The sequence below is a fragment of the Callithrix jacchus genome, chromosome 12 (genome assembly GCF_049354715.1).
Source record: "Callithrix jacchus isolate 240 chromosome 12, calJac240_pri, whole genome shotgun sequence".
NCBI lineage: Eukaryota > Metazoa > Chordata > Mammalia > Primates > Cebidae > Callithrix > Callithrix jacchus.
In genome coordinates this window covers 101,879,088-102,167,445 of record NC_133513.1, presented here as the reverse complement: position 1 = coordinate 102,167,445, position 288,358 = coordinate 101,879,088, and the positions used below count along the sequence as shown (strand labels likewise).

Here is a 288,358-nt window from a genome sequence, read left to right as displayed (position 1 = left end):
GTTTAGTAATTTATAAAGAACAGAGGTTTATTTGGCTCACAATTCTGAAGGTACAGGAAGCATGTCACCAGTATCTGCTTCTCGTTAGGACCTCAGGAAGCTTTTACTCATGGAGAAAAGGCAAAGGAGGACAGCCATTTAACATGGGGAGAGAGGGAGTAAGAGAGAGAGGAGGGAGGTCCTAGACCCTTTAACAACCAGATCTCACATGAACTTATTACCATGATGAGGATGTCAAGACATTCATGAGGTACCCACCCCCATCACCCCCATAAGTTCCCACCTCTAACATGGGGGATCACATTTCAACAGGAGATTTGGAGGGACATCCAAGCAGTATCAACCTCCCTTCAACTAAGACATTTCCTGACAACTTCAGTATGCCCAGTGATCTTTTACTCTATTTTGAATCATTTTTTATTTATTTTGCATACATACAGTCTTGCCTTCTCTACTGGACTATGCTATCTGCATGTATTAAATAAACAGATACATTTTTCCATCAATGCTGAACAAAGTGTAGGAGGCATAATAGCTGTAAAAAATTAGGATATTGGGCTGGGTGCGGTGGCTCAGGCCTGTAATCCCAGCACTTTGGGAGGCCAAGGTGGGTGGATCACGAGGTCAAGAGATCGAGACCATCCTGGTCAACATGGTGACACCCCATCTCTACTAAAAATACAAAAAATTAGCTGGGCATGGTGGCGTGTTTCTGTAATCCCAGCTACTCGGGAGGCTGAGGTAGGAGAATTGCCTGAACCCAGGAGGCGGAGGTTGCAGTGAGCTGAGATTGTGCCGTTGCACTCCAGCCTGGGTAACAAGAGCAAAACTCCATCTTGAAAAAAAAAAAAAAATTAGGACATTATGGCTCCTTGCTTCATTGGGTCTTGAAAATGCCTACCATTGTATATTTCTTTATTTACTTAAATGTTTTTTTCTTTCCAGACTTTTACATAAGACCAACAAAAAACAAGAATGATGAATTTAAATTATCATATTATTTTCATTTTTGCTGCTAGTCATTGAGGGAGCAAGCGGCCAGATTGCAGGGCTCAGCATCACAAAGTTACACAGTTTCCTGAAACCCATCGTATGAGCCTAGGAATGAAGCTGAAGTTAAAGATGCTTTTCACTCTGCCTTTTTCATACAGCCACCAGTATTCCACAATGTATTTAATATTTTGTGCTCTAATACATTATTTATTTAATACCTTGCAACAGTTATAGGTTGGGGCCATGTGACCCTCAGTGTGTATTGAGAATTGGCTTCAAGTTCTGGTACTATTTCTCTTTCAAGACCAAAAATAATTTTGTGGAAGTGTGATCATTTCCTGGGATCTTCTTTGCCAAGTTTGAATCTTAAATAAGCAAAAAAAAAAAAAAAGCAATGAAATGTCATGTAAAATCCAATACATGTTTAATTGGTATGCCTCCAGGAAGCATCCCTCAATAAAGAATTTTCAATCTATGTTAAATTTGCATCTTAAATGATGATTTCTGTTAAATCAACTGAGAGAAAAATAGGCTAAACTAATTTTTACTTTCAAATATAAAATATGATCTAAGGATGTGAATCATTTGGTTGTCATTTCCTTATCTTCAAATTATTGTATCCTTAGGCAGCTTGAAAACGGTAATAACACATAACCACAGGGCAATACTTTCCCCACTGGGTCATCAGAGTGTCTCACTGGAGTCTTTTGTCTTGAGTGCTGGGGCCAGATTCTGAGAATCTATTGTATCTGTCAGAGAGTTCCATAATTAAGAGCATCGTATTTATAATTAAAGATTAGACTCTTCTCTAATTGGAAGCAAGACAAAAAACCCAAAGAGAGATGATCTTAAGCTGGTAAAAGGGGACATTCTTGACAACAGAAAGATGACCACAGCAGCATGTAAGACTAATGACAAGCCTGACGACAAGTTTTTTGGGAGCCCTAAAAGTTTAAGCTCTTTCTGTTTCCCATTTGCTCAGTATTTGAAGTTCTCAGGTCAGGGTTCCCATTGCTCTTCTCATCCTTCTTGCATGAATCAGAGATTAATCTATCACCTAAGGCAAATGAAATCATACTCAAAGTTTCTGTGACTACCCAAGGTTTTCAGCAGTTCTGAGCCCCAGGAGTTGCATTTTACACTATCTCCATCTTTGGCTTTTCATAAAGCCTGATCATCCCGGGATTGTTGCTTCCAGAAGTCTGTCATGTTTGCTTTCTGGCAGACCTTCCAAGGAGCTGGCAATGATCTTAATTTCAGTTTGCAGATAACCGACAATATCTATTAGCGTTGGATCCATGCTCCTCTCTGAATCTGCCTGGTACTAGCTGAATAATGAATTGGCTGTCTCTAAATGTAAGGTCAGGGAAAATACAGACATGAGAATCAGACAGAGGTGGAAAGAGAAGGATGAAGTGGAGGAGGAGAGCAAGCATATTTCTTGAAGCCTAAATGCTGAGCTAGACAGTTGAATATTTTGGGCTAGAAAACACAGGAAAGCTTGGAATTTAGGCATTAAAAAACTGTCAAAATACTGAGTTTTACCAAAATGTTTTCTCATTTCAGCAATGTTGAGGATGACGAGGACGATGAAGAGAAGGAAGAGGATGGTGATGATAATGCACATTTACTGAGCAGTTATTATATAGAAGGTACTCATTTACATTGCTTTCTACATGTTTTCTACTTTGGTCTTTGCATACATATGGGGGCAGTTACTGTCACATTCCTTCTGCATACCGGGGAACCGAAGATCAAGAAGCTGCAGTAATTTGCCTAACGTGGCACAGGTGTAACTGCTCAGGTGCACCTTAAATTCGGCTCTGTTGGATGATATAGTAAGTGTGTTCGGGTTTCCCCAGTTGTTTTAAATATTGTAGCAAATGCTGTTGGCATCCCACAGACCTCTGTTACCAGTTCCATGAGTAAAGCCTGCTTGTCTGTCAGTGCCTCCTAAGGGCTCACACCTGCAAACCTGTGTAGAGGACCACCCTTGGGCCTCTGGAACCCTTTGATTAGACACACCAGGAGCCAGAAATGCCTTGGAGTTTAATTTCAGTTGGAGAGTTGCCAGGCGCTTGCAAGGGAATATGAAAGCCCAGCTAGCTCCCGTGCCTGACAGGCCCTGTAATGTTTGAGTGCGTTCCACAGCCCCCTTGCAGCCTCAGGCTGAAGTCTAGTATGATGCCTAAAACTGCACCCTGCTTGGCTTCTTCCTCTTATCTTTGCTGCTGCTTTTGCTCTTTCCTGGTTTCTTTTGGAAGCACTCCCTTGATAAATTCCACAGAAATACTGTCTTTGTGCTGTTTCCTGCGGAATCTGAGCTAAAACAAATATGCTTTGCTCTAATTCTAAACTTGACCATAAATGAGCCAATTTTAATGAAAGTCATTATGAAATAATAATTGAGCACAGCTGATAAAGAAACATTAGTGATTGCTTCTGCACATTGATTTGGCCTCCCAGTTACTCTCATTCTATTCGTTCAATCATTCACTCGGAAAGAAATGTATTTTTGTGCTAAGTACCTAAGATCAATAATGTGTATACACCCCTTCATGTAGATGGGGGGAAGAAACCTTTTAGCACAGACTCTCAGGGTACCCAGAAGAGATAGAGGAAGAAATCTCAGTAAAATTCAATCTTTTAGGATTATGTGCATCATTTCTATTTACATAATATATGTTTTTCTAGATCTAAATTTATGTTTGGGAGTATTTTTATAGCTGAGGGGCATAAGGGGCAGAGAATCCTGAGGAGGGATGGGCTTCCGACTAGAAACCTTCACTCACAGTAGGTTGACTAAATCTTCCCGGCACTAAGGATAAAACTATCCAATGGCTCTTGAAATTTTGGGAGAATGATCTTGGACAAATTGAGGAGAGTCATAGGATCAAAAGGATTCATCAGTTAAAGTGTAGTCATTCATATGATTAGTTATTAAATGAAAATATTTCCCAAGCTGAAAATTACTCCCCTGCTCCAAATTTATTGTGTGAGAGATGGAAGTTGGGATAAAAACCTGGTTGGGGGTTGATAAACTCAGAACTTTGAACCTACATTCCTCTATATTAAAAGTTCTTCAAATCTTGTGGGCAATAGGAATGGCTCTCAGGTTGCTCTGCCTCTCATTTACTCTCTGCTTCCTACTTCGTCATTTTATCCATGTCTGAGAACTCATTAGGTTTAGAGGAAGTCTCATCTGTCTCTCTCTCTCATCTACTTTCTAAACTCAAGACTATACCTGCCACTGTTTAGGCTGCTTTCTCTTTATTTAATTTAATGCTATTTTTTCTTCATGATATACTACTTTTTGCTCATTTTTTGAAATTAATATTGGTACATCAGGCTGTGTTACCCTTGGTCAAAGGCTACTACAAAATACATAAGGTAGTCTGGGTGCAGTGGCTCACACCTGTAATCCCAGCACTTTGGGAGGCTCAGGTAGGAGGATAGCTTGAGCCCATGAGTTCAAGATACCATTCTTGGTCTTTCTTTCCAGTGAAAATTTTTATTAACTGTAAGAGTGGTGAAATACTCCTTGAAAGGTTTAAACATTAAAAAAATTGTATTATTTTTATTAGAATGTATAGTCTATCACCTATTAATAGTACATTCTTATTTTCTAATGCAATAGGAACACATCTGTTTTTAATACTGTACAGATTCATTAGCGTACCAGTCTTTTTGATCTGTTTCTGCAGCAGCAGAATAAATATCATAATTAATATTTTTATGCCTATATATGCCCCTTTTTTATAAGGTGAGAGATGTTATTGGGTCTGCTAATGTGACCTTGTTTTCAATTCAGGTGATTAGCCTAGGGAATTAAATGTGTATACTTATTATCCATTGGAGACTGCAAGATACAGCAGACAATCAAAATTATAATTCCAAATGAAAAAAAAAGCATAATTCTTTAAAAAGTATTTAGAAGGGTGCATAGCAGAGCATATTTTCTTTCTTATTGGCAAGTGTTTGTAACTGGATATATTAATGTTATTGAGGACAGTATTGATTCAAGAACTGACTGAAGAACCCAAGTGCACACTGGCTGGTTTTACTTTATTCTTTTAAAATATGAATTCTGTTATATTATGTCATTTGTTCATTGTGGGCATGTATAACTTGGCTGGTCCTTCTCTTCATGCATTTTTCAATATACATGAAAGGAAGTGTTATTTGTATTGTTAAATTTATATTATCTCTTCTTTAATTGTATCAGCTGCTAACTAGATCTAGAAATGATGACATTTATAGGGAAAGTGGCCACCATTTCCAGAATACTGCAGTATAATGGAATAACCTAATTAATTTAACCTCACAGTCCTCCTTAGTGGCTAGGATTCATTATTCCCACAGATAGAGCTTAGAGGAATTAACAGCACTGCACATCCCCACAGACTCTACGGATTGGCAGGCCCAGGTGATATTTTTCTTTATATTTCTTCAATGCACATATTGGCAATGTCTTCTTGAAGTATACTAAGAATATAGAGTTTGTGGCATTAAAAGGTGAAAATGAAAAATTTGTTATTCTAAAAAAATACTTTGATATGGAAAGATAAAAATCTCTTTGTTGATAAATGTGAGACCGATAATTTAATTTAACCATAAGTATTTTTTGGATTTTAAATTGCAACAGAAAAAAAACCAGCAAGGCTTAACCTCAGGAAAATAGGAGATTTGCAGGTGACTACAGCTAGTCTTAGAAAATGCCATTCTTCATTTCTTCTTTCTTCCCTGAATGATTTGTAATAGTTTCTAGAAACTTTCTGCTAATATGAGAAAATGGAGGCTGAGCATGGTGGCTCATACCTGTAATTCCAGCAATTTGGGAGTCTGAGGAGGGAGGATCACTTGAGGTCAGGATTTTAAGCCAAGCCTGAGCAACATAACAGGACCTCTGTCTCTCAGAAAACTTAAAAAAAAAAAAAAAGCTGGCAAGTTGTCTATAGTTCACGCTATTAGAGAGTCTGAGGCAAGAGGATAACTTGAGCCCAGGAGGTTGAAGCTGCAGTGAGCCTTGAGCACACCCTCACACTGCAGCCTGGGTAACAGAGTGAGACCCTGTCTCACAAGAAAAAAAAAAAAAACATAAAAAAGAAAATGGAAATAGGTGAGGTTCCTGTAACTCATGAACAGAATAGGGGCTGTTTGAAAAAGATAGTTACATCACCAGATAAATTTTGCTGCTCTGCTATTTCTGCTACAGTGACTACTTCCCTAGCTGTTATTTGCTGCCCAAATTCATTATCAATGAAGAGTTCTAGGAGTATCTCCTCCAGTCATTTTTCTTCCAAAGAAATTTATTTACATTGTTAAAAATTTGTATATTTGTTACTCTACATTCCCTAGTTGTAAGTATAAATGTGGGTGTGTGTTTCTCTGATCACCATAAGCAGATAATCCCAGAAAATACAGTGTCTGAAGAAACCCCAATTCTAAGCAGTTACTTAGCTGCATTGGATAAGAAAAAAATGCTTCTTCAACAGCTCTCCAAGCTGACAGTCATGAAACTAAAATTATTTACTTGGGTCCCATAAAAATAATAGAAAACAGGGAAAATGATACCTGTATAGGGATCACCAGAGAAAGAACATTGCCGGTATTATTGCTAAAGTTCACACGTTCATTCAATAATGGACTTCTGTGTGCAAACCCTATGTTCGGAGTGAGAATCAGCCTCTCCTGTGGGTAAACAACTAACAACTAACTAACTAACTAACTAACTAACTAAATAAATAAATAAATAGAACACAGCATTTTTAAAAAGTGACCATTGAAGAATTAGAGGTTCAAATTCTCTATTAACCTACACAGACATGCATACATGTCTGTGTAGAGACATGTATGCATGTCTGTGTAGGTTAATGTAAGTTGCTGTGGGAGCACTTCCAGCTTAAAAGGCCACACACCCAGATTCACTGAACTAGGAGAACTAGATGGGGTTGTTTGGCCTTACTTGGCAAAAGAGCCAGATTAGAAGAAAATCTGAGTCCAGAGCGAAGTCAGAGAGACAAATCATGATGTTTCAAAGTGTACTTTGTATAACGACTTTATAGTGAGTATCTGAGTGCTTTTTAAAATTTAAGTAACAAGACTTCTCCCCAGACCTACTGAATTACATTCTTTTGCCAGCAGGCTCAAGAATAGCTGGTTACGATGGCTTAAAAAATGCCTTCTTTTCCATCCTGTTGCTCAGTGTTAATAATATTAACATCATCTCTTAATTACCTTCATTATCAGTCAGGCTTTGCCTCTTGGCCAGTTGGCTGCCAGTCCTTCCTGGGCGGGCTACATTTTCCCCAGTTTATCTCCAGCCTGAAATGTGTACCTACTCAATGTGCATGTGTGTGGTGTGGCGGGGAAGGGCAGTTATTAAATAATTGGCTAATGGAATGGTGAAGGGAGGCCTAGCAAGTACAAAATCTCATGGAGTAAGCTCACAGGCTAGCCTCAGGAAAGAGGTACAGTTCAAGTTCAAAGACAGATTGCTGGTGGTGGTGTTGCTGATAAAGTCTGAGGTGATCTGATGGATAAATTCCCTCTTTCTAGAGCAAGGTCAGCCTTTTGTTCTCTTCATGCTTTCAATGGATTGGATGAGGCCCATATACATTATGGAGGGCAGTCTGCTTTACTCAAAACCCATGGATTTAAGTGTAAATCTTTCAAAAGCACCCTCAAAGACATATCCAGAATAATGTTTGTCCAAACATTTGGGTTCTGTGGCCCAGCCAACTCCATACATAAATCTAATCATCACAGGGTTCTAATCCAATTGAACTGGTGTCCTTATAGGAAGAAATTTGGACACAGACATGAGGGACATGAGCACACAGAGGAAAACCATGTGATGATACAGTGAGAAAATGACCATCTGCAAGTTAAGGAAAATATATGTAGTGCCTGTAGTGTGTGTGTGCCTTATAGTATGTGCTATAGTATTTATATACAAATATAACACACTACAGGACAGCAAAATGTGTCATTTCTTCAAGAGCATTGGCTATCAGCACCAAAACTGAAATTTCTAGGTTCTCAAGTAGAACCACAAAAATTGCATAGGTTTGTTTTGTTTATACTTAAGTTTAGTGACTGCTATGGTTTGAATGTTTTATTGCTTCTAAAACTTAGGTTGAAACTTAATCCCCAATGCAACAGTGTTGGAAGATGAAGCTTAATGATGTGTTTAGCTCATGAGGGCACTTCCATGATGAATGAATCAATGCTACTATAAAAAGGGCTTGTGGGAGTGGGTTTGCTCTCTTCCATTCTTCTGCCACGCGAGGAACAGTTCTTCCCCACCCAAATATGTTGCGTTCAAGGCACTGTTTAATATTTTGAAAGCTCTTACCAGACACCTAAACCTGCTGGTGCCTTGATCTTGGACTTCCCAGCATCCAGAACTTTGAGAAATACATTTCTGCTTTTTATAAACTACCCAGTTTCAATTATAGCAGCAGAAAATGGACTAAAACAGTGATCGTTGTGCTCATGGCCCATTTCTCCATGCTTATATTCTAAAAAGAGATATTTCAATTGGGGTTCCTGTGTCCATCTGATTTGCATTATTCTTATTGCAAAGAATTTTAGATATGCTACCTCAGAGATGGTTTGCCATCTTCATCCTTGAACAATGTATAATTGCTTTCAGCTCACAACCAGTCCTTTGTCCAACCATATGTTACCAAAGTAGTGGAGATAGTTTTGTTTACTGAGAACATTTAGCATACACTGTTAAAGCATACATCATGAAATATTTGTGAGACAGAGTTGATGCTACTTTATTGAAGTATCAAGGGTTTCTTTACCATAAGGTCAACCCCAAGTAGCTCAGAACCCATAGTTGTTGATAAGTGATGGTAATGATGATGCTAATGTGACAGCTATCACTAAAAACTCTCTTTTAGACTGGCTCTGCTTTAAGGATTTAATTTATTTATTTGTTTAATCTTCAAAACCACTCTACCAAAAAGTAGTAGTGTTAACCAATTTCATAGACATGGAAAATAAACAAAGAGATTAAATAGGTTGCCCAAGTCCTGAAATTCTTAGTAAATTTTGAGGAAGGGAAAATAGTACTACAGTCAGAAGCCTAGTTCTAAAAGTGCTGCAGCTGTGTAAATAGAATCAATGGTAATTTCATTGGTACTTTCCCCTAAAGTACTGTAGGACTCCCCCAGGGATCCTTTTTAGGAGGTACACCATTCTAAATTCAAGAAGGGATTAGATCCTGCAGACAGAGAGACTTGTCATGAATCTTATTGCTGAAGGCTGTAATTCTAAAACTCTTCTACTTCTGAGATTTTGCTGAGTGACTCACTATTTTCTCCAAATACAATGTTTCAAACAGAAACTATAGTATGAGTTTTCATTTATAGTATAAGTTTGGGATTTCTTTGCTTCATGATAGTGCTATCAATTTCTCACTTTTGCTGGAAAAGTATGTAAGAACTTGTTTCTACACTCCTTGCTCATTTGATACATTTAATAAAACTTATGTATCTCCGATTTTTTTTTTTTTTTTGAGATGATGTCTCACTCTGTCACCCAGGCTGGATAGAGTAAAGTGGCATGATCTTGGCTCACTGCAAATTCCACCTCCTGTTCAAGTGACTCTCCTGCCTCATCCTCCTGAGTAGCTGGAACTATAGGCATGTGCTACCATGTCTAGCTGATTTTTTGTATTTTTAGTAGAAACAGGTTTCACCATGTTAGCCAGGATAGTCTCGATCTCCTGACCTCGTGATCTGCCTGTGTTGGTCTCCCAAAGTGCTGAGATTACAGGTAATTGTTTTTGTTTAATTAAAAAAATTTTTATTTTTAAAAATAACGTCTTCATCTTTATTCTTCTGAAAACACATAAGAGACACATGAGAAGGAGTTCCTCTCAGATAATAGCTTCCTCCAACATTCATTTCTAAAATTATTGATGTCACTATCTTTATCATTTCTTGTTTCATAGCTACAGTTAATCACCCAACTATACATTTAGTGCCTTCACATTATTATAGATTGCATTTCATTGTGAGACCTGGCAATGATGGTGTCATCCAATAAATCTGACGAAAATGATTGGGTTTCTCTCACCATGTCAGCAATAAAAAATTTTGGTTGATGGATAAATAGCTTGTTCTCACAGTTGTCAGAAGAGAGGTTCAAGTTATAATACATTAATTAATAACTAATAACAGAGATTATGTATCATTAAGTAATCATAAATATTTTTACACAACACAGCTAGGGTGCCTTGTGTGCTATAGTTGAATAAATCAATAAACTTGACCATGTCATTAAATAGTCATAGAGTAAGAAAGAAAGAAGCATTTCACAGAGGTCAGTGAGGCTTTCAGAGATCAGTGTTCTTGGTCTCTGGGCTTCATCTTTGCAGATTATCTTTTTTTTTTTTGATTAAGATTCTGAGTAGCAGCTCCACCTCTCCCAGTTACATTGACACTGCTTGCTGTTTTAAACCAGGGTCTTCTCTTTCCTGAACCTCTCATGAAACTCTAGAAGTTATCACAGATTCCTTCTCTACCTGTTCTTGATATAAGCATAATAACCATGAAGGTTTTCTAAGATTTTTGCTCTGTCAGTTACCACCTACTCACTGAGCACACCAAAACATATTGTAGCCTCAGCAGTGGAAAGAGACACACTTGAAGAACTAAAGGCAACTGAGCTGTGGGACTGAAGGTAAAAAATCTGTTCTCTTCATATTAAGTTTTAAGCACAAGAAGCTCTTAAAAGAACGTTCTCTTGCATATGTGCCTCTAACTGGGAAGGATGGTTTAGAATGTTGGTATAGAGTCAATTTTTGATATTAAAGTAGAAGCTATAAAAGTATCAAATGCAAGAATCATCTGAGTGAACATCATACTTTTACCAAGTATCAGGTCTGAATTCCACTTTAGCTCTATTGACTCTATTCCTAGACCAGTGCCAAAGAAAAGTTTAGTAAAAAAGCAAAGAACCACACGCTAGGACTATGTAAGACATGGAGTGTCTTTCTGTGGGCTCAGAAAGGAGTGGTTCGTGGGAGATGAGAGAAGTAGTGCTTGGAGGTCTGCTGGTCGCTTTCCAGGGAGCATTTCTTAGACCCTTACCATGTAGAAAAATACCAACTTCACTAGCCTATTATTGTTCTCTCTCAAACCTGTCATAAGGTCATCTGGTCAAATCATAAGTACTACAAAGGACAGATGTTGAACTTTTATTTTTATTTTAAAAATAAAAGGCTATAATTGCTGAAGGCTATAATTCTAAAATTCTTCTACTACTGAGATTTTGCTGAGTGATTCAGATCATAAGTACTACAAAGGACATGATGTTGAACTTTTCTTTTTATTTTAAGAATTAGGAAGGGCATTGAAACAGTTCAAGGAGAGATATGATAAAGTCTGATTTTGCTGAATGAACTCACACTGATTGTGTAGGGTGGGTTAAAGAGGACCAAGAGGGAAGAAAGCAGGGAGATGAGTTGGAAACCATAGCAGCAGTCTTGGTGAGAGGGCCCAGCCAGCACCTTGGCAGGTGAATTAGAACTTAGGCATTCATGTGATTCTGCCTGCCCCAGTCCCCAAGCCAGGCTCTATCTGGTTTAAGAACGCTCCCTCGGTGGAAATAGCATAACACTCCCTCTTCTGATGAGATTTTTGGCAATCATTTGCTTTTGAAAAGACTTTTTTGAGAAATTTCTATTTCCATCTTTTAAACAGAGAAGAGAGAATAGAAAACAAATTAACTTGATATGCTTATGGGCAAAAGTAATAGAAAGACAGTAAAAATCTTTCAGCTTAAAAATAATTACACCAAAATCAAAGGCATGAAAGTGCTGGCTGGCTCTCTGTGTTTTGTGTGATGTAAATCATGTTAAAGGTAGAAATCTGAAAAACTGCATTTCACAGGGAAGGCTACATGTCATTTTTGGCCAATAAATTGATTTTCTCTCAACCTCTAGGCAAGTGTCATCTCAACCTTTGGTCTAATTGCAGAAGCATTAGACAGGTCAGCATATCCATGAAATGCATTGTGTGAGAAGCTGGCTCTTGTGCCTGGGATGTGTCTTCTTAGTAATATCAGGCTGACATTTTTAAATAGCAGATATTATGGAGCTAATTCTGCATCTCTTTTATGATTGCTAGAAAATTGGTGGCTGTCATCCAGGGAAATGGATTTCTGCCTTTTTTTATTGCTTCAAACCTGGAGAGCTTTAATGACTATTGTAGAAAGCATCTTTGTTGCTACACTCATTATGGGATATAAAAAGACTAAGTTTTAGATTTACATTATTTTCCTGGGATTGTTCATCATTCCTTATCATTAAGTCTTTGGCTTTTTTTTTAAATGTGTATAATAAACTCTGAATTAACTTGAGTGACTTATAAGAGTCTATATAGTGTTTTGGTGAAGAAAGGCCTGCACATTTCCCTTTTAGATGTTTCTTCTATGTCTGCATTCAGAGTCAATCCAGCTCATTGTGTATACTCATTTATTCAACAACCATTGAACCACTATTATGTGCAGGCTCTGTGATAGGTATTGGGCATCTATTAGTGACAGGACCAATCCAATTTTTGCACATCTGGACCTTTCACTTTAGGGTACACAAAGGGTCATATGGTTGATATTCTCTATTGTGCTCAGCTTAAGATAGATGTGGAGCTGAGTCCAGCCCTGAGGTTGTGTATGAAAACACAAAGGCACACATTGCCATGTCTCATTGGATTTCTGCTTCAGGACGGAGCCATTCATTCCCCGATTCTGCAAGAAATGTTAACTGCTAAGACTCATATCTGTGTCTGTCTCTAGCATCACTCTCCACTGAAGGGAGCCCAGGGTTATGATTCTTCCCAAGGACTGTGTTCATCCAAAAATGGTTGGGTATCAAGGAACAAATTGAGTTCCCTTGCCTCAATTTAAGCAATTCTGATAGATTATCAAGACTTCAGAGCTTCCCACAGCTGAGCCTTACATTGACTGTTCATCACAGTTCCACTTCTAGCTCTTCCAATCCCACTTCCTTCATTGCCTTGCATATGATTATTCTGAGTGTACTCACCAAAAATCTCCTTTAGAAAAAGCTCTATTCCAAAGTGTGTTTCCGGAGAATCTTAACTAAGAAGATTTAATGCTTTTTCCAAATTTAGTTTATAATGTTGGGTGCTTATGGTCTATGATATGGTTTGGCTCTGTGTTCCTACCCAAATCTCACCTTGAATTATAATAATACCCATGTGTCATGGGAGGGACCCAATGAGAGGTAATTGAATCATGGAGGTGGGTTTTTCCCATCTTGTTCTTGTGAGAGTGAATAAGTCTCATGAAATCTGATGGTTTTGTGAAGGGGAGTTCTCCTGCACATGCTCTCTTGCCTGCCACCACATAAGACATGACTATGTCCCTCCTTTCCTTTCTGCCATGATTGTGAGGCCTCCCTGGCCATGTGGAACTGAGTCAATTAAACTTCTTTCCTTTAAAAATTACCTAGTCTTGGGTATATCTTTATTAGTGGCATGAGAACAGACTAATACAATCTATATACATTTTCTTCCCTTTTTCCTTACTCTTTGCAAAATCAAGCTAGGTTATTGTATGTCTGACTGACAAATGAGAAAATGAGATGCAAAGACTGACTTTGTCTCAGGCTACACAGCCAGCAAATGGTGAAGTCAAGATTCACTGCTGGATCTGGTGGGAGAGCTGCCCTACCTCTACTGCTGCGCCGCCCCTTTCTTTTGTCTCTGTCGGCCCCTTCTGATTTTCTTTGTGGAGTATGGTGGCTCTCACGTACATGCACGAAGAGGCATGTGGGTGGAATTAAGTGTCACCATGTGGCTGAAGTGGCTGAAGATGATACACAGGAGAGTTTTGTTTTTCCATTGACAAAACAAGAGGGAATAATCGTGTGACTATAATCATGCATTTTCCCATATTATTGAGAAAATCAGTACATTTCTCTGTCAAAGGGTTAGCACAGCTGTGTGTGGGGTCCTCCACTGTTTTCTGTCACACCTGAAACAGAATTCAGGACTGAAGCTTTCTAATGCTTCATCAGATAACCCAAGTCAGAATGTAAATTTTCTCTCCTCTCAACTTCAGAATACTCACATTTATTAAATGTAAATCTTTTGCTCACAGTTTCCTAATATAATACATTTTTGTAGCATCTGAAAACAGCTAACAGACTTTCTTATACTTAATAACCACATTAAGCTATCACCTATGTACCAGATACTGTGCAATTTTCACATTACAAATTCTCTTCAATTCTCACAATTAGGAGCTATGCAGCATTATCACAAATCTCATTTTACAGAACAGAAATTTATCTCTGAGAGGCTATGCTCAGAGAAGGACTTACCCTAAACCGTTCAACCAGAGAGTAGCAGAGCTAGCATGAAAACTCTGTGAATGCAGTGCATTTTCATCTTCCTTTTGTAAGAAGGTTGCATTGATAGACTGTTGTTGATTCAAGCTTGCTGCCAATTCTCTGAATATCACCCACTGAGAGGTTGGGTTTTATGTTTCCTTTCCTTAAATCTAGCTGGATTCTGTGAGTGCTTTGCCTGGTAGAATACAGCGAAATTAACACCATGTCATTTTCTGGGCCCAAGTCCTAAGAAACTAAAACTTCCTCTTGTCTCTTAAAACATTCTATCTTGGAGCCCTGAGCCACCATGGCAAGAAGCTTAATGCCTTCCTGGAGAGAGACTACCTGCAGAGATTCTGAAATTACAGGGAGAAGGAGAGTTTCCATCTGAGCCCACCTTCCAAAGAGTCGAGGCACCGCAGGCATCTGAGTGACACAATGTGGATCCTCTAGACTAGCCCAACAGCTTTACTAAATACCACTGAATGAGGTTAGTCAATGCTGTGTAGAGCGGAAGCACCCTCTAGCTGAACGCTTCCCAAATTCATGAGATCTTATTCAATGGTTGTGGCCTTAAGCCATTGAGTTTGAAGATGGTTTCTTATGCAGCAGCTGATAACTGATGACCTATCTTATCTGAAAACTTTGCTTAGGAAATTGTAGATACTTTCTTCCTACCGATTTATGGCCCTTTTAAAAAAATGAGACATTAAGGAAGAATGAAAAAAAAGTAGTTTCTGACATTTAGTGTCTTATTTTTTAGGCCTGTCGTTTGTATGTGTTGGTGGTAGTAGCAGTGGTGGGCATAGCGTAGTATATAAAACTTTCTTGGGGTATGAACAAATGGCACTAATCAAAACACCCCAGGTAAATGTCACAGGTTTCTGCCCTTTACCCTGGAGATACATCATTAATATTAGGTTACAGTTTTAGACGTAGAAAGGGTTTTAAAATAATTTAGACTAACCATTTATTTCACAAATAAAGAACTGAAGCCATGGAAGTGTTGTCACTGGTGTAAGCATGGCGCTGGGAACAGAACACAAAGGCGAATGAATTATAATGCTGTATAAGTGTATGTAAGTCAATTACCATAAATTGATATTGCCATAGTTATTTATTAATACTGCAGAGTGTAGGAATAAATTGTGATTCTCCATAAAAATGTAATCAACTATTGGTGTTTTTAGGTTTGGGCTGCACATTAAAATCACCTGTGGTTATTTAAATAAAATTGACTGTCTAGGATCCAGACCTGTAAATTGATTTAATAATCAGTTTGTGAGTGGCCTAAGAAATTAGCATTTTTTTGGTAACTAATAGTGAATTAATTACTAGTAACTAGTAATTTGGGGGTTATATTTAATAAGTTTATGTAATATTAATGGTGTTTTTACTTTCTCCAGTGACCATGAACAATTTGTATATCTGATTTGAACAGTTTGTGTATCTTCATTTTGCTAATTTTTTGCCTATTTCTTGAACTATGCATTCTTTTTTTTTTGAGACCAAGTCTGACTCTGTAGCCCCAGTTGGAGTGCAGTGGCATGATCTTGGCTTACTGCAACCTTTGCCAGACTGGGCAACAGAGCAAGACTCTGTCTCAAGAAAAAACAACAACAACAAAACCAGAACCCAGGGGCAAAGACAGGTTCTGACTTGATATAGTGGAAAATTTCAATTTTGTCACAGTAGGAGCCAATGGGTTGGTTTTTACTCAAGTGGCCCAGAAAGTAGAATGGACTAAAATATAGCCCAGTGGCTAAGTGGGTAGGCTCTAGGGTCAGGCTGTACAAACTGGAAACTTGGCTCTGTGATCTTCTGTCTGTGTGACCTTGAACATATGTCCTAAGTTTCCTCTGGTCCTGTTGTTTTCATGTTAAAATAGCATTAATATCAGTGCTCACTGCTTAGCATTGCTGAGAGGATTGAATCACAGAATATACTTCTTAATATTCAATGAACTCTCAGTAATGGGGAGCTGTGTGGGGATACCTTAGTTGATATGATTCTACCACCTCAACAACATTCAGTTAAAATAAAAATCTGGGGCTTTCTACCTTCAGGCTATTTCTTATCTAAACATCTTGGTCAGTTCTAACCAGGTTTTGGAGTTCATCAGCAGTCTTGGCCCTCCAAATCATGAGATAACCTGCCTGCCATAGATATGTCACTAATTATGCCTATTTTGCAGTGTGGACTCCTGAATACTTTCTCGGCACAACTTTCGCAAACCCTGCTTGCCTCTACATTGATTCAGTCTTTGCTTCTTGAGTTATACCTGGAGTTTCTTTGGCCTCTACCTGGTTTCCAATTGAGAGTAAAGTGATTCCCTAGATCCCCGCCTTGCTGCATTGCCCTTGCCATCATCCTCTCCTTTGGACGTGAATCCTCTCCCTTTACTAGCAGCCATAGGCTGGCATATCGATGCAATAGGCTAATTACCCAGAGCCATAGCACTTCGACCCACCCAAGTTAGAGCACTTTAATGCCACTTCTGAATGAAATGTTCAGCTCACAGAATATGTCTGAAACTCTTCTTAGATTATCAGACCTTTGTATACTGCTGTGGAATGCCAGTGACCCACAGGGGTTAGCCCTTCAGCTTGGTCAGTTTCTTTAGCTCAGTTAAAACTTCCTTCTTGTTACTTTGGACCAGCGTGGTTTATATTTCACTATGAACTGCAATCAAGGCCAAATATGGCAGCTGAGCTAGTAAAGGATGTTGAATTGTCTTCTATCTATCAAAAGATTTTTGGGTGATGACAGAGTGAATAGGTTGGCATTCTTAATCCCAGGCTTGGGAGGTCAAAAATTATTCTGATCATCTGCTTTTTTCCCTCCCTTTGTTATATATATATATATGATTTTAATTGCATTTTAGGTTTGGGGGTACATGTGAAGAACATGCAAGATTGTTGCATAGGTACACACATGGCAGTGTGATTTGCTGCCTTCCTCCCCATAACCTATATCTGGCATTTCTCCCCATGTTCCCTCTCCCCAACTCCCCACCCCCTGCTGTCCCTCCCCTATTAGCGTTATCTCAGCAATGAGGGACTGAACGAACATCAAGTTTGATTCTATTGTTTTCTAAAATTTCCAGAATTGCAACAAAAATGTCTTAAATAGGTTTCCATGTTTACTTTATCTCATTTTCCTATCAGATACAAATGAGCTGTATAACATTTGATGACAAGCTAATCATCAAAGCAAGCTCAGATGCGTTATAACACATTGAGAAGGCTACAATGTGTGAGTGATCTATATAGTGAAAATTACAAAATGTTGATGGAAGAAATCAAAGGAGACCTAAACAAATAAAGACCAAGACTGTGTTCATAGATTGGAACACGCAACATAGTCATGGTGTAATTCTTCCAAGATTAATGTCTGGGTTTAATGTAATGCCTATCAAATTTTCAGCAAGGTTTTGCAAACATAGATACACAATGTCTTGAATGAATACCCAGGGATTTAAGGTGAGTGTGAAAAAAAGTCAGTTTCAAAAGATTACCTACTATATAGTTTCATTTATATGACATTTTTGAAATCACACAATTTTTAGAACTGGAGAACAGTTTATTATTGATCGCCAGTGGTTAAGGATAGGGTCCCCATCCACCATGGGAATGGAAAGTGTTGATGTGATTCTAAAAGGGCTTTGCCAAGGATCCTTTCGGTGAGGTAACTATTTAATATCTCGACTTAGTGGTCCATACACAAACCTATGCATTTGACAAGATTGTATAAAACTGGACATACACATAGGTCCAAGTTAAACTTTGGCAAATATGAATAAGAAAGGTGGATTGTATCAAGGTCAATATCCTGGCTGTGATATCATACCATGGATTTGCAAAATGTTACAACTGGGGAAAACTGGGTGTATCAGTTTCCTAGAACTGTGATAAAAAGTACCACCAACTGCGTGGCTTAAAACAACTCTCAGGTACCTTTTTCACAATTCTGGAAGTTAGAAATATCAAATTCAGTGTTAGGAGGTCCACGTTCTCTCCAGGGATTCCCTTTTTTTTTGAGATGAAGTCTTGTTCTGTCACCTAGGCTGGAGTATAGTGGCACCACCTGGGTTCACTGCAACCTCCACCTCCCACCTTCAAGCAATTCTCCTGCCCCAGCCTCCTGAGTAGCTGGGATTACAGGCACCCATCACCATGCCCAGCTAATTTTTGTATTTTTTGTAGGGACAAGGTTTCACCATCTTGGCCAGGTTGGTCTTGAACTCCTGACCTCGTGATCCACCCTCCTTGGCCTCCCAAAGTGCTGGGATTACAGGCGTGAGCCACCATGCCTGGCCTCTCTCCAAGGATTCTAAAGGAGGAAACCTCCTTGTCTCTTCCTGCTTCTGAGAGCTGCAGTCATTTTTTGGTTTGTGACAGCATAACTCCAATTTCTGCCTCCATCGTCAGGTGGCTGTCTTCCCTTTGTGTATCTCTATCTCTGTGTCTCTTCTCTTCTTTTAGGGGCACCAGTCTTGTTAGATTAGGGCCCACCCTAATGATCTTAGATTGATTAAATCTGCAAAGACCGTTGTTTCCACATAGGGTACTATTCACAGGTGCTGATAGTTAGGACTTCAGCATAATCTGTTGGTGGGAGGGATACAACCCAACGGTAACATGGGTAAAGAGCATGTGGGCTCTCTCTGTATAATTTCTCACAAGCTGCATATGAATCTACCATTATCTCAGTAAAAAATTCAATTTAAAATAAAAAGCAAGAAGGTCACAGCAAGGGCAACCAAAGTAGTTGGTATGTAACATATGTAACTTTAAGAAATAAGTTTTATAATCTGTGATGTGTATAGTATGTTGCAAAGTAGGTTTATTTATTTATTTATTTATTTTGAGACAGAATTTCGCTCTTGTTACCCAGACTGGAGTGCAATGGCACGATCTCGGTTCACCGCCACCTCTGCCTCCTCGGTTCAGGCAATTCTCCTGCCTCAGCCTCCTGAGTAGCTGGGATTAAAGGCATGCGCCACCATGCCCAGCTAATTTTTTTTTGTATTTTTAGTAGAGACGGGGTTTCCCCATGTTGACCAGGATGGTCTCGATCTCTTGACCTCGTGATCCACCCTCCTCGGCCTCCCAAAATGCTGGGATTACAGGCTTGAGCCACCGCGCCAGGCTGCAGAGTAGGTTTAGCTGGGTGTATGGGGCCAGGACTCAGAGCAAATTATAACAACCCGGTCCAGTCAATTACACTGTGGCACCCAGAAAAAAATCATCGCTATGACCCTTGCCCCACCTCCCTAGGACTGATACGCCCTATATTGCTGATTCAGAGGCATAGTGGATACATTGATACTTTTTGTGTATGGCTAAAGAAAGCACAAAGTCTGACGTTCTTCAGATTTGCTTGGGTTTACCCCATGTTTTTAGTAGAGTTAGTTTGAAGACAGCACAAGATGCTGTCATAGATGAAATTAATGCATATTCATAGGACAGTTGAAATGATTCAATAAATCTACGTAAAGCCCAAAGTACAGAGCCAGACACCTATTGTTGAGTAAATGTAAGCAAGTATTATGTTGTCTATGTGTAATTCATTAGCTGATTTGAATATCAAATGATTACTCTCATCTCTCCAAAATGCCTGAGGTCTTTTGGGGTGAAAATGCAATTAAACCAGATATATCTCCAAGGTGATGAATCTGGGATAATGTAGAGAGAAAATCTCCAGGCTCTTCTGGCTTCAAATTCAGGCACAATTAAGTAAGTGATCATTTGAATTTGTACATGTAATCACCCAAGAGTTAATATGATCTGGTACAAACCCATTGCAACTTCTAGGGCTTCATAACTAAATCAATCCTCCCTGCTACATAGAAATTGAAGAGCTTGTAAACATCTCCGTTTTGGAGTCAGGCAGGAGACCATCTTTCAGCTGCTTAATAAGAGTTCAGATTGGTGTCAACAAACTGACTCAAATAAGACCAGAGTTTGATTTGTATTTTTTAAAACCTCAATACGTTTACTTTCACCTTTCTGCTGTTTAATGCCTCTATTTTTGTTCACTCCTTATCCACAAAGATAAAGCACTTATTTAGATTTTTTTAAAAAATTGTCTCTTTTCAAATGAAAACCGTTTATGAAAGCACATTGATAGGAATGTACCTAAACAAGGATATACCTCCTAATTAGCTCTTTTTAGTTGCTCACATTGCTGTAATTAAAGCTCATTGAGGCCAATTCAAATGAAGAACTGTCTTCTTTATTTTTTAAAGTATCATTTCACATGATTTTGAAACTGACATTATCCTCATTATCCCTTCTAGAAATGAGCCTTCATGATTAAAGCAGAGAAAGTGAGATGAGCTCAGTGGTTGATAAAAGGTTTATTATCATTTTCCTTCCTTTTGTTTTTGACCTTTATACTTATTATTTGACCTCTGTTTTGCACCAAAACTCTCGTAATATGCATGTGTTCACAACAGACTGAAACCACTGAAACCAATTTGCAAAAATTTTAAGTGAGAAAATGATGACAGTGAAAAAGATTTGACCTAATCAAATCCATTTTGCTTCCAACCTCCAAACCGTCCTTGTTTATTCCTGGGCATAGGCCAAACTAACCATGGGAGGAGCTTAGTGTGTAGGTTAACTTTGAAACTAAGATGACAACAGCCTTTTCCCAAAACCACATCCTTCCTGCCTGGGGACCAGATGGCCTTTGTAGGACTAATGTATTAGCCACAAGGTTAGAAATTGTGGATCAGATATCATTCAGCTAGAGGCCACAGGATTCTAAACCTCCCAGGTTCCCCCAAGGGATAACGTCACTATTGTAAAACCCAAAATTAGTGCTTGAGATATTTTTAAAACTTTGCACTTGCTGGATCAGCCAGCGCCACCCAGATAATAAACTGGCTTATTTGGTCTTGTGGCCTTCACCTAGGAACCAGCTCGGAGCAAGAAGGCAGCTTCAACATCCTATGATTTCATCTCCAACCTCACCAGAGTGCTTTCCACTCCTTGGCCCCTTGCCCACTAAATTAGCCTCAACAAATCCCAGTCCCCTAATTTTTGGGAGACTGATAATGAGCAACAATAAAACTGTGGTCTCCTGTTCAGTTGACCCTCCAAGAATTAAACTCTTTCTCTATTACAAGTCCTGTCTTGATAAATCAGCTCTATCTGGGCAGCAGGCAAAACTAACCTGTTGGGCGGTTACAGGACTCCTTGAGAGGAGCAGGGTCAAGGCTGCTTTGGGACTGATGGAAGCTTCCCTGAAAGAAGGCAAAATTTGAGCAGCCATTTCACCAAGTTCGCAGCCAGCCAGAGACAAGAAGCTTGCTCCTCAACTTATCCGTTCCTAGAGCTCTATAATTTCCAATCCCACAATCCACTCTTCTGCTTATTCATGATACAAAAGAGACAAATGAATCAATCACCTGATTATTCAGTTAAATCCTGGCCATCTCTGACTGTGGCTGAGACATAGGATCTGAGGAACCCAGAACAGCTGTCATGGGGACTAAGCTCTGTTTTTTTTTTTTTTGTTTTTTAATCTTGCCCAAATTCTATCTAAGGAGTCTGGGAGTCATGCGCTACAAACCATAAACTATCATTGGAGGGTTTTATTTAACCCTATATATTGTGACTTACTTTCCAATCTGACTCTGGTATAACATTACGAGACAAGGAACAAAATCAAAATACTTTGCCCCTGTTAAGTGCGTTCTGAATGAAGGTACTACTAAACAGGCTTTGTGTAAGCAACAAGGATGTTGTTTATTTACTCAGGTGTGAGCAGGCTAAGTCCACAAACAGAGTCAACAGAGGTGGTGGGATAGGAGCTGGTTTTAGAGGTTGAGGGTAGGCAATGGAAAGTTACAGTCCAGGGTGGATTTTCCAAGCAGTGCAGGGGGTGGGGGTGTTACAGGGCTCTGTGTTACAAGGTTGGCTTATCAGTTGAGGCAAAACAATGGTAGAAAGTCACAAAGTTGGTTAATTAGGCACTGCAGGAGCTAGCTATTCTTCTTCTTTTGTGTTTTTTCTGTTACCTTAAACTTTCTGGCTCCAGGAGGCCATCTGGAGGTGTACATGTGGGTCACAGGAGTCACCATGGCTTGACTATGGTGTAGTCTATGATGCAGTCAGTTTAAAGGACTTTGCAGCCCCAAGACATGTTTCTCTGCCTTATCTTGAAGTGGCCCTGCAAAGTGGTCCTTAGTGGGGGAAAATACCCACCTGTAAAGATTATCTATTAACACAGCTAGATCTTTTTCTTCTAGGCCCTCCCAATCCTAAAGAGCTTAACTAAAAGTCTAGCACCCTTTAAAGATCTGAAAAGGAAATATTTGTCATGTATTGTCTCTAAGGGCAGCCAATATAAGACTTCAAAAGAACCTTGGTCTCCACAATCTTTTATCTTAACCTGAACATTTCCTTTTCATGGATCACAGGGGTTTAGACAAACTCAACCGTCAACCAGAAAATGTTTTAATTTATCTACACCCTGGAAACCTTCACTTTGAATGGTCCTGACTTTCCGAACTAAACCAGTGTATTTCTTAAGTGCATATGATGTCTCATGACTCCCTAAAATATATAAAACCAAGCTGTACCCCAACCCCCTTGAGAATATGTTCTCTGGACCTCCCAAGGGCTGTGTCATGGGCCATGGTCACTCATACTTGGCTCAGCATAAATCTCTTCAAATATTTTCAGAGTTTGACTTGTTTCATTGACAGTCAGATAGGATGATGCTCCCGGCATGATGCTTTCTGCTGATTCTTCTGATGGAAGGTGGCTGAAGAAGAACTTTTGATAGCTTCAAAAATTTAGTGAGATTAATCCCCGCAATGAACATTCCCAGAAATGGACTCTTAGTGTTCCCTTACAGATTCTCCCCAGCACACTCTTTTCTTGCATTTTGAAGTGTTGCACTCCAGGCATCCTTGGGGTCCTGCTGAGGAAAAAGCCTTGTTCTAAAAGGGGATCCAAAGAATGAGAAGTTTATGTAAAATATTATTTAATTAATGATAATTACAATTTTTCAATACATAATATACTTTCATGGTCAAGATTCAATTGACAGCAAATAATGTAAAATAAAAATTCTCTGATATGGTTTGGATTTGTGTCCCCATCAAAATCTCATGTTGATTTGTAATCCCCAGTGTTGGAGGATTTCCCCTTTGCTGTTCTTGCAATATTGAGTGAGTTCTCATGAAATCTGGCTGTTAAGAAGTATATAGCCCCTTCCCCCACTCTCTCTTCCTCCTGCTCCAGCCATGTAGGACGTGCCTGCTTCTCCTTCTCCTTCTGCCATGATTGTAAGTTTCCTGAGGTTGCCTCAGCAATGCTTCCTGTACAGCTTGTGGAACCTTAAGCCAATTAAACCTCTTTACTTTATGGAATACCCAGACTTGTAGTTTTTTATAGCAACGTGAGAACACACTAAGACACTCTCTTTTCCGTTCCTGTGCTCCAGCAATTCAGCTTTCCTCTCCATAAGTAACTATTATTATTGATTTCTTATGCAGCCTTTCAGATATATTTTATGTATGTGTGGCAGGCCGGGTCTTACTAACACAGGCCTCCATTACAACTGTCCCAGCACTGACTGATTAGGTTAAACATTAAAAGCTGATTGAGTCAGTGCCCTTATACAAAGGCTGGAATATAACAAAGAGCCCCCCACCCCCACCCCAAGAGTTTTGCCTCGGCTTTTCCTGAGCCTTGAAGCATGGCAAGATAATGAAGGAATCCTTAACAGGACCCTTTTAGGATTAAACAAGTTTTACTAGGGGTCTGAAGAAACTTCCCAGGCCTCCACAAACCAGTTTATTGAGATCTAAAGGAACTCCCCAAACCTTTGTGATTTAGCAGGAGACAAGATGAGGGTAATCACCCCAGCACCTAGACCCATTTAGATTAAGTAAACTTACTGAGGCTCCAGAAGAGGTCTTCAGGACTCAAACCTTAGTTATAGATTAAAGTAAGTTACTCACTTATGTCTTTAGGTGAATGCACACTTACATGTTGACTTATAGCTTAGAAGCTATATAAGCTCTGGAAAACTTTGTAATTTTGAGCTGGGCTGGGGATAATTTCCAGGCCTTTTCCCTGTAACCGGTTACAAAAATAAAAACTCTATTCCTCACCAGTTCATCTGCATCTTGTTATTGGGCCACGAGAAATAGCAGCCTGACCCTCAGTTTGGTCCAGAAACATATATACCTAGGAGTCTGTGTATCTTCTTTTTACTTCTTTCATAAAACACATAACTGATTCTTATCAAGATTTTTGTTCTTTGTTTTCCTTCTCTTTTAAAAAACAGTGGTGTAGTTTTGTGTCTTAGAAACAGATACCCCAAAGTATTGCTTTTTGACATGCTGAACTGAAGAAACCTCAAGGTCCCGAGACCTTCCTCCTTACCCCCACTGTCTCTCCAAAGAAAAAGATTAAGTTGTTCCTTGAAGTTCCTTTTTCTGCCCAAAGTCCAGACCCACCAAAAAGAACAATTGTTCCCCTGCTTCCTATTGTCTCATTATCTGCTACAGAAAATAAGACCAAGAATGTAACCACATTTGAACAAAACTTTTTACAAAGTAACAGCTGCCTCTAAGACTCATTCAAATTCCAGAGAGAACAATTTGCCAGTTAATCTCTGTTCTCCATCAATTCATTCTCTCTAGTAATTATATATTGCCCCTCAACATAATTTCCTTTTTCCCCACAACATAGCCTGTTTTACTGGGATCCAACCCCCTATTCTTTTTGTAACCTTAAAATGATGTGTTAGCTTTAGTACCTCATTGAGGGGTTGGATCTTCATTTTGAAGGCTTCTGTGTCTATATGTTAAACAAAGATGTATGATTTTTCTCCTGTTAATCAGTCTGCCTCATGTCAGTGATTTTTCAGCAGACTTCCAGGGATCCAAGGACCTTGGCCCTACAATAGCGTCCCATGATAAAGATGCACTGTAATTTATTTACCCCAGCTTCTTCCGTGGACATTTGCATTGTTTCTAACGTTTAACAGGTAGTAGTATAATTGTAAGCTAAACATTTGAAAATGAGTTGCTAGATCAAAGGCTGTGTGGATTTGCCATTTTGACAGATATTGCCAAATTGTTCAGACTAAAAATTGTGCTAATTTGTATTTCTTCCATCAACATATAATAATGTTTCCGTAGGCACTTGACAGCATGTACGTATGTGACCATAATTTATCTTTGCCAGTAAAGTATATGAAAAACATATTTCATTATAGTTTTATAATTTGCATGTGCAATGGATTGCAAACACTTTTTCCTATTTTTAAATTGGACATGTCAATTGAAAAGTGGGAGGTTCATAAATTTGGCAAGAATAGCTTTCTTTTTCATAAAGGGTTGCAGCGTGCAGAGTGGCCATTCTGACAGGCTGGGAAGCATAGTCTCTAGCCAGGAGCCAGAAACCAGAAATGCACACTCAAGGGAAATAAAAAGGGAACAGGTATTTATGCTGAGTGGGGTGGCTGAATACACATATTTAGTAAGCTGTAGGATAATTCATGAATATTTATGAGAGGTGAAACCCAATTATGGTCAACTGAACTTTATGCCTTTCCATGGGATCCATGTTGAGAAAACAATGCTGTTAGTGCGATACGAGGGTAGAATTTTCAGCCCTTTGGAATCAGAGGAAAATATGATGCTGGCATCTGCTCATGTTCTGTGGAGGCCTCGGGAAAGTTTCACTCATGGCAGAAGGTTAAAAGGGAGCTGACAGTTCACATGGACAGGAGCAGGAAGAAGAGAGAGATGGGGGAGATACTACACAGTTTTAAACAACCAGGTCTTATGAGAACTCACTATACAGTACCAACAGGGGATGCTGCTGACCCATTCATGAAAACTCCACACCCAGGATTTGGTTGATTCCCACCAGGTCCCACCTCCAGCACTGGGGGTTACATTTCAACCTAAAATTTGAGTGGGGACAAAAATCCAAACAATATCATTGTCCTGTGAACCTGCTCTGGGACATTGATGGGAAGAGATGTTACCACATTTTCAGTAGAGACAAAAAGTGTATGCTGAATTATCTGGACCCTTGCTTAGGTTTTCTCTTCCTGAAACCTCTTCAATGACATATAACTAATGCACCATATAAAAATATGAAATTAACAAATTAAATAATAAATTATTGTGGTAAGAAGTTATGAATGACTGGCCAAACCATATTCTAATCAGCTTTTGAAACTGGCATAGTTTACTAATAGACAAGATACTGAAGCACTGGGTTTGTACCTTTCCCATATCCTGTCTAGTAACTACTACCTTCCTCTCTTCATCCTGTAAGTTGTAATTTATAAATGTGTCTCTTTACCCATGAAGCCGGGGGAAGCAATTAATCACGACTGTCTTTGGCTGTTCTAATCTTCAAAGGTCAGAGTTGATGTTTTAATACAGCACCTGGGCACGCCAGTCATTTCTTGCTTTATTATTTCATTGGAATAGCATTCCTGCAAGAATAGGGCAGGTGTTAGTGAAGCCTGTTAAGTAACAGATGATATTGTTACTTCCTGTAGAATAGTGTTGCCACAGGGCTACCACTTCTATCCAGCTGGTAAGAAAGAGAGAAGCATCTGTACAGACAAAATGGGCACCCTTCTTGATAAGGAAAACTGATGAAGGGAACACTTAATTTAAAATAGATCTGGCTTTAAATCATTCATTAGAATTCAGAATTTCAAATAGGATTTCTAGAAACTTTTAGTTATATTGCAATTATAGGACTCTCCTGTGGGAAGGATTAAAAAATGACAAATGACTTCAGGTAGAGAGAAGGGTTTGTATGGAGTAAAAGGTGTCAGCACTAGAGATGCCAGATACATCTTTATGAAAGAGAAATTGACTTTATCTATGCAATGGTTACTTTCATAAAAGCAGAAAGAGGATGATTTAGGTCAGAATCAAGTCACAGAAGCATAGAAACTGGTAATTGCTAAACTTGTTGAAGCAGATGATTGAAGTCCAGTGTTAGTATAGCCTTTCAAATGTTCTGATAATTCTTTCTACCATGTTGTGATATGTTCAAAAGGGAGGATAATAGTGGAATAACTTTGGGGTCATCATTTGCAGAAGTAAAAGGTAGAATTAATCAGCCTCTCATGTTTTTTTCTGATGACTTTGAGATTAAATTATTATGTACTGTATTTATTAAATTTTATACATACTCGACATTGTGAAGAACAAATGTAACCCACCCCAAAGAAAATCAGAGGTTTTCTTCAGAAACAATGGATTCTAAATTAGAGTGGAGTTCTACATTAGAGTTGGGGAGATGTATTTCTATGGAAACAATAAACAATCTGATTGCAATAATTTTCTAATTTTTAACCATTTTTTATTTCTCCATTGCAAAATTAAACTGTTTGCATGTTTATGTTAACATTATGTGTTTTGGCCCATTTTGCTTGTGACAAGGACTTGTTTTTTTTCCTCTGGCACACCTCTGATGCAACTATTATTTTACTAAAAAGGATCTAGTTCTGCTTTATCAACTCTTTTCTCTCTGGACCATGTGAGTCAGTTCTCCATTTTGATTCTAAAAGTGAGGATATGCGTCTCTAATCTCAGGTGGAAAATAGAGTAATACTTATGATGCAGTCGCTCCCAAGTTTCATTTTTCAGTCCAGTATTTATAGTTTTGATGAGATAAATATTTTTAAATCTATGTCATCTGGGATTTAGGGGGATGTAGAACATTGATGGATAGAGACTATTTGATTGAACCACAGACAGGTTGGAAAGGAGACAGAATAAGATTGTCAAGTTAACAGGAAAGAAGGAAGGTTGGTTGGAAAGCAATGCAGCTGTTGGCTAGAGGTGTGAGAAGAGATTCCAGGAATACAGGAAAGCTACTTATGCGTGAGACCGATTAGAGAGAAGAACCCAGATAGCAGATTATATTATATATTAAAGGATTTCCCCTATCTTTCATTTGGATCACTTTTAGAACCAAAACTATACCCTTTGCTTTCACAGGTAATATGGGGAGAGCAAGAACACAAATATTCATGCTGAATTTTATAAGAACGTGCCATATACCAATCTTGTTCTTACATGCTCTGCAGGCTTTTGTGACATTTGTATTAGATCTGTTTTATACAGCACCTCAAGGTATATCTCAAAGATGCTTCACCACAGCTCTATGAAGTTAGTACTACTGACACTCCATTTTAGAGATGAGGACATTGAGGCTTCAATAATTCAACTAACTTGAACCAAAGTTCAAAATTGCAAATGGTGGTGATGGGGTTTGGATCTAGATCTACAAAAACAGAAAACTTAATTATTGTTCTGAATAGCTAGGACAATAGTATGAAGTAAATTTCTTCAACAATAGGAATAAAATAAGTATTATGCACATTTTAAAAAGATTTTTTAAAGTGTGATAAGCATTTAAGTGTTTCATTTTGTGCAATTAATAATCTGTGTCTTCTGCCTGTCAGCAGGTGCCCATATACTTAACCAAGCATTATTGAAATAAGCTTTAAAATTTAGGAATGAGTGTTGTCAAGCAATTAGATGAGAGCCTGTGATAAAAATTAGCAGTTTTTATGCAGAAATGAAAAGATTTAAAAAGAAAACTCTATTATAAAACCATCAACTTCTTACATAAGGTAAAAACCCTACAGTATGGTGAAAAATACTTAACAAATGAGTGTAAATCATCACCTTGATCTTTGCTCCTGTTGTGTTTATGCCTGAGGCCTTTTTACTTGATCATGGTTTTATTAATGGACTTGAACCAATGTTCAAGCTTGTGAAAGTGGTAGTACCTGTGGTATAAAATATATTGTCTGAAGAAGGACTTTCCCCACATATCCAAGTGTAATAAATCATGGAAGTCAATTTAGCATGGGTGGGATATGTGGTTGAGGGCTGTGAAAGTTTTCAAAATTACTCCATAGCCAATTACTCCATAGTGGAAAAAGAATTCATAAGATAGAATAGCCTTTCTCCAATGTGCATTTGGTTAAATTATTATATTTGAAATTCTATTCTCAAAGCTTTAGACTTTAGGCAGTTTCTGTCATTCACATCATATGTTATAGGGCATAAAAGATCAGGAAATGATTTATCTTATTAACTATGTATAATAATTAGATTTTGAACTTCTACAAGGGGAGATACTAGGGCACCAGAGTGGGGTCCCTTATTAGAGATAGTAAGAAGGAAGAGATATAGAGAAATCTGATTTATTTTTTCACCTATAGAGCTGACACACAGAGAGCAAATGTTCCATAACATGTCAATGAATAAGAGGATGAACAGGAAGTGAAAAGTTGGGAAGCATGCAATGCCCCGAAACAGAGCTCACCTTTATGATCTATTGCTCCAGAGCAATTATTTTTTTACAAGAAAAAATTAATATATAAAATGGCTATATTTTAAGAAGTATACATTCTTCTACTGTTATAACCAAGCAAACAAGAAGGAAAGCAGCACTCTCTGAGTTCCAAATTAACAATCCTTTATTTGCTGGTGACCGAGAGACAGCTAATGCTCAAAATTCTCTTGGCTCCGAGGAAGGGGCTTGATTTCCCTTTATACCTTGATTTAGGTAGAGGAGGGGGAGCCTAGCTGAAGTGAAATTTTACAGAAGCAGAACAAGCAAGTAAGTAGGAGGAGGCTGGTAACCAGGAGGCAGGAGGTTCCCATAGTTGCTGGTTACTAAGAGTATTTCCATACAATCATTAAAGGGGGTAGCTGGGGGGACTTTCCATACAATCAATCACCAAGAGGGGTATTCACAATAGCCGGTGTGCTTGCCAAGCAGGATGTAGTTATAACGGTTACAGGTACTGAGCACAGTGTTGACCCAAACCTCAACAGTTCAAGGCTCTGAGTACAGCATGACTCAGTAATGCACCTGTGGGGGTTGTGGCAGGGAGGGAGAAGCTAAGCTGGAGCTTACAGCTAAGATGGAGTCAGTTAGGCTAGCACAAGTTAGCCTACTGTATATTAAACCTACATAATTTGTATCCGGATGGGATTTGGAGGATTACCCATTTCTGACTCTGTATTTTGCAGATGAAAAAATACAGAGGCTCAAAGAAGTTGAGATATAGGGCCATCCCTAAGATAATAGAAGAGCTGAAATTAGACTATAGATTTTCTTATATTGCCTTCAGTACACAGATTTTTTTCCCCCAATAATTTGAGCCCATGGATAAAAAGTAATAGAATATTAAAAAAAAAAAAAGGAATTTACTTCCAATTATTTTTCTTCCATCTTCATTGATGATGGAAAAAGAAATTCACTGAATGGGAGAAAATATTTGCAAATCATGTACTTTATAAAGGACTTATATCTAGAATAAATAACATTTATCACTCAATAATAAAAAGATATATAAAATTTTGTAAGTTAAAAATGGACATTAGATTTGAAAATATATACTTCCATAAAAGATATAAAAAGGACCACAAAGCACATGAGAACATGCTCAACATTATTAGTTATTAGGAAAATACAAATAAAAGCCACAGTGATATATCACTTCACACCTACAATGATGGCTAAAATTTTAAAAAGGCAGATAACAAGTTTTGGCAAAGACGTAGAGATATTGGAACCCTCTCATACATTGCTGGTAGAATTGTGTAGCAACTTTGGAAATAATTTGTCATTTCCTTAAAATGTCAAATGGAATCTTTGTTATATGACCCTGAAACTCTATCCTTTGATATTGTTCAAGAGGAATGAAAACGTATGTCCATACAAAAAATTACAAATATTCATAGATGTGTTATTCATAACAACCTCCAAAATGGAAATAACCCACATATCCATGAACTGATGAGTGGATGGATAAATGAAATGTGGTATATCACTACAATGGGATTTTGTCTGTCCATGACAAGGAATGAATTACTGATACATGTTACAACATGAATGACTCTTGAAAACATGCTATGTGAAAGAATACAGACATAAAAGGGAACTTAATGTATGATTCTGTGCGAAATTAATGAAGATTATACAAATGAGAACAAGCAAAGTCTATTTATTCAGAGATTGTTGTAGCAAGGAAAGCAGCCACCATTACTTGCATTTATCAGAGGCTCTAAGGCAGAAGAGTGGCAAGCTTTATAATGGAAAAAAGAGAACGCAGGTATGTACTGATTGGTGAATGTTGACATAGGAAACTGAAGGTAGGCTAACTATAAGCAGAGTCCTAAGTAATTGATTAGAGTGTATGTTTGGCATTCTCGAATTGGTCTTGGAAACAGCAGCAAGAACCAGGAAAGCCTGTCAGTTACTAATCAAGTTCTAGCAACTGTAGGCCTATTGTTAAGGGTTTATTGTCTGATTTTCTAGACTGATTACTGAAGGTAATAGGTTGGCATCCTGGGCCAGTTGCTGCAGGCTGCAGGCCAGGGTTCTATTTTTTGATATATAGACTATCTATTGTTCTTCTGTGTCTTCAGTCTCTAAATTCATCATAAGAAATATCCAGAGTAGGCAAAATCTTAAAGGCAGGAAGTGGATTAGGAGTTGAGTTCTGGAGGGGTGGGGTGAGGACTGATTGTTAATTTAATGGATACACGGTTTCTTTTCAGATTGAAGAAAATATTCTAAGATTAGATTATGGTGATACTTGAACAACTTTGCAAATTTAGTAAACAAAATTGAATTATTTTTTTCAAAAAATTGGGGGTCTGTTGGGGGGAAATAGGGGAGGGACAGCAGGGGGTGGGGAGTTGGGGAGAGATAGCATGGGGAGAAATGCCAGATATAGGTGAATGGGAGGAAGGCAGCAAATCACACTGCTATGTGTGTACCTATGCAACAATCTTGCATGTTCTTCACATGTACCCCAAAACCTAAAATGCAATTAAAAAAAAAAATACCAGAATCTCTAGGCACAGCTAAGGCAGTGTTAAAAGGGAAGTTCATAGAACTAAACACCCACATGAAAAAGAAAGATCTCAAATTACCAACCTAACATCACACCTAGAAAAAAATATTGAATTTTATACTTTATATAGGTGAACTTTATGTTATGTAAATTATATATCAGTAAAGGTTGTAAAATAACTTACTATTTTATTGATTGATACAATGTTTTGAATATATTTGCCCAAATGGGCATTCATAATTAAAATTAATTTTACTTTTTCTTATTGTATTAATTTGACTGTTAGAAATTCTAGCCCGGTGTGATGGCTTACGCCTATAATCTCAGCACTTTGGGAAGCCAAGGTGGGTGGATCACCTGAGGTCGGGAGTTTGAGAAATTCTAAACTTCCTCATGTGTCTAACATTTAATTTTTGTTTTACATCTGTGGTCTAATTGGAAGACAACATTGAAAAAGTGATTACACATGTAAAGAATGCTCGGTGGCTCAAGCCTGTAATCCTAGCACTTTGGGAGGCCGAGGCGGGTGGATCACGCGGTCAAGAGATCAAGACCATCCTGGTCAACAAGGTGAAACCCCGTCTCTACTAAAAATACAAAAATTAGCTGGGCATGGTCGCGCGTGCCTGTAATCCCAGCTACTCAGGAGGCTGAGGCAGGAGAATTGCCTGAACCCAGGAGGCAGAGGTTGTGGTGAGCCGAGATCCCGCCATTGCACTCCAGCCTGGGTAACAAGAACAAAACTCGGTCTCAAAAGAAAAAAAAAAAAAAAAAAAAGAATGCTATGAAAGTAGAAGTTTAGTAGAATCATCGGTGTTACTATTTTGCCTTTTGTGAACACAGATGAGCAAAGTGAAATTCTTAAGAATTTGTTAGAAGATACAGGAGCAAGAACGCTTTTTACTCTTTGTTTAGAACTCTTCTCTTCCATCTCACAACTACCTCCATGGCGTGCAAAGAACTACAGGTTTCTATGAGATGTTAACAGCTTCAGAGGTTCGTGACCACATTGAGAATACGATAAAAGTTTTTGATATTTTTCCCAAGGAAAAAACACTTATTAACTAAAATGAAATCTGTTGTTTTTGTCTGTGTAAAATTCATCCACATTTCTGGTAACGCTAAGTAAACTTTTTGTTGGGGAAACATCCTTCTCCCATTCACAGTCCTTGTGATTTGGAAGGGCAGGTGAGGGATACCCACCTGTTCTAGTTTCAGTGATTGTTTTAGGAATGAAGGCTTTACTTCAATTAGCCAAATTTGGAGATTTTAGGAAGAAAGAACCCCTCTTTTGCTGAACTCAAAGCACAGAGTCTAAGATTTTAGGGTCTATCACATGGAGACATCCTGCCTGCGACATGGAGAATAATAAACCCTTAAATGTCACTTCAGCCTCTGAACCCAATCCTGTCAGAAACAAATTTATCAGTTACAGAAGTCAATCCATAAATAAAATGTTTTTGATTAAGCTGATCCTAGATGGGTTTTGTAACATTTGCAACAGAAAAACAACAAACAAATAAGAAAAACCTTTGCTGTTTTCCAACCTAAACACAGGGTTTTGTTTTGTTTTGTTTTTGAGATGGAGTTTCGCTCTTGTTACCCAGGCTGGAGTGCAATGGCCCGATCTCGGCTCACTGCAGCCTCCGCCTCCTGGGTTCAGGCAATTCTCCTGCCTCAGCCTCCCGAGTAGCTGGGATTACAGGCACACCACCATGCCCAGCTAATTTTTTGCATTTTTAGTAGAGACGGGGTTTCACCAGGTTGACCAGGATGGTCTCGATCTCTTGACCTCGTGATCCGCCCGCCTCGGCCTCCCAAAGTGCTGGGATTATTTGGCACAGCCACAGATTTGATCTTAAGTAACCCTAGGATATACCATCGCTAAGCTGAGAGAGTTGCTTTCTGGAATTCGAACAGTGCATAATTATTGTGCTTAGACTACATATCTTCTTTGTGAATCCTCCTACCTTCTTGTTTTGGTAGGGTGGGATTTATACATCACAGGTCTGTACAGTCTCTTTTTCCTGACAGGTGAGATGATCACCAATCAAATCCAACCATTAGAGAGTTATATTTAATTTAGACTTTACCCAAATCACCCAGGTATTTACAATGTGATGGTCCTTGGACCACATAGAAATATATAGGTTGATTTTCCCCAGTGCCCCCCCACTCCTTCCCCCGACCACCCTGCCTGTGCCCCAGTCCCAGCATAAACTCAGAGTCATTGTTAGAATTTAGTTTGTATATCAAATAAAATTATAGTTGCAATGAAGTATCTTCTGAATTTGATTTGCATACAGTCCTCTGTGAATACTATTGGGGAATTTTGAGGAATATTTGGGTTCATGGCTAAGTATGTCACCTGAGTTTGGAAACTGTGAAAATATGTGTGGATTTCTTCTCTCTTCATGAGTGTGGGAAAAGATGTTTCATGGCATAAGTGCTCACCTACAAAGTGGACTCAGGGGCATCTGTCTGCTCTGGGGAACAGAAGGCATCTGATGGATGGGAGGAGAGCAACTGTAAATTCAAAGACCATTTGCACACAACATTCACTACTAGTGGGTTTGCACAGGACAATGCTTTACTTACTTTCTGGAAGCAAGTATATAAAACAGTATGGGTTCAGAGATGCCTGATCACTTTTGAAAAGTGTTATGTTAGGAGAGAAACATTCAGGATTTCACAGAACAGTCGCTGGAATTAAACACTGAAGGAAGCTGCCTGCTCCAGCTGCTAGTATAAGGAATAGAAAGCCACAGCTATAATCTTGTGGGAGCAGCTGCTGAGCATTATCACAGCACCATCCGTACTAATTAGGTACTATCCATCTGCAAGGGTTTCACTAGCTCCCAGAGGGTGGTCAAAGAAGGTAAGGCACAGCTCCCGCTCTAGGCAATCTTGCAATGTGGAAAAAGACTAAGCAATTGTAAGTGCTTCACCTATGCTGTGGGGATGGCAATAACTATCTCACATGGATTCCAGTGGAAATTATATACTGAATTTTTTTATAATGTGAAAATTTTAATTCTGGACCATCGTAAAAATCTCTAAGTAGGTAGTTGATGATGATGGCTCTTATCTCCTCATGGTAAATCAGGAGATATAGAATAATCTTTTTGCTTTTGATAGGTCAAGAATTGGACAGCTATGATCAGGATGTTTTGTTTGATTGCAATAGAGGGAGTTAGGGAAACCACCATGAGTTCATTGGGAGTGTCTTTATTTTTTGCATTATCCCAGCTGGAACCTTGGAGTCATGGCTTCTTCAACCATTTACAGAAATTGTCTTAATTCAAGCATGGGCATCTGTGTGTATGTTTAACTTCATCCAAGATATTATAACAGCTTACTTGGCAAGTTTTCAAAACGTGTCTGGGAAACAAATATGTGACTCATGTGATTTATTTTCCTAGGTGACAGGCATTTATTGAGCCCTCAATCTATGCCAGGCACTGCATTAAGAATATTTCATCTCATGTAGTGTTTACATAAACTATGCAACCTGGGTACTAAAATTATCCCTATTTTATAGATAAGATGAGTGAGGCTAACTTTCTCAGTAACACAGCTGACTGTTATTAGAATTGGGATTTAGTCCCAGCTGTTCTTATTCCAGAGGTCACATTTTTAGCTATTACAGTTTTGAGATAGCCTGATGGATGGTCTGAGGTTTTCAGAGCATTAGAATTATTGATTCTAGTCCACATGCTCCGTCTTACTTCTTGGAATACTTTTGGTTCTGTAGATACGAAGTAACAGAAATGCTTTTCCCAGGCAAGATTCTATGGCACACTGACAAGCTGTGACTCCCATGTCTTAAAATACACAGAATAGCCATCCTCCCCTGCCACAGCCCTTGTTACTCACCCATAATAATGTGCTGGGTTAAGCCCAAGTGACATTAAATATTTCATTGTTGATCTTCTCCATCAGAAGCATTTAGTTGACTCTCTACCTCCAGAATCCTGAAGAGCACCTAGATGGGAATCAGCTGGGGAATGCAATAATTAGTAAAAATGTAGATATAGGGCCTGATGCGATGGCTAACACCTGTAATCCCAGCACTTTGGGAGGCCAAGGCAGGTGCATCACCTGAGGTCACAAGTTCAAGACCAGCCTGGCCAACATGGTGAAACCTTGTCTCCACTAAAAATACAAAAATTAGCCAGGTATGGTGGCAGTCACTTGTAATCCCAGCTACTCAGGAGGCTGAGGCAGGAGAATCACTTGAACCCAGAAGCAGAGGTTGCAGTGAGCGGAGATTGTGCCCTTGCACTCCAGCGTGGGTGACAAGAGAGAGAATTCACCTCAAAAAAAAAAAAAAAAAGTAGATCTATAGATTGTACTCCGAGAAATTCTGAATCAGTTAGCCTTGTTCATAGCACAGCTGTCTGCTTCTGCTAGAAAGTGCCCCCAGGTTTTCCGACTTATATTTCTGTATCACACTGAGGAATACTAGGGTATATATACATCAGTTTGCCAGAAAATGTGGTCTTTGTCCTTAGAGTTGTATTAAAAAATATAGACAGAATGTTAATATGAGCAAATCTAAATGATCAAATTTAATATAATTTTATATATACATTTAAATATATTGGTATTCTGATAGTGGACACAATATCATTTAATATATATTATTAAATATAAATATCATATGATTAATGATATCATCATTAAATAATCATTTAATATAACTAAATATATTCGTATTCTTTTTTAGTTACAAACATCTGACTTCCCTTCTGTGACCATTTAATTTTTTTCAAAGTATTTTCATGTCTGAATTTTATATAAAATTCAAGAGATCCAAATGAGGAAAACAGGTGTCATCCCCATTTTACAGCCAAGGAGACTGAAGCTAAACAAACTTAGATGACCCTTTTAAGGTTTTTTATTTGAGATGGAGTTTCACTCTTGTTGTCCAAGCTGGATTGTAGTGACATGATCTCGGTTCAGTGCAACCTCTTCCTCTCAGGTTCAAGCGATTCTCCTGCCTCAGCCTCCCAAGCAGCTGGGATTGCAAGCATGCACCACCATGCACAGCTAATTTTGTATTTTTAGTAGAGACAGAGTTTCTCCATATTGGTCACGCTGGTATTGAACTCTCAACCTCAGGTGATCCGCCCACCTTGGCCTCCCAAAGTGCTGGGATTACAGTCACAAGCCACTGTACCCTCTGTAAGTTTCTAAGTTAAGTCTCAGTTTGTAACAACAGATATTGGGTCTGTTTATGTGACAGGGCACTGCTTTAAATTGCAATCAGAATGGTCTCTAGTATATAAAGACCACTGCAGGGTCAGGCATTAGCTCCCAGGCTAGAGGACAACCAAAATGTCCTGGTTAAAGGAGGGTGTCATCTGCAAGCACCTTGTATATCAGGCTCACTCTGAGAAGGATATCCTTTTACAAGTAACATATCCTCCTTCAGTTGTTCCCAGCTATGCCTTTGGTATTCATGCTTAAGTCCAAGCAAGAAAGTAAGAAAGATAACATGAAAATAACTCCAAAATCCTCTAGTCCAAACCACTCACTTATTCACAAAGACCAAGAGGGGATGAATGATTCATCCATAGTGGCTACAAGTTAGTGACACAGCCTGTGCCAGGATATCTGCTGAGGCTCTGTGATAAGGCGGAATGAACTGGAGGCAAGCAGACTAGGCTTTGAAATTTTTATCTGCCCCTCATTGACTTTGTGGCTTTGGATAAATCACTTAACATTTCTGAGCCTTGGGCTCTTGATTTGTGATAGGAGGAAAATCACCAAGCTCCTTGTACCAGTTTATATTAATCTACCTATAGCATTTCACAGCATCTGGCATCTGACTCAGGGTAGGTCCTTGGTGAATAATGGTTTTCTTCTGATCCAGTCTTCCTTTATTTCAAAGTTTACTTCTCAGGTCTAGTCTAACACCAAATAACCACTACAATATATATTGACTCTTAGATGCTGTCACCTTGGTAAGGCAGTATCCTACTCCTACATATTCATGAATGCAATTCAGCCTCCAGGGCTGCAGCCTTTGACTCTGCAAATTTAGATCTGGGTATTAACAAAAATTTCTGCAAGTGTCTCTATTTTATCATAGCTAGAAGCAGGACTGTAAATAGGCAGTGAGCATGTAGAGGAAACTTTCTTCCTCCTAATTTTGGGGAGAAATAGAAGTGGGACTGCCCATACAATAAACAGAGTCACAGCACCCCTGGATTGTAAATGCTTTTTGTAAATGGGGTTGAGACTGTCACCATTTTATTCACTGCTATTTCTGCAGCAGATAGCACAATAGCTGACACATAGTGATCCACAGTTACTGCGACAATACATAGTTAATGCGTATTAATGAAGGGAATCCCTGACTTTAGCTCTTAATGTTTCCCAGGTTTTGTTGTTGCACGTTTATTTCATTTTGATTATTCTCTCTAGCTATGCTTCAACCTCCTAAAAGATGGGTTGTGGTAAAATTGTGGTAAAAGTAGCTTCACTTTCTAAAGTATCTATTTTTATAACAGGGCCTGTGGGGCACATATCACAAACACAATCCTCTCACATTTTTTATGAAGTGGATTATTATTCCCATTTGACAGATGAAGGAACAGAAGTTAAGTAACTGACCCGTGATCATACATTCTGTTCATAATAGAGCCAATGGTTGAATTCAAATCTTGTTTCTTTGCCACCATGTTTCTGCTCTGTCTCATAAAGTGTTTTGCAGAGTCTGCATTTGCTGGTGTTAAATATAAACCCTGATTAGCAGAGCCAAGTAAGGTACAAATATGACATGAAGAGTGGGCTTTCTCTGCCTGCTTCTATTCTGGGCTGCCATCATGCTATTCTAGGGCTGCCGTGGCCTTGGGTCTCATTACCATATGCTATTTTGGCCTGTCTATCCCAGAAAGTGCTTTCCTGCAGTTTCCCTGACAAACTCTCTTCCTGAAAATTGGTTTGGTTTTGTTAGTTGTCACTTATAAATGTTCATGATGACCTAGAATCCATATTATAATCATTTTAGAGAATGCATCGTTTAGTTCTCACACTCATCTGTGAGATGAGTGTTATTATTCTCCCCATTTTAAGGATGTGGAAATTGAGACTCAGGAAGTTTAAGAAACTGAGTTAGGGTCATAGACATATAACTCATCTCACTGTAACTTTCTGCTTGTTCTTTGCTCCTGGGTCAAGTTTCTAAATGCAGAATGGCTGCAAGAGCTACTGATGTAACCATACCTTAGAGTTATAGTTTTTGAAGATTTTAAATAATCTCTCCCATCTGATCTTCAAACAATCCCTAAGTGAAGGCAGAGCAACCTGGATTTAAAAAATCATAAGTAACAGAGAGTAGCAAGTCTGGATGAACGGCCTTGTTCTCCTGCCTTCATCAATCACTTCTCTTATACCATCAACCTTCCGAATATTATTTCTCCATGTAATCAGGGGCCTTTCCCCAAACCAGTGTCTGAGGTAAAAATTACTGATCCCATACTTGGACCACAGGGACGTGTTTGTCAGAAGGAGTATCTTTTGTGTTCCTTCAGCCTCATCACCACATTGACTGTCCTATTTCACTTGAAGGCTAGCCTTCTCTTTAACCAAAGTTAAATTGACATTGAACTTAGGTTATGTCTAAAGAGGATTGGGGTGTGTAATCTTGTAGAGACAGAAGAGTTTGGAAGTAGAAACTCAACCTCTGACTGGATGGAGTAGTTCATGCCTATAATCTCAGCACTCTGGGGGGCTGAGACGGGAGGATCACTTGAGCCCTGGAGTTTGAAACCAGCCTGGACAACATAGTGAGATCTCATCTCTTAAAAAAAGGAAGGAAGGAACAAAGAAAAGAAAAGGAAAGCAAGCAAGCTCAACTCCCTTGTTATGAAGAAGGATTTATTTGCAGTTCAACAGTTCTTTTTAAATTTTCATTTATTTTGTCATACTAAAGTGAATTTTTAAATTCTTTTAAAAATATACATATTACAATTTCATTGACTTAGGTTTAGTATAACTATCTTTCTATTTATATATTTATTCTTAATAAGTAAAAAGACAGCAGAAATTGTGTTCAGCAAATGGTAGTGCTGTTTTTTCCCCTCCTTGGGAGGTGAACTTTACAGTGATTTCTTTTAACTGATTTTTGTGTGTGTGTGTGCTTTTGCATTGTTTATTTGTTAAAAGTTTTAAAAAATATTTTATTTTCAGAAATCATTACTAAAGAAAAAAGAATTAAACTAGTGTATTAGTTTCTTGTAGCTGCAGAAGTTTGGTGACTTAAAACAATTAAAATTATTATTATTATTATTAGAGACTGTCACCAGGCACCAGGCTGGAGTGCAGTGGCAAGATCGCAATTAAAATTATTTTTTAAAGTTCTGGAGGTCAGAATTGTCAAGTCAGTTTCACCGGACCCAAATCAGCAGGGTTGTACCCCCTCTGGAGAATCTGTTCTTTGCCTCCGTCTGCACTGATGGCTGCCAGAACTCCTTAGTGTGTGACTACTTAACTCCAACATTCACGGCCAGTGTCTTCAAATTATCTCTACTCCATCTGCACACTGTCTTCTGTGTATGCAGTCAAGTTTTCCTTGTATAAGGATACATGTTATTGAATTTAGGACCCACCTAAAAATCCAGAATAATCCATCCATCTCAAAATCCTTAATTTAATCATTTCTGCAAAATCATCTTTGTCATGTAAGGTAATATTTACAGGTTCCAAGGATTAGGACCTGATATTTTTGGGGGCCATGATTTAGCCTAGGACAAATAGTTTCAAAGGGAGAATAACAAATAAGAATTCCATACTTGCTTTTTAAATGAATTTCTGCAGCATAAAACCCTAATTTCATACTGTGCATCCACTGAATTCATCTATATTTAGACAAACTGCCTCCAGATAGCCCTAGTTTGCATCCATTGCTTATGGAATTAATATACTTTGTGTACTCTTAACCATGCCTAGGTTTCTGCGATAAAGTATACGGTCACTCTCCATATGCTGCAGCTTATATCCACAAAGCCAAGTGTATTAGTGCATTCTCATGCTGCTAATAAAGATATACCCAAGACTGGGCAATATATAAACAAAAAGAGGTTTAATGAACTCACAGTTCCACATGGTTGGCGAGGCCTCGTCATCATGGCAGAAGGCAAAGGAGGAACAAAGTCCTATCTTACATGGCAGCAGGCAAGAGAGCATGTGCAGGGGAACTACTCTTTATAAAACCATCAGATTTCCTGAGACTTCTTCACTGTCACAAGAATAGCATGGGAAAAAACCCGCCCGCATGATTTAGTTACTTCCCACCAGGTCTTTCCCATGATACATGGGGATTACAGGAAAAACAATTCAAGATGAAATTTGGGTGGGGACACAGCCAAACCATATCACCAGGGTGTTTCAGTTTTATGGGAATAATGATCTTAGAGCCAGAGAATCTCACTGGGGAGACAATGTGTGGCCATCACCACATTCCTCTCTAGACTGGATGCAAAATGGGGAGAAAAGCTGCCTTGAGTGGCAGATGCCAATTGACAATGAGAAGGGATCTCAGCAGACCAGGGCTGGAACCCAAGTGACTCCCCTAATGGGTATGAGGATGTGTGTGGGCAGAGTGGCAGATAACAGACATTAAAGCTGTCATAGGCTCTTTTGCTTTAACCTGGCTTTGTAATGGTGTCTGCAATTGCAGAGCAAGAACAAGGCCATTCATCTGCTGGTGCTCTTAGCTGGGACACATGAGCATAAGAAAACTCAGCATCTTCTTCCTTCCCCACAAACAGCATTAGTAAGTATGCTCAATGCTTAGAAGGCCTCTGGGCCCATGCTCCTAGAGGGCTGCTGCTTCTTCCATGTTCATATCCTTTTGATCATGAATTATTCAGGGAAACTTGGAGAACAAGAGCAGACTGCAGTGGAAATGTGCTGGGAAACACGTCACCAGTCTGTCCTATTGCAGATAATTTGTGTAAAGAGTTGACTTCAGAGTTTCATTTATCTCTCCTTCCCTTCCTTTCCCTTGCTGTCCCCTTTCCTCCTCTCTCCTCCTCTCCCCTCCCCTTCCCTCTCCTCCCTTCCCCTTTTATTTTTCTTCACTCCCTCCCCTTCCCTCCCTCCCTCCCTCCCTCCCTCCTTCTCTCTAAATGGTCTTCTTCATAAGCCTAACAATAAGTACTTCTATTATATTCTCTTTGTAGATAAGAGATCCCAGGCTCAAAGATGTTAAATAATGTACCCAAAATTTACTCAGGTACAGGCTAAGCTGGAATTTAGCCTGCTCTGTGTGATTCTGGAGTCCATGCTGTGAACCATTCTACTCTACCCCTTATCTCCCAAAGAGTGTATCAATTTTAAGATGGACAACCTTACAGAGTTTGGAGTTGTGGGGGTCACTAGATACCCTTCCTCTCTGTCCTCTTTCTTTGACATACAGAACAAAACTTAGTTTAATTGAACAGATTGAAATATGAATGCTTTAGCAGAGACTGAGTTGGACCAGAGTTATTTCCTAGTGCTGGCAATGTGTGGGTGGTCTAACTGGAAAGCTCTGATAAGTGTCTCTAGGGTAGATTCTTCTGGATTCAAGGACAAGGCTAGGAGTTGGGGACAGTTCATTTAGCAAAGCAACATTATAATTGCTAGATTATAAAATGTTTCTTTGCCTTTAATTCTGATGTATTTCCTCTGATCCCTAATTCGGACCTAGGATTTACCCGCTAACCATGTAAGTGAGATTAATAACTTAATAATGGCAGAGAATATGAAGTACTTAAGGAATAGCCTTGTCCTGATGAAACATTATTATTGGTAGGAAATGGTGGAGTAGTTAGTATTTATATAGTGTTCTATTTGGAGTGCACATTTGATTACTGATTCTTATACATACATTATAATCCCAGTAGTTGTATTTTTTGCTCTTTTATTTGCTGTGTTTATATTTTCAGCATTTAAATATTTTCAATATTCAGCAAAATTAATGTTCATGAAAACCTGTGGCTGTGTGATTTGGTGATTCATTTATTCATAAGAGTTTTGCCTTCTTTGCTGAGGCTCTGATACCCAAGCCTCCTCCATTAAAAGCCTGAGTGAGCTGCTTGCAATCGTCAACCCTAGAATTGAAGCAGGAGAGTTCTCTTATCCCCCTCACAGGACATGTGACAGGGGTGTGGCTCACTCCTGTTACCCCTGCTACTCAAAATTCTATGGGGAGTATGCAAATGGGCAGGCGCAGAGATCAGGGAAGTGCTTTTGGGCTCCAGTCCCATGGCAGCATCTAGGGGTAGGTATCTATGACCACCAAAGCCCAAGCGGGCGTGTGTTACAGTGTGCTCTTTCTGTCTAAGATGGCTTGTGTTAATCAGCTCAGTAGACCCTTTGCTTTATTTCAAGGGCAGGGACTAGTGTGACAGCCTGAGTTTTTGCCCAGCATACCAGAAAATTGGATCACATATGGGCTGGAGGGACAAATGGAAGGTTTTATTGAATGGTGGAGGTGGCTCTCAGTGAGATGGTTGGGGAACTGGAAGAGGGGTATGGAGTGGGAAGGTGATCTTCCCCTTAATTGGGATGCCCAGAAGCTGGACTCTTCTCTGACCACCCCTGGCTGAATTTCCCTTGGCATCCAGATGTCCTTCCTTTCCTCTTGTTCTCTGCCATGTCATTCCACCATCACTGGTCTGCCAATACCTGCTGGTGTCTGGTCCTCTGCTCCTCTCAATGTTTAGCTACTTGTGTGTGTGCCCACTAAGGTCTCGGTTTTTGTATGGGCACAGGATAGAGGAGGTGGCAGGCCAGAGTGGTCTTGAAAAAATGCAACATTTGGGTGCAAAAACAGGAATGCCAGCTGGGTGCAGTGGCTCATGCCTGTAATCCCAGCATTTTTGGAGGCCAAGACGGGTGGATCATGAGGTCAAGAGATCGAGACCATCCTGGTCAACATGGTGAAACCCCATCTCTACTAAAAACACACACAAAAAGTTAGCTGGGCATGGTGGCATGTGCCTGTAATCCCAGCTACTCAGGAGGCTGAGGCAGGAGAATTGCCTGAACCCAGGAGGTGGAGGTTGTGGTGAGCCGAGATTGCACCATTGCACTCCAGCCTGGAACAAGAGCGAAACTCCGTCTCAAAAACAAAACAAAACAAAACAAAACAAAACAAAAAAACAGGAATGCCTATTCTCACTTAGGTGTATGAGCACAGGCCTGATGGTAGAGCCCTTGCCTGGGACCCTGCTCTTCTCTATCCAACACTTCCTTGCCCTCCCCCGCAATATCAGCATCAACTGCTTTTAGTTAGTGGAGAATCTAATGATGCCTTGGTATTGTTTGGTTTATTGAGAAGCCCCTCTACTTGAAGACTTCTCCATTAGAGAAATTCTCCTTTTCTGACTGCAAATTTGATTTTGATGCCATGACTTTTCAGAGTCTTTAAATAGGCTGATTTTCTTTTTTCTTTCTGTGAGACAGCAGAGCTCTCTTACCAATTTCTGAATGTAGACTTACCTGGAAATTACCAAATTAAGGGTGCCTGGGTATGGCTGTTTAAGGGAGTCCAATTGAATAATAAGAGAGATAATTGATTAGGGAGTATTCTATGAAGCCATAGATACAACTTGGTGAGGATCCTGGGAAATGATGAAGAAGCAGTTAGGATGACTCTTAGAAGCAATGAAGCAGCTATGACCCACTTAGTGAAGTTGAAATGCTAGAGTTGCCATGGCAGACAGTGGAGGAAGGGACCGAAGGGCTCAGGGAAATGGACCTGTAGGACTCCTGCACTATGTAAGGCCAGAGTAACTAACAGATGGTCGTACTTCACAGGATACACTGATTACCAAAGCCATTAGGATTAAGGGGGGCACCCATACTGCAACTAGCCCACTTGTCCCATAGAACTTATATTTACAATTTTAAAAAATAAATATAGAAATTGACTTTCCCTTGTTTTAAAATTTGAAACTTGCATTTGTCTTATCTGAGTTCCTTCCTCAGGAAATTCACCCTCAGGCAAGGAACTGAAACTAACTAGACCACTGCATCCAGATAATGAGATACCAGACTCTTCATTCATCATGATGGCTTCCTTACTCCTCCCTAATTCCTGATTTCCCACCTTCTCTGCTGCCTAAACACCCCAATTTCGCTCCAGTCTGGGAGATAAATTTGAGACTGATCTCCCATCTCCTTGAATGCAACACTCGAATAGAGTCTTCTTCCCTGGAAATACTCATTGTCTCACTGATTGGCTTTCTGTGCAGCAAGCATCAGGACCTAGAGGGAATCCCTGGCATTTTGGTAACAGTATCACTAACAATGGTCAGGGCTAGCTCTGCTCTGGAATCTATGATTGGTAGTAGGAGAGAACAAGATTCACTGAGAGCAATATGATCAGAGAACGCTAAAGTTATAACAGTGTCCAGTTGGCAGCACGAAATCGCTAGTAGAATGGATGTCAAGATTTGAAGGAAAAGCTGTTACAGAAAAGTACCAGGAGGCCAGGTATGGTAGTTCACATCTGTAATTTCAGCACTTTAGGGGGCTGAAGTGGAAGGATCACTGGAGGCCAACAGTTTGAGATAAACCTGGTGGATATAGTGTGACTCCATCTCTATTAAAAAAAAAAATAGCCAGGCATGGTGGTTCATGCTCAGCTACTCAGGAGGTGAAGGCAAAAGGATCACTTGAGCCAAGGAGTTTAAGGTTTCAGAGAACAATGATTGTCACTGCATTCCAGCCTGGGTGACAGAGAGAGACCCTATTTCAAAAAAAAAAAAAAAAAAAAATGAAGGAAAAGCTTCCAGGAGACTAACATGCAACAGAAAGAAAAGGGTAAATCTAAAAGGGTAGGCATAGTTGGGAGCTTACAAAGAGGCACTTACCTCTAGGAGTAGAAAGAAGGGCACAGAAAGTTCAAGACCCGATACTGCATCAAAGTGCCTAAGCTCTAAAGATTAAAAGCCCAGCCAAAGAAGGTCTACCTTGCTAAAGCCTACTGGGAAGACAACAGGAGATCCTTTCAAGGGAGGTTTCGTTGCCCCAGCAGCCATCAAACAGCTTTCAACTCTTTCACTTCAGGGATTGCTTCATACAGAGACCTACATTCCCTAAGGGCATGCATGGCCTTCCTGGGGTGGCCCATATTCAGTGACCTATTGAAGCAGTGCTATAAAAGCTGGGCCCTTTTGGCCCAATGTGGGACAACTCAGACAAGCCATATGTGCTCTCGCACTTCCAATGAAGTTGGCCAAGACCTTGTACAGTCTTGTCTAGCCTCACAGTTAGACTTCTGCCTCTGACCAATTCTGCTCCCTGCAACTCTCTCACCCAGGCATTGGCTCTTAATAGATTTCCAGCATGTCAAACTACATCTCATTTGCTTCTGGAAAACCAGCCTCCAACAGACCCTGAGAAACTTGAGTTCCACCTATCTTTGGAAAGAGTTAAGATTGTTCCTTCCTGCATGGTAAGGAAAACCCCTTCGGTCTGAGGCATGGAGTGCCCTGTGTAAGCAAGTGAGGAAGGTCCACTTACTAAAGCTTATCCTATGGCAGGCCTGTTGCGAGGCACAGTCCCACTTCCCCACCTAGAAGCTCTGTTCCTCTTTTTCTTGATTAGGTTCTGGTGCCTAAACTCTGCTTTCTAGAAGCAGACAGGTGAGATACCAACTGTAGAGAACTCGGTTTGCTCAAGCTTTGTCATTCTTAGATTTTGAATGATCTAATCGCACAGAGAATATGTTAGGTCAAAGAGTTCCCAAATATGATGCCTTCAGAAGGCTTCATACCCGGGAGCTGCCACATGTGGGAACAAACATATGACCTCTTTCCAGTCTTCTTTAATCAATTCTTAGTGCTCCCTTCAGACACCCACCATCCCTTTACTCTGGAGATGAGATAATCACATGATTCTAAATTCTTTCATCCTTACCTCTGATCATTGAAAAATGAAAATAAAGCACAGTCTGGCTTGGCAGTGGCCACAATACTTGGGGTTGATGTCCTAGAGGGGCAAGAATTCCAAATGCTCCCTTTGGTTTCTAATTTGGAAGATGGCAATTCTAATAGCTTTGCTTTCCTCAACCATAAAATGCCATGTGGTGAGGTGTGTATCATCTTTAGAGCTGCTACAACTCAGGGCTTCAGGCAGCTACCATTTATAGCATTGAGTCAGATTTAATAGGCCCCTATTTGACAGATTTAGAGTCTGTCAGCTCCTGGAGAAAATGTAACCAAAGGCCCTGAAGATGAAAGAATTTGCCTGTCTGCAAAGAAGAGTGAGTGAAACATTTCCACACAAAGTCTTCAGCAGGTTATAACCCATAAATCTGTCAGCAATCCTTAGCTTCCACGTGTGTGAAATCATACAAGCTTCCTTTTTCTTTTTTGCATTGATTGGAATTTTAAATAACAGTAAGTTCCCTTCATTTAGGTACTTTACAGTGGGTTCCATTTCTTTCTTTCTTTTCTTTTTCTTTTTTTTTTAATGAAAGAAAGAGAAAGGGGGAGAGAGAATAGGAGTCTTGCTCTATTGCCCAGGCTGGAATGCAATCTAAAAATAGGTATTAAAAACCTACTTATGCTTCTTCTATTGTGCTTAACAGCCGAGACAGGTAGGAATAAGGAAAGAAAATAACAAACAAACAGCCAACCAATATTTCATTTAAATCTGGGAAATGTTATGCAAATGCTGAAGAGTGATTTGCTTCCATTTATGTGGTCACTTTAAAAATAGGTGTAATGTGACACTGAAAATAAAAACCTATGTTCTGTGGACCTGGGGTGAAGAATTCTATAAATATTCACTGAGTTTACTTGTTCAAGGTCTGAGTTCAAATCATAAATGTCCCTGTTAATTTTCTATCTCGTTGATCTGTCAAATATTAACAATGTGGAGTCAAAGTCTCCTGCTATCATTGTGCAGGAGTCCAAGTCTCTTTATAAGTCACTGAAAACTTGTCTTATGTATCTGGGTGCTCCTATATTGGGTGCATATATATTTATGATCATTGACTCCTATTGTTGCATTGATCCTTTTACCATTATGTAATGTCCTTCTTTGTTTCTTTTAGTCTTTGTTACTATTAAAGTCTATTTTGTCAGAGACGAAAGTTACAACTCCTGTTTTTTTTTTTCTCTCCATTTGATTGGTGAGTCTTCCTCCAACCTTTTGTTCTGAGTCTTTGTGTGTCCTTGCTTATGAGATGGATCTGGATACAGCGTACTGATGGGTTTTGACTTTTTATTCAGTTTGCTTGTCTGTGTCTTTGGGACGTTTAATCCATTTAAATTTAGGATTAATATTGATATTTGTGAGTTTAAAATTGTCATTTAATGCTAGCTGGCTATTTTGCCCATTAGTTGATATAGATTCTTCATTATGAAGATACTCTTTACCTTTTGGTAAGTTTTTGGGATGACTGATACTGGTTGTTCCTTTCTGTGTGTAGTGCTTCTTTCAGAAGCTCTTGTAAAGCAGGCCTGGTGGTGATGAAATCTCTGAGTGCTTGCTTGTTTGTGAAAAGTTTTATTTTTCCTTCATTTTTGAAGCTTAGTTTGGCTGGATATGAGATTCTGGGTTGAAAATTCTTTTCTTTGAGGATATTGAATATTGACCCCCACTCTCTTCTAGTTTGTAGGGTTTCTGCTGAGAGATCTGCTGTAAGTCTGATAGGCTTCCCATTATGGGTAACCTGACCTTTCTCTCTAGCTGCCCTTAGAATTTTCTCCTTTATTTCAACCCTGGTGAATCTAATGATTATGTGTCTTGGGTTGCTCTACTTGAGGAATATCTTTATGGTGTTCTCTGTATTACCTGGAGTTGAGTATTGTGCTGACTTACTAGGTTAGGAAAGTTTTCCTGAATAATATCCTGAAGAATATTTTCCAGCTTGTATTCATTCTCTTCATGACATTCAGATACACCTATCAAATGTAAATTAGGTCTTTTCACATAGTCCCATATTTCTTGGAGACTTTGTTCATTCCTTTTTGCTTTTTCTTCTCTAATCTTGTTTTCTCATTTTATTTCATTAAGTTGGTCTTCAACTTCTGATATCCTTTCTTCTGCTTGATCAATTCAAGTGTTAAAACCTGTGCACTTCGTGGAGTTCTCGTATTGTATTCTTCAGTTCCATTAATTCACTTATATTCCTCTCTAGATTGTCTATTCTCATTAGAATTTCATCAAACCTTTTTTCAAGGTTCTTAGTTTCTTTACATTGGGCTAGAACATGTTCTTTTAACTCACAGAAGTTTCTTATTATCTACCTTCTGAAGCCTAATTCTGTTATTGGAATGCACTCATTCTCCATCAGGCTTTGTTCCCTTGTTGATGAGGAACTGTGATCCTCTGTAGAAGGAGAGGCATTCTGATTTTGAGTATTCTTAGCCTTTTTATGCTGGTTTCTTCCCGTCATTTTAAACTTATCCACCTGTTGTCTTTGTAATTAGTGACTTTAAAATTAGGTCTCTGAGTGGACGTCCAACTTGTTGATTCCCAGTGCCGCCAAAATCTGAGCAACCCACTGCACCGGCTGAAACAGTGGCATCAAGATTCTTGGTGCTTTTCTGCCTGGGAATCTCTGGTCTGGCTTCCCTCCTGAATTCCTTCTTCAATCAGCTGAATGGGTGACTCTGCCTTCCTGGAGCTCCAAAGGTTGACCAAAAGGGGACCCAGTCCCGTTTACTCTGCACCGAGAACTGTAGTGCCGGGGCACCACTAAAACTGCTGCGCCGGCCGCAAGAGTCGCGCTGGTGACCTGTGGGGCTCCTCTGCTGGGAATCTCCTGGTCCATGAGCAACAAAAATTTGTCTGAAAGTGTGGCATCCTCTCGTTCTCTGCACTTTCACTGGGAGCTACAATCCTGAGCTGCTAGTGATCGGCCATCTTGGATCTCTCTCGCTTCTTTTTTCTTTGTTGTCACTTTGTTGTTGCTGTTTTGAGACAGAATTTCACTCTTGTTGCCCAGGCTGGAGAGCAGTGGAGCGATCTCAGCTCACTGCAACCTCCACTTTGGGGTTCAAGTGATTCTCCTGCCTCAACCTCCTGAGGAGCTGGGATTGCAGGTGTGCACCACCATGCCCAACTAATTTTTGTGTTTTTAGTAGAGACAGGGTTTCATCACATTGGCCGGGCTGGTCTCGAACTTCTGACCTCAGTCGATCCGCCTGCCTCAGCCACCCAAAGTGAGGGTATTACAGGCATGAGCTGCCATGCCTGACCATTTATTGTCATTTTGAATTATGTACTCTGTGGTATAGATAGGTCAACTATTCATAGGTGACTAATGGAGCCATTGTAAGACAGAGATAAGTTTTATTTTCATGTCAACCTGCTCTGATCCATTGTTTAGAGTGACATATAAGCAGGCATCAAGTTAAAAATAATCCATGTTAAATAAATTCCAACCACTTTCCATCATGACCAATGAGATGGAATCATTACTATGGACAGCCCTCTGGGCTGCATTGATTTTCAACCTCTGAAACCTGATGACCCTTTACTTTGACACCAACTATGAAACTAGTTAGAAACCATCTCCAAGGGAAAATTATATAAACTACAGTTTGTTATATGGGGCTATGCTGCATTTCTGAAATAAATGAATTTAGACATAATTATCTGCAACAATTTAATGATGAACACGTAATGACTATTAAGAACTGTTGCTATGTACTGCTCTTCAGCTTCTACACCTTACTTGCCAGTTGCTCTTCTAAAAGAAAGAGTACATTTTTCTTATCCCATAAAGGCAGCATGGGCTTGTGGCAGGCCTGCTACTGTGTGTTCACATGATGAAAGTTTAATGCACTATCACATTTAATTTGTGCAGAACTCATTCAAGGTAAATATTATTACCTCCAATTTACAGATGCAGAATATGAGCCCTACAGAGGTGATAAAGCTTATCCAAGGTCAACCAGTAAATGAAAGACTTATTTCAAATCCTGGTCACTGAAATTGCAGAGTGCTGGTTTACTTTCCCTTAGCAGGGTCTGGACTGCATCAGAGAGATGCATTTATTTTTCCTTTTTCTTTCTTTTTTAGGCTTCCCACCAGCCAAACCAAAAGAGATGCATTTTATGGAGAGAAACTATGTCATCTGTTAGATTAGATACAAGGTGGCTTACCTGTAGTGTTCCCAGGTTGTTGTGGATATTTTGCTCATGGTTTTCTTGTATAATTCCAAAGCATCAGCTAGTGTGAAGTGAAACTTTAGAAAAAGAAAGCCAGCTCTTTTTTCCAAAAAAAGAGGAGAGAAGAAACCTTGCTCTTTTTGCTTTTAGAATTGGGATAGAGTTTCTATTCCACTTGGCAACTAAGGAAAGCAAGTGCAAATAAAAGGTGTGGAGAGTGAAGCCGTGGAAAAGCTCCAGAGAGGCTTTGTGAGAATCTAGGAAGAGCTGAGTGCCAAGTCTCTGCAACATCAGAACCTGAACCTCCAGAATGACAGCTCCCAGATGCCACTGTTTTCTCAGCCTCAACTCTCCTTCTAATGATCTCTCTGGGTTTCTCTGCATATTTGCTCTATTAATTTTGTCCTAATCTGAGGCCTCTGAAGCTTAATTCTTTATAACAGTACTGATATGGACTGATAATCTCTACTTTCATGAATCTCTCAAGTCTACCATTTGGAATTAAAATTTCACTCCAGGTAGAAGGAGTGAAATTTTACCACCAGGTAATTTTACTACCTTCTACCAGGTAGAAGGACTCCTGGTCTTGAGACAGAAACTGGCCAGTCCATAGATGAGCAACCCCTACTCAGGTGCTAACCCAGGTCCAGTCAGCTGTGCCTGGGTTGGGAGAGAGTGGTAACAATGTGGTAATGTGATAGATACTGCACCTTCTGCAGGATATAGTGGCTACAGACCTTGATAATAGAGGGGTCTCAGTCCCTGCACATTAGCCCTGAATTTATTCCACACCCCAGTGCCTCTTCCCCATCTGCTTCAAGCCACTTCCTCTATCTGCTCCCCTTAGTATTAGCCCCCTTGGGCGTCACTCTTCCATCTGGTGAGCCTGTTGGATTGTCAACCCAATTTCAAGTAATCCTCTTAGAGCTGACCTGGGACTCCTTGAGATGCTCTCTCCCACATACATTATTGAGCCTTCTCTAACTATACCTGTATTCATCCATTTTCACACTGTTATAAAGAACTACCTCAGACTGGGAAAATTATAAAGAAAATAGGTTTAATTAACTCAGTACTGCATGGCTGGGGAGGCCTCAGGAAACTTACAATTATGGCAGAAGGCAGAGGGGAAGCAAGGCATGTCTTACATGATGGCAGGAGAAAGAAAGTGATGGGGGAAGCCCCACATATTTAAACCATCAGATCTCATGAGAACTCATTCACTATCATGAGAAAACCATGGGAGAAATCCACCCCTGTGATCCAATCTCTTCCCACCAGATCCCTCCCCTGACCTGTGGGGATTAAAATTCCCCATGAGATTTGGGTGAGGACACATCCAAATGATATCAATAACCATTTTTTACCTTTTTTCCTATCAGGTTTTGCTTATTACTGGTACTACTGGTGCTACTATTGTTGCTGCTCATACTGATAGAGGACACTTACGAGCAATTCATAAAATGTCAGGCACTGTTCTGTTCATTTCCTGCATTATCCCATTTAATCTTCATGGAAATCTTAAGTTATTGCTAATATCACTGTCCTCATTTTATAGATAATAATATGAAGTTTTGATGAGAAATCCTGTCATATTCAAGGCAGACTGTTTCCTAGATATAACTGACTCTAGAGTTTATTATATTCCTAAGCATCATTTTACAGTTTAAGTGACTAAAGGCTGGCCTGTCATTCATTCATTTATTCATTCATTCATTTATTTAGACAGAGTTTTACTCTGTCACCAGGCTAGAGTGCAGTGGGGTGATCTCAGCTCATTGCAACTTCTGTCTTCCTGGTAGCTGGGACTATAGGTGCGTGCCACCACACCCAGCTAGTTTTTGTATTTTTATTAGAGATGAGGTTTCACCAGGTTGGCCAGGACAGTCTCAATCTCTTGACCTCATGATCTACCTGCCTTGGCCTCCCAAAGTGCTGGGATTTCAGGCATGAGCCACCATGCTCAGCTGGGACTGGCCTATTTCTATCTAAAGTTGACTGAGTGCCCTGCTTATGAGGAACCACTGTTCTGTTCCTGCGTGTTTAATATACATCAAAGCTTATCTCTTCAACCAGCCTTTGGCTGTGGGAAGGAAATGTAGAACACATTCTAGTTGGAAGCACAAATAAAGCTCACATATACTTATGGTTTGTCTGCGTCTACATGTTTTTCCAGCTTTCAGTCCCATCAAAAACTAAACTTTCACTATATTTTTTCTCCTATACAACCATAATATTAAATTTCTAAGGACAAGATTTAGCATTATTCTTCTGAGATCTATATGGCCAAAGATTCTCAATGATAGTGCATTATCATCTGCCAAATACATTTATTCTGAACTGGTAATGACAGAAACAGAAAAATTAGAATTTTATGCAGGCTGTTCTGGTAATTGATTTATTTATTGAAATTGAATAAGAAATAAAAATTTAAAATTAACCAAACCTGAATAAATCAAAAACATTTGCCCCTACAGCACAAAATAGTGAGAAAAACTAGCACTTGCTTCTGTGAAACACTTCCCTATTACCATCCGTAAAGGAAGACCCTAAAACATCTTTTCATGATTGTTAACTGGTTGACTATCAAGGAAAAATCATACCTTAATTTTACCCAATTCTGCTACTTTCCCAACAAGGTAGGCTCGAACATGCGTTGACCTCTCTGGACCATGCCTGCCAAGATCATCAACCTGGAAACACAGGAATGGCTTTGTCCATAAGCTGATGTGTCCTTAGCCTCAGCCATGGGATGTATCTGAGAAATAGATTTGAGGACCAAGAGATGCACAGATATATGTGGATTTCTCTTATGTTAAAGAACAAGGTTTGAGGAAGAACAGGAAAAGACGTCGATATAACTATCTGTGTTCACAGCTTTCTTTACCAACTTGCCTTCTGAGGTTTTTCCTCTTCATTCGAACTATTTATAGAGTTTCTACTGAAGGCACAATTAGACTGAAGGCAGGAATTGATGCTGACTCTTCTAATTACCAATCACATGATTTGGCTAATTAGTTTTTTTGGCCTCAATTTGAAAAAAGTATAATTATTTTATTTGAATAATAATACTCTTCATCCTATTTTCCCACATGGCTGTTGTGAGGAACAAATAGGATAATAAATGTTATAGACTTCTATAATCTTATAAAATCCCAGAAATTATTACCATTATAATTTTATAATTTTAATCACACTTTTGGCTACAGAATTATTTAATGCAGTAATGCTTTATTCTTTTGGTCAACCATGACAAATCTTAACGTTTTTCTGGAAGAAAATTCCCGCCCCCTATCCTCCCATGCCAAGAAAACAAAAAAAAACAAACAGGAAAGTTCTTCCATTATTATTTTGACATCTTTAAGAACATGAAATTTGGACTTTCTCACCTGCTATCCTGTTCTTCATTCTATCTCCATCTCCCCAGGCTGGACAGAATACCTGAGAATAGTCCACAGAACAGTTTTTTTTTCTCTGTAGAAAGACTCCACTTCCTACTCCTATTCCTCCATACACAAAATAATTGAATTTAGAAGTGCCTTCAATGATGACTGAAAAGAATCTCTGGGCCATGGTGAACATGTGGATAAGTTTTGAACAAGTGAAGTTTCATGTCCCAAATCAAACCAACGAATTAAGGCCCATTTTGCTTGTGCCTAACAAAGGGCTTAGATCATCAGGGTTCCCTGTCCCCCATAGATCTGAGTTGGTTGAAAGAAGTACTGATTGGAGGTAGCACGATGGGTAAGACCATAGGTTTCAGTATTAAAATCCTAGACTTTAATTCTAGTACAACCAATCGTTAGCATCATAGCTTTGGGCAAATAATTTTAACATGTGGTACGTCATTTTCCTCACCCCCCTAAAAATGGGGTTTATGATAAAATCCTCATAATAAGGCGGTTGTGAGTATTAAGTTAGACACAGTAGCTCAATGTCTGGTATAGAGTATGTCCTCAAGCTGTAGCGATTATGTCATTACTGCTATAATTAGATGTAGCGATTATGTCATTACTGCTATAATTAGATGTAGCGATTATGTCATTACTGCTATAATTAGATGTAGTGATTATGTCATTACTGCTATAGTTAGATGTAGCGATTATGTCATTACTACTATTAAGCGATTTACGAATTCATTGAATAATAGCAGTAATGACCTAATAGCTGTAACTAGTGAGGACATACTCTGCACCAGACATCGAGATACTATGTCTCATTCAATACTGACAACCACCATGTGATGAGGATTTTATCATGTTGATTCCACTCTGAATCAACATTTCAAAGGTGATCTGAAATGATGAAAATCTGTGTCTGTTCAGAACATCCAGATAGCTCCCACCTTCGAGGCAGCTTCACAAGACCTTTGCCCTGCTCTGTGTTTTCCTAGGACTCTGTATGTAAGTGGAGCCACCAATCCAGAAGGGATTTCCCCAGGGGCTTCCTGAATGTACAGGCTCTGTGGCGAGCTGTCCTCAATATGTCAGGCTGAGCCCTGGAAATTTCAATTACTTTAGACAACAGCCTGGGTCACTAAAGTCTCTCAAATTATAAAGCCCTGCTCTGCAAGGACAGCCTGGATGATCTCTGGCAAGGAGCAGAAAATTGGAAATTCTAATTTTCTCCAAGCAATAGTTTATTTATAATTGATAAGGTCCAGGACATCACCATCATCCACCACCCTAATTTAATGAAATATCTTATTAATGAAAACACTCATGCTTGAAACATTTATTGATTCTAAAGGCTATCGTTGTGGACCAGGTGTGCTCCAATTAATTACATAAGCCAGATACTGACCTTCTTGAGCACAAGCAAACCAACAAACCACACAAACAACAACTCTGTGAAAACTCGCAAGTGAACAATGTGCAGCTTTCAAAGCCTATGGAAGCTGCTTAACCCATGTCTGCCAACCCTGTGTAGATTTAATGTCTATATTTTAGCTTGGAAAAGGAGGGCTAGAGTTTAATTACCTGATGTTGGTGTTTTATTTGAAAGGGCACTTGACACCTGGGGAATAAAGATCTGATTGTTTCAATGGACACTTGGCTAAGAAAACAGGGATCAGCTTTGTATAAATGCCAGGGTCCCAAGACCTAGTCTAATAGTGCTTCTGCTGGGGTGGAGAGCTCTTGAAAAAAGGTCCTAGGCAGAGTTTGACGGCTGTTTCTCACAACTGCAGTTTGAGGGACTACTTAAGGAAGTGTTCTTCAGTGCATTTGAGAAGTTATTAAGTACTTGCTTCAGTGAAGATGATCTTTAGGCATTCCTTGGACCAATGAATAAAAAACACTTCTTTCAAAAATATATATCTACTTGAGAAAATAAAAATAAAGCAGAGTAACAATTTGGTACATAATTACACAGGACTAGGAATCATGAGGAATTATGAAACCTGACATAGTTAACTTGATTACCTTGTTAGGACATCACAAGAGAACCTTAGAAACTGGCAGCATAAAGAAATAGGTAGCATGTTGCTCCTCAAAGAGTGGCTAGAGTCAAATGGCAGGAAACTCACTTGGGGTAGGGTGGCGAGTGGAGAGGGGAGATGAGGGATGGGATAGGACCAGGGGCTACTTGTTAAAAGAAAAATGCTGGGTCTGCTTGTATTTTTCTTTCAGGAGGTAACTACCTGCAGGGAGATGATATTTTCTGCTCTTATTTCAAGGGTGGCCCTTTCCTCTAGGTTATGCTGCAGTATGGCCTGTCCTGTCCCAGTGCCTCTAAGTGTATTTGTAAGTCTTTCTCATTCTAGGATTTATTTGGCAGACCTGCTTGTTTTGTTTTGTTTAGATGTATTTGTTTTGATGTATTTGTTTCTATACTGTGTCCCCTAGTTTTGACTTTATTAGAATAAAGGTTATATTTTGAAGTCTATTGGCCTTACTCTTTAGTTTAGAACCCAAGATAGAGCAGAGAACTGTTATGTATTGGGTCTCCTAAGAACCTCATCCATTTACCTGGTTCTTTTCATAGTTTAGCCTGCATCCCGTTCACTCATTTGTACCCAGAAATGCACTGACACTTGCATACTTTCTTTGATCCATTCACACTAGTGCATTCGCTCTGCTTGGAGACTCAACTATTTCATTTGATAACGATATTCTTCTAGACACTGTCTACTGTGAGTGTTAAATGATCTTCTCTTGCAATTTTTTTCCCTCTAACAACTGTACTTATACACCCTTCTTTTCTCCTCAGTATAGGGTTTATTAATATTTGTTTATTATATTTCTTTTTAGCAGAAGTATTTGTTTGTTCATCAGTCACAATAGGTTTTCTTTTTCCATTGAATGGTACTGTGAAATGATGTCCCTTAATTTACATCCCAAGAGACACTCATGAGAACTTCCTGGCAGGGGGAGTCTCTTCCTATAAGGACCAGGGAAAAGAAAGGCCACTTCCTTGACCTTCCCTATTATTTGCCAACCAATCAGGTGCTCCTGCCATTCACCTTCCAGGAGCTGTTTTTATTATTTATTTATTTATTTTTTAATTTTTATTTATTTATTTATTTATTTTTTGAGATGGAGTTTCGCTCTCGTTACCCAGGCTGGAGTGCAATGGCGTGATCTCGGCTCACCGCAACCTCCGCCTCCTGGGTTCAGGCAATTCTCCCTCCTCAGCCTCCTGAGTAGCTGGGATTATAGGCACGCGCCACCATGCCCAGCTAATTTTTTGTATTTTGAGTAGAGACGGGGTTTCACCATGTTGACCAGGATGGTCTTGATCTCTTGACCTTGTGATCCACCCGCCTCGGCCTCCCAAAGTGCTGGGATTACAGGCGTGAGCCACCTTGAAAGCTAATGTCTTCTACCTTAATATGTAATTTGTATGTTTTTTTTTTTTTTTATCTCTTGCTCAGTTGAAGCTCCTTACACAGGGAGAGCTGAGCTTGCAGCTTTTGTGGCATTTTTAACCAGAGCCACATCTACCGGGTAGCATGAAATAAAATCGTTGAAAGGTAAATTTGGACAGCTTAAAAGTTTCCTTCTTTGAAACAATTGGAAACATCTTTGAGGGGAGAATTCTGCATCAAAATTGCCAGTGTATGCAACCTAAGAGGGATTACCCATTTTGTAACAATCTATTTTTGTTCATGCAAGTTCATCCAAAAAAACATTCATGCAAAAATTTGGGGTATTCATTCATAACTACTGTAGCTGAGAAAAATACTTTTACTTGGTATCAGATCAGGCAAGAACCAGGCAGGAAGCTACTCATATCTTATTAAAGTGAGGCAACGTATTGCAATTAGTGCTGAAATTATCTATAAACTGTTATTATACATATATTTATATTTTATAGTACATTTTATTCCAGCCTGTTGCTATATATTTTGTGCCTCACTATATTGTAAAGTACAAGGTTATCTGCAATTTCACTTACCATCTTTTTTTTTTTTTGAGACAGAGTTTCACTCTTGTTACCCAGGCTGGAGTGCAATGGCGTGATCTTGGCTCACCACAACCTCCGCCTCCTGGGTTCAGGCAATTCTCCTGCCTCAGCCTCCTGAGTAGCTGGGATTACAGGCATGTGCCACAATGCCCAGCTAATTTTTTTTTGTACTTTTAGTAGGGACGGGGTTTCACTATGTTGACCAGGATGGTCTCAATCTCTTGACCTCGTGATCCACCCGCCTTGGCCTCCCAAAGTGCTGGGATTACAGGCGTGAGCCACTGCGCATTGCATAGCATCTTGTTCTTCTCTGTTTGATATGGAATTGTTAAGCTTTCTTTGGTTACTGGTCTATTACTAGTTAATTTCTCTGAACCTCAACAGGCTCTGATTACAACTAGTGAAGCAGGTGTGATCTGTGCTATAAGCAACTGGTTTTCCTTAAACATCTGGAGTTGCTCCAGCATGAGTGCAGGCCTGTTTAGCTGTGTCTCCTTCTTCATGTTTGCCCCTGGTTGTTAGACTTCCCAGAAGTGAAATACATGTTTACAAGTTATGGGCCATTAGAGTTCTTGGCACCCGTACAGAGAGCACTTGGAATGTGACAAAATGAAATGTGGTAAATTCTGTCAGCAAAATGCTACTTCTAATTTTGAAGCCAGTATATCACTAAGCTTTGGGAGGTCTGCTTCAGTGAGCTGAGTCTGGTTAGTATGTGTAACAAGTCTAGACTTGTGGAGGGGCAGTCTCCATGTTGTTAGCATCTCCCACATAAACCTGTTTGATTAACACAGTACACATGCAAACTTTGTCAAGGGTAGCCATCACCGGGTATGCTTGGGCTCAGCTCTGTGGCTGGATCAACACAAATCTGCTTGCACTTACTGGCAGAGTGACGTAATATTCACGTGACTAGCGGGGAAGTGTTTATTGAGTTCCAGCTATCAGTGTCCCAGAAACTGCTGAGCTAGGGATTTTTTATTAGATAACTCAATTCACCAATTCTGAAAAGCTAGTATTATTAAAAAGGTCATTATGTACCCCAAAAAACTGAGCCTCAGAGAAAGTTACTTATCTAAAATTACACAGTTACCAGGCAGCTGAGCTAAGTCTCAAACCCAGTTCTGGAGTCGAAAGCTCTCTGACATGTAGCACTCTCTGATTTTCCTTTTGGCGGCATTATATAAAATTTTCCATGAACAAACTCCATGGAAGAGTTGTTCTCAGGATGAATTCTATGTTTTCCTTTCCTCTGTCTAGTCCTGCATTCACCACTTTACTAAGGCCTTTCAGTCAGAAGTCAAGCAGGAGGAAAGGGAGGCAGTTCAAAGCAGTCACACTGACAGTCCAGCTCTTGGTCAATCCTGGGCAATTAATTCTTCTGAATAACAAAGTTTTTCAGTATCCCTATAATTATTCCCTTCATGTGAAATCAATAGCTTTTTTTGATTTTTGAATAAATTTTACTTCCTATCTTTTTGGGTGGAATCATTTAAAATATGCATTAAAAAGGTCTGCCTTCACTACAAAAGTGTAATCTCATAATGGCTGTGATTTTGATGGTAATATTAATTATTAAAGCATAAATATATGCTTCCCCCTTCATCTACAGCAATGCAAATGACATACTAACATGCTTAATAACCGTTGACTTAATGAATATCTATTATGGTAATTATTTATCATACTGAAACTTAATATAGTATGCCTTTAAGAGTAAACGTATAAAGAAAGCTATTTGTTCCTTATTCTGAAGCTCTGTGTCCTCAGCTTTGTTGTGTCTTTTTAAAAAAATATTTTTCAGTCTCCTTTACAGTCAGCTGTTACTACTGTATCATTATTTATTAGTGTTGAACATGTGTCTACCAGTAGGAGGTATCTGCTGCTTCCAATAGGAAATAGTGAATTAGGCAACCAGCTGTCCTACTCTATTCAAATTGTGTGAAGGTTTGAAGCCTTTCCTAGAAGTCAGCAAATACATTTACGTGAGAGTTCATGGCATTCTCCACAAGGAAAGGAGCTTTGAGTGCTCGAGGATACCATTTTTAGCTAATTATTTTGGTCTAGATCTGTTCTGGAAAGCTGACACATGAGTGGACTGAGAAGGCACTGTTGGTACACTGACTGCATGCCCTAGGCTAATAGATGCAGGTAAGCATGATTCCTGGGTGTGTCTGTGAGGGTGTTTTTGGAAGAGATCAGCATTTGAATTAGTGCATTGAGTAAAACAGATGGCCCTCTTCATTGTGGGTGGGCATCATCCAATCTGTTGAGGAATGAGATAGAACTACAAGGTAGAGGAAGGGAGAACTCACTAAATGCAGTGAATGAAGTGTAGACATTCAGGTTCTTTTGTCCTTGGACAAAGATACTTTTGGTTCTCAGGCTTTCAGACTCAGACCAGGACAGGACTTAGAGCATCACCATTTTCCTGTACCCAATTCTAAGGCCTTCAGACTCAGACTAAATTACGCCAGTGGCTTTTTTCATTCTCCAGCTTGCAGATGGCAGCTTGTGAGACTTCTCAGCCTTCATAATGTGTGAGCCAATTCCTACAATACATTTCCTTTTATATAGGTTTATATGTTCTATTGATTTTTTTTTTTTTTTTTTAGAGAACCCTAACTAAAACACTGCCTGTCTCTGTCCAAGTCTTTCTCTAACCACCAGGGCCCACTCTGCCTGTGGACTGGACAGAATAGATGTTTCAAAGAATTACCTCTCTTAAGGAAGGGAGAGCTCTTATGCAATGACTGATGAGACTGGCACATAAGTACTCCAGTTCCTTCCCCACCCTTGAATGGGATAACTCTGAGTTATATATTCCTTAAGGAGTCCTGGACTTTCCTGGTGTGATTATACTCCAGTCATCCTAATGCTAACTTGCTTGACAACTCACTTCTCTTGGTTTCTATTTTTCACTGCCTGTCTCTTCCATTTCTCTCTGCGTGTTTCCTGAGATTACCTCCCCCCAGCACCCAAAATATACCACCCTCACTTGGATCTTTACCTCAAGGTCTACTGTCTACTTTCTGGAGGAATTCAGGCTAAGACACAATTACAAGTAAGTAAAATGTCACAGTACTTATTACAAAGCAAATTATGCAATTTAAAGAGGTAGAAGGCTAGTGGTTAAATGGCAACAACTTGAATTTCTTCAGTTTTCATTATCCAGGCTGCATCTACTTTACTGAGGATTGAACAAGATGTACATTTTCCCAGTAGCTATGGATTCTTGCTATGGTGTGGTTTCAGAGTTGATGCATGTGCTTTATGTAATCTAGGGAAATGGCACTGCGTCTGCATCCCAGGTGCAGGAATCTGAGCAGTTGTTTGGACTTCAGCATCAGGTTAACACCTCAGAGGTCAGGAATGAGTTTGTTGGCACTTGCAGCCTTTAGAAATAAATGTGACATTGCCTGAATAAATCACTGGTTAGCTCTTGTCAGTCATACAGGAGAGTTTTCACTTCTTTCTTCCCTCAAGCTGATCAGGGTCAGTAGTTTAAAGAGATAGCACTGCCAAATAAAACATAAAATTAAATTAAAGTTACTGAAGAAAGAAAATACTTTACGTTTTTTTTTTTTTTTGAGAAGGAGTTTCACTCTGTCACCAGGCGCCAGGCTGGAGGGAGTACAGTGGTGTGATCTCGGCTCACTGCGAACTCCGCCTCCTGGGTTCAAGTAATTCTCCTGCCTCAGCCTCCTGAGTAGCTGGGACTACAGGCGCGCACCACCATGCCCAGCTAATTTTTGTATTTTAGTAGAGATGGGGTTTCACCATGTTGGTCAGGATGGTCTCGATCTCTTGATCTTGTGATCTGCCGCCTCAGTCTCCTAAAGTGCTGGGATTACAGGTGTGAGCCACTGCGCCCAGCCAAGAAAATACTTTAAAAATAACCTTTTATTCTCCACACACTTATTTTTTTCAAAGCCCCACCTTCAAACGTAGGAGTAGAGAAATTTGCTTAGAATTCTCCCTCTGTGAAAGGAGATTACGAAGCCATCTGTGAGCTTCATTGTGGAAAAGATAGCCTTCAACAAATAGGGCTGAGGAAACTGGATATATATGTGCAAAACGATGAAGCTGGACCTGTTCTTCATACCATACATAAAACTTAACCTAAAATAAGTAAGATTATTAAATGTAATAGCTAAAACTATAAATTTCTAAAAAGAAAACCTAGGAGTAAATCTTTAAAACCTTGGACAAGGCAATAGTTTCTTAGATATGAAACAAAAGCAGAAGTGACAAAATAAAACATAATTTGTACTTTATCAAAATTAAAAACTTTTCAATATAAAAGGAAATCAGCAAAAATATAAAAACACAAACCACAGAATGGGTGAAAACATTTACAAATGATATATCAGAGTATGGACTTATATTCAGAATATATAAAGAACTCAGAATTCAATAAGAAGAAGATATATAACTCAATTAAAAATGGACAAAGGGTATAGCTAAACATTTCTCCATAAAAGATATACCAATCATATTATAAAAATATCAACATGAGTAGCCATCTGGGAAGTACAATTAGCTGACACGTTATTTTTATTAGCATAAAAATCATCACAAAGACAAATATTAACAAGTGTTGGGGAAGGTGTGGAGATATTAAAACCCTCATACGTTATTGGCAAGGGTAAAAAATGATGCAGCCAGTTTGACAAACAGTTTCGTATTTCTTCAAAATCTTAAACACAGAGTTACCATGTGACCCAGCAAATCAACTATCTATATACCAATAAGAAATAAAAACTTATTTCCACACAGAACCTTGGATGTGAATTTTCATAGCAATGTCATTCATAATAGTCAAAAGGTAGAAAGAGCCCAAATGTCTACCAACTATTGAATTGAAATAATGTGGTTTACCCATTTGGTAGTTATTATTTGGCAATTAAAAAAATAAAGAAGTACTGTAACAATATGGATAAACTTTGAAATGATATGTTAGGTGGAAAAAGCTAGAAAAACCACATGTTGTATGATTTAATTTATATGAAATGGCCAAAACAGTAATTTGTAAGACAGATTCATAGTGGCCTAAATCTTAGGAAGGAGGGATATGGAAAGCAATTGACAAGTAACTACTAATAGGAGTTATTTGGGATAGGCGAGAAACATTTTTAATATAGGTTGTGATGATGACTACAGAATTATGAGCATATTAAAATTTATTGAATGTGTTACTTTAAGTGAGTGAATTGTATGGTATGTGAATTATAGCTCATTAATGCTGTTAAAATGTTCATCGCATGTTTAAATGCAAATATTGACAGTGTATTCTGTTGTTTATAACTTTTGTATAAATGAAATGTATGTCAGCAGTAGCATACAATGTTGGAGTGAAAAAGTAAAAGTATGATATTATAAGTTTCTAAACTAGGTATGAGTATACACAATTTTAGCACTATTGTCGTTTTAGGATGGGTGGTTCTATTTTGCTTTTATGGGCTGTGCTGTGCGTTGTTTAGCAGTATGTTGACTTCTACACTCTGTACAGCTGATGCCATCGGCACCATCCCGACCCCCACTGCCTCTGTTTGTGCCAATAAAAAATGTCTATAGACACTGTCAATTGCCCCTTGGTGGGCAAAAATTATCCCCAGTTAAGAAAATCTGCTATATTTGAAGTGGTACAATATTATTTGAGTATGCTGTATTTGTTTCCTATTTCTACTATAATAAATTACTGACAGCTAGATGATTTAGGACAATACAATTTTATTATTTTAGAATCGTGGAGCCCCAAAATGCTCTTACTAGGCTAAAGTCAAGGCGTTAGCACCACTGTGTTCCTCCTGGAGTCTTTAGGGAACAATCCATTTCCTTGCCCCTTTCAGCTAAGAGTCTTTTCTTTGTTGTGGCTCCTTCCTCTATTTTAAGCTCAGCAGTGTAATATCTTCAGCTCTCTCTCTCTTTCTCTCTCTCTCTCGTGCTTGCCCCCACTTTGTCATCGCATCTCCTTGCCTCTCTCTTAAAAGTCCCCTTGTGACTACTTTGGGCTCATCTGAATAATCCAGGACCATCTCCAAATCTCACTTTTTAAACATAGTCACATCTCCAAAGTCCCTTTTACTATTTAAGGTAACATGCTTATAAATGCTAAGGATTAGGACATGAGCATCTTTGTGGGGCACTATTCAGTGTATCGTGTTTTACTTTGATAAGTTAAAGACATAGAATGTCACTCCTAAAACAAGCATTAGAACAATGAGTTATTTAACATTGTCCCACAGATTCCTGAGACTCTCTTTTGCTTTTTCTCTGTTCTTTAGGTTAAATAGTCTCTCTGCTTTATCTTCAAGTTTATGGGTTATTTTTTTTTTCTAGCCCAGTCCTGTCATTGGGATGTGGATGCTCTAGTGAGTTGTTCATTTGTTGTATTTTTTAAACTCTAGAATTTCCAAAAAAAATTTTTTTTAAAAACCTTTATTTCTATGATAGTCTGTCTTGGATGTCATTATCTTAATACTTTTCTTTAATTCTCTATGTATTTTTTGGCCTATTTATAGTAGCTGCTTTGAAGTCCTTATCCACTAATTCCAACATCTGAGCCATCTCAAAAGCAATTTCTATACCTTTTCTGAGTTATGCTCTCATGTTTCTTTGCATGTATTATAATTTTTTGCTGAAAACTAGACATTTTTAGGTAATATAGCAGCTCTGGATTCTGATTTCTAATGGGATTCTTGTTCATGATTTTCTTTCTTTCTTTAGTTATTTTCCTGGACTAACTCTGTGATGTGTGTTTCCTCTATAATGTGCAATCTCTAATTTTACTTCTCAGTTTTTTGTTATTATTTTTTATTTATGTAAAAATATATTTTAAAAATTATTTTCTTGATTGACAGGTAAAATTATATGTATTTGTTATATACAACCTAATGCTTTGAGATATATATACACTGTGGAAGAGTGAAATCTAGTTAAGTAACAAATACATTATTAACTAGGAGATATCATGTCAGTCCTGTTAGAATGACAATTATTAACAGGACAAGATAACAAGGGTTGGAAAAGATGTGGAGAAAAGTGAAGCCTTATGCACTGTTGGTGGTAATGTCAATTAGTACAGCCATTGTGGAAAACAGTATGGAAGTGATTGTTTTATTTTGTTTTATTTTGAGACAGGTTCTTGCCCTGCTGTGTCTCCCTGGCTGGAGTGTAAATGGCATGATCATAGCTCACTCAGCCTCTGAACTCCTGGGATCAAGCAATCCTCCTGCCCTCCTGAGTAGCTAGGACTATCAGTAGCTGGGACCATACTTGACTATTTTTTCCTTTTCTTTCTTTCTTTTTCTTAGAGACAGTATCTTGCTTTTTTACCCAGGCTGGCCTCAAACCTCTGGCCTCAAGCAATCCTCCTGTCTTGGCCTTCCAAAATACTGGGAATATGGGTGTGAGCCACTGTACCTGGCCTGGAAGTTTTCCCAAGTATTAAAAATAGAATTATTGTATGATCCAGCAATTCCACTACTGCGTATATGTCCAAAGGAAATAAAATCAATGTGTTAGAGATATCTGAACTCCCTTGCTGATATGGTCTGGCTCTGTGTCCCCACCCAAATCTCCTCTTGAACTGCAATCCTCACATGTTGAGACAGGAAAGTAATTGGATTATGGGGGTGGGTATCCCCATGCTGTTCTCATGATAACGAGTTTTCATGATAATGAGTTCTCAAGAGAGATCTGATGGTTTCATAAGTGGAAGTTTTTCCTGTGCCCTTACTTCTCTTACCTGCTGCCTTGTAAAGAAGTGCCTGTTTTCCCTTCCACCATTATTGTAAGTTTCATGAGGCCTCCCCAGCCAGGTGGAACTGCAAGTCAATTAAACCTCTTTATTCTATAAATCACCCAGTCTTGGGTATTTCTTTATAGCAGTGTGAAAATGAACTAATATGGAGAACGATCCAAAATGGCTTATTGCTAACATCTCGGGATTGCAGCTCCCAGTGAAAGTGCAGAGAAATAGAGGATGCCACACTTTCAGACAAATTTTTGTCATTCACAGACACGATTCCCAGTGGAGGACTCCCACAGGTCGCCAGTGCAACTCCTGTGGCTGGCGCAGTGGTTTTGCCAGCACCTTGGCATGACAGCTCGTAGTGCAGAGTAAACGGGACTGGTTCCCCTTCTGACCGAGGTTTGGAGCTCCGGGAAGGCAGAGTCGCCTATTACAGACTCAAGAAGGAAGCCAGACTGGAGATTCCCAGTCAGAGAAGCACCATCAGTCTTAACGCTGCTGTTTTGGCCGGTGCAGTGGGTTGCTCAGATTTAGGCCCTGGGAATTAACAACTTGGACGTCCACTCAGAGACCTAATTTGAAAGTTGGTAATTACAAAGACAACAGGTGGATAAATTTACAATGATGGGAAGAAACCAGCGTAAAAAGGCTGAGAATACTCAAAATCAGAATGCCTCTCCCTCTAAAGAGGATCACAGTTCCTTATCAACAAGGGAACAAGGCTTGATGGAGAATGAGTGCATTCCATTAACAGAATCAGGCTTCAGAAGGTGGATAATAAACTTCTGTGCATTCAAAGAACATGTTGTAGCCCAATGTAAAGAAACTAAGAACTTTGAAAAAAGGTTTGATGAAATCCTAATAAGAATAGACAATTTAGAGAGGAATATAAGTGAATTAAAGGAACTGAAGAATACAATATGGGAATTCCAAGAAGTATGCACAGGTTTAAACACTCAAATTGATCAAGCAGAAGAAAGGATATCAGAGGTTGAAGAACAACTTAATGAAATAAAATGAGAAGACAAGATTAGAGAAAAAAGGATAAAAAGGAATGAGCAAAGTCTCCAAGAAATATGGGACTATGTGAAAAGACCTAATTTATGTCTGATAGGTGTACCTGAATGCGATGAAGAGAATGAATCCAAGCTGGAAAATATTCTTCAGGATATTATTCAGGAAAACTTTCCCAACCTAGCAAAGCAGGACAATATTCAACCCCAGGTAATACAGAGAACACCACAAAGATATTCCTCAAGAAGAGCAACCCCAAGGCACATAATCGTTAGATTCACCAGGGTTGAAACAAAGGAGAAAATAGTAAGGGCAGCCAGAGAGAAAGGTCAGGTTACCCACGAAGGGAAGCCTATCAGACTTACAGCAGATCTCTCAGCAGAAACCCTACAAGCCAGAAGAGAGTGGGGGCCAATATTCACCATCCTTAAAGAACAGAACTTTCAGCCCAGAATTTCATATCCAGCCAAACTAAGCTTTGCAAATGAAGGAAAAATAAAATCTTTTATGAACAAGCAAGTACTCAGAGATTTTATTACCACCAGGCCTGCTTTACAAGAGCTTCTGCAAGAAGCATTACACATAGAAAGAAACAACCAGTATTAGCCTTTCTAAAAATATACCAAAAAGTAAAGAGCATCAACATAAAGAAGAATTTACATCAACGAATGGATAAAACAGCCAGTCAACATCAAATGGCAGTAATCCTAAATTTAAATCAACTAAATCCCCCAATCAAAAGATACAGCCAAAACCCAATGGTATGCTACATCCAGACCCATTTTACATGCAAGGATACACAAAGACTGAAAACAAAGGGATGGAGAAAGATTTACCAACCAAATGGAGAGCAAAAATAAATAAATAAATAAAAAGCAGGAGTTGCAATTCTCACATCTGATAAAATAGATTTTAAAGCAACAAAGATATAGTGGTAAAAGGATCAATGCAACAAGAAGAGCTAACAATCCTAACCCAAATACATAAGACCTATAAAGAGACTTAGACTCAACGAGACAGAAAATTAATAACGATATTCAGGACTCAAACTCAGATCTGGAACAAGTAAACTTAATAAATATTTATAGAGCTCTCCACTTTAAATATACAAAATATACATTCTTGTCAATACCACATCACACCTACTCATAGGTTTAAATGAAATATTGATCGGCCATTATTAATACCCACTTTTTAGAATAAAGCAACATTTCCGTTCTCTCTCTCTCCCTCTTTTTCTTCTTCTTTCTTCCTCTCCTTCACTCCTTTTTTTTTTTTTGTCCTTCTCAAAAAAAAAAAAAAGCAAATGAACGAATACACTTCCTGTTATTTTTCAAAATTTTCCTTAGGTTTCCTTAGATTAATATTGCCCAGGGATGACTACAATTGCCTAGTAGCCAGCCAATGATTACTCAGACATTGTTTGTGCTTAAAACCCCCGAGCTCATGTCCTCTGTAGGGACATGGATGAATCTGGAGAACATTAAAAAAAACAAAAAAAAAAAAACACAAAAAACCCTGAGCTATTAAGGCTTCTACCTTTTTCAGTTTGATCCATGTGTGGTTTGATGAATGTTTTCAAATTTGGGGAAATTAACAACTCTTCCTTACATTTACCTAAGTATGCTTTTTGGTCTCTGGAACTTTTGTATGGTCTTATTGGAAACTTCATTCTCACTTACAAAATATTTATTCCAGGGGAATGAGTGGACTACTTATTTATCTTTAGCACAATTCAAATAAGGTTTGGTTCTCAAATTTTTTCATAAATACTTTTTTGAGTATATATCAAATGTATAAAGTATGATTTGCTTATACTATAATTGAAAATAATTTCAGAAGAAACATGTATAATTCCAGTTGTATTTTATAATTCATATCTTATTATTTATACTTTCCAAGGCAAATCATGTTTTTTACCCTATGTGATCCATGATATTATAATAATTATTTTCTCTTTAAAGATGAGAGAGATTGTGACTCATGAAGCAGCAGGAATGAAATTAGAACTTAGGTCTGTTGATATTCCAGCCAAATATTCTGTCTATTTTACTATATTCTCTCTCCCATCATAATGCTAATTTTTAGAACGTGGTAATAATATTGGTAATGATAATAAGGAGATGTCTTTCTACTTTCTACTACGTTGTGCCTTACATGTTTATGATTCTTACAGAAAAAGCTCTTAATTTATTACTAAACATATATGAGGTTCATAAATATCTTTCACTACTAGGATTTCATAACTACAAATAGTGTTACAAGAATGAGTATTCAACCATAACATTTCTAATTGGCTACAAACATAATCCAATATCCTAATCTCACCATGTTGTCAGAGGAGTTAATTGGACTCCCATAGCCACCAGCAAAATATATTGGTTTATGCAAAGGGTGAATCTAATTTCCTTCATAAACCTTAATTCCTGTACAAGAGTGGCACAGACAGAGGGGCAAGGAGGGAAAATGCTCAGTGTAACTTCAAAAGATCTTTTTGGTTCCAATTTCCTGCTCTTGATAGATAAACAGAAAATAAAATATCATTAATTTATTTTAACATATATTATTCTCATCAAGTTAGAACAGACAACAAATAAAGAAATGATAAATTTTATACTGCAGTCCCAGCCAGTCAGAATAAGGGGAGATAGAGTCTTTGATCGTTAATTGCTAGCATTTTGTATTCCAAGTCCCTAAGAACTTTAAGAATTAGCAGAGAGTTTTTTCTTTTTAATCTGTCTGTCTATGTATGTATGTATGTATGTATGTATGTATGTATGTACGTATGTATGTATCTATCTTTTAAAATGACCTTATTTATTCAGACTTCATTGACTTAGGCTTCATACATTTTTGTCAATACTTAATTATTGAAAGGAACTTGATTTTATTGATTTCTAGCCCCACTCCCTACATACTCTTGTCCTTAGGTAGTCACCAAATACCTTTAACCTTTTACCATTTGGTTCGTTAAAGAATGTAGTTTGACTTACCTCATAAAGGCATGTAATGACTAAATGAGAATGTCACCTTAAACTTTACTGTATATATTCAATAAGACATGATAATGGTCCACAAAAAATAATGGGTATAGTCCTCTAAAAGGGGAAGTTTGACTTGTTTTAAAGAACGAGCTACTTTTAGTCATGCAGAGATCAGTTTACATACTAACAACATACTTCAATGCCAAATCTTCACTATTCATTTGCTAAGGAATGGTTGTTTTGTAGAGCATTAATCTGATTGAAGTTATTTTACCTTTTAAAAATATTAGTCATAATTCTGGGTTTTTTACACTTTCAAGTTGGTTGTTACTTTAGTGAAAATTAGTGAGCTTGTATGCTAGTAGTTGTCAATGCCTGACTTGACAAGCCTCAGCATTAAAAGTCTGTGTTGAAAACAAACTTCATTTTGTTTTCTGGAAAATATGGACTATTTCTTTGAACTTTCTGTTTTGAGATGAGCCCTACATAGATAACAGAAGAAATGGAGTATAGGTCTTCTTACTCCATGCTCATAATTAGTACGATGCTTTCGGGTGGACAAAATGCTGTCTTGTGTATGACAAACATTGAATTTGATTACTTAGCTTGAGATGATCCCTAAGGGCATTATTCAGAGACTTCAGCTCTTTTATATCTTGGCAGAGTCCAGTACTGTGGAACTCAACTATTCTGCTTGCTGTGGGGCTAGTGTGGTTCATATAAGCAATACTAAACATCTTCTTCCTAAAATATGTTCCCAAATACGGGAATGCCCAGAATTTTGCAAAGTTCATGACACAAACTTTTGAAGACATGAGAAGGATATTCGTTTATTAACTATGCCAATAGATAATTCTCACAAGACTTTTAGGGAGCTTATAATACATAATAGATTAGCTATATATCAAAAAAGTAATGGACAATAAATGCATTCCATCATCAAAGAATGCAGTGTGCAAATCATTCTTATGGTTTCTTCAGGAAGAGATTGACAGCTCTGTATATGGTACTCGGTGAAAGCTTCTGGGAACAGGAGAGAAATCCATCGAGTATCACACTGTGAGGGGAATTGAAATAGAATAAAATGCAAGAGAAAGGCTATTCAAATTGGAGCTGAGAATGAGACTGTAGGATCAGTTATTTTTTCTTCTTCTGGTTTTATATGAAGGTACACTTTTATTTGATGCAAGGCCTTCCTTCATACATGTGGTTATAGTGATTATTTAATCATCTTGCCTGACTTTTAGTACCTGATTTTATGGCAAAAGCAATGAAATATTTTCTAAAATGATACCCTCCAATGCCACCTGGTTTATAAAGGTAAAATTTCTAAGCAGATAGCTTTATATATAACCCTGCCTCTTAGTAAATTTCCTTTTTTTAAGGATGGGGTGGTTGACACAAGTTGTGTGAATGAATCTCTTCTCTATGCTTTAGGGACTGAGAAACATGAAGAATGTTAGGCCAGTCTCCAGGTAACTAAGCAATGCTATGAACACATTGATATTACAGTGATAATACTCAGGAGGTTGTCTTGGTTTTGGCCATGTAGAAAATGCTGGCTGATCGCTAGAGAGAAGGTGGCTGAGGATACAGAGTGAAGACAAGAGGGGCAGATTAGAAGAGATGGTTTCATTGTAACCTGAGGACCATCACAAACTACTTTCCCAAATTTGTGACATATCCCAAAGATCTTTTAGTGGAATCATTGTTGAAAACTTATAATCTGAAATTTTGGGATGGCTATAGTCAATGGTGGTAGTTTAGAATACATCCTTTCAAAATTTCCTCTTCAAACTATACGGAGTATGAAGGGGAAATTCACCAAATCCCTGAGCCAGGGCCCTATGCCCTCTCACCCTGCTGCCACCACAGGTAAGATTCTGCAGAATGCAAAGGCAGTCCTGGGCAAGCTCGAGGGAAGAAAGGAATGAGCTAGCAAAGAGGCTGGACAGTGAGTGGGAGCAGCCACCAGGAGAAATTTTATCCTCCTTAACTATGAACATACCAAAAAGAGTATCACGGCAAATGAGGCACTACTACACAGAAAGGATTTAAGTGCTTTTTTGATTTAGAATAAACATCAAATAAAGGGCATAGGGTGCTATATTTAAACAGATAGACTCCATATAAAGAGCCAAGTGAGATTTTTAAGAGACCCACTCTACATAAAGAAGTATATCTGATTTAAAAGGATAGGCACGGCTGGGCGCGGTGGCTCAAGCCTGTAACCCCAGCACTTTGGGAGGCTGAGGCGGGTGGATCACAAGGTCAAGAGATTGAGACCATCCTGGTCAATATGGTGAAACACCGTCTCTACTAAAAATACAAAAAATTAGCTGGGCATGGTGGTGTGTGCCTGTAATCCCAGCTACTCAGGAGGCTGAGGCAGGAGAATTGCCTGAACCCAGGAGGCGGAGGTTGTGGTGAGCCGAGATTGAGCCATTGCACTCCAGCCTGGGTAACAAGAGCGAAACTCCATCTCTTAAAAAAAGGATAGGCACAATTTAAGAGGCAGTCTTGTAAACCTATGGCTTCTGAAGGAGAAAAATAAGCCAAAAAAAAAAAAAAAAAAAAAAGCAAATTTGGCAACTGGGTGGTAAAGGGCACAGCACAAAAAAAGAATAAAAATAGAATCTTTAGGAGAGAAGAGAACCATAAAATCGAAAAACTCATAACTAACTCAGCTTTCCATTACCTAAACAAACAAACATTTGCTAGACTGAAAGAAAAGCAAATCATTAAACTTGCAAACTTGCAGAAAACTTGATTATTCTGAAATGAATCAAAGGAAACTAAGTAGCGTAGAGAACTTTTGCAGAAAATCTGGAAACACAATTTTATACAAATCAACTAAATAAAATTCTTCTAACCCCAGGGCAACCATTATGAAAGTGACTAAAACATATAGTAAATGTAATAGTAACTAAAATGTTAGACAGAAAATACCTACTGAACACAAAAGAAGGCAGCAAGAGCTGGAAAACACACACACAAAGCACAACCAGCCAAGAATTATATGGCATAAAGGAAACAAATAGCAGATGTCAAATACAAATTCTTCATTTAATGCAAACAGACTAAATACTCATAAAGACAGAGTGAAAGATTGAAAAAAAATATGATCCAACTAAACTGGGATAGAAGTCACCCATTTTAGATTTGAAGACACAAGTAGATTAAAATTAAATGGATGTTTTTTTCCAGTTCTGTGAAGAAGGTCATCATTCTCAGCAAACTGACACAAGAACAGAAAATGAAATACCGCATGTTCTCACTCCTAGGTGGGTGATGAACAATGAGAACACATGGACACAGGGAGGGGAGCACTATACACTGGGGTCTATTGGGGAGAATGGGGGGGGACAGCGTGGGGGGGGGAGCTGGGGAGGGATAGCATGGGGAGAAATGCCAGATGTGGGTGAAGGGGAGGAAGGCAGCAAATCACACTGCCACGTGTGTACCTATGCAACTATCTTGCATGTTCTGCATATGTACCCCAAAACCTACAATGCAATTAAAAAAATTAAATGGATGAAAAAACTTATGCCATGCAAAAATTTTTGAAAAGATACGGAGTAGCTGTACTAATAGAAGACAAAATTGGTTTTAAGAAAAATGTTGTTATTAGTGTTACAAAGGTGACAAAATAAAATTTTACAATGATATATGAATTCCTTCAGGAAAATGTAACAATCACAAATAAATATATACCTAGCACCTAGGTACTAGAGTACACGAAGGTAAAAACTGACAGAATTTAAAGAAGAAATCAATTATATAGCAATAATAGTTGGAGACTTCAGCTTCAATATACAATTTCTTTTTTATTAATGAGGATAAATTTATTGAAGGTAAAATTAATCATTGTAAAGTGCAAATCTATGGATTATTTAATGCATTCAAAATGTTGTGCGACCACCTCTATTAAATTTCAAAATATTTTTATCATCATAAAGGGAAACCCAGTACTCATTAAGCAGTTATCTTTATTCCCCCATCTTTTCAGCCCACGGCAACCACACTCTGCTCTCTATTAATATGGGTTTCATTATTCTGAATATTTCATATGAATGTAAACATAGATTATTTGATGCTCGTTCCTGGCTTCTCTCACATAGCATAATGAATTTGAGGATGCAGTAGCACGTATCAGTGTTTTATTTTTTGTGGGTGAATAATATCCAGTTGAATGTATACACCATGTCTTTATCACTTTATGTTTGCCGATGAATTCTTAGATATGGCATCAAAATTATAAGCAACAGAAGAAAAAATAAATTGAAGTTCATAAAAATTTAAAACTTTTGTGCATCAAAAGGCATCATCAAAAAATGAATAGACAATTTACAATATGGGAAAAATTATATACAAATCATTTATCTATTAAGGGTCTATTATCCAGAATATATAAAGAACTATTACAACTCAACTGAACAACAAAAAAACCAAACAATCCGATTTTAAAAAAGAAAAGACCTTAAATTGACGTTTCCTCAAAGAATATTGACAAATGTTAAGCACATGAAAAGATCCTCAAAGTCAGCAGTCATTAGAGGATGCAAATTTAAAAACACAGTAAAATATTATTTCCCATTCATTGATATAGCTGTCATGTTTTAAAAATGGAAAATAAAAAATATTGGCAAGGATGAGGAAACAAAAGCATGTAAGGAAACTTACAGACAACTAACCCCTGAAAATAACCCTCAAACACACAAAATCCAAACCATTTTTTCATCTCCCCTCTTACCTCCCCCAAAACAATACAGCTTCATGTTTTCTTTTGTTTTAAAGTTTTGCCTGGCACCTCTCCATCTGGGAAGCCTAGGACATAACTGCTGGTGGGTGGTGACAAGTACACATTGGGCAGTGCCTGGTTTTGACCAGAGGGAGGAAGAAGGACCAGTTCCTGACACATCCTCAGTCCACAGACACCCACCAGCCAGACTTTCCTTTGGCCCCCTCTAGAGGGTAGTGGGGCAAGAACAGATGGTCCCAATGGTTGGGCAACCGGCACTTCCGGCCTTCCCACTTAGACTATCTCTTACACTGTTTTCTAATTGAAGGAGTAGTCTCACTTTGGGCCAGAAACCTCTATTACACGAGGGATGGACACTATGCATTTAGACTGTGGATACTTTGTTAGGGCATTGGAACTATAAAGACAGCAGCCCATCTTCTTCCTTGACTACTCCTGAAGATAATTCTCCCTCTAACTGACTGAAACTCTGGTTCCAGCTCTGCTCACAGGCAATTCCTGGCTTTTTTATAAGCTAATAAGGCTGTGCTAAGGACCAGTTGCTGCCTCAACGGGAAGCTAGCCTTCCCTCCGGAGGGGAGAACATAGTGGTGGAACATGGCTTGCTTGGCTTGGCCTTTCATTCCCACAGGGAACCAAAGGTGGAGTGAGCCTGTGAAACCTGACTTGCTACCTTGGCCACCATGAGCTGCCCTCATTGTAAAACCATGCCAACTACTCAAAAACTTATCTGCTGGTCAGGAGTGGGGAGGCCATCTGACTGGCTGAGAGCTAAGACACCATACAATGAAAGGGATCAGGAAGCCTGAGAGAGGAGCCAGGATGAACACAGAGCTGCTGTGGCAGCTGCCCACTTAGCCTCTTCCACCTCAAGAATCCCAAGCAAATCTCCAGGCTTCAGTGACAGAAAAGAAACTGCCTTCATTATAGGCCCTGTCTCTGGAAAACAAGGGGTGAAGGATAGCCTAGGCTTATGAGTAACCAGTCTGTCATCAGTCTTTGAAAAGCAAAGCTTTTCTTTTTTCAACTTTACTCTGAATGCTCTGCTTATAAGAACTGATTTCACACAGGAAATGTACCAGGTATAGTTACTGAGCTGGGGCCATCAATGGAAATGGAGCACCACAGACCCTTAAGAGTTCAATCCTTGTGGGAGTGGAAGGATCTGTCTGCTCTCTGACCATACTAGGCAGAAGCCTCAGAGTTCTGGAGACAGACTCTCTCCTGATCTTGAACTCAACCCATTTTAGAATAGTTACGAAAAAAAAAAAAAAAAAGAAAAAAAACTTAGGAATATACTTAACCAAGGAGGTAAAAGACCTTTATAAGGAAAAATGTGAAACACTGCTAAAAGAAATCATAGATGACACAAACAAATGGAAACACATCCCATGCTCATGGATGGGTAGGTTCAATATTATGAAAATGACCATACTGCCAAAAGCAGTCTACAAATTCAGTGCAATTTCTATCAAAATACCATCATCATTCTTCACAGAACTAGAAAAAATAATTCTAAATTTATATGGAACCCAAAAAGCCCACATAGCCAAAACAAAACTAAGCAAAAAAGAACAAATCTGGAGGCATTACATTACCTGACTTCAAACTATACTATAAGGCCATAGTTATCAAAACAGCATGGCACAGGTTTAAAAACAGGCATATAGACCAATGGAACAGAATAGAGAATCCAGAAACAAAGCCAAATACTTACAGTCAACTAATCTTCAACAAAACAAACAAAAACATAAAGTGAGAAAAGGACACCCTATTCAAGAAATGGTGCTGAGATAATCAGCAAGCCACACACATAGAAGAATGAAGCTGGATCCTCATCTCTCACCTTATACAAAAAATCAACTCAAAATGGATCAAAGACTTAAATCTAAGTCCTGAAATCATAAAAATTCTAGAAGATAACATTGGAAAAACGCTTCTAAACATTGGCTTAGGTAAAGACTTCTTCAGAATCTAATGTAAATCTCTGTAGATAACATACAGCAGAATCATGTTTTGTTTGTTTTTTCAAATTCTTTAGGCAATCCCTATCTTTGATTTGAAAGTTTGATGCATTTACATTTGAAATAATTACTGATAAGGAAGAATGATTTTGGTATTTCTTTCCCATATGTCATATACCTTTTTTGTTCTTCATTTCCTCGATTATTGCCTTATTTTGTATTAATTTTTATTTTGTACTTTTTTCATTTCCTTTTAATTTCCCTTTGTGAAGGCTTCTAGTTATTTTTTTAGTGGTTACCATGTGAATTACAATTTAACATATAAAATTCATAACAATCTAGTTGAATTTATGCCAACTTAGCTTCAATAGCCCAGAAAACTTTGTTCCTATATATCGTTTCCCCTCTTACATTGTTATTCTCACAAATTATACATTTATAAATTTCCATTAATCATATTTATAATTCTTTTGTGTTTTTGTCTTTTAAGTCATGCAGGAAATAAGAGGAGTTACCAATAAAATTACAATAATAGTGGCTTTTATGTTAATCTACTTAGTTACCTTTACTTAGATTCTTCATCTATATGTGCCTTTGAGTTACTTTTAGTGTCCTTTATTTTATCCTGAGAGACTAACTTTAGCATGTCTTATAGGGTAAATTTGATAGTATCAAGTCTCTCGGCTTCTCTCTATCTGGTAATGTCTTCATTTCTTTTTTATTACTGAAGAACAGTTTTGATAGATATATATTTCTTGGTTGATATGTGTTGTTTTTTAAATTTTCTTTCATCACTCTTTTTGGCCTCCATGGTTTTCTGAGAATAAATTTTCTATTACTTTCATTGACAACTCCCTGTGCTTGATGAGTCTCTACTTTCAATATTCTTTTTACCTTTCAGTATGTTGACTGTAATGTGTTTGGATACATACCTCTTTGTGTTTATCCTTTTTGGTGTTTATTCATCATGAATGTAGAGATTTAAATCTCATCAAATTTAACAAGTTTTAGGTCACCTTTCTTTAAATATTATTTCTGCCTCTGTCTCTGTCTTAGAATTTTCATTACATATTTGTCGCTACACTTGATGTTCTCTTGCAGGTCTCTTACACTGTATTAATTTTTCTTCATTTTTCTTCTTTGCTCAAAGAAAACTCTGAGGAAAGCTTTCTAGCTTCAAATAAGCTATTTTGAAATATACAGATTCTTTCTTCTACTTGCTCAAATCAGCTATGAAAATCCTCTAGTGAGTTTATCATAGCAATTATTGTATTTTAAACTCCAGAATTTTTGTTTGATTCCTTTTTTATAGTTTTAATCTCTATTGATACTCTCTATTTATTCATAGATTATTCTCTTGGCTTCCTTTTACTTCTTGTTCATGGTCTCCTCGGCAATTTGAGAAAGCCTGTGCTTCCTCATGGACAATTTCCATTAATTTATTCTGTGAATGAATTCTATTTTCTTGTTTCTTTTTATGGTTTATATTTTGTTCAAAACTGAATATTTTGAATATTATAACATAGTGACTCTGGATATCAGATTCTGTTCTTTTCCTTCATCTGGGTTTATTTTTGTTGTTTGCTGCAGGCTGTAGCTGCTTGTTCAGTGACTTTTCTAAAGCAGTTTTGTAAAGTCTATATTTCTCTTAGTGGTAATCTCTGAAATCTGTTCTTTAAGCTTTTGTTCAGTTGGTTTGTTAACGGAGATTTCCTTGAATGTCAGGAGTACCCCAGCCCCATTCTCCACCAAAAAAAGTGTTAATAATAATAAATACAAAGGAAGAAGGAAAGAAAGAAGAAAATAAAAGAAGCAAGAAAACCACCTCTCTCAGTCTTTAAAGCTTGGCTCTGCTCTGGGGTATCCTTTCGATATCTAGACTGTTTACAACTTTGCCTTTCTTTTTACCTTCTGCTTTCATTGTGACTAGAGATTAGCCAGAGATGAAAGTTTAGAACCTTATCAGGTCTTAAGCATGTGGCCTGTCAAGAACATGTGTGTGATTTTCTAAATTTCAACAATATATACATTTTTCCATTTTTATTTGGCACATACTAATTGTTTATATTTATGGTGTACAATGTGATGTTTCAATACATGTACATATTGTATAATGAGCAAATTAGGAGATTTAGCATATCTATCATTTCAAACATTACTTCTTTATGGTGAGAACATTCCAAATCCTCTTGTTAGAAATATACAACACAATAGTGTTAACCAAAGTCATCCTACTGTGCAAAAGTGTGGTATATTTTTGCCACATTTTGGAATAAAATATTATTCAGCCATTAAAAAAATCCTCTCATTAGCTGCACAAAGTAGATAGACCTGGAGGATAATGCGTTAAGTGAAATAAGCCCCTGGAGGATAATACGTTAAGTGAAATAAGCCAGGCACAGATACTTTTGAACACCCTAATTTCCAAAAGAAACTCTCTCTGGTTCATCCTGGGCTTAGGCACCCCGTTGTTTACATCTATTGTAAACCTTTGCTCCTAGTGACTGTATGTATACATTTGCCTTACAAAAGTTTTTTAAAAAAGCCTGCAGCTTTTCCATTCAGAGTGAGTTCTAAGCTAGGTTAAACAAAGTAAAGTCCTTCAGATAATCATCAGACAGGTTAGGATAAACAGACACAATTATATGAGAATAATTTCTGCTCTGCTTCTTCCAGAATTAGGTTCAGGGTCCCATACCGAGCGTGTGGATTGCTGTCTTTAAGAATATGCCAATCCTGAGAAGGAGCGAGGCCAGCACAAATAAAAATGCTACAAAATTTTCTACCATCTTTGAGTTGGATTTAACTTGATTTAGCATTTACTTGGTTGCTATAAACCTTTGGCTATTTTTCAGTGCTTTAAAAACTGTATTTTGACTTCTTTTGCTGGAAAGCTGTGGAAGGATGAGATCTTCAGATACTTTCTTCGATATGTTTCCTGGTATCTTCACTAGACAATATTTAATAAAAATGGGGCTAATAGGAAGAAGATCAACAAGGAAAAATAAGACATGAACAGCATCATAAACCAAATAGACTTAGGAAAAATTGGTGGAGTACTCTACCACCAACAGTAGAACAGACATCCTTCCCAAATACACAAGAGACATTAGAGAGGACCATATGTTAGGACATAAAATGACCTTCAATAAATTTGAAATGATTAAAATCATACAAAATATATTTTCTAACAGCAATAGAATTCAACTAAAAAGAATAATAGAAATTTTTTCAATAATAGAAATAAGAAATAACAAAGTCACAAATATGTACACATTAAACAAGATAGTAATAAATAATGAATTGAATTAAAAAATTCTCTAATTAAAAAAATTAGAGAAATAGAAAACAGTTTGAGATAAAAGACAATGAAAACAAACAAAAAACAAAATTGTATGGAAGATAATTAAATTAGTGTTTAAAGGAAACTTAATAGCTGTGAATGTCTTTAGTTGAAAAAAAAAGAAATTACCAAAATCAAAAGCCTAATCTTCTGCCTGTAAACCAGAATAATAAGAATAAAATAAACCCCAAAGAAGTAGAAAGAATAAAATAATATTGATTATAGCATATATTTAATAAAATACAAAATAGCTAATCAGTAAAGTCACTTCAACCAAATTTGGTTGTATGAAATGATCAAAACCATTGACAAACCTTTAGTTGAAATGAATATAAGAAAAAAAAAAGAGAAAACTCAAAATTACTAAAGTCAGGAATGGTATGTGAATACACAAAAAAACACAACAGATTAATATTGTTTATGAATATAGACACAAATATCCTCAACAGTTCTGAGAAACCAAATCCAGCACATTAAAACAAAAAGACTTACAACATGAAGTGAGGTTTATTTCAGAAATGCAAGATTTTTCTTTAGCATCCAAAAATCAGTCAAAGTGATACACCATACTAATAGGGGGAAAAAATCCCATAAGATCATCTGAATAGATGCAAGAAATTAATTTGACAAAAACACAACACTATTTTACAAAAAAATTAAAACACTAAGTAAACTATAAATAGAAGTGATATTTCTCAACCAGATATAGGACATCTATATAAACAAACAGGTAACATAATATGTAACAGTGAATGACTAAGTGTTCTCTTCCTAAGATCAATACAAGAAAAGAGAAAAACATCCACTACATCTATTCGACATTGTACTGGGGGAGTTTTCTTGTGCATTTACAGAAGAAAAAGAAATAAAAGACATCCCCTTTATGAAGGAGATAAAAAGTGTTCTCTATTTATAAACCACATGATCTTGTGTATAGAATAATTCTAAGGTTTGCTGTATACACACAATTAGAAGTAGCAAACGAGTTCATTAAGGTTGCAAGATTGATTTCCAAAAATCAGTTCTATTACCATACATTGTCAATGGGCAATCTGAAAGTGAAATTAAAAAAACAATTCTGATTACAGTAATATCAAACTTATTTCTTAGTAATAAGGTTAAGACAATAAGTATATAAGGTGTACATTAAAACTTTCAAAATAGTGTTGAAAGAAATTACAGATGATTCAAGTAGATGGAAGACGATTTTAGTTTCATTGAATGGAAAACTGATACTATGGAAATACTTCCTCAATTGATCTAACACATAGACAGATTTAACACACTGTCTATCAAAATCTCAGATTCCTTTTTGTGAGAACTTGATGAGCTGATCCCAAAAGTCATATGAAAATTCAAGAGTCCTAGAAAAACCAAAACAATCTTTAAACAGAACAAAAAAGTTGAAGGACTCATACTTCCTAACTTCAAACTTATCACCCATCTATGGTAATAAAGACAGCGTGCTGCCAATAGAAGGTAGACATGTAAATTAATGGAACAGATTTAAAAGTCCAGAAATAAATTTTTGGGTGTATCTGTTTCTGCATCCAGAAATAGATGGTTGCAGTGGCTCATGCCTGTAGTCCCACCAGTTTTGGAGGGTGAGGCAAGAAGATCACTGGCGTTCAGGACTTTGAAGCCAGCCTGGCAACATAGCGAGACCGCATCTCTACTAAAAATTTTAAAAAGTAACTGGGTATGATGTCGTGTGCTATCTCCAGTTAATACCCCAGAGGCTGATGTGAGAGGATCGCTGGAGCCAGAAGATCAAGGCTGCAGTGAGTTGTGATTGTGCTACAGCACACAAGCCTGGGAAGCAGAGCAATACTCTGTCTCAAGAAGAAGAAAAAAAAAAAGTAGAAATAAATCCCTGTATATCTGATCAGCTGATATTTGACCTGTGTACCAAGACAATTAAATAGGGAAATAATGGTTTTTTTTTCAATAGATTATGCAGAAACAACATGCTATTCACAAGCTAATGAGTGCATTCATATCCTACCTCAAACCATATATAAAATTTATCTAAAAATAGATCAAATATGTAAATGTAAGTGTAAAAGCTATATAACACTTAGAAGACAGCATAGGAATAAATCTTTTATACTTTGGGTTATATAATGTTTTCTAAGATAAGACAAAAAGTAGGTCCATTGGGCTTCATCAAAATTAACCACTTGTGTACTCAATGAATACCATCAAGAAAGTGAAAAGGTAACGTACAAAATGGGAGAAAATACTTACAAATCATGCATTCGTGTTAAGGTACTTATATCCAGAAACTATATGTAACTTTCACTACTCGGTTATAAAAAGACAAATAACTCAATTTTAAATGAGCAAAGGATTTGAATAGACATTTTTCCAAAGAGGATATAAAAATCTTCACACTATTTAAATTGCACTAGAAATTGTTTTTAATTAATCCTATGATTATTTTATGAAGTCATATTTTTTATTAAATTAAAACATTAATTTAAAAATGTAAATATGAAAAAAATACAACACAGTTTTGACCCTATTTTGCAAATATTTGTATGTGTTTGTTTCCTATTTTATTAGGTGCTAGTATAAAAAAACATGAAGCTAGGCCAGATATCATTCAATTTCTTAAGCACGGTACTGTTATCTGATAAATCGAGTATAGAGCACACATTGCAGTGTTGGAAGGTTTTGTGAATGGCTATCGGAAACCATTCCGAATTGATGAATTAGCTAGATCTTATTTGGCTGCCCTGAAAACAGTGCTGCTATGGCTATCTCTGCTCTGTAATTTACCTGTCAGCTAGGGTACTGTTTGCACCACTATGTCTCCAGAGGATGTGGGCTAGGCTCATGCGTTATGGACTGTACAGCCATGTGAAAGGAAGAGATAGGAACATAAAGGCACACTGAAAAAGCTCTGGTGTATAACTGAAGTTTATATTTATCTACTCTAATAGCCTGGTTTGATAATGTCCCCTGTGTGCCACATGAAGATTATTTTTAAAAAGAGCTATAGCAAACATTCATCTCCTTTGTCCTTTGTACTGTTATATTACTCACATTTCATTTTATGTGGGGTCTCAGAGGATGGAGGCATTATTTGAAGTCATAAATGACTAATTTTATGCAGAGGCTATCATCATCTGCAATCCACAGAAATATTCCAAATAAATGCAGTAGGTATTCCATGGTTTACTTCTAATGACCTTCCAAAGTATTTAACTAATGTTATAATTAACTGGTGACAGATCCAATTATTTTCTAGTAGAAAAATAAGTCACTATATGTCATTATCAGTAGTCTGATTAATTATCCATAGCAATGGCAGAAGTAAGCTCCTTAATTAAAAATCAAAATTGCAGGACCGTACCAAAGAAGGACTTCTCCAAGCCTATGTGATACGTTAATACTTTTTGACAGTTCATGACATCATCATCATAATCATCTCCATTATCACCATAATCGTCATAGAAAAAAAATGAGGGCTTCCAAATGCATTAAAGCACCTCCTTTACATGAATTTTTCCATTTAATTTACACCAAAATCCTACAAAGTAAGAGGCATTCCTAATATTCCCATTGTACAGATGAGACTTAAAGAGGTTAATTCACTTGCTCAAGATTTCTCATCTAGCAAACTGCAGAGTCCTCCTGTTTGTCTTTATGGAGTGAACGTCTGATGTCCTAACAATTTTGCACTTCTCCTCTCCTCTAGAAACATCTTTAATGCAAAGGTACCAGTACCTGGCACAGTCATAAATAAATATCTTATTCTGTCTTTCAGAGATAGTAGCACAACCCAAAATCGAACTAACCAATCAACAGACAGAGAGATTTTCTCGATCAAGAGTAACAAATCAATGTCAAAGTTAGAAGAGAAAGCCAGGGTGGGTACTGATAGCCAATATGTCTGCCATCATCAGAACTTATTGCTACTTTCAACAACTACTTGTTTTTATTGGTTTATGTTCAGCAACAGTGTTTTACTATAGGAAACTTCAAAATATTTATTTTATACCTATTCTGGGTGCTTTTTATAGACTTTTCTCACAGCAGTCCTGAAAGGTAGGTATATTGTCATGATTTTAGAGGGTATATAACTTACAACATTTTCAAGATCACCCTTAGGATTCCCACCACATTTTCAGAATCTAAAGACCATGTACTTACCTTCTAAACAATATGGCCTTTCTGATACACTGACTGTTGTTCATTAAAACTTTGATATGAAGACTAAGAACCAGAGACAAGGTGGAACTGAGAAGGAAAGTTGGAAAAAATATCTGGAAGAAAATTTGGGTTAAGTGTGAGAGTGGAATGGAGATTGAGGGAGGGTGTTATAAGGCCATGTTTCCCTGTTTGTTTTCTTTTTCCTTGGAGACAGTCTCACTCTGTCACCCAGGCTGAAGTGCAGTGGTATGATCTTGGCTCACTGCAATGTCTGCCACTTGGGTTCAAACAATTCTCCTGCCTCTCAGCCTCCTTAGTACCTGGGGCTACAGGCACATGCCACCATGCCTGAGTGATTTTTTGTATTTTTAGTAGAGACAGGGTTTCACCACGTTGGCCAGCCTGGTTTCGAACTCCTGATCTCAGGTGATCTGCTTGCCTTGGCCTCCCAAAGTGGTGGGATTACAGGTGTGAGCCACCATGCCTGGCCCTTGTTTGTTTCTAATGATGAATCCAAGCATGATTCCAGAGAAGGAAAGTAACAACAAAATGCCAGGTGCTTGTGTAAGACTCTCCTCTATCTGTTCTTGCTCTCACCATTCAGTGGCTTAAGTTATAATTTATATTAATTGGAGTTAGTGTTACTCAGCAGAGCTGACTTCTTGAGCTGAGGATTGTATTGAATAACTATAAATAGAAATGATATTTAAAATAAGTATGTGAATAAAAAAGTAAAAAAAATAAAGGTGATTGTTTCTGGGTGCTGAATTTGGAGAACGATGTTGGTGCAAGACACAGTAAATAATCTGCATTCTTAATAAATAAATAGGTACAATACCTTGCTTTTTCCTATAATATTCAGTACTCACTTGATATCCTATTATGAAATTTGTAAAAATAATAAAAAAAGGAGTCTCACAAGCAGCAAAACATCAAAAGGAAAATAAAAGGTATCTGTTCCTGCCTTTCAAAGACCAAGCCTGGAGAGTGACTTCCAGATGGTGAATTGTGACCTATCATGAGTGGAGCCCCAAGTGCTGGCCACACTGAGATTCACCATCAGGGAAGGTTTAGTTTTCAGCATGAAGTAGATATTCAATACATGACTGCTGAACGGATCCTAACAAAATGTAACCACCAGGCTAGCTCCCTTAGCCACCAAACATCTTTTAGGTCCCACTTACCCCATTTGAGTAAAATGAGGTCCTCTCAGGCAGAAATTGTTTTGTATTAGAGACTAAAACTTTAGTTAAGGAGGGAAATATGCTATAAATAACAAGTCCATGACAAATTGAGATGATATTATGGAGTCATTTGTATCCTGCTTATTTGTCGATTTCTATCATGTAAGCATGGGGTGGAAGCATTTGTCCTATAGAATTTAGAGCCAGTTTCTCAGAGTCCCATCTATTCCAGAGAATAAAGCAGGGATTGTATTTTCAAACGTAGCTACTGATATAAAAATACCAAATTAAAGTGGTTTAACTGAGCTTTGTCTTTTTTATTAAAAAAAATATATTTTTTTTTCTTTTTAAGACAAAGTAAAATACAGGGAAAAAAAAAAAGCAAAACCCAAACCAAACAAAAGCAAACCAACAAACAAAAAAACAGGGTCATTCAGATTATCACTTTGGGACTAAATGAAATATAAGTCATCATGAAATTGTAGAATCTTTATTCAGGGAAGTGGAAAGCAGGTGCAGTGTTAGTAAGAAATGGGTAACTTTTTGGTGACATTTGTATGGTGAGAGCGGCACTCCCTGTGGATAGATCATCTGCATATTATCGTGACTCATAACATGAAACTGCCGCAATACAGGGGCACTCATTTTTTCAAAAAATTCTTTGATTCAGAGTGTGATATTGCCATTTAGTTAACACGCTCCAAAAATATTGTTGAGAAACCAGACAGGGAAATAAATGAAGTGTAAATTCTGGAAACAGAGACGAATTTTGTGGGGAAAGAACCCTGAACACCCTTGACTAGGAACTGCAGAGTACAGCATCTTCACCCTCACTGTCACAATGGATTCTTGGAGACTCACATTTTGATTATGTGCATGAGGGTTTCTACTTTTTATTTCTTGAAATAATGCGAGTCGGGCATGGTGGCTCATGCCTGTAGGCTGAAGCAGGTGGATCCCTTGAGGTAAGGAGTTCCAGACCACCTGGGCAACATGGTGAGGCCCTGTCCCTAAAGAAAATAGAAAAATTATCCAGGGGTGGTGGTGCCCACCTACAACCCAGACACTCAGGAGGCTGAGGTAGGAGGATAGCTTGAGCCAGTGAGGGAGGTGGAAGCTGTTGTGAGCTGAGATTGGGCCATTACACATCAGCTTGTGCCTGGGCAACAGAGCAAGATCCTCTCTTAAAAAAAAAAAAAAAGAAAGAAAAGAAAGAAATTAGAGAAAAGTAAAAGAAATAATGAGGAGGAGGAAGTTGTGGAGGCTGCAATTTTAGTGAAAGATCTTTACTCCGGGAACTTTATGCTGATTTCCCAAGTAAACCTCTGAAACAGCCACCATGATAAACTTTCTACAAATGCTGGGGGAGGGGTTCATGTAAATTAAGTAATGGATGCACAGCTAATACTTGGCAGAGCAGGAATGCAAACACATTTCTCTCCTTTACTAGAGATTTTACATCCTTTATTGCACAAAGCTGGAAACAGAAGGGGAAACGTGGACATCCGTATTTGCATATGTATATGTTTATGTCTAGTCCCTCATGTCTAATGCCTCATATTGTTTCTATATTTATCTTTATCACCATATCCCAATTTGAAAATCTGTCCCCTCCCCTCCCCTCCCCTCCCTTTCTGCTTGGAGTTTATTTTCCACTTGTGTCAGGTGCACAGTTCCAGGTGTCAGGAAACCTCCTAGGTGCTGAAGCTGGGTCAGACCGGGCCGTGGAGGGCCCTCACTCTTCTTTGGTGTCTGCTATGTGGATGTGGAGGTCTGCTTGCTGCAGCCACCTAGTCTACGGGGTGGGGAGGTGCAGGGTGGGGCGGGGGCAGGAGGGGCTCTGGTGGCCCAGCGTGTCCGCAAACCTGGGGCTGGTGGTCACCCCTCAGGTCAGGACGGGGGTCCAGTGCTGGCAGTGCCAGACTGACCACCGGGCTGCTTCCTTGGGGCGGGTGGAGCCAGGCCACAGGTGGTCATGTTGCTGGAGGCCCGGGGTGGGGCGGGGGGGGGGTGTTCCACGTGCTCCGCGGACTCCTGTACCGTGGCCATGAACTGGAGGGTGGACCTCCCGAAAAAGAAGCTGGCCCTGCAGTGACCCTGGTCAGCCTTGGGAATACCCGGGGGGTGGGGAATGGCTTCCGAGGGGCACTCGGTACTGCTGCAGGAGCTGTTGCTGGAAGTGGAACCCAGGCGGTGCTGGTAGTAGTGGTGGGTAGCCACGAGCGAGCGGCTGGAGGGGATGGCTGCCATCCTCTGCCTCGCGGGCTGGTGGGACCTGGGCGGCGACCCCTCTAGGCCTCTGCATGTGATCACAGGTGGTGGGGATGGGGCCGCTTGGCCACGGAGCCCACTTGCGGAGGAGAACGCTGGAGCCTGCTCCACCACCGAGATACGCACGTGTGGAGTCCACTTACTTACTTTTCTACCAATGCAAAGATTGGCAAAGATTGTCTTAGAGCGATGAAGAGATGACTACAATGAACATTGTCTTTAAAAAACACAACTCTTCTTGGGGAAGCACTTTTAAAATGTTTTCTAAAAAAATTAAAAAAAGATGCACATTATTTTATACTGTCTGTCAGTATAGAAGCCTGAATATGAATGGCACCCAAGGGCATCCGAGGGGAGCACATGGCTTCTGGAAAAGAGTGTGAATTTTGCTGTCTGGAAGCACAGAGGAGTTGCCTTTCACTCTGGCATTACGATTTTTTTTTTTGAGAGGGAGTTTCGCTCTTGTTACCCAGGCTGGAGTGCAATGGCACGATCTCGGCTCACCTCAAACTCCACCTCCTGGTTTCAGGCAATTCTCCTGCCTCAGCCTCCCGAGTAGCTGGGATTACAGGCACGCACCACCATGCCCAGCTAATTTTTTAAATATTTTTAGTAGAGACGGGGTTTCACCATGTTGACCAGGATGGTCTCGATCTCTTGACCTCGTGATACTCTGGCATTACATTTTAAAGGTGGCACGTGAGGCAAGGTTATGTCACTTCTGAAAATCCCTTGAGAAGGGGACGTGCCATCTCTCAGTGAGTCTAAGTGAAATTCTTCTCTGGGGGTGGGCGCAATGGATCTTCTGTGACTGAGCATCTGATGAAGTAGTTGGTGCATCTACAGGACCACGCTGTGTGAAAAGGTCTTGTGCTTTACATTTTGAAAAGACCCCAAGCCACTCATAAGATCCCACCATGAGAAGTTCTGAGAACTGAGACTGAGGAAGCAAAGGCAGAGTCAGGTTCCCTGTGCCCTGTTCTTTCAGGGAGCACACTCATTGCACAGAATGGAAGGAGGCAGTGCTTCTCACTGATTGGCTAGTTAGAGCGTTCTCTGTCCCTGCCCCCTTTCTCTCTCCCTCTTTGCTTCTCTCTTTCTCTCTCTCTCCCTTCTCTACTTCTCTCTCTCTCTCTCTCTCCCCCACTTCGCTTCGCTCTCTTTCTCTCTCTCTCTCTCACACACACACACATACATTTCTCCCTTTTTTAAGTAGATGCAACTGGAAATTCCGGTAAGATACAAAGCAACTACTGTATGCAAAATGGTGAAGAGCCTCCCTGCCTGCATTTGAATTCAGGCTCCAGGACTTTGGCACACAATCTAAGCTTCAAAAACCTTAATTTCCTCATCTGTAAAATGGGGATAATAACAGTAATGATATCATTGAGTTGTTGAGATAACAGATGTGAAGGGCTTAGCACAGTGCCTACCTCTCCTTAATTTTTCAATAGCAGCTCATTGCCAGTGTTGTCTTGCTGTACTCAACCATTGGTGAATACTCGGATAATCACAGAGGCCACCTCTCCAGGAGTCACTTCCTCTCTGACTTGTCCTTGGAACCACATGATCCAGTGATTTCCCATCTGCCAAGGCCCAGAATTTAGTAGATTACATGAAGAATAATTTTCTTTCATTATGTTTGAGCCTTGCGGCTCCTGCAACATTTCACTGATGTCTACTTGGCTGTTTAAGTTTTTGGTAAATATTTTGTAGTCTGTGCTGTATTTTATATTTTAGGTGCCCCTTTCTCCACTGATCTGGCCAGATGAGGTAAAAATGAAGCAACACCTTGGAAAAAAGGTAGCTAGGATGATTTTCACTTTTCCTGTTGATACTCTCTCTCTTTTTTTTTTTTTTTTTTTTTTGAGATGGAGTCTTACTCTGTCACCAGGTGGTTGGGGTGCAGTGGTGCAATCTTGGCTCACTGCAACCTCCGCCTGGGTTCAAGTGATTCTTCCGCCTCAGCCTCCCGAGTAACTTGGACCACAGGCGTGTGCCACCACGCCCGGCTAATTTTTTTGTATTTTTAGTATAGACGGGGTTTCACCATGGCCAGGATGGTCTCAATCTCTTGACCTTGTGATCTGCCCGCCTTGGCCTCCCAAAGTGCTGGGATTACAATCGTGAGCCACCACGCCCGGCCTCTCTCTCCTTTTATATATCTTCTTTGATGCAGATACATCTGGTATTTCTTCCTCTAGTCTGTGGCCTTTTTCAGCTAGGCAGAGTGGGTCTTACAATGGAGAGGAGACCTAAGAAAACTTTGCTGAGTGGCAGCAGAATTTGGGATATCACATTTACACGAAATAAATAAAATGATATGGATGAATACTGAACTGTTGTTACATTTAAAATAAGGTATTATAAGATAGATATCTAAAAAATAAGTGTGCCAAAAATATGAGTAGTGAAACGAACCTTAGGTATAACAGAAAATCAGAGGAGAAAACATATCATTGGCTAGGAAGCCTAGGTATCTATCAGGGAATAGTGCTATGCATCTTAGTGTATTGAGCAAAAGTAAAAATGCTGAAAAATTCATGGGGGGAAATAAAAGCAAATCTACAACACAGAGCTCTAGTTTGATGTATACTAGGCTGACAGGGTGAAAAGAGAAGAAAAGCATAGAACCAAGGGAAAATCTTCCTGCTCAGTTACTTTTCTTTTCTCTCTAATGGTGCTTATGTAATTTTTGGTTATGCAATGGGAATATCAGAAATATGAAACATACATTTCCCAGAAGGAAATCTCTTATAGATCTCTCTAGAATATGTGCCTGGCTGAAACATTTAGATATGATTTGCAAAGCGATGGGGGTCCTGTTGGTGGCAGACTGATGGAAGATGGTACAGAGTGGCCTCCAGGCTGATAGCTGATATTAACCCACAGCACAGCCTCACTGCCTGATGGTTCTTTGTGCTTGCCTGTAAGTCAGAATCCAATTAGTCTGAAATATGTTTATGTAGAATTGTCGCAATGATAATGAAAGAAGGTAGAAAACTTTACTCTCAGAAGTTATGCAGATACTGTCATTGTAGAGGGGATCCTGGGGAAGAAAACTGTAAATGGTGTAGGGATTGAGCATCTTTGCTTAGCAAGATTTCAGTGACCCTCTGAACCTCTGAACTTTGCCTACTGCTCTGATTAAACTGAAGATATTTACTTATCTTTAGACACACACGCACAGGCTCATCTACAACACACACACAAGTGGGGGGAGAGAGAAAAAAGAGTGCACTGAGGTGACGAAGTCTAGACAGAAGAAATGAATGCATCCAGAATAAATCAGCCAGCCAACAGTTATTCTTGGATGTTTTGCTTCTGAAGATATATGAAGAAAGGCAGTAAATTGTTTAGTTATGTAAGTTGCCTGGAATGCCAGAATGTTTCCTGAACACTGAACAAAGTTATAGAAAAGATGAAAGCTCTTCTATACACAATGTATTCTGTTTTACATTCTAGGACTAGAAAATCTTATCCACTCACAAAATACTGTGACTAGATGACAGATGACTCTGTTCATTATGAAGCTAGAACTCACAAAATATCATTGATAAATATGTGGCTAAGATTTATATGCAGGGAAAACCATCAGTAGTTTTATGATTTAAGAGGATGAGGAACATTCTGAAAATTAATGAATTGGAAATCTGTTTAGATTCTGTTCTGAAAAAAAATTTACTTTTAACAAAATGTTCGGGGTTAAATGTAGCACTATAACATAGGAATTCCTGATGAGAAATGGAACAAAATATGTGAAATAAAAACAGAAGCCTCGAAATACAAACACATTTTAATTTACTAATAGACACTAATGGCTTTGAATAAGGCTGGTAATGCTACTGATAATAAATGATTGACTTCAACCAATAGAAGTGTGACTAATGCATTTGGTAATTTTTCTCCTTTGCTCTAGACATTAAGTAATTATTGGATACTGGCTGTGACACACACATTTTATGCATTTGTCACTGCCCTCTGTTGTTTGAGGATAATGTTATTGATAATGTAAGCATATACATGTACAATTGTAGCTATAAAGTCTACGAGGTCTTCAACTTCTCCTTACATGTTATTATTGAGTGACTGACTGCATTTGCAACCAACTTTGACACTTGGATTTCTAGTGGGCCCAATTCAACTATCCTACATCTTTTAAATTACACTATTCTTCAGCTATGCCTTGAAATTGGCATATAGGTATCAGAATACATTTGAGCTGTTCTTTATTTCTTATCTTCTGCCCACACCAAGCATTGCATCCATATAAAATGAGTATTGCAGTTATAGCACGTGACCTACTGTATATTATGTAATTCACTAGTTGTCCTCTTTACACTGACTGTAAGGAAACAAAAACAAACTCGAAGTTCATTTCTTACAAATACCACTTCAGGACAAAACTTTCTGGAATAAGGTAGGGTATTAACTTACCAATTCATTAAGGTTTATTGTGCCGTGAGCTATGTCTTTGTGTCCTTCATATTTTGTAGTTCTTGCTAAGCTCTTGAATAATATTGCTTCTCATATCCCAATCAACCAATGAGGCAAATGTGGGTGAATGCAGATGCTTGACTTGTCTATTTTGGAAATGCACTTTAAGGTTGCAGTTTCTTCACGGTCCATTTTGGCGATTGCATTGCAACCTAGGTGCTATTTCACTCTGCTAGACTCTGGGAAAATTGCAAGATGATTGATGGCTCTTATTTATAGTTGAGAGTCCGGTGATCTATTTCCCATTTTCTCTTTGCCATTTCAAATAATGGCTACTCTCTGCCATCATTTTCCTTGACCATATGAACCATTGGTTTCCTATGAGAACAAATTTGCTTTCCTGAAAAAACTCTGTGTTCCGGCATTCTGTGTGGATTTGCTCTCAGCAAGTCAACTAGGTAAAGATTTATGGCAAAAGGGAGTCCTCAACAGTGCCATGTGCTAAAGTAGCTGAATTTCATTATTGAGCTACAATGTTGGCCATAAAGGTACATCAGACTTGGAAGCACATCCCATGCCTGACGGTCACATCCATAGTTGGTAGTGGTTGTGGCTGCCAAAGAGAGACTTTGAGCAACAGGACCCCTCATTCTGGAGGCAGCCAAAGGCTTACTGTTAGGCCTGTCAGTGGAAGATGATCTATGGTAGAACCAGGATGATGGCTATGGTCTGAATGTTTGTGTCCCTGTGAAATTAATACATTGAAATCCTGATCTCCAAGATGATGATATGACAGGGCCTTTGGGAACCCATTAGGTTGTGAGGGCAGAGCTCTCGTGAGTGTTCTTATAAAAGGGGCTGGAAGGAAGAGTGTTTTCCCTTCTTAAGGACGGCCGGAAGGTATGTTCTACAAACCAGAAAACAGGCCCTCGCCAGGCGCAGACTCCATCAGTGCTTCTTTCTTGGACTTTCCAGCCTCCAGAACTGCAATGAATAAAGTTATATATAATTTTTTTTTTTTTTGGGACGGAGTTTCGCTCTTGTTACCCAGGCTGGAGTGCAATGGCGCGATCTCGGCTCACCGCAACCTCCGTCTCCTGGGTTCAGGCAATTCTCCTGCCTCAGCCTCCGGAGTAGCTGGGGTTACAGGCACGCGCCACCATGCCGAGCTAATTTTTTGTATTTTTAGTAGAGACGGGGTTTCACCATGTTGACCAGGATGGTCTCGATCTGTTGACCTCGTGATCCACCCGCCTTGGCCTCCCAAAGTGCTGGGATTACAGGCTTGAGCCACCGCGCCTGGCCTAAAGTTATATTTTTTATAAGCTAAGCAGTCTAAGATATTTTGTTATAGCCAACCGGATTAAGACAATTATCAAACAAGGACTTGAGGGCTATGAAAAATGTCACCTTGAACTCATTCTGTTTACTGGAAAATCCGAAATCCTGTGGTACAGACCATAGAGGTTTTGATCAGAGCCAATCAAATGCATACACTGCTGCAGGAGAATGAGACTATGTCCAAGACTAGCTTTTATTTTCTTTTTTTTTTTTTTTTTTTTTTTTAATTGAAATTTACCAAAGGGCTGGTTGGAATAGCCTCCCTGATAAGGAAAAATTCATGGAAAATTAAGTGTCTTCATATGTTGGTAATTTCTCCTTTTCTCTTCTATCACTGTTTTTTATTCATTTACAAATTTGCTTTTCTAGGATCCACCTTCTTCTCACTTAAAATCCATCTCTCTCTTTCTTTCTCATTCCCTCTTTGAATTGTATGAATTCAAATATGTTGCTTCTAGTGGTAATAAAATCTCTGAGTACTTGCTTGTTCATAAAATATTTTATTTTTCCTTCAGTTGTGAAGCTTAGTTTGACTGGATATGAAATTCTGGGCTGAAAGTTCTGTTCTTTGAGGATGTTGAATATTGGCCCCCACTCTCTTCTGGCTTGTAGGGTTTCTGCTGAGAGATCTGCTGTAAGTCTGAGAGGCTTCCCTTTGTAATTAACCTGACCTTTCTCTCTGGCTGCCCTTAGTAATTTCTCCTTTGTTTCAACCCTGGTGAATCTAACGATTATGTGCTTTGGGGTTGCTCTTCTTGAGGAATATCTTTGTGGTATTCTCTGTATTACCTGGGGTTGAATATTGTCCTGCTTTGCTAGTTTAGGAAAATTTTCCCGAATAATATCCTGAAGAATATTTTCCAGCTTGGATTCATTCTCTCCGTTGCATTCAGGTACACCTATCAAACGTAAATTTGGTCTTTTCACATAGTTCCACATTTCAAGTACTCAGAGATTTTATTACCACCAGGCCTGCTTTACAAGAGATTCTGAAAGAAGCATTACACATAGAAATAAACAACCAGTATTAGCCTTTCTAAAAATATACCAAAAAGTAAAGAGCATCAACATAAAGAAGAATTTACATCAACAAATGGATAAAACAGCCAGTTAACATCAAATGGCAGTAATCCTAAATTTAAATCAACTAAATCCCCCAATCAAAAGATACAGCCAAAACCCAACAGCATGTTACATCCAGACCCATTTCACTTGCAAGGATACACAAAGACTCAAAGGGATGGAGAAAGATTTACCAACCAAATGGAGAGCAAAAATAAATGAATAAATAAAAAGTAGGAGTTGCAGTTCTCGTATCTGATAAAATAGATCTTAAAGCAACAAAGATATAGTGGTAAAAGGATCAATGCAACAAGAAGAGCTAATGATCCTAACACCCAGATACATAAAACCTATAAAGAGACTTAGACTCAATGAGACAGAAAATTAATAAGGATATTAAGGACTTGAACTCAGATCCGGAACAAGTAAACTTAATAAATATTTATAGAACTCTCCACTTTAAATACACAAAATATACATTCTTGTCAATACCACATCACACCTACTCATAGGTTTAAATGAAACATTGATTGGCCATTATTAATACCTATTTTATTTAGAATAAAGCAACATTTCCCTTCTCTCTCCCTCTTTTTCTTCCTCTTTCTTCCTCTCCTTCACTCGTTTTTTTCTTTCCTTCTCTCAAAAAAAGAAAAAAAAAGAAATCAACTTGTAAACCTCTAGCCAGGTCGGCAATGTCTCTCTCATTGCTCGATTTCCTTCCTTCCCTTCTCTCCCTCCCTCCCTCCATCCCTCCCTCCCTCCCTTCCTCCTTTCCTCCCGTCCTGCCTTCCTCCCTTCCTCCCTTCCTAAAAAAAAAAAAATGTTGCTTCTTTGGCTTAAAAGACATTTCTAAAAGGCACCACTCTTTGGTATTTCTGATGCATATTACTGACCTGCAGCTAATTTCCCTGCAGGTTAATATCACTCAATTTTTTTCCACGTGAGCACCACTTTTCTCCCTCAGATAATAAAGGCATCTTTGGATTTAAGGCCATCCAATCCAGAAGGCCTCTATTCCCATCTTTCCTTCTTTCCCAACCTCCATTTCTAATTGGTTGCCAATGTATTTTCAATTTTTCTCCACCATCTGTTGGCTCTCTAGTTCAGGAGGGAAGTCTCCACTCTCTTTTCTCTTTGCCTGGATTATGAAAGTAGCCTCCTAGCTTGGCTCTAGGCCCCCAGGCCTTATCTTTTTTAGTTCATTCTATCTCCTATGTGATTGATTATTGCTAAATGCATGTGATTTTTTGATCATGTATCTCCTTATTTTAAACTCCTTCAGTGCCTAATTGAATCTCAGGATAAAATTTAACTTCTTATCATGCTGTACACTATTCTCCACACAATTTCACTCTTGTCTGCTTTGGGGCCTTATAGCTTACCTTTACCTACACAAATATTTTGCTTTAGCTTGTTGAGCCTCTTGAATTCTCCTTAAAGCATCTGTCTTTCACTCTGAGCCTTTGCACACACTGTTTACTTGGGATGCCTTTCTCTCACTTTATCTTGTTCCCAAATCTAGACTCAAATATTACCTTTCATAGAAAATACTTCCTTCTTTCCTTTACTCACTTGCCTCTAGATATGCTAACTGCCTTTCTAATGTGATATAACTTTTTATTTTGTATTCTACCATTTCGTGACCATATGCTCTGTTGGTCCAATACTGTGAACTCACTGAGGACAGGAATTGGGTGTTGGTTTCCAGCTCTTCTTAGGAATTAGCTCAGTGCCTGGCATTTATTTCATTTTCAATATGTTCGTTAACTGGATAAATTAAAAAATAAGTGAATTAATGATTCTGTTTTGATGAGTTTTAATAACTTTATAAAATTTCATTTTGTTTATATTGCCTATTACATTATTTTAAAAGGTAACTTTCTCCGAGAAAGTTGAGACACTTTGCTGTGGAAATGTTCAAAGTTTATGTTTTTCTTCTGGGGCACAGTAGACATGAAGACAAACAAGTGTTCTCTTAGAGACAGAAGAATAGAATGAGAGTGTTCCAACTCTAGTGTCAAGTTTTGTTTTGTGTCTGTCTTGTTTTGGGGATTTACATTATAAGTCACTGACTCATCAGCAAAAGAAAGTTTCATAATCTCACGCTAGAGAGGACGGTGGCAGAGCCACACAAATAGGAACAAAGCATCCTTTTCCACTGGAACTTTTTTTTTGGTGTCTAATCAAAGACATTTGTCAGAAGATGGGAAGACAGCACCTTGGCATAGGGCTGGCTGGCACATAGCATAGACACATACCTGCAGAGGGTTGGCTGCTCAGTTAGTAATACGCCTGTATTTTCCTAAGAGGTTTCTGTTCTACAGATCTGGGTCATCACTTATGAAAATGTTATTTACCTCTGAAAGTAAATTATTCATAAATACCTTGACAATAGCTGTGATCATTTTGAATTTTTCCAGGGCCACAGCCTCTTTAGGTTGAGGTATGAAGTAGTGCTGAGGGAAGGTAAGAAATTCAGAATAACTTTAATGTGTGTGGAGTGAGCACATGTTTGGTGCCATAGAGGAATACGCTTAGGAGAAGAAATCAAGATTACATTTTGGATGTGTTAAATTCAGTCTGTCTAAGAAATATTCAAGAGGAGACATTAATTAGATAGTTAAATATATTCATTTGTGATGAAAAGGTCTGGATGGGAATTATATAGTTATTATAGAATTAGATGAGATTACCAAGGGAGAAAGAGTACATAGAGAAAATAAGAGGATTCTAGGTTCCAGGTCAGTGAGAGGAAGAAGAGCCAGCAAGGGACACTGAGGAGTAGTAAAGTGGAAAGAAAAAGCAATTTCATTTTTGCCATGACTTTTAATGACAAAAAACCCCACAAAAACCTCAATAACTTGCACCAACCTGTAGATTAGTCTTTGTATTGATCCTGAAGACATTAAAATAGAATTCTACTGTATTAAAGATGAAAATGTTTTACCTACTTGAATATTTTATTTTAACTCACAGGAAGTTAGTTGAGAATTTGTTCCTGATGTCTAGAACTGTGAATAAAAGTTATATTGTAATCAAATATCTTTGGCCTGCCTACCCTTAACCAATCCTAACCTAAATAAATATTAGGAATCCTACAGAAACCCAGGTATTCAAAACCTAGACTTGCAAAGAGCAAATCGAATAAGTTTAGTGATTTAGTCACCAAATATCTTATTTAATTGATAAAATAGATATGTATTCTCAATAGTTATTGTCAGAGAGACATCAGGGTGTGATAAGTTTATATAAAGTACAAATGAATTTATTTTATTTTTTTAATTGCATTTTAGGTTTTGGGGTACATGTACAGAACATGCAAGATAGTTGCATAGGTACACACATGGCAGTGTGTTTTGCTGCCTTCCTCCCCTTCACCCACATTTGGCATTACTCCCAGGCTATCCCTCCCCAACTCCCCCTGCGCTGTCCCTCCTCTATTCCCCCCAGTAGACCCCAGTGTGTAGTACTCTCTTCCCTATGTCCATGTGTTCTCATTTTTCATCACTCACCTATGAGTGAAATTATTTCATTTTCTGTTCTTGTGTCAGTTTGCTGAGAATGATGTTCTCCAGATTCATCCATGTCCCTAAAAAGGACAGGAACTCATCATTTTCGATGGCTGCATAATATTCCATGGTGTATATGTGCCACATTTTCACAGTCCAGTCTATCATCGATGGGCATTTGGGTTGGTTCCAGGTATTTGCTATGGTAAACAGTGCTGCAATGAACATTCGTGTGCATGTGTCCTTATAACAGAACAATTTATAGTCCTTTGGATATACACCCAGTAATGGGATTGCTGGGTCAAATGGAATTTCTATTTCTAAGGCCTTGAGAAATTGCCACACTGTCTTCCACAATGGTTGAACTAATTTACACTCCCACCAACAGTGTAAAAGTGTTCCTATTTCTCCACATTCTCTCCAGCATCTGTTGTCTCCAGATTTTTTAATGATCGCCATTCTAACAGGCGTGAGATGGTATCTCAATATGGTTTTGATTTGCATCTCTCTAACGACCAGTGATGATGAGCTTTTCTTCATATGTTTGTTGGCCTCATGTATGTCTTCTTTTGTAAAGTGTCTGTTCATATCCTTTGCCCATTTTTGAATGGGCTTGTTTGTTTTTTTCCTGTAAATCTGTTTGAGTTCTTTGTAAATTCTGGATATCAGGCCTTTGTCAGATGGGTAAACTGCAAAAATTTTTTCCCATTCTGTTGGTTGCCAATTTACTCTAGTGACTATTTCTTTTGCTGTGCAGAAGCTGTGGAGTTTGATTAGGTCCCATTTGTCTTTTTTGGCTTTTGTTGCCAATGCTTTTGGTGTTTTGGTCATGAAGTCCTTGCCTACTGCTATGTGCTGAATGGTTTTGCCTATATTTTCTTCCAGGGTTTTTATGGTGCCGGGTCTTATGTTTAAGTCTTTAATCCATCTGGAGTTAATTTTAGTGTAAGGTGTCAGGAAGGGGTCCAGTTTCTGCTTTCTGCACATGGCTAGCCAGTTTTCCCAACACCATTTATTAACCAGAGAATCCTTCCCCATTGCTTGTTTTTGTCAGGTTTATCAAAGATTGTATGGTTGTAGATATGCTGTGTTGCCTCTGATGCCTCTGTTCTGTTCCATTGGTCTATATCTCTGTTTTGGTACCAGTACCATGCTGTTTTGATTACCGTAGCCTTGTAGAATAGTTTGAAGTCCGGTAGTGTGATGCCTCCTGCTGTGTTCTTTTTGCTTAGAATTGACTTGGCTATGCAGGCTCTCTTTTGGTTCCACATGAAGTTCAAGGTGATTTTTTTCCATTTCTGTGAAGAAAGTCAGTGGTAGCTTGATGGGGATAGCATTGATTCTGTAAATTACTTTGGGCAGTATAGCCATTTTCACGATATTGATTCTTCCTAACCATGAACTTGGAATGTTTCTCCATCTGTTTGTGTCCTCTCTTATTTCGATGAGCAGTGGTTTGTAGTTTTCCTTGAAGAGGTCTCTTACATTCTTTGTAAGTTGTATTCCTATGTATTTTATTTGTTTTGTAGCAATTGTGAATGGGAGTTTGTCCTTGATTTGGCTCTCTTTAAGTCTGTTATTGGTGTAGACGAATGCTTGTGATTTTTGCACATTGATTTTATATCCTGAGACTTTGCTGAAGTTGCTTATCAGTTTCAGGGGTTTTGGGGCTGAGGTGATGGGGTCTTCTAGGTATACTATTATGTCATTTGCAAATAGAGACAATTTGGCTTCCTCCTTTCTTATTTGTATGCCCTTTATTTCTTTTTCTTGCCTGATTGCTCTGGCTAGAACTTCCAGTACTATATTGAGTAGGAGTGGTGAAAGAGGGCATCCTTGTCTAGTGCCGGATTTCAAAGGGAATGCTTCCGGTTTTTGCCCATTCAGTATATTGGCTATTGGTTTGTTGTAAATAGCTTTTATTACTTTGAGATACATTACGTCGATACTGAGTTTATTGAGGGTTTTTAGCATAAAGGGCTGCTGAATTTTGTCAAAGGCCTTCTCTGTGTCAATTGAGATAATCATGTGGGTTTTGTTTTTGGTTCTGTTTATGGGGTGAATTACGTTTATAGACTCGCATATGTTGAACCAGCCTTGCATCCCCGGGATGAATCCTACTTGATCATGATGGATAAGTTTTTTGATGTGCTGTTGCAATTGGCTTGCCAATATTTTATTGAAGATTTTTGCATCTATGTTCATCATGGATATTGGCCTGAAGTTTTCTTTTCTTGTTGGGTCTCTGCCGGGTTTTGGTATCAGGATGATGTTGGTCTCATAAAATGATTTGGAAAGGATTCCCTCTTTTTGGATTATCTGGAATAGTTTCAGAAGGAATGGTACCAGCTCCTCTTTGTGTGTCTGGTAGAATTCAGCTGTGAACCCGTCTGGACCTGGGCTTTTTTTGAGTGGTAGGCTCTTAATTGCTGCCTCGACTTCAGACCTTGTTATTGGTCTGTTCATAGTTTTGGCTTCCTCCTGGTTTAGACTTGGGAGGACACAGATGTCTAGGAATTTATCCATTTCTTCTAGGTTTACTAGTTTATGTGCATAGAGTTGTTTGTAGTATTCTCTGATGATGGTTTGAATTTCTGTGGAATCTGTGGTGATTTCCCCTTTATTGTTTTTTATTGCGTCTATTTGGTTGTTCTCTCTTTTCTTTTTTATCAGTCTGGCTAGTGGTCTGTCTATTTTGTTGATCTTTTCAAAAAACCAGCTCTTGGATTTATTGATTTTTTGAAGTGTTTTTTTGTGTCTCTATCTCCTTCAGTTCTGCTCTGATCTTAGTTATTTCTTGTCTTCTGCTAGGTTTTGAGTTTTTTTGATCTTGCTCCTCCAGCTCTTTCAATTTTGATGATAGAGTGTCAATTTTGGATCTCTCCACTCTTCTTATATTGGCACTTATTGCTAAATATTTTCCTCTGGAGACTGCTTTAAATGTGTTCCAGAGATTCTGGTATGTTGTGTCTTGGTTCTCATTGGTTTCAAAGAACTTCTTTATTTCTGCCTTCATTTCATTGTTTATCCAGTCAACATTCAGGAGCCAGTTGTTCAGTTTCCATGAAGTGGTGCGGTTCTGAGTTAGTTTCTAAATTCTGAGTTCTACCTTGATTGCACTATGGTCTGTGAGACTGTTTGTTATGAATTCCGTTGTTTTGCATTTGCTGAGGAGTGCTTTACTTCCAATTATGTGGTCAATTTTAGAGTAGGTGTGATGTGGTGCTGAGAAGAATGTATATTCTGTGGATTTGGAGTGGAGAGTTCTGTAAATGTCTATCAGGTTTGCTTCTTCCAGGTCTGAGTTCAAGCCCTGGATATCCTTGTTAATTTTCTGTCTGGTTGATCTGTCTAATATTGACAGTGGAGTGTTAAAGTCTCCCACTATTATTGTGTGGGAGTCTAAATCTTTTTGTAAGTCATTAAGAACTTGCCTTATATATCTGTTTGCTCCTGTATTGGGTCCATATATATTTAAGATCGTTAGCTCTTCTTGTTATATCGATCCTTTTACCATTATGTAATGAGGTTCTTTGCCTCTTTTGATCTTTGTTGCTTTAAAGTCTATTTTATCAGATATGAGAATTGCAACTCCTCTTTTTTTTTGCTCTCCATTTGCTTGGTAAATCTTCCTTCATCCCTTTATTTTGAGACTTTATGTATCCTTGCATGTGAGATGGGTTTCCTGGATACAGCACACCGATGGGTTTTTGTTTTTTATCCAATTTGCCAGTCTTTGTCTTTTGATCGGTGCATTTAGCCCATTTACATTTAGGGTTAATGTTGTTATGTGTGAATTTGATACTGCCATTTTGATGCTAGCTGGCTGTTTTGCCCATTAGTTGATGCAGATTCTTCATTTGGTTGATGCTCTTTAGTATTCGGTATGTTTTTGGAATGGCTGGTACTGGTTGTTCCTTTCTATGTGTAGTGCCTCTTTTAGGAGCTCTTGTAGAGCAGGCCTGGTGGTGACAAACTCTCTGAGTACTTGCTTGTTTGCAAAGGATTTTATTTTTCCTTCACTTATGAAGCTCAGTTTGACTGGATATGAAATTCTGGGTTGAAAGTTCTTTTCTTTAAGGATGTTGAATATTGGCCGCCACTCTCTTCTGGCTTGTAGAGTTTCTGCCGAGAGATCTGCTGTGAGTCTGATGGGCTTCCCTTTGTGGGTGACCTGACCTTTCTTTCTGGCTGCCCTTAGTATTTTCTCCTTCATTTCAACCCTGGTGAATCTGACGATTATGTGCCTTGGGGTTGCTCTTCTTGCAGAATATCTTTGAGGTGTTCTCTGTATTTCCTGGACTTGAATATTGGCCTGTCTTGCTAGGTTGGGGAAATTTTTCTGAATAATATCCTGAAGAGTATTTTCCAGCTTGGATTCATTCTCTTTGTCACATTCTGGTACACCTATCAAACATAGGTTAGGTCTCTTCACATAGTCCCACATTTCTTGGAGACTTTGTTCATTCCTTTTTGTGCTTTTTTCTCTAATCTTGGTTTTTCATTTTATTTCATTGAGTTGGTCTTTGACTTCTGATATTCTTTCTTCTGCTTGGTTAATTCAGCTGTTGAAACTTGTGAATGCTTTGCAAAGTTCTCGTGTTGTGTTTTTCAGCCCCTTCAATTAATTCATATTCCTTTCTAAGTTGTCCATTCCTGTTATCATTTCCTCGAATGTTTTTTCAAATCTTTTTTCAATGTTCTTAGTTTCTTTGCATTGATTTAGAACATGTTCTTTTAGCTCATGGAAGTTTCTCATTACCCACCTTCTGAAATCTGATTCCGTCATTTCATCACACTCATTCTCCGTCCAGCGTTGTTCCCTTGCTGGTGAGAAGTTTTGGTCCTTTGTAGGAGGCAAGGTGTTTTGGTTTCAGGCGTTTTCCTCCTTTTTGCACTGGTTTCTTTCCATCTTTGTGTGTTTATCCACCTGTCATCTGAGTAGTTGCTGACTTTTCAATTGGGTCTCTGAGTGGGCACCCAGATTGTTGATGATGAAGTATTTCTGTTACTTAGTTTTCCTTCTAACAGTCTAGCCCCTCTGCTGTATGACTGCTGAGGTCCACTCCAGGCCCTGCTTGTCTGGGGTGCACTTGTAGCAGCTGTGGAACAGTGAGAGATGCTACCAGTTTCTTCTTTTGCTATCTTTGTCCCAGAATGATGCCCGCCAAATGTCAGTCTGATCAGTCCCTTTTGAGGTGACTCTTTGGATATATAGGAGTCAGGGAGCTGCTTGAGGAGGCGGTCTGTACTTTATAGGAGCTCAAGTGCTGAGCTGTGACCTCCGTTGATCATTCTGGGCTATTAGGCCGGTGCGTTTAAGTCTGCTGCAGCAGAACTCTTAAAACCCCTTTTTTTCCTCAGATCCTCTGTCTCGGGGAGTTAGGGCTTTCTTTATGAGTATCTGTTGCACTGTCCTGCCTAGCTAGGAGGTAGTCTAGTCACTATTTGCCTGCCGAGGCTCCGCCCTGCTGCCGTGGGATCTGCCCTGTTGCCATGGGCTCTGCCCTGGTTCTGTGGGCTCTGTCCTGTTGCCGTGGGCTCTGCCCTGCTGCTGTAGGCTCTGCCTTGTTGGCAGAGTCTCTCTGTTATGGCGGTTTGCCTCGGCAATGGCAGCCTGCATCAGCAATGGGAGTGTATCTCAGTAGCGGCAGAATGCCTCAGTAGTGACGGACGCCCCTCCCCCACCAAGCTGCACCTTCCTGGGTTCAGCTGTGCCTGCAGTGAAACTCTCAACCCTGAGCATTTCAAATCACCATTTTGTTTGTCCCTGTGGGAGTAGGACCCGCCGAGCCTGATCACCTGCCTTCCTGCCTCAGCGCCCTTTTATTTTTTAAGTTGAATGGTTGACTCTCTCCCAGGTGTTTCCGTCACCTGCTGATGGGGCACTGGGATCTGTATGATTTCCCATGCAGCGACCCACTGCACCAGCTCAAACGCCTCTTCCCGGGAATCTCCTGTTCTGGCTCACTGTCCAAGTTCCATTTAATCAGATGGATATGCTAATCTGCCCTCCCAAATCTCAGATTGTCAGTTTAACAGGGCACCCAGACCAGTGCGTTCTGTACTGAGTGCCGCTGCGCTGTGGCGCTGGCCGAAATGACCACGTGAACTGAAACAGCTGCGCTGGTGTCCCATGTCTCTCCTATACCTGGGAATTTCCCTGTTCTGTGGGCAACAAAGATCCATCTGGAAATGCGGATTGCACTCACCCTCTGCGTCTTCACTGAGAACTGCAATCCTGATTTGCTCCTACCATGCCATCTTCCCAGAATTCCCTCCAAATGAATTTTATGAATGAATACTTGGCCTGGAATGATTGATAGTTTTTTTCTAGATGGGTCACTATGAAAGATATGTCTTCTTGTTTAATTGTTTACTTCACATTTCTATCAGCTCATCATGTGCCAGCTGGATGTAGCATGAAAATAAGGTGAGTGGGGCCTCTGTCCTTGAATGGTTTACCTCAAGTTAGAAGTGGCATTAAGGCGGGTGATATTTAGATGCTAAAAAGTTAAAGTATAGATGAATAAAGTAACTTCAGAGTACTGTGACCAAATTCCGGGGAGTGGGGGAGGTTCAGCTCCTCTGAGAGGACGTTCTTCCAAGTTTTTGGTCTCTCACTCACCTAAGAATAGGAGAGAGTACCTGCCAGGCGCTCTGCACTCACAAGTAAATATCAGACCCCAAAGAGTTTTGCAGAAAGTGATTTAGTTAGGCAGAGAGAGAAAAAGGGAAAGAAATAGAGAAAGAGTAGCTTCCATGAGGTCGTGGAAGAGGATCCAGTTATGGAGTCCACCCAGATGTGGGGGACAGGGACTTTTAACCTGGGAGATCTTCCCTCCCCATTCAAGTTTCCTGGCCAATGAAATGAGTTCCTCTAAACTTCCGCTGGAGTGAATGAACTTTGGTTATTTTCCCACGCGCATGAAAGTTTAAACAAAGACTTTTAAGAACCCAGATGGAGGGGTGGGAGAGGTACGGCACTGGGAAGTTCTTACCTTTGAAACTACGCCCCCTGTGGTCCTGGGAAAAGAATACATCCTGTCAGTATGAAATACTCTCTGAAATCCAAACAAAGAAGGGGATATTACAGAGTGTTGTGGCCACTACCTTAGACTGGGTGCACCAGGAAGGAATTTCTGGGAATGTGACAGAATGGATACCTGTGCTTTGTCTACTGGATGATCCTAATCTGTCCCTTATCTATAAACCCCACCAAAGGGCTGAAAGTTACCAATCAGTGGGTGAGAGGAGACTCAGTGATGGAGTAAGAATGTACGTAACATTCATTAAGTGCTAGTTTAGAAAGCTGAAACTTGAGTTATTCAGTGTTAGCCATATTAATATATTCCAAAGAAATGAAGATCATCTCAAAGTAATCCATTAAAGAAATATGGCAGAGCTTGTAATGGTTAACAAATAAATGGATAGACTGTCCCTTGGGAGACTCAGTGGGGCAAGTGAGAGGCTCAGGTCAAGAAAGCAGAAGAGAAAGGAAAGATGACAACCACTATCGAAATATGTCCCACCCCTCTGGAAATATTGGAGGCAGCTTATGGAGTGTGTGGTGCTTTGATGGAAAAAAGACAGACAACAATTATGTTGTGTTCTTTGACTTTTGCAATGGCAGGAGTTAAAGATTGAAGCCAGAGTGAGCTGAACAGCAGTGAACAGAAAGAGGAAAGGGAAACGATTGAGTAGGAGAACTTGCTGAGAGAATTTTCCTGGCAAACTTCAAGATTAAGTGTTTCAGTAAGGCCTCAAAATGTTGAATGACCTCACACAGAATAAATTGCAGCCCAGGGTCTTAAAAAAGATCCTAGAAAAGAGCAATAAAACATCAATTACCTTGGGTTAGATTGATGAGCTTTTTGGATTTAGAAATCTTCAATGACTGCACATAGCCACTATGCTCAGAGCTCAATATCCATTTTACATCGTTTTTGATCATTGTAAAACCTCATCGTATTATCTTTCCCACATATTTAGTTGCCCTTGATGGTGCTGGAAAATAAAAATCTGTATGCCTAATTCAGAAAATTCATGATAAATGACATGAATGGAGTAGCTACATTTGTCTTTAAACCAGCCCATGTGCTTTTTGATGGCAGGGACTGTGTCACTTAGTTCTGTACTTGAATAAATATCCGCTGAATATTCATTGTTATTATTCAAAGTGGCACGTAAAAAATTTAAATCTAATCTACAAATATTTGTAAATGCAAGGATGGGTATCTACTTCTCGAAGGCAGAGGCTGTGTTAGTGTTTAACCTGCTGTGTCTCCATAACATGACACACAGTAGATGCTCAAGTCGAGCACAGTAGATGAATAAATCGATGAGGGGTTTTTAACTGGCACATGGTAATAGTTGTCTTCAAATGCTTTATGGATTTGTCTGTGGGATATAAATTGGACTTTTGTATATTGGTAGGGGCTTAAACCAAAAAATGAGTGGGATTTATATACAGGGAAATTCAGTTAAAACTAAGAAGAGCACTGAGGTTTTTCCATTTTAGTTGTATCTTCCACTAGATTCCAAGCTCCCTGTGGCAGAGATCTCCTATCTCCTATTGCTTTCCATTTAGAATGCCTTCAAGATATTAGAAATTTAATGAATTCGGGGGGTTAATGCATGAGTGAATGATGATTACAGATTTTCACCTTTGAAGTACTGAGCTCTGTTCCAAGAGGCTTTCTATCATTGCCTAAGTAATTACACATCGTCAGCATTATAGCAGGGATCCAAAAATGATGTAGAGATGATACGCAATACTCATTCCAATTTGGAAAACTTCTAAGTAATCTTTCTAGAATTTATTTTAATTTTTTTAATTTGAAGCATGCATTTTATCTATATGTAACAATCTCGCCACATAATTTTTAGAGAAATGGTTTTCCACTAACTATATAGAATTCTACAGGGAGAAAACCATTAATTTCTTGGTCCATAGTGAGGAAAGAGAGCCAGGTCCTTTCTTCTGGGACTGTGGGGAAACATTGCATTATGTTTTGAAGAAATCAAGTGACTGTCTCTTTATTCCCTTCACCAGACCTTACAATAATTCTCCCTATGATTTGGATTTCGGAAACTCTGTATTTCTCAGGCAAATATTAAGAGGACCCACTTGCCCCCAGAACAGTAACACAATAAAACTTTGCTCCTAAATGTTGGTCAATTATTGAGCTCCTATGGGAAATTCAGGCCAGATCATAATCCTTAGAACTCACACAATCAGAAATCACACAATTTCAGCTTTCCAAGAGTCTGAAAGCTACCTATGCCTTTGATGCATTTGTGTATGTATTTGTGACTGTGTGTGTGTGTGTGTGTGTGTGTGTGTGTGTGTTGCATATGTATATGCTGCTTCTCATGGATGGAGCAGCAAAGCCATGGGAGCAATCATGGCAGTGTCTTTGGCAGCAGCTGGAGCCCTCTTTTGGGTCCAGAGCACATTCACTGAAATTCTTTCTCTGGCAGAAATATTCTGCTATTTAAGCTTAGTTCTGGAGCTGCTACATAGCATTGCATGTTTCTTTAGAAAAGCAGGTCTGTTCTTAAAATAGCATCTGCTCAGGTTTTTAAGTCCTCCTGGAATGATGGTGGGTGTGTCATTTTGATGTTTGCTTGTTCCTCTTATCTTCCATTTATAAGATGATGGTCAGAAACGCATATTTACTGTTTTCATTTATTCTTTTCTTTAGCTATTGGTACAAGTTGGATTAATAATTTACAGTGGCAAGTACAGAATCCTAAAATATCTTCAAAAAAGAAATCTATATAAATCATCGTATACATCAGATTTTGGAACTCACCCACAAGAACCTTTATGACTAAATTTCACAAGATATCTCAGAAGGGAAAGAGGAAGGGTAAAGAAATAATTATAGTTAATGTATATGTAGCCCTTTATATCATTCAATATTTACACTTTGAAGGTTTGCCAGAGAATAATTATATCCTTATTATTTGACAGGAGGGGAAAGTGTGGTATTGTATGGCCAAGTGATTTGTGTAAGGTCACGTAGTAAATTAGTCTTCAGTCCTAGAACAGTGGCTATTACTCTCTTTTGTTTATGGAAACTTTCAGGCTTCCTGAGAAAGTTGGAGATCTTCTCCCCAGGGCAATATATGTGTGCATTTGTGTAGGTATGTGTGCGTGTGTTTGTGTGTGTCTGAGAGAGAGAGAGAGAGAGAGAGAGAGAGAGAGAGGTTCCTCAAGTCCTGCCATGGACTCTCTGACAAGGACTCTTCATTGCCTAAGCATTATTTTCAAGTCTCCTGATGATAAGATTCAGGCTAATGGGTCTGACACTTTCCTAGACCTACAAACATGTTATTAAAAGGGATAGCTGGAGAATGTATTAAAAATCAGGTGGTATCAGCAGGATAGTTGCTTGAGGCCAAGAGTTCAAGACCAGCCTAAGAAACAAAGGGGGATTCCTGTATCGACCAAAAAAAAAAAAAAAAAAAGTCTGGCATGGTGGTGTGCACCTGTAGTCCCAGCTACTCTCTGGACTGAGGCAGTAGGATTGATTGAGCCCAGGAGATCAAAACTGCAGGGAGCTGTGTTCATACCACTGCACTCCAGCCTGAGGAAACAGAGTGAGACCCTGTCTCAGGCAGTTCCTTGTCACTCTCTCTTTTCATAAACACACACACACACACACACACACACACACAATATGGGTATAACCTTTTTTTTTTAAATGTAGAGATTGAGTATTCAGCATATCTTGCTTCCACAATAAATTACCTGCAGGCAATTAATTAACTGGCTTTTTAATGTTGGGGTACTTTCCCCCATAAGGTTAAAAGTTGCTTGTCATATTTAAGGGAAGGAAGTGCTTTATCCAGGATAAAAATATTTTGATAGTGTTAAAAGACAAACTTTAGACAACTTAGCAGAATTTATTTGAGCAGAAAACAGCTCATGAATCAGGCAGCACTGAGAACCAGGTTGGGATAGCTGCACCCAGCATCATGGGCAGGCAGTATTTATAGATAGAAAAACAAAGCAATTACAGAAACAGCTTGACTGATTACAGCTGAGCCTTGTCCTTACTTGGGGATGGTATAGTGAGTCATTTGCCTTATGTGGACATGGTCTGATGAGTTAGCAGGCTGTGATTGGCTGGGGCTAAGCTGCTGTGATTGAGACACAGCCACTTGTTACAATAACATCCTCAACTTAAGATGCAATGTGCTACTAGGAACTGAAAGTAGGAAGACAGTCTCAGACCACATTTAGTTTAACAGTGATGTGAGAGATAGCTGTCAGTGTATTTTAAAGCTCTCTACTTATGAACGAGATTAATTAATGCTTTTCTCTTTTCAAGAAAAAAAACTTTTTTAACAAATCAGGCGTAACAGAAAATAAATAAATGCTCTACCACTGATGACAAGAGGAAACCATTTAAACCCAGAAAACACAAACAGCTTAACAAGCACTCAGTAGTTGCTGGATTGAACGTGCTTGGGCTTGCGTGCCTCAGCTCAGACTGTGGATCAGGCACGGTGCTCTTAACCTCATGGAGTTTGTACCCTTTGTATCCCACCTGGTTCGAGCTGACGTTTGATCACAAAAAGCTACTTTAACTCCCTGAAATAAACTGAAGATCACACCCACACACACACAAAAGATAAACTCTGGACCTTAGCCCCAAGCCAACAAAAATCCTGAGCTTTGTAACAATGTATCTCAACATAAAGTAAATTAACTGTGTTTCTACTGTTTATCTTTAAGTTGAGGAAAAACCATTTACAGTCCTGTTGAAACATGACATGTCTGTCAACAATAGACCACATGCATAATAGTAGTCCTGTAGCATTGTAATACTGTATTTTTTCTTGTGACTTTTCTATGTTTAGATACACAAATACTACTGTGTTACAGTTGCCAACAGTATTCAGTACAGTAACCTGCTGTACAGATGTTTAGCCTAGGAGCAATAGCCTTTACCACATAGCCAAGATGTGTAATAGGCTATACTATCTAGGTTTGTATAAGAACTGATGCAGGATATTCTCTTGACCCCTTCACGGGATTCACAACAGGGGTGCCTTGTTTGCTCAGCCCTCCCTGCTCAACCGCTTTCGGGAGGAACAGATGGGCTAATGACTGGGAGACCTAGAGTGAGTGAGTACAGGAACCAACCAGTCACCCAGCAGGAGCAACCTCTGTTTACTCAGGTCCTCCAGCCTCTACTCCTTGCAGGAGGGAGTCATGAGCATAGGAGTGTAAGAACGAGCTGACTGCTTCAGCACCAGCAGAAACAAACTCCGTGCAGTCCCCATGACTGCGTCCTGGTGGGGGTGCCTGTGACCCCAAAGCCCCAGAGGGCATATTACAATGCTCTCTTAGCTCCATCATCCACAGCGGTGTGTATTTAGCTCAGCGGGCCCTTTGCCTCATCACATGGGGTGACTGCCCTCTACCAGCAATGGCAAAGGGCCAGTGTGACAGCCTTGTTGGCACCTGCACATGGTGCATCCCAAATTCTTGTCTGCTGCCCAAGAGTCATGAGGTCATGTGAACAAATTAAAGAATGGTGAATGCAAGAAAGGTTACTGACTGATAAAAGCAACTCTCAGTGGAGGGGGAGCTAGAAAGGGAATGAGAAGGGAAGTTTGCTCTCCCCTGAAGTCAAGCTGCCTCTCTGCCTCTCTCTTCTGAAGTCAAGTTGCTTTATTCAGCTGCCATCTCAAAGTCACCTTTCCCTGACATCCAGCTGATGTCTTCCCAAGTTCAGCTGCTGCTTCTCTGTCAGCTGACTCTGGGGTCTTTACAGGCACAGAATGGAGGTGGAGAGGGCCATAGATAGTTTTAGAAAAGACAATATTTGATTGGTAAAGATACATCATTCATAAATAATTTATTGGAAGAGCAGGCACACAGGGATAGAAGTTCTCACTTTGGGCCATGAGTTTCAGGCTTTTGGACTCAAAGGTGGGGTTTTGGCAGGAACCCACCCCTGTCTGCCTAGAATTTTTCTGCCTACTGTCACTGTCAGTACTCTGTGATGTTCACACAATGATGAAATTGCCTAAAACAATGCATTTCTCAGCATGTATTCTCATCATTAAGCTACATATAACTGTATTTAATGAAGTTTATGAAAGAAATGGAATGTACTTTGGAATGTCAATTCTGTTTTTCTGCAGAATGACTGAAACTTCAAATTATCACTGATTTTCAAAAATGTTCTGATTATTAAGGGTTCCTGTTCTTCCCTACTGTCCACCCCCCACACAAATACAGAGGCACCTTATGAAGGGGTACATCATAATAAACCTATAGTAAATAGAAAATATTGCAAGCTGAAAGTGTGCTTAATACCTTGATTAACCCATGGTAAAGTTGAAAAATTTAACATTGTATGCTCCTTGACTTAAAACAGGGTGATATTATTTTAAACCTATTATGAAGTAAAAAATCACAAGTCAAACTATTTTAAGTCAGGCACTCTAATATCTTAAGATAAAAAATAAATAGAATAAAAGGGTTTTAGAATTGAAATTTGTACTTCATACAGCAAGAAAAGACATAAGTACACAAGTTTGGATAGTGACGCTAATTATTTTTTGGGTATCTATTTAACATCCACTGTATTGGTGATGTCATATCATTCTTGGTTCAGGCACAGTAAGGAAGCCAGTTAAGACTAGAAGTGGATTAAGTGAGAAAAATAATTTCCTCTTTTACTTAAAATATAATTTTTGTAGTATCTAACCCTTCTTAAATAACTGATCATAACTGAGGAAACATACAGTTTTATTTGAAACTTTTAATATGTATCTTCAGATTATGAGACTGAGGCGCTGTCCACTGCGCTGAGGGCTACAAAACTTTTAATACGTATCTTAATACAGATAAGAATTCCCAAGGAGTTTTTGGTGTATGTTACTTTTTCAAAACATTAAGAGAAAATCATTGACAGAAATAAAAGCTTTATAGAATTAAATAATTGGCATTATCCAGATTCCCCCAGAGTTAAACAGGTTGAGAACACAGAGGGGCCATTGTGTGTCTTGTGAATCCTGAAAGAGAGACTAGTTTATACAAGACTTCCAAAGTTATTTGGACATAAGAGCCACTTTTATTCTCTGCAGTGTGTTTCATGGGGTAAATAGTCCTCCCATAAATAAAATATAGTTTGGGAAATGTTGGTATAATTTTAGCTCTTCTCATTTGAAGCTTAAAATCTTGCTGGCAAAAAGCCCCAGCTAATGATGCCTAAATTTCAAATAACTTACTAAGAAAATGTACTCTTCATCTGCACGAGAGGGTGTGTATTTGTTAGTGGAGGGTTCCGATTTCTTCTCAACTCCCTTCCTTTGGGTTTAATGGGTTGCTACAAATCAAACTTTACTGTGATAGGAAAGCTTTTTCTAATCATCCCAACTAATTACAGGGGCAAATAAATCAATTGCTAAGCATCAGTAGGACTGCTAGCAAATCACAAAATCCTTTAAAAGGGGTTTTAAATACCTCCCCAAAAGAAAAAGAGTGATAAACATGCAAATGAGTATAGCTGTTTCCAAAAGCTTGCAGGACTTGACTTACGGGGCACTCTTCCATTCTTTGACTTTTGCTACCGTTTCCTGAGAATTTACCACATGGCAGGCAATGTGCTAGCTACTTTTCTGAGTTTAGTTTTCTCAACAATCCTTTGAAATAGGTCTTGGAATTCTCTTTGTGAGTCTTGTGGGGCTCAGAGAAGCCCATGATTGCACAAGTCCTGGAGTTTATAAATGGAGAGCTGGGATAGGAATGTAGTCTTCTAGTTCTGAGCCACCCTCCTCCAGCTTCCCCAGCCACACCCGACCAAACCCATCAGTTTTTCTTGATGTTTAGGAGAGGGGACATCAGAGCCAACCACAGAATGACTGCTATGGATCACCAGGTCCAGAGTTTGAGACCAGCCTGGCCAACATGATGAAACCCCATATCTACTAAAAAAACAAAAATTAGCCAGGTGTGGTGGTGTGCGCCTGTAATCCCAGCTACTTGGGAGACTGAAGCAGGAGAATTGCTTGTACCAGGAGTTGGAGATTGCATTGAGCCGAGATCGCACCACTGCACTCCATCCTGGATGACAGAGCAAGACTCTGTCTCAAAAAAAAAGAAGGAAAATGAATGGCTTAAAGTACTGTTGAACATCATGTAGGAGAAAAGCATAGGACTAACTAAAAGTAATAACAACTGTTAATATATGTTTTTTTTTCAGGCGGTGGACACTTGACTAAGTGCTTTTACATGCTATGCCATTGAATCCCCAGGATGATCTTATGAAGACAGCTTATTGCTATCATGCCCATTTTATACGTAAATACTTATGAGTACACTGAGGCAAATCAGCCTTAAATAATGTGTCTAAGATCACAGGACTTAGGATGTGAACCCAAGCAGCCTGATTCCAGTGAAGTACTAAATTTCTCCTGTATGTCACCCTCCCTGGGAGTCAAGAGGTCTGACCGCTTATGCTAGGACCACTAAAGACTCAGGTTTGAGAACTTAGCCTAAACTAAAACCCATTTGATCTTTTATCTGTGAATTCAAAAAGAATGAATAGAAAAGGAGATGTCTAGACAGACTCTGCCCTGCAAATGCATATTTACCTTGCAACTTTTTCTCAAAAAACAATATGTAAGGCCTTAAATGATATGGGGCTACTGTCTAAATGATCATCATATAATCATATGTACATCAGCTAGAACCCCTGCTTTTTATTCCATGCATATGGAAAGGAGAAAAGAAGAAATTAAACAAATATTAATTCTTGTTCCCTGAGGAAATAGAGACACTTTTATATTCTTCATTTTACTTTCTCTTATATTGTTCAAATTTTCTGCAATAGTTTTTATTACTTTAGTCATTATAAAATAGATACAAAAGAAGATGATTCATGGATTAATCTGTTAGTTTATTTTGCCATTCTGCTACTCCGAAGTTTTCTTTTAATATTATTCTCATTTTTTCCCATGTATACTGTGTTCCCTTCAATTAGATTCCAGTTCCCTGAAAGACAGGTACTATAGAAAAATTCTTGGTATGCCATTTTATATTTTCTTATGTTTACTATTTTAATATTATGACATCATGATGAGCTCAGTGAATAAAATGAAAATACCTAATTTAAGTATTTTGCCAAAAAATGACTATATCTGTGCATAAAGCTTATTCTGTATTTTGAGCTATTTTCACAGGGTAGACTCTCATAATTATCATTACAAAGTCTGTCTTTGGACATTTTTCAAGCTCGAGTATGCATTTTCTAATGGCTTCCCTATAGCATAGCATACTCTCAATATAAATTCATAAATTTTTTTCAGTTACTGGTTTTTATTTAAAAATATTTTGACTACCATAATGAGTTTTAAAAAAATGACCTCATGATTATTTTAATCCATAGTTTTGAAAGTTGGAGACTTTCTCCTTTTCTTTAGAGCATCAGGGTTACCACACTGGAGATACTTTTCTACATACTTCATTTTCTAATACTTTTTTCTCTGTGAATTGTTTTTCTCATGTTTGATGTTTATTTAGTTTGGTCGTTAGTATTGCTCATCTGCTTCTGATAGATAATCCCTACAGAAAAACCTTTGAGTCCTTTGATGTGCTTCCTGGAAATACTTTACTTCATCTGGGTTCAATTAGATAAAATGGGATTTTAAATTTTGCTAAGCAAAATCTTTGCAGTTTCCTTTCTTTCATATTTATTTCATATTTTTGCAGTTCTCATTTTTTCAAGAATAATTCTGTGTTTAGGATGCTAAAGTAGAAAGTATAATAATTTATGGATAAGAAATAAAATAAAATGTTAATTGCCTGAAATGAATGGAGAATTCTTAGGTAATGGAAGTGATTCATAGGCATTTAGCTTATTTTAGGGCTAAGAGGACATCCTTTTTCTCCCACTCCATTTCCTGACCCAGTAAGGTCAGCCTAAAAAATAACAGCTGTTTTTTGGAAGAAGTTACTTTCAGAATATAAGTTGCATCCAAATCTCCACAGGTAGAGATAGAGAAGGCAGGAACCTGGCGGAAGCTTTCTAGATGAGAGAATCTTTTCCATTATTCATTTCTTTTCTCTTTTAATCCCTAAGAGATGCTTGTTTCATTGACTTTTTCCTCTGTTTCCTCTTCTTAAAAGGGTTCTTTGAATAACACACCCTAGACAAGGTTGGATGCACCAGCTATGTGCCACGAGCACACTTTATTATTATTTTTTAGAAGCACTCTTATTATACTACGGGTGTCTATTGCCAGCTGGAATATCTATTGGCAAACTCTTTAAAAACAGAGATTGACTGTTAACATGAATTAAGTATTTAGAAATAAATATGAAAATATAGTGAGCAAATTCTACAGGCAAGTGAAATACATGAGGAACCCATGCTTTAGACCACACACCACTAGAGCTCTTATGACAGAATGTTACCAAATGCCCAGAGCAGCTTAAACACTTTCAGTTTTCTTCTTCTAGGACTCCAACTGTATGAGTAGTTTTGCTAATCTTTATTATCCTTTGTGTTACTTATATTTTATGGCTGTAGACAAATCTAGATTTACTGTGAGACATAGACAATCTAAGACCTCCAGAGGAGGGATTCTGGTCTTGGCCCCAGATACTCTGAAATGGTTGGAAAGGACTCACAGGTGCAGTAATGGATGTTGTGTAATGCCCAGACCGTGAAATAGATAAAGGATATTAGTTAGTCCTCCTGCTCAGTGCCTGTGAGAATTTTCCGTAGTATCTATACACCTGGGTGACTAAATTCTTCTTTACAAAGGATTTTTTTCCCTAAGAATCTGGACTTGCATGGGTATCTATCTAGCCACTTTAGGCTCTGCACAGAATCATTTTATCCACAAAAGCAAAGGAGCAAGCTCTCCACCCCCAAAACAAGTTTTCATCAAGCACCTAAAAGCTCCCTATATGCTGCAAACTTACAGATTATTGCTAGGATAAGGATTGAGAGTGGGACTCATAATCAGATAGATTTTATTCCATTTGACCTCTGAGGGGAATGTGAACAAGTTAATTAACATTTATGAGTCTTAATTTCCTAATCTGTATAATGGAAAAATGATGCATAAGTCATGGGATTTTTTTGAGAGTGTGAAGGAATTGTACATGTAGCAGTCTGAGTACAGTTCCTAGAATATAGGAAGCCATCAAGAATGATAGCTGTTACATCATTATCATCATCAAGTCTCACTACCAACCCTCAGCTTACTAGCATTTTGACACAATAAGTGGAAAGTCAGAAAGGAAGTTTTGTACTGATGAAGCCTTCTGTTCCAGTTAATCCTGTGTTATGTGGAGAATGCCTAGGTATTTGTCTGTTCTCACACTGCTAACAAAGGTATAACTGACTCTGGGTAATTTATAAAGGAAACAAGTTTAATGAACTCACAGTTCCCCATGATTGGGGAGGCCTAACATTCATGGTGGAAAGTAAATGAGGAGCAAAATCATGTCTTACATGGAGGCAGGCAAGAAAGCTTCTACAGGGAAACTCCCATTTATAAAACCATCAGATCTCTTGAGACTTATTCACTACCAAGGGAACAGTATGGGAGAAATCGTTCCTGTGATTCAATTGTCTCCACCTGGCCTCACCTTTGACACATAGGGACCAATATAATTCAAGGTGAGGTTTGGGCAGGGACACAGCCAAACCATATCAGTCACTAAGTGGGATGGGGATGGAGATAAGAAAAAGAAATCTGACATTCATTGTAAAAGAACTTTCAGAGGCCGGGTGCGGTGGCTCAAGCCTGTAATCCCAGCACTTTGGGAGGCCGAGGCAGGTGGATCACGAGGTCGAGAGATCGAGACCATCCTGGTCAACAAGGTGAAACCCCGTCACTACTAAAAATACAAAAAATTAGCTGGGCACTGTGGCGCGTGCCTGTAATCCCAGCTACTCAGGAGGCTGAGGCAGGAGAATTGCCTGAACCCAGGACGCGGAGGTTGCGGTGAGCAGAGATTACACCATTGCACTCCAGCCTGGGTAACGAGCGAAACTCCATCTCAAAAAAACAAAAAAACAAAACAAAACAAAAAAAGAACTTTCATTGTCCTGGTCTCACTTTCACTTTACATTGAGATGCATTTAATAGAAGCTTATGTGGTGAAATCTGACACTAAATGTGAATTTCAATCCCTGAGACTGCTAAACATTGACAGTTATTGATAATGTCTATATATTCAGAGGCCTTTCTACTAGCTGAGATATAACTACTCCTAAACGTGTAGAGGGAAAATACCACAGCTTCAGGCTTATATGTTCTTATGCTCAAGATCATCAGCCAATGTGGATGGCTCCTTTCTAGTCACTAAAAAGTACTGGATAAACTCTGAACGCCCCTGCCTGGCCAATTTCTAAACCAATTCACTGTGGGTAGTGAAAGGGAATGACAGGTCTAGATTACGTGCCACTAGTAACATTAAACTCATTCAAAGAATATGGACTTAGCCGGGCGTGGTGTCTCACACCTGAAATCCCAGCATTTTGGGAGGCCGAGGCGGGTGGATCACGAGGTCAAGAGATCGAGACCATCTTGGTCAACATGGTGAAACCCCGTCTCTATTAAAAATACAAAAAATTAGCTGGGCGTGGTGGCCCATGCATGTAATCCCAGCTACTCAGGAGCTACTCAGGAGGCTGAGGCAGGAGAATTGCCTGAACCCAGGAGGCGGAGGTTGCGGTGAGCTGAGATCGCACCATTGCCCTCAGGCCTGGGTAACAAGAGCAAAACTCTGTCTCAAAAAAAAAAAAAAAGAAGAAGAATATGGACTTAGAGTGGTGCTTCCTTAAAGGAAAATCAGAGGTATTGTGCCAGGGAAATGATAACTGTGTACCAGCCAGCCAGCAAAAATAAGGTAACACACCTGTTCGTCATTTTCCATGGAGACCCTTCCTTTGGCACCTCCATAGGTTGAGTCTATCTCTTCCTTCCAGTCCTGTCTACAGTGTTATTTCCTCCATAATGTATATCCTGACTCAAGTTCCCATTATCTTGGGTGAATTTGTTCTCTTCTTCAATTTAATCCAAATGGCACTAATGCTTCTCATGTGACTTTTATTACCATACACTTTTTCTTTGATGTGCTTAAGCACTTGCATTAACTTCCTAAATGCTCCTTAAGGGCAGAGACTGTCTCATCATCATCGAATGATGCTGGTACTCAGAAGATACATTGTAAATACTTTCTGAATTAGAGTCCCATAGCAATTTCTTGTTTCTAAAACAATAATTATATTTCAACTGGAAAATAAGACAAAGTGAAAAGTGAGCTCCAACTCTGTTTCTTTTGTAGAAATAGATTTTGCTTTGAAATAATGTGGAACCTGGCCTCAGAAATTGGCAATGAATTACATTTAGAGATTTGAGCTCATGTGATAAAGAATTAAGGAGCATTTCCTATGTGATTGAGCAGAAGCTGTTCCATGTAACTGCCCTCCAAGTCAGCATCTTAACATGGTGATTATTTGCTTATGTGAACCTAACAGATTCATAGGAAGCTAAGGAAAGACTGGGGAAGAAACCTATGTTTGAATGAAAATAATGTTTCTTTGTGAGTGTTTTGGCTCATTAGAGATTCTATGTGATTAATAAACATGTGAGGTAACTGAAAATAATATTTTGGCTCAAGAAGTTGTGTACCAGGAAAATTATTACACAACAACAACAGCCGTATCTGTCATATTATATTATATTATTGACATAAATGAATCTCTACAGTGGAATTAATCCTGGTATCTAGTAGAGATAAGCAGATGAGGTTAACTATTACTTAACTACAGTTTTAACTTATACTTTATTCATGGGGAGTAAAATGTAGCCCCAAATTAGAAACTTTTTATTGCTCTCATGAGTTGAATTGGTTAAGATCTTCTAAATTGACATGCATTAAATATATCTTTTTTGTGGTGAAAATAAATAATATTTGTAAAATATGTACTGTGTGTTAAGCATTGAATTGGATTAAAAAGAGATTTTTTTTCTTATGGAGCCTACTGTTATTTGGCAAATTAAATACATTTACTTATAATACATGATAGAAAATAAATGCAAAGAGAGAAATACAGGTGAAGAGTCTTCAAGAGAGTCAGCCTATATACAGATTTTGGTTCAAAAAAACTTTCTTGATGTAGAGAATTGAGCTTAACTTTGAAGGATGGTAAATTTTTAAAGATGGGAGAATAAGGCTGACATTCACTGAGTATTTACCAAGCAATAGGGTACAATTCTAACCGCTTTGTGTTTTAAATGTTCACAGTCACTTCATGAGATTGTTGCTATTCTTATCTCTGGAAAAGAAATGAGCAAACAGAGGCAAAAAGACTAAGCAATTCAACCGAACGCAGCTAGAATCAGGATATAAATGCAAAGACCCTGACTTAAGAGTCTATGATTTTAATCACTCTATTGTAGGAAATTCCAAGTGTGAGTGACAGCAGGGTGTAAGAGCAGGGACGGGAGAATGTGACGTGGGTGTGGAGAGAACACAGGCCTAGTCTGGCTGTAACAAGTTGTCTCCTGGGAAATGCACTGAGAAAAATACAACCACCAAACAACCAAAAATCAAACAAAAAACATTTAGAAGGGACAATTAGATGCTGGAGAGGATGTGGAGAAATAGGAACACTCTTACACAGTTGGTGGGTGTATAAATTAGTTTAACCATTGTGGAAGACAGTGTGGCGATTTCTCAAGGATCTAGAAATAGAAATTCCATTTGACCCAGCAATCCCACTATTGGGTATATACCCAAAGAAGTATAAATTGTTCTACTATAAAGAACACATGTATGTTCATTGCAGCCCTGTGTACAATAGCAAAGACCTGGAACCAACCCAAATGCCCATCAATGGTAGACTGGACAAAGAAAATGTGGTACATATACACCATGGAATACTACGCAGCCATAAAAAGGATGTGTTTGTGTCCTCTGTAGGAACTTGGATGAATCTGGAAACCATCATTCTCAGCAAACTGACCCAAGAACAGAAAGCCAAGCATTATATGTTCTCACTCATAGGTGGGTGTTGAACAACGAGAACACGTGGACTCAGGAAGAGGACCATCACACACAGGGGACAGTTGGGGGGCAGTAGGGGAGAGACAATGAGGGGTAGGGAGGGAGGGGAGGGTGGAGAGGGATAACATGGGGAGAAATTCCAGATATAGTATGCATCTAAAATAAAATAAATTAATAAAAAAAAAGAAGTGACAATTAGAGTAGTTTCCAAAGACTGCATAGCCAAAAAGTTTGCACTTCACATGGCAGGGAATTGAAAGCTATAGGCTGTGAGTGAGCCAGAGAGCTGTCTAGGATTTGACTCTCAGAATTAGATCCTAAGACAAGGATTTGAATCAAGTAGTTAATTTAGTAAATGATTCTAGGAAGAACTCCACATGTGTGGGCTGATAAACTGAGAAAAGGAAGCCAAAGATGTTATGTTATTATGCAGGTATGTGATACATGCCAAAATGTGGTGAGTTCTGTTTTAGACCCAAAGAGAGTTCTAGATACTAACATATTCCCTGATAGAAATTTAGAAGACAAAAGAGCAATTAATGAGCACATGTTAGGAATAACTCAGAGCTGAAAAACATTTGTATATAGTCTAGCTCACAGAGGAGATTTTGCTCTCAGAAAGTGTAGAAATGGCTCAACGTGCAAGTTTTAACCTTTGCCCCCAACCAGCACTAAATAAATAGAGTTTATGGCTGGAATTTCCCTTTGGACTGGAATTAATGATAATTACATAAATGTATGTGTTTGTGTATGTGCATGTATGACAGATTTCCACATGGATCCCATGGTGAATGGATCCCATAGTGAAGAAGCCCCTAACCCTTTGTGGTTCAGAATTAAGACTAGAGAGCCACATTTTTATTCTGACTACTTTTATCAGTAGATAAAGCTGGAAAAAGGAGGCCCATCAAGACAGAGGAGAGAAGCCTTGTTCCTAAATATTTGGGGGAAGACAGTAAGGAGTATTTCATCTAAAAACATCAAGATGAGCAAGAGCTAAGAGGTGTATAGAACTCCACGTGACTATAAAAGAGAAAGTTAAGGATACACAGTTCATTTTTGTCTTAGCAAGGTTGCTGTGGAAAACCAGAAAAAGATTCCAGTGTAATGTTGGACGTCCAAGAACAGTGTAAGACCTAAGTCATGGAGATATTGGGTGGCTGCCAGGTTTAAAGCACATTATTGTAGGAATCATAAGAAGCTACACATGAAGAAAGTAAAGGCCCTAGCTTTAGAAATCATCAAATTCATGTATTCCTTTATGTACACATATATGCATGTGTGCGTGTGTGTGTGTGTGCACACATTTATAAATGTATATATTTATTTGGAATCTGAATTTTATTTTGAATATACTGAGAAGACATTAAGAAGATTTACTTAGGGACTAATGTAATCAAGTGCACATTTAAAAATTTTAGCAGCTTTATTAAGATCTAATTTATATACCATATAATTTATTTATTTAACGTGTACAGTTTATTGACTTTTTTTTTTTTTTGAGACGGAGTTTTGCTCTTGTTACCCAGGCTGGAGTGCAATGGCGTGATCTCGGCACACCACAACCTCTGCCTCCTGGGTTCAGGCGATTCTCCTGCCTCAGCCTCCTGAGTAGCTGGGACTACAGGCATGCACCACCATGCCCAGCTAATTTTTTTGTATTTTTAGTAGAGACGGGGTTTCACCATGTTGACCAGGATTGTCTCGATCTCTTGACCTTGTGATCCACCCACCTCAGCCTCCCAAAGTGCTGGGATTACAGGCTTGAGCCACCGCGCCTGGCCTATTGACTTTTAATATGCAAATAGATGCGTGCAATCAGTTATACAGCATTCTTACAACCCCAAAAGTGAGTTAAGAGTTTAAATATTTATGACAAGCACTGTAGCACCCTGATGGATAAACTGATCTTCTTATGGCTTGATTTTAAGCCTTGTTAGGACAGATATAGAGACTCCCTTATGCTAAGGTCTAAGGACTTTACATCTCAGGAATGACTTTTCTCATGTATTGAATCGAATGACCTGAGAGTTCAGCCAGCCCTTCCATTTCAGCCAGTCAGAACTATTATGCTTCCCACCTTTCCGCCTCTTCCTCTATCTCTGTTTATGTTAGAGCTCCTCAGTTTTCTGCTGACCTTCAGACCTCCACCACAGGACATTTCTAAACTCCTGAGCTCACCTTTTCTTTTTGGTTCAACTTTTTCCTTAGTATTCTGTCCCACATATTCCAGTCACCTCAGTAGCCCAATTACCAATATCTGTCCCCTCCTCTAAACAGACTGACATGTTTTGCCTGAACTCTTAACTCTCCAACTCATGCCAAGTCTGAGAAGTAACCCAAGGCAGAGAACTTGAAGAATTGAAGGGGCTACTTCAAGTATTTCCTAATAGCGCAGTGTCTAAAAACAGTTATTACATATATTCTATCCACTTTTGTATAATAGTGGTTTGGAGTAGGAAGATTTGTAAATACTAGTTTGTTTACCATGGGCAGATGCAGAAGGTATCATAATTATATTTAATTGCCTCCAATAGCTGATGGCTATTTATATCTTCACCTTTGAATAATGTTATCAGGGAGATCGAATCTTATGTTGTTTCTTGCTACACTAGTTATTCACTTTCTCCTAGAAATTCTCAACTGGACAATAGATTACATTATTGTTCCACCAATTATGTATTATTTCCTGCATTGTGTGTAAGACACAGATAAAGAGAAAACACAACATTATTGGTATAATGAAATGAAAATGATCCATAAGAAAAGAGCATCATTCTTATCATGTGTGAGTATACTAGAAGACCATCAATGTGTTACATGAAAAATTTATTGCAAGCCTTATCAATTTCTGTTTGCAGTTTTGTTGTAAGAATTTAGTACAAATTATGATGACTTCTTTTAAATACCATGAATATTGAAGAAAATAGAAAGTAGATGATATGAAACAAAAAGATAATTTATCTTTTGGTTACAGATGAAATACTGGGTACAGACATAATGCAAATTGCCTACTTAGGATCCATTTTAAGGTTATGCTTATTATTATAAAAATAAACAGATTACCTCATTAGGGCAGTGATGGAGAACTCAAGTTAAAACAATGAACCCTGTGTCTACACACAAGAAATGTATGCCTTAAACAGAACCATGGGAAGAGAGAATGTTTACTGAGGCAAGTATAGCTGAGCCACAGGGATAGAAAAAGACATAGTCACAGAAAAAGGTGACATTGCCATTTTTATAGGTGATATTGGTACAATTGCTTACCACCAATTCATTGTGATAATGAGCCATATTTAGATAGCTGTGTGTGTCCCCAGCAGTAAATATGTATTTCAAACTGTATCCATAATGTAAATAAACAATGTTTTTAAAACTGTTTAGAGATTACAGAAAAGATATATGTCTAAACATTTCAGAGGAGTTATGTTACTTACTAGTTTCCCCCAATAAGTAAACTGAATTATATCAAACTCAGAAGGCTTATGTGATATTTGAATTAGGTCATATAAAAATATATGTTGCAAATTGCCTTGCAATGTGTTGAATAAATATGCATTTGCATGCAGTTTCAATCATTATCTTTAGTTATAGTTGTGAAAATGTGGCTCAGAGAGTTTGAGTAGCTTGTAAAAGTTCTCACTGAAAGAAATAGAGCTGGTATTCCAATACAGGCCATCTAACTCCTTAAATTAAAAATTATTCAAGTGTTATAACTACTGGTAACTGAGTGCCTACTATATGGAAAGGCCTTTATGATGCACAGTGCAATATATATATATATAAACAAAGGCCTATTTTTTCACATGAAATAACTCTGAAAGAGCTTTATTCCAGCTGGGAAAAGAGAATTCATCCCACTTCAGCTCCCTCCAAGCTTCCTGTCTCATCTAAGTGGGAAAGAAGAGTCAAGAGGGGTCAGATCTTCAAGGAAACTTATTGGGAACATGGAAGCAATTAGGAAGGGTGCAGGAGATGGGTAGGAGAGAGTTTTACTACTGGAGAAATATTGCTCAAATTAGCAACCCTGAGAAACAAGTCAAATAAGAGATTGGGATTTAATCAGATTATAGATGACTACCCATCCTTCACACTATAGGGAGCCAGTAAAATAACAATAGATTATAGAAGAAAGAATTGTGAGATACATAATTCCTCTGAGGATAAGTATTTAGGAAAACCCAAGGTCAAGAGAAAGATAACAAAAAGCATACTAGACAAATTTGAAGCTATAACAAACATTTAAAAATCGCAACTTCTAGCCAGATTCACATCAGTCCTTGCATTAAAGGCATATCTACTTCAGTTCCCATTAACCAATATAACATGTCTGTTTCAGGAAAAAATACAGTACATGCCAAAAGGCAATAAAGAACACTGAAGTAATCAGTAATCAGAATCAGACTAAGGTGTACCATATATTTTCAAATTATCAGAGAGAGGATGTAAAATAACTATGAATAAAGTATTAGGGCTCTAATGGAAAAAAGTAGACAACATGCAAGAACAGATGAATAAGTTAAGCAGAGATTTAGAAGTTCTACAAAAGAATCAAAAGAAAAGACTAGAAATTTTAAAGCAAACATCATAGCAAAAAGGAAGAGTAACTTTGATGGGGTCATCAGTAGACTGCACATAGCTAAGCAAAGACCCAGAAAGCTTGAAGGTAGGTCAAAAGAAACTTCCCAGACTAACATGTAGGTAGTATAAATATAAAAAAACAAACGGAACAGAACCAAGAACTTTGAGATGCTATCAAAATGTTTACTATATACACAATTAGAATATCAGAAGGAGAATAGAGAACTCAACAGAAGAAATATTTTAATAATGACCAGCTGATTTTCAAAATTAGTGATAGACATCAAACTACAGATGCAGGAAGCTCAGAAAATACCAAAGTGGACACATATGTAAAATTTGACATGTACATGTATTGCATTCAAGCCACACAAAAAAAAGATTAAGAAAAAAATTGAAAGAAGTCAGAGAGAAAAAACATTTCTCTCTAGAAGAACAAATATAAGATTATTTATATTTGTTTATTAGATTATTTCTTGCAAAAAATGCAAGAAGGAAGAGCATAAAGTTAAATATTTTGAGAGTTGGGAGCAGGGGAGGAAAATAACACCAATTTAGAATTCCATATTCAAAAGAACTATTTTAAATTGAAAAATACAGATATTCTCAAACAAAAATAAAAGTTATAGCCAGTAGACGTTTTCCCACACAAAATGTCAGAAATTCTTTAGTCAGAAGGAAAATGATATAGGTCAGAAACTCAGATATACGTACAGAAAAAGCATGAAAAAAGGAATAAATTTAGGTAAAATCAAATGTTTTATTTTGTTTTACTAATTTATGCAAAAGATAGCTGTTTAAAGAAATGATAGTGATAATGTATTGGATGATTATATTGAATGAATATGTGAAATGAATGATTGATTGTCACATAAAATGGAATAATGGAATTGGTAATGCTTCATCATAAGCTACCTGCACTGCATGTAAAGTGTATAGTATTATTTGAAGGTGGACTTGAATTAGTTAAAAATGTATATTATAACTCAAGGGCAAACAATATATTTTTAAACAAGAATATGTAAGATAATTCTGTTTACCTCTTCTCTGGATGTTTCAGGGACCTTCTGGACCATCTAGAAAGCCAGGCATTAGAAAAGACAATTTTGAAACTGAAGTTTGATTTAGGGATGCCTATTAAATGTTAGAGGTTTAAAACACTTAACGTTAGGAAATAGAAATCCAAATTACCATAAATTATTTATTTTGCCAAAATGATGCCTCAAAAGGCAGATCTTTTTGTTAGCCTTTTCTGTTGCATGAAAATCCTGTTGAAAGCCGAATTTTATCCTTGCATTCATTTACTAATGTTAACCATCATTGGTTTAAATGAAGCCTTATAGATAATTCTATCAACTCTGAACCAGTTTGACAGTGAGTGAAATCTTTACAAACCCTTTATAACACCTTTTGCTAAAGGCAGATTAGTGTCTTAAGACAGCCTTGCTGTGCTTTTATTTCAATGCTCAATTAATGAAAAAAACATATAATATCCTTTTTAATTTAGTTAATGTTTACATATTTTTGCAAGATTAATTTTTACGGTCTTTCTAAAGGGACCCCTTTCTCTTGCTTCTCTTTCTAAATGGGCACCATTTTCAGCCTGCATTCCTCTGAAGTGCATTCTAAAGCACAAGGACTCCTTTGACCCTGAAACTTTAACAAAAAAAGGAGCTCATTATCTTTTGCACAAGAGCATGGCCTTTTTCACTAGACCTTTGTAAGCATTGAAAAATCAGCCCAGCTCTTTTAGCAATCATATCAGTCAGGACCAAAGAGAATAATTCCCCAAAATTAGGGAAGCAACTTCCAGGGGAACCATCTGAGAACCCTCCTTGTTTGGCCCCCTGCAAGTTCCCTTCTTGTTATAGGACCTTTGGCAAAAAAAGGACTTAGGCTGATTTTCTAAAGACTCTGATAGATATATACAAGCTTTCCAAAATTTAACTCAGGTCTTTGACCTCTCATAGATTGATGTTACCCTGCTCCTAAGCTAAACCCTAGCCACAGCTGAGAAGCAGGCAGCACAGCAGGCCACAGAAAAATTTGGAGGTGAGCAATATGTCTCTCATAGTAGGCCTAAAAGGAAAAGAGAAAATAGGAAGGACAAAGAAATAGAGGAAACACCATTCCCAATAGAAAGAGAGGCACTACCTCTCGACAACCCTAATTGCAACCCCCAGATTTTTCTGTGTTGTTTTTCCTTCTTTCACAGTTTAAAATGGATCTTTAGTAATGATCCTTCAAACTAGGAAAAGTTAGTTCCCCCAACCTTAAAATGCTTGGCTTAGAGGTGAGCTAAGGGGAAGGGACCCAGAAGCCTGACATTCCAGGAAAAGTGTAAAAATTTCTTACCAGTAGGACTTTTGACTTCTCTCTCCCCATAAAAACCAGTAAAAGGGATAATAAGGATTATTGTTTATATTCCCAGTAAAGTTTTAATTAATGAAAAAGGATTTGTGAGGTTGGTCTTAAGCTGTAGCCAATCTGGCGTGTTTTGTGTGTCTTTCTGTATGGTTCTGTCAAATGAAAGGGTATCTTAGATTAGAATGCAGGCTCAGGACCCCATAAGCTTGCTGTTCAAGCCAGCTCAACAAAATGGTCAGTAACAAACATGGCTACTGGCCTCCATCTTGTTTCATGTCCCTGGGAACGTGACCTGTAACCACATGGCAATACTTTTGTTTTAGTCTCTGCCATTTTATAATGGTGGCTGTCTTCTTGTGCTAAGTCAGTTTCTGTGTGAGGGCTGCAAGATCAGATAAACCAGTTTGTCAGCCTGGGTGGTGCCAGCTTATCCATCAAGGGTAGGTTTATAAGATATCTTAAGCACTGATCTTGAGAGCAGTTAAGGGAAGGTAAAAACATTTTAGCCTTCAGTTGCTTGACTACTAAGCTATCCTTTTTAATCTTACAGCTAGTTACTTGGTCTGGTTTCCAGGTAAAAGGAAAAACATCTTAAGAAGGGGCTGTAATCATCTTTGTTTTGGACTATAAACTATAAACCAGGCTCCTTCCAAAGTTGGTTCAGCCTATGCCAAGGGATAGGTAAGGACATCTTGGGGGCTAGAAATAAAATGGAGTTAGTTGGGTTGGATCTCCTTCACTATCTCAGTCAGAATTTTGCAATGGCAATTTCAAAAGCCGCCTATCAGCTTTTGAAAGTACTCCGTACACTTGTGCTTAAGTCATAACCTAATTAAAGCTTGTTGATTTCACCTGTGAGGTTACTTGTTATAAATTTCAAAAACTGAAAATCTTAACTGCTCGGCTTGGTTAAAGTCAAGTAACAAAGGACTTAAAGGGATTTTCTTGAAGACTGCTCAGCTTAATTAAAAAGTGGATATTCAAGTTATAGGTGTATTTTAAAGACCTTTATGTTTTTCTTTTATTGGATTGTATTTTTCTGGAAAAAGGTTTTTTTCTTCTCTGTTGACTGTATTATTTTCCTCCATTTTGTTGTCTTCCCACTCTTAATGCATGAGTGTCCCTAAGATAGTTTCTGGGAGCATGGGATTCCACAGGAAAAACAGAGGAGGTGCCACAGACCCCATTTTGGGAGAAAAAAGTGCTCTATTTTCATCATGAAACCCAAGGAATTAAAAGCAGAGAGTCACCTCTCAAAATAAAAGGCTCTGCTGTTTTGCATTGTGTTATCTGATAGTTTTGAGTTTTGGGGGCATCATATTACTTCACATTAGAAGAGAACTTTGGTGTGTAATAACTAGATAGAAAATATACTTTAAGAGATGGATAACAGTAGTTACAAATCAGAGAAGCATGCTCTTGGTCACCTGAAGCATATGGAAACATCCCCACCCCCAACAAAGAGGTGAGACTTGAATGGGAGAAGGGGCTGATTCTTATTAGGCCCTAAAAATGCATGCTATCCTGGCTCTGTTCCTCCAAGGGCTCTACCCTGAAGCTAGTAATCCAATTAAGAAAGTGGCAAACAAAAAATCTTACAAGTGCTGAATCTTCTATTTGTGTTGCTACATATATGTTATGTGTAATGCCTGTAGAAAGAACTGAATTAATTGGCTTAAAGAAAAATAAGCACTTAAATATTTTTTAGTTCATATGACTTTAATCTTTAATAAATAAAAATAGTCTTAAGGATTACTGCAAGATGCAAGTAAGTAGTCTAAATTTTACAACTTAGATACCAGATTTGCTAAATGTTCCAAGCTTGTATACTGCCTGCTTTTCAGATAGGCAAGGCCTGGGACATGTAGAGTTAGACACTGGAAACAATCAGACTTTATCTGTACTTCTGTCTGGGTCCTAGGCTCCACACCTGGTACATAGTTAAAATCACTTACTAACCAGGTTTTTCCCCAAAAGTACAAATTGCTAAGAGTTAAAAATGCAATATGTATTTGAGATCATTAAACAGTTTTACATGAAGGCATATAAAAACATTATAATGTGTTTTTTAGTAAATGACTATAAGAAAGCATGGAAACATAAATTTTGCCCAGGGATAAGGGATTATCTTAAATTTAATAAGATAAAGCTAGAGGTTTAAGCAAGTTATACAAAGATTGCAAAAATTAATCTTGCAAAAATATGTAAACATTAAATTCAAAAGAATGTTATATGTTGTTTCATAAATTGAAATAAAAGCACAGCAAGGTTGCCTTAAGATACTAATCTGCCTTTAGAAAAAGGTGTTATACGAATGTTCATTGCAGCACTGTTTACAATAGCAAAGACCTGGAATCAACCCAAATGCCCATTGATAATAGACTGGATTGGAAAAATGTGGCACATATACACCATGGAATATTATGCAGCAATCAGAAATGATGAGTTCGTGTCGTTTGTAGGGACATGGATGAATCTGGAAAACATCATCCTCAGCAAACTGACACAAGAACAGAAAATGAAACACCGCATATTCTCACTCATAGGTGGGTGATGAAAAATGAGAACACAAGAACAGAAAATGAAACACCGCATATTCTCACTCATAGGTGGGTGATGAAAAATGAGAACACATGGACACAGAAAGGGGAGTACTAAACACTGGGGTCTATTGGGGGGAAAAAGGGAGGGCCAGTGGGAGGGGGAGGAGGGGAGGGATAGCCTGGGGAGAAATGCCAAATGTGGGTGAAGGGGAGAAGAAAAGCAAAGCACACTGCCATGTGTGTACCTACGCAACTGTCTTGCATGCTCTGCTCATGTACCCCAAAACCTATAATCCAATAAAAAATTAAAAAAAAAAAAAAAAGAAAAAGGTGTTATAAAGGGTTTGCAAAGATTTCACCTCATGGTCAAATTGATTAAGATTAGATGGAATCATCTATAAGGTTTCATTTAAACTAATTGGGGTTAACATTTATAAGTGAATGCAAGGATAAAATTTAGCTTACAACAGGATTTTCATGTAATAGAAAAGGCTAATGAAAAGTTTTTGCCTTTTGAGTCATCATTTTGGCAAAATAAGTAACTTACAGCAATTTGGAATTCCATTTCCTAACACCAAGTGTTTTAAACCTCTAACAGTTAATAGGGGTCTCAAAATCAAACTTCAGGTTTCAAAATTGTCTCTTCTGATGCCTGGCTTTCTGGGTGGTCCAGAGGGCCCCTGAAACATCTAGAGAAGAGGTAAACAGGATTATTTGCTATTTTTCGTCACATGATTGCCAAAATGATGTTCAATATTCTTTAAGTTATATTTTGCTGAATAATACTAATATATGCTTTAAAATTGTATGGAAGTTATAAAATTCTGATGTTGGAGTATATGCTATCAATCATAATTAAGAGTAAAGTTATTGTAAACCACGGAGATTACTGAACTTCTTTGTCAGTCATGTTTTTAACTGTTACTACCCTGGGAATTCTGTCATTCACAGACAATTGTTGTCTTGCTTTGTTCCTTCTCAAAGATGGTTTATAATCAAATTAAAATAAGAACTTTAACAAGTATTCTCAAATGTGAGTTTTTAATAGCTTTGAAGATGGTAATGTTGGAATAGAAAAATAACATACAAGACTCATGAAGAATTGAAATGTATGCGAATGTCAAGCAAAATAAGAGTTAACTAAATGGACTGCACTCAGAAAGTTAAAGCAACTTTTATGACTTTTGCTTGGAATATTGTTGATTCTTGGTGTTTTTTCGGAGTCAGGGAAACTTATTTTGAACTATTTACAGCCTTTAATAATTGAGTAAGATGTACTCTTGTTAACAAAATTTGGAGCATATTTGTTTCTCTTTGCCTGGTTCTTCTAGAATTTGGAAATTATTTGTGAGTAGTCTTAACTTATGGCTATATAGTTGTTTACATCAGTACAATAGGAATCCATTTTTCTTTTCCAACAGAACACAATTAGAAAAACTGGTTATTTTACCAAGGCTTTGCCTGGAAGGGTGTGTTTCTCCTTAAGGAATTGAGGTTGACATGCCAAACCAATAAAAGCCCCTTGGGAAGAACTGGCCTCATACTTTGTCTACACAGCCCCAGCACAGGGTTCCTAACCTGTGGTCAGTAAAACATGTCACTTTCTAAGAGGTCCAGAGCTCCAGGTTTATCTTGGGACCTTAAAAGAAAAGGATCCCCCAACTCACAGGTATTTGAGGCTACAAATCCATGGCTGAGCTCAGCTTTACAAAGTCTTTTCTGAATTTCCTTGTGGAACAGAGTTCCGTCAAAGCCAATCCAAAAGACCTATTTAAAAATAATTATTATTGCTGTACTTTATGCAAATAATCTGGCCAAGTATGAGACTAAATTTTATTCTATAAATAATATGGTTTTATAATTATATTTTCCAAAAATGAGGACTAGAGAGAGAAATTCAATATGGCATCTCCTGCTCCCTTTTCCTTGTCACCACATTTGTGGGTGTCATGACAGCCTCCAGGTAAAACAAAATATACAAGTATCATGGCTACCACCAGGTAGAGGCTGCATTTGCATAATAAAAGACTAGGGTGGGAGAGCCAGTCTTTTTGCAGGCTATGTTAATGGCATTCCTGGTCAAACCAATCCCCTGAGCCCTACATAAATCAATCAATGCTTCCTCAACCTTTGTACAAAACTGATTGCATTGCACTGCAAACTGGAGACCCTCTTTTGTGCAACCCACTTTCTCCACATAAGGACTTTTTTCTCTCTCTTTTCTTCTTTTTCTATTAAAATTTCCACTCTAAAACTCACTGTTCATGTGTGTCTGTCTTCTGATTTATTTCTTGACTGAGACCAATAGCCAGGGTATATACCCCAGACAACAGGGTATATACCCCAGACCTGTTTCACATGGTTATTGTACTTGTTGGACACAATTTTCTCTGATATTGCAAAGGGAACATAAAGAATTATCAGGAATTTGGAGGGAAAGTAGGATTATGGGATGGGAGTTCTATATATAGGGAACAGCATATTGAAGGGAGCTATAATGGGAAGAAACGATATATAAGAAGTTATAGTAATCTGATGTGCTTGGAGTGTAAGGACTGAGTGGGGAAATGAAACTAGAAAATACATAAGATTGGTTGTGCTGATAAAGTGAGATAATACACACACAGGACATAGTAAGCTGCCTGGCTAAGTAAGAATGCTTAACTATGTTAGCAACTAATTTTATTTATTTTAATTCCGACCTTGGGCTTAAAATGTCTCATTTTTAGCAACCCGTTAGATCAATATCTTTTCCTCTTATGAGAAGTTATTTACCTTAAGGACGTAGCAGCAAAGTGGGTTGAGGCTAAAACAGAGTCAGTTCAGGAGTCTTCATTGTGGGACAATGTGTCCCTAGCCCTTGGCCCAATTTGAGACTATTTTATTAATTCTTTAACAGTATCAAGGTGCAGGCACTGTTTATGACTTTGTAACCAGCTTGGCCAGGGAAGAAACAGATTAAGCAATAATGTTTGTTAATTTCCTTGTATTTAAATGATAAAATGATTTTTTTAAACCTTGTTATACAATTTTCCTGATTCTTTAAAAACAAAGCTTGTCTTATGTTGCATTAATTAAATTGAGGCAAACATGGAAATAGCAAAACCTATGATATGTGATTAGAGTTGTTTTCAAAGAGTACTTTTTTCTTGTTCTTTTATTTTGAAAACACTTAATAATGAGGCTGTATGTTTTGATAATGATATTTCTTCAATTATGATTTGATTATTTATGTCATTGTCCATTTTCCTTTTGGGGTGTTAGTTTATTTACTATATTTTAAATACATGATTTCCATGTATCAATAGGTTATTATATTTGAGGGCTTATTATATGTGGGTTATATCTCTAAGCTGCTTATAAAAATACATTGTTTTAATCTTTACACAAATTAAACAGGGTATAAGTATTATCATTCCTGTCTTACAGATCAAAACAAGTGGCATAGTCACTTGCTGAGTTCATCTCTACACTTGCTTGTCAGTTCCGTTAATCACTGAGAGAGGAGTGTTGAACTCTACCTATAATTGTGGGTTTGTCTATTTCTCCTTTCAGTTCTATAGCGTTTACTTCTCAAATTTTGCAGCTCTATTTTTTTGGTGAGTACTCATTAAGAATTACCTGGGGTTCTTGTTGGATTTAATCTCCTATGAACATGTGACATTCCTCTCTTTCCCTAGTAATTCATTCTCTGAAGTCTGTTTATTGATATTAACACATGTGCTCTTGGATAATCTTTTTCTACCATCTAATTTCAACCTACATGTATAGTTATTGCTGTATTTTCATCCAATCCAAACTTAACGATTTCTCTCCTGAAAGTAGCCATAAACTCTAACCCTTCCCTGACAGTAATCCAAGGGACATTGTCATAGATGTTTATAATATAATCACATCGGATTACTCTAACTTTCATGGGCTACTTCTTATCCTAGTGGATGGCATATGCCTAAGTACCTGTCCTTCAACAGGTGTTTCTCTTACAGGAAACCTGTGTATATTGGATGATGTCCATGTGACTCTTGTCTGACGTGTGTCCAGTTTATTTCTACCAAGATAACCACTCTTTACGAGAGCCCTGAATGAGAAAAAAGTTGTATGTGTATGTTCCGTGTTGAGGTGGTTACTGGGAGGAGGCTGCAGAAGGCAGATTTATGCCTCTACCATATCAAGGATCTAGGCGGAATTAGAGAACTGAAAACTATGTCACAAGTAATGAAGTCCTGCTTCTAGTATGAGGCAGTTAACCCTATACTCAAAATGCATGCCAAGGCGTAAAGTTATGTTTGTTATAGTTATATTCGAACTGGATTTCCTCTAACAGCCTACAGATGTCATATATTTTTATCTAATTGGACAGTCTCTGCTTTTAAAATTCATGTATTCAGACCATATTTATTTAATACAATTATTGCTATGTTAAGGCTTATCTTGTTGCTATTTTATGTTTTGTTTTGTGGTAATTTTTTTGATAGGAGGAGTTACGTTTGTCCCTCTGTTTTATTCATTCCTCTGTTTCTAATTACAGCTTTGTTGTGGGCAACTAGGTTACTTTCTGGAAAATAGTTCAAATTTGATTTATGTATATTTCCTGGGTAGATTTTTCAGTAGATGCCCTAGGTGATATCTACCTACCTACCTACCTACCTACCTACCTACCTATCTATATATCTTATCATATTTTACTGTTATTGACATTTTCCCAGAGTGTAGAAAGAGTATCTCCTCTTAAACCCCTTTACCCACCCCTGTTTATAATTACCTTAAATACTTCCTCTAACTACATTGAAAACCACATCAGAAAATGTTATACATTTTGCTTCTCAACATAATTGATAAAACTCAAGAATATCACATTTACCTATATCTTGCACTTTGTTTTTCTTTCTTTCTTCCTAATATTTAAAGATTCTTCATTTCCTTTCTGTTTTAAGAGTTTCCTTTTGACACTTTAATTGGATAGGTATATTAACCACATATTCTCTTAATTTTCTTCAATGAATAGTATTTTATTTAGAGTTGTTCTGTTTATTTCTTTTCCTGAAAAATCTGTATTTATTCATTGTATTCAGGTCTCTGGCTGGGTGATTGACAAGGGCATTGATTCTGCAGGAAAAAACTATTTCTGTAAGCAGAAGTAAAACCCAATGTGGATTGGATACTTTTGTTGTGTATACAGACATCTTATGAAGGATTGAGATATTGCTCCAGTCAAACAGCAACATAAAAGAAAATTTCATGTCTATAGTTGGGGAGTAGGGAACTGTAGGAATTTGGAAATAATCTTAGTTATGAATCAAGGGCTGGGGAAAGGGAGTTAGAAGACATATACCTTTCATTAAAACTGCAGATAGAAACCTCACTCAGCTTCTGATGATGAAACCTGGTTTAGATGCGACACACCTAAACATCATGGTGATTTGGCTTTCCAAGTGCATATAAATGGCTGACTGCTTTGATCACAAAATCCGTCACTATTCAGAGTGGGTAGGATCACCCCTGATGGAGGCAAAGAGCTCAGAATCACTGTATTGTATCCTGACAAGTCAAAATAATTCAGGGTCATAAATCATCTTTAAGTCAAAGGGAAGGTAAATGGGGAATATTAGGGGTATATTGGAGGGACTCAGTTAGAGTTGGCAAATATGGATCGAATTAAATTCTCAAGTTATCCAGCTACCCTCTTTATGAGTTCTCTGTGTTGTTTTCAAAAGTACTTTTTAATTGTATCTCAGTTTTTTTCATGGCATTGCTCAAATTATAATTTTCTGGGGATGTCAGCTTTTGTCATTATACAATTGTAGCAATCATTTTTCTCCCTATCACTGGGCATAAATCAGATAAATAGAGCATGTACACTGGGTACTCTGTAAATTCAGATCATGCGGCAGTACCTGGAGACCCACAAGTAAGCACAGACAGCCTCCTCTCACTGCATTGGAATCCTAGCTTTTCTTCAAGTCATGCCTTTTCCATGATAATGCCCTCAACCACCTTAACTCATGGAGATTGTCCTGTTCTATTTTTAATAGAATTAACTCTTTACAGCCTGGTGTGGTGCCTCATGCCTATAATCCCTGCACTTTGGGAGGCTGAGGCGGGTGGATCACGAGGTCAGGAGTTTGAGGTCAGCCTGGCCAACATGGTGAAACCCCGTCTCTACTGAAAATACAAAACTTAGCTGGGAGTGGTGGCGGGTGCCTATAATCCCAGCTACTCGGAAGGCTGAGGCAGGAGAATTGTCTGAATCTGGGAAACGGAGGTTGCAGTGAGCCAAGATTGCACCACTGCACTCCAGCCTTGGTGAAAGAGCAAGACTCCATCTCAAAAAACAAAAAAAAAAAATTTAACTCATTACATCATCATACCTATCTTAAATTATCTTGAATTATAATCAGTGTATGAGTATTAACATATTTATTATGTATATGTTTCCATGTATTCTTAATTATGTATATTGTATTTCAATTTTGCTGTATTGGTGGTGTATTTTAATGCATATTTTTGTATATGTGTTATTCCATTTTACTTTTTCTATATGTTACAGCACCACAATTAAATTATACTCTCCAGAAAGATACAGAAAAGTATGTCAAAGAAAATAATATCTATCATTTGTATTCTATAATTATAATCTAATTTCATGTATGTGCCTTATACGCTCTATGAGATCAGCCACTAATACTTTTGTTTTGATGATAAAGCAGCTGTGACTCAGGAAATTTCCTGATGAGTTTCAACTAGTAATAACTCAGAGCTTCTGAGTCTACATGGCTTAGTTAGTTTTCCTCTAGTCAGTGCCTTTTCTATGTTTCATTGCCATCTTTGAGTCAAGCACAGGGGCTGGCTCATAAAATTACTCAACAATATTCATGATTATATAAGCATGAGTATATATCCAGCCTAATGGGTATATACTACTTGGTGCAAATATCCATTCAGATAGTGGTGGTAGCAGGTAGTCATGGTTTTTCCGCTTTGAAAATGTTTGCACTCTAGTGGAGTCATGTAAATATATAAAAGATAAAACACCTGTTAAGAAACATCATGAGTTATTAACAAAGTATTGTGAGGGTACACACAAGGGAAGTGATTAATTGTCTTTGATATAACTGAATATGCCTTCACATAAAAAGGTAACTGTTTTTAGGCCCTGAAGATAAGACAGAAATTTCCAGGTGAAGAGACAGTGACAGACTTTGTACAAGGAGAGATTAATATGTACAAAATATACAGAGTTGTAAAGAGGTATGGGGAGAATGAGGATTTCAATGTTTCTGGAGTATAGAGACAGGATGGGGAATTAAAGCTATTAGAAGAGTAATCTGGAGAGGTATGTGTGGCCTCTATATAAAATAATTTCTGTCTCAAGTCAGGGAATTAATCCTCTTCAATCCTATTAATCAGAAGAGCTTTACAACCTATTTTTTTATAAAGGAATTAAAAAATAAACTATAAGGAGCCCCTGCTTATTATGTTCTAAGCCTTATAATAGGTTCTTTATGGATGTCATAACATTAATGGACTAGAATAATCCTGCAATGTAGATAACATGATTCTCATTTTACTGATGATGAGTCTGAGGTAAGAAAAAAAAAGAAACTTGCCTACGACCACAAAGCTGATAGACACACTATGTCCAGGATTTTACCATAGATCACCTCCAGAACTTGCCATGAGTTTGCTGGTGATGGGAAGGAGGGGGCATACATACACATCACACACTTTGGAACCTGGGAAACCAGCTGTGAAGTGGGAAATCACAGAACAGTGTGCTAGATGAGTAAAGATGCTGCGAGAGCCTGAACTAAGGCATAATGGAAGGGCTTGGTGAGAAAGATCACACCCGACAGGTGATTCTAAGGTTGTACATAGCACTCACTTTCTGACTTCTCTACTGACTTCCATTCTTCCTTTTTTACAACCTAACGTCTCCTCTCATCTATTACCAAGTTATAGAAACTTCCTCCAAAAGTGAAAAAAAGTCAAATTACTTTTTTCTGCTGTCTTTTTAATGTAGAATTAAATTAAAAAATTAATATGTATATAACATATCTGCCAAATTATCTGCCTCGCTTTCTCCATTCTGAGAATGCCAGTGCATCTCACATTCTTCTAGAGTGTCATTTTGTTGTTTTTTTGTTTGTTTGTTTGTTTTTTCCCATCTCAGTACCCTTGCATATGCTCTTTTTGTATAGAATTAACACCCTTCCACATTTTCATCTAGGCTGTGTATCCTATACTTTCTGTATAAATGCCTTTTTTGGATCAAGAATCACTTTTTGATGTTAAAATCTGATCAAAACAGAATAGGCCGACTTGTGCAGTAGAGAGCTCCCCATCACAAGGCTTATTTATAGAGGATTTGTGAAATCTTTATTGGAAATTGTGTAGGCTGCACAAAAGAGAATTTTGAAAGGCTTAAATATATTGAAATATGGGGATATTCTCATGGAAGAAGTAAAATTTTGGTGGCAGTGGAGAAAAGGCCAGTTTTATGAAAGTAGGGGACAGTGAAGTGAAGGGAGTGAGAGAGAGAGAGCATTCAGGGAGGATGAGTGTGTGAAGAATCTGAGGCCACAATGAACCCCACAGGTTCAAGAAGCAAAGGAAAGAACAGCCCAGCTCTGTGAGTGTGGACCTAGGGTGGAGCAGCAAGCAGACTTATTGTGGAGACGGGGGTCTTGAGCTTTGACATTTATGCTAGGGAATCCCTTAGTGTACAGGTATAGAAGCTTAACCAACCCTCATTCATGAGTACAGGAATAAAACTGCCTTCTTTTGAGGTGACTCAGGGGTCATCAATGGCCTACGGTTCCAGAAATGGGTTATGGTCCACCCATCCTGATGGAAAATTCAAAGAAGTCTCTTGCAAAGTCAGAATATTAATCAGATTACATCAAAGTGTGTCAGAGGAAAAAGTCACAGATGTGCTGATGCATCTTTCTGTACTTCCCACATGAAAGAATCCTTCAAACACGCCTCTGTCAAATACTCCTGCTCATGCCAGCATGGTTCTTGGCTGAAGGATAGGCCTCTGGGGTTTGTGAAAGTTGGCACTTTCTTTCTGTATAGAGTTTTTCATGCTTCTTGTAAAATGTCACTGAGTTGATTTAAAAAAATATTGGCACTCATATTGGTGAGTCTGCAAAAGACTCTATACAAGCTGTTGTTTTTAGAACACAACAAAGCCCCCTCCAGGGAAGACAAAATAAAATCCTCAGAACTGATTCTGAATCTGGAAAACTTTCCTCTCAGAAAGCTTCCTTTGCAAACACATTATTTTATAGCAAACCTGAGACACCTACAATAGCTCTAGTCTGCCAGGAAATAGTATATTTTCTTTCTTTCCTCCTGCTTCTCCTCTTCCTTCTCTTCATTTTCTTTCTCCTTCTCCCTTTCCTTCTTCTTTTTTTATATTTAAAATACTAGTTTCAAATAGTTTGTGACTTTTCCCCACTGAAGCCATTTTTGCTTTAGGATGACAAAGCCATCACCAACCTGCATCCCTGAAATAGTCTACATTTTAAAAACTCCCTTAACTGAGGCATTATTGAGTTCCTTTAGAAATGAGTTCCTTTAGAAAATAGTAGGGAAGTAGATTCACTCCTCTTAATGATGTGAAATGTGTTGCTTCTTTGACAAGAGCTAAAGAATCCCCTATCTGTTAACTGAGTCTGTAACCCAGGGACAATGCTGTTGATGAAGTTTCACTTCACTGAAACTCCCTCTGTGAGAGTCACAGCTTTCTCCATGGCTGTAGTGAAAGTCATTTGAAGCAGAATGTGATTTGCCCTGTTAGGGAACAGGCACAGACATGGTAAGCTGCAGTAGTGAAATGAGACAAGCGTGGTGTCAGAGACTGGTTCCCAGTTACTCCAGAATGGTCTTCTGTGGGTGGAACACAAGCACAAATACGGCAGTTCTCACAGATGGCCGGTGCTCTCTAAGCAGTTCCCACACCCAGTGTCTGCGTCAGTCACCTCCTGAGCAAATTCATTCACTTGCCTGGCAGAATCTGAGGACTAGCACTGTGCAGCTTGCTTTTGGGTTTTCAAACAGCCTTTTATTCTTTCCATGGGAAAGAACAATAGCACCTAATATTTACTGAGTATCTACTATGTACTGGGCACTGTGATAAGCACTTTGAATGGATTATTTTATTCAATATATTTAGCAGAACATCCCCAAACGTGGATATTATCCTCACCTCTATTTTGCAGATGAGAAAATTAAGTCTGAAAGATCGTATGAGGGAAATCCATTTCTCCCTGGAAGTTTGTTCAAAATATCCACAAAGCCTAAGCTTTCAAAGTTCCATGGACAGATTGGTGACGAGGAGAGAGGCAGCAGTGGCTTGCAGCCTGGTGGACTGAGTGTGACCAACAGCTCTCCCACTCACTCATGTGCCCAAGGGCCATCTCATGGAGATGTGGTTTTCTTAGCTGTCCAAAGGAGAAAATTGTAAGACTTGGTGAAAATGAATCAACCAAAGTTAGTGAGTGTGTCTGACATTTTGCCTGCTATCAAGTAGGTGAACTTGGCTTGATTCTGAACTTTAGAATGATCTCAAAGGCAGATGATGAGCACCTTTTTAGCTCATGTAAAGGTATTTTGCTTCACTGGAAAGCTTTTTGTTTTGTTTTGTTTTGTTTTGTTTTGTTTTGTAAGTGGTTAGCCATTTACACCCTTGTAGTACATGAATGAGCCCATACATGAAGATCCTGAATAAGTTGAATTATAGCTCGTTGAGGAAGTGATGAGATCCATATATCTGTGATAATCATAGATATTGAGAAGGCTTCAACTGATAGATGATGTTTTATTCCTTGAACTGCAAGGTGTTAAGGTGTCATCGTATATGTTGATACTTCCAGCGGATTTGAAGTATTTCATAACAACAAAAACAGGTGGGACGCTAACAAAGAGTGCCCTCTTATTGCCTCTGGTTTTCAGACTGAATTCTCATTTATTTTGTTTTGGCTGTTTATTTTTTTATTTTTTTTTATTTTCGAAAAGCTGATCCAAAAGTACATACCATCTCAGCCTTGATCTGGGATCCAGCTCAGGACCTTTGTGCCTAAGATTCATTGTCACTGTGGCTTATCATCAAATCACTTTCTAACCTCATCAGGTGTGATTTTTATGTCTCTATGTCTCTCTGCATGCCAGGGAACAGACGCTAGAACTCACTTTTTCTTTAAGTTACTCATGGCATGAAGCACACTTAAGGCCAACTGAGGCTGAGAGTTCTGTGAAGGCAAGGGACCCATTTTCATTCCCTACTGGCTCTTTAATGTCTAAGATATCATCTAACACATAGGAGGTGCTCTTGGTGTATTTGCATATTGATCAGCTTGATTGAATCTATGCAATAGGATTTTATAAGCTCTCATAATTAGGGATGAGTTATACTTATTAAGGATTGTCATATCTCAAGTTTCAGTTTTTTTTAAGACTGATGTTAATTAAGATTAGGAAAAAAAAACAGCAGATGTAAGGCATAGCTAGAGGCTATGAAATAACAGCATCATCACAAATAGCAATAATTAATTATACTTATTGAATTCTTGCCCTATGCCAGGCACACACTTACAACTTTATGTATTACTTCACTTAGCCTTCAGAAAGGAGATATTCATTCCCATTCCCATTTATGAATGAGAAAAATGAGGCACAGGGAAATTAAATAACTCACTTGAGTTCCCAAGTAAGTTGTTGAGCTACGCTTTGAGGCTGTCTCTTTGCTGCCATAGTTACATTCTAACCACTGTGTATTGTTGTGATTCCAAGTCCCCAGATATAACCCAAGAGTGCCTGCAATTTCTCTTTCAAAATAAGAGATGAATATCCTAGCAAACTTCAGGGAAATCTTGTTTTCTTTGCTATGGCATTTGTTCCTGATGGCATGAAATATTTATAAATAAATTCCACATTTTCTTAGGCAACATGGTGAGGTGGTGTTCTATGGTGGTTTGATCAGAAGTGCTGAGTCAAACAGCCAGACTGTGAGGTCCTTGCTCTACTTAAAAGCTTTTTTTTTTAAAGTTACATAACTGACTACATAAGTTTTCTTGTTTTATAAGTGGAAATGAGAGTACTTATATTCTAGAGCTGTACGTTGCTTGACAGAATACATGCAAACTACTTAGCACAAAGTGTAATACAGAAGGGTAAGATATTATTTTATAACAATATTAATTACTACAAAGGTAGCATGGGCTCTTTGCATTTCTATAGTGAGGTCAATATGGAGTAGAAAGTGGTATTTAGATGCAGATACTGAGTCATTTAGAAAATCTTGGATAATTAGGTTTTCCCCATATTTGTGAAATCCTTCTAAAAAGTCAATTGTTAAATAAAAATAATGTAGTTACATTGATTATATTTTCCACACCCTAAGAATAGGATAATCTCATTTGATAAAAATTTTCTTATGATATATGAATATGTATAAATACACACACACACACACACACACACACACGCACACACAGGTACACACAACACAGGCTTACCAACTCTTAAAAATGAATTTAGTTGTGCTTTCATCAAAGCAGCCTAATAGAAAAGAGTAAAATTATCTACAATTGTGACTGTCTTGGAAAATGCAAGATTTATAGCCACCATGTTTATAATGCACAGTGTCTATATGGGAGATACCATATCTACTTTCAAAGCAATCAAAATCTACTTTGTAGAAAAAATATTTTTCCTTCTGCTAAGCCCAGAGATTCTGAACCACCTCTTTACTTTTAGTGAATCATCAGCCATTGACACTTGCTTCATTATCTTTCTAGATTGCTCACTCCATGTCATTCTCATTTTCTTAGTCCTTGGAGAGTATCTGTTTCATTGACATGCTGCCTCACTCTCTCTCCCCCACTTTGAGTTATACTGCATGGTATTACATTTTATCTTGTTTTGTTTCTTCTCTTCCCATTCCTTTTCCTTCTCTTTCTTTCTTTATTCTTCTATTCTTGAACAATTAAGTCCTGAAGCCATTTAATGGGGCAGAATAAATTAGATAAGTGGCTGTCCTGGGAGGAAAGGGAAGCTGCTGGGGCCCAGTGCAGGGATGAGGAGCACCTCACCTTGTTCCCTGTGGGGTGAGGAAGACACACCTGAGTGGGAACAGCTTGGAGCAGGTGAGAGGACATTGTGCAGTGGTGGTGAGAGAGGCCCAGCTTGGAGTATTGATTATGAAATGGGGTGAGGAGTGAGGGCTTTCCTGTCAAAGGGTGGCTCATAAAACATGTTGGAGCTGAAGTTAGGTAAGGTGGGGCTTGGCAAAAAGAAATATTGGTTATGTGCAGGGGAGTAGAAGGAGAGGAATGAAAATAAATTAAGGGTAACGAGAGTTTCCCACTGTCAAAGACGGGAGATCAAATGTCAAAAGTGTGGAAACTAAAAGGAACCTTTTCAGCTGTGATAGATTGGAATTTGGAGTATCAATATGACTTCAAGGAAGGATATGTGTGTTTCTTAGTTCGTTTGTGCTACTGTAACAAAATAGCACTGACCAAGTAATTTATAGAAAATAGTAATATATTTCTCATAGTTCTGAAGGCCGAGAAGCCAGAGATGAAGTGGGAAGTTATGGTGAGGACCTTGCTGTGTCCACTCAGGGCAAATGAGTGAAGGAAAGTGAACTAAGTCTTGCAAGCCCTTCTCATAGCAGCATTATTCTCTTCATGAGGGTGGATCCCTTGAGACCTAATCACTTCCCAGAGGCCCTGCCTTCCAATACCTTCATCTGGGTGATTAGGTTTCAACAGGAATTTTAGAGGGGCCACTACATTTAAACCATAGCAGTACGTGTGTTGTTTGGTTTTCTTTATTTATTTGTTCTATTAACTGAAAGGGCCTCAGAACAGCTATAGCAGTAAGATTTTACATTAAGTATTCTTACTCTACACAGATGTACACAAATCCAGACATAAGTAATAATAGTTTTAAGAAGAATAGGAAACTTTTAGAGGTGATGGATAGGTTTATGACATAGATCATAGTGATGATGTTATGAGTTTACATTTCCAAAGTCATCAAGCTGTAAACATTCAAATGCACAGCTTTTTATATGTCAATCATACCTCAGTGAAGTGTTTTTAAAAATATGAGCATTCATTTTGCCCATATCTTGCCTTCTAAATATATTTTTCACTATGGGAACCAGGAATACCTGTGTGTGTGTGTGCGCACACACACGCTATAAAGTAAATAAATAACTAATGATGGGATGTGTCAAAAAGACACAGAAACCAGTTAGGAGAATATCTCTGTGCCAAATTGAGTCTAATTTGAGCACCAAAATAAGTAATAGTAGTAACACATTATAACCCAACAAATAAAGTAGGAATCCATCCATCTAACCATGTTTAAATAAAAAATAAATAAGTAAATTTGAGGAGGAAAGGAATCTTTGAATAGTTTCAAAGTGACCCTTCTGAAACAAAATTCTTAAGAAAAAAGAGAGTAACTTCATGGTGGAGAAGTACCACTTTATCAACTTCATCATTTGGAATGAGGACGTGAACATTATCAGTAGTCGGACAAATTGTAATCATCCACTGTATGTTAAGATGAAAGGGAAAGGACAGAGAACCAAACATGCATATAATTAATCACAAGGGAACAGCAGGCAGACCCACAAGGGATATATATTTTACAAACTGTCTGGTCTGCAATCTTCAAAAGTGTGAAAGTTATGGAAGTCAAAGAAAGAAAGGAAATGTTCCCAAGCTTCAGGAGATTCAAGAGGCATGACAATAAAACACGGCAAATGTTTTGAACAGGATCCTTTTGTCCTGAAGTCATTATTGGGACCATTGATATCTGAGTACTGTATGGCAGGAATGTATCAACATTAATTTCTGGCTTTAATGGTGATCTTTGTTTGTAATTATGCAGAAAATCATGTATTTCTTGTTTATAGGAAAAACATGGCTGTGTTTATGGGTAATGCGACATCAGTTCAGCAACTTACCCTCAAGTGGCTCGGGGGGAAGTGTTCTTTTTTATAGCAATAGAGGGCATATTGATGTGGCCAGTGCCTCTTTTATAACCTGTAATCTATTAACAGCTAGTGCGCACCGGCTCCCTCTCTCTTTCTCTGCCTCTTCCTTTGAAGTTGAGCAAACAGGCGAATCTTGTTCAGATGTCAGCTTTGTCATTTGTGAGTTATGTGACTTGAACAACAATACAATCTTCCAAAACTTCAATATTTCCTTCTATGAACCGAGAATGATAGTAGATAAAAAGGATTACCACAGTATCTGACCCATGTTAATTACTCAGTAAAAGTGATAATTATTATCAATGTTGCTCATCTATTTCTATGTCAAACTGAATAGGTGTATCTTATTCTTTTCAAAAGTTTTATAACCACTATTTTTATGTACAGTATACCTCTACATGTATTTATATTTATGAATTATTTTTGATGCACTTTAGATTAATTTCCCTTTTTTTGCTATTGTGTATGGCATGGCAATGGACACCTCACTGTCTATATTCTTCTTTTTCATGTACCCACTTAGTATATATTTCTAGAACTTATATTTTACTTATTTCCCTTAGTATATATTCCTAGAACTGGAACATTTTGATGAAAGACATGCTAGCCTTTTTAAAACAGTGGCTAGTAAACTCTTTTCTGTAAGTGAACAGACAGTCTAGCGTTTTCATGCTAGATAGTCTCTGTCACAACTATCAGTTCTGCTATTGTAGAAGCAGGCTTAAGTAAATGAATGTGACTGTACTTCAATGAAACTTTATTTTCAAAAATACAGGAAGTGAGCCAAGCTTGTCCATTACAAAAATCAGGAAAGAAGAAAGAGTCCTCTTGTAGTTTGAGTTTCAGAGGCCTGAAAATCAAGAGGGAATCAACTTTCATTTCACAATAGCCTAGGTATGAGGATTCTACAGCAGGAAATGTCAGTGCCTACAGATGGAAGCCATGTTTGCTCTCATCTGGCAGCTGTAACTACGGCTGCCAAGTATGACGTCTGTCATCTGAGGTTCACCATCCAATACCACTCCTGACCACACTGACCTTCAGGTGGGGAAGAACTTGGAAAAAAACTGTGGTGGTGCCTCACTTCCTAATGTAGAAGAGTAATCAGCTTATAATGGATTTTATGCATCATTTTAAATTGGAAAAAATGAGCACTTGAGACATAAAGTCTTGCTAGTGTGGCTTTTTATGTTTTTTTGAGACAAAGTCTTTCTCTGTCACCCTAGCTGGAGTGCAGTGGCACGGTGATCATGGCTGTGGCTTTATAAAAAGGTGGGTGGTATTTTTTGCTACCCTCTAATGTGGAATGGATTAAAGTTTCTAGTTCTTCAAGGCTATGCCTCACTACTAGTCTTTCTTGGATACTTTTTTGTGTATTTAAATGAACCATCTGATGATTACAGATGCTTCTTTCTGTCTTAGTCTAGTTTCATTTCCCCAGCTGATATTTAGGCTTTCTGGAATCTGGACACATATGTGATCCAGGGCTGTTGTGTATGATCTAGCCTGGATCAAAAGTGCTTGTGGGCTGAGGATGGCAGTTTGTTGAGGAGGCTTCGGGGACAGACCGTGTCGTGCTACCATTCCCCTATCACACAGTGTGTGCTGTTGTAGGGCCTGGAGGCTCCTAGATCTAAAGAGTTGCTCATCAGTGAAGGTCTGTGTCTTTTGCTTTGTTTTGTTTTCATAGAAACTACAATTTAGAATGTCCATTCTGGAATTAGGCTGAGATGCCAATGAGATGGTTTCACAATTGATTATAATTTTAACCACAAAAAGCAAAAATAATACTTACATAGAACCTATCATTTGCCAAGCACTGTTCTAAACGCTATACATTTTTAACTAATGTAATCCCTGCCAAAACCCTTCGGAATAGATGCTTTTATAATACTCATTTGAGAGTTCCAGAATCTGAGACAAAGAGTGGTTAAATCACTTGCTTGAAGTTACTTTCGCAGTCTGTAAAAGTGAAAAATGGCAGCACTAATAATATAAGTATCCACATGGTTGGGCTACAGAATCATCCCTTTACACTGAATCTCAGGACTTTGGTATAATGGTTACAGATTTAATTAGATAGGCTCTAAATTCCCATGGGATCCCCGAGGACCACACATGTCTCCTGAAAATAGAGTTGTGACACAGCTAATGACTGACATTAACATTTGGAAGCATCAGACACATTTGCTTCCAGTGCCATATTATAGAGTCTACATTTTATTTTCTCAGATTTCCTACCAGATCGTTTTTATTTATATTCATATTTGACAGATGATGGACCTAAGTCTCAGAGACATTAAATTTGTCATTTTAATTCAACAGACACTGAGTGGCAGGCTGGGTGTTTATATGCAAGTCTGTCTTCAAATCCCAAACTTTAAACAAATATCCTTTATGATTTCAGAGACAACGTGGTGGGAAGAGGACTGGATTGCAGTTAAAATACCTAAATTTTAAACTCAGTAGCTCTATTTCATCATCAAGGAGCACTGGATAAGTTAATGCCTCTCTCAGGGCTTAAGTTTTGTTCTATATCACATGAGATAATTGGTCTTAGTTATTACTGTTTTCACTCAGAATGACACTGTATGGTTATGTGATTGTTTTACATCAAAATATGTCTGACTACTTTTTCACATTCTAAACTATCCCAAGACTTGTCCAGTCCCCAGAGCATAGTGTGTAAATAGAAGAAATTTAGATAAACACTACTTTTGGTCATTGTGATAAAATACTAAAAGCCCTAATACAGAACAACTACATTTGAAAAATAAGCTGATGCTAATTTTTTTTGTTTTTTTTGAGACAGAGTCTCACTCTGTCACCCAGACTGCAGTGCAATGGCACAGTCTTGGCTCACTGCAACCTCCACCTCCCAGGCTCAAGCGATTCTCCTACCTCAGCCTCCTGGGTAGCTGGGGTTAAAGGCATGTACCACTGCATCAAGGTAATTTTTAAAAAAATATTTTTAGTAGAGATGGGGTTTTACCATGTTGCCCAGGCTGGTCTTGAACTCCTGACCTTAGGTGATTCACCTGCCTCGGCCTCCCAGATTGCTAGGATTATAGGAGTGAGCCACCGCACCCAGCTGCTAATGCTAAGCTTTGACAGAAACATTGTTGATTTCTTCAGACCTCAATTTTCACATCTCTATGCCAACCAACTGAATGCCAGTGCCAAAGCCCCCTTTTTGTATGTCCTACTTGTGAGACACACAGTGCAAGATGAGTGGAGTTCAGAACTTCCTGGTGCCTGCCAAGCTGCCCTGCAGAATGTGAGCTGCATCCAAAGCCTCTTTCAATGCTGTGTTGCCTGTCTATTAACTCAGGACATACCCATGAGAAATGAACACTGCATGGACTATCATGTTGCAGTTCACTTGGCCTTTTGCAGCTTCTCAGTAATTCATGTCCTTTGAATGTCCCAGGGTCTTTTTTTTTTTTGGCCAAATGCAATATTCTCTCAGAGAAATGAGTTTACTGGGATCCTTCTAAGTCTACCTCATTTTGTACCTTTCTGTTTTTCTCAGTACCCACCCCTTCCCCAATGCACACATCTCAGTAATATGTCCAGGACGCTTCCTATGGATTGTTGAAATATGAAAAGTAAAGCTCATTTTCTAGCCCACTTGAAATAGGTTTCTTTCTCTCTTCTGTTGTGTTTACATCTTTTCAACATGGGTAACTGACCCCTAACTCTTCTTCTTTGATAAGAGTTTATGGTAGAAATAAGGAAAATTCCAGATGGTGTACCTACTTGCGCAGAATTCCTTGACTTCAGGACCTAAACAGTGATCTAACCCATGCAGTGAGACCTAAGGGAAAGTGTACAGTTGTGAGATAGGACATTCTTTGATCCCTTTGAAGGTTCTCTGGCAAAGACATGTACAAGAAGATTGCCGACTTTCTTCCTGTAGATATGATTAGGCAAAAATATGACACATGGAGGAACGGCAGCAATTTTGTGATTATGAGGGCATTAGCCCAAGTATTTAGGCCAATGTGCTCAAGATGTTGAGTGGCAAGAGAAGGACCTGAATCATAGATGACATCACTACGCCTCCTAAGTAACCAAATCTGGAACTCTCTACCTTTCAGCTGAGATGATGAAGATACTGATCTTAAGACACTTTTGTTGAATCATTCTGTGCGTTTCAGCAAAAATATTTTTGACACATTATACAAGTCCAAGATATCCACTTACAGAAATTTTACGTCTCCTTTGTCTGCCTTAACATGTTTTATTTCATAATCCTGGCAGAAGTGTCATTTCAGAAGGACACTAGATGGCAATATATACTTCATAATTTACGGTGGGGGAAGGGAATTTAGGTTTAATATTGAATTGTCAAACTTAATTGAAACGTTGAACGTGAATGTGAAAATACTGTCAGAGTTTCATTTATTCTGTGGCTCTGTAAAAATGACTTTTTAAATTAAGACAGAAAGAAAAACTCTGGAGATAATTAAAAAAATATTTGAGCACTGGGAGATACTGGGTAGGAAACTAATGTCCCACCCAGGTTTAGGGATCAAAGAATGTCCTGTCTCAGAAGAATGCATCCAAACGAAGCCTACAAACATGCAAATCTCTTAACTTCTGCTATTTAAGTCAGGTACTGTGTCTATAACGCAGTTGGTAATCCAGGTGTACCATGTGTATTGTAGACATGTCTCAATGCAGAAAGCATTATATTTGTGTCTAGAAAAAAATACTTTAAGCAATATTAGCCACACAGTCAAATTTACAGCCTTAATTCTTTGCCTAAATTACATCCCTTATGTAATTTATTTTTAATTCTAAGTGATGGTCTTTTTTTTTTTTTTTTTTTGAGATGGAGTTTCGCTCTTGTTACCCAGGCTGGAGTACAATGGCGCGATCTTGGCTCACTGCAACCTCCGCCCCCTGGGTTCAGGCAATTTTCCTGCCCCAGCCTCCTGAGTAGCTGCGATTACAGGCACGCGCCACCATGCCCAGCTAATTTTTTGTAATTTTTGGTAGAGACGGGGTTTCACCATGTTGACCAGGATGGTCTCGATCCTCGTGATTCACCTGCCTCGGCCTCCCAAAGTGCTGGGATTACAGGCTTGAGCCACTGTGCCTGGGCGTAATGGTCTTAAAGATTGTAGTGCTTCCATTCTTGACAAGAATTTGCATGTGACTTTACCTATGTGCCTTAGTAAATCAATTAAATTACTGTCATATAAACTGTATATTCCTCCAAATAGGTTTATGCATAATATGGTTTATGCTGTCATATAAACTATATCTTCCTCCAAATAGGTTTATGCATTATGTCAGTTTCTGTTTGGGACATCAGGAATTTCTAAGCCGTACATAAAATATCACATATTTTCAAAAAATTTTTGTGTGTTCATGGGATAATGTCTATGCATTTATGTTTAGAATTTGCCAAATAAACCCTTTGTCACATTCTGGGCCCAACTGTGAATTTCCAAGTAGTAAAAGTTAATCCTTTCAGATATATTGTTGTATAACATTAGAACAGGACCACATTGGTGATTTATTTTAGTGTAATAAATTTGAAATATATATGTATGTAATTTATAAGAACATGGATTGGAGAAATTCAAAGTGGGGAGCTTAGTGAACTATTTGCTACTGTGCCCCTGCATTGGGGCTGCTGTTTTTGATGGCAGCTCTTGTGGCTTAATTGCTTTCATTGGCATGTTGTCCTCCAGTTAAAAAATAAGCAACTTGTTTCAAAAGGCCTTCCGCCATAATTAATGAGGTATAGTTGCTCTACATTTTAAGTAAACACTAGAAAATAATTACCATGAAAATTTTTATAATAACAATGTTTAAAATTATGTATGTGTCTTGGTAAATATTTAAGAGGAAGATTTAAAACGGTTTTTTATGGTAATACTTGCCTCTAATGAAATAACAAAAGAAAAGAAACATTCTTCTCCCTTCTGTCATTAAGACATAGTAAGACATCAAGACCAAATGTTAAAATCACTTGGCAGTTTGAGACTCTACAGCCTCTACAGCCTTCCCTGAGGAAAATCAGTTTATAGCATTTTACTTGAGTGTATTAGTAAAAGGATTGGTCTTAGATGGAGGCACGTTCACAGTTTTGATAATAAATGGAATAATTGGACTCATTTCTTCTGAGTTTGAGACTTTAGAAGGATTTCTGTTTTTTTGTTGTTGTTGTTGAGATGGAGTTTTGCTCGTTACCCAGGCTGGAGTACAATGGCGCGATCTCGGCTCTCCGCAACCTCCGCCTCCTGGGTTCAGGCAATTCTCCTGCCTCAGCCTCCTGAGTAGCTGGGATTACAGGCATGCGCCACCAATGCCAGCTAATTTTTTTGTATTTTTAGTAGAGACAGGGTTTCACCATGTTGATCAGGATGGTCTCGATCTCTTGACCTTGTGATCCACCCACCTCAGCCTCCCAAAGTGCTGGGATTACATTAGAAGGATTTCTTACAGAGGAACTTGTTCCAAGACATTCGATTCAATGAATACACAATAAAGATCAACTTCCTCACATGCAGCTCCATGGATCAGCAACAGAATTGAAGTCAGACATTTCTTACTCAGAGATAAGAATAGAATTTTGTGACAGCCTGCCCACTAGGTGACAGAAACTTAAAGTAAATTAACTCTAATCATCATAACACTCTAAGATGGTTTCTCTCATTCATTTTTCGTGGGTGAAAATGAAGTCTAAAGAGGTTGTGTTACTTGCTGAATAACATCCTCTGCAAATAATGAAATTGGTTTTATTTCACACAGAGAGGTATTTGTATAATTTTGCAAATACAACACACACACACACACACTCAACACACACACTCGCAATGCAGGAAAGGTTATAGTAGGGTTTATTTTAAGTTATTGTTTATGTAGCTATTTGTGAGAAAGAAGTATGCTTCCCCAATCTATGGTCAATCTACATTTGGAGAACTATGTAGTGTGTACAACATTGTATAGAATATAGAATATGCTTAATAAACATTTGACAAACGATTGAATGAACGCAAGAGCATTACATGAAGCTTCTATTTGTGGCAATGTAAATCATTTATTACCACTGTATGAAAACAATGCAGCTAGATTTTAAGAAAATATTAAGAATGTGGTTTGTAGAAATGCTTCATTCTGATGTGCATAGAGAGTTAAAAAAATCTTGTATTTGCCAGTTTCCAGCAGAGACTAATATTATTTCCAGAGTCATGTTCAACTTTAGATGCAATTGCAGACAGAACCAACCACAAACTTCTTTACAAAAAGTCAATATTCTCTTTTCCTCAAAAAGGATTTGTTCAAAGACACTATAAAGCTTCCCTGTTCTTAAGTCCTTTCTTAGAATATGTATTTGCAAAACTACAGTAGGAAAAAAAACTATCAAATGGAACAATGCTTATGTTTTCTAAAATTAGTAGATTTTTAAGTTTCTAAAGCTCTCCAGGTAGAAAATAAACTGAAATTGAATTATTTAAGGCATGCCAATTTTATTAATACTGATAAAAGAGGAAGTTTCTTGAGAGAAATTCAAAATCAATCTTATTTTAGTGGCAACGTCAGTAACTTCTATACAATAAATAACATTCGTCATACTTTAAAAAATGAGATGTGCATAATAAAGCATCTGTTTTAGACTGATTCTCAACTCAAACAGCATTTCTGCTTAGCCGAAAAAATAGTGGAAGAAAATATTCAGCTCGGTTTTGATAAAATATTAATCTAGTGCTTCTTTATAAAATTGTTAATGTTTGTCACAGAAAGTTAACATTTGCAGTTTCTCTATTCAGCAGTGTGGTTGGAGAATGAAATTATCTCGCTTTAGAAGGCAGTTATTTGCATCCAACTGCTGGTAAAAGATTTACATTTCATTTTATGACTGAGATTTGTTTATATGAAATATATGAAAAAATGTTTTCTGAAAAAAAAAACAACAACTTTTTTTCCTTTTTCCCTATAATTATCAGTTTTTCTTGTTGGGTGAATCAAAATAAATAAGCTAATGTTTTATTCCTTTTGCATCATCCTTAATAACAATTTCATGAATATAAACCATACTAGGGAGCCATGCAGGCTTGGAATTGGGGAGAGATGGAAATACTGTTTTCAAGGGGTTGCTATGTGGCATTTGCAGAGCCTTATAAGTAGGGCTGTTCTTAAAAATCCCCCTCTGCTTTGGAAATAATGAATTTTGTCTTTTGTGTCAGATTCTGGCAGTTTTAACTTTAATTTCCAGTTAGAAGGATTAGAATAACATTTTTTTTTGGTGTGTCCCTTGTTCTTGAATATTTAGTTTTATAATTCCTCTTAGAAGTGTATATAGGTACCTTGGGCTCTCCGCATCTAAATGGGAGTTTGGATTTTTGCATTTCAGATCCTTACAGATTTGCATAAAGAAGCTCATCTGCATTTTTTGTCAAATTAAACCTAAGTCCACAAGGCTTCTTAATAAGGGAGGATCTCTAATCTGAGAAGGATGATGGACTGAATGCTGAAATCTGATTTGTTCACACCCCACACATAAGATGGTCCTAATCCCTAAAGAATCTCCCTCCTCTCATCTCTGCCACTGGGTGAGGATTCTACCTCCATGATCAGCCTTTTAAGATTGGAATTTTATTTTATTTTAAGAATCAGCAGGCTCCTTACACTTTTGAGTTTCTTTTAGAGGTGAGGACAGTATAGCACTAATAAGTCAACTCATAAGAAAATAAGAGGGAGGTGTATGTTTATTTAGAATAAACAAAGAAGTAGGCTTCTTTTTAATTAAAATCGATTAACAGCTCTCTTTGGGGGAATAAATAATCACCTTAATGTCAGAGGATATTAATAACACTTTAAATGTCATATTGCTTAGGAATCTTCTTGGCTGCATGGAACAAAAATCCTCATTGTTCCTGAAGTGACTTAAACATTTAAAACAACTAAGAGGGACTTGAGATTGAGACACTGGTTGCCACCTGTGCAGGTCTGTCCTGCAGACCCTGACTCAATGATGGATGAATGAATGCACTCTGACACACATCACAATGATTCAATGGGCTAGGGATGGTCGTCAACTGCTTTCAGAGGGTGATCGCAGCTAACCAACCATAACTCCCTATAACTGCTCACATTTATTCAGGATAGATTTAAGAGCAGAGGTTCCAAGTCAATATGCTTACAGATAATTAACATGGTTAAAAGAATAGTTTTACCAATGGTAAAAGCTTTAGGTTCTGGGGCCCACAGTAATGCCATTAAAGGATGATTCCCCTTTGACCTCCCTCTGAGAGGACCATCGGCACAGAGTTTACATGAGCAAACAAATTAGAGACAAAGGAATGTGGGGTAAACAGACTTAACTGGGGACACTGTTATAGTCCCTGTCTTCTTCCCCATGCTAATGTAATGAACTGGCTGTCTTCAGCCCATTCCAGTAAAACCTTTCGACCTTCCAAAAGGTTTGAGACTGTAATCTATAACTCGCCCTAATATTTCCCTAACATTTTGCCAGCCACCCCGAGTGAATCTCAACATCAGATTTCAGCATTCCAAAGCTAGTAGAACTGCTCAGTGATGCAGTCAGGGATCTTTCTCTGGCCTACTTTGTCATCCTTAAGTTTTTGGCTTCTTATCTTCATGGTTGTCACCTCATGGTTCCCAATGGCCAGTGTGTCTCCAGGCATCATATATTCCAGTAAGGAGGAGTAAGTGCAAGAGGCAGAAACAACAAAATTCTTGTATGTACTATTGGCCATGACTAGTTCACATTGACTTCTTCTCCCAATCTGCTAGGGAGGTTGATAATGTGCATTTTTACATGTTTGTAGCTTTCATTTTTGAGGTATTGAACAGAAAGTGTAGTTGGGAAATGAAATGGGGATGTGCAAATATTCTCAGCTCATCCTTACATGTTGCTGGTGTCAGTTAGCATTACGTGATTTGGTGAGTTTCATACAACTTGCTACTTTGCTTCTTTCTAATAAGGTTCCTTACAAAATTTTAGGAAGAATTATTAAAATTCTCAGCCAGGCATGGTGGCTCATGCCCATGATTCCAGCACTTTGGGAGTGGATTTGAGGTGGCTAGATCACCTGAGGTCAGGAGTTCAAGACCAGCTGGCCAACATGGTAAAATGCTGTCTCTACTAAAAATACAAATATTAGCCAGGCATGGTGACATATGCCTCTAATCCCAGCTACTCAGAAACTGGGGCAGGAGAATTGCTTTGCTTGAACCTGAGAAGAGGAGGTTGCAGTGAGCCAAGATCGCACCATTGCACTCCAGCCTGGGCAACAGAGTCAACCTCTCAGAAAAACAAACAAACTCAAAGCCTCTCAAAGGAGTACTCAGTTAACAAACCCTCTGCAGACACATACTTATGAACCCAGACATGTAAGAATATTTCAAAGAACTTATATTGTCACCTTGTTTTTTCTCTCTAAGTGGCAGTTTTAGTGATTCTTCATTTAAAAGCAAATTCAGTCAATCTGCTGCAAATCATCAAAATGATTTGCTCTTTTGTTCTGTTTCTCTGATGAACTTCTTGCTGTCTTTGTCTCTAGTTCTCATTTAGGATTTCTACATTCCCAATGTCACTATATGTGCTCATCCTGGATAGTGAAGCATTATTGAACTTGCGTCTGACTCAAATCTTTGGATTATTGAAGAAGAGGACTCTCCCTGGCTCACTAAATTCTTTAACTGGGATGGCTGTTTCTCAACAGTAAAAATCTGCAATATTATAGCTGCCTGCTAAACCTTCACTGTGGTGCAGTTTTAGAAACAAATCCATCCCTTGCTGTCACTGAAATACCCTTCTACTCTTCTCCATATAGGTATCTGGCATTCCAAACCTACTTCCCACTCTGTTTGATCTTCTTCCAGAGTCTCTGTGTTCTCTGCTTGAGTGGCGGGGCTTTGATTGAGTACACTGCAGTTGTAGGCTCTCTCCTCTCTTGAATTTGAGTAACAGTAGATCTTAGAGGGCACTGGAAGACAGCAACAGTATGGTTTCTTTCACTGGCTTGCATCTCTGGGGTGTCAGCCTTCTTTTGTGTCCAGGATACAATGAGAAAATGCATCCTGGAATTTAACCTCAAACTAAAAATGCTGAAAAAAAATCCCTTCAAATGTAAACAAACATTAAACAATCCAGAATATATGAAGGGCCAAGGATTTCCCTTTGTGTAAATTAAAATAGAAAAAAGTGGTGAGCAGATACAGCTTTGGAGAAGGCAGTTCTACTTATGAAAGGGCAGAATCTGTTTCTAAGAGTTGGGGCAGGAAACCATTAGCCACAGAAGTATGTGCACATGGGCCAGGCGCAATGGCTCATACCTGTAATCCCAGCACTTTGGGAGGCTGAGGTAGGTGGATCACAAGGTCAAGTGATTGAGACCATCCTGGCCAACACAGTGAAACCCCGTCTGTACTAAAAAATTTATATATATATGTATATATACACACAAAAATTAGCTAAAGGCAGGTGGCACCTGCCTTTAGTTCCAGCTGCTCCAGAAGCTGAAGCAGAAGAATCACTTGAACCCAGGAGGCAGAGGTTGCAGTGACCCGAGATTGTGCCACTGCACTCCAGTCTGGTGACAGAGAGAGACTCTGTCTTAACAAACAAACAAACAAACAAACAAAAAAACAAAACAAAACAAAACAAAACAAAAACCCAGAAGTATGTGCACATGTATGATGGTTAATTGGTGTCACCTTAACCACGTTATTGGATGCCAGGATATTTGGCTAAACATTCTCTCTGGCTTTGTCTGGGAAGATGTTTCTGAATGAGATTAGCATTTGGGTCCCAGGACTGAGTGCAGCAGCTTGCCTTCCCCAGTGTTGCCGGTATCTTCTGATCCACTGAGGACCTGAACAGAACAAAAACACAGAGGACAGAATAATTCACTGTGAACTGTGAAACTGGGACATAGGTCTTCTCTTCTTGGATTCAGACTGGAATTTACATCATCAGCTCACCTGGTTCTCGGGCCTTTGGACTCTGGACCTATACCCCTGTCTTTCCTGGGTCTCCAGCTTGCAGATTGCAGATAGCTGATCAATTGTGGTACTTCTTAGTCTTAATAATCACATGAATCAATACTTTGCAATAAATAAATCTCTCCCTCTACCTATATACATAAACATATGTATACACACACAAACACACACACACACACACACATATGCACGCACATATATAAATACATTTCTCTGAAAAATTCTAATGCAAATTTATACCCATGATGAAAGCAGAAACAAATCAACTAAACAAAGTGCATGCAGAGTCCTTTGTCCCTGTGTCACCCACAGACTGTGTCATCATTCCACTTCCTGCTCAGCCACACCCCACCCTCTACTCCCCCTCCACAGCTTCAGATCCTGAGAGGCTAGGCATTAAGAGCCTCTGGTTTGAGAGAGTGGTCTAGAGTCAACAGTTTAAAGCCATCTGTAGTTTACTAAGATAACTCTGAGAATCTAGAAGGCAAGATAAAAAGCCTTATAAATACAAGAACACTAAGGCTGGGGCAATAGGGGAGGCAGCTGGAATGGTTAGAAAAGAGCAGACTTTTGCATGACATTCACCAAGTTTCAAATTCTGACTCCACTACTGCCTGCTGTGAGATCTTGAGCAAGTACCCGAGCCCTCTGTGTATCAGTTTCTTCATCTATCTCTAGAAATAATATGGGGGAAAATAACACAACCCATCAAATTTTTAGGAGGATCTAATGATTTAAGAAATGTGTACATGGCTGGGCGTGGTGGCTCAAGCCTGTAATCCCAGCACTTTGGGAGGCCAAGGCGGGTGGATCACAAGGTCAAGAGATCAAGACCATCCTGGTCAACATGGTGAAACCCCGTCTCTACTAAAAATACAAAACAGTAGCTGGGCATGGTGGTGCATGCCTGTAATCCCAGCTACTCAGGAGGCTGAGGCAGAACTGCCTGAACCCAGGAGGCAGAGGTTGAAGTGAGCTGAGATCGCGCCATTGCACTCCAGCCTGGGTAACAAGAGCGAAACTCTGTCTCAAAATAAAAAAGAAATGTGTACATGATAAATATGTGCATGATCACAAAGTTTCAGCCATTAATATAAAATTCACAAACTATGAAACAAATTTATTATGTGGCTGCATTGACTACATAATGGGGCTAGATGCAGTGCTCATTTCTGTGTTTACTTGCTGTACATAAAGATTTCCATGCACAAGGTGTGAGGTGAGAAGTCACTGTGTGAAAACTACCTACAAACACCATCATTTTGGAAGTATTTGATTCATTATTCATTAAGGAACATTTTCATTGATGAAGTATGCATCTTATTTCCTTTATCTCCTTTTTTTTGCTCATAAATTTAATTGTTGGGTTTAATTATAATCACTTTATAATTACTATATCTTGGCATTAATTATATCACATTAAGCCATTACTGATATTATTCAGCATAAAACTAATTAAGTCACGAACATACATTGCCCATGGCTTACCTGTAACATCCTGTTTCTTTCCTCTGTGCGTTTTTTTTTTAATTTCATCTTTTTTTTTCTAACACATTTGAAAAGGCTTCTTAATGACTGTTTCTTTTTCTTTTCTTTTTATTTAGTCTTGTTCTCTCAGAACCAATAATACCCATAACTGACTTATGGAGCCTTATTTCCTGAATGCAAGTTTTTCCTCACCTACCAGCAGCCTGTACTCAGGAATTTCTCTCTTCAGACAAAAGGGGAATCTAGGTTGTTAATGATGTTTTCTAAGACTGACTTCTTGTGACAAAATGTAACCCTTCCTGTCTGTCACTCCAGATACAACTTTTGCTAATACAAATTTTTAAAAAATATATCTTGTTATTTTCTGGATCAGAATATCACGATATAGTAGAAAGGCCGTGAAATTCTATTCAAGTAGACTTGATTTCTTTTTCTAGATCCAATTCATTGTTCCATTCTATACAAAACCCCTTACCAATTTGGGGCTTTAGTTTCTATATTTATAAACAGGGAGTTGGACTGGATGCCGTTGAAATTACATATAGCTCTAAAATTGTAGAACCATATCTACTAAAATGTCATTACCCATTAATTGTTTATATGTTCACACTATCTCACTGCTAACCATTGTGCAAATAAGAAAAGAAGATCCTTTCATATCTCATCTACTAAAGAAAATGTAGTGCATATACATCTATATTGATTGCACATTTGAATGCTCCCCTCACATATCTTTAGTATACAACCGGAACAGCATAGATGGTGAACATATAAAACAATATTTATCAGTTGCTATCTCAGTAGAGATGATCAACCTCACAGAATATGCATCAATGTAAACAAAAAACAAAATAAAGCAATGTCAGAAGGATATGCACGGGTGCAGCTGTGACATGCAGTAAGAGGCCAAATTTATTCTAGAGCAGACAGGACAAGCAGGATTCATTTTGTATACCAACTACAGTTGATAATTGCTGAGTGTTCTGTTGAGCAGGATTCCAACTTGGCAGCAGGACAGTTTCCTATGGATATAGTGACATCTGCCATGGATAGGAAGGGGGTGTGGTAGCATGTGTCCCTTGTCCAGAGTCAGCTCACTGTCCCGTGTACCCTTTGGCAAATAAAACCTCAACTATTTCTTAGAGAGGAAGATGCTGAGCCTGACTTAATGTAAGACATGAACATGTTCCTGGCAGAGAAAATATAATGAGTAAGGTAAGTCAAGGTCTCGGCTGTCATTTACTTTTTAATTCGTATCTGGGCTTACATTTGGGCAGCTCCCTAAAGTCATAATCGATCAAAGCTCTTTGGCTCTTCTTGAACAACTCTAGGGGCAGAGAGTTTTCTGTACCTCTATCTTCAGACAGTTTTCATCATAGGAAAAATATACTTTAAGGAGAATGGTAACATATTCATTTGTTCCAGTTTTGTCTCTTAAAGACACAGAGAATTAAGTCAGGTCTTTGCCACACCACAGTCTTCAGATACTCTAAGCTACCAGATTCCCTAGGGATGTAGCCCATGGGGCTAATTTCTCATGTGCTATGGCAGACATGCTTCCCTTCTGCTCACTTTGCTCTGAGGTGCTCTTTATACATTTCAGTTTTTCTTAAAAGTGTGACCCTGAAGTCAGTTTTTTATTCCCCAGAGGAAACCTGTTTTTCCTCTTTGATTTGTTTATTTAGATAATTATCTCCATATTTCTAAATAATATGATTATAATGCTTTTAAATAAAACTTTCTTGTTTTGTCAGGTTTTCTCAGTTTCTTTCGATGTACTGTAATAAGGATTCGTTGTTATTATACAGCACCTCATCTCCACTTAGCTTTTCCCCTTCTTTCAGTAGGTTTCTTGTGAATATTTTTATATTATTTTCTTGTAATTTTTTTGTTTTTCTCTAGTTAATATGTTTTGATCAGTTTCAATATGCCTGTAATTAGCTTTATTGCCTCTATCAAATGCCTATTAACCAATTTTTACTCCAACCGTTCACACATATCTGAAATTCCATCTTCTCCTTTATTGAATGCTCATGAATTCCTCTGTTTGTGAGGCTCAATTTACTACAACAATTTGGACGAGTGAGTTTTTTATGTTTGTTTCATAGATGATGCTTCCTAGATTCTGTGTCCTTCTATTTATTAATCAGCTTCCTTTATTTTGGCATGTAACAGTTCTTCAGTAGACTCCAAAGAAATGATATATTGGAGCAAAACACCAAGTTATTACATGCATGAAATGAATGTCTATTTTCACACCCAATTGAAAGCTCAGCTGAATACAAGATTTTAAACTAAAACTAATTTTCTTTTAAACAGATATTGTATATACAACTGCAGATTTTTTTCAACTCCTTCCATTGAGAGGTGCAGTGCAATTACCCTCTCCTTGAGTCTGGGATGGTCTTAGTGATTCACCTGACTAATAGAATGTGACCAAAATATTCTAGGAATTCTGAAGCTAGGTCATTAAAAGCCTTTGCACCTTCCACCTTGCCTCTTAAAACTCTTGCTGTAAGGAAGCAATACACTGAGATGACTATGTCATGATGAGGCCCAATGTAGCCATGTAGAGAGGAGGCAGGGAACCAGAGATCACTGGGCAGTCCCCAGCTGTTCCTGCCATTCCAGCCCAGATCCCAGACATTGAGGGAAGGAGTCATTTCTAGCCCAGTGGATGTGACCGAAGAAAGAAAAAACAAAAGCAAAGCAACCCCATCTAACAACCAAAATTGAAGTCCTCAGTTGATGACCCCAACCAACATATCCCAACTCTGTTCAGCTGCTCAAGCTCCCAGTCTGAGGCCTCAGTCATCCTGGGAAGAGCAAAGCCATCTCTGCTCTGCCCTGATGTAGATTTTTGGGCATAATCAAATAATTCTTGCTTGAAGCCCCTAAGTTTCAGGGTGATTTTTTTATTTGGCAGTTGACTGAAAGCCTATCACTGTAAACTTTTACTGCTTAATGCTATAATTGAGAAGGTTGATATCATTCTGAGTTTCTATTGTTTTGGACTCTGAAAACTCTTAGGACTTCTCATTACAGTCAACCTGTCTGTGGCTTTGACATCCATGGATTCAACAAACTGTGGATCAAAAATACTCGGAAAAAAAAAAAAGAAAATTAACAATACAAAAATAGTCCAAATAGAAATACAGCATAACAACTACTGTATTTGCATAGTATATGCACTGTATTAACATAATACTAATTTACCACTAATTTAATACTAACTGAGCTAGAAATTATTTGGGTTACATGCATAGGTTATAGGCAAATACTATGTTATTTTAAATAAGGGACTTGAGCATTCAAATATATTGGTGTTGGGGATATAATGAAACCAATCTTTTGTGGATACCAAGGGATTACTGTATTCTGGGATTCTGAAACTGCACAAAGATACACCCTAATTTTCTAATTTCATTAATTCTGCTGAGTCTTTGGTAGGCTTTCAAACTGGAAAGAGATGTTCGTCAGTTCAGGGCAGTTCTCTTATTAGTTTTTGTTTTTCATTACCACTTCAAATTAGAAATAGATGTCACTTTTTTATTCCCTCATGTTCATTTGAAAAAATAATTCAAACTTATTATTCCTTCTCTGATCTTTCGTGGATGCTATTTGGTGTGAAAATGATGGTAGCCAAATAGCCATCACCCTGTGTCAAATTCATTGTCATCTTTATATCTTGGATTAGTCCCCTCCCATTTTCCTTTCCCTTGATATCCACAAGACCCAGCTCAAGTCTTATGTCCTCAGGAAGACTTTCTATTATCCTATCTCTGTTCTTATCTCTCTTCTTTACTGAATTTCTAAAGTTAATATTCTCATTCATCACCGCTATATGCATGGAAGTAAGCAGTTCCAGATCAGTGCTGCCCAGTAGTAATATAATGCAAGCCAAGTATTTCATTAAGCCTTTCTAGTTGTTACAACAAAATAGGTAAAATTAATTTTAATCATGTTTTACATTTAGCCCAATATAGATACAAAATTAAAATATTATTATCATTTAACCTGTGATCAATGTAAAACTATTAATGAGCCATTTTGTATTTCTTGGTCCTCAAATACATTATATATTTGGTCCTTACAGAATATTTCATAATGTATTTGATGGTACTTTTTTACTTATTGATGATTTTCTTTATTTGAGTAACTTTATTTGGATGCTATAGAAAGTAGTGTGATGAGTTTCATTATGTTTTGATGTCTAAAGTTTGCTTTTTCTGCTCTTTGTAATTAATGGCAGCTCAGAAACCATAAGCTATTGAGTACAGAACAGCATGCATTTCTTCAGGCTTGTTAACTTCATCTTTCCAACTACCTGGTGAATTGTTCGATTCTCCTGTATTCCCTTAGTACCTCACGTAATGTTGAGAAAATGTTGGACATTTGAATTTTTTTATTATTATTATTTTTTGCCAATGAAATATTATTTAGGCCGGGTATAGTGGCTCACACCAATGATACCAGCACTTTGGGAGGCTGAGGAGGGTGGATCACGAGGTCAAGAGATGAAGACCATCCTGGTCAACAAGATGAAACCCTGTCTCTACTAAAAATACAAAAATTAGTTGGGCATGGTGAGGCACACCTGTAGTCCCAGCTACTCGGGAGGCTGAGGCAGGAGAATTGCTTGAACTCAGGAGGTGGAGGTTGCGGTGAGCTGAGATAGCGCCATTGCACTGCAGTCTGGGTAACAACAGTGAAACTACGTCTCAAAAAAAATCCCCATATTTATTATTATGCTAATTTATGAATTCACCAGTGGATTGTAAACTCTTATCTAAGATCATCCCTGAAGCATGGGTTCTAATTAGGCCCTTCAAATGCTATCTAACCATTCCTATGGTATACAAAGAAAATTTTTTTTCACATACCATGGTGGTTTGCTGTATCCATCACCCCATCATCTACATTAGATATTTCTTCTAATACTATCCCTCTCCTATCTCCCCAACCCCTGCTATCCCTCCTCTGGCCCCCCAACCCCTGACAGGGCCCAGTGTGTGTGATGTTTCCCTCCCTATGTCCATGTGTTCTTTCTATCATCTCTATCTCACTTTCTCCTTACTTTCACTTTGTTCCAAGAAAGTGTTTCAAATTTCTTAAACAGTGTAATGTGATGTTGACTATCTTCATAGTTACAGCCATCAGAGCGGTAGTTAGCCACTTTAAACCTAAGTTAAAGTGTTTTAGAACTTTAACCTGGAACTTTAATTCCAAAAATAATATAATATCCATCAAGGTGCTTTCTGTTGAGGAGCTCAGTGGCTATTTCTTCTCCAGGATGACCAATACTAGTTACTCCAAATATATCCTAGCTAACATTTGAAAACATTCCAAATTAAGAAACTTTTTTGTAATTTATTTTTTAAAACTTAGAAAATAAATATCTAACCATTCCTATGGTATACAATGCACTGCAGTCTGGGTAACAACAGTGAAACTACGTCTTATTGTAATTGTGATACATTTAGCTTCCAGGACAAACTCTTCAACCAATTTCAGTGTTCTCATTTAGCCGCAGTATTTGTTCCAGTTCCTTCAGCACATTGTCGATGCATACGTAAGAGCGCAGAAGATATTTATTTCCATAGGAATTTTTGAGACTGGATAAATGATTATATTCTAACTTTTTACTACATTTTAACATAAGTGTCCTTTTAAGCATAGCTTTAAATTATCTCCCCACCAACTTAAATATCTTATCTTTAAAAGTAATGCACATTATAAAAATGCATTCTAGAAGCTCTTGGGTAGGATCATTAAGTGTTCTACTAACATAATTTTAAGCTCATTTAATTACACTTTAATTTTATGAAGTTTTAGAGTAGTTATGTACATGATGTCATTGCCAATTGTCCAGGTTTTGTTTTTAAGCCCTGTATCAGAAGATTTGTGGAAGTAAAAGGAATTTACACAATGTCAAGAACTGTAATAAGCTACTTGATGAAGAGTTAGAAGATACAAACTGATGGAAGATAAAAAGAGAAGAGGACGATTTAATTAAATACAAGTAATTGGGGGTATGCAGTAAAGGAGAATAAGAAATGCTAATTCGTACCTACAACATTGGAGGGTTGCTGTAAGTTAAGCAACAATTTCCTAATATTTTATTCTTGATAAATTGTTTCTTCCAATTACTTAATTTTGATGGATTGATAGTGTGCCACTGAATGGAAAGGAGAATTATTTTTCTGGTTATGACACAATAAAATGAATCTTTAGATTTCTAGATGCACATTATCCTAAGAACAAAATCAAATGATTTTCTCCTGTCTTAGTCTGCTTGGGTTGCTGTACCGAAATACCATTGAATGGGAGGCTTATAAACAACAGAACTTTATTTCTCACAGTTCTGGAGACTGGGAAGTTCAAGATCCAGACATCAGCAGATCCTGCGTCTGCTGAGGACCTGCTCCCTGGTTCATAGACAGCCCTTTCTTTGCTGTGTCCTTATGTTGCAGGAGTGAGGGAGCTCTCTGGGGCCTTTTTAATGAGAACACTAATCCCATGTGTAAGGGTGTTACCCTCATGACATAATCACCTCCTGGTATGTTTTGGCTCTGTGTCTCCACACAAACCTCATGTCGAATTGTAATCTCCATGTGTTGAAGGTTGGGCCTAGTGCAGGCGATGGGATCATGGGGGTGGTTTGTAGTGGTTTAGCACCATTCTCCTAGTAATGGCTCATGATAGAGCTCTTAGAAGATCTGATGGTTTAAAGATGTAGCACTTTCCCCTTCATCCTCTCTCTCACCTGCCACCATATAAGACATGCCTTGCTTTTTCTTTGCCTTCTGCCATGGTTGTAAATTTCCTGAGGTCTCCCCAGTCATGTGGAACTCTGAGTGAATTATATATCTTTTCTTCATAAATTACCCAGTTGCAGCTAGTTCTTAATAGCAGTATGAAAACAGACTAATATACCTCCCAAAGGCCCTACTTCTCAATGATACCATTACATTGGGGGTGAAGATTTCAACATACAAATTTTGTGGACCTAAACATTCAATTTTTAGCATTCTCTATCCCTCCCTGCCAAAGACTATGCTAGCACTTCAAGAAAAACAAACATCTTATTTAAACACTTCTTGAGTGAAGATGAGGTCTCTCTCCTGTGCTTCCATAGGACATTATTCACTGTTCACTATGAACCACTAGAAAAGGCAACAGGAAAAATAACTGCAGGAAAAGAAATGTTAAATGTTGAGAATTGACCTGGAATGAGCAGTGAGCCCAGGTTAGGCTCAGAGAGGGAACAGATAAGCAGAGTGAGATTAATAATGACATCTGACACAACTTGCCAGGTGGTGTTTCAGTACTTACGTTGTTTGCTTTATCCTACCTGTGAGGTAGGTACTAATCTTTTATTACACACATTTTAAAAATGAGAAGGCTGATGGAGAGAGATGTTATGTGACTTGCTCAAAACCATACACCTGGTAAGTTGCAAAGTTAAGCTTTGAAAACAGGCAGTTTAATGGCAAAATTTTTAACTCTTTACCTTCTAGGTTGTAATTAGTAATGTGATAGGTGGGAAGTAGGTTTTTGCTAATTAATGCCAGTTATTATCTGGAATAGTGTTGTGTTTCTCAAACTTCCTTAGCAGAAAGTTTACCTAGACTCTGTTGAAAATGCATATTAGGAGGCCCTGACTTCATTGATTTTTTTTTTTTTTTTTTTTGAGATAGAGTCTCACTCTGTTACCCAGGCTGGAGTGCACTGGTACAATCTCGGCTCACTGTAACCTCCGCCTCCTGAGTTCAAGCGATTCTCCTGTCTCAGCCTCCTGAGTAGCTGAGACTACAGGCACAAGCCATCATGCCCAGCTGATTTTTATATTTTTGGTAGAGATGGGGTTTCACCATATTGGTCAGGCTTGTCTCAAACTCCTGACCTCAGGTGATCCACCCCCGCTTCATCCTTTCAAAGTGCTGGGATTACAGGCATGAGCCACCGTACCCTAGCTTGGATACCCTGACTTCAAAAGTTTTGACTTTGAAAGTCTAGGTTAGATATTTGTAATTTTTATTCAAATACAGTTAGGAAAAGAAAATATGTTATTGGATGCTGTCCCTGGCACAAAGACTCCTTTGATGAGTGACGTAATGCCCTCCCAGAATCTCACATGTAACCATTAGTGCATTTTCCACAGTTTTTGGTCATTGCTCACTCACTCATCTCCATGCTCTCTTTTAGACTCTGAAGTCTTTAAGGACAAGGATGGTGTCACTCCACTGTTGTATCTGTAGTATCTTCCACTCACCTTTGACATAGTAGATGTTTTGTCACTGCGTGTTGAAGGAATGATCTATAGAATGTATAGCATTGAGTGAAGGAATGATTGGGAGACAGCCTTAGAATGTGCAGGATTAATAAATTATTTTGAGATGACTAGATTTGACAGGCCTAATTTTCTCAAATTATTTAATATGAGTAGACTAAAACACTGTTTTAGGGATCTATTCTGCGTAACAAACTATCTCAAAGCTCAGCAGCTTATGTTTCTCTTTTCTTCTCTCTCTGCTGATACTGCCCAATTTTACCTTTCCCTTCATACTGAACTCCCTACATTTTATTCCTCTTCACAGAATTTCTCAGAATATGCTCCTGCATTAAACTATGCTTATATAATTCTCTTTTTGTATTAAACTTACTGGAAATGGATACATACTTCAGCAATTTTATCGAAAGAATCAAGATTCCAAAATGCGGTAGTTACTTATTGTCCTTCTCCTTGGCAGAAGCCAGAGTCTTGGACTTTTACATTAATGTCCTCTACCCTAGCAGAGACCTTGATTAATAACAGAAACACATCATTCAATTTAACAACAATTTAATGAGTATGCTAGCACAATGTCAAACACCAGAGAAGAGGAATTTAGTACGTAGAGTCTTTTTCTATTTTTTTTAGCATTCACCCATACATTAGCCCATTTTTATTCTTGAAGCAACCATTTCAACACTGGGGATTTTTCTTATTTTTTTCCCAAACGCTAAGCTCAGAAGTAGAGGTTAAACACCTGCCTAGTGACTCATTTGCGACTGGAACTCATTTTATAAAATTTGAGAGGCAATGCAATCCAGGCTGTCTCTGAACAAATTTATTCAATTAAATCAACAAACATTTACAGAGTCAATCCCTGGTGATGGGTAGTGGTAAAAACTGGGGATTAAAAAATAAATAAGAAATTCCACTTGCCCTCAAGTAACTCTTGGATTACTATGGGAAATAGGCTTGTAAACAAGTACATTATAATCAGCATGCTAAGTGATATTAGACAGGTGTGAACATGAGTGCAGATTGTAGAGGAAGGAGCAGAACTGTAGAGGAAGGGCCAGCAGGAAAGGCTTTTTTTTCCTTTTAAGTTCTGTTTTGAGCACAAGAAAGATAATGCTGATATTGGTGCCTGTGGAATGGGGGTTTGAGGGTGGAGAGTGTGGGAACTGAAATACTTCCAGAAAGAAAGAACAACTTGACAGAGACACAGGAGTATAAAAGGCCCAGCTCCTTCAGGGCAAGTGAGATTTACAGTGCTACTGGACTAGAGCCAGACCAAACAAGAGGATGTTGGTGAAGGCAAATATTGCTATGTTCTTTTCAACCAATGTGAAGCCTCTTTCTTCACTTGAAGGGATTCACTGATACTCTTTTAAGACAATGCTTGAGAAAGAGGACGATTTTGGGACTGCTTATTCTTGTTTCAACATTAAATATACATTCCTGTCTCGGCACAACAAAATCTTTAGAAAGAAGTTTAATCCCATCTCTTGCCAGTTATAATGGCAATCTTTAAAAAGTCTGGAAACCAGAGATGCAGGCAAGGATGTGGAGAAATAGGAGGGCTTTTACACAGTTGGTGGGAGTGTAAATTAGTTCAACCATTGTCGAAGACAGGGTGGTGATTCCTCAAGGATCTAGAACCAGAAATACCATTTGACCCAGTAATCTCATTATTGGGTATATGCCCAAAGGATTATAAATCATTGTACTATAAAGGCATATACAAATCTATGTTTATTGCAGCAGTATTTACAATAGCAAAGACTTGAAACCAACCCAAATGCCCATCAATGGTAGACTGGATAAAGAAAATGTGGCACATATATACCATGGAATATTACGTAGCCATAAAGAAGAATGAGTTTTTGTCCTTTTCAGGGACAGGGATGAAGCTGGAAAACATCATCCTCAGCAAACTAACACAGGAACAGAAAACCAAACACTGCATGTTCTCACTCATAAGTGGGATTTGAACAATGAGAACACATGGACACAAGGAGGGGAACATCACAACTGGGGTCTGTTGGGGGGTGGGGGGAAGGGAGAGGAAGAGCAGTAGGACAAATACCTATTGCATGCAGGGCTTAAAACCTAGATGACAGGTTGATAGGTGCAGCAAATCACCATGACATTTGTATACCTATGTAACAAACCTGCACATTCAGCACATGTATCTCAGAACTGAAAGTAAAATGTGTTTAAAAAAGAAAGAAGTTTAATTCAGCTTGCCTTTTAGAAGTCTTCTCCCCTACACCAAAGTGATTTGCAAAAATGCTCTTTTGAAGTAAATGTAGCACTCCTATTCTTACATTTGAAATAAATTTTTGTGCCCCTTTATGACTGGTGTTCTGGAAGCTGCTCACCTGGTCCATCAGGAAATCCTCCCAGGAATGATACCTGGAGAGATAGAAACAGGGGAGACGCACATGGCATTGAACTATGTCTTACCATGTCTGGATTAATTACTCAACCACAGGGAAACCAAAACAATTTCTAGCAATGAACTGTCAAGACCTGTTTTAATTTTGAAGAAGCTATGTCTGGAGGGGGTGTCGCCTCTATAAGGTAGACACATTAGAACACAGTTACAAAATTGGAAGGATCAGAGAGAAGCCTGTTAGGGGAGAGTAAGAGGCTAGGGCCTGCTTGGGTATTGTCACTGCAGCTTAGCAAGGGATACCTGAATTTGGAAACATTTGAGGTACAAACGACTACCCTTAATGATGGATCTATAGCAGGGAATAAAGAAGGAGCAGGGGATTGAGGACCCCTTTGAGGTTTCTAACTATAGAGACTGCTCAGACTGTGACACATGATTAACACTGGGACAAAAAGAAAACAGTAAATTGAAAGAGACGTACATTTCGGGGTGGACATATTAGGTGCACTTAAATCATTGAGGTGAATGTATCCGGTATATTAGATTTGGTTCCAGGTTAGAGGATGCTGGCATTTTGAAATGAAGTCACTTTTGAAATTGACCTCCAATAGTTGCCAGTATTATTCAAAATAGGGAAAATACTTGTGTTTGATGTTTAAAATTATCTGCTTGTTTTCTTGACATTATTTCATGTACATCGTGAAGTGACACTTTACTTAATAAAACAGCCCCACTTCTGGGATGAGTCTTTAAAAAAGAAATTCATTTATGAGTGACCTAAAGTGAAATGTGTAAAGCTGGTACAAAAGAGAAAGTTAATGATTCTACAGTTGAATTACAGGATAGTGATTCAGGCTTGGGTGATAGCAGGCTTTCCTTACACGCACAGCTGAAGAAGGCTCACACTGTCTAGGCAGGAGCTCACAAACTATAGCCCATGAACTAAGAGTCACTTTTGGATTTACAAGGGACTAAAATAAATTTAAAAAAAAATTCAGACCCTGTGAGGCCTGTAATGCCTAAAACATTTACTCTCTGGCTTTTTGTAGAAAAAGTTTGCTGGTTCTTGGTCTAGGAAATGGCTCTGTGAATTTAAATAATTGAATGGATGACTGTATAACTGAGTTCTCGTTCGTTTTGGTATTATGATGCTCTCTTCCTCAAATTCTTCCTGGTATTTGGTATTGATACTTAACTGTCTTATTTTGGTTTGAAGATTCTCAATGATAGGCATTTCTCTGTTTTACAAGGCTACATCGATCTATTTTATTTTACATATGCATATAGATAGTAGATAAATTATCTTTCTGTATGTTTGTGTGTGTATGTGTGTATATATTATATATACACAATTTTATGTATATATATACACACACACAAACATACAATTGTATGTATATATATACACACATACACATATACACACAAACATTGTATATATTCATAATTTTTTCCTTAGAGTGAGGTAAGTTGAGGCAAAATTTATTTCTCTATGGTTGTCACCAATTGGCCTTTCCTCTGCCTCCCAGTAACATACAAACAGGCCATATGATGGACAACTTTATCCCCATGAAATCACTGCAAAATATATGGTTTCTAAATGTTCTCCTCTAGAAAAATTTATTCAACTTTTAAAATCAGTAATTTTATTTTACTGTGATTATTGCTTTTCACCTGAGACTGACTTTCCAAAGCCCTTTCTCAGTTTTTTTGTTTTTTTGTTTTTTTTTTGAGACAGAGTCTCATTCTTGTCCCCCAGGCTGGAGTTCAATGGCATGATTTTGGCTCACTTCAACCTCTGCCTACCATGCTCAAGTGATTCTCCTGCCTCTGCCTCCCAAGTAGCTGGAATTACAGGTGCCCACCACCATGCCAAGCTAATTTTTGTATTTTTAGTGGAGACAGGATTTTGCCATGTTGGCCAGGCTGGACTCAAACCTCTGATCTCTGGTGGTCCACCCCCCTCGACCTCCCAAAGTGCTGGGATTTCAGGCATGAGCCACCGCACCCGGCCTTTTCATTCATTTTTTACTGTAGACCATTTTCATCTGTCTGTGAAACCTCTTTCTTAAAATGTGGTGACAAGTCTCAAGCTCAGTGCTCCTAATATAGTCTGGCCTATCCAGATCATGGTTTTCTGGTGGAAGATCCTGGAAGGATAGTGTGATACAGGCAGTAGGAGACCAGCCTTTGAAATCAGGGTTTCCAGGAGACCTGAGTTAGAATTCTGGCTGCAAACCATTTTCTTGGCTATAAATTGAGGATAATGTGCCTATTTCACATTGAGAATAATGTTCCTATCACGTTCATAAGGATAAATATTCTTATCACATTTATAAGGATGAATGTCCTTTATAAGGACAAATGTGATACTTATGAAACTTGACTAGCACAATGCTTTACACAGAGGAGTTATTCAAGTAATTGCACATACTAGATAATGAAGGTGGAGATGCACTTGAAGTTGAAAATAACAGCGTTTTGTTTGTTATACAATCATCACTTAATAAACATAGACCAATGAAGACTTCAGGCCTTTTCTTCAAATTGCTCTAAAATTTGAGGACCTGCATCAGAGATGTGTATTTCAGTTTTTTTTTAACTTAAAATTTAGAAATTTTCTTTTTGTAGCTTCTAAATCCTTCTTGCTTTTTAGATTTGATATTAGCTCACCTTCCCATCTGTTGGTTCAAGGATCAGAATACAGTTCATTAATTTTGACCCTGGGTTCTTCCTAGACCAGGAACCGGCATTGTGACTGCTAATGGTGTGGCTCATTTCAGTGATACATGACCACAGGACACGATTAAGTGGATCATGGTTCCTGCAGTGTTAGAAAGGCCAGGTAATTTCCCAGTGCCTAATATCTGTAGCCATTCTCTGTAGGACAGCTTAGAGAGTATTCAAATGTTCTTCTTTCAGTAACAAATGCCTGGAGGACCAGAAACTAATTTCCTCTCCCATGGTACATTATTGTGTTATTTTCTGGTTTTTCTTCTCTCAGCATTTTGAGATATCGTTAGTGCTAAGGGCAGTTTCTGGATTTGTCAGGTTGGCTTTCCATTCCAAATAGGTCACAACTAAGACTTCAAGAAAACGGAGAAATGCTCTCTGACCTTAGCCATAGGATATTTGGAACTTGTAAAGAACTTTATGTATTATTTATTTTCCTATTTTTCAACCTCTTCAGGTCACTAATTTTTAAAAATTACCCTAGAGAAAATTCCCTAATCTATCAGGTATACAAAAGCTCTTTGCTTGTTTAGATGTATTTTAGGCCCTTTATTTACTAAAGTCATTAAAATTTTCTAATCATTATATTTTTAAATCTTTAAGAATGTTAATTCTTGCCTTGCCTATTTCACAAAGCAAAAATGTAAATTTATATAAAAAGTACTTCATAGTTTCTAAAATATTGTATCACACACATATTTATTTTACAACAGCAAAAAATGAGCGCTGGTGGCAGTCCATGATAATATGATAGATACGTGGTTTAATCAATAGGTATTCTAACAGCAAAGAGAAGAAAAGCCTCTAGGTAGTTTATGTCAAAATAATTTTTCATTCATTGATAACCTACCAAATGATTAGGATTTAGGGTATATATATATATATATATTTTAGGTTATAGCAATCATATGGTGTGATCATCCTAGTCATAAATGAACAGACTTACATTAGATAAGATAATGTCATTCATTATCTTGCACCATGAATGACAAATTTGTGTCTTGTCAAAATTTGGGAGTGGCTTCTTGGAGGGCAGGCCTCATAAAGATTTTGGGGCTTTCTCATTCCCTAACAGAAAAGGATTTGGGGCCAGATTGGGTTTTACATAAATGGCCATGATTTTCTGCATCTTCTCACATCCAGAGGTGAATCAAATTTTCTGATCTTTAAATATGTCCTGGCTTATGACTTGCTTTAGGCGATAGAGTATGGCAAAAGCAATTTTGTTCTGAGTTTTGAGACCCAGGCATTAAGAGGCTTCATTTGGTTCTTGCTCCTGTAAGTTACACCACTAAGATCTCTTGAATGAGTCCATGGTATCTTTTTAAGGAATTAAATAGCATCTAGGGGTAAAGACCAGCTGTTCCAGCTGAGCCATCTTAGTTCAGGTAGCCCTGAGCCAAATCTGGTGCTGACTATAAATTCATGGGCAAGCAAGGCCTGGAACAGCCCAGCACAGACTAGGAGAATAGCCTCCAGCTCCCCTGCATGCTTCTGAACTCATTAATGCTTTCAGCCATAGAATGCTGAAGTGTTTTATTACAGAGCAATAGATAATTGCTATAATTAGTGATGTAAGAGGTAATATGCATTGTTCACCACTGTTGTAATAGTGGTAGGAGGTAATACTGTACACTACTCACCAATATTATAATTACCTTCACTGCTTTGGTTTTATTCTCCCAAGTTCACAATTCTCGGTTAATAGTACACCACTTTTTAGAACAGTTGGGGTTCATAATTCTCAAAATTTTAGGCAGGGAATGGTGACTAATTGCGCAGGATTTCTGCACATACAGTACGTGTTTCTATTTCTGGAGCCTCACAGCTTGGGACTCTGACAGTCTGCCAGCTTCTCAGTGCCTTTTCCTGCATTTTGCACTCTGCCTTTTATACTGTACCACTATTAGAAAATCATCTATGATGAGGATCCATGAGGTCCACACAACCTGTGGACTGACATATTTAATACTCTATGATTGCAAATATATTAGCTCTCTCAGACAGTTTAAACTTGAATCTAAATGTTCTGATTGGAGAAATAGCCATCTTGATAAATGATCAGTTTACTTAAAAAGCAAAAACAGAACTGAGGGTGGAACTCATCAGGAAACAGTGGTTACAGCTTTCTCTGATGTGTCTCATCTGAATAGTTTTGGTGGCCCATCCGCTTGGCAAATGCTGATGATGCCACTGAGAGAAGGACCAGAGAGAAATGAGCAGCTCCACGGCCCTGCATCATGTTGACGAGAAAAGGAGTTTTGTGCTCTGGAGTGGTTTGCAGAGCCTACTGTAATATTGATGTCATGGTCTTACCTGAAGCAAATGGCCTTACTCGAGCCACAGAACACTTAGTGACAACAGCAGCTCTATCTGTAAATCTTGCCTCTGAAATTTTGATGCCTCAGGTAGGCACTTGTCCTAAATCTAGATTTCGGTATTCAGAAAATTGCCCTTTCTCTTTTCTGAAGCAGGCTACATGAGTGATTGGGGTAGATTAAAAAATCACTTTCTGCACAATGTTTTATAGATTAATTAATGTATGGAGCCATTCTAATGATAGATAAGGAAATGATTTCCACTCTAACTTGAAGAATAAAAGTTGCTGTGTTTTAAGTTAAAGAGGTCTAAAATTTGTCAAGCTTATCAAAAGTGCATAAACAACGAAGATGTGCAAGTTTATAACCTGTTATGGAGCACATCAATTTCTTAACATGTATAGTTGTTTTTTTGCTTTTGTTTTCTGGTTTTTTTTTTTTTTTTTTTTTTTTTGCTTTATTACTGTTGGTGTGATCCTTGTGGAAAACAGTGATTTTGGGAGAAAAAAGGTCAGAATAATAGCATTTTAAGATACTGAGATGTCTCCACTTGATTAGCATATTGCAAATTAATTTTATTTCATTGGCATCGCCCTCTCTGCAGCCTTTTTGTTCTAAGCTAGAGTCAGGATCCACCAAGTTTAGAGATTAAATCCCAATTTGAAAAGAGTCCAGTAACAGTGTTAGCCAAGTCTATGAAAATCGGGAACAAATGGCTTAATAAAGTCAGAAAAGCAGTGAGAAAAAAGGTGGAAAAAAATGACCACCCAAATTACGTAAGTGAAAATTTCACCTGTGGTTACCTGGAAGCTATAACATTCATGTAATAAACTCGTGAGCCTTGAATGATGTCCATGCAGGATGTTTCAAATGCCAGCTGGCTTCATTTTCCTGCCGGTGAAAAGTAGGAAAAGAGGGAAATCAGCTAAGGAAGAAACAGCTTGGTTTACCAGCAACGTTTGAAGCTGTATGAGGGATGGGGATCACCTGGTTCGAAAACTGTTTATCTTCAGTCTTCCGAGAAAGTAGAAAATTTTTCAAGTGAACTAAAGCTTGAGTCAAAGAATGAATCAAGGGAATAGGTGTATACTCCTTGGTAACAATCTTTGAAACGTTTAGATTGATCCCCTCTGTTGGACAGAGGGGCTTCTAAGTATTGTAAGGGCATTATTCCACAACAGCCTGGTACAACCAAAGCAGAGTCCTGTCAGGCTTCCCAGCTCCTGCCTTATTTAGTTCTCTAAATATTTATTGATGTCTATATATGTATATATAGACGTTATATAATATATTGTATCACACATGTAAATATATATGTGTGATAGAGATATATATATAATTCGTATTTATGTATATACACACACATATATATGTATGTGTATATTCACACACGTTTGCATATATACATGTGTGTATACAATGCACACATACAGATATGTATAAACACATACATATGTACATGTGTGTACACATGTGCATATATGTGCACACACATATGTGCATATATGTGTATACATGTGTATGTATTAGACTACATTATAGACACACATATGTGCACATATATACATGTGTATACACACATACATATACACACATATATATATACACATATGTATGTGTGTTTATAATGTAGTCTAATCTCATCTTGGCCTCTGCTTCTCAAAGGACCTTTATTTAAGTTCCACAGAAAAAGATGTTCTTTGTCCCAAGAGTTGCGATTAAAGATCTAGAATTGTGTCTCAATGACTGAGGTTCTGGGTTGGGTTATTTGACTAACTCTAAATCAATCACTGTGTCCAGCAGTCTGTGACATTCTCACCAGCCATTCCTAAGTGACATTGTAATGCCTGATAATCAGATGGGACCAAGCCCTCTCCACCCCAACAACATGCGAAGAAAATAATGGAGAGGCAGTTCACCAAGGAAAATGGGGCTATAGCTAGAGGGAAAATGAGCGCAAGGCGGACAAAAAGTATGAAGTATTCACTTCATCTTCACCTTACCTTCTAGCCCTTTCTGCAGACTGGCAGCTTGTGAATTGCATTCCTTTTTTACCACACTCTCAGCCCCTAAATAACACACACTCTTCTGCCTGGCTTTTCACTTCATTTCTGACCTCCCTTTTCTCAGCAAATGCACGTCTCTCCACAAACACTCCATTCGTTCTGATGTTTGTCTCAGTGCTCCAGTGTGTTTGAAGGGTTTCTCTAAGGCTGACTGGCATTTCCTGATTGCTTACCGTGTGCTATTTCTGTTTTCCTCCTGGGCCATCATTCTTGGAAAGGGATCCACTTCATCAATATCCTTTAACCCTGTTTGGATTTGTGGGTGTGCATTCAAGCAGGAAGGGAGGCCTCTGGAGGTGATCAGAATCTCACTATGTGCTTTGTCAGATACCAGGAGGATTCACAGCAAGCAGAGCAGTGGGCTTAGTCCTGGTTCTCCTTTCATCATGGGGCTAATAGGACAGATTTATCAGGGTGATGGAGGGGGTTCTTAGGTGAGAGGGGAGGGGCACACCGCTGAATATGTGTACATTAGACACATATTTCTCTGTCAGAACATAAAGCCCTGAATATTTTCATCTGAGCCTAAGAAACTGTTGCCATCACTCTTCAAGGCTCAGGGAAGGGCATCATTTAGTGTCCACTGCACAGTTTGCAGCTACTCATTGCAAATCCTCTCAGATATCCTTGGCTGGTTTGGACATTTCTCCCAGACTCCCATTGTAAGAATGATAACATCCTGGCTCAAAGATGCTATTATGGATGAAGTTGTCCATGGCTGGTATGCAGGTCTTAGAGTACAGTGATACATGTAAGTTCCTGGATAGCCGCAGGCTGCAGCTCAGATCCTCAGCAGTTATCTTGTCACTGTTGTCATTCGGTTACAGCGTAGACTGTAGATGAAAGCATATGTGATGTGTGAAAGGATCACCACTTTTCCTCTCAAACTTTCTCAGCTTCTTTTACTCTCCTTGGATGGACTTGCTGGACATCAATTACACTGGTGATTACAAAATGTTAATTTTGGGATGTTACCATTCTTTCTACTATTATTATCTAGTATTTCCCTCTGCAGAAGGGAATTGACTTGGAAAGGTGAATTTTTAGAATATACATGATGAAATATTTATACTGTCATTGATGTAGACATTCCATGAAACATTTGTCATGTTTTGTAAATAACCAGGGGAAGCCTTTACTCTGCAGGACTTTGGCTGGTGTGCTCAGCTCTGTGATCCTCATTCTTTGGATAAGGCAGAGAGCACATGAGACTGCTTATTGCCTATTCACGTTTTGGTCATTTTTCACCCTATTTCTGTCAGTACTGACTCTGATTGTGTCAATATGGTGCTATTAAGTTCATCTCTTCAAGAGTTTGTCACAATGGTTTGGGAGTACACTGAATAGTAAAATAATTTTCATCTTACTATATTTCAAAGAGTACTGGACTAGGAGTCGAGAGGAACAAGCGCTGCTAATTAGATTGTGATTCTCAATTTCCACTCCTATGAAATAAAAATGTTTGGTTTTGCCTCCCTTTCTTAGTTACATTGGTTGATCCTAGAATTCTGTGCCTCTCCAACTTGCTATGAGTGTTTTTGATGGGTTTCAAATAATGTTTTAATAATGTTTTGACTATTTTAAGATCTTATAGAGCATCTTTAAAAGTTCCCATTCCTTCAAAAGTGTTTCCTTAAGAAGATAGGTCTTACTATAGTTGAAAAATCTAGCATCATCCCTATCATCAATAACAATCAACAGCATCCAAGATCATCACCAACATTTATTCAGTGCATGTTACGGGGCAGACATAATGCTAAAGACATTGTATATTTTTTCTCATGTGTTCTTACAATAAGAGGTGCTGGCAACATCTCAGTTTCATAGATGAGAAAAAATAAATTGAGAGGAAATTTTCCTAAAGATGCACAGCTAGGAAATGATGAAATCCAATGCTTGAAATCAGTTTGGTCTGACTTCAAAGTATATTTCTTTCACCACTGTTCTGAATTCACTACCAAAGGGATAAAATAAATGAGATAAATTACCGCAAACTTTATGTGGTATATTGCCAAATTAATCAGTAGAGCAAGGATATGTTTTACAGCTCCCCTGTATCAATACATATCCACAGTGCACATTGATGGCTATCCTTAAACTTTCCCTCTGTCTAGCAAAAATAGGCCCAATATTTGCCATGATAAACTATTATTAGGCTGGGTCCGGTGGCTCATGCCTATAATCCGAGCACTTTGGGAGGCCAAGGTGGGTGGATCACGAGGTCAAGAGATCGAGACCATCCTGGTCAACATGGTGAAACCTCATCTCTACGAAAAATACAAAAATTAGCTGGGCATGGTGGCGCGTGCCTGTAGTCCCAGCTACTCGGGAGGCTGAGGCAGGAGAATTGCTTGAACCCAGGAGGTAGAGGTTGTGGTGAGCCGAGATCACACCATTGCACTCCAGCCTGGGTAACAAGAGCAAAACTCCATCTCAAATACAAACAAACAAATAAATAAATAAACAAACAAACTAAAAAAAATAAAGTATTATTAAATATTTCAACATCAAAATGCTTCCCCAGGGTGACCCCTTTTTTCTACCTCTCTTATTACAAACTGTTGTTGCTCTATTATTTGTTTCTATGTTAGAATTTTTTTCAATTATTCTCATATGTTTCCAGGATTGAATATTCCAATTATAAATGTTTTATTTCTAAAGCATTTTAGAAATATTTGCTCACAGTAATAGGCAAATAAAAGGTCCAATATATAAAGTAACCTCTGTGTTGATGTATTTAACTTAAACAGAATATTTGGAATAAGAAATATTTCAGTTTTTTTCTGTCATCAAACTTTTGTCAATAGAAATAGTTACTTTTATTTCTGAGTTTCATCTGTTTACAAGATGTTGGAGTTTGTTATTTCTCCACAGCACCACTCAGAGGAGGAAAAGAAAGGCAAATTCCCTTAGAGTTTCCCTGGGATCTTGAATTTCACTCCACCTCCCTTTCCACTCCAACCTGCCATTTGAGCTAACTTTCATAGATTTTTAGAGGCCAGAAGCAGAGAGAGGACTGCTAGGAAGAATTTGCGTATGTCCTATTATTGGCATATGTTTACAGTAATGTGCTTCCAAACATTTCCCTGTAACCTTGAGTTGTACATTTTAAAATGGAAACTTTTACATTTCTACTCAGTTTGAGGGAGAAAATTTTACAAGTGACTATTTGTCGTAGCAGTCATTTAACGTGTTATAAAAATGGGCAAAAGAAGAAGCAGCTGAGTGTGGAACTGGTTAGTCATATACTCATTAATGACCTCTCAGCCTATTGTATTCTATGTTTGGCATTATAAGCCCAGGGTGGTGAGAGCTGAAACAACAATAACATAAAAATATGGCTCAGTATTTTATTTTTTTTGCAAAATAAATACAGATTGGACATCTGAAAATTTGAAATCCAAAATGTTCCAAAATTTAAAACTTTTTGAGTTCACCATTACCCCACAAGTGAAGAATTTCACACCTGACTTCACGTGAAAAGTTGCAGTAAAAACTTTGTTTTATGCACCAAATGATTCAAAATGTTGTTAAAAGTACCTTCAGGCTATGTGTATAAGGTATATAAAAAACATACCTGAATTTTATGTTTAGACTTGGGTCCCATTCCCAAGATAACTCATTTTGTATATGCAAATATTACAAAATCCAAAAATATCAAAAATCCAAAATACTTCTGGCTCTAAACATTTTGAATAAGTGATACTCACACTGTGCATGTATGTGTGTGTATTTTTTTTACTTGACCTTAAATTTTTCTCCTACTAGCCCTATGAGATTGGGTAAATTATTCACAGGTTATAGATAACTATGCAAAACAATAGAGACAATACATGCAATCCTCAGGTGTACAGTGCCAATATTTAGTAGGCACAGCTATGAAAGTTGATGAAGGACAGAGGCAGTGCAGTGACTAAATAGCTTCCCTTTATTTATTTACCATCCGGTAGTTGTGGAATCGAGAAGAAACATGTGAAAAGTCAATAATAAATGGAAGCCTATTATTATTCATAAATATGAACCATTTACTGTGGAATAGCAAGGTTAAAGAAGATTAATAAAAGGAGGAATTTTAGGATTGGGAAAGGGCAATACCTAGAAAATACATAAAGGTGAGAAAACAACTCACGCTGTAAGTTTTTCAATTAAAGTTGACCTTTCAAGAACACAAATTTGAACTGCAGAAGTCCTCTTATAGGTGTAGTTTTTCCTATAAATGTCACATTGAGTAGCCTGTCTCTCCTGCCTTCCTTCTACCTCCTTCGCCTCTTCTGTCTCTGCCAACCCTGAGAAAGCAGGACCAACCCCTCCTCTTCCTCCACCTCCTCATCCTACGCAACATGAAGATAATGAGAATGAAGGCCTTTATGATGATCCACTTCTACTTAATGAATAGAAAATATATTTTTTCTTCTTGTGATTGTCATAACATCTTTTTTTTCTCTAGCTTACATTATTGTAAGAATACAGTATATAATTTATATTGGTAGGAAGAAACTATATTTTCTTTTTTTACCCTATGAAGGGGAACTTGCAAATTTCTAACTAAGTGAAGCAAAAGGTGAAACAGGAGAAGACTAATATTTATTATGAAACATTTTAAATGAGTGCTGTTCCACTTTGACTCATTTAGATATATTAAAGTGGTAGAAGCCGGGAAGTGATGCGTTTTTCTATACCCAAACATCATTTATTTTCTTTACACTGGCTGCTTTCAAGTGAGCTACTTCCCTCCTCCTTTCTCATGCCTTTCTGTCTCTTTACCGATTAATCAGCCAATTAGTCATTTGTCTTTCTAGCTTCCATTCCTCTTCCCTTCTCCATGATTTTTCATCTTAAGGAGATAAACCCTCTGAGAGAGAAACCTCTAACCTTGAATGAGGTAAAGAGTCCAGTGCTGCCAATCATCTTCTTAAAGGAATATAATGCAGGTTTTATGTATCTCCTGAATGCTGCATTGTCAATTATTTATCCCCAAAGAGAAAGTGGTGAATTTCCTGTGTTCACATCTTCTCTTTTCCACTGGTTTCTGATTATCATGAGTTATACAAATAACGTTCAAGGGAATGGGTAGAAGGGAGATAAATTGATATTTTTAATTAGATCCTTTATCATTCCCACCATATCTGGATTTCTGTGTAGGTGGCAGTGAAATAAGGGCATCAGGACTCATAAACATACACACAAATAAGCTTTCTAGTAAATGTTCTTGATCATGACCAGCCTGAGACTGAGCACTACATAACCACGTAGATGTTCTTGTAAGCAGCTATTTCAAGATCACTTCAGGGATTTGAAGAAGAGAGCAATTAAGGATGGGAGCAGGTAAGGAGGATTCCTGTTGATAGGCAAATCTGCCTTCATGTGTCCTAAAAATTATAAAGAATTGGAAGCATCCACTGCAGTTGCTAGCAGTGTGGATCTCAAGAGCGTTGCAGACAGTGGAATTAGTTAAATCAGTTCATCTTTTGTTTTAACTAATCAGACAGGATAAATATGAGTAAGGGGGGATAAAAATGAGGAAGTGACTCGATAGTAAGAGGTTTATAGAAGATAAATTGGTATACAGTTAGCATTCATAACAGCTAAGATTGCAGCAAGAATAGATGCCCTCGCCATGCACCTGGAAAAGTTATATTAAGCATCAGGGAAAGCATTCTGACAGGTAAATGTGAAAGCTTTTGAGTGGATGGCAGAGGACAGAAACTGAAGCTTTGTGTCTTGAGGCCTAGAAAAGAAGGATTTCCATCCATGAAATCTCTTAGAAGTTCTGTAATGTCCTCAAGATTTAATCTCAACACAGTCACCAGGGTTTGAGAACGTGTTTGTGATGAAAGCATATTGAAATATAGGTCAGCTGCTTCTGATGCTATTGCGCAGAAGGAGAGAAAAAGAGGGAGGATAAAGCAAAGGAGCAAGAATTAATAAACAAGGGAGAAGCATAGTAAGCATAGTATCTGGGTAGGATGAAGGCTTTGAGCAATGGCCAGAAACTGCGATGTGCTTTGAATCATGAGGGGATCTAATTAACTATCAGACTCTGATTTAATAGCACTGATTTGGGGCTGATAGTCTCCATGTATATCAAGCTTCCAGGTGATGCCAGGGTTCCTGCTCCTCAGACCACACTTAGAAGAGCAAAGATAAGAGATGCAAGTGAATTACAAGGTAAAATGAACATCAACAATTTTAAAGGAGAAAAGAAGGAAAACACATGCCACAAAGTGGAAAATCTATAGCCTGAAAGCAGTAGTGTATGGAAGCTGGCACTCAGTATTTATAAGATTGTCTGTTTATACTCCTTAAAGTGAGGGGCATGGCTGAAAAGCTGGAATATGCTTGTTACTACATGAGTCTCTCTGCTTTTGGCAATAATTCGCATCACCCATTTATCCTTCTCATCCATTGTCATTTTTTATAACCCATCTATTCTCTAAAGTATTACAAGGCTGATGCTAGCAAGCTGATTTGCCATAACCAGCTATGTCTTGGAAGGTAAGACAGGATATAGAGCCATAGCAGCTGAGATGAGGACTAGGATCTCATGCTTGGGAGAAGTAACATGTTGGTAAGAGCATGGGTTTTGCAGTCTTTGATATTACATCTAGCTTTGGCATCTACAAAATTTAAATTAAATTTCTCATCCTCTATGAGTTTCAATTTTTTTATAAAATGTGAACATTTTATGGTACCTAGGTTTATGTAAATATTAAATTTAAAAATTCACGTATAGTTTTAGGGGACTTATGTAAAGTACTCATTTGATCATTATTATTAGTTGGATTAGAAGCAACAGAAACTTATTGAGGGAGAACTTTAGTGATTTATCTTTTAGTAACTTCTATCTTGAGCTCTACTTAAGAGCCTATGTTCAGACTCTGAGGTATCCCACTTTCCAACTTCACTTTGAAGATTTCTTATAAAACATGTTACTGATTGTGCCCTGGGGGTTATTTGGTGAAATAAAAGTGAAAAAAAAGTGATGTCATGGTGAGATTAACCCAACAGCTTCAGAAACCTAAAAAAGAGAATCACAATCTATGTGGCTATATATTTATGAGGAATCAAAGAGACACATTTGTCTTTAAGCTTTCTACCAAACGGAAGGGCCCACATGTTCGTCCATGCCAAGATGAAAGATGATAGGCCTTTGCATTAGTTTAGAAAAAGTAATCAAGGGAAATTACTGTTTTGGCATTGAACAAAGTAAGTTTACTTCACTTGATATGGGTATTGTGAAGCAAAAAATCTGAGGATATTTGCCTGCCTAGAAGAAAATAAACAAGGCAGTCTGATGAATTACAAGAAATTTTGGACTCTGGATCAGATAATCCTGATTTGAAATTTCAATTTGGCCACTTATCAGCTATTTGGCATTTTTCCCATTTCTTAACTAGTATGATATTTCATTTCTCACACATTAAAGGTACATACACACACATGCACACACCCAGAGAGATATAAAACTTATAACTGGTATAATAATCTTTAATAAAATACTGGCAAACCGATTGATGTGCAATAGCACATCAAAAAGCTTATTCATCACGATAAAGTAGGCTTCATCCTGGAAATGCAAGGCTGATTCAACATACACAAGTCTATAAACGTAATCCACCACATAAACAGAATCAAAGACAAAAACCACATGATTATCTCAATTGATGCAGAGAAGGCCTTTGACAAAATCCAACAGCCCTTTATACTAAAAACTCTCAAAAAACTAGGTATTGACAGAACATATCTCAAAATACTCAAATCTATTTATGACAAACCCACAGCCAATATCATACTGAATGGGCAAATACTGGAAGCATTCCCTTTGAAATCTCACACTAGACAAGGATGCCCTCTTTCACCACTCCTATTCACTATAGTATTGGAAGTTCTAGCCAGAGCAATCAGGCAAGAAAAAGAAAGAAAGGGTATTCAATTAGGAAAGGAGTCAAATTGTCTCTATTTGCAGATGACATGATTGTATATTTAGAAGACCCCATGATCTCAGCCCAAAATCTCCTGAAACTGATAAGCAACTTCATTAAAGTCTCAGGATACAAACTCAATGTGCAGAAATGACAAGCATTCCTATACACCAATAACAGACTTCAAGTGAGCCAAATCAAGAAGGAACTGCCATTCACAATCGCTACGAAGAGAATAAAATACCTAGGAATACAACTAACAAAGGATATAAAGAATCTCTTCAAGGAGAACTACAAACCACTGCTCAAGGAAATAAAATAAGACACAAACAGATGGGAAAACATTCCATGCTCATGGTTAGGAAGAATCAATATTGTGAAAATGGCCATATTACCCAAAGTAATTAACAGATTCAATGCTATCCCCATCAAGCTCCCTATGACCCTCTTCACAGAACTGGAAAAAACCACCTTAAACTTCATATGGAACCAAAAGAGAGCCCGCATAGCCAAGACAATCCTAAGCAAAAAGAACAAAGCCAGAGGCATCATGCTACCTGACTTCAAAGTATACTGCAAGGCAACAAAACAGCATGGTACTGGTACCAAAACAGAGATATAGACAAATGGAACACAACAGAGGCCTCGGAGGCAACGCCACATATCTACAACCATCTGATCTTTGACAAACCTGCAAATTTTTACAGCAGGCTTGAATTTCTCCCCAGAAAATAGATTTTTCTTTTCTTCTACAAATTTTTCAAACTTTTCTGCTCTGCTTCTTCTTGAATGCTTTGCCATTAGAGATTTCTTCTGTCAGATGCTCTAAATTATCTCTTTCAAGCTCAAAGTTCCACAGATCTCTAGAGCAGGAGCACAATGCTGCCAGTCTCATTGCTAAAGCATAACAAAATTCACCTTTTCTCTAGTTCCCAACAAGTTCCTCATCTCCATCTGAGACCACTTCCCCCTGGACATTGTTGTCCAAATCACTATTAGCATTTTGGTCAAAGCCATTCAGTAAGTCTCTAGGAAGTTACAAACTTTCCCACATCTTTGGTCTTCTTTTGAGCCCTCCAAATTGTCCCAATCTCCACTTGTTACCAAGTTCCAAAATTGTACCCACATTTTAGAGTATCTTAATATTAGTACCCCACTCCTGGTACCAATTTGCTAGGGACACAGTCAAACCATATCACCACCATTGCAGTGCTTCTCTAAAAAGTCAAACCAAGTCCTTAAAGCACTGGTAAAAGTGCCTTACCAGGCTCTGCCTCCCTTAGGTCAACTTTACTGTGATGAGACATAGTGACCAAGAATCCAGCCTGAAAGATTGGATCCTGAAAAAGAAAACATTTGAGAAACCTTGAGACAATGGCTCCTCTTGACTCCTGTCTCTAGTCATCTCTGTTAATCTGCCTCTGTCTCTCTCTTGTAGACCAATTTCCTCCACTACTAAAGCAATGTAAGAGTAGAAAATAACTGTCCCTCAAAATTTAAAATGTACATAATTTAAGTTCAACGTGTGCATTCTGGTTCTCTGGAATTCCTTAAAAAACCAGTTAAAAATTATGGTAAGAGAATCAACTGAATCAAGAATCCACTGTGTTTCAATCAAGATTGGCCAGAGAGGCAGAGTCACACAAAAGACTAGAACACCATTCCTGTGGATGAGGCAGCCATTCAAAACTGGGAAGACACCTCAACGACAATGGACAGGAGTTGCACAGACATAGGTGAAACGAACCTGTTTTCCATATTCATCAAAAGACTGTCAGTGATCTCCCAGCCAATTTTTCCACTTCTCAGCTTTGTTCCATTCACATGGGGTGATGTAGTTGTGCTGTGATAAGTAAATGCTACAGGAATAGAGTAATAAGAGAGACAAAATACAGGACTGTTTTGTGCTGCCTTTCTGGGGAACAGGATACTAGAGACCCTCCCACCTTTCATTCATCTATTTCTCATGAGAAAACATGTCATTTTAATTTGGAGCTCTTTGTCTTCTTAGAGGGATACAGTGAGAGAATGCTCTCCTTCACACACTCTTCAAATAAAGAATCATATGCTAAGAACATACCCACATTTTCAGTTACTTCAATGTAAATTATACATTGATTTATCTTTTTTCCCCCTGTATATTCTGCATCAAAGCCTAATTAACTTTTTTATAAGTGAGAGCAGAGTTGCAGTAATATTTCTCTGCATGTTACAAGGAATTATTGGTTGTTATTCTTTTTATTATTATTTCCCAGCCATTTGAAGGATAAATGCTGCTGTCATGTTTACAGAAGCACCTGCATGCATCTGGATATTTTATTGCTGGAGTCTCATGTTGACAAATTTCCAAAATGTTGTAATTTATGTTCTTGTAAATCACCATGCTGGGGTAATAAAGAATAAGTGTTTATGACTAGGAATGGGCTTAACAGATGCTAAAAGGAGCATCAATCATTGTTTGTCTTTTTTTCTGACTCTTAAGTCCTATTCTACAACCCGATTCCCTTCTCAAACTGCCGTACAGAAAGATGTCATTAGGTTGTATTTTTAAAAGAGGAATGGCAAATTTGCTACATTTTTTTGTGCTAACTCACATAATTTAATAAGTTTCGTTCAGAGTATGTGTTAAAAAGAATGCTGAGACCTTGTATCGACTCAACTAGAAACTGCTGATTAGTGCTGACCATCCTAGACAGGGGAGAAGAGTGACTACATATGAGCCATAATATTTTCCGACTAAGTATTTAAAAATATACCAAAGTACACAGAAGCTTTCAAAACCTTTGCTAGAAATCAGATGTCATAGAGCCTGGAGATATGTGACTGTCACATACTGGCATTAAATTACCCGGATCACAGTTGATTTGTTTTCATAGACCTCTGCAAATCTTCAGTCATGGAACAAAAGCTCAACATTTGCTGACCGTTTACCAAGTGCCAGGCATTCTCTCTCTCAATTTTCACAACAGCTGTTGCATAGGTGCTCTATATTTCCTGGCTTATTCTCACCAACAAAACTGCAGATGAACCATGATTATTTATACAAATTAACCCTTGATCTCATTAGTAAAATGTCAGAACAATTAATATTAGAGCCATAGACACAAAGTTACAGTAAGTGCTAAGAATTATCATAGCTACCTTTTGAAGATGAGCTTCTGGAAAACAGGAGAAATAAAGGGGGTAGACTTTTTCCAAATTCTTCTCTATTACCTATAATTGGACCTTTAAATACAAATGCAAAAGAAAATGAATCATACAGAAAATTTGTATGCAGTAGAATATCCTGTGTATGTTTCTTTACGGTCAGAGACTGCCAAACACCACTTCACTGCATATAAATATTTTATGGAGCTCATTTGTGTTGTACTTCATTATGAATTTCATTTATCTTCTACCATTATTATTTTAAGAGCTGAAAAGAGTACAGGAAAGTTAAAATAATAGTCAGGGACTACTTCTCTACCAGGGAAATATTATCTAGAGAATATGGGTCAAGAAGATTTATTTTTTATTAAAATTTGTTTTGCAAAGTTCCCTTCTTTATTCTGACATTTGTGGTAAAATTATATGTCCAACTTCAACACTTTCCCTGAAAACTCATATAGAGATTGTCAGTGGTTTGCATAAGTAGGCTCAGGTCATATAAACAAATCTTCAAATTTGGACATTATTATAGCTAGACTTTAATTTCTTAGAAAATAAAGCTAACATAGGAGCAATAGCCAGTTGTGTCTGCACATCTTTGCGATGAGTCCTGCTTGAAGAGGCAAGAATGTTGCTGCTAAACTCTGTGGGTGTGCTCTGCCATATCCTGCTGTTTCATCTAAAAGGTAGTGAAGCTCAGGGATAAAGCATCACATGGCAAAAAATGGGGCAATTTTTGAGGAGTTTAAAAATTTTCTTTTAGAGTCAGAAAGGTTTTGTCAAAAAGAAGCAGCACAGAAAGCACCTAAAATCTGTAGCTGTAATTATACTGCAAACAGAATATAAAATGAATATAAAGATAAAATGATAGAGTAAAAGGACAAGGCCTATGGACTTTCAGAGACCTGCTCACAACTTTCATATACCACTTTTCTACTGTGTGAGACAAGTCACACTGATTAAAAGATCCCTAAGTCTGTTTCCTCACCTTTGAAAGGAGAATGAGAGACATGCCCACCTGTGTTTTCATGAGGTAGGCTTGCTGCCAGCATGCAGAAAGGATACTAGGGATTGGATTCCGTAGTCTACAGCATGAGCCAATATTTATCTATTTATGGAGGGACTAATTGTTCCTTCTGACACGAAAGAGGGATTATGTCAAATCTGGAGAAGAAGGAGGTGTGCATTGCAGAATATTAATATTTGATATTAAAGTTTAAGATTATCTCTGCATCAATAAACTTTTCTGATTCAAAATTTACAAATTAGACTTGATTAGCATTGAATCTTTTAATTAGAAGGGAGCAGGCATAACTTACTGCTATATTCTGATAGTCTTAAAATTAGCATTTTAAAATATGCCTTTTCATTTTGATACAGAGTGTGGAGTGATAAAAAGGAAGGTAGATTGCTGGTTTTAATCCTGGATCCACCACTTTTTAGCTATGTGATCTAGGACAAGTTAACTAGTGTCTCTACGCCTTAGTTGATTCACCTAAAAATAGACATTTGGATCCTAGTTCTATCAACCTGATCATTTTTTTCAGACTGCTCTGACCATTTCATGAAAATGGTCCCTGCTCTGGAAATCTGTATCACTAGATCACCCTTTCCATTTATTTATGTCATGAGTGACATTTTTCCTGAAGTCCTCCTTTGTTTATTATATTCTACAGTCTTTGAGGGCAGGGGAAGTATGTTCATCATTGTAGTTCTACTAGTGCTTGTAACATAGTAGGTGCTCAAAATGGCTTTAAGGGAGGAAGGAGGGAAGATGAGCAAAACACACTTATCGATTGAATAATTATTTCATGCATTCATTCATTTTACAATGTGGGATTTCATGCAGGTATCATTATGATGATTAGCCAAAGATAAAATGAACTCCAAATTTCAGCCCTTCTCAATGAAAGCATCTTGTTTTCTATGACTGTTATTATTTTTGCACTACCATCAGGTGAGTAGCTTGTGGGTGTTTTGTCCACATTCATGCTTAGAAAACTTACAAGGACCTGAGGCCGTGGAGCTCACTTAATGGTTGTCTGAATGGGTTGCAGAAAGATAAAATAAGAACAGAAGAGTTACACTGGTTTATAGGTGATGTGGCTTCTTCAACAGACTTTCTCTGGGCATTTGCTTTCTGCCAGGAGCATGGAAATGATTCTGTCAGTACAAGACAAAACTCAGGTGTGCTTTAAAGCTTTAGCGAGAACATGCACCTGGGAGAAGTGGTATCCTCTCTCATAATGCTCTCTTCTGTCCTTTTCTTTGTAGAACAGTATTTTGTTTGCTTGCTTGCTTGTTTTCTTTAGAATTTTTTTCACAACCCAATTTTGTTTGGATGTTAAAATCAACTCTTCTGGACCAAAACACCCCCCCACACACACCCAGAGTCACAGACATTCACCACACTTCCTTGCACACTCTATTGCTTCTGTTACTTTTAGCCAGAATTCATCAAATTTATCAGAACTTTAACAAATGTATATTAAATCTTAGTCCTACAAAGACACTATTTCAGGTACCTGTGATATGCCTTTGACAAGAGAAATTATCTCAGTTACATCTCCAGTGATATCTCTACTTTCACTTAAAATTTTTAGAATTTATTTTTTCTTTTGCAAGCCAGTTGTTTTGTTACCTATAGATACATGTTGTGGACTGCACATGAACGTTGAAGTCAGCAGACTTGGTGCTAAATCAAAGGCTTTACTGGTGACAAATATGTGGCCTTGAAAAACATGGTTTGACTTCTCTGAATCTTAGCCTTTACATCTTAAAATATAGAGACAATACTTGTATTATTCATCAATTATGACAGATGCAAAATTTGTTTAAAAACCTGTATATCTATAGTCTGGGCTGTTCAGTAGTCAGCAAACCACAAATACTGTTCTCCCATTACTCTTAAGTCTGTAACAGTCTTTGAGGGCAGCATACCCTGTAGAATTCCTCAGATTGATAAGGAAATACTAGAAACAAAATAAATAAATGGTTTACAGAAATAAAGATAAAGAATGAGTATCACTGGATATACTCTAGAGAGAGGTGACATAGTCATAGATACTTTCAAACAAATGAATTATTGAAGAACAAATAAAGCAATGGGGAGGGGTATTATTAAATGTCTGTGAGGTGCGGATTAGGTGTGATTCAGTATGCAGAAACCGAGAGCTCAAATTGGACCAAACTTCATTGTTTATCCAAGACCAGCTCTGTCTACTATACCCTTAGATGTAACTCTTTCCTTCCTTTCTCTGTTCTTAGGTTGTAGGGAGAGCATTGTAGGCGTTTCAGAACCAAGGCCAGCACCAGGTTGCTTTTTCAAAACCCAATTCTGTCTTTGCATTTTCAGGATCTACAATGGAGGGAGTTCTGTAGGACACGACCACAAAAAGGTTCATTTTTATTCTTGAATCAGTGATATATCCCTGAGAGTTGACTGTTTTATCCTGAGGTTCTCTAAGCACCCAGTTTCCTCTTTTCCTAAAGTTAATTTTTCACCAGGTGATCCTGATATTGCAGCTAAATTATTCTTATAGTTATGATATTGTAATAAACAAAAATCTAATTTTAGATCATTTCAGATCAAGAATATATGAAATGGAATAGGATAATGACCTTAAAGTGCCAAACAGATAGGGTCATGTGTTGGATCTGCGCTAATTGACTTCCCGAGAAGAGCTCCTTCTGGATTCCAGTAAACTTTCATTTTAATATATGCCAAGATTAGAGACTTCTGTAAGCTTCCACCGCCCAAGTACAATGCAGAATTTTTTTAAATGTCTAAACTGTAGACATTTCAATGAGTCTAACATCTTGGAGTGCCAAGAAGGTATACTGATTGTATCATCCATTAGCATTATTTTCACCTCCTCAGTTCTTCCCAAAGGCCAAGAAAAGTAGCTTTATTTTCATTTCATCAATAGTATAACTCAGAGTTGGTGACGTATATAACTTACTCCTTCAGTTTCTGTATTAGAACACAAGCTTCCTGGACCTTTTACCAATTAGTCACATCATTAATAAATGTCTCTGTCATTTTATTTACTTTATATTGGCACTCTCATTATCTATGATTTCCTCATTCTTTTGATAAATATTTTTTCAACTAATCTCCTGTATTAGAAAGCAATCAATTAAGGACATCTGAAGTAGAATTCTGATCCTTGAAGATCCTCCTATCTAATTGGGGATATAAGATATGTACATGTAAGAAGATAATTAACATTACATGTTGTATCAAATTAGTTTTTAAAAATATCTGCTCCAAAATTACCACAGAGTGGTAGAACAAGAAGGCTTCCTAGAATAAGTAATAGCTAAGAGGATTGTAATAAATGACCAGGGATTAGAAGGATGAAAAATAGACTAAGGGGCTTCCAAGCCTAAGGATTAACATTTCCACTAGCAATTAAATAGCATATGTGCAACAGCTTTTTAGACTGAGGGGCTTTGCTTTATTCTAACTATATTTTCTGTATGTAGCTTACACAGATTGGGAAGATGGTAGATAGTCAACAAAATATTGTTGTCCAGAGATACAGTATGAATCAGTGAAAACATAATGAATTAAGGGATGAATGGTCTTTTGGCTTTATCACTAACCATGTGTGAAACAGATTAAATAGCCTCTCTGGGGCTAATTTTCCAGTTGATAAGAACATATTGTCTGTCTCATAAAATTTTTCTGAGCATTGCTTCTCACTTCAAAACTCTCCCTGGCTAAACATAGCTACTTGCTTGGATTCTGCCACCCTCTGCATGCTGAGGACTTTACACCTGACTGCAATGCTGATCAGTCCCACCATGTATACCTGTGCTTTTGCTGGTTTGCCCGACGTTGTCTGCTTCGTGCCCGTGAACATCTTAAAATAAAAGTGAATTTAAAAAGGCATATCTCCCCTCTCTGTTCCACTCCTCTGTGAGGCTCCTTTTGTTCTTTGCTCTTAGTATTTTACATTGTAGTGAATAGTAGCCTCTGTCTCAAAACTTCAAGATTTCAGAGATGCCTCACCCTCAACCAGCTGAAAAACAAATGTACAAAAGCAACCCAAATTCACTCCAGCAAGCTAAGAACAGGTAAATTTCTTCTGTTGCCTTTTCCAAGGGCATTTTAGTTTTATCACAGTTATATAAATAACTCCTTTTATTTGTAGAATCCAGTGCATTCTATATACTTTTAAAGGAACTGATGTTTGTAAAATTCACGTATCAGTGAGAGGTTATAGAGTGGCAGTGGGAGGTGCTTTTTCATTAGGGAATCTACCTGGCTCCACTTACTTCTCGCCAACCACAAACTGGCATTCATTCTACCACAACTTAGTTGGTTTAGGAACATATCACACTCAGCACTTAGTAGAGTACTACTGAATAAAAAAAATGATTTATAAATTAATCAATGATCCTCTAAAGGCAATAAATCCTCTAAAAGTGGACATGTATATGTGTACAGCCAGAATAGCTGCCTCCAAAGCACAGATCACCATGTACTGTCTTGAGAGGACAGACTGAAGATATGTAAAGTTGGCACTTGACACAGGAAACTGCAAATTAATTGCCTGTAAACTTCAGACTACCTGAGTGATGTCTTCCATTATGAATCTTAATGCATCAAGTCTGTTAATCTAGTTCTGCAGGTTTTTTGAGATCATGTCACAAATTCCAAAGTTAGGGCACACAATTTTGAGAAAGATTATACATTTCAGCTCTACTTTTAATAGAACCAAAGAACACAGATCATTCTTTCTTCTGAATTTGGAGTGTAATTAAACCCTGCATATATTATAGAGTTTGCATTACTGAACTTGCCCCTGCCTATGATAACATGGAAGACTTGAGTAATAGACTATGAACCTTTCTAAAAGGCAAAATATTTATATGATCTGAAGAGAAACCAGAGTATTGACTATAGGCCTTTCTAAGTTCAGTGTATATTATAACCTGTTATGTACTCTGAGGTACCTCACTTCAAAGAGAACTCTCAGTTGAATTCTAAGAGAAACTACCCTCATTGTTTAAATAATTAGATTTTTAGACATACTCACTGTTGAGTTGATATGATAAATTTGTGTATAGAATGCTGCAGTCATCCCTCACTATCCATGTGGTATCGTTCCAGTACCCCCACGTATATCAAAATCTGTGCATACTCACATCCCACAGTAGGACCCGCTTATGTAAAAAGTTGATCCTTCGTATCTGTGGATTTTGCATCACCCAAATACTATATTTTTTAATTTGCATTTATTTGTTGAGCCAGAACCTTCAGGTATGGAAGACCAACTGTATTTATGGGGGAAAAAAAATCCATATGTAATTGGACCAGTACAGTTTAAAGATATGTTGTTTAAGGGTCAACTGTGTATATATTTTATATGTTTTATATAATAATTTTAAAAAATTAACAAGTGAAGGGGGAAAATGACAGTGTGGCTCTGGAGTTTTTGCTGCACAACTTGTCTCAAGAATCACTAAGTGGGCTTTTTAAGTTTCTTTTGCTGCTATATCTGGCTGCTGCTGTGTCTGCCTATATGTTTAGTAGTCTGACACCGAGCTAATTTGGGCTTGTTAGGCTTGGAAGAAGTGTGGCAGAATTCAACTTTACTGAAGGCTAACCGAGACAGTTTAGTTTGAGGACTGAGTGGTTGCCAACCTATAATCAGCTGACAAGGAAGGGAGGTTCCACTCTACCAAAGTTGTCACTTGTGTTCAGGTAAATCAAACCTAGTTCAGTTTTTTTTTTTTTCAGTTTATTAACTATGTGTAGCTTTTGCTGGTGCTAAATTTGAGGCAATAAGTCAAGAGCATGAGATCATATCAGCCTTTCCTGCCCTCTGGATATATCAAAAGTAGAATTAAAATGTTATTTAAAATCCTGAAGACGCTCATTCCAGAGAAGCCATTTAATTAGGATGTAAATGAGAGATTCTTTATAGCAGGAGAAGACAGATGCAGACAACATATGCTAATCTCTTTACAAGGCAATGGTTATATGCAATTAGGGGGAAATCCTTATAAGGGAATGCAACACCATTCTTAGAAAAGAGTATGAATTGAAGGTAGTCGTGCATTGGAAGCATATATTCGGAATTAATTCAATACAGAGACCTAAGTATAAAATACAGGCTCCTTCAATTTCTTCAAATCTCTCGAAATGCTAGAAAGAATATTTAGGAAATCCCTAAACATTCTTGAATAGAGAAGATAATGGTTAATGGATGAGCAATTGTGAAGACTCCTCAATAGATGATAAGCAAAATGAGATGAATTGAAAAAGAAAACCTTAGTCCTGGCCCGCAGATTGGAAAACTGCTGTAGCAGGAGATGAGGGTGGGGGGTTGAGGGGGGCTTCTCCAAAGTTCTTCCATGCCTGCTATGTTACCCCTTCCATAGACGTGGAAATTAAGGCTCAATTTAAATACCTTTTCTAAGTAACGGTAGTAACAGAGGTAAATTTCAAGCCCAGTAGTATCTCATTCCCATGTCTCTGAGTTCATTGCCTCCTCTCCGTGTACCAGACATTACATAGCATTTCTCATTTGCCTCCTCACAAAAATTCTGTGAAGTTTCTCCTGTGGACCTTGGACCAATGATTTCATTGGACCTGGTTTTCTAAGAAACTGTTCTTAAAGCCCATACTTCTTTTTACTCTCTCCTTATAAAAATATTAATAAACAGCCAGATAAAGATTTCAGGTCTTCTTTGTGCTACACTCTTGATTGGAGCAGTTGTCTTTATTCTGGGTTAATGAACTATTATAGATGTATGCCTTGTGTTGTCATATTATAACCTCATTTCAGCCTTGTAGGAAATAGTGTTATTGTTGTAAGCATTTATTTGTATTCTTCTTTAAGGTGCAAGCCTTATTCCCTGGCCCTTGGATTACAGATATCGCCTGGTCTGATACAGATATGAAAAATGAACTTGAAGTATACTTGTTTTTATGCTATGGATATATTCATTATTTAAGAAATGTATTTAATTATTTATTGATTACATTTTAGATGGCAAATGGTGGTTTAGTGACCAGGGCAATCAATAACCAAGGTTCAGAAATACAAAAATGTTACAGGAGGTCCCTAGCTTAAGAAATGTCGTATATACAAAGGAGATTTACAAAAATGATGCATAAGTGAATGATTATCAATTTTCAAAAAGATTTTCTGATCTACAACAAACTGGGAGGCTCTTTAAATGGCAACTTTCAATTCTAAGTGTTTGTTTATAGTTGCATTGTCAAGAAGAGGATCAAAGAGAGTTTAAAAAACAATTGAGCTAAATGAAACAAACTACTGCATGCAGAATATGAATTTCAAAGAAAGTTGTGGTGTATTCAAAATGGTTTGTGAACATCAAGGTAGGTAAACAGTTTTGACTCATAACACCTTGTTAGATCAATGGAAAACTTTATAGTCAATGACAAAAATGAATGATGTGACAAGTAGTATTTTTACTTATAGACCAGAAAATGAAAAAGTCTGGAGTTAGTTTGGCTTCCAAAATGACTTGATTGTGAGATTATATCCTCAGTGCACTTTCTGTATCTGGGGTCCACCTTTGTATTGGTCTCACTCTCAGAAAGGCTCTCACCATAACAGGGCATGGAGCTTCAGTAGGAGGTCCAAATGCATCACTGTGGGTTAAATCCATAAGGAAGGAAACTCATGTCTTTCTTCTGGCTCACCAGCCAAGTTCTGAAATGAGTACTGATTGCCTACATTTGAGATCCATTATAAGCCTGAACCAGTTTTTTTTTGTATCCTGAGGGATGAACTGTGCTAATTTGCTTAGGCCAACTTCACATGTCCCTCTCTGAACCTGGACGTTGATCGCCCCCCAAAATGTGAGAATCTAAATTCTATATACTGTGTTGACCATACACTGATGTTCAGCAGTGGTATGAAGTACGGTCAGGAAATAAGGTGATTCTCAGGCCAGCACCTAAGAAAAAATGATGATAGCACTTCCACTAGAGGTGAAATCATATGTTGGCCTTGCCACAAGATGTAGTAGAGTACAGACAAAGATGTAAACCATCCCTTCCCATATGGCAAATGCTTTCAGTTACCTCTGGCTAATTCAGTATGGCCCCTCAATGTATGTATTATATCACTCTCATCTGCAGTTCACACATGGGCCTTATGCATCATTTCAACCCCTAATGCCACCTCAGAGCTTGAATGAACCATGATATCTACTTAGCTGAGAACTGGAAAGAAAAAGGATAATTTTTCTTTCTTTTTGCATTACAAGATAAAAATAGGTAGGTAAAATGGAGAGCATGAACCCCACCTAAGGGGAGCTCCAGAACATTGTTGCTACGTAAGATGGCAGGAACACAATTGCAATTGCAATTTTTCAGGAAAATCCAGGGATCCATAGTTTAATTGATACTTTCTAACTATTAAATGTTGGCTTAAATTAAAGCGGGCTGGGTGCTGTGGCTCATGTCTGTGATTCCAGCTCTTTGGGAGGCCAAGGCATGTGGGTGGCTTGAGGCCATGAGTATGAGACCATCTTGGCCAACATGGTGAAACCCTGTCTCTACCAAAATTACAAAAATTAACTGGGTATGATGGTATGCACCTGTAGTCCTGGCTATTCAAGAGGCTGAGGCAGGATAATCGTTTGAACCCAGGAGGTGGAGGTTGCAGTGAGCCAAGATCATGCCAGGGCACTCCAGCTTGAGTGACAGAGTGAGACTGTCTCAAAATAAATAAATAAAATAAATAAATAAATAAATAAATAAATAAATAGCAATTTCAAAAGAACCACATCTATGATATTAAGCAATGATTAGGTAAATGAGTTTGGTACATGTAGGATGGCAATTTGGTGAGCAATAAATTTGTCTAGAGTAGAGCAGAAGAGAAGAACTATGATTTCAAATATATGGATGTCTACTGGTTACAAAGACAGATTAATATTTTGTTTCTATATGATTCCAGAGGTTTGAATTTGCATCAGTGAGTGAAAGATACTAGAGAGAAATTTTGCTTGGATCGAAGATACCAGTTGTGAAAGCTGTTGTATGCAGAAATGCTTCAATAGACATTATGTGTTCACTGTTATTTTAAGTATTTAAACAGAGATTACAGAAACACTTAGCAGCAATATTGCAAGATGGACTTGAAAAATGGTATTTAGGGTTAAGTGAATAAGATAGTGGTTTCCAAGTTTGACTGCCACCAGAATTACACAGAAAGATTGTTAGACATGTATTAAATATGACATATGATGCACTATGTATGGGACAAAAGGAGTGGGTAACTCTAATCAGCACATCTGCGTGATTCTGTTGCATTCCCTCTCAGCAGAAACACTGGAGTAGGTCTCCATAAACCTCTTGTATTCCCAAAATTATCAAAAAAGACAAAACAAAACAACAAAACAAATAATTATTAACATCTATTGAGGAAATGTTTTGTTTCAGGCACTGGCTACTTGTAGTATATTTATTTCATTTTATGCTCATTCATTGCTACTGATTTCTAAATGGTAAAAAGTGGTCTTCAAGAAGTTAAATAAATGGTAATCATGAGGTTACAGGGTAAGTGAAGGAGTAAAATTTTTAATTTGGAGGTTTACTCCATAATATCTTTACTCATAGGCTTAGTATTCATTTCTTTGTGCCTTAGATCATGCTCTTGGATACAGGGATCTGGCCAGGTGTTGGATGGGGTGATGCTGTCAGGAAGAGATTATAACACCTCTGACAGGTCTTCAAGCACTAGCTTCTGCAATGTCCTTCTCTTCAAACAGAACAATTGTGGATGCCACCTTACCCCTGAGCACTGAGCTTACATCTATGAATATATAATTAAATGAAATCAGGGCAAGGAGAAGAGAAAAGAGGCAAGAACAATAAACAGAGTATTTTCTAAATGGAATACTATTTATCTGATTAATCCTCTAGGCCACCTGCCCACATTTAATGAACACTGGCCTTAAAGCCATACAGAATCCTGTGATGAATATGAAAAAAAAAGCCTAGTTATACAAACACAAGCAAGATAACTTGTTTCAGAAGGAATTGGGGCAGTGCTTGCGGTGTTAAACATTTTAATTTTTAATATCTCTACAGTTGTAGCAAGGCCAAGAAGTTTTGTTCCCTTCTCTTGTTTACTCTTTCCTCCAGCATAGGCCAATGCAAATGAGAAGGAATTTCTATTCATAACAGGAAGACCACATTTTACTAAATTGAAACTGGGCTCCAGATTGTAAAGGTTCCTTGGCCTTGACTCTTTTTATTCATTCTCAACAAATCAATACCCAGTTTTTGTTGCTTCCAGTTCTTTTAACAGAGATCCTTGGAGATGTCATGAGAAAGGGCCAGTGATGCATATAATCTGTTGCAGAATTGCAAATAGCTGAGACAAGTTCAATACACACACACACACAAACTCTCTCTCTCACACACACATTCACATTAGCTGAAAGCACTGTAAATACACTGTGCACAATTGAATAAACCATAAATTTAGAGGTAATGATCTTTTTGGAAAAGAACAATTAGACCATTGTGATGATCAATTCTACTTAGTTCCTTGTTTGGGGTCCTGCAGTTACATGATAATATCAACAAGGAATTCAAATGGCATCTAAGACATACCATCATATTTCTTTACTGAGATTTTATGCTATCTTGATGTCCTCTTTATGATACAATATGTGTATTACCTCTCCAGATGAATTGACTTAAGTCCCTGTAAGTGTAGTATATGCAGGAAGAGAGAAAGTAGACAAAGAGACTCACTTGGAGATTATTACCATAGGGTAGTAAAAATAGTGCCTTTGACACTCAATTTAGAGGTAAAATTTCTGCCCATCTCCATGCCAGATATATAGTAAACACTCAATAAATATTTACTAAACTGAATTCAATTTGGCAACTGATTGGATAAGGAAAAAGTTAAAACTGATTTTAAACTGAAAGCCATGGTGTTCATGGTTGTGGACCAGAAGGGGCCAGAATTTGGGAGAATATGAAAGCTGGTGATTTCAGTTTTGACTATATGTCTTTTTCAGCAGTTCCAAATTCTGTTTATTTAATTCAGGTTTGAGAAGAAGAACATTTAAAAAGTCAAGAACTGACAAATTGTGAGATGTCAGTATTGCAACAAAAGAATGATCTCTACATGTAAAACATGCAATTTAAAAAAATTTTATTCATTTATTTATTTTTATTTACATTTTTTGAGACAGAGTCTCACTCTGTTGCCCAGGCTGGAGTGCAGTGGTGTGTTCTTGGCTCACTGCAACCTTTGCCTCCTGGGTTCAAGTGATTATAGTTTCTCAGCCTCCTGAGTAGCTGGAGTTACAGGTGCTGCCACCACACCTGGCTAATTTCTGTGTTTTTAGTAGAGAGAGGGTTTCACCATATAGACCAGCCTGGTCTCACACTCCTGAACTCAAGTGATCCATCCACCTTGGCTTCCCAAACTGCTGGGATTACTGGCATGAAGCACCATGCCCAGCCAAAAATTCATGTTTTTAAAATGTAGCCCTCTAGTTAGCACTTAGGTACAAGGGAATAAGACTGGACTCATTCAAGTATGGTATCTCAGTTGTTTGTACAAGAGTCATTATTGTATATAAAAACCAATTGCACAATGAACTAAGTTGAGAAAAATGTTTTCTGTCCTAGAAGTGAAGCATAAGGAAGTCTAAGTTGAAGCCTGTAAATACGTATCCTAAAGTCAAGTGTCAATTTTATTGTAAGCTATTCCATCTATCAGTAGAGTGCACCATTCATTCTATCAGGTCTCCATTGACATGTCTCTAACAAAATCCACTTGTTAAAAAAGAAGTCTCAAGTATTCCAAATGTACAGATGGAAATTTTACCTAGGGATAGAGTTACATAGAGATGGATAAAAAGTTTGGTTTATTTATTATTTGAGGTGTCTTTACCTCAAGAACTTTATTAAATTTAACAGAAACATAGAGATTATAAATATATCTGAACACCAGGATTAATGCCCCTTTGTTTTCTTTTAAATAGCTTGTATCTTAAATAATTATTTCAGCGTTTTAAGCCTGAAAGCACAATCACACCTCGATCATAAATGTTGTGTCTGTGAGTTGTCCTGCCTATTTATGACTTTTGGGATTGTTTGATCTCCATCCTTCAGCTTTTTGCCTAATAAAAACTGGAACTTAGTGAGACTATTTCATGGATGATGAAGGAGGTACACAGTTGAACTCCTTTTATTGATACAACTCAATCTCATTGAAAACCATATTAATTTCTTCCTTGTGCTTAGCCCTTAGCTTTGGTCCAGAAAAAGTCTAAGAAAGAAATACTGAAGTTATAAGAGAGAGGATTCATATCTCTTTAGATAATACCTCTGCTTTAGCTGCCTGATTAGTTTGTTCCTTGAGTTTGTAAATAAAATGATATCCCTTTAATTGTACATTGTGCTGGACCACAAAGGTAATCTTTTTTTGTTCCATGGCAAGATGGATTTTGTTCCTGGATGTCTAGTAACTAATAGCTTTGCATTCACAAGTAGATCACCATTTTCCCATGGTTTAGCATGCTGTGCTTAAAGGGAATGAGGCTGTGCTTTTGCATTCTGGAAACTAAGGATGTTCTTATTCTAAACTTATCACTCCATGTTGAGAGATCTGTTTTGAACCCTGCTGGCCATCTCATGTGTAATAGTGTATATCTCAGTTTCAAAGATTCTGTGAAGGCTAGTTAATTGACTGAAAATAATATGTACAAATTGATGACAGACGCACTGGTGATGAAATAATTCCCTTTAACTTTTTCCCTCATTTTTTCAGAAGTAAAATGTATCCATTGAAGCTGGGCATCTGGAAATACTAAGATTCTCCACTGAGGTTGAGGATCTCAATAAACTGTGTTATGTCAACCAGGCTGTGCATGCCAACTATTATTATCTACCTCATTTCTTATGACCTTTAATGTAATAATATTTCATGCTGAGCAGGGTTCTGCATTCTCGTTGTACACTATTTTTATCCTTCTATGATGAAATGGCTCTATATTCTCTAACACCTGACTGGAATCAGGTACCTTCTACCACCAGAAAGCCTCAGGATGGCACATCACAAAACATAAACACAACATGGAATTGTGAGTTACTGAAAGCTTATTAAAATATTTTATAACTGTCTTTTCTTTCTAAATGGTTTCATCATTTATACTAAGTTGATATTTGGAATCCAAGTGAGTGTCCAGAAATCAATAAGTAGAACAACCTGGAATGTGTTAACTGGGTATCTTATTGCATCTAGTGTGTAGGATTATCAAAATATCCCAGGGGGCAGTAATACATGTTTGGACAAGCAGTAGCTCAATCAGTTATCTTTGTACAGAAAGGGAAAGGTTTTACAAAAGTTAGATATCGTGTAATACCTACATGCTCTGGAGTCAAGGAAACACAGAAAAAAAATTGTCCTGGAAGTGGTTTAAGTCCAACAAATAGAAAGAAAAGAGTGAGGAAGAGCTAGGATGTGAGAGTCAGACCGCATACTATGAGCCAAAATGTGGGTTTCATTTAAATATTTCTCCACAAAAATTGTGCTAGTAATTACCAAGCAATCCAAAGAGAAATGCCATTGTCTACATGCAAAAGCAAGAGTTTATGAAAACAACTCTTGTTGTGATGAACAATTTGTGCATGAGCGTGTGTGTGTGTGTGTGTGTGTGTAGGAATGTGCATATGTGTTTGAACTTCTCATGTACTTACTAACAGATGATTAATTTCAGGGCATTTTAGAGAAAACAAATATTTAAAGAAAAGAAAAGAAATCTCTCCAGTGGCCAATGAGCTTAAAGCAGAAGAAATGGCCTCAGGGTTAAATATTATATTTCTAAATTTGGACATGATAATCTTTCCTGAAAGAAAAATTTGGCCAAACTATTAAGGGGTGATTTTGAAATCCCAGATGGAAAAGCATGCCACGTTCCAAATTCAGATTTGCGGTTTGTGGAAAGTTTAAAAAAAATGGGCAGATTTATCAAAACAAAGCCTTCACTTTTTCATCATGATTTTGATGAGGGTAAGCCCTGATATGCAGCTCAAACATTGGCTGCTCAGAGGATATCTTTTTTTTTTTCACAATTATGGATAAATTATCTGTTTTGAAGAACAGTTTTGTGTAGAATTCATTGGGGGAAAATGAGTTCATAAATACATAAAGAGGCTGGAATAAAAATTAGCTGTAGTTGGAATGAACGAAGGCTTGGCTGGATCACAGTTGTTCAGATCTAGGAACCTGGTAGGATGCCTGGATTACCAGCTCTTTATGTCAGAACTCAGCTGGCTGGCAAAATAGCCCTTCCAGGCACCAATGTAGAAGCCAACTGAGTGAATAAGCTTTTCTGAGCCAAGAAATCTCTACCTCTGACATCTTTCTTTATGACTATGCATTCTTGTCTCTGCTACAGCTGAACTCTGATGTTTCCAAAATTCATAAAAGGAAATTTGTCATTACTGAACTTCTTTAGTAGACTAGATGCTGGCACTAAAGATTCAAAAAAGAAAGGTTCAGTCTCTGCCCTTAATATGTTCACAGTTGTCTGAGGGGAGACAGAGATAAACTCTTACCACATTATTGGTAAGAGCTACTATAAATGTTTGTTCTGGGTATAACAAGAACAATATGGAGTAATGAACATGGTGTGGAATGGGGCAAGGGCCTTCAGGAAAAGATGTTTGAAAATATCTAGTCTGCATGTTGAAAAATAAACAAGGACTTGTGAGATGAGCAAAAGAAAAAAATGAGAATATTAATAACAATAGCTAATCTTTGTAGAGTGCCTACCAGGCAAACATCATTGTATTCATACCCTCCCCATCATCCTATGTTAACTACTATTATTATCTTCATCTTACAGATAAGTAAATGAAATGTCAGTAGAGGGTAAGTGATGGACACAATATTCAAACCATCCTGTTTCCCAAAGGAGTACTTTCCCCAGGGTTTATATATCAGAACAGAAGGGAAGCAAATTAATGTAAAAGTAGCAAATTATAATTTTTTTTCACATTTGTGTCATAGAGATATGTGAGAAAAGAAAAAATAGGAAGCTAATAACTATGTTCTACAGACAGGAGAGGGCTAAATCAGCAGGGATTGTACAACCCATATTATAGAGTATGGATTTTACCTGGAAGATGTTGACCTGCTGTTGAATAGTCCTTAGCAGTGGAATGGCAAGGTGGCAAGGTCAGATTTGCATTCATAGAGCTTACTATGGTGGAATTTTGGTTAAATGAATTGCTGCAAGTGAGGACAGAATTAGGGAGACAACTCAAGAGGCTGTTGCAATCATTCAAGTAAGAAGTAAAGAAGGAGGTGCAAGACTTGTAGGTTGACTGAGTAAGGAGCTTGACTCAGTTGCTCAGTGAATGCTCCTTCCAGCAAAACAAAAATTTAATGAGTGAAACTTGTATTTAAACAAATACAAATCATTTGAAAACCCTGGATATTGTCCAAAGGGCCTAGAGCAAATGGAGAAGCATTCATTCAAGAAAATCTACTAACTCTCAGTGGTTACAGTGAGTCCAGACATTTGAGCCATGACTCACTCCCTTACTCCACTTAACCAAGCTCTATGTTACAAAAGTTTCATCCAGCCATTCTGACTAGTGTAAGATGGTATCTCATTGTGATTTTGATTTGCATTTCTCTGAATGATTAGTGATGATGAGCATTTTATTCATGTTTGTTGACCACGTGTATGTTACCTTTTGAGAAGTGTCTGTTCCTGTCTTTTGCCCATTTTTTAATGGGGTTATTTGATTTTGCTTGCTCAATTGTTTAAGTTTCTTACAGATTCTGTATGTTAGACCTTTGTTAGATGCATAATTTGATAATTTATTTTCCTGTTCTGTATGTTATCTGTTTACTCTGTTGATATTTCTCTTTTCTGGGCAGAAACTCTTCAGAGTAATCAAGTCCCACTTGTCAATTTTTGTTTTTATTGCCACTGCTTTTGAAGACTTAGTCATAAATTCTTTTCCAAGTCTGATTTCCAGGATGGTGTTTCCTAGGTCTTCTTCAGGATGTTTTTTAGTTTGAGGGGTATATTTAAATATTTAATCCATATCAAGTTAATTTTTATATTTGGTGAGAGGTAGGGTCCAGTTTCATTCTTCTGCATGTGGCTAGACAGTATCCTAGCATCATTTATTAAGTGGTATATTCCTTCTTCATTCCTTATTTTTGTTGACTTTGTCAAAGATTAGATGGCTATAGGTATGCTGCTTTATTTATAGGTTTTCTATTGTGTTCCATTGTTCTATATGTCTGTTTTTGTACCAATACCATGCTGTTTTGTTTATTGTAGTCTTACAGTACAGTTTGAAATCAGATAATGTAATGCCTCTGGGCATTTAGTCTTTTTGCTTGGGATGGTTTTGGCTATTTCAGCTCATTTTTTGTTCTATGTGAATTTTAGAATTTTAAAAAATTATTTGAAAAAGGACATTGGCAGTCTGATAGGATAGTGTTGAATCTGTAGATTGCTTTGGGTAGTAGGGCCATTTTCAAATTTTGATTCTTGAAGTTCATGAGCATGGAATGTTTTCCCATTTGTTTTTGTAATCTGTGACTTCCTTTAGCAGTGTTTTGTAGTTCTCCATATAGAGATCTTTCACCACCTTGGTTAGATGTATTTGTAGATATTGTAGTTTATTGTGCTTATTATAAATGAGATTGCACTCTTGATTTGCCTTTCAGTTTGAACTTTATTATTGTTAGAAATGCTACTTATTCTTCTACACTGATTTTGCACACTGAAACTTTGTTGAAGTCCTTTATCAGTCACAGGAGCCTTTTTGTGGGGTAAGTTTTTCAAGGTATAGAATCATATCATCTGCACACAGAGATAGATTGACTTCTACTCCTTCTTTGGGTGCCTTTTATTTCTTTCCCTTGCCTGATTGCTCTGGCTAGCACTTTCAGTAATACATTGACTAGTAGTGGTGATAGTTGGCATCCTTGTCTTATATCTGTTCTTCAGGGGAATGCTACCAGCTTTTCCCTGCTCAGTACAATGTTGATGTGGGTTTCTCAGAGATAATTTTTACTGTTTTGAGATAAGAGAACATATTTTGGGTTCAAAGATACAAATAAATTGAAAGTAAAAGATGAAAATATACGTCATGTAAACTATAGCCATAAGAGTGATAGGATGGCTATACAAATGTCAGATAAAATAGAGTAAAAGAAAAAAGTTATTAAAGACAAATAAGAATGTTTTATTACTATATATAGATCAATCTATTAGGAAGATATAACAAGTATAAACATGAAAAAATTCATGTATCCATCAACAGATAAACTAATATTGACAGAAATCACAAAAGGGATAGACAATTCATTGATTTAAAAAACTAAGCCCATATAAATGTAAAACAATTGAAATGATACAAAATATGTTTTTCCCTACAACTGAATAAAATTAAAAATCAGAAATGGAAGGAAATTTATGATATTTGCAAATACATAACATTACATCATACACCACTAAATTAGCAATGGCTCAAAGAAGAAATCTCAGGGGATATTAGAGAATACTTTGAGATAAATAAAAATGAAAACATAGCATTTCAAACTTATGAAATACAGCTAAAGCAATGCTTACTGAGAAATTTATAGGTGGGAATGCTTATTTTAAAAGGAGAATAATTTTAAAGTGGCAATCAAATCTTCAGCCTGAGAAACTAGAAAAGCAAGGGCAAGTGAAAGTACTACACTAAAGAAGAATGAATATAATAAAAATTAGAGCAGAAATACATAAAATGTGGAATAGAAAAAAATAGAAAAAACAATAAAACCAAAACTTAACAAAAATTAAGAATGAGAGGTCATCACTACCAATACTACAGAAAAATAAAAAGCTATAAGGAAATACTGTGAACAATTGTATGCCAATAAATTGGGTAAGTCAGATGAAATGAATAAATTTTATTTCATCATCTTCCTAGGAAAATAGGAATTACTGCAACTTTTCTAAAATAAACAGAAAATTTAAATAGACATATTACAAGCAAAGAGATCAAATTAGTAATCAAAAACCACTGCACAAAATAAATTCCAGTCCTAATACTGCCAACTTACTTAATGAGGCCAGTTCAACCTGATATCTAAACCATATAAATATATCATAATCAAATACAAACCAATATTTTTTATAAATATAGATGCAAAACCTCTGAACAAAATACTAGTAAAATGAATATGGCAACATACAAAATGAATATAAACTAATTATTTATCTCAGCTAACTGGGATTTATCATAGGAATGCAAGGTTAGTATAACACCTGAAAATCAACGAAATACACCACATCAATGGAATAAAGTATAGAAATCATATTATTACCCCAATATTTGCAAAATATTATTTGAAAAAATCCAATACCCTTTCATGATTAAAAAATACTAAAACAAAACAATTTTGTTAAAAACTAGGAATAACAAGAAGCTTTCTCATGCTGATCACAAGCATCTGCCTAAATCCCAGAGTTACTATCATATTTTATGGTTAAAAAAACTTGAAGATTTTTTCTAAAATGAGACAAAAAATAGAAGGTCTAATCTCACCATTTCTAATCAATATTGTGATGGAATCATTAAGTATTTGTCCTAATGTTCTCCCTCCCCTTGCCTCTCACCCCCTTGACAGGTCCCAGTGTGTGTTGTTCCCCTCCCTGTGTTCACGTGTTCTCATTGCTCAACTCCCATTTATAAGTGTGAGCATGAGGTGTTTTGTTTTCTGTTTCTATGTTTGTTTGCTGAGAATGATGGTTTCCAACTTCATCCATGTCCCTGCAAAGGATTTTAATTCATCTTTTTTATGGCTGCATAGTATTTCATGGTGTATATGTGGCACATTTCCTTTATCTAGTCTATCATCGATGGCATTTGGGTTGGTTCCAAGCCTTTGCTATTGTAAACAGTGCTGCAATAAACATATGTGTGCATGTGTCTTTATAGTAGAATGATTTATAATCCTTTTTATATATACCCAGTAATAGGATTGCTGAGTCAAATGGTGTTTCTGCTTCTAGGTCATTGACAAATTGCCACACTGTCTTCCATAATGGTTGAACTAATTTACATTCACACCCAACAATGTAAAAGCGTTCCTATTTCTCCACATCCTCACTGGGATCTGTTGTTTCCTGAATTTTTGGTGATGGTCATTGTAACTGGTGTGAGATGGTATCTCATTGTGGTTTTGATTTGCAATTCTCTAATGACCAGTGATGATGAGCTTTTTTTGTATGTTTGTTGTCTACATAAAATTATGTATTTTTCAAAAATGTATGCCTTTTTCTACTAGAAACAAATAATGTGAAACACGAAACTCAACTTACTGGAACATTAAATGTAGGACTTCACTTTGCACAATGGCTTTGTAGTTACTCATCAGTGTCCCTAGTGACTTTTCTGGATGTTAGTACTCTACTTATGCTCATCACTGTGATTGAGAATTTTTGATTACACTATTAGAATAATTCTTTTTTTGAGACAAAGTCTTGTCCTGTTGCTCAGGCAGGAGTACAGTGGCACAATCTTGGCACACTGCAACTTCTGCCTCCTGGGTTTAAGCGATTCTCCTACCTCAGCCTCCTGAGTAGCTTGAATTACAGGTGCCCACCACCATGCCCAGCTAATTGTTGTATTTTTAGTAGAGACAGAGTTTCACCATGTTGGCTAGGCTGGTATTAAACTCCTGACCTCAAGTGTTCCACCTGCCTTGTCTTCCCAAAATGCTGGGATTACAGGCATGAACCGCCATGCCCAGCTGGGAATAGATTTTTGTTCTGCTGTCCTGTTCTGATACGTTATGTGTCAATTGATTTCATTTCTCTATTTTCCCTAGACTTGAACTAGAGTAGTACATTTCCCATATTCTATAGTTAGTATGACATTATTTCAGAGGCCAATGAAAAGGATTGTATTTTCAGAGGATAAACATGTTGACTGGAAAATAAGACTGACTCTCATCATTGAAGAAAAAAATCTCAGAACTCATCTGAGAAAACATGCAGGCATCATCCTCTAATATGAAAATATAAACTTTCACAACCAAGTGGTCATATATCTTATAGCCTTATTTATTCATGGTGTAAAAGAAATGAGTGATCTTCCAGAGGAATCACTACAAGATTGGTTCAGATATTGAGTTACTTTAGTGAGTATACTAAGGACATAGCTCATGAAATCAAATCTGAACTTTAGACAAATATATCCATTAATTTTGCATAAAGCATGGTACCACAACACTGTATCTGGGCAAATTAAAGTACTACCTGATGTGTAATTGGGTATCTTTCAAAAAAAAAAATAAGGCTGGGCGCGGTGGCTCACACCTGTAATCCCAGCACTTTGGGAGGCCGAGGCGGGTGGATCACGAGGTCAAGAGATCGAGACCATCCTGGTCAACATGGTGAAACCCTGTCTCTACTAAAAATACAAAAAATTAGCTGGGCACGGTGGCGTGTGCCTGTAATCCCAGTTACTCAGGAGGCTGAGGCAGGAGAATTGCCTGAGCCCAGGAGGCGGAAATTGCGGTGAGCCGAGATCGTGCCATTGCACTCCAGCCTGGGTAACAAGAGCAAAACTCCGTCTCAAAAAATAAATAAATAAATAAATAAATAATAAGTCCTGGGATTTTTTTGAAGTATCATTTGGAATCACTCACTGTTCTATTATGTAGTTATTGTCCAGTCTCAGAAAGATTATCTGAAATGATCTCCCTGAAACTTAGTACTTTAAATCTGCACAAAGGTGGGTCTGGAGAACATTGAAAATCCAATTAAGCCAGGCACTAGGGTTGGGGTAATATTTTTTTTTTTTCCTTTTTCTCAGCAGAAATATTTTTGTAATATTTCCTTGGCTTTATTTTCTGTGTTAAAGTTATCTGAAAATGTGAAAGCCATTGCTTGTTAGATTGTGCTACTAACATATAGAATTTACCACTTTGCAAAAATAGCTTTTTTCTGCTGATAGAGACAGATTGAAAAAGGAAATCATAAATGAGGAAGGTCTTCTCTCAAACTGGCTTGCCATTGATTATAATGGATTACAGTATTGATTTAAATTTATGCTTCTTTCTGTCCATCTTTCTTTTTAAAATTTAACTTAAGTTCCAAGATACAAGTGCAGGACATGCAGGATGGTTACATAGGAAAATATGTGCCATGGTGGTTTGCTGAACCTATAAATCTATCACCTAGGTAATAAGCCCCACATCCATTAACTATTTATCCTGATATCCTCCCTCCCACCATGCCTCCTTCCTGAAAGGCCTCAGTGTGTGTTGTTCCCCTCCCTGTGTCTATATGTTCTCGTTGTTCAACTACCACGTGTAAGGGAGACCATGCAGCATTTGGGTTTTCTGTCACCGTGTTAGTTTGCTGAGAATAATGACTTCCAGCTCCATCCATGTCTCTGCAAAGGACAGGATCTTGTTCCTTTTTATGGCTGCATAGTATTTCATAGTGTATATGTATGTACCATGTTTTCTTTGTCTCGTCTATCATTGATGGGCATTTGGGTTGATTCCATGTCTTGGCTATTGTGAAGAGTGTTTCAATGAACATCTTTACACTAGAACCAGTAATGGGATTAATAAGTCAAATGGGATTCCTGTTCCTAGTTCTTTGAGGACTCATCACACCATCTTCCACAATGGTTGAACTAATTTACATTCCCACCAACAGTGTAAAAGTGTTCCTATTTCTCTGCAGCCTCACTAGCATGTGTTGTTTCTTGACTTTATAATAATTGCCATTCTGACTGGAGTGAAATGGTATCTTATTGTGGTTTTGATTTGCATTTCTCTAATGATCAGTGATGCTGAGTTATGTCTGTTGGCTGCATAAGTACCTTCTTTTGCAAAGTGTCTGTTCATGTCTTTTGCCCACTTTTTAATGGAGTTATTTTTCTTGTAAATTTGTTTAAATTTCTTGTAGATTCTAGATATTAGAACTTGGTCAGATAGATAGATTACAGAATGTTTCTCCCATTCTGTAGGTTGTCTATTCACTCTGATGATAGTTTCTTTTGCTGTGCAGGAGCTTTTTAGTTTAATTAGATCCCATTTGTCAATTTTTGCTCTTGTTCCAATTGCTTCTGACGTTTTTGTCATGAAATATTTGTCCAGCGGGGAGCAAAGTTTCATCCACCTTTACAACTTTACCCCATCACTCATACTACTAACTGAGCTCCCCCTCCTGTCAGATCAGCAGTAGCATTAGAGTCTCATAGGAGCCCAAACCCTATTGTGAACTGTGCATGCAAGGGAACTAAGTTGCATGTTCTTTATAAGAATCAAAGACCTGATGATCTGTCACTGTCTCCCATCACCCCCAGATTTCCAGATGGAATCATCTCATTGCAGGTAAACAAGCTCAGGGATCCCTCTGAGTCTACATTATGGTGAGTTATATAATTATTTCATTATATATTACAATGTAAGTCCTGTAAAGTTTCTGTATGAGCAATACAGTGAACTTGGTCAATGAAGCTTTGAATTTTGTGTTGATAGTAAACAGTAGAGTATAGATTTGCATCCCCAAGAGTGATATTTTTCTGTTTTCCTACATAGACCTAAAAATACTCTTTCTGATATTTCTGGAATAATAGAACAATCAAGGCAGGTTCAAATGATCACAGAGTGTAAATCTGTCACAAACTTTCTGTGTGTACTCTTTGCATCAACCTAGAGCCACGGGCAAGTGCTCCTGTTTCAAAGTTCAGTTGAAATCTAAACCCTAAGCACTTGCAGATGCTAATAGTGAAAATATAGAAAATTAGATAGTTAAGTACTACCAATTAACTTTATCCAGACTTTCAAAAATGAAATCTCTGCTTAAAAAGCTTATCAGTCAATGAATTGCAACCCCCAGAGGTATTTAGGCAGATTTGAATAAATTTCCAGAATAAGAGCAGAAGTTACTATGATCCAAGTATTATTTCTTTGGTTTATTGCATATGAACACCCACCAACCCTGAGTCATCCGGATCAGAAGATTACTCTCTCTATCCTCACTAAAGACTCAAGAGAGTCAAGAGGAAGAATGCACTGGAAATCACTTTGAAGTATGGTGACTTGGGGAAAGCATCTATTTACCACAGAAGTTGAAATTGGAATATCCTAAAAAGGCAACAAAGATAACCAAATATCTAAACTAAGCCCAATAGAAGCTCCAGAAGGTCCCAGTCATCTCTGGTAAGTTATGGAGTTAGCAGAAGAAGCCGTTGATATCTTTAAGAGTATTTCTTTGAAATCTTCACCTCGACTTCTTTCTATTAATACCTCCCAAAGAGTTTCCTTTCATCAATAACAGAACAATATTCTTCTAATTGTTTGCTATTCCTGTTTTCATCTCCTCCTTCACTACCCAGTCTTTCTCACATCTGACTGAAATATCATCTGAAGAAGGAATATGGTCAGGTATAGTGGCTCATGCTTGTAATCCCAGCACTTAGGGAGGCTGAGGCGGGAGGATTGCTTGAGGTCAGGAGTTCAAGACCAGCCTGGGCAACATACCAAGAACACTTCTCTGCAAATAATAATTATAATAATAACTAGCCAGGCATGGTAGTGTTCCCTTGTTGTCCCAGCTACCCAAGAGGCTGAGATGGGAGGACTCCTTGAGCCCAGGAGCTCAAGGCTGTGGTGAGCCATGATTGTGCCACTGAACTTCAGCCTGGGCAACAGAGTGAGACCCTATCTCTTAAAAGAAAAATAAATCTTATTTCTTTAGTGGCACAAATCAATTACCATTTGAAGTGATGTTAATTCAGGAAGGTGAGATCATTTAGACGGAATGAAGGTTTTCTTAAGAATAAAAATGCACCTGATACAAATGTAGCTTACTGACGCATTCTACTAAGGAAGATTCTGCCGAGCATCTAAACACAAAGTGATGGCACTGATAGAAAGTAGTGGGTAGTGGAAGCTTTGCAATGATCAATTGTCCATTGAAATGATTTAAGCCAAGGAAAGGAGGTTAAATGGACCAGCTTTAAACAAACAAACAAAAACCTTTAAACAAACAAACAAAAAACGGTTATAGTCTGTCACGAAGAAAAATAACTGAATTGGAATACATTTAAATTGAGAGATGATTTATTGGGCTCTACCAGTCTAAGCAACAAATCTTGTGTCATGGATATAGATTCACTCATGCAGCAAATATCCATTGCTTAGTCTGTGCCAGACCCTGTGCTAAGTGCTGGAGATGACAAAAGGGGGCTAGGTCTGAACATTGTGTTTCCAGCCATTAGAAGTATTGAATGTATCCACATTGTAGCAGATGGTACAAAATTTCTTTTGACCTGGATTACATAAATGGCATAAACCTGAATTTGGTTGTGATATTTCTTTCATATTTACATGATACAAAATGCTACATAATTAGGTATCTCCCAGTGGGTGAACTCTCATGAATGATGATTTAATTTTTTCTTTGTATTCTTTATCTTCACCCACTTGAACTGAAAACAGCCTTTGTATCTAAGCGTCATCTGCCAGTGTGTGGAGATAAAATGTTTCAAGAGTAGAGAGGTGCCATGGAAGAGTAAATTCCACATGGGCTGAAGATCTGTAAACTTGAAAGCCTTGACCTCCATATAGAGAAAAAGTGAGGCATCATTTAATATATCGGTTACTTCCTTGCCATATTTAGTTTGAAATTAAAAATGAGTGGGCAGTGTGATATGACAGAATGGAGACTGTATGGCCTAAATATAAATCCAAAGAAGGCCTAAATCCAGCCTTATTTCTTATACCAACTCTACATGTGACCTTGGGCAAGTCATTTTTTTTGTTTGTTTTTAGACTCATGAAAAATGAGCAGTGCAATTTGGATATTTCAGTTTGCCTGTTAAAACATGGGTTGAGAGAGATTTGTTAGACTAGGTAGAGGTTGGTGAATAGAAAGAAAAAAAAGCAGCTTCTGAGGTTCTGGTAATGTTCTATTTTCTGATTTCCGTATTGATATCAAGTGTATTAATTTGGTAAAAATTCATCAAATTATGCACTTAACGTTTTATGCACTTTTCTATATGTTTTATGCTCTAATAAAAATTTACATTAAAAAAGGAAATACACAGATAAAAGCATACCAGTAACTCAACTTTTTTTGGACCTAGAGTCCTAATGTAAATGTTTGAATAAATAAAAACAAGAGAACAAAAGCATTATTTAACCTTCCCCAACCCCATGAATTTTCATCTCATTTTGAGGAGTTAGCAACTTCCCAGCAACTCTGCATTGAAAAGTAACAATTAGACAGGAAAGATCTATCGGTGGTGACCTCCACTCATTGTCAAGATGTTGTGTTCGAACTTGCAAATCCTTATTTAAATAATCACCCTGGAAATAGTTTTTTTAAAAAAAATATGGCCTGAATACTGCAAAGTTTGCTTGGGTTTATCAACTGTTCTGAAGCATTATGGCAGTATGGTATTTAACCCATTTCAGGTAGACAGTTAGTTGGAACCTGCTGTTTCCGAAACTGCGGAACCGCGGCAGCCATGTTGTCCTGTGCAGCTGTTATCCCACAGCGCAGTGTAACAGGATATTAAAGCTGTCAAGACTTTAATCTTGAATCAAATTTACTGGATCCAAATATTGTCAGCACCAGTCACATTTAGATAAATGAAACCATTTCCTTGTTTTGAAAGGCATCTTTCAATGATGGTGGATCTGTACTTACAATGAACAGGCTGTAATCAGTTAAGGGGTGAGAGAAGACCTCATATTCTTTGCACACTGAGGAAGCAAGGTGACTTCATGTCACAGAACAGCACGGAAGAATGAGAATCCATCTTTACCACTGTGAGCCCAAGTCCCTGCCCTTGAATGGACATCAGAATTTCTCATAGGTTTGGGCAAACTCAGCATTAGTGTGACGTCTTAAAGAAGTCAGTTTCCAAGGAGTCAAACCCCAGTTTTGGAATACGGATGTTGGATAAAAATGAGGATTTACAGGAGTTTGATTTGATTCAATGGCTATGAATAGTTATCTAATGATCACTACTAAGGGTTAGGAAATGTGTATCCTATGACCCAGAAAGTTCTACTCATCAAGATGGGCCTGACAGGGTTTGGCTCACATGTACACAAACAGTTGTGGGTAAAAGTTCATGGCAGCTTTGAAGGTGACAGTAGACTATTGAAACAATCTGCATTTTCATTAATGTGAGAATGGAAATAAATTATAGTTTTAAATAATGTAATACTTTTAATTAGTGCAAGGACAAATACTAACATTAATTTGTTTCTTAAATATATTAATCACTGGAAAAAAGCAAGTCACAGAATAATGCTTATGATATGGTTATATGAAGTTCAAAAAAGAAGCACAAATAATCCTGTAGGTTATTTAAGGTTTTATCCATACACATGGAGCGATGCACAAATATAATAAACACCAAGTTCATTCAGTACAGTGGTTTCCACTGAAACAGAGGTTGAAGATGGTAAAGGGGAAGGGGTAGGTTAGGGGAAGAAGGGGATAAGCACCAGTCATCTGCTATATGAATCAGGATCATGGCTTCATATTCATTCTTTATATTAGTCTGGATATTTATACTATAATTTTAAAATAATCTGAGGTATCCATTTAGTCATTCCTTCATCCATTTGTTCATATATTTACTTATATAAAGAATTTATAAATAAATTCATCCATTATTTTCATATATTTATTTATTTAGGTTGAAATCTTCAAAGATCAATATCTTTTAATTTCAACCTAATGGCCCACACAGTGGGCAGTGTGACGTGACAGAATGAATACTCAGTAAATTCTATTTAGGGTCTACTTTTTGCTAAGCTCCCTTTTAGACAACATGAGAAAAGAAGAAATTAAGGCATAATCTTTACCTTCAAAGATTTCACATGTTACTTGAATCTCAAAATGTAATATAAACTTTTAATACTGGAAAATATATTTGTGCCTAAAACAAGACGTGGCTTGCAACAATAGGACACACACAACCTTTCTCTAAGGCAAAACCTGTAGACAACATTCAGTATAAGCACTGAACAAAAATTAACAATTTGTATTTCTTAATGTTTTCTTTTTTCCCCAGGATGCAATGATATCCATTAGTTTGACGTGTGTTCTTTTTCAAGTGTGGTTATTTCACATTTTTTACAATGACCAAAATTTTTGCACAGAGTGAATTTTATTCTATATCATATCAATGTGTCATTTCTCATAGATTTGTGATAATCAAACATTTTGTATTTGCTGTTTTTTTTCCAGACTTTGTTTAATGCTGTATTGGTTCATGTGCAGAATCTATCGCTCCCAAAAAGCCAAGAGAAATATGACAGAGGGCTAGGCTGTCCCGCTGACAACTATTTGTGTGAAATTGGATAGGAAAAATAAAAAATAAAACCTAGATCACCTGCAAGTTCTTCACAAGCTCTGAGATTCCCTTGATTGAGCATCTAAAAGCAAGGACTGCCACTGAAAATCAACTAGTGTATTTTCATTCATGATTGACTCATATATATGTGCCATATATACACACACACATACACACAAATACATATATACACATATATATATACATATGTGTGTATCCCTCTTTTACCTAAAAGAACATTAGAAAGCTTTTAAGACCATCATATATATGATGATATGATGTATATGAAGTATCATCATATATATAGTGATATATAATATATATAAAATGAGGGGAAAAAGAATTATTTTCATCCATTCCAAAATACTCTATTTTGAAATTCAAAATTTCCAAAATTAGTGCAAAGTCTGAATGTGAGGGTGATCTGGCTGTGACATCTGTCACCAGATTGATTGCCAGGATTGATTCTGCTACTCTGGCTGGCTAGGCGGGTGTCCTCTTCCTCCCTCAGCGCTCCATGTGTGTCAATGACAATCCATATCAAACATATATATGATATGTATATATAACATATATATGTACAGTAGTGCTTCACAATTACATTATATATATATACAGCATATATAAAATATATGCAACTATTTCTCTTTCTGTCTCAGTTGATTTTTCATTTTTTTAATGATACCTTTGATGAGAAGATTTTTAAACAAAGTCATTCTGCAATGCATTAGGCATTGGCTATTAGTCTGTTGAGCCTTGTGCTAAGACATGTTTACTTATAACCTTCATAAAATAGCATCCTTTCTCCACAAAGCGTTGGTGGTCTAGACAAGGGGTCAAGCAGAACACTCCTAAGGGGAAGGAACATGAAACCAAATACAAATTTGAGTTACTTTTTTTTTTTGTGGGGGGGGAGGAAGGCAGGAAGGGAGGGAAGAAGGATGGTATGGAGGAAGGAAGGGATGAAGGAAGGAAGGAAGGAAGGGAGGACGCGGGGAGGGAGGGAAGAAGGACGGTAGGGAGGAAGGAAGGGATGAAGGAAGGAAGGAAGGAAGGAAGCGGGGAGGGAGGGAGGGAGGGAGGGAAGGGAAGGAAGGAAATCAAGCAATGAGAGAGACATTGCCGACCTGGATCTAGAGGTTTACAAGTTGATTTCTTTTTTTTTGAGAGAAGGAAAGAAAAAAAAAATAAGTAAAGGAGAGGAAGAAAGAGGAAGAGAAAGAGGGAGAGTAAATGGAAATATTGCTTTATTTTGAAAAAAATTGAGTATTAATAATGGCCAATCAATGTTTCATTTAAACTTATGGGTAGGTGTGATGTGGTATTGACAAGAATGTATATTTTGTGTATTTGAAGTGGAGAGCTCTATGAATATTTATTAAGTTTACTTGTTCCAGATCTGAGTTCGAGTCCTTGATATCCTTATTAATTTTCTGTCTCATTGAATCTAAGTCTTGTATCTGGGTGTTAGGATCGTTAGCTCTTGTTGTTGCATTGATCCTTTTACCACTATATCTTTGTTGCTTTAAAATCTATTTTATCTGATACGAGAATTGCAACTTCTGCTTTTTATTTATTTATTATTTATTTTTGCTCTCCATGTGGTTGGTAAATCTTTCTCCAACCCTTTGTTTTGAGTCTTTGTGTATCCTTGCATGTGAAACAGGTCTGGATGTAAAATGCCATTGGGTTTTGGCTGTGTCTTTTGATTGGGGGATTTAGTCAATTTAAATTTAGGGTTGCTGCCATTTGATGTTGACTGGCTGTTTTATCCATTCGTTGGTGTAAATTCTTCTTTATGTTGGTGGTCTTTACTTTTTGGTGTAGTTTTAGAAAGGCTAATACTGGTTGTTTCTTTCTGTGTGTAATGCTTCTTTCAGAAGCTCTTGTAAAGCAGGCCTGGTGGTAATAAAATCTCTGAGTTCTTGCTTGTTCATAAAAGATTTTATTTTTTCTTCAGTTGTGAAGCTTAGTTTGGCTGGATATGAAATTCTGGGCTGAAGGTTCTGTTCTTTGAGAATGTTGAATATTGGCCCCCACTCTCTTCTGGCTTGTAGAGTTTCTGCTGAGAGATCTGCTGTAAGTCTGATAAGCTTGCCTTTGTGGGTAACATGACCTTTCTCTCTGGCTGCCCTTAGTATTTTCTCCTTCATTTCAACCCTGGTGAATCTAACGATTATGTGCCTTGGGGTTGCTCTTCTTGAGGAATATCTTTGTGGTGGTCTCTGTATTACCTGGGGTTGAATTTTGACCTGCTTTGCTAGTTTAGGAAAATTTTCCTGAATAATATCCTGAAGAGTATTTTCCAGCTTGGATTCATTCTCTCCGTCGCATTCAGGTACACCTATCAAACGTAAATTTGGTCTTTTCACATAGTCCCATATTTCTTGGAGACTTTGCTCATTCCTTTTTATCCTTTTTTCTCTAATCTTTTCTTCACGTTTTATTTCATTAAGTTGGACTTTGACCTCTGATATCCCTTCTTCTGCTTGAACAATTTGAGTGTTTAAACCTGTGCAAACTTCTCGGAGTTCCTGTATTGTATTCTTTAGTTCCATTAATTCACTCATACTCCGCTCTAAGTTGTCTATTCTCAATAGGATTTCATCAAACCTTTTTTCAAAGTTCCTAGTTTCTTTACTTTGGGCTACAACATGGTCTTTTAACTCACCGAAGTTTCTTATTATCCATTCCTTGAAGAGTGATTCTGTCATCAGGAGGCACTCGTTCTCCATCAAGCCTTGTTCCATTGTTGATGTGGAACTGTGATCATCTTTAGAGGGAGAGGCGTTCTGACTTTGAGTATTCTCAGCTTTTTTACGCTGGTTTCTTCCCGTCATTGTAAATTTATTCTCCTGTCGTCTTTGAAATTACCAACTTTCAGATTAGGTCTCTTGAGTGGACGTCCAGGTTGTTAGTTCCCAGGGCCAGAGCAGCGGCGTTAAAACTGATGGTGCTTTTCTGCCCAGGATTCTCCTGTCAGGCTTCCTTCTTGTGTCGGTAGTAGGCGACTCTGCCTTCCCGGGGCTCCAAACCTCGGTCAGAAGGGGAACCGGTCCTGTTTACTCTGCACCGAGCGCTCCCGTGCTGAGGTGCTGTCACAGCCGCTGCCGGGCTCTGGTGTCCTGCTGGGGACCCCTGCGGGTCCTCCGAACCTGTTTACTTTGCTCCAAGAGCTGCCACGCCAAGGTGCCGGCGGAACCACTGCACCGGCCACAAGAGTCGCGCTGGCCACCCGTGTGTTTCCTCCACTGGGGGATCTCCTGCTCCATGAGCGACCAGAATTTGTCTGAAAGTGTGGCGTCCTCTAGTTCTCTGCGCCTTCCCTGAGAGCTGCAATCCCGGGATGTTAGCGATCGGCCATCTTGGATCGTTTTCTTGAGTTACTTTTTAAGAGTAAGAACATTAAAAGGCCTATTTTAGATCCTGGCTTTCGATGGATTCACTGTATGACTTTGCATAATTGATTCTTCCTCCCCGAGTTTCAAATTCCTTGAAAAAACTTTTGGGTCATTTCTGAGACCTAGCACTGTTTCAAGCAAAGGGATCATAATTCTGCTTAAGTCCTGTCCCAATTATGGGAAAAAACTTCTCATCTGAAAAGCGAACAAAAGCTCAAAAATATTGTAAAAGAACAGTATTTTTTATAATATCCTTTAATATTTCAGAAAGAAACACACATAAAGCTTTTTGGACCTAAAGAACATGTTTTCACTTATTATTTCAGTTTCCCAAAAAGTGATGTTTAATCTGAGTTTTTGATGAATATATATATATATTCATCAATATATATATTGAGTTTTGATGAACATATATATTAATCTCTTTCTCTCTCTATATATATATATATGAATTTTATATATCTCCTTGTTCCATATTGCAGAGCAAGGATTAAAAAAATAGCCTATGGGAATATTGTTAAGAATTTTATAGGATGGTAATCTATCAGAAAAGACCGGTCTATCTTAGGGGGAATGGGACCTGTAAAGAATTGTCCCTAGTCAGTTTACCAATTAAGGTGCTGTGCACAGAGGAGAGATATCTAAACCATGAGCTCCTAGAAAGAGGAAAGTTCTAAATATGTTCACAGTCATCTCACTGTCAGGGTTTAGGCTTTGATCCAGAGCCAGTTTCAAAGTCTTATTTTGAATAAAAGTTGTATTCAATTTGTAATGCATTGAGACTGCAGCAGGTAGATCTCATAGAAAGAAATTTCTTTCTGCAATAAAATGGGATTCTTTCATTCATGTCTCTGAGCTATTTAAAGGAAATTGCTCTTGGGATTATATCATTAATGTATTAATTTAAAGCCACTCCATTTTTTGGGTCAATATGTGTTTAAGCAATGTAAAAGTTGGAATAAAAATATATCTGTGGCTGTGTATAATAGCTCACTTCTGTAATCCCAGTACTTTGGGAGGCCAAGGTGAGAAGATTACTTGAAGCTGGGAGTTCAAAACCAGCCTAGGTGACAAAGTGAGACCCCATCTCTACAAAAATTGTTTAAAAATTAGCCAGGTGTGATAACTCGAGCTTACTGTCCCAGCTAATCACAAGGTAGAGGTGGGAGAATCACTTGAGCCCAGGAGTTTGAGGCCAGGCTTGAGTGACCTGATTGTGCCACTGTACTCCAACAAGGGTGACAGAGTAATACTCTATCTTAGATAGATAGATAGATAGATAGATAGATAGATAGATAGACAGATAGAAACAGTTTAGTATTGTTGAATTTGAGAATTCAGAAAAATTTTCTTCTTTATATGTGTGGTAAGCTGAATAAGACTTCCTTAAGATATCTATGTCCAAATTCCAAGAAGCTGTGAAGATGCTACCATACATGGTAAAAAGGACTTTGCTGATATATTTAAGAGTCTTAAAATGGTGAGATTTTCCTGGATTATCCAAGTGGTCCCAATTTAATCACAAATGTCCTTTTAAGAGGAAGGCAGTAGGAGAGAGAAGAAAGCATGTGACAGTGCCAAGAGGTTGAAATGACTCAACAGATTTGGAGATTTATCACATTTACTGAGAAATCAAGCTGCCAGATGTTGAAGATCAGCTATCCCAAAGTTATTTTATAAATAAAATTTGTAATTTTTTATTGCAAAGTGACTTTCCTGGTTAATAGCAGAATTGAGGTACAAAGGTTGCTCAGTTCTGAAGACAATGGCCTTTCTCCTGCCCTAACTTACCTCCTAAGGAAATCCACATTTTCTTTTTTCCAAGACTGTCATAATAGGCTCTGGAACTTTGAATATAGGGACTTCATTAATGCCTCTACTTTCTTAAACTTGAGAGTGTTCCCATTGACCTTTGCCATTAAGAAAGAGCAATAGAGAGATATGGTACAGGAAAAGTTCCATGAAGGAAAAAGGCTTTATCCTGTTTTTAAAAATGCATTTGTTACCTTTAAGTAATTATAAAGGTAATTGATGTTTAGTTGTGGCAATAGAGAAACTGCATAATAAACACCTAGAAGAAAGTAAAAATAATTATAATGTCATCACTCAAACACGAACAACTTCTGGTATAAATATTTCTGGGTCTGCGTTTATGTGCATAAAATAATAAGTAATTATACCTAATGACATGTAATAATACATAAATTCTTCAGCTAGCTAACTATGTTTTTCAGAGGAAAAAATAGCATAACAAATATTTAATATTTAATATTATAGCACTTACTTTGAGTTCCATTGAAAATGATGTACCATAATTTACATAGATATACATAGGTGAGAGTGTGTGTCTTTTGCAGGGGGAACCATATGATATTAGTGCTATTGCTAATATCATATATTAATAATAGATGTTAGTATTTAACATGTCAACACTAGTAAACATTGGTATTTAATATATTTTCTTGTACATATATTTTAGATATTAAGCTGTTTAATGTTTTTTTCCCAATTGATAGTAGGAGCTTTTTAGGTATTTAGCATAATAATTCTTTTTTTCTCATATACAAATCCAATATTTTATATGATTTTGTTTATCTTTTGTATTGTTAAAAGGCAATCCTATTGGCTGTTGGTTTGTCATAAATAGCTTTTATTACTTTGAGATACGTTCCATCGATACCGAGTTTATTGAGGGTTTTTAGCATAAAGGGCTGTTGAATTTTGTCAAATGCCTTCTCTGCATCAATTGAGATAATCACGTGGTTTTTGTTTTTGGTTCTGTTTATGTGGTGAATTACGTTCATTTGTCTACACCAATAACAGACTTAAAGAAAGCCAAATCAAGAACGAACTGCCATTCACAATTGCTACAAAAAGAATAAAATACCTTGGAATACAACTCACAAGGAACGTAAGGGACCTCTTCAAGGAGAACTACAAACCACTGCTCAACGAAATCAGAGAGGACACAAACAGATAGAGAAACATTCCATGTTCATGGTTAGGAAGAATTAATATCGTGAAAATGGCTATACTGCCCAAAGTAATTTATAGAATCAACGCTATCCCCATCAAGCTACCATTGACTTTCTTCACAGAACTGGAAAAAACCACCATGAACTTCATATGGAACCAAAAGAGAGCCCACATAGCCAAGTCAATTCTAAGCAAAAAGAACACAGCGGGGGGCATCACACTACCGGATTTCAAACTATACTACAAGGCTACAGTAATCAAAACAGCATGGTACTGGTACCAAAACAGAGATATAGACCAATGGAACAAAACAGAGGCACCGGAGGCAACACAACATATCTACAACTATACAATCTTTGATAAACCTGACAAAAACAAGCAAGGGGGAAAGGATTCCCTGTTTAACAAATGGTGTTGGGAAAACTGGCTAGCCATGTGCAGAAAGCAGAAACTGGACCCCTTCCTGACACCTTACACTAAAATTAACTCCAGATGGATTAAAGACTTAAACATAAGACCTGGCACCATAAAAACCCTAGAAGAAAATCTAGGCAAAACTATCCAGGACATAGGAGTAGGCAAGGACTTTATGACCAAAACACCAAAAGCATTGGCAACAAAAGCCAAAACAGACAAATGGGACCTAATGAAACTCCACAGCTTCTGCACGGCAAAAGAAACAGTCACTAGAGTGATCGGCAACCAACAGAATGGGAAAAAATTTTTGCAGTTTACCCATCTGACAAAGGGCTGATATCCAGAATTTACAAAGAACTCAAACAGATTTACAGGAAAAAAACAAACAAGCCCATTCAAAAGTAGGCAAAGAATATGAACAGACACTTTACGAAAGAAGACATATATGAGGCCAACAATCATATGAAAAAATGCTCATTGTCACTGGTCATCAGAGAGATGCAAATCAAAACCACACTGAGATACCATCTCACGCCAGTTAGAATGGCGATCATTAAAAAATCTGGAGACAACAGATGCTGGAGAGGATGTGGAGAAAAAGGAACACTTTTACACTGTTGGTGGGAGTGTAAATTAGTTCAACCATTGTGGAAGACAGTGTGGCGATTCCTCAAGGCCTTAGAAATAGAAATTCCATTTGACCCAGCAATCCCATTACTGGGTATATATCCAAAAGACTATAAATCGTTCTACTATAAGGACACATGTACACGAATGTTCATTGCAGCACTGTTTACAATAGCAAAGACCTGGAATCAACCAAAATGCCCATTGATAATAGACTGGATTGGAAAAATGTGGCACATATACACCATGGAATATTATGCAGCAATCAGAAATGATGAGTTTGTGTCGTTTGTAGGGACATGGATGAATCTGGAGAACGTCATCCTCAGCAAACTGACACAAGAACAGAAAATGAAACACCGCATATTCTCACTCATAGGTGGGTGATGAAAAATGAGAACACATGGACACAGAAAAAGGAGTACTAAACACTGGGGTCTATTGGGGGGAAAAGGGGAGGGCCAGTGGGAGGGGGAGGTGGGGAGGGATAGCCTGGGGAGAAATGCCAAATGTGGGTGAAGGGGAGAAGGAAAGAAAAGCACACTGCCATGTGTGTTCCTACGCAAGTGTCTTACATGCTCTGCTCATGTACCCCAAAACCTAAAATCCAATAAAAAATTGAAAAAATAAAATAAAATAAAAGGCAATCCTTCTATCTGTTTATATATTTATTTTAGGTTTAAAGGATAATAGACCCATTCTTTCCCAAATCAACATTTGCAACATGAAAATTCGAAGTTCATCTGCCCATATCTATATCTTATTACAGAATGAATTCCCACAGAATGGAGTTGGTGTTTGATTGTTTTCTTCCTTCAGTCAGGCTTACTTGTTTCACATTTTAAAGTTCTCTTTGCCCAACGTTTAAAGAGGTTGATGTTCTTGCATGCCAAGCAGTAAATCTACAGGAAAACTTGTCTATAACATCTCTTTCAAGGTGTTTAGTGAGATAGGCTTTGGAGAAATAGAAACTTTGACCTATATTGATTTTATGTCCTTTGAGAAATAGGCAGCTTGAGTTTGATTAATGAGCATTTCCCACCTCATTTATGTCAAAAATCTCTGCAATTGACATCTGAAAATTCTCATACATTGTTTCAAAGTAAATTATGTGGAGTGTCTTCTCTGGTTGTGATGTCTGTCTGCTTCATAGGGCCAAGTGCTGCTTTCTTGGCTGTGCAGACAGTAGTCAGTTTGAAGAAGAAGTAAAAGGTATAAACCCAAACAAAATAAAGCAAAGCAAACAAACAAACAAAAACTAAATAAAATACTATCAATATGGTCTGAATGCTAGACCACAGCTATCTTTGAATTCTTTGAGTCTTTTTAAATCGAATCCCTGGCCTCCTGAATGTTTTTTATATTTGAAATACAGTAAATGTATAAGAATGACCATACTTACAGCAGAAGAGGTATATTGACTCATTACTCTAAGATTAAAGTTGCATATGCTATTTTGTGATGTTATACTCCAATATAAACACTGATATCTGAAATTAAAGAATCTCAAAACTGTTAAGGATACTATAATATGTTAAAACCACTCCAAGTTTTAACCTGGGTTTAAACCTGGGGTGGTTTCAACCCAGTGCTATGCATTAGAATTATCTGGAAATACAATTTTATTCCAAAATATACTTATAAAACTTATACCCTAGACAGGGATTGATAAACTTTCTCTGCAAAGGGTCAGATATTTAATCTTTTAGGCTTTGTAGGCCATGATGTCTCTATAGCTGTCACTCATCTCTGCTGTTCTAGCCCCAAAACGTCCACTGATAATGCCTAAACAAATAGGTGTCGCTGTGTTCCAATAAAACTTTATTTATAAAAATAGATGATGGTTCAGATTTGGCCCAGGGCTATAGTTTACTGACCCCTGTTCTACACGAGGAGTTTGATGTGCTTATATTTTAATTGGCTGATAGAAAAACAAAATTGTTATTCTTCAGAGAGTGATTACAGAAACCACACTCTGTTTAATACGTTACCCACAATGCCTTGAATAAATTGAAAAGCCTCTATACATGAAAAGAGAATAGAAAATATTACCCATAGTTAAGTAGAATTATACTCTAGAGTAAAACATTCACAAATTACCTAGATGTTAAGCATTAGCAGAATTTTAAAAAAATGAAAAAGGTTTGATAAGTAAACTCAGAGTATATTGGAAATAACGAATCTTTAGGAAAGAGATTAAGAGTTTCAGGAGAAAGAGAGAAAAAATTATAAAAGCAAATTTAATTACGATAAAATAATACATAAAATAAACAATCAACATAAAGATCAGATAATAGGACACATAGAGTAAGAAGTATATGGAGAAAAAAATTTTGAAAAAAAGAATCAAGCATCAATGATTTGTGGGGCAATATTAAACATGTTTACATTCCTTAAATTGAAACCCAAAAAGACATAAGTAAGACAACAGGGCACAAGCTAAGTGATCAAATGTTGGTTAAGTTTATTTTTACCTCAAAATTTCATCAAGAGCTAAGATCCAGAAAGATCTCTGAGATTCAGAAAGTTCAGTGGAACCCAAGCAGGATAAACTGACAAAAAGAAATCTATTAATGTATATCATAGTCAACTGCTGAACACTAAAGATGTAGAAAAATTCTTAAAGACAGAAGGAGAATGAAACACGTATTACATAGAAAAGAATAAAAATAAAAATTCCAGTAACTTCCTCATCAGAAATTGAGGGCCAATAGACAACAAATAGCATACTTAAAGTGCTAAAATGGCAGAAAAATACCTGGTGATCTGGAATTATATACATTGAGTGCTTTATATGGCTAACTCTACCTGAAAAGATGTGAGGGGATGTATGAAAGATGATGTTTAAGTTAAAACTTCAAAGAAGAAAAAGAGCTTATCAAGTGGATCTTAGGTGAAAGGAAGAGGGCATTCTTAGCAGCAGAAACAGCTTAAGCATAGTCATGGCAGCATTACATAGAAATATGTGTGAAACAAACTGCATAGACTTGGAATGCTGATATGGTTTGGCTGTGTCCCCACCCAAATCTCATCTTGAATAATAGCTCCCACAATTCCCTTGCATTGTGGGAGAGACTCAGTGGGAGGTAACTGAATCACGAGGCATGTGGGTCTTTCTCATGCTGTTATTCATGTTATTGAATAAGTCTCATAAGGTCTGATGGTTTTAGTAAAGGGGAGTTCCCCTGCACAAGCTGTCTCTTGCCTGCTACTGTGTAAGAGGTTCCTTTCTCTTCTGCTATGAATATGAGGTCTCCCTGGCCATGTGGAACTGTGAGTCAGTTACACCTCTTTCTTTCTTTTTTTTTTTTGAGACGGAGTTTCACTCTTGTTACCCAGGCTGGAGTGCAATGGCATGATCTCAGCTCACCGCAATCTCCGCCTCCTGGGTTCAGGCAATTCTCCTGCCTCAGCCTCCCGAGCAGCTGGGATTACAGGCACGCACCACCGTGCCCAGCTAATTTTTGTAATTTTAGTAGAGACGGGGTTTCACCATGTTGACCAAGATGGTCTCGATCTGTTGACCTCGTGATCCACCCGCCTCGGCCTCCCAAAGTGCTGGGATTACAGGCTTGAGCCACCGCGCCCAGCCTACACCTCTTTCTTTTATAAACTACCCAGTCTTGCTTATGTCTTTATTAGCAGTGTTAGAACACACTAATACAAATGCCTTATCTGACACTGTGCAAGAATTCAGTGACAGCTTGTGTTCAGTTCAGTGTTCTTTCCACATCTTCTTCCCCACTGGTATGAATCCAGGCTCTGCTTAACATTGTTTCAAGCATCTTCAGTGCAATGCTGCCTGATCAATTGCCCTCTGAATGGATGCTCAGAGAACTTTATCATCATAATTTTATATTTACAGCCACAGTTTCATTCTGAGGGAAGCTATCTATTCACATTAGCAAATTAAAACTGTTATGATCATGGTAATAACAGCACTTGAATAGAAAATGCACCAATTTAGGTTGGACTTGAGCTACCATAATGTGCATTTCTGTTTAATGCTGTTTATGTTTCCCTGGATGCTATATTGAACTGGGTTGTGCAATTCGGTTTTATTGACAACCACCAACTCCATCTCTATCTTTGAAAGGGAGGGAGAACAAACAATATGAAGTGATTATAAACAAACAAGGCTAGAGCTCAGGCAATGAAAGATGAACAATTATAATTGCATTAAAACTATTATCACTGGCATAGCTACATTGAACTAGTCTAAGTAGAAGTAGGATTGTCTTTAAAAATGAATTAGCAAAGCAAATCTGTCTTTTTGTGTACTTTCTGTTCATTTTTACACTTCCTGTGATCTTTTGAATACTACAGTCTATTGCAAAATGTGTATAGTTTCATTCTGGCTGCTCTACGAACTCTCGTATTAGTGGGATATAATGTCTGCTAAAATATTTAGTTTTTTTTTTCTGCAAAGGGGCAATTGCCTGGAAGCTGGGACTTGACTTGTATTAAAGCTGCATTTGCACATCAGACATTGCTGTTTTGTATAATGTCTAAATTATGCATTGTATAATTACTTGAGGTACTTTGGGACTGGAGAGCTGAGTTGTGGCTTGCAGTAGTTACAGTTTCCCAGGTCACCCCTTAGATATCACCAATTTTGGAGACTAGATTAGGCTCCTTACAGCAGTAATTGAGATGAATCTGTAAACACACCCCAAATGATCAAGCCAGGGATGACATTTGTTTCTATGACAGTTGACATCAACAAACAAGGACTCAGTAACTCTTCCAGGCTTCCTCGTCCTGTACAGAAAAAATAGAGTCCTTCTACATTTATTTTCCACTCACGACCGACTAGACATTTCAAAATAAGTGTCCCACGGCAACTAATTTTCTATCTAACCATTTTACACAGAAGAAATACAGCTTGAGTATATTAGATTAACCTCTGCAAACTGAAGTTGTCTATTGAATTTATTTATAAACAATTGCTGAAAGTGTTGAGAAGGTCTTAGCTAAAGCAACTTGGCTCCTGGCCTCCTGAACAAGGGATGTCCTGATGTGACCTGGCCACTGCTGTATATGAACAGGAAGGACTGCTTCAGATTTCCCACCTTGTAGTTCGTGATATAAGTAATGGAGTGAATCAGGTATACATTTTCCACAAATGTGTTCCCGCATGTTCTATTCTCATCAACCTTGGGCATGTATTTTTTCCCGTCTATTAGTTAACAGAATAATAATTGAGGTTTAAAAATTAGGCATTTCATCTTTCTAGAAAATCCTATGGAATAAAGTAATTGGTATGCCTGAGTCAATTGATAACCTATTAAATTAACCCCCATGTTCATAGTCAAGAGAAATAAAGGCACAAAAATAATTATTATTTTCAATATATGTTATTATGTTACCTGGTACCAAGGTGAGCATCTAACTTACACACTTTTATGTAATTCACACAATGTCCCTGTTATATAGCCATTACTATTCCTATTTTATAAATAAAGAGATTAAAGCTTAGATTTGCTATTGAAAAACATCAGTTGCTCAGGAAAGTAATGGAGACAGGGGGACAAAAATTAAAATCCATACTCTAAACAAGAGATCTGCAAACTGCAGACTGAGTGCCAAAATGGCACACTATCTATTTTTGTATGGCCTGTGAGGTACTTTTAAATGGTTGAAAAAAGAAAAAAGAACATTTTCTAACCACACAAAGTGCATTAAATTAAAGTATCAATATCCATACGAAATTTCATTGCAACCCTGTCTGTGTCTGTTTTCCTGCTATGATGGCAGAGTTGAGCAGCTGCAACAGACTATATGGTGTTGCTGTTCACATCACTTTGTGCTGTTGCTTGGTGCACTACCAGTTGGAAGGGAGGTAGTTATAATTTACCAGTGTTTGGAGTGTACTATATATGGCTTTATCACGATACATGTTTTTTATTAATACTGCATACTTATGATGTCAAAATGACAGCAAGAAAAAAATTGACTTCTAATGTATTTTAAGGCACAGGAAAGCGTGAATTCTTTTATTATTGAATTAAATGTCAAGTTGTGTTTATGATGCTGCGGTATGTTAGCTTTTCTAAAAGAACACAAAAGATATTAACATTATAAAAGGACACACTCAACTTACCAACCTACTCCTGCTCACCGGAAAGTGATGGTGAGAAAAATTAGAAAATTTTAAACAGAACATCTTAGCAGCAGAACTTCTTCAAAAAAATTAAAACGAAACTGTAACTAATGAAAATGTCTGTGTAACTCATTTCTTAGCCAGGTCAAAAATAAAAAAATAAAAATAATACCTCTCTTTATCAATGATGAGTTGATTAAATCATGTTTGACTGCAACAGCTGAAGAAATGTCTTAAGAAATAAAACTTGTTTAAAACCATTAATCTTTCTGTGAGAGAATTTAATTGAAGAACTGTGGCCATTAGAAGCTATCTCAATAGTGAATTAAAAGTTAGCTGGGGCCGGGCGCGGTGGCTCACGCCTGTAATCCCAGCACTTTGGGAGGCCGAGGCGGGTGGATCACGAGGTCAAGAGATCGGGACTATCCTGGTCAGCATGGTGAAACCTCTTCTCTACTAAAAATACAAAAAATTAGCTAGGCATGGTGGTGCATGCCTGTAATGCCAGGTACTCGGGAGGCTGAGGCAGGAGAATTGCCTGAACCCAGGAGGTGGAGGTTGTGGTGAGCCGAGATCGTGCCATTGCACTTCAGCCTGGGTAACAAGAGTAAAACTCCATCTCAAAAAAAAAAAAGCTGGGTGATTTTGAGTTGTTTTTCTTTACTCTTGATGAGTCAACAGCTTTTGCCTTTTCAAGGAGTCAATAGTAAGGTTGAAGTGACTGAGGGATCAGCCTCTACATTATATACTCTACACAGAGCAACTATAGGCAAGATTTTTTAAAATATTTTTTTTAATTTTTGTGCATACATAATACATGCACATATTTAGTTCAGAAAACACAAATTCATCAAAACCTGAAGTGGAATCTGCCAAGATGTATTATAACTAATGCTGGTAAAAGTATGGGTAGAGCAGAAAAATCTTATTTGGAGGAGAGTTTTCCAAGATGGCGCAGTAGGAACAACTTGGGATTGCAGCTCTCATTGAAGGCACAGTGGGTGAGTCCTAGCCACATTTCCAGACGGATCTTTGTTGCACACAGAACGGGGAAATTCCCAGGTATAGGAGAGTCACAGGAAGCCAGTGCAGCCCTCTCGGCTTGCGCCAGCGGTTTTGGCTGGCGCCCCAGCGCAGCAGCACCCCGCACAAAATGCGCTGATCTGGGTGCCCTGTTAAACCGGCAATCTGAGATTTGGGAGGGCAGATTAGCATATCCATCTGATTAAACAGGACTTGGACAGTGAGCCAGACAAGGAGATTCCCGGGAAATGACATTTGAGCTGGTGCAGTGGGCCCCTGCATGGGAAATCACACAGATCCCAGTGCCCTACCAGCAGGTGACTAAAACACCTGGGAGAGAGTCATTCATTCAACTTAAAAAAAAAAAAAAAAGAGGGAGAAAGGGCTCTGAGGCAGGGAGCCAGGTGATCAGGCTCGGCTGGTCCCACCCCCACAGAGACAAACAAAACAGCTATTCAAAACGCTTGGGGTTGAGAGTTTCACTGCGGGCACAGCTGAACACAGAATGGTGCAGCTCCGTGGGGGAGGGGCGTCTGCCACTACCAAGGCATTCCACCCCTACTGAGGTACACGCCCATTGCTGACACAGCCTGCCGTTGCCAAGACAACCCGCCATAACAGAGAGACTCCGCCAACAGGGCAGAGCCCACAACAGCAGGGCAGACTACACCGGCAACCAGGCAGAACCCAGGACAGAAGGGTGGAGCCCACAGCAGCAGGGCAGAGCCCACAGCAGCAAGGAATGGAGTGGACCTCAGCAGTCGTACAGCAGAGGGGCTAGACTGTTAAAAGGAAAACTAAGTAACAGAAATATTTCAGCATCAACAATCTGGGTGTACACTCAGAGACCCAATCGAAAAGCCAGCAACTACTCAAACGACAGGTGGATAAATCCACAAAGATGGGAAGAAACCAGCACAAAAAGGAGGAAAACACCCAAAACCAAACACCTCGCCTCCTACAAAGGACCAAAACTCCTCACCAGCAAGGGAACAAAGCTGGACGGAGAATGAGTGTGACGAAATGACGGAATCAGACTTCAGAAGGTGGATAATGAGAAACTTCTGTGAGCTAAAAGAACATGTTCTAAATCAATGCAAAGAAACTAAGAACCTTGAAAAAATATTTGAAAAAAGATTTGAGGAAATGATAACAAGAGTGGAGAACTTAGAGGGGAATATGAATGAATTGAAGGAGCTGAAAAAAAAACACGAGAACTTCGCGAAGCATGCACAAGTTTCAATAACCGAACTGACCAAGTAGAAGAAAGAATATCAGAGGTCAAAGATCAACTCAATGAAATTAAGTGAGAAAACAAGATTAGAGAAAAAAGTGCAAAAAGGAATGAACAAAGTCTCCAAGAAATGTGGGACTATGTGAAGAGACCTAACCTACATTTGATAGGTGTACCAGAATGTGAAGAAGAGAATGAATCCAAGCTGGAAAACACTCTTCAGAATATTATCCAGGAAAATTTCCCCAACCTAGCAAGGCAGGCCAATATTCAAGTCCAGGAAATACAGAGAACACCGCAAAAATATTCCGCAAGAAGAGCAACCCCAAGGCACATAATCGTCAGATTCACCAGGGTTGAAATGAAGGAGAAATACTAAGAGCAGCCAGAGAGAAAGGTCGGGTCACCCACATAGGGAAGCCCATCAGACTCACAGCAGATCTCTCGGCAGAAACTCTACAAGCCAGAAGAGAGTGGGGGCCAATATTGAACATCCTTAAAGAAAAGAACTTTCAACCCAGAATTTCACATCCAGCCAAACTGAGCTTCATAACTGAAGGAAAAATAAAATCCTTTGTAAACAAGCAAGTACTCAGAGATTTTGTCACCACCAGGCCTGCTTTACAAGAGCTCCTGAAAGAGGCACTACACATAGACAAAAACAACCAGTACCAGCCATTCTAAAAACATACCAAATGCTAAAGAGCATCAACAAAAAGAAGAATCTGCATCAACTAACAGGAAAAACAGCCAGCTAGCATCAAAATGGGAGTATCAAATTCACACATAACAATATTAACCCTAAATGTAAATGGGCTAAATGCACCAATCAAAAGACACAGACTGGCAAATTGGATAAAAATCCAAAACCCATCAGTGTGCTGTATCCAGGAAACCCATCTCACATGCAAGGATACACCAAGGCTCAAAATAAAGGGATGGAGGAAGATTTACCAAGCAAATGGAGAGCAAAAAAAAGTAGGAGTTGCAATTCTGGTCTCTGATAAAATAGACTTTAAAACAACAAAGATCAAAAGAGACAAAGAAGGTCATTACATAATGGTAAAAGGATTGATACAACAAGAGCTAACGATCCTAAATATATATGGACCCAACACAGGAGCACCTAGATATATAAGGCAAGTTCTTAACAACTTACAAAGAGACTTAGACCCCCACACAATAATAGTGGGAGACTTTAACACTCCACTGTCAATATTAGACAGATCAACCAGACAGAAAATCAACCCTTGTTGATATCCTTATATCCAGGGCTTGAACTCAGACCTGGAACAAGCAAACCTGATAGACATTTACAGAACTCTCCACCCCAAATCCACAGAATATACATTCTTCTCAGCACCACATCACACCTACTCTAAAGTCAACCACATAATAGAAAGTAAAGCACTTCTCAGCAAATGCAAAACAACTGAAATCATAACAAACAGTCTCTTAGACCATAGTGCAATCAAGTTAGAACTCAGAATTCAGAAACTAACTCAGAACTGCACAGCGTGATGGAAACTGAACAACTGGCTCTTGAAAGTTGATTGGATAAACAATGAAATGAAAGCAGAAATAAAGAAGTTATTCAAAACCAACGAGAATGAAGACACAACATACCAGCATATCTGGAACACATTTAAAGCAGTCTCTAGAGGAAAATATATAGTAATAAGTGCCCACATGAGAAGAGTGGAGAGATCCAAAATTGACACCCTATCATCAAAATTGAAAGAGGTAGAGGAGCAAGATCAAAAAAACTCAAAACCTACCAGAAGACAAGAAATAACTAAGATCAGAGCAGAACTGAAGGAGATAGAGACACGAAAAACCATTCAAAAAATCCATAAATCCCAGAGCTGGTTTTTTGAAAAGATCAACAAAATAGACCACTAGTCAGACTGATAAAAAAGAAAAGAGAGAACCACCAAATAGACGCAATAAAAAACAATAAAGGGGAAATCACCACAGATTCCACAGAAATTCAAACCATCATCAGAGAATACTACAAACAACTCTATGCACATAAACTAGTAAACCTAGAAGAAATGGATAAATTCCTAGACATCTGTGTCCTCCCAAGTCTAAACCAGGAGGAAGCCAAAACTATGAAGAGACCAATAACAAGGTCTGAAGTCGAGGCAGCAATTAGGAGCCTACCACACACAAAAAGCCCAGGTCCAGATGGGTTCACAGCCGAATTCTACCAGACACGCAAAGAGGAGCTGGTACCATTCCTTCTGAAACTATTCCAAATAATACAAAAAGAGGGAATCCTTCCCAAATCATTTTATGAGACCAACATCATCCTGATACCAAATCCCGGCAGAGACTCAACAGGAAAAGAAAATTTCAGGCCAATATCCATGATGAACACAGATGCAAAAATCTTCAATAAAATACTGGCAAACCGAATGCAACAGCACATCAAAAAACTTATCCATCATGATCAAGTAGGATTCATCCCGGGGATGCAAGCCTGGTTCAACATACACAAGTCTATAAAAGTAATTCACCACATAAACAGAACCAAAAACAAAAACCACAGATTATCTCAATTGACGCAGAGAAGGCATTTGACAAAATTCCACAGCCTTTTATGCTAAAAACCCTCAATAAAGTCAGTATTGATGGAACATATATCAAAGTAATAAAAGCTATTTATGACAAACCAACAGCCAATATCATACTGAATGGACAAAAACTCGAAGCATTCCCTTTGAAATCTGGCACTAGACAAGGAAGCTCTCTCTCACCACTCCTATTCAATATAGTACTGGAAGTTCTAGCCAGAGAAATCGGGCAAGAAAAAGAAATAAAGGGTATTCAAATAGGAAAGGAGGAAGCCAAATTGTCTCTATTTGCAGATGACATGATATTATATCTAGAAGACCCCATCGTCTCAGCCCAAAAACTCCTGAAACTGATAAGCTACTTCAGCAAAGTCTCAGGATATAAAATCAATGTGCAAAAATCACAAGCATTCCAATAACAGACTTAAAGAGAGCCAAATCAAGAACGAACTGCCATTCACAATTGCTACAAAAACAATAAAATACCTAGGAATACAACTTACAAGGAATGTAAGGGACCTCTTCAAGGAAAACTACAAACCACTGCTCAACGAAATAAGAGAGGACACAAACAGATGAAGAAACATTCCATGTTCATGATTAGGAAGAATCAATATTGTGAAAATGGCTATGCTGCCCAAAGTAATTTACAGACTCAACGCTATCCCCATCAAGCTACCATTGACTTTCTTCACAGAACTGGAAAAATCCACCTTTAACTTCATATGGAACCAAAAGAGAGCCCGCATAGCCAAGTCAACTCTAAGCAAAAAGAACACAGCAGGAGGCATTACACTACCGGACTTCAAACTACTACAAGGCTACAGTAATCAAAACAGCATGGTACTGGTACCAAAACAGAGATATAGACCAATGGAACAGAACAGAGGCATCGGAGGCAACACAACATATTTACAACCATACAGTCTTTGATAAATCTGACAAAAACAAGCAATGGGGAAAGGATTCCCTGTTTAATAAATGGTGTTGGGAAAACTGGCTAGCCATGTGCAGAAAGCAGAAACTGGACCCCTTCCTGACACCTTACACTAAAAGTAACTCCCGATGGATTAAAGACTTAAACATAAGACCTGGCACCATAAAAAACCTAGGAGAAAATCTAGGCAAAACCATTCAGGACATAGGAGTAGGCAAGGACTTCATGACCAAAACACCAAAAGCATTGGCAACAAAAGCCAAAAAAGACAAATGGGACCTAATGAAACTCCACAGCTTCTGCACGGCAAAAGAAACAGTCACTAGAGTCAGTTGGCAACCAACAGTTTGCCAGAACTTTTTGCAGTTTACCCATCTGACAAAGGGCTGATATCCAGAATTTACAAAGAACTCAAACAGATTTACAGGAAAAAAACAAACAAGCCCATTCAAAAATGGGCAAAGGATATAAACAGACACATTACAAAAGAAGACATACATGAGGCCAACAAACATATGAAAAACTGCTCATCTGTCACTGGTCATTAGAGAGATGCAAATCAAAACCACACTGAGATACCATCTCACGCCAGTTAGAATGGCCATCATTAAAAAATCTGGAGACAAGAGATGCTGGAGAGGATGTGGAGAAATAGGAACACTTTTACTCTGTTGGTGGGAGTGTAAATTAAATCAACCATTGTGGAAGACAGTGTGGCGATTCTTCAAGGCCTTTGAAATAGAAATTCCATTTGACCCAGCAATCCCATTACTGGGTATATATCCAAAGGACTGTAAATTGTTCTACTATAAGGACACATGCACACGAATGTTCATTGCAGCACTGTTTACAATAGCAAAGACCTGGAACCAACCTAAATGCCCATCGATGATAGACTGAACTGGGAAAATGTGGCACATATACACCATGGAATACTATGCAGCAATCAAAAATGATGAGTTCATGTACTTTGTAAGGACATGGATGAAACTGGAGAACATCATTCTCAGCAAACTGACACAAGAACAGAAAATGAAATAGCACATATTCTCACTCATAGGCGGGTGAGGAAAAATGAGAACACATGGACACAGGGAAGCGAGCACTACACATTGGGGTCTATTGGGGGGAATGGGGAGGGACAGTGAGGGGGGGAGCTGGGGAGGGATAGCCTGGGGAGAAATGCCAAATGTGGGTGAAGGGGAGGAAGGCAGCAAAACACACTGCCATGTGTGTACATATGCAACTATCTTGCATGTTCTGCACATGTACCCCCAAACCTAAAATGCAATAAAAAAGACAAAAGAAAAAAATAAAGAACATCTTATTTGAACAGATTTAAAAAGCTTGTGAAAATGTAAGTTGCTTAGAACTTTATGTTTATTTATCATAATATACATCAGCATGTACTATGCAGAAAGTATCTGAAACTTGAGTGTGGTGCTCAACCAGCGGTTTCAATGGTGAGGTTCATTTGCTCTAGTGGACTTAAACATTGCTGTTCCATGAATTTTTATTAGAAATAAAAGCTAAATATCCTAATAATTTTGCTTTACCATTTAGCAGGTTTAAGATTTACCAGGCAGAAATTTTATTACTGTTTTTGAGCTCAGGGTCAAGAGTGAATTTTTTTCTAAATGAAAAGAACTGTCCTCAAACACTGAAGTCATTGAACACTGACTGGCTTTAGAAATTAGCTTCTATTACAGACTTAATAGTTCTTGATGATTTCAACATAAAATTTCAAGTCAAAACATAGCTGATTTGTGAAACCTGTACTAGTTTAAAGCTGTTTCGAAAAACACTCATAATTGAAGCAAAAATAATGTAAACCACCTTATAAATTATTCATGCTAACAAGTTAAGACAAGAAGCAAGATCATTATTCTCACACAAATCTGTAGTCTAAATGTTCAGATTTTCAAGGTCAACCTGCAGTTCCGACAGTGTGTTTCAGATTTCAATGGAAGTGCAGAAATAAATTTTATATTTCAAAATCTATTTAACCACGTAATTGAATAGCTTCAATCTAACCTTGAATTGGAAGTGATTTTAGTCTGCAATACTGTGCATACTAAAAGGTGATTATCAAGAAAAAATCTAATAGAATTGTATCAATACCTTCTGAACAATAAATGTGCTCAATTAAAATTAGATGCTCATGGATTGATATCAGTATTATGCAGAACCTGTGTAATAAGACATTTTCTAAGATGAAATACATAAGATCTCATTGCAGAACAGAATTAATAGATGAACATTTGCAATTAATTTTGATGGTAAACTACTTTTGAACTCAAGTAAAACATTACTCCTCAATCACATCCTTGAAAATGTCATTCTTTTTAAAAGAAAAACTTTCATTTAGAAATGTACTAAATTATTTTTATTATATTTTGAATGTCATCAAATATGTGTAGAAATTTGTTTTCTCTCTATTCTATATATAATACTTTCATAATATCCTCAATTTTGCCTTTTGACCCACAAAAACTAAAATATTTACTATCTGGCTTTTTACTAAAAAAAATTTGCTGATTCTTAGTCTAGTGCTCAGGACCGAGAAATAATTTTTACTGGCTTTTCTCTTTGGTCTGACACTAATGTTCAGATGGTGAGTTCCCGTTTACTTTTACTCCTCTATTGTTCACTCATGCTCAAAATCGTTCACCCTAAGGGGTACTGGGTTGTGTGCAAGGCTCTGAAAGTTTATGCAAGAAGCACATTGTGTCTCTCAGTCCTTAGCATGCCCATGTTTTAAAGCTCGTGTTTCTGTTTCTAAACAATGAGACAAAATGTAATTCTATATTGTCAGATCCTGAACTAAATAAAATTAGATGCATTAGATGCTTGTCAACAGAACAGCGTTACTAAGCACACAGGGTTACTAAGCACACAGCGTTACTAAGCACACAGCGTTACTAAGCACACAGCGTTACTAAGCACACAGGGTTTAACATCACTCTTCTAGTCCAGAATTGCAGCAACACTGCTAACTAGCTGCATGAATTAGGTAGCTACAAGAGATGATACTAAGGACTGTAAGTCTGGAATTTAGGAAAAATTCAAGGTGAACTAAGAGTTAGCTGTATGTAGAGTGTACACTGTTGATACAGGGAGAAAGAACATTGTGTGCAAGGGCAATGAGCAGATGAAAATAATGTGGCTAATTCAACATACGGAATGGAGATCACTGTGATTCAACAGGGAACAGAAATGGATCAGATTGAGGCTGGAGTGATAGAGTAGGAAAGGCAGGCTGTGGGTGGCTTTGTAAGCCATAGTCATTTCTTTTTCTTTAAAATGTAATTATTTACATACAATTAAATATTCAACCTTAAAAAGGAAAAAAAAAGTCTGAAATATACTGCAACATGAATGAACCTTGAAGACATTATACTAAGTGAAATTATGCAGTTGCAAAAGGTTGAGAAAGAAAGGGGGGGTGGGGAAGAGAGACAGAGAGTACAGCAGAAAGAGACATGGGCACAGAGAGTTACATGGAGAGAAATAATGCAATCTTTACATCTTAAGCCAATAGCATAGTTTTTTCCTGGAATCAATAAATGAATGGGCCATTATCTAGAATGTTTTAATGACAGTGAGATCTCATTATTTCCAATGATGGTCTGTTTCATACTATAAGATTATGTGATATTCTAATATGTGATAAAGCATTGTTAATAAGAATCTTATCACATTTGTGCATTTAAGTCTTATTGCATCGTTTACAAAATGAATTTTTGGACTACCACTGATTTATTATTGCTCTCATGTACTTAGGGCATTCTAATTAAGACTCTGAATTTGGCTTGGCGCGGTGGCCCACGTCTATAATCCCAGCACGTTGGGAGGCCGAGGCGGATGGATCACGTGGTCAAGAAGGTGAAACCCTGTCTCTACTAAAAATACAAAAATTAGCTGGGCATGGTGGCGTGTGCCTGTAGTCCCAGCTACTCGGGAGGCTGAGTCAGGAGAATTGCTTGAACCCAGGAGGCGGAGGTTGCAGTGAGCTGAGATCGTTCCATTGCTCTCTAGTCTGGGTAACAACAGTGAAACTCCGTCTCAAAAAAAAAAAAAAAAAAAGAATCTGAATTTATTATTCTTAATTAAATTCTTCTTAAACTCAATTAACTGTCTCCCGAGAAAGTAGATGAAATTTTTGCTAAATCCACCATGCTAATGAATGCAAAAGAAACTTGTCTTTTTCCCAGTTGAAACCCAACACAGCATTTATCATCCATCTTTCAAATGAAACCTCTTCCAATATCATCCTCCTTTCTCTGAACTGTAACTTCTTTATGGACAGAAATACTCTCACCATTCAGCCCTAAATCTTAAGTTTTGTTAAGTTCTTGTCCCTAGTTTGAATCTCTGTTCCCCCAGTTGGCCTTAGCAATGCAGCAAATACAGATCTTTTCTGAAGTGTTATTTTTAATGCAGTCTTCATAACTTTTATGTCAAGAAATAAATTTCAGGCTGGGCACGGTGGTTCATGCATATAATCCCAGCATTTTGGGATGCCGAGGTGGGTGGATCACCGGAGGTCAGGAGTTCGAGATCAGCCTGGCCAACATGGTGTAACCCGGTCTCTACTAAAAATACAAAAATTAGCCATGTATGGTGGTGGGCACCTGTAGTCCCAGCTACATGGGAGGCTGAAGGAGGAGAATCACTTGAACCTCAGAAGTAGAGGTTGCAGTGAGATGAGATTGCATCACTGCACTCCAGCCTGGGTGACAGAGTGAGACTCCATCAAGAGAAAGAAGAAATATAGAAAGAAAGAGAGAAAGAGAGGAAGGGAGGAAGGGAAGGGAAGGGGAAGGGGGAAAGGGAAGGAAAGGAAAGGGGAAAGGAAACGGAAAGAAGGAAGGAAGGAAGGAAGGAAGGAAGGAAGGAAGGAAGGAAGGAAGGAAGGAAGGAAGGAAGGAAGGAAAAGTCGAAAGGGTTAGAATAGAAACTACTATGTAGGAATGTGCTGTGGTGGGGAGCTATACCTCTAGACTCCTTCCAGATAACCTCTGGACTAGACAAAGGCACAGAAATTAAGTAACTCTCTTAAGTATGCACAGCAAGGAAGGAAGAGGGCAAAAATTCTGTCCAAGAATCTGCAGAATCTGGAACTCAAGCTCTTAACTTCTAAACAATCTGTCCTTGATACTAGAGTGTGGAGGGCATGTTTTTAATCCTCTAATTGTCTCCATCGGAAGGAGATATGATTCCCAGTAGCTAAGAGATCTTCAATTAAATTAGTACCTAATTCCACTTTTTCAGTGTTTATTGAGAGAAAGCAAAAACTTCTCAATTTCAGCAATTTTAATAAAGAACAAATTTTATTTGCAAGGTGAAGAATATGATTCTCTTGGATTATGTAGCTACTTATTTCCAGCTGGATTGTTTTTCAAAATAGTGTATTTGAAAATAGCATTTAATAATTTTATAAAAATCTGTCTTATCTTGGACTGCAAGTCTTTAGGACTTAAAAACAATTTATTTGTAGGAAGGGATATGGCTCAACACTTCACACCTTCCTCTCTATAAGAGAAATGCCTAAGACAAGTGTGGTAACCACTATCTCTTCATGCCAAGGGGATCAGTTATGGAAATTGCAGCAAGAGTTATTATTGCTTGCAGGAAAGAAAGAAGTAAGTACCATGTTCTCAGGTTGGAGAGGCTCACTGTGTGGGTAAGGCTGCTGGAGATACTGCAGGACTGACAACACACACCTCTCAAGAGAGGTCATTGTTTCTTCACTGGAGACCAAATGTGCAGGAGAATGTGGGAAGAAGAAGAAAAGAAGGAAACTGAGAAGCCAGGAATAACATGTAGATATCATAGCTCACAATGTTGAGAGTACTAAGTGAGTAATAATTCCAGTAATAGTAGGCTACATAAATATGCCAGCCTCCTACTCCAGGACTAATTAGTTACTCCAGGTCAACATAAAATGTTGACCAAATACCAAATAACACTATTCCCAAAAGACACTAATATTCTGGGAATTGTAATAAGTACCAGAAACTTTCAGAAAGGCAGAGAGATGATCTAAGCCATAAAAAATAAATGCATCTCACAATCTTATGTTTTTAACATGGAAACTACAGGAAGAGAAATTAGATGAGAGGAAAATTAGCTTATTGGCTCAAAGAGATTTCCATTTCATAGATACAAGCAAGAAAGGAGACCCAGATCTGTCAAAATTCTGAGGAAATAATATGCAAATTTTATCATATTAAGAATATTTTATTAGGGAAAAAAGTCAGATAAAAATGTAATCGAGTTTGCTGAGCCACTGTAGGGATTCTGAACTTGCAAATGGGTCAATTGCCAGGAAGAAATCATGTGTGAAAGAAAAATCTATATATTGCTATTTAACAAGCCAAGTGAGAGAAGTTTTTATATGTAATATTATTAAGTTTATCCCACACACATTCTAGATACTGAAGCATTCAATTTTATTCAAAACATTTTCCTGTTTTGATTTCTCTGTAGGCAGTGATCACAAATCCATTAGCAAAATACATTTTAGAATATATTTTAGCCTGATGTATTATGATAATTCTAACAGTCAAACACTTAATGTCACATAAAAACAAGAATAATTAAAGTAAAACACTTGGTTATCAGCTCCTAACTTGTTGAAGGTTGAATTTCTTCCCTTTCAATATTCAGCAAAAATATTTTCTTTTTGGTAGCACAAATTATGGTAACAATTATTATCATCTGAGTTTTTATCAACATAGCTTGATTAAATGAAAAAAATATGTAATTATAAGAATTGTGAAATTATAGAATTGATGGTAGAGGTTGAAATAGTGATGAGAAGATATATCATTTGGATAAAGAGAAAAATGGAATGTGGAAGTGGAATTGTTTTGAACTTCCCTCCCTAGCTTTAATTGTGTTCTGGGGCATTTCAAATAAATCAGTGTTCATTTAACACAACTTTAGAATAGTCATTTTAATTCCCATTGCATCTTGCATTTGCGTAAGGTTTTTAAATTTTTAGAAATGTTCACACCTATTATTGTTGTTATTACTTGATCTTCACATTCACCTTATAGGAATGCAAAGCAAATATTTATTTAAAAATCAATTAAAGCAAAGAGAAATTGGGTAACTTGCAGAGATCATACTGCAAGTTAATGGCAAGAACCACAATTTAATTTATCATTTATTCATTAATTCTTTTGGATAAACATTTTATATGTTTGTAGTTCATTAATAAACTCAAGTCAGTTCAGCCTATAATTATGCAGACATAAAAATTAAGGTTTATGGAAAAGGTAACAGACCTTGAACTGTAAGACAGAACTAGATTAAATATGGAAAGTCTAGATTTATTACATCACATTGCTCTTGAGAATGGACTCCTTAACTTTTCAAATGATGCTGAAATGAAATCCACAGTCAGTGTCTCTTACCACATCTACACTTGTTTCCATAGGTGGACTTGCTGTGAAATAGCTTTCAATGCACAGCCCTGGCTTAGCTTTTCCTCTGTAGACTGCTTGGAATCAAAGCAAACTTCTTGTCTCATGGCATGTGAAGCTAGTAAGTTAATGAAGCATGACAGTGACTTTTGTGCTCACTTTTTGGCCATAGGATATTCTATAGCTACTTTAGACACAAACAAGTCTCATATCAGAAATCAGAAATATCCAACACAACTTATTAATCAAAACTCAATTTTACTTAGCATTAGAATGGGAGCCAAATGATAAAAACAATGCATAGAAGGAAACAACGCACATTGACATTGAAGTGAACAACACACTGGGACCTTACAGAAGGTGGGGGTGGGAGGAGGGAGAGGATCAGGAAAACTAAATAATGGATACTAGGCTTAATACCTCGGTGATGAAATAATCTATACAGCAAATCCCCATGACACAGGTTTACCTACATAAAAAACCTGCTCTTGTACCCCTGAACTTAAAATTTAAAAAGAAAAGTATCTTTCTTTTCTTTCAGTGAGAACTTGCTTTAAAATGGAAGCAAAGGCTGGGTACAGTGGCTCAAGCCTGTAATTTCAGCACTTTGGGAGGCCAAGGCGGGTGGATCACGAGGTCAACAGATCGAGACCATCCTGGTCAACATAGTGAAACCCCGTCTCTACTAAAAATTCAAAAAATTAGCTGGGCACGGTGGTACATGCTTGTAATCCCAGCTACTCAGGAGGCTGAGGCAGGAGAGTTGCCTGAACCCAGGGGGCGGAGGTTGCAGTGAGTTGAGATCACGCCATTGCACTCCAGCCTGGGTAACAAAAGTGAAACTCCATCTAAAAAAACAAAAACAAAAACAAAAAATGGAAGCAAAAAGAACAAAGCTGGAGGCATCACACTACCTGACTTTAAACTATACTACAAGGCTACAGTAATCAAAACAGCATGGTACTGGTACCAAAACAGAGATATATACCAATGGAACAAAACAGAGGCCTCGGAGGCAATGCCACACATTTACAACCATCTGATCTTTGACAAACCTCACAAAAACAAGCAATGGGGCAAGGATTCCCTGTTTAATAAATGGTGTTGGGAAAACTGGCTAGCCATGTGCAGAAAGCTGAAACTGGACCCCTTCCTCATACCTTACACTAAAATTAACTCCAGATGGATTAAAGACTTAAACCTAACACTATAAAAAGAGCTAACACTATAAAAACCTTAGAAGAAAACCTAGGCAAAACCATTCAGGACATAGGCATAGGCAAGGACTTCATGACTAAAACACCAAAAACAATGGCAACAAAAGCCAAAATAGACAAATGGGATCTAATTAAACTCCAGAACTTCTGCACAGCAAAAGAAACAATTGTTAGAATGAACTAGCAACCAAGAGAATGGGAAAAACTTTTTGCAATCTACCCATCTGACAAAGGGCTAATATCCAGAATCTACAAAGAACTAAAACAGATTTACAAGAAAAAAACAAACCCATTCAAAAGTGGGTGAAGGATATGATCAGATACTTTTCAAAAGAAGACATATATGAGGCCAAAAAACATATGAAAAAATGCTCATCATCACTGGTCATTAGAGAGATGCAAATCAAAACTACACTGAGATACCATCTCACATCAGTTAGAATGGCCATCATTAAAAAATCTGGAGACAACAGATGCTGGAGAGGATGTGGAGAAATAGGAACACTTTGACACTGTTGGCAGAAGTGTAAATTAGTTCAACCATTCTGGAAGACGTGTGGCAATTCCTCAAGGACCTAGAAATAGAAATTCCATTTGACCCAGCAATCCCATTACTGGGTATATATCCAAAGGATTATTAATCATTGTATTATAAGGACACATGCACACAAATGTTCATTGCAGCATTGTTTACAATAGCAAAGACTTGGAACCAACCCAACCCAATGAATAAAGAGAATGTGGCACATATACACCATGGAATACTATGCAGCCATAAAAAAGGATGAGTTCATGTCCTTTGCAGGGACATGGAGGAATCTAGAAACCATTATTCTCAGCAAACTGACACAAGAACAGAAATCCAAACACCGGATATTCTCACTCATAAGTGAATGTTGAATAATGAGGACAAATGGACACATGGAGGGGAACATCATACACTGGAGTCTGTTGGGGGGTGGGGAGCTAGGGGAGGGATAGCAGGGGGTGGGGAGATTGGGGTGGGATAACATTAGGAGAAATACCTAATAGGTGAAGGGGGAATGGAGGCAGCAAACCACCATGGCATGTGTGTACCTGTGTAACAGTCCTGCAAGATCAGCACATGTACCCCAGCACTTAAAGTATAACAGTCAAATAATACTCTTTTTTTTTTTTATTGGTTTGGTGTAGTGGCACGTGCCTGTAGTCCCAGCTACTTGGGAAGCGAAGGCAGGAGAAATGCTTGAACCAGGGAGTCAAACGTTGCAGTGAGCTGAGATGGTACCATTGCACTCCAGCCTGGCAGCAGAGATTTCATCCCCCCCCCCAAAAAAAACTCTTTTCTTTTACTAATTACTTATTCTTTTATTTAGTTGAGGGACACAAAAGTTGTAGAGTTTACTTATAAGATTGCTTTTCATCATTGGCCTATGATGATTTGAAACCTCACTATGAAAAGCCTAATTTGTATATTGATGCCTGTTTGAAATTTTACTTTTAATATCTTTCAGTTTGTCATTTATACTCAAGAATATGGCTGTATAAATCTTAGAAAAGCAGTTCTTGTAGCAAAGTAGATATCAATAATAATTAATAATAAATAGATAAAACCAAATTCAGCCATGGTACTTATTAACACCATTTGTCAATTTTGGTGAAAAAATCTTATCCCAAATCTAGCACTTGCATTGGAGATGACTGGGAGAGGGAACATGTTTACCAAATCTTGTGCAGAGATTGCTCAGTCATGATTTTAACATGACTCCCCAAATTTGCATAAACATAATTTTTCTTATTTCGATACATTTATTTATTTAATGACTACCAGCAGACAGAATATAAGAGATTCTTTTAATGCTAGAAAGTGACAGCAAGCAAAAAACAATAATTACAGTTAATATTTATTCAACACTTACTACGTGTCAGGTACTGTGCTAAGACATTCATATGAAGTATTTTATTAATTGTTTTTTATTTCCGTAAGTTACTGGGGAACAAATGATGTTTGGTTACACGAGGAAGTTCTTTAGTGGTGATTTTTGAGATTTTGGTGTACCCATCACCCAGGAAGTATACACTGCCTCCATATTTGTGGTCATTTATCCCTCACCCCATCTTACACTTTCTCCCTGAGTCCCCTAGTTCATTGTCATTCCTATGTCAATGCATCCTTATAGCTTAGCTCCCACTTATAAATGAGAATATATAATGTTTTGTTTTCCATTTCTGAGTTACTTCACTTAATAGTCTCCAATCTCACCCAGGTTGCTGCAAATGCCATTAATTCATTCCTTTTTATGGCTGAGTAGTATTCCATTAGAGTTTCTTTATCCATGAGTGGATAGATGGACATTTTGTTTTCCCAATGTGAATTGTGCTGCTATAAATACTCTTGGGTAAGGCTCTTGGTGGGATTGCTGGATCAAATGGTAGTACTACTTCTAGTTCTTTAAGGAAACCCCACACTGTTTTCCATAGCAGCTGTGCTAGTTTAATTTTCACCAGTAGTGTAGAAGTGTTCTCTGTTTAAGCATACATGCCAACATCTATTTTTTTATTATTATTATGGCCATTCTTACAGGGGTAAGGTGGTTTCTCATTGTGGTTTTGATTTGCATTTCTCTGATCATAGTGATGTTGAGCAGTTTTTCGTATGTGTGTTGGCCATTTGTATATCTTTTTTTGAGAATTGTCTATTCATGCACTTAGCTCAGTTTTTGACGGGATTTTTTTCTTGATAATTTGTTTGAGTTTGTTGTAGATTCTGGATATTGTCCTTTGTCACATATACAAATTGCAAAGATTTTCTCCCACTCAGTGGGTTGTCTGTTTACTCTGCTGACTGTTCCTTTTGCCATGTGAAAACTCTTCAGTTTAATTAGGTTCCAGCTATTTATCTTTGTTTTTATTGCATTTGCTTCTGGGTTCTTAGGTCATGCCTAAGCCAATGTCTAGAAGGGGTTTTCCAATGTTATCTGGGATTTTTATAGTTTCAGGTCTTAGGTTTAAGTCCTTGATCTATCTTGAGTTGATTTTTGTATAAGGTGAGAACGAAGGATCCAGTTTCATTCTCATGCATGTGACTTGCCAATTATCCCAGCACCATTTGTTGAATAGGGTGTCCTTTCCCCACTTTATGTTTTTGCTTGCTTTGTTAAGATAAGTTGGTTATAAGGATTTGGGTTTATTTCTGGGTTCTCTATTTTGTTCCATTCGTCTATGTGCCCATTTTTATACTAGCAACATGCTGTTTGGGTTACTATCACCGTATAGTTTAGTTTGAAATCAGGTAATGTGATGCCTTCAGATTTGTTCTTTTTCTTGGTATTTCTTTGGCTATGTGGGCTCTTTTTTGGCTCTGTATGAATTTTAGGATTGGTTTTTCTAAATCTGTGAAAAATGATGGTGGTATTTTGATGGGAATTGCACTGAATTTTTAGTTGGTTTTGGCAGTGGGGTAATTTTCACAATATTGATTCTACCCATCCATGAGCATGAGATGTGTTTCCATTTGTTTGTGTCATCTATGATTTCTTTCAGTATTTTAGAGTCTTTCTTATAGGGGTCTTTCACCTCCTTGCTTAGGTATATTCCTAAATATTTTATTTTTTGCAGCTTTTGTGAAAGGGTTTGATTCTCAGCTTGGTCGCTGTTGCTGCATAGAAGAGCTACTGATTTGTGTACATTAATATTGTATCTGGAAACTTTGCTGAATTCTTTTATCAGTTCTGGGAGCTTTTTGGAGGAGTCTTTAGGGTTTTCTAGGTAAACAATATATCATCAGCAAAGAGCAACAGTTTGATTTCCTCCTTAACTATTTGGATGCCTTTTACTTCTTTCTCTTGTCTGACCATTCTTGGTGAGACTTGCAGTACTATGTTGAAGAGGAGAGATGAGAGTGGACATCCTCGTCTTTTTTCAGTTTTCAGAGTGAATACTTTCAGCTTTTGCCCGTTCAGTATTATGTTGACTGCAAGTTGTCATAGACGGCTTTTATTACATTGAGGTATGTCTTTTGTATGCCGATTATGTAAGTTTTCAACATTAAAAAATGCTGGATTTTGTGGAATGCTTTTTCTCCCTCTATTGAGATAGATGATCGTGTGAGTTTTGTTTTTATTCTGTTTATGTGGTGTATCATATTTATCAACTTGCTTATGTTAAACCATCCCTGCATCCCTGGTATGAAACCCACTAGATCATGGTGGATTATCTTTTTGATATGCTGTTAGATTTGGTTGGCTAGTATTTTCTTAAGGATTTTAGCATCTGTATTCATCAAAGATATTGGTCTGTAATTTTCTTTTTTGGTTATGTCCTTTCCTGGTTTTGGTATTAGGGTGACACTAGCTTCATAGAATGATTTAGGGAGGGTCTCCTCTTTCTCTATCTTGTGGAATAGTGTCAACAGGATTGGTACCAATTTTTCTTTGAATGTTTGGCAGAATTCTGCTATGAATCCATCTGATCCTAAACTTTTTTGTTGTTGGTGGTGGTAATTTTTAAATTACCATTTTAGTCTCGCTGCTTGTTATTAATCTGTTCAGGGTATCAAATTCTTCCTGATTTAAATTAAGAGGGTTGTATCTTTCCAGGAATTTGTTCATCTCCTCTAGGTTTTGTAGTTTATGTGCATAAAGGTGTTCATAGTAGACTTGAATAATCTTTTGTAATCTGTGTTGTCAGTTGTAATATCTCCTGTTTCATTTCTAATTGAGCTTATTTGGATTTTCCCTCTTGTTGGTAAATCTTGCTAATGGTATAACATTTGTCTCTATCTTTGCAAAGGGCAAGGTTTTTATTTTATTTATCTTTTGTATTGTTTTATTTGTTTGAATTTCACTTAGTTCTGCTCTAATCTTGATTATTTCCTTTCTTCTGCTGGGTTTGGGTTTGGTTTGTTCTTGTTTCTCTAGTTCCTTGAAGGGTGACCTTAGATTGTCTGTTTGTACTCTTTTAGACTTTTTGATGTAGACATTTAGGGCTATGAACTTTCCTCTTTGCACTGCCTTTGCTGTATCCCAGAGGATTTAATAGGTTGTATCACTATTGTTCAGTTTGAAGCATTTTTTAATTTTCATCTTGGTTTTATTTTTGGTCCAATGTTCATTCAGGAGCAGGTTATTTAATTTCTATGTATTTGCATGGTTTTGAGGGTACCTTTTGGAGTTGATTTCCAGTTTTATTCTACTGTGGTCTGAGAGAGTTTTTGATATAATTTTAATTTTCTTAAATTTATTGAGGCTCATTTTGTGGCCTATCATATGGTCTATATTGGAAAAAGTTACGTTCTGTTGAATAGAATGTATATTCCGTGGTTGTTGGGTAGTATGTTCTGTATATATCTGTTAAGTCCCTTCCAGGGTACACTTTACCCATTGTTTCTTTCTTGACTTTCAATCTTGATGACCAGTGTAGTGCTGTCAATGTAGTACTGAAGTTCCCCACTATTATCGTGTTGCTGTCTATTTCATTTCTTATGTCTATTAGCAATTGTTTTATAGTTTTGGGAGCTCCATTGCTAGGTGCACATATATTTAGGATTGTGATATTTTCCTGTTGGACAAGACCTTTTATCATTACATAATGTGCCTTTTTTGCTTTTTAATTGCTATTTCTTTAACGTTTGTTTTTCTGCTGGGAGTAGTGGCTCACGCCTGTAGTCTCAGCACTTTGGGAGGCTGAGGCGGGCAGATCACAAGATTGAGAGATCGAGACCATCCTGGCCAACATGGTAAAACCCCATCTCTACTAAGAGTAGAAAAATTAGCTGGGTGTGGTGGCACATGCCTGTAGTCCCAGCTACTCGGGAGGCTGAGGCAGAAGAATCATTTGAGCTGATATTGAACCACTGTACCCTAGCCTGGTGACAGAGTGAGAATCCACCTCAAAGAAAGAAAAAAAAAAGGTTGTTTTTTCCTGATATAAGAATAGTTACTTGTACTGGATTTTGGTTTCTGTTTGCATCAAATGTCTTTTCCCATCTCTATACCTTAAATTTATGTGAGCCCTTATATGTTAGATGAGTTTGTTGAAGGCCGCAGATCATTGATTCATGAGTTCTTACCCGTTTTGCAATTCTGTATCTTCCAAGTGGAGCATTTAGGCCATTTACATTCAATGTTAGTGTTGAGATGTGAGGTACCATTCCATTCTTTGTGATATTGGTTGCCTGTATTCCTTGATTTTTTTATTTTTGAGATTTTTTAAATTTTATTTTTGTTTTATAGGTCCTGTGAGATTTATACTTTAAAGAGGTTCTATTTTGATGTGTTCCTAGGATTTGTTTCAATATTTAGAGTTCCTTTTAGCAGTTCTTGTAGTGCTGGCTTGGTGGTGGTGAATTCTTTCAGCATTTGTCTGAAAAACACTGTATCTTTCTTTCATTTGTAAAGCGTAGTTTTGCTGGGTACAAAATTGTTAGCTGTCAATTGTTTTGTTTGAGGAGGCTGAAGATAGGGCCCCCAATCCCTTCTAGCTTATAGAGTTTCTGCTGAGAAATCTGCCGGTAATTTAATAGGTTTCCCTTTATAGGTTACCTGGTCCTTTTGCCTCACAGTTCTTAAGATTATTTCCTTTATCTTAACTTTAGATAACCTAATGACAATGAGCCTAGGCAATGATCTTTTTGCAATGAATTTCTCAGGTGTTCTTTGTGCTTCTTATATTTGGATGTCCTCTGGCAAGACCAGGGAAGTTTCCCTCAATTATTCCCCCGAATATGTTTTCCGAATTTTTAGATTTCTCTTGTGCCTCAGGAATGCTGATTATTCTTAGGTTTGGTTGTTTAACATAATCCCAGACTTCTTGGGGGCTTTGTTCATATTTTCTTATTCTTTTTTCTTTGTCTTTGTTGGATTGGGTTAATTCAAAGATCCTGTCTTCAAGCTCTAAAGTTCTTTCTTCTGCTTGTTGGATTCTATTACTAAGACTTTCCAGAGCATTTTGCATTTCTATAAGTGTGTCCATTGTGTCCTGAAGTTTTGATTATTTTTTATTTATGCTATCTATTTCATTGAGTAGTTCTCCCTTCACTTATTGTATCATTTTTTAAAAATTTCCTTAAACAGTGGTCCCCTTTCTCTGGTGCCTCCCTGATTAGCTTAATAACTAACTTTCTGAATTCTTTTTCAGGTAAATCAGGGATTTCTTCTTGGTTTGTATCCATTGCTGGTGAGCTAGATGATTTTTTGGGGGTGTTAAAAAACCTTGTTTTGTCATATTACCAGACTTGGTTTTCTGGTTCTTTCTTATTTGGGTAGGTTCTGTCAGAGGGAAGATATAGGGCTCAAGGCTGTTGTTCAGATTCTTTTGTTCCACAGGGTGTTTACTTGATGTAGTACCCTCTGCCTTTTCCTAGGGATGTAGCTTCCTGAGAGCTGAGCTGTAGTGATTGCTACCTTTCTTCTCAATCTAGCCAGCCAGCCAGTCTGGAACCCTGTAAGGTAAGGCAGAAATGGCTTGCTAGTGGACCCAGTGAGCTCACAGGGCTTTTCCTGCTGCTTCCTCTACCCCTGTATTATGCTTGGCTCTCCAAATTGGCTCAACTAAGGTAATGTCAGAATCTTCTCCTGTAATCTAGACCTTCAGATTCCCCAGTGAGGTTGTGTGTTCCCGGGCAGACAATCTCCCTCTCCCACTTCCACAATTTGGGCCCTCACAGTATTTGGGTTGTCTCCTGGGTCCTGCAGGAGCAATTTGCTTCCTTCAGAGGGTCTGTGGGTTCTCTCAGTTTTCCTAATATATTCCTGCAGTCATTCTAAAGCAAAAGTTCATGATGTGAGCCTCTGCAGTCAGCTCTGTCTGTCTGAGTGGGAGCTGCAATTCTAGTCCTGCCTCCCATCCACCATGATCCTGCACAATTAAAATTTTTTAATCAGGTGATACTGTCTACACCATATTAAAAATTTAGGCATATATGATTGCCCTTTACTTTAAAAGATGTTTAAAGAAACATGTCCTTTATTTAAGTTAGAAAGTCATTATATTATTATATATTTGCCCTATTAATGCCAATTAGAAAAAGGTACATTTTTAAAGCCATTCTTTACCATCATTATTAATGAAAACTACAAACGCAGTTTACAAATCATTTCACTTGTAATCTTTTCTTCCACATTATTATTTCTTTTCCTCCATTAAGCTCTTCCAGAGTCAAGTGAAGAACTATAGTGACAGTGATACAGTAACAGGCAAGGATATTTTGTGCCTTGCCAATTCAAATAACCCCAAGCTAGTAAATGACAAGCTGTTTTATTAGAAGGATTAACATCCAGTGATATCTACAAAAAGGAACAATGTATATATAATCACAAGTAGTGCTATAGAATTTTAAAGATTATTCCTAAAAGAATTATCATCTATTTGGGATGGTTTGAGCACACTAAGTATCCCTTTTCTCCCCAGTTTTCTATGTGTTTTTTTAACTGATCTGAACACAAGACACTTTTCCTCATTGATACCCATTAGAAATCAATTATTTTGTTAATTTTTATAATAATACTGTTCTTAAAAGACATATTATGTAATTAAGTGCAAGCTGAAGCCAAATTTCCCATCAAGTATAAAGACCATATGAAGAGGAAGAAAAATAAAATGAGAAAGATGCTACCTAGTGCCCACACCATAGGATTACATGAGCGGTGACCATGTTATTTTTTTGATTATTGTTCTTTCATCACAAAAGTAAACTGACATGACAAACACTCTTTTTTCCTTTGAACACTATGTACAACCAGATTTGTTTGTACAAAGTAACTAAAAATGACACACAATGCTTATCAAAGGGCCTAGAAATAATAACCATCCAATAGTTGTTATATGATGATAATGGTTATATCTGTATTGTGAGAAAGATTTCCAGGGCTCAAACAGTGCCTTCTCCACTAAGCAACAATGTTCAGGGCAGTTACTGAAATTAATAGTACATAAGTATTATTATTTGAGTAATAATATTTTATACTATTACTTAAAACATCATAATTGTTAGATTTTACAAAAATAAATGAGAAAGTACATATAGAGTATGTAGCAAGTTCCTGGTACATAGTGAACATGTGATAAATATTAAGTATTGTTAGTTAGTTAGAGCTGGTTACAGCTGTCATGTAGCCAGCCATTATTTAGTGACCACTACAGGGAGCCAGAAACCGAGAGAGAATTTAAGATCAGAGCAGACAGACAAGCAGTCATGGTCTCTGTTCTTAAAAGCTTTCCATCTGGATGGAAGATAAACAAAACACAGAGTCAAATAAAATAATTGCAATTTTTAATAAAATCTATAAATAATAAGGTATTTGCATAGAAAAATAGTAATTTACATTATCTAGGGTGTTAGAAATGGTATCAATAAGAAGGAAACGCTTACTATAACCACTGATCAGCTTAATAGATGAGAGACAGCTGTGTAAAGGATGTGGATAAAAGTATCCAAATAGGTGAACCATATGTGCAAATGTAAAGGGACGAGAAAAATGCTGGGCACATTGAAGGAACTGATAGACCAGGGAACCTGAGGTACATTGTTAATGGAGGAAACATCATGTAAATGTCTTTGAAGATGTAATCAGGGTTCAGTCTATTCAATATCCCATTGACCATTGTAGGAATCTTGGATTTCATTCTATGGAATAGGAATTTATTGAAAGGTTTTCAGCAGAGCCGTAGCATGACACGTTTTATATTTAAAAAAATCTCTTGTGCTGCTTTATGGACACATATCTCTAAATGATTTTCTCCTAATCAGTTAGTGAAAGAGGCAAGCTTGGAACCTAAGTAGCACTTCTGACAACATGTGTTTCACCACTGTGTAATATTGGTTCTACAACTAATAACAGATGATTATTGGGGAGTTATGTCCAGGCTCTCTGATATGTACTTTGGTTATTTTAAATTATGTTTTAAACAAATCTGATTGCACAAGGTACCTAAAGAAAATTTTTTTTTACCATTTTAATTTGCTATTGTGTTGAAAGAACAACAATCAAATAAATAACATGGTCACTATTCATGTGATACCATACTACAGCATGGTCACTAGATAACATAAGTTTCATTTTGTTTTTCTCTCCTTCTTGTACTTCAGTCTATTCTTGTTGGCTAAATTTGGCTTCATCTTGCACTAACTCATATATCACACATTGAAGACAATGTTTTTTCAATAGTTAACAAAATTATTGGTTTTTAATGGGTACTGTCATGAGAAAGTATCTTATTTTTCAGATGAGTTTAAGATAGAACTCATGATAAAAAATTGGGGAGAATAAAGACACTGAATGTGCCCAAACCATGTCAAAGAAATAATGGATTGTTTTAAAATAATAATACTTAAAATATTATCAACTTAGCTTGTGATTGTGTATGCATTTGTTCTTACTACATGTTAATTCTTGCTAACAAAATAGGTTGTTATTTACTAGAGTGGAAATTATTTGAATTGACAAAACACAAAATATTCTTATATATCACTGTCACTATAGCTTTTAATTTGACTCTGGAAGAGCTTACTGGAGGATAAAGAATAATGATGGGGAAAGAAAGATTATAAATATGATGATCGGTGAGTTATATTCTCAGTTTCACATCAAAATAATGGTATAAAATGAATGGCTGCAGGAGAAAAAATACTTTTTAAACAATTGGCAAATAATATAGCAAATATATATTTATATGTAGTCATTCCAAGTTTAAAAATATTTTAATTTTTATTTTGAAAATTATAATAAACAATTATATATGATGAAAACTTCAATTTGCTTTAGTAGGGACCATTCGATTAGAAGTAAAAACCATGACTGAGAAATCTTTATATAAAATTTGGGAGACATGTTGTCTCTCCAGATTATCTCCAGTTAAAATGCTTCACTGAAACAGTGGATCTTCCATTTTTCCTTTAAATTATATATAAACTGTTAAAGAACCAAATTACAACAAATTGAATTTAAATTTCTAATTGGCTGTATTTGTGATGTGTGAATCGGGCAGTAACTCATCTATAAATTAGAAAGCCATTGTACTGGATATCTCAGAACAGTCAGTTTTTGTAAGGCAGCTTGAGCAGGAACAACGGAACAGTTTAAAACAAAGAAGTAGATTGGTTAACATCAGGTTATTTCAGGTTACTCTCCTTAGAAGGGTTAAAGCGGAGGGGACGTCCTTATCATGCCGGCTCAGGTTGACTGGGTCCATTTTTGTTTGTTTTGTTGGGCTAGTATGGAAGCTCAGTCCAAAACAATGGCTTTCCACAAATGTTACGCAAATCGTTAAATGAAATCGTTAGGTAACGGAACACTAATAAGAGTAAATTTTCTATTTTGTTTAGGCAAAAGGAAGTATACATAAAATTTCTGTTATTTTAATGCTGTGTCCATTGTCCTGTGGAGCTGCTGAGTTAATAAAACCCATGTTGGAGACAGTGTGATAGAAAAGGAATCGGAGAGGAGTAATGGTGCAGGCAGGGAGTGAAGCAATGTGCAGACCCTGTGGTTGTCCGGATGGAAATAAATGACAGCTTCAACTAGAGTGGTGGCAATTCTGAAGGCAAAAAGGCAATGATTTTAAGATATATACATATATATTTACACACACACATATATTTTTATAAATATATGTACATTTTATAAATATATATTATATATATAAAAATAATGTTCATATAAACATATTGTTTTAAACATGTTAATGATTGTTATTGTTTCAAATTATTACATTTAGAGCTGAAATGTAGCACTAATAAAAAAACTGATACACTTTATGTTATATGCACCTTCACAAAGTAGTGTTTTTCAACTATTCTTTTACCCAAAACTAATGTGAATGGAAGGAGGTTTAAAACAACAATCAACAATATATAAATATATAAAAATGTTTACGTATAAATATACAAATAAATATTTTTATATATTTATTTATATATTTTTAAATATTTACATATTTATTTATATAAATAAATATTTATATAAATATTTATACTATATAAAATATAATATATTTATATATAAATATTTATACATACATATATATTTATATTATATAAGATATATGTATGTATAAATATTTATATAAATAAAATTATAAAATAAATATTTATATTTATTTATATAACTATTCCCCATTAACATCAAGACCCAGCTCTCTACCTACTAACTAATTACCTAACCTAGGTAGGAAAACATCAGCCTCCTGGGTTGTCCTTTTTTTAGGCAACAAGTAATTTGCAATGATACCATTCAGGGCACTTAACACAATTCGCTCATTCAGTCACAAGGCTGTGATTGGCACTGGGAATATAGTAGTAACTAAGGCAACTAGAGACTATGAGTTTGGATATTTATATATAAAATTTGTATATTTTATAGTTTATATATATAAACATATAAATTATAGTGACTTATATAAATAAGATACATAATATATCATTTATAATTCACAGATTTGTTATAGAAATTACATGATTATGCCCACTTCATGACTTATAACATCAGTGGTTTTTCCACTGAATGAATGCCAGTTCACTGAAGTTTATTGAGGGAACTTAGTGAGTCAGTGTATCAAAAATACATTTAATTAGAGTAGCTCACTTTCTTCATGTTTGGCAATGGGACTGGTTTGGAGATTTTGTGATATTTTCACTTCTGCTTATTGACAGAGGTCAATGGGTGGTAGAAATGCATAAAATTAAATGTAATGATGTAAAATAATGAAGCCAATTTAATCTACATTCATTAACACTTCCCTCACATGAATAACTTGCATAAAGTATCAAAAATCTTAAGGTCTCAGTACACTGGCATCTAATGGATCTCAAAAACCTCCTGTTTAAGAAATAATGGGTAAAATGTGCTTGGGAAGGTAGGAGGTCTAATCTTTAGGGAGAGACAAAAATTTAGCTACTTTTTCACCAAGTTCTGCAGGAAATGTTTTATTTTGGAAAAACATTTCTAGCTTAAGCAAGATCAATAATAGCCTAGAATTAGATAATTAAGTGTTCATTCAAAATCAGCTTTGTTTCTCTGCTTTCAAATTCACTAGTTTTTGTTTTTCATCTTGTCATTTTCAGCCATATATTTCAACAGTGATCTCTTCAAATTTTGACTTTTTAATGTTTTCCTATCCTAGCGGAATTCCAACTCACTTATTCAGACTGAAAAAGGAGGTTAGCAGAACATGAAGAAAAACCCTCAAGCAAATAGTGTTGCAAATCTCTGAAAACCATTCAAAGAGGAGAGGTGAATGGTAGTCCTGGGCTTCCACAAAGAGCTATCATTAGTTGTGATGGAGAGATGGGGATTTTCTAGTCCCAGTTTCTTATTTAGAGACCACACCTAGTCAGGTGGTATCAGTTTTATTCTGGTGTGTAGGCCTGGGTTCCAAGAATAACCCATTAGTCAAGGGTAACAAAGATGCTCACACATACCCCAGGCTCCTCTGATAACAGACATTAACACTTTCTCATCCTTCCTTCTTTTCACCCAATATCAAAAGCCGAGAAGCGTCCTCTTTTTCCATTCACATTAGTTTTGGGTAAAAGAATTGTTGAAAAACACTACTTTGTGAAGGTGTGTATAACATAAAGTATATGAGATTTTTTTTTTATTAGTGTTACATTTCATCTCCAAATTTAATGATTTTAAACAACAACAATCATTAATTTTGCTCAGGAGTTTGCAATTTTGGTGGAGCTTAGCAGCAACAGCTCTGCTCTGTTTCACGTGGCAGCAGTTGGGGGGACAGAGAATACGAATTTGGGATGGCTCACTCTCAAGACTGGCTAGTTGACACTGGCTCTCAGCTGGGAGCTCAGCAAGGGCCTGGTGTGTGTGAGCTTCAGTTCCTCTTCCCTGTGAAAAGGTGGCTGAACTCTAAAACAAACGTTCAAAGAAAACCAGGCAGAACTTGTATTGTCCTATGTCATCTAAGCTTGGGAGTTGCATAATGTCACTTCTATTATAGCCTCAGCCTGCCCAGAACAACAACAATTTTAAAAAAGGGAATATAGTCCCAACCTGTCTATTGGAAAGTATCAAAGTCATGTGATAGGTACAGCACTTAGAATGAATAAAACTGTTTCAGGCATTTTCAAAAAATACAATCTGTCATAACTATATTTTTAACACCACCTAAAATTTGTCATTTTCAATAAGAAACAATTACTCAATTCTTGTAAACAGAATGTATACTGGAAATACTGAGACTTTTCTCTAAAGTGGCATTATTTACTGCTGCTGTGATGCTACTGTAATGTGATCATTAAATTGTTGCAAAAAAAAGAGAGAGAAACAAGTGGTTGAGCTTCACCATGTCACCATTAGAGACACAGGGATTAAATTTCAGTGAGATTACCGTGTAAGTACTAAGAAAAGAGAAAGTTACACAGTAATAGAAACTGGAGGTGTTATTTTACTGTAATTGTTATTTGTATTTTTGGCATAATTCTTTCACTGATTAAATGGAGATATATTAGGATTCTGAGAACTGGAAAGGAATTAGAAGGCATTTCAGTTTGCCACAAAAGCGAGCCTGCACCTGGGTCCCCCCCACCCCACCCCACACACAGAGGTAGATACCCTGCCTTAAGTCTCTGCGGTGTACTCCAGTTAGGAGGCTCCAGATAGGACATTCAGGTGATGCTCTAGGTCAGATGAAAGTGTCCATTTACGAAGACAAAAAATAAAAAAGACGCCCTTCCTCCCTTACACTCACGTCCCCCACCCCCACCCCACCCCACCCCCAACACATGCACATAACATTTTGAAAGTCCCTGGAGCCCTGGGAACCAGCCCTTGACAGAGAAAAGGTGGGGTTGGGTGCGGGACCAGGTGGCGCTGGTACTGGCAAACCTGGCGGGTCAGTGGGGGACCGCGGCGCAGGCGATCCGCGCGCAGCCTGGGTCCCCAAAGCGACTGAAAGGCCTGATGAGACCCGGCAGCTCCCAACTCCCGCGCTTTCCAGGCAGCCAGCCCGCAGCCCCTCCGCCTGCGACTTGCTCCCTTCTCCGAGCCCCGGTGGCTGTGGCTCCCGCTCCGCTAGCGGCCGCCGCCTACCCCAGAACTGTCTCGGCTGACCCCCTTCCTCCAGCGTGAAGTCAAGAGTCCTGAGCGCCTTCCCCTTCCATTGCCCAGCTGAGATCCCTGCGGGGACCTCTCTCGGCTCCAATCGTGGGAAAGGGTGGGAAAGGTTGGCAGGCGGCCGCGTCACTCTCCAGCCCCGCGTGCGCGCGGTCAGCGGCCCACCTGCGCCGGACTCCTCCGTTCCTGGCACCGCGCGGGGGAGCAGTCTCGGTGGCCTCCTCCTCACCACGGCTCAGAGCTGCTCTTGGTCGGATTCCAGGAGGGACGAATTTCAACCTGGATCCGCCGAGCGGGGCTCCCGCCACGCCCCTGCTTTGCTCGGCGCGCCCTCTATTGAGAGCGAGTGGAGCGGAGGAAGGGGACTGGAGCCCATGGATGCCCTTGACCGAAGGATGAGGCAGTGGCAGAACTGCCGGCCGCCTGACGGAGGAACCGAGGCGGACCACCTGCAGGGCTGCTCCAGCCGGAGGCTCGGCCCAGAAACCAGCTCTGGTCTAATGGTCTATTAACCACTCGTTTTTTATGTCGTGTTAAATCATGAGTACTATAGAAACAATATATTTCACTATTAAATTTCTTGTCTTGAAGCAAATAAAACTGAACCTAAGTTAATAATTTTTACTGTCATTATAATCAACAAGTTAACTTAAGTCTGTGTCATAAAAAAACAAGATTTTATAGTAGCTTCCTACCTGCATGCCTGGCAGAATTCTCACCATCTAGTCATTCTTCTAATCTACCCTCTCATAATCGGTCATTTTAAAGCATACTTCTATGTATGCCAAACCGCTGTAGACTAAATTTGGTGGATCAACATCAAGTGCTGCAATAATATCTGGGATTACAAGCATGCACCAACATGCCCAGAAAAAAAAAATAATAATAATAAAAAAATAAATAAAAATAAAAATAAATTAAAAATTTAAAAAGCGAGAGCGATGAGAGAAAAGGTATTGGGGCTGGGTGCAAACAGATGAAAGATGGAAAGGGTTCAAGCCCACGGAGGATCAGAGGGAAGATGGGACTGGATGGGAGTTTCTGGATTTAAGAGCAGCTGTGAAGCAAATCCTTCACCCATATCCCTTGGAATTAATATTAGCTGCGGACGAAACTATCTCCATCTAATTCAAAAGCCTTGTTCGGGAAACTTCCAAGGCGCAGACGAATGTAATCCCATTTACTTCCTCAAAACTGCCCAGGTCATCCAATCTGATATTTTCCCCTGTGATTTTAGTTGTAATGCAATTGCCAGAAACCTTTACAGCAAAAGTGCTACTTGAGTTAGTTGTATTCATCTTTCGGCTTTTATTAAGAATCAGATACATTTCAAAATAACGTCTGCTCATTTATTTCCTTAGAACCTAGGTGTATATTGCATTAAGGAAACCCTTGATAATAGCATTTAGAATGAGATCATTTGCAGCAGTTGCCCTGCAATTCAGCCTTCATGTCAGAGGTTATGATTTTATATCCTTCCCAGCAGTAGTTTAATCAAATAATTGAATCAGAAATTCTTTCCATTCAGGTTTGAGAGACTTTTGTCTTCACTTCCTAACTCAATAACCATATCTTTCCTATCATAACCCTGAAAATTAATCCTCCAATTTGAACTTGAATCTTTTTTTTACTAATTTAATAACTTTCCTGCAGGTTTAGGTAATTAATTAAAGTTCTTTAAATTTGTGAAACAGTAATAATTCAGAGCCAGGGTTGAAAGAACTTTGGACTTGAATTATTTTTTCTTTCTAATGCTAAGTTGGGAAAAATCCCTTGCTCCTTTGGCTTCTATGTTTGTTCATATCTTGAAAGAAAGATCTTGAAGGACTGAGGAAAAGAGAATACATTTTTGGCAAATCCAAAACTCCAGTTAAGAAATGGCAGGAAAGATTGCCAGGCTTTTGCTTGAAGTGCTCTAAATCACAGTGGGTTTTTTTTTTTTGGGGGGGCTGGGGGGGACAGTCAGGGTCAGGGTCAGGACATAGGAAGAGAATGATAGGATGAGATTTCTGAGACAAGGAATAAATGTTAGGGGATAGCATTTGTTAAATATTTGAGTAACCAAAGTATGTTTAATAGTGAAATCTTTTCTCTGAAGCCACTCCAAACATACAGAGAGGTGTCTTTTTCAGAGTTTACATAGTTGAGAAGAGTTTATTTTCTTCCTCTAAAACAATATGAAAAATATTGTTTTTACTTTTTGAGTTAGTTTAATTACTATATTATTTCTCCAACTGGAAAATGAAGGCAGTGGTTCTGTCTTTCCTGAAAAGGAGATACTAGACAAATATCTCCTGCAACAACCAAAAGTAATAGAAGACCAGGGATGTGGCATGGTGGCACATGCCTGTAGTCCCAGCTACTCAGGAGGCTGAGGCAGGAGAATTGCTTGAAACCAGGAGGTGGAGGATGCAGTGAGCCAAGATAGCACCATTGCACTCCAGCCTGGGTAACAAGAGCAAAACTTTGTCTCAAAAAACCCAAAATCTATGGTATATTTATTAAAAAGAAGAGGGTAATATTGGTGCTGTCAAACTAAATAATAGACTCTCTAAAAGAAAATGATTATTTATTTGGGAGTAACATTGCAGTTGGAATATGCAAAGTTCCCATAGCAGGCAATGTGCATATTCAAAGAGGTTGAGGCAAGGAGGAATATTTAGGGTACAATGAGGAGGATTACTACATAAGTTGTTTGGAGATAATTATTCTGAGATACAAAAATCAATAACAAGGGTGGCACTAGTTGTTGGGCAGATATCCTTGCAGAAGTATTTTCTGTGTAAGGTTGGCTTTGCCCACGGTTGTGGGGTTTGCAGTCTTTCATGATACTTCCGGTTATCAGGCATACATGCGTGGGAACTCTCCATTTATGGCCGTCCTCAGCTCCATTTGTCAAGGTGTTAACACACGTGACTTCCTGTTGATTCTGGCAACTTTCATTGTGAAATATTAGTAACTAGGCTACATACCTTATCTTTTATGGCTTTTCTTCACTAATCTCTTCTTTCTGTTCTAAGATTCAATCCAAGATATCTTGCTTCATTTGGATATTATGACTCCTCAATCTCCTCCAATCTATAACAGGTTTTCAGTCTTTTCTTGTTTTTCATTATGTTGGCATTTTGAAGATCACTGGTCCACTGTTTTGTAGAATGCCCCTCAACTGGTATTTTATGTTTTCCCAGGAGATAGTGAGTTATGGTTTTTTAAAAGTAATTTTTATTTTAGAGTAATTTTAGATTTACAGAAAAATTGGGAAGCTACAGAGCTGGAGTTTCTATCTAACCTACACCCAGCTTCTCTTATTATTAACATTTTGCATGAGTAGGGTGTACTTGTCACAACTATCGAGGTGATGTTGATAAGTTACTATTAACAGAAGTTCGTACTTTTTTCAGATTTCCTCAGTATTTACCCAATGCATCGTCTGTTCTGGGACTCCGTCCAGGATGTGATGCTGCATTTAGTGGGCATGTCTTCTTTCACATCCCTTTTGACTATGACAGTTTTCTCTGGTTTGCATTAGTTTTGAGGAATTTTGGAGTATTGATTAGGTATTTTATAAAATGTGCCTGAATTAGGATATAACTGATTTTTTCCCCTGATTATTTAGGTGTGTTGAGAAGACTACAAGTGTTATTTTCATGACCTGATGTGGGTACATACTATTTACATGAATCATAGTTATGAATATTAATCTTCAGCATCTAGCTAAGGTAGTGTGTTAGGTTTCTCTACTGTAAATTTTCTCTTGCCCCCCCCCCTTCCAGTATTGTTTGTAAAGAAGTCACTGGGCACAACCCACACCAAAGCCCTAGGGAGTGGTGCTTTCCTTTCTTGAGAGATGCCACTGAATCTACCTTTTCACACAGCATTCATTCTAACCTTTAATTCTTGCTTATTTGTAACTTCTTTCTTCCAGCAGTGAAAACCCGACTCCTTTATACACTATGTATTTACTTATTGTTTCTTTGTATACAGGTGAGTTAGTTTTAGCATTGCTAACCCATATTCCTAGGAAAAACAAAATTGCCAACTAGGGTGTAGTGTTTTCATACAGGTGTTTTTGTATTTAGAAACAGTCCAAAACAGTGTTTCCCAGAGTTACTTAGACCAGCTGTTTCTCCTCAACCCTCTTCAGTGAGATTGTAACATACATTTGTCATATAATTAAATTAATTTATTAAAGAAAACAAAAAACATGAGTCCCAGCTTAGAATCTACCACCCAGAAGGGCTTTCTGAGTCTCTGTTTCTTTATCTGTCCAGGGATATTGCAGGAATCTAGGAAGATGCTATGCATAAACCATCGCACGTGTGGTAAAGTACTGTGCCATGTTGACCATCACCATAACTGCAACTGAGTGGAAGATGCTATGCATAAACCATCGCACGTGTGGTGAAGTACTGTGCCATGTTGACCATCACCATAACTGCAACTGAGTGGAAGATGCTGTGCATAAACCATCGCACGTGTGGTAAAGTACTGTGCCATGTTGACCATCACCATAACTGCAACTGAGTGGAAGATGCTGTGCATAAACCATCGCACGTGTGGTAAAGTACTGTGCCATGTTGACCATCACCATAACTGCAACTGAGTGGAAGATGCTATGCATAAACCATCGCACGTGTGGTAAAGTACTGTGCCATGTTGACCATCACCATAACTGCAACTGAGTGGAAGATGCTATGCATAAACCATCGCACGTGTGGTAAAGTACTGTGCCATGTTGACCATCACCATAACTGCAACTGAGTGGAAGATGCTATGCATAAACCATCGCACGTGTGGTAAAGTACTGTGCCATGTTGACCATCACCATAACTGCAACTGAGTGGAAGATGCTATGCATAAACCATCGCACGTGTGGTAAAGTACTGTGCCATGTTGACCATCACCATAACTGCAACTGAGTGGAAGATGCTATGCATAAACCATCGCACGTGTGGTAAAGTGCTGTGCCATGTTGACCATCACCATAACTGCAACTGAGTTCACTCGGCACTTTTCGAGCACAGCCAGTATGCCAAGCACTGTGTTGGGGTAGTGGTAGCAGAAACAAATAAGATTTCTGGGTCTTTGACAAATGTTTTATGGGAACAGTGTCTGAAAGAGGAGACACTTGTATGGTGACACAGGTGAGGAGACACAAGGACACAGCACACAGTGGAACAGTCGTCTCTGTTGTTTGTGTTGGCTTAGCCAGTAGATAGAGATGAGTGAGGCAAATATGCAGATGTCAATTCTTATATTAAGTGTGGTGTAGTGGAAAGAGCATGAGCTTTGGGCCAAAGAGAGTAATTCCAATCTCATTATTCATATGGCTATTAAATTAGTCAATAGTCCCAGGCAAGTCAGTTTGCTTCTCTGAGCCATTGGGCATTACAATTATTAATCAATATATAAGAAGTGCTTGGCCCATTCACTCATTCACTTATTTAACAAATGATAACATTGTTTAATATAAAAGTTTAGCTAGACTGACAGGAGATAAACACAAATATACATGAAACTGATCATTTACATGATGATAAACATAATAGGGTGAAAGGGATACGGTTACAGAAAGGGATACATTAGCTTGGTTAGCTAAAGAATTACTTTCTAAAGAGAGTATTTGTTTTTTAGCTGAAATGTGAAATTATGAAAAGGAGTGGCTATGCTCAGTGGACTCTTATGTGAATCTAAGTAATGGTTATTTCTGAACCCATGTTTTTGCCTTGAAAAGTAAATATCAAATAACAGTTTGGGAAAGTACCTTACAGACAGTCAGAACCTGTGATGATGTTACCTTTAGCATGTGTCACAACGATCTAAGGAGCCAGAAAGAACGGATGATTATTTTATTTGCATACTTTCTTGTTTATTATCGCATCTCATTATTTCTTCTAAGTAGCTTAACAGATTCTTGAGATACTGTTTCGGTTGTCTTTTCCTGGGCCAGTTCTCTGTCTCTTCCTCTCAGTACCTGGGTTATCAAAGTCTATCTGCAAATCTTTAGTGATGGTGGCATAAAAAATGTTGAAGCTGAATTTCAAAAAGGACAAGAGCAAGTCTGAAGCTAGAGGCTTTTTTCTGGACCATAAGAGGACCTGTCACTAAGGAAATGTGCCCTGATCCACCTTCTCTCTGTTTTCCTTCCTTTTGTTACCTCCATAACTGTGGGAGATTATGTTAATAGTGATATTTAGAAAAGCCTCTAAAAAGTAAAATGTAAGAAGTATCCAGTGTAAAGTTTGATATACTTATTATATTTACATAATTTTCTTCATAAAGAAATATTACTATCATATCTAAATTATTACAAAGTATTATAATGGCTACTGATTTACCCAAGAACATATATTTATCGAAACTTGACATTTTAGCTGGGTGCAGTGGCTCACACCTGTAATCCCAGCACTTTGGGAGGCCAAGGCAGGAGGTTTGCCTGAGATCAGGAGTTTGAGATCAGCCTGGACAACGTGGTGAAACCCCATCTAAAAATTAGCCAGGAGTGGTGGCAGGTACCTGTAGTCCCAGCTACTGGGGAGCCTGAGGCAGGAGCCCTGGAGGCGGAGGTTGCAGTGAGCTGAGATGGTACCATTGCACTCCAGCCTGGGTGATAAGAGTGAGACTCTGTCTCAAAAACAACAACAACAACAAAAACTTGATATTTTGATATATTTTAATTTTTTTCCTTGCTTATTCAAAAATATACACCCACAATTATATTGGTTGGATTTATAACAAGATGAAATCAAACTCTTCATATTATTTCTAAACTTCTGTTTTTTATTCATTATAAGTCATGTGTTGTTTTCAAGTTAGTATGTAGAGGACAGTGTTGTTTGTCAACCTATGATACATATTATATTCATTTGAGGATCTCTGAAAACAATGCATACATCCACACCCACACCTGCAGAGATTCTGATTCAATTAGGCTGGGGTTTAATTAGGTTGAAAGTACCCAGATGGATCTGCAGGGCAGCTGGACTTGGAGCTATCAATGTGGATGACTCTTTCTTTTCTTAATTACTTTTGGATATACCATAACTTACTCTACCACCTGTTTCTATTTCACAAATGGATATTTAGGTTAAGTTTAACAGAACCTAATGTGGTTATCTTTCCCCCTATCTACTTAGGTCATAAGGTATCCAACAGATCTACAGCAGAGATGCTTTTTAATTGTGAGATCCAGATCAGATGATCCAATTTGCCTTGGCTAGAAGCTGGCTTCGTAATTAAAAGCCACAGTAAATGATACAAGCTTAGACTCAACCTCTGAAAATGCAGATAACGGCCCTGAGCAGGTGTGGCAACTCAGGGCTAATCTGCAAGTTAATTTTTGGCTTTCTGGTACTTTCTGGTGATCAGTGCTCATTTAATCTCATTACCAGGCCACCTGGCACCCAAAAGACCCCATTGGTGCAACTGGCCATCTGACTGGAGTGAGTGATAACATCACTAGCTTTCCTGCCTCATGGATTAGACGTTTGGTTGCCTGCTTTTCTGCTGAAACGTCTCATAGAAGATCCTGAGGAAGCAAAAGGGAGGACGAATAAATCTTAACTCTTTCACTGGGCTATGGGATACAAGGTAAGAGAATTCATTGAGTTTAACCATTCAGCCTTGAATAACTTGGCATTGCATGCAATGGTGACCTGATGTGCCCTTACTGTTCAAAGTCTGTGTCTGTGCTTAAACAGTGTTCTGAAAGAAATGCAAGGAAGGGAATTAAACTCTAAGGGAATTATATTTAACCTTGGATTTTGGCTTCTAAGAGAGGCTAGTCCTTGTAAACAAGAATTTATTTGAAAATAAATGTGTATTATAGGAGAATCCCTTGAACAGGGGGTGGGGGAATGGGGGGCGGAAGTTGTGGTGAGCTGAAATGGTGCTATTGCACTCCAGCCTGGGCAACAAGAGTGAAACTCCATCTCAAAAAAAAAAAAGGACAGAAAAAGTAAAGAAATGTGTATTGTGTGTGTTGTTATTGTATAAAAATAGGGCTGGAATGGTGGGTTTGGTTTTTGGTTTTGTTTTAGTGTTTCTTTCTCTCATACTGAGACCCTCCGCTGAGACTGGTTTAAAATTCCATCATGAGATTTTAAGAAAATTCAATACTGACAGATACAATGGTTGTAATTGCTGGCAAAAAAATATGTATTTGAGGCTAAATTTACCCTTCTCAATCTGTAGGAAAGACTGATTCTGCTTAACTTGATTCATCTCTTCAGCTGTATTCATTGAGTGCCTGTTATGTGTCAGGCACTGTTCCGGGGCAGAAAGTCAGTGAACAGAGCACATACGTGGTCTCCTCTTTCATGGAGCTAGCAGGCTGGTAGAAAAACAGATCAGATCATAGCAGTTGGAATATCATTCAGGGAAAATCCATCTTCTCTCTCTGTTTTTACTCTTCTCCTTTCTACCTCCTTTGCCACCTTCCCTTAACTCCCTACTCCCTTTTGCTGGCCTCTCAATGAGGAAGCCCATCTGAGGACCCCAGACCTGAACTATCTGAACCTGTGGGAAAATTGCACGATGCACCCTTTTATGCAGCTGGGTGATAAAATCATACAGCCTGCAAGGAGGACACAGTGAAATTGTCCCGAGTGAGAGACCAAGGACTGGGTCTGGGGTTTGGTGGGGGAGGGTGTCCTGAACTAACACCCTCGGCTGGAAAGTGGATGCAGCAGGTGGGAGGTGCTAGATTCAGATCTGTGAAATCATAAGCCATCTATATGGCTAAATGAAAGGTATATTTATAGAGCTATGATTCTTTATTGAAGAAATAAAATGCAAGTGGTACAAACTGTCCCTTAGAGTGAGTGCTTCACTCAATTCATGAGCTGAACTGAAGAAACTTGATGGCAAATGTGTCACTCCACAGAGGATGTGTGGGGTCATGAGATATTTTAAAATTGATGTAACAGCCAATTATTCTGCCTCAGACCACCCCTTGAGCCATTATCAGAGGTGGACCTCTGGTTTAAAAGGTTTTATAATGACCCTGAAGTAGGGGGGTGGGTGGGTACACAGCAGCAATCAATAAACTTTCTCTGTAGGAAGTCAGTTAGTAAATATTCTAGGTTATGTGAACCATGAAATGGTCTCTATGGTAATTACTTACTCAACTCTGCTGTTGTAGCTTTGAAGCAGCTATAGACTGGCTGTGTTCCAATAGAACTTCACAAAGAGGCTATGGACCACATTTGACCCAGGGCAGTAGTCTGACTACCTCTGCTCTGAAGAAGGAGCATAGATCAGAGAGGCAAAAGATCTAGGTGTGAATCTCAGCATTCACACTATCTCACTGAGGCATGACGTTGGGCAAATCATACTGTATATTTCTGAGAACTATCTTTACTCAGAAAATGATGAAACTATCTTTTCTCAGAAGGGAAAATGATGGGAGCTATTTTATTTCTGTGGGTTGTGCTGAGAATTATGTGACATCGCACCTTTGGAAATTATTTGGGGAGAAACTTGTATTTGTATATATATATATATTTTTTTTTTTTTTTTTTTCTGAGATAGAGTCTTGCTCTGTCACTCAGGCTGGAGTCCAATAGCATGATCTCGGCTTACTGCAACCTCTGCCTCAGTCCCCCAGGTAGCTGGGATTACGGGTGCCTGCCACCACACCCAGCTAATTTTTTGTATTTTTAATGAAGATTTGGTTTCACCATGTTGGCCAGGCTGGTCTCAAACTTCTGACCTAAAGTGATCCACCTGCCTCGGCATGGGCTACTGTGCCCAGCCTTTGGAGAAATTTTAAAAACTGTATACAATCCTAAGGCAGTCATGTCTTATCATCAGACTTTTGAATTAAAGCATCCAGCTTTGCATTTAATGGGAACAACTGCTCACCATCTTTGCAAATCCCCTGAAATCTGAAGCACGTTTTCCTTCCTCTGTTCCTTATGTTCCTAGCATTCACTTCCTTACTTTTCTTCTTGTCCCTGATATCCCAGGTCTAGCTGTAGATGCAACATTAACTCACAGTACGTGTATAAACTTTCCTGTAGTTCATTTTTAAGAATCGACTTTTAAAGCCCCTGAAGCACCCAGTATTGACTCCTTCCTTTAAACTACATACAGTTTTTTCTTGGTATTCACAAGGAATTTGTTCTAGAACCCCCATGAATAGCAAAATCCAAAGATGTTGAAGTGCTTGATATAAAATGGTACAGTGCTTGTATATAACATGGGTATATCCTCCCGTGTACTTTAAGGCATCTCTAGATGACTTACAGTACCGAGAATACAGCATAAATGCTATGAAAATAGTTGTTATACTGTTTTTTCTTTGTATTGTTTTTTAATCCTGTATTTTTTTTGGTTTCTTTTTCCTGAATTTTTTTATTTGAGATTTATTGAATCTGAGGATGCAGAACCTGCGAGTACAGAGGCCCAGCTGTATTTCCCATTGACAGGAGCAAGCGTTTTTTACGTGATTTGATTGCAGCTGTTAGCACAGAGTGGTTAAACTGCATTTAGAAATAAATGTTAAGGTAACAGTTGACAGGGAAGCTTCTTAAAAATCACTCCTTCAGGTTTAATGTTTTTCCAGCTGTTAGGGAGCAGCAAGGGGTCCATTATGCCTTGGAGGGCAGGCCTGGAAGCAGCTTCTTCTGCTCCCCTAACACACATTTCCATTTTGAGAAAAGAGTCCTTTGCTCCTGGAGAGGTATGTGGCTTCCTTTGAAAGGGTCAGTTTCTCCACAACTCTCTGCTCCAACAAGGTGCTCTTCAGGGGTGGGACAAAGTGAATATATTGGTAGGAGAGTGGGAAGAGGCTGCTGTTTACTAGCTTCTGGCCTTAGGCAAGCCATTTACACCTCCAGGACTCCCTGTCTGAAGAAGTTTGAAACTGTAAGAAATTGAAAATGGAAGCAACAGAAATTAAAAGCAATTAAAACTGGAAGGAAGCAACTGAAATTGCTTCCAACTCCTCATTTTCCTTTGATTCTTATTTTGGCTACAATGAGGAAACAACTAAGCTTCCATCTCTGCTTCCTGCCAGAGATTGAATCTTGAACCCCATTTCAAGTCTGGTGTGCAGATTGAGAAAAAGGGAAAGTTGATATGTCCACTCATAAGTACAAGGGAGCCTGATGTCTTAGGGCCCCCAAGTTCCGACTGGGTGGCCCTATTCATTGGATCCTCCTGGTTGGATGACTGAGTGGACAGCAGGACATCAAGGGTGACAGGGCCCTTGCTGTGTCCCTGGGGAACCATGAGCGAGCCTGAGCCAGGCCAGGAAAATCAAGCATCCAGGCGAGCACCTGATCCTCACTGGGTGTTAGATAAATATTTGCCTATTTTAAAATATTTGACTATCTCTTCTCACCTCAGTGGGAGGAGACCACATAGCAGGGCATCAACCCCCTGCCTCTCCGGGGGCTATTTGCTGCTCCTTGACCTCCTGGTCAGAGAGTGCAGGGTAGTCTCTGGTCTGAAGGAGTCAACACTTGAATGATATATAGAATCAGCTACATTTCATTTATGTACTTTGTTTTCTTTTGTTCCTTCTTTGGTATTTATTGCTTCAATGTCGTGATTCAGTACTGCACAAGGCAGTTGACCCTCACGGAATTTACACTGTAGTTGTGTGGCTCAGCCTATCTGGACTCTTCAAACTGTATGACCTCCATAAAGCCTTTTCAGGACAGCTCAGATTTTTCTCTCTGGGCTGTGAGAGATTGCTATTGTTTTTGGTTTTGTGGGATAACACAGCACATGGCATTTTGCCATCTTAAAGTGGGTCTGATAATGTGTGCTTCATATAACCCACCAGATGAATGTGAGATAAAATTCCATGGAACACATTCTAAATCACGAAATGGCATGCAAATTCAAAATTAATGAATTATCTTGTATATCTGCATTTAATGTATTTTTGCTGTGTGTTTCAAATGAATGTCCCTCTACACTCCCCACTCGTGATTTTAAAATGTCTTTAAGGGATTTGCCGTGTTGGGGTGCCTGATACTGTTTACCACTGTTTACCCTCAGATCACGTGCTTCCCTGGTTCTTTCTTGGTTAGTTTTCACTGGGTTCCACACACTTCTGTATGTTTTTTCCCAGACCTTTGCTTACTTTGTTTCTTGCTCTTGATTTCTAGTTCTAGCTGTGTTTCCTGATGCTTTTATTGCACATACTTCTGCATAAACTTTATGAATTTTAGCCAACAGAACATCTTTTATCAAGTGACTTGAAAGGCTGCAGGTTTTGAGTGGGGTCTAAAATAGGAGCAGGCTCTGTATCAGGTCCAGGCTGCTCTGTAAGCTGTTCTGCCATGCAGGCATGACCCAGCAGATCCAGTGGTACTTGAGGTGGCCGTGGCAGATAGGGATGCTATTTGGAGCCTTTGGCAGGCACTCATAGGTGAATCACGACAGAGGCTTCTAGGATTCTGGAACAAGGCTCTGCCATCTTCTGCAGGTAACTCTTCCCCTTTTGAGAGACAGTTTGTGGGTTGTTATTGGGCCTCGATAGAAACTGAATGGTTGACTATGGTTCGCTAAGTTACCATGAGACCTGAACTGACTATCTGACCCATCTAGCCATAAAGTTGTGGATGCACAGCAGGATTCCATCCTCAAATGGAAGCGGTATATACATGATCGGGCTTGACTGAGCAGGTCCTAAAGGCATAAGTAAGTAAATGAGGAAGTGGTTTGATTGCCCATGGTTCCCCCTCCTGCCACCCTGCCTTTTCTCCCCAAGCCTACACTGATGCCTCGTGGGGAGTTTCCTATGATCAGTTGAGAGAGGAAGAGAAGACTAGGGCCTGGTGTACAGATAGCTGTGCACAATATGCAGGCACCACCAGAAAGTGGACAGCTGCCAAATAGAGCCCCTTTCTAGGACATCTCTGATGGACAGTGGCGCCATTGTAGCACCATTCCTTAGGGTGATCACCCAGGTTTTGGTTACAGGTACATAATATTGGACGTTTTTCATCATGGAAAAGGCATCAGTTTGTCCTCACTTGTGTAGACCCTAACTCCAGAGATGGGTTGGCCAATCCTGCACACAATGCTTCTGCCAAGACTACCATCCATGGACTCACAGTATGCCCTATCCACCATGATGGTATTCCACACAGCATTGCCTCTGTCTGAGGCTCTCATTTCACAGCTAGAGAAGTGTGCCAGTGGTCTTATGCTCATGGAATTGACTAACCTTACCATGTTCCCCATCATCCTGAAGCAGCTTCCTTGACAGAATGGTGGAATGGCCTTTTGAAGTCACAATTGCAATACCAACTAGGTGACAATACTTTTCAGGGCTGGGACAAAGTTCTCCCGAAGGCCCTGTATGCTCTGAATCAGCATCCAATGTATGGTACTGTTTCTCCCATAGCCAGGATTCAGGGGTCCAGGAATCAAGGGGGTAGAAGTGAAAGTGTCATCACTCACCAGCACCCCTGGGAATCCACTAGCAAAATTTTTGCTGCCTGTTTCCAAGATATTACATTCTGCTGGCCTAGAGGTCTTAGTTATGGAAGGAGGAATGCAGTCACCAGGAGACACAGCAAAGATTCCATTAAACTGGAAGTTAAGATCACCACCTGGACACTTTGGGCTCCTCCTACCTCTAAGTCAGCAGGCTAAGAAGGAAATTACCATGTTGGCTGGGGTGATTGACCCGGACTATCATGAGGAAATCAGTATACCACTCCACAATAGAAGAAAAGAAGAGTGTGTGTGAAATGCAGGAGATCTATTAGGGTGTCTCTTAGCATTACCATGCCTTGTGATTAAGGACAATGGGAAACTATAACAGCCCAGTCTAGACAGGGCTACAAATGGCCTGGTCCCTTCAGTAATGAAAGTCTGGGTCACTCCATCATGAAAAAAACCTATGACCTGTTGAGGTCCTTGCTGAAGGCACAGGGAATACAGAATGGGTGGTAAGAGTAGGTAGTCATCAATATCAGCCACAACCATGTGACTAGTTATAAAAATGAGGACTGTAACTTTCATGAGTGTTTCCTCCTTATTTTGTTAGGAATATGTTTTTGTATGTATACACCTATACTAAAAATAAATCTTCATTTTAATTTCTTTTTCCTGTATCATGTAACATAGGATTCATTGACTTCATATCAGCATTTAAATGTTAACTTTATTTGATAATATTTAGGTTAAGGATTAGTGTGCTTCTGGTTATATGAAGGACAGCTGTCTTGTAGAAGGTGTAATTATGTCTTTATGTGGAGGTTATGATTTCAGGAGATGTGTATGGGTGCCAAGTTGACAAGGGCCACCCCTAACGTGTGATAGTTAATATTAGGTGTCAACTTGATTGGACTGAAGAATGCCTAGATAGCTGGTACAGTATTGTTTCTGGGTGTGTCTGTGAGGATGCTGGGAGAGGAAGACCCACCCTCAATGTGAGTGGGTATCATCCAATCAGCTGTGAGTGCGGCTAGAACAAAGCAGGCTGAAGAAGCTGAGATAAGCTGGCGCTGGTTTGCTGAGTCTTCTGGCCTTCAACTTTATCCAGTGCTTCCTTCCTTTTCTGCAATCCTTGGATGTTAGACTCAACATTCTTTGGCCTTTGGACTCTTGGACTTACACCACAGGTCTCGGGCCTTTGGCCACAGACTGAGGGCTGCACTGTCAGCTTTCCTGTTTTTGAGGCTTTTGGACTTGAACTGAACCACTACTGGCTTTTTTCTTCCCAGCTTGCAGACGGCCCATGGTGGGACTTTACCTTGTGATCACATGAGCCAATTCTCCCTAATAAATACGTGAGCCAATAATAAATCATGTGAGCCAATTCTCCCTTTCATATATACATATATTCTGTTGGTTTTGTCCCTCTGAAGAACCCTGAGAGTACTATGATGAGGAACACAACCATGGAAGATAGAGGAGGAAAGAAAAGCATTTGTGATAAATCACTTGGAATTAGAAGTCTCTGTAGCAACCCAAGATATGTGGGTATGTATTTATAAGGTCCAAGCCCTGAATAGCCCTGTCTAGCCTATTTGCTAAAATGAATGCAGTAAAATGCTGTTAGGTCATGGAACGTTGACCTGTTGACAGCTGAAGAAGGTGGATTTATACTGGCAGGAAGAAAATTTTAAATCATAATGAAGAGTTCTGGTGTCTGAATCTGTATCAAATTGGAAGTATAGGAAGAGTAACTAAAATTGTGTCCCTCAGAGAGACACTGGATTGTGTAAGGGTTTCTGCATGGGTTGTTTTGAAAGGTTCTGTGGTGATCTGATGGTATACATAAAATCTGATCTTACTGTCTCTAGAGCCAGCAAATGACAGTAGTGAGAAATCTCCTTTGGAAAATGGAGTTAGTCTATTCACGTAAGAACTGATTTTGTGTTATCCATCAGCCCGGCAGCCATGAATGCTGAAAATAACATTAATGAGCCTTAGGAACACATGAGAGCCCATCCATGGTTTTTAAATTCAAACCTACTTAGGAATTGGCAACTCTAAGATAGTGACTAGTGAGAGTCAAGGAAGGTGAAAATGGTATGTGCAGGTGGGAAAGGTTGTAATTTTAGAACTTGTCTATTTCCATGACTTTCTGCTTTATTTTCTGGAAAACCATTTGCAGAATAGGTATTTGAATAAAGAGAAATGCCACATGAAACCATTCACTGAAATTAACAAGTGAGTTGACTGTCTCCAGGTTTTGTCATGCCTCTGAGTCTCAGCAAACAGTATTTGTTTTCTGTCAAACAGTATTTACTTGGGCCACGTGATAATTCTAGATTCCAACAGCTTCGTGCTCAGCTTTGCCTTTGCCTGGTTAAACTCATGTTTCTGTCAGATCTTTGGTAAATAAGAGTTGTGCTTGTTTACTCATTCTAGGTTTATACCTTGCCTACTCAGAGAGAAAGAAAATAAAATATCTCAAACACTTTTGATAGGCATCACTGTGAACTGTTAATTGGGGCATCAATAATATTCGATGATCTTTCCTGGGGAAATTCCAAATTCCCAAGCAAAATTTGTGTGTAGTCTGAGATAACAATGAAAAGAGGAATGTACCCTCAAATGAGCTCCATGGGTATCACATAAAACGGTAGATTATTTAAATAAATCATAAACAGAATAAATGCACTTGAGAAACATTAGATAATGTTTGCTATTGTTGTTATAGCTTTACTGCAAGATTACCAGAACATTTAATATGGGTAATGTGAATTAAAAATCACTACATTTATTTTTTTCTGGGCCATCTTGCAGGCTGATGGTTCTATAAAATCGACTGAAAATAGGTTGTTTAGGTAGCTTTTTTCTCGTTTCACATTCAAATTATGTTAGATGAAAAACCAGTCATGAAAGAGGATGACGTTAACTTTCATCTCTGCAGATCAGAGATAGTTTTCAAATAAACCAAGGGTAGTCAACTAACCCATACTAATTCCTTGCTGCTTTCCACAACTTCTTTGCTAACAGACTTGCATTTTCTAAGAAATGTGGTTATAAATCTGTTACCTTTTTTGCCAGTATTTGATTTCCCAGCTTCTTTTGCAAAGTTGAGGTTCTCCAGGTGACCCAATTCTGGACAAAGAGAAATTAGATATCTCTTAGGTGGATTCTGGGAAATATTGCAATTACTGTTAGAAATCAGACGTGAAGGGAGCTCTTACATTCCATCTCTTTCCCCTTCTTGCTTTAAAATGTCTTTGACATTGCATGAAGTGACATTTAGAGAAGGTAGGAAAAAGCCAAATAGAATTGTAGAAGATTATGGGTTCTGACTATGTTGTCTAATCTGGTACCATTTTCCTCCTGATGTCCTACTACCTAAACCATCAGTGTCCTGAGGTTTGAGCCACTGTCCATCAGCTTTCCTTTTACCTACAGCTGAAAACACCTTGACTGATACATACTTTAATGTCTTTATTATTAATTGTTGCTGCCTCTCTCTTATTTAGATCTGTAATTTCTGCTCCTCAGATTGAAAGTATTCCAAAGAAACGAAGACCTTTCTTTGAATATTTTCAAAACTGTTGAGTTCGTTTTGTTTTGATTTTTTCCCCTTTTTATATTTTCATAGATTGGTCACACTGGAGGCTTTATAAGAGTTTCTTCCACATTCCTCAAAGTGCTTGAGGTAGGTTTTTGCTCTACCTTCTAAAAAGAAATGATCAAAAAAGAAATGATGGCACAAATTATACATGTACAGCTAATTAACTAAAGACAGTATTCACTTTCTAATTGTAGTTACTGCCGGGCCAAATTACAGGCATTCTGAATAAGATGTTAGTTGCAAATAGGTAAGCTTGACCAGAGATGCTGAGGATCATGTCCACTGAGTTGATTAAGGCCTGCCCCTTTTTCTTTGCTGTTATGGTGACTTCCCCAACAGTTGGTCAGTTTGTTGGCAAGAGGATTTTCAGGAACTGGGTTGCAGTTTCCCCAGGTTTTAAAGAAATAATTACCTAATTACATATCTCTCAAGAGTAAGAAAATACAAAACTGAGACTTGCTGATAAGCAACTGCAGACTACTCAGAATTTCTTAACCTATGGACACTTTGTGCATAGTGGCTTAAAGCATCCATTATCATCTTGCATTAAAAGTGGCTAACACTCATATACCAAATCCTCAACGTGGCACAGGATAGCCTTTTTCACTCACTATGCCTTTAAGGAACTTGGAATGGCCACACATGCTCTCAGGGTTTGAGAAGCTGGAAGAATAGAAGTAGACCATGGGTGATTTTCATCTGCTCATCTAACTACTCAACTGAGTGATGCATTTAAGGTTTTTGACAACAGTGGATCAGTTGTTTTAACAGCCCCTTCTTTCATGTGACAGAATTATTTTAGTAAATAAAATGAGCAATAAGAATAATGACCAAAAATAAATGCAGAGAGTGATTTTTAAAAAATTAAACTTCACATATGAAATCATGGCAGTAAAAAGAATAAAATAGAAAATATTGATTTATTGATACTTTTAAAAAGATCTACACATAGATTGTGTTAACGTTGAATAATTACATTACAGTTTATTTTAACATTCTTGCTGAATAGTCCATAATCTAATTTGGCATTTGGATACCTTTGCTTATAGTTAATAAGGGAAACCTTGTATTAATTTTAAGAAGTTCTACATGAAACAACAGAAAATTTTTAAAGGTAGGGATAAGTTTGTCACAGATTAATAACAACCTCAAATCACTAAGAAATTTAGAATTTGAATTATTTTGTTTTAGATTATTCTAGTGGCTTCGAGATGTCTTGGCAGTTAAAGTGCTTCTAATAAAATATTCTCACCAGAAAATTCATCATGGTTATATTTAGTAATTTATAAAAATTTCCTTTCAAAAAAAAATCATAGAAAATGGCTAAATGAGAGCAGACATCAACATTTGATTCATTTATTTATTTAGCATAAATGGCCAGTTCTGGGTGTAGGTAGTCAAAGTATTCAAATATTGTCAATATGATTTCTTCAGGCAGCATAAGTAATTACTTACTTCTAAGCACCCTTTAAATCACTGCCAAGGTGAATCCTGGCATCTGCTTTCCTTCATCTGCATGTCTGGAATCCTGAACTGTTGCTCCTCAGGCTTATTTTTTTTTTTTTTTGACACTAATTCTCAGTCTAATTTTGGTTTCACAGTGTCACCAAGAGAAATACACATGGCAGTGGTGGTGAGGGAGGGTATGTAGAGTAAGAAACAAGAAAGACTGCAGGTCAGATAAAAAGCTGAATGCATATGACAGCACAGTGAACTTATCAGGTTGCTACTGTTACTAACTTCCAATGATGACCTTACTTTAAATGACCGAATATTGTATGAACTTCCAGAAATTTGGGTTCTTTCTGCTCAGGATTGTTTTGGTTATTCGAGGTCTTTTGTGGTTCCATACAAATTTTATGATTTTTTTTTATTTTTTGTGAAGAACAACATTAGTACTTTGATAAAGATCACACTGAATCTGTAGATTGCTTTTGGCAATATAGACACTTTAACAAAATTAGTCTTCCAATCCATGAGCACAAGATATTTTTCCATTGTGTGTGTGTGTGTGTGTGTGTGTGTGTGTGTGTAAGTCCTCTTTAGTTTATTTCATATGTGTTGCATAGTTTTCCTTGTAGAGATCTTTTACTTCTTTGGTTAAATATATTCTTAATTTTTTTATTTATAAGAAGCTTATTTATTAATCTTTTTTGTTTGTTTCATTTTCTTCTCAACTCTTAAGAAGAGATCTGACTTAATGAAAAATGCGGGCACCTGCCATTGATTCACTCTCCCTCCTTACACACACCCCCCAACACACCCACACCCCAAAGAGATTTATCCCTCTAAGTTAGCAGCCAATGCAGAATATTGTGGAATAATTTTGTTTCTTTTTTAATGGCTAGATTTGCTTGCATAATAATACTTACAAGTATTTTCCACATGTTACAAATTTATGGCATCCAGAGAAAAGGGAATAATTTTTACTACATCCCAGAGAGAGAGAAAAGTGTTTTGATATTGCACTGATACATTTAATGTGGATCAGAAAAACAGAAGAATGTATCAGGGCTGAATAGTCCAGGAAAAGGCTAATGGGATCAACGAGTCTGTTTATTAAGATACAAGGTTAATACGTCTGTGTTTGTCAAGACATTTGAGACGGAAGTAAAGCAGCACGATATATTAAAAAGAGTAAAAGATAAAGAAAATACTCTTTAGTTTTGATTTCATTATTGATAAACTCTGTGACCACAGACAAATAACTTAATATCGTTGCAAACTGGTTTCCTCAGAATTATATGAGGGGTCTGGCCTGCACAGTCTCAGGGGCTTTGCCAACTTAGCATTCTTTTTTCTTTTTCTTTTTCTTTTATTGAGGTGGATTCTCATTCTGTCACCCCGGCTGGAGTGCAGTGGTGGGATCATGGCTCACTACAACCTCCACCTCCTGGATTCAAGCTATTCTCCTGCCTAAACCTCCTGAGTAACTGGAAGTACAGGTGTGCATCACTATGCCTGGCTAATTTTTTTGTATTTTTAGTAGAAATGGGGTTTTGCCATGTTGGCCAGGGTGGTCTTGAACTCCTGACCTCAAGTGATCCACCCACCTTAGCCTCCCAAAGTGCTGGGATTACCAGTGTAAGCCACCATGCCCGGCCTATCATTCTTGTTTGAAAACTCTCTAAAGTAAGATAATTGTACACCTTCCTGAATAAAGCATTCCTCAACTTTTGGGGGATCAAAAAGCATCTTATCATACCCCAGTAGCTTAGGGTATGATGTTAACAGGGAGGTACATCTTAAGAAAAAACTTGACATGGGACTTACCTATACTTCTTCAATTGCTCTGTCATCTTGTCAGTGGCAGTTGGAGAATGGGTGGTACATCAGTTAAGCATGTGGTGCTCGAGAGTCCTGTGATCTGAACTGGAATTCAGGCTCTGCTACTTACATATCACCGGACCTTAATTCTATTTGACCTTTTGGCCTTTGTTTTTCTCATCAGTCAAATTGAGCTAATGAGTATTTCCATCCATTATGTAATTGAGGGTATCGGTTGAGAAAATCATAAAAATAATGTCTTCCTCATGCTTTTTTGAGGATTTTTTTTTCTGAGGCATATCTCCTTGGTGATAAGTATGCTGATGTTATCGAGTTCCCTTTTGACTCTAGTGTTGACTTTGGTTGAGAATTTCTCTGAGTGGCCCATTCAGTTCTGATGGGTTTTTTTTTTTAAACGCTACATAATACATTTCTTTATTCCAAAAATATTTATTCAGCATCTTACCATGTTTCTCACAGATTAATACACTAATAAAACTGCAGAGTGTTTTTAAATCTGGCTTTCTTCTTCCTTACTCAAAAGTCTGTCCATTCACCTAATTTTATGTTCATGGGTGACAGAGTCCCAATTATCATTCCCACAGAAAGGTCTCCAGGTATGAGAGTTTGAGGACAGGATAGGGCTGAGTGGATATCAGGGCTGTCCCTTTCCATCTGGGTTTCTGGTATATTCACTGAAAAAATAGGTGCCTGCTAAGGAGGCAAAGGGAGCTGGAATTTGAAGGAATGGAAGGACTTTAATTTTTGCAAAGGTGTTTTTAGGATTACAAAAGAGACCTGCCTCCCAAGGTTAAATACCTGCAGCTTTATTTCTATTCTTCCCAGTTTTTGCAACCTTTCTGTATTAGTCAGTTCTCACAGGGCTAATAATTAATTTAAAAAGGACAGAGGTTTAATTGGCTCACAGCTCAGCATGGCTGGAGAAGCCTCAGGAAACTTAAATTATGGCATAAGGGGAAGCAAACGTGTCCTTCTTCACATAGTGACAGCAAGGAGAAGTGTAGAGTGAAGTGGGTGAAAAAGCCCCTTATTTAAAACCATCAGATCTCGTCAGAACTCACTATCATGAGAACAGCAGCATGGGGGTAACTGCCCCTGTGATTCAATTATCCCCCACTGGATCGCTCCCACAACAGGGGGATTATGGGAACTGCAATTCAAAATGAGGCTTGGGTGGAAGCACAGCAAAACCATATCATTGTCTCTCCGTGTCGATTCTCATTCTTCAAGGCTATCCGTTCTGATGCATTTATTTTCCTTCCTGTTTTCATTGCTATGTAAAGGACATCTCAAAACATGCATTTACATTTTTATGTAGTACTTGTTTTATTATACTAATAAATCCTTTTTTGTTTGCCAAAGGTCCACAGTGACTATGGAGAGTTTATATGTAAATTAGGAAATCACTTTTTCGTCTTAATTATACTGAGGCATACATAGCAGCAAACAAGTGCTGGCCAAAAGAGAGATGGGCTGAGGAGGTTTCTCCTCAGTGGCTTCTGTTGGTTCATCACTTACCTCCTCATCAGGAAAGTTGCGGGGTTAGATGTTTTCTGCAGAGATTAACTATTTAAATACTCTTTCTTTCCCCACTGTGATATAAGCAAAGTCACATATAATCAAAGCATATTGAAGCTTTCTATGAAGCGTTTCAGCATTTTAGCCAGTAAACTAATTCCCAAACCTGGCTTTGTATTACAATCAACATGAGGGGTTTTTAAAGTTATTCATATCTGGGCTTCATCTCTGAAAAGATGTAATAATTAAATTTTTATAACAATAGGGTGTTACTATTTTAAAAGCATCGAGGTGATTCAGTTTTATAGCTGAGACCTAAAAAACTGTCCTTACTTTCTGAAGAGTCTGTTTAATAGTAGCACAGAGTAAATTCGGGGCATTAGGAGCATCTGGACTAGAAGTTTCTTAATCTCTGCCTTTGTTACACAGAAACTCTCAGGCACATACACGTGGTTCAAAGATAGTTTTACTGACACAGGCATACAAACACGCTTAGACACCTATGTATACAGTCCCAGAAATAATTTCAGAAACATAGTCCTATTCCAAGGTATTCACTGGCATAGGCACAAAAAACAAATACATTCACAACATAGGCACATAGACATGCACATGCATGCATATACATACATGTAGACACAGGCATACACAGGCATAGATACAGGCATACAGAGATATACAACACATACAAAGACAGATATAAAAACAGATGCACATAATGAAGCTTGTGCAGACATAGCCCTAAGCATACATACACCCATAATAAAGACATTCAAGGGTTCACACTTACAGAAATATCCACACTGAGACATAGAGACACCAGATACCAAGCCATAAACTGACATAAAGAGACACACATATATTCAAAAATTGACCCGAGAAATGTTTAGCTTTTTGTTTTGTGTAGGGTATTGGAATGTTACTGGAAATTACTTGCTTCCTCTCTCTGGATATGATTTGGCCCAGCTCAGTGAAAGCAAGATAGCAATGGTAGCCTCAAGGCCGGAAACCACTCAACATTTTAATGAGAAAGGCAATTTTACTGAAAATTGTCCCACTCTATTACCTGGAATGGGGTGCTGACAGAGATCTGAATAGCAGATGAGAGGAGTCTTAAAATGACCAAAAATAATTGAATGACATCATACATTTATCAAGTGCTTTCATACTGTCAATCTCATTTTAGTATACCTTCACTTACAGAGAGAATTACAGGTTTGATTTTAATCTCATTTAATCATATGAACAACTCAGTTAAATTGGTAGATTTCTTATCTGCATTTTACAATTAAATTGAAATTGACATTCCAATTATTCTTACTTTACAGATAAAAAAACAGGTTTAAAACATGATTAAGTATCCCATTCAGGGGTACCCCAGAACAAACCAAATTCCTAGTTCAGAGTCAATTTCCCTGTGATGATGAGTTGTATGGGAGCTTGACCAGGTGTAAAAATGAGAGATTTCACTTAGATATTAAATACCCAGGTCTGGAAACTGTGCGACCCCCTTGTAGACCCCTGCCCGGTAACCAACCCCAAATAACAGCTCGAGAGTTGGAAGCCGAGTTCAGGTTTATTGGGACCAGCGGGCAGGCCAGGAAAGGAAGGAGATCGGGGTTGGCTGCGACTGTGCAGCTGGGGTAGGAGGGTTTTATAGGGAGGCGGACGGGCGTGGACACAGGGCTGGCGGGGTGTCGTGGGAGCTTAGGATAGGCTGTCCGTCTCTGGGCAGACTGCTGAGGTAGCTCAGAGGGTTATGTGTCGGTTCAGGATAGGCCGAGGCTTGGCGGGCTTTTCTGCTGCGATGATTGGCTGCTTGCTGTTGCCGGGCAGAACAGAGCAGCACCTGAGGGTTTTCTTCCAGGTGGCGGGGAAGGTGGGGGGGCGGGGCGGAGGGGGGCGGGACTTTCTACCCAACAGAAACTAAACAGTAATATGCATACCGCAAACAAACTTAGAATCAAGTGTGCATTCCCTAGAAGCCAATGAGGGAGTTAATAGCTGAGATATGTATAACTGCTCTCCATAGCACTCAGGCCAATGTCATTTTAACAGATCTTAGACACTACTGCCTTTGCATCTGTTGGGTGTTGAGAAGATCTGGACTTTGGGAGGAGGTGTCTGTCCGTTGGCCATTTTCTCTGAATATGAGTCTGGATGAAAATAAAACTGAAAGGCATTTGGTCACATTGACTTGTGGAATTATCTTTTAATCCTTTCCTCTGTATTGGACTGTAGAGACAGCTGTGTGCTTAAAGGTGTGTGTTACAAGATCTCCTGTCAACCAACATGAAACTGTGGATTTACTGAGCAGTTATCTTGTGATTTTCCCTGAGATTGGCTCTGTGATAGATACTAATGACAGTCTCTTTACTCAAATGGCATAAGTTTTTATTTAGGACACAAGTAGTAATTAAAAATTATGGGACAATTAAAGATAAATCAAAGGGAACAGAGTGAAGACTGAAGAGATGAAGAGTGTAAATACATTTTTTTTCTGGCCTATTATTGCTTTAAAAACTAGTAAAAGTACTTTTTACATACACAAATCAAGATTTTAGATAAAAATACAGATTTCTGAGGATATTTATATTTACAGAATTTCAGATAATTTGCACCTCAGGACCCATATTCCTACACTTTGTATACTTTCCATTGTCGTAATTCAGATCCATTTCACTCATTTGGGTTACTTTCCTGGCACTGGTGGTCTATTGGTTTACAACCTCTGATTAAGCAATAATTCAGTCCAAATACAATGGCTGGCGCTTTAGCTGTCTAGGAAGGAGAAAGTTTGCAAGGGTCGGAGCAGTTAGGGAAGTTCCCACAATGGAACTCCAAAGAAATCAGGGCTTACATAAGAGCAGAGCAGATGCAGGTACTTGAGAGAGGGGCTCCTCAGAAGAGGCAGGTACAGGCAAATAAAATTAAATCCCAGATGAGTTGAAGTTCTATGAGTATAAACTATTATTTAAAACCTTTAATAGATGGTATTGGAGACTCTATATATGATATTAAGACTGAGAAAGACATTTTTATACTGGAAAAAAATTACAAACCCTAAAATATAATGTTTGATCTTTTTAAAAACTAAAAAAAAAGGTTCATACAAATACAAATCACAGACATGGGATAATTACATATAATGAATAAAACTGGCAAAGAATTATATAAAAAGTCACAAATCATGTGAAAAAGATAAGTTAACAAAGGGGCGTGATAGATGAAAATGCCATTTAGAGAAGAATGGGTCATTGAATGACTATTGGTCAAAGAATGACCATTGACAAATGGTCAATGAAGATATGCAAAACTGCTCACCTCTCAAACTGCCAGGGTTATGTAAATTAAAACATCAGTGAAGTGTCAGTCTGTACTTGGTGTATTTGCAAAATTCCAAGCAGCTGGCAAAAGTGTTGAAAATTAGAGTGCTTATAGACTGTTGATCAGAGAAGTGTAAATTGGTAAAATCATTTTGATTGCAAGTTGGCAATATTTTGTAAAGTTGAATAGTGATATTTCTTTGAACAAGCAATTTTATATATTTATATATGTATATATATATGCATGTGTGTAAAATTGGCCCTCTGTGTATTTTACATACATGGAGTTAAAGAATTATGGATCAAAATGTTCTGAAAATAAGAATACAGCATAACAACGATTTACATAACATTACACTGTATCAGATATCAGAAGTAATCTAGAGGCGATTTAAAGCCTACAGGAGAGGGTGTATAGGTTTATGCAAATACTATGCCCTTTTACATCAGGGACTTGGGCATCCCTGAATTTTGATATTCACGTGCCGTACTGGAACAAATCCCTTGCAGAGGGATGGGTCTGTTTATATATTTGTTTTTGTATGTGGATATATCCTACACATATAACTTACGTATAAAATATATATATAATTTCTCTAGGATACACACACACACACACACACAGAGTATCAAGTGTGTCCCCTAAGAAGACAATTAGTAGAGTTGCACATCTGAGATATATGCAATTGTAACTGTGTATATATGTTATGTATATTCTATATGATATATATATGAAATCTATATATATATGAGATACATATCTCCTAGATTATATTTGCACAAGAATTATTTGAACAAATGTCCAGTGTAAAATTGCATGTAAAACCCAAAATAATTATAATTATCTTAAATGTTCCTCAACAAGATAATAGCTAAAGAATTGAGAACATGTAAACTCAAAAGAAAAACTATAGTCATAAAAATTAATGAACTGGTATTATATATTTCAACGTAACTAAGTTAAAACCTAAGATTAAGACAAAAATAACAAGTTCCAAATACTACATATAATGTGATCCAACTTTTAATCAAATATGAACATACGTAAAACACCACAAACCAATAAAAAGCTAATGGGGCATAGTTTATTTTGGACTAGAATATTCTGGACTATAAATAAGTCGGGTGGCAGGAGTTGAAATTGGCCTGCTCTGGCTCAGAGACTCAGGGTCCCTGGAGTGGGGCAGCCTTCAAGATCCAGGCCCTGTCCCTGGAACTTTATATCTGATCAAGCAGTCACTGCTACTGTCCTCTTTTCAATGCTGCTACCTAGGGGGGAAATAGCTGTTACAGATTCAGGAGTAAGACACTATTCATGTGTGGTTACAAATCAGTATCTGCAGAAAGATGAAAGTCTGGGAGAACAGCCTGTTCAGAGAGATAAAGGAAAGGAAGAGTCACAGACCATTTGTCATTCTTTTGCTGTGAAGCATCATCGGGAGGGAAGTCTCAGAGACTCACAGATCACAGATCGTTCGCTCAATCAAATAAACATTACCTAGTGTTTGGATGTGCTACTAAACTGCTTTTTCTGCTCTGTGTGTCTGCCTACCCTCTCCCTCCTTCACACCAAATGAATTCCCTAGCAACATGGCTCTGACAATTTATGTCCAATTCTAACTTATCTGAATAAGGTCCAGACTCTGCAGCTACTGACATCTGGTTCCAGCTTCTCTTGCTAGTCTCATTCCACAGATGTTTGCCAAGATCTTGAGTGGTGTAGCCTTCTTTGAAGCACTGGGGATTTGAAGAGAGCAAGATGGACAAGTGTCTCTGCCTCAGAGTACTGTCATTCCATGGGGGATACAGACAACAAAACTAATCAGATCTCCACACGTGGCATCAAGGTTATGCATTCAATAAAACCAGTGTGGATGTGCAGCAGCGAGTAACTGGGGACATTAGATACGATAATCAGGGAACACTCCTCTGGGGAGGTAACATCTGGGCTGAAATCAAAGAGATGAGAAGATGTAAACACACAAACATCAGTACTGAGATCTTCTCTCTTTTAGGTAGGACTTGATGATAACATGTGACAGAAGCTTTTAGCCCACAGTGAGGAAATGTATTGATTTTGGTAAACAAATCGAATAAGCAGGGGTAAGTGGATGTCCAAACAGGAGGTGATTCTGCAGGTTGCTTTCTGTCTACTTGTGGTTTCTAAAAGCATCACCCCAGAAATGCTGCTTCGATGCAACAGCAGCTGAATCCAGTTTGCACTTTTCCCAGCACTTACAGAATCAGTTTCTTTATGTCTTCCATACATCCTGCCGCACTGCAGTCCACAGACTCCCAGACGGACACCAGCACCCGTTGCCCAGCAACCCATCTTAGGAGTCCGGTCCCAGGTCCTATGATCCTCTGAATTCAGCGACACCTGTACCAGCCAGCAAGCAGCCTCTCCTCTGAAGTTTGGGTCCTTCTCCCGTGATGTTTTCTGTGTCTGGAGGGCTGAGTTTCACCTCTCTTCTTTGTATTTCACAACTTTAATTACAAATTAAAGTCAGTTTCCTTTTTTTGTTTTATCCCTAAAAGTGAAAGTGTTTCCTTATTCACTATCTTCATTATACCAGAGTGTCTTTTTTTTTTTTAGCATGTTTGTTTACCTGTCTGTGACTTTATACCTTGTTAACTAAGCTGTATGTTAAATTCTGTCTGTTGAAATAACCAGTGTGGTAGCTGAAGGATTATTACTACAAATTCTCATGGCTGGATAATATCATATGGAAACACACCGAGTCTTCAAATTTTCCAACAAAATCCTGATACTGTTTTCTATATTCTAACATACAATAATAAAATGAAGAGTGAACTAAACTTACCCATCCTAATAACATGTCTGGGTAGAGGTGGTTTCTGAAGGCATCTGAGAAAGAGCATATTTTAATCAGTCCAAATATCATTTGCTTTGGAAGTAAGAAAAGTATCATTTGCTTTTTCGACAGGGACCATGCTTCATCCTCTCTTTCTTATTTTAAATGGTTCAAATATATAATCTTACATCTTTCACTCCATCTTAAAAAAAAAAAAAAAGAGCTTCTTTAATAGTGTCCCATCACTTGGCATTTGGTTTTAGGCCTTTTAAGGAATATATTAGTGGTAAAATTTCTTTACAGCTGTAACAAGGCTAAAACACATTACATTCGTTCATAAATGTTTGCAATTACGTGTCTTCCCTGCTGACTTTTCTGGAGAAGTCATTGATTTCCATGCTAGCTCTTGGGTCTGTCTTCAGGGCATGGAATCTTAGTAAAGATGCTTAGAAAATTTTAAAGCAACAACAAGCTTGAGTTGATGTGAATGAAAATAACCAAGGCGGAAGTGGTGGGGTGGGGGTGGGGCAAAATAACATAAAAGCTTGTTTGAGCTTCAGGCTGACTTAGAAAAAGATTTTTTTTATTTGTATTTTTTAAGGAGATTTAAGAATAGAGAAAAGGAGAGAAAGATTTTGAAGCCTCACTGCCATGCATGAATAAGAGAGGTTGAGTTGGAGAGAATTTAAGGTTTGCTGAGGATTATGAATGGGATCACCATTTCGTACACATAAATAGACTTCAAAGTGAATAAATATTATGTTTCAGTTATCTATGTTCGCTACCCTGAGATTTCTCAAAATGTGACTTCATGCCTGAATTGTACCAAAGCCTGCCTGGTTTGGCACGTTTTATGTTACTCGGTATTTTTCTAGTTGACCCTCACTCCTAGTACAATGTATGTTTCTGGAAAGCAGATGTTTGGCATCTCCCACAGTGCCTATGCTCATGTCTTGCAAATATTACTTGCTTCATGATTGTTGAGAAATGATTGTGTTATTATCTAACATGTATGAATTACTTATTGCCAATCAGGCTCTATGCCAAGATTTGTGCACACGTAGCCTCAAGCAGCACAATAAATAGGCATGATCGTCAGTTCTACTTTTCAAGAGAAAACAGGTTTCTAATTGGTCAGTCACTGGGCACAAAGTCATGAATCTTAAAAAACGCTTTTAGCAAAATTAGCCAGGAAATATTTAGTCTTCTGGCCTTTTCATGTATCAGAACATCTTTACAGCGTACAGCTCCCTAAAGAACATTTTCCTAGCCTGCTCTTTCCTGCTATTCAAATGGGAAACATCGGGGCTGCCACAATGACTTAGTTTATAGCAAGTGAGCCCAAGGTCACTTTTCCGGCCATTTCAGCCTTTTGGTAAGAAGAATTCGGTCTCTCTGTAGTCTCTTCATTTCTTCCCAGGTCCTTGTCCACTCACCTTGCCCCACATTTCCCTGAGTGCTAGCAGAGGGCCCACAGAAAATTTCACAAGCCTGACTTACTCTTTTCAGGAAGGAGGAGCTGAAGTCT

The 288,358-nt window shown here is 37.9% G+C and overlaps 1 pseudogene; it reads right to left on the bottom strand.

The window, feature by feature from the left end:
- Positions 1 to 87,852: 87,852 nt before the first annotated feature.
- Positions 87,853 to 88,212, bottom strand: LOC100408818 (pancreatic progenitor cell differentiation and proliferation factor pseudogene; annotated as a pseudogene).
- Positions 88,213 to 288,358: the final 200,146 nt, after the last annotated feature.